This window comes from Gordionus sp. m RMFG-2023, chromosome 4 (assembly GCF_954871325.1).
Source record: "Gordionus sp. m RMFG-2023 chromosome 4, tfGorSpeb1-WG-v2, whole genome shotgun sequence".
In the NCBI taxonomy this organism is placed as follows: domain Eukaryota; kingdom Metazoa; phylum Nematomorpha; class Gordioida; order Chordodea; family Parachordodidae; genus Gordionus; species Gordionus sp. m RMFG-2023.
Genome location: NC_088778.1, coordinates 22,435,243 through 22,716,588, shown reverse-complemented (window position 1 = coordinate 22,716,588; position 281,346 = coordinate 22,435,243). Strand labels below are relative to the sequence as shown.

General features: G+C 26.2%; 15 protein-coding genes and 2 long non-coding RNA genes across 22 annotated transcripts in view; 10 read left to right on the top strand and 7 right to left on the bottom strand.

Annotated features, from left to right (window-relative positions):
- Nucleotides 1-4,413: 4,413 nt before the first annotated feature.
- LOC135928731 (uncharacterized) lies at nucleotides 4,414-6,894 on the top strand. The gene is made up of 8 exons (XM_065465186.1): nucleotides 4,414-4,422; nucleotides 4,881-5,004; nucleotides 5,414-5,450; nucleotides 5,596-5,671; nucleotides 5,711-5,782; nucleotides 5,827-5,950; nucleotides 5,993-6,092; nucleotides 6,720-6,894. Exons 1-8 carry the CDS (start codon nucleotides 4,414-4,416, stop codon nucleotides 6,799-6,801), a joined length of 624 nt encoding a protein of 207 aa, XP_065321258.1. The 3' UTR covers nucleotides 6,802-6,894.
- Nucleotides 6,798-45,088, bottom strand: LOC135929126 (3-hydroxy-3-methylglutaryl-coenzyme A reductase-like). Of its 2 annotated transcripts, none has more exons than XM_065465640.1 (16): nucleotides 44,840-45,088; nucleotides 44,685-44,796; nucleotides 35,208-35,678; nucleotides 33,347-33,453; nucleotides 32,914-33,210; nucleotides 19,574-19,929; nucleotides 19,015-19,220; nucleotides 18,224-18,321; nucleotides 17,561-17,963; nucleotides 17,282-17,388; nucleotides 16,485-16,758; nucleotides 15,673-15,842; nucleotides 13,232-13,372; nucleotides 12,683-12,841; nucleotides 12,032-12,186; nucleotides 6,798-7,418 (listed from the first exon to the last, which is right to left on the bottom strand). In XM_065465640.1, exons 1-16 carry the CDS (start codon nucleotides 45,005-45,007, stop codon nucleotides 7,382-7,384), a joined length of 3,261 nt encoding a protein of 1,086 aa, XP_065321712.1. In that variant the 5' UTR covers nucleotides 45,008-45,088; the 3' UTR covers nucleotides 6,798-7,381. The 2 variants fall into 2 exon arrangements, with proteins under 2 accessions (XP_065321712.1, XP_065321713.1); XM_065465641.1 differs by lacking the exon at nucleotides 6,798-7,418 and adding an exon at nucleotides 11,754-11,886.
- A 4,750-nt stretch (nucleotides 45,089-49,838) lies between these two features.
- On the top strand, nucleotides 49,839-52,027 carry LOC135928730 (zinc finger MYM-type protein 1-like). Its single transcript, XM_065465185.1, has 3 exons — nucleotides 49,839-49,883; nucleotides 50,154-50,219; nucleotides 50,871-52,027. The coding sequence occupies exons 1-3, from the start codon at nucleotides 49,841-49,843 to the stop codon at nucleotides 52,025-52,027; spliced, it is 1,266 nt and encodes a 421-aa protein (XP_065321257.1). The 5' UTR covers nucleotides 49,839-49,840.
- A 92-nt stretch (nucleotides 52,028-52,119) lies between these two features.
- LOC135928196 (uncharacterized) lies at nucleotides 52,120-69,095 on the top strand. 2 transcript variants are annotated; one of them, XM_065464583.1, is made up of 3 exons: nucleotides 52,120-52,272; nucleotides 66,384-68,285; nucleotides 68,836-69,095. In XM_065464583.1, exons 2-3 carry the CDS (start codon nucleotides 66,443-66,445, stop codon nucleotides 69,051-69,053), a joined length of 2,061 nt encoding a protein of 686 aa, XP_065320655.1. In that variant the 5' UTR covers nucleotides 52,120-52,272; nucleotides 66,384-66,442; the 3' UTR covers nucleotides 69,054-69,095. The 2 variants fall into 2 exon arrangements, with proteins under 2 accessions (XP_065320655.1, XP_065320654.1); XM_065464582.1 differs by lacking the exon at nucleotides 52,120-52,272 and having other exon boundaries at nucleotides 66,290-68,285.
- A 4,211-nt stretch (nucleotides 69,096-73,306) lies between these two features.
- Nucleotides 73,307-78,979, bottom strand: LOC135928729 (uncharacterized). Its single transcript, XM_065465184.1, has 7 exons — nucleotides 78,846-78,979; nucleotides 77,994-78,663; nucleotides 76,609-77,771; nucleotides 75,461-75,661; nucleotides 74,245-74,371; nucleotides 73,642-73,711; nucleotides 73,307-73,437 (listed from the first exon to the last, which is right to left on the bottom strand). The coding sequence occupies exons 1-7, from the start codon at nucleotides 78,977-78,979 to the stop codon at nucleotides 73,307-73,309; spliced, it is 2,496 nt and encodes an 831-aa protein (XP_065321256.1).
- A 24,330-nt stretch (nucleotides 78,980-103,309) lies between these two features.
- On the bottom strand, nucleotides 103,310-110,816 carry LOC135928023 (uncharacterized). Its single transcript, XR_010572226.1, has 3 exons — nucleotides 110,191-110,816; nucleotides 105,977-106,202; nucleotides 103,310-104,472 (listed from the first exon to the last, which is right to left on the bottom strand). It is a non-coding gene; the product is annotated as an uncharacterized LOC135928023 (long non-coding RNA).
- On the top strand, nucleotides 107,436-110,861 carry LOC135928022 (uncharacterized). 2 transcript variants are annotated; one of them, XM_065464342.1, is made up of 6 exons: nucleotides 107,436-107,625; nucleotides 108,171-108,221; nucleotides 108,583-108,618; nucleotides 109,575-109,694; nucleotides 110,269-110,425; nucleotides 110,673-110,861. In XM_065464342.1, exons 1-6 carry the CDS (start codon nucleotides 107,450-107,452, stop codon nucleotides 110,751-110,753), a joined length of 621 nt encoding a protein of 206 aa, XP_065320414.1. In that variant the 5' UTR covers nucleotides 107,436-107,449; the 3' UTR covers nucleotides 110,754-110,861. The 2 variants fall into 2 exon arrangements, with proteins under 2 accessions (XP_065320414.1, XP_065320415.1); XM_065464343.1 differs by lacking the exons at nucleotides 107,436-107,625; nucleotides 108,171-108,221; nucleotides 108,583-108,618 and adding exons at nucleotides 109,212-109,326; nucleotides 109,414-109,493.
- Nucleotides 110,862-117,171: 6,310 nt separating this feature from the next.
- LOC135928727 (uncharacterized) lies at nucleotides 117,172-136,746 on the top strand. Its single transcript, XM_065465183.1, has 13 exons — nucleotides 117,172-117,195; nucleotides 121,243-121,583; nucleotides 128,219-128,427; nucleotides 128,979-129,104; nucleotides 130,740-130,814; nucleotides 132,343-132,539; nucleotides 132,615-132,753; nucleotides 133,218-133,481; nucleotides 133,848-133,937; nucleotides 133,988-134,181; nucleotides 134,233-134,371; nucleotides 134,418-136,686; nucleotides 136,743-136,746. Exons 1-13 carry the CDS (start codon nucleotides 117,172-117,174, stop codon nucleotides 136,744-136,746), a joined length of 4,071 nt encoding a protein of 1,356 aa, XP_065321255.1.
- A 73-nt stretch (nucleotides 136,747-136,819) lies between these two features.
- On the top strand, nucleotides 136,820-138,261 carry LOC135928504 (lysozyme g-like). Its single transcript, XM_065464966.1, has 5 exons — nucleotides 136,820-136,967; nucleotides 137,130-137,345; nucleotides 137,509-137,708; nucleotides 137,814-137,955; nucleotides 138,053-138,261. Exons 1-5 carry the CDS (start codon nucleotides 136,865-136,867, stop codon nucleotides 138,202-138,204), a joined length of 813 nt encoding a protein of 270 aa, XP_065321038.1. The 5' UTR covers nucleotides 136,820-136,864; the 3' UTR covers nucleotides 138,205-138,261.
- Nucleotides 138,262-140,262: 2,001 nt separating this feature from the next.
- On the bottom strand, nucleotides 140,263-143,439 carry LOC135928726 (type-2 histone deacetylase 1-like). Its single transcript, XM_065465182.1, has 4 exons — nucleotides 143,393-143,439; nucleotides 141,063-141,303; nucleotides 140,710-140,839; nucleotides 140,263-140,414 (listed from the first exon to the last, which is right to left on the bottom strand). Exons 1-4 carry the CDS (start codon nucleotides 143,437-143,439, stop codon nucleotides 140,263-140,265), a joined length of 570 nt encoding a protein of 189 aa, XP_065321254.1.
- Nucleotides 143,440-160,000: 16,561 nt separating this feature from the next.
- On the bottom strand, nucleotides 160,001-184,521 carry LOC135928725 (uncharacterized). Its single transcript, XM_065465181.1, has 17 exons — nucleotides 184,395-184,521; nucleotides 184,149-184,318; nucleotides 184,076-184,106; nucleotides 183,953-184,030; nucleotides 183,779-183,913; nucleotides 183,651-183,731; nucleotides 183,527-183,592; nucleotides 183,250-183,380; nucleotides 181,805-181,853; nucleotides 174,486-174,647; nucleotides 174,066-174,244; nucleotides 173,789-173,855; nucleotides 173,410-173,450; nucleotides 172,888-173,087; nucleotides 172,210-172,364; nucleotides 172,046-172,116; nucleotides 160,001-160,150 (listed from the first exon to the last, which is right to left on the bottom strand). The coding sequence occupies exons 1-17, from the start codon at nucleotides 184,519-184,521 to the stop codon at nucleotides 160,001-160,003; spliced, it is 1,893 nt and encodes a 630-aa protein (XP_065321253.1).
- A 10,425-nt stretch (nucleotides 184,522-194,946) lies between these two features.
- Nucleotides 194,947-196,419, bottom strand: LOC135928536 (uncharacterized). Its single transcript, XR_010572378.1, has 5 exons — nucleotides 196,368-196,419; nucleotides 196,159-196,247; nucleotides 195,922-196,083; nucleotides 195,189-195,370; nucleotides 194,947-195,131 (listed from the first exon to the last, which is right to left on the bottom strand). It is a non-coding gene; the product is annotated as an uncharacterized LOC135928536 (long non-coding RNA).
- Nucleotides 196,420-215,030: 18,611 nt separating this feature from the next.
- LOC135927929 (acid phosphatase type 7-like) lies at nucleotides 215,031-230,938 on the bottom strand. The gene is made up of 10 exons (XM_065464203.1): nucleotides 230,786-230,938; nucleotides 227,295-227,486; nucleotides 222,633-222,824; nucleotides 222,127-222,376; nucleotides 220,638-220,752; nucleotides 220,089-220,202; nucleotides 217,040-217,168; nucleotides 216,648-216,722; nucleotides 216,291-216,428; nucleotides 215,031-215,226 (listed from the first exon to the last, which is right to left on the bottom strand). The coding sequence occupies exons 1-10, from the start codon at nucleotides 230,895-230,897 to the stop codon at nucleotides 215,143-215,145; spliced, it is 1,401 nt and encodes a 466-aa protein (XP_065320275.1). The 5' UTR covers nucleotides 230,898-230,938; the 3' UTR covers nucleotides 215,031-215,142.
- Nucleotides 230,939-233,628: 2,690 nt separating this feature from the next.
- Nucleotides 233,629-240,855, top strand: LOC135928724 (protein PF3D7_1417600-like). The gene is made up of 3 exons (XM_065465180.1): nucleotides 233,629-233,778; nucleotides 233,823-233,986; nucleotides 240,029-240,855. Exons 1-3 carry the CDS (start codon nucleotides 233,639-233,641, stop codon nucleotides 240,853-240,855), a joined length of 1,131 nt encoding a protein of 376 aa, XP_065321252.1. The 5' UTR covers nucleotides 233,629-233,638.
- A 4,261-nt stretch (nucleotides 240,856-245,116) lies between these two features.
- Nucleotides 245,117-245,533, top strand: LOC135928723 (uncharacterized). Its single transcript, XM_065465179.1, has one exon. It carries the CDS (start codon nucleotides 245,117-245,119, stop codon nucleotides 245,531-245,533), a length of 417 nt encoding a protein of 138 aa, XP_065321251.1.
- A 7,028-nt stretch (nucleotides 245,534-252,561) lies between these two features.
- LOC135929137 (polyribonucleotide nucleotidyltransferase 1, mitochondrial-like) lies at nucleotides 252,562-272,199 on the top strand. Of its 3 annotated transcripts, none has more exons than XM_065465656.1 (18): nucleotides 252,562-252,655; nucleotides 252,697-252,757; nucleotides 252,801-252,878; nucleotides 252,917-253,010; nucleotides 257,199-257,248; nucleotides 257,293-257,356; nucleotides 257,516-257,677; nucleotides 258,490-258,810; nucleotides 259,187-259,283; nucleotides 259,665-259,767; nucleotides 260,430-260,500; nucleotides 261,008-261,044; nucleotides 263,335-263,491; nucleotides 267,520-267,716; nucleotides 268,552-268,623; nucleotides 269,433-269,661; nucleotides 271,340-271,593; nucleotides 271,989-272,199. In XM_065465656.1, the coding sequence occupies exons 1-18, from the start codon at nucleotides 252,585-252,587 to the stop codon at nucleotides 272,163-272,165; spliced, it is 2,295 nt and encodes a 764-aa protein (XP_065321728.1). In that variant the 5' UTR covers nucleotides 252,562-252,584; the 3' UTR covers nucleotides 272,166-272,199. The 3 variants fall into 3 exon arrangements, with proteins under 3 accessions (XP_065321728.1, XP_065321727.1, XP_065321729.1); XM_065465655.1 differs by having other exon boundaries at nucleotides 252,917-253,022; XM_065465657.1 differs by lacking the exon at nucleotides 252,562-252,655 and having other exon boundaries at nucleotides 252,731-252,757; nucleotides 252,805-252,878; nucleotides 252,917-253,022.
- Nucleotides 272,200-276,926: 4,727 nt separating this feature from the next.
- The window catches only part of LOC135928043 (rab-like protein 6), a 16,217-nt gene continuing 11,797 nt past the window's right edge, over nucleotides 276,927-281,346 (top strand). The window contains exons 1-7 of the mRNA XM_065464365.1: nucleotides 276,927-277,132; nucleotides 277,194-277,300; nucleotides 277,398-277,544; nucleotides 277,594-277,694; nucleotides 277,734-277,877; nucleotides 280,477-280,588; nucleotides 281,162-281,265. Of these exons, the coding sequence (XP_065320437.1) occupies nucleotides 276,985-277,132; nucleotides 277,194-277,300; nucleotides 277,398-277,544; nucleotides 277,594-277,694; nucleotides 277,734-277,877; nucleotides 280,477-280,588; nucleotides 281,162-281,265 (863 nt within the window). The 5' untranslated portion in view covers nucleotides 276,927-276,984. The remainder of the gene's footprint in view (nucleotides 277,133-277,193; nucleotides 277,301-277,397; nucleotides 277,545-277,593; nucleotides 277,695-277,733; nucleotides 277,878-280,476; nucleotides 280,589-281,161; nucleotides 281,266-281,346) is intronic.

The following is a 281,346-nucleotide window of genomic DNA, read 5'->3' as shown; positions in this document are numbered from 1 at the left end:
TTATGATTGTAAATGCTCTGACCTTTTAACTCTTATATATTTGTTTCAAAGATTTAAAAATTTTATTGAGAGATGAGAACCAATAGTAAACAAAAAAATAGTCAAGTGTAGATAAATATAAGATAAAGGTTCAATAGACCAGTTAAAAGTAAAACAAAATAGAACATTATTAAAAGAATCAAAATAGAAAAAAATAATATAAAAGTATAAAAGTGCACTATATAGAAAAAGGTAAGACAATAAGAAAACCAATATAAATAAAATAAGAAATGTCATTCATTTTTCTATTAAATTTAACTAAAATTAGACATTTTTTTATTAAATTCAATAAAAAAAAACTAGTAAAAAAATACAAGAAACTTAGAGTCAAGACAAAATATTTAATAATTCTAGATTTTTTTGGTTCCCACCAATGACATATAATAATACCTACACTGACGATGCATTCATTAAAGGTATACATTAATGAAAACAGCTGGGGACGCTATTTTGATACCCATATCATTATTAAAAATTTTAAAAGAAAGGAAATTGAAGAATTGCCTGATCATCGAGATATAAGGAAGCAAGTTTTCAATTTAATAGTAGTTTTTAACATAAGAATAAATACTATATGGGTTACCAAAATGGCGGGTCCATCTGATTTGCATTCAACGCTTTCACATGCATTATTATGAATGCATCGTCAGTCTGTATTATTATATGTTATTGATTGATTCCAACTTTCTATTTGACATATCTCCAAGATAAAGGTCAACGGGAATTATAAAAATTGGATCATAGCGTTGATCATCATGAAGCAGTTTTGCTTAACAACGACCAAATTTTATTAAAATTTAATAAGACCTATTTTTATTTTAATATATATTAAGGGAATCAGGGGATCGCGTCCGATATTCTATATATCATACCCCTTAGCACAAAACTTGGGTTCAGTAAAAAAACTCCATTATTGTTATTTGAATCTAGATTTAGATCATATATGTATCCACAGATTACGCCACAGACACTACTCGAAAATAACATTTTTTTGTATATAAGGATAAATTAAGACGGTATCTATTATTTTAATAAAAACATATAAAATTCAATAATGTATATGTGCTATACATCATTGTACATGAAATGGTTATTTCCACATAAATTTTATAGGAAGTCTTTTGGTCCACTTATTGTAGTATTTGGCTATATTAGATTTTTATAAAGATTATTTTGGTATTTGATTTTTTTTTAGAAAATTGCTTCTTTTAAAAAAATTTTGAATTATAATGTTTTTTTTAAAAATTATTAATTATTTTTCTTTCTAATTCTTTATTTTAGTGATATATTATATACATTTTGGGGGAAAGAGGGGAGGATTTTTTGTTAGTTTAAAATGATATTTACGAGAATATGAAAATTTTCAAAGGGAGGATTTTCCTTTGCCCCACTCCTAGACTGAAATATATATAATTATTCGGTTTTTTCGTGAATCAATATATCGCATAATTTATATTTCTTCCTTTTAATTTTCGGCCTATACATGCAATTAAAACAAACCATATTTCAAAATAAGACGACCCAAATTTATTCATTAAAAACAACAATCTAATATCTATCCATTAAGAAAAATATAATATAATAAATCATAATTATCCAATTCTTCATTCCCCAAAGGTCCCCAGCTGACATCTTCTACCATTAATCCAATATCTCCCAATCTTCCAACTAAGGGCTTTTTCCTAACAATAAAACCCCATGTGATCATCTCCTCTTCTTCCTCCCCCTAGGAAAACTTAATTCCCCTGTCAGAAAATAACTGACATTTGATGTATTATATTAAATTTATTTCTTCTTTTTTTCAACAGTTACAACACGCCCACCCTTTACAAGCCCAGCGTCCCTTTCTCTGGTGGTGTTGTATCGAAACACCTATTTGAATTGTATCGAATCACTCTTTTGAATTGTATCGAATCACCTTTTTGAATTGTATCGAGACGCCTTGAAGACGTTCAGGGTGTCGAATCGTCTTCCCTTTTGATAATTTATAATATAATATCGCCGATACCTTTCATTATATAATCGCGAAAACACATATTATCGATAATGACATGTACATTGGGGTATCTGCATTTATAATCTATGGAACATTAATATGGACAATGTAATATCAGCAAAATATAATAATTCATTCATTTTAAGACATTTGGGAAATATGAGCTATAATACAAATTATTTGGGTATGATTCATGGTAATTAAAAAATAATGATTTTACATATAATAATGTAATATGAAAACATGGTCTATGTGTGAAATGCAATTTCAACACATGTAATTTTCCTTCGGTCATGTGAAAAAAAACAAAGCTACATTTCTGTAAATATTTCCTAAAATGAATAGAAAAATCCATCTTTAGGTATTAAAAATAATTGCGAAACTTTGCCGAACAAAGATTTTTAAAAAAATTACAATACATACGTATATAAATACATTTAATATTTTATATGAGGGAACAAATATATAATATGTAAAAAATACAATATTTTCCATCTAGGAATTACTCAGTATCCTAAGAAAAATATATCATTTCTACCTAACTCTGTCATGACAATTAGCACAAATTGACAAAAATGTAGAATGCAAAGTAACAAAAATTGAGAATATAATGGGCTATATGGTATATACGTAAAGAATTTTTAATATACCTTCACAATATAAAATAATTTGAGTCTTTTCTTTAAAAAAAAATGTTCATAAATAAATAGTAAATAGTGATGTGCTATAAAATTATTACAAAGATAAAAATGTAATATGCAGCATAAATTTACAAAAAAAAATTTACACCAAAAAAACTTTCCCCAGTATGCAACTAAACAATATTTTCACCTCAAGGCATACCCCTCAACATGGGCTGACCTTATCTGTAAAAATATTTTCCCTTCACATCATTGCATGCCATAAAAATAATATAATAATTGCAAATAAAACTCTTTATAAAAATTTATAATTTAAAAAAAAATATATATATACTAAATATAAAAACTTCATAATTTAAAAAAAATATTTCCCATCATCTAATATATCATATAAATTCCTACCCAATTTATATATATATCAAATGCAGATACTAAATCAAAATAACTATCCACATCTAACATTTTAGATATTATTCTGACTTCATCATACTTCATTTCCCTTAAATTATCATTCATAATTAAATATATCATATGTATAATTCACATTACATCCTATTTCATTAAAATGGTTAATTACTTCAAAATAAACAACAATAAATTCCCCTCAATAGATCACTTAATAATATATCAACCTTGATTGAAACTAAATTACAAATACAATATATTAACATTAAATAATAATAAATGATCCCACACATGTCCATCCCTTTAAAAACCCAAAATACATAATTATAATTTACACTTTATTACAAAAGTCTATTTCCATATATATTTTCCTAAATTTCAAATATTTAAATATTTCGCAATCCTTTCTGTCCTGCTGATCATGAGGTCTTTTATCTTCCTATGACGGAATACCTATAACACCATTCAATGAGTCTTAAGGCATATCAAATAATAATCAAAATTGGATGTACCATATACATCTAGACATAAGATAATATACCAAATATTACTGTCTTAAATTCCTGATCTTATTTACATATTCTTGCCTAATACCCATTGCATACTTTCTATCTTTACCTTTGTAAGCTAAATATATAAGTATAGAAACTCTTAACTCACAACTTAATCTCACCTACTCCTGTATAGTGGTTAATACTTATGAGTTGTCAAAATTCATATAATATATATACAAAAATTTTGTTTTACCTTTAAAACCGAATCCCTCCAAATCTTCCGATCTTGGTCACGGCACCAATAAAACAAACCTTATACAAAATAAGACGACCCAAATTTATTCATTAAAAACAACAATCTAATATCTATCCATTAAGAAAAATATAATATAATAAATCATAATTATCCAATTCTTCATTCCCCAAAGGTCCCCAGCTGACATCTTCTACCATTAATCCAATATCTCCCAATCTTCCAACTAAGGGCTTTTTCCTAACAATAAAACCCCATGTGATCATCTCCTCTTCTTCCTCCCCCTAGGAAAACTTAATTCCCCTGTCAGAAAATAACTGACATTTGATGTATTATATTAAATTTATTTCTTCTTTTTTTCAACAGTTACAACAGCAATATTTCTTTAGTATACAGTTGGCTGTTATTGACGTTCTCAAAATTTAATACACTGGGAAAAATATATCTTGACAATAATCCAATATCAAAATCCACTCCCCTGATTTTGGATATTCCAACTCGTTAATTCAACCTAACAAATATTAGAAGGGTCAATATTACTTAAATCATATTTGCCATTTTATACTAATTGATTACAAAATACTAATGAACAAAGTTAGATTAGTGACTTATCCTGGAAGAATATATAAATTTATCAAGAATTTCAGGAATCTTCTATTTCCTAGAGAGCTGACCTCGTGTGCAAACACTCAATTCCTTTATTTTAGCATTATTAGACATGTTCGGGTAATTATAATGCTTTACAGCAGGTCCCTTTATAGCTTTAGCTAAACAAGATAAATATTATAATTTCAATATATATATAACATCAACTATGATTGATTGTGATTTAAAGTATCAAGACACATATTAAAAAAATACTATAGACAATCTCATACGATACTTAACGGAAGAAGAACTTATTAAATTAAAACAGTTCTATCGTATATTGAATACTTAACAGAGGGAATTGACGATTTTCGACTTCTTTTCAATTTTTAGTTAACCCTTAAAATCCTATTTAGGATACATTTGTAAATTCATTGATAATACTAAATATATATTAAACAAAGATTTACCACCTAAAGTTCTTAAATCAATTGGGTAGAAGAATTTCGTTAAGGACAGGGGTCAAAAACGAGTCCCTAACTCTTAAACAAAAAGTCCAATTTGAAATCCTAAAGGGGAACTACAAATGTTTCTTCGAAACACTCCCATTTCCCTCCTAGTTTATCAAATATAGTTATTTATTATATATTAAAAACTGTTTTGTTAATTTTATTTATATTTTGCATCGCAACTATATTTAGATTTTAACCACAAAAAAAATATTTTTCGTTATAATTAAACAATTATGTTTTAAATATCTAATATATATATATATATTTTCCGATTATGTATATCATATTATGTTTATATAATATATATATTGATTTGTGTAATATTAGGATAGATATTAATTTTTTTTAAATATTAAAAAAATTTTTTTTTTATTATATTAAAAATAACTATATTTAAAAAATATATAATTCAATAAAGGCTATAAAATAAAAATAAATTTTATCTGTCAATTCTGAGTGTTTAGTTTCAACGTCTCTCAGTTAAGTTATTTTGGATGGGATTTTATGTATCAAAAACACGAAGTAATGATATAAATAATATTTATTCTATTTTAAAATCAGAATTGCTTTTACTAACTTCTTCTAACATAAATTCTATAAAATATGTGCATAATAGTTATGGTAAAATATTTTATATGATCAATCCATTTACATGGATTAATAATAGGCTAAAGGAGAATTATATAAAGTCAAATTATGAAAATGATTTTGACCTTAAAATATTTTGTTTAGGAGCTAGACAAGTATTAGATTATATTAAATATATATAAATAAAATTCTAGGCCTTTTTGTTAATTTCAAAGTATCTTTCACAAAATAAGTATGATGAATTAAAGCCTTATGTTAGTCAAAAAGTAAATTAATAATTATAAAACATATTAAATTTAAGTTATCTTAGTGTATTGTAGAGTTAAAACAAAAAAATACGAATTTTGATCAAGAAATAATTAAGGAGTTAGCTTGTAATGAAGAAAATATATATCTATCATATCCATATAAAGTTATGTATAAAGAGGATCAGAGTATAATAATTTATAAGAAATTTTTCTATGTTATATGTATAGATGTTCTAAACTGTGATATAAATGTAATATTTTGTATCATGAAATTAATATATGAAAATAAAACACCAGTCAAAAATATGTTTGGTCAATTAAATTTAAGGTAATATATTTAATGATTCTTATAGCTAAAAAATTTAATAATATAATTTGTACATTTGTGCTTGTAAATGTATTTAAAGTTATTTTAAATCCATGATTAATTTTTTAATGTAATTTTAGATGAAAAAATTAACAAAACAATTGCATTTAAAATACTAGACAAGTTAAATATTGCCTAAATGTATCTAGAAGTGATCTATATTGGGCCTAATTTATCAAGCTCAGCCCAACCCTAAATTTTTTAAAAAATTTTGCTGGCCTGGCTTGATCCTTTTAAAAAATTTACCAGCCCAGCCCAAATTTATTTAAATATAGAAATTAATTTTTATAATTAATCAAAATAAAAGACATGTTATATGGCGTCTAGTTTATATAAATAAAATCAAATATTTTTATTTTATATAAAAAATTATTTTAAAAACTTAGGCCCAAACCCAGCCTACTTTTGCGCAGATCTCTAATCTAGATTCTAAGCTGCCTACATCACCCCTATAACATTTTTAGTTACAAAATTTGTTTTTAGTTAAACCAAGTTAGTTCCAAGGTTTCTAATTTTAAACTTTGATTCTTTAAAGCTTATTTTAAATAATTTAACATATTATAGTTATATGATCATTTTATTTTTTAGCTTCAATCGTAAATTCAAATTAAATCAAGTAACAGAATGGATAATTAGCGATATAGAAATAAAAAAATTGGCATATTTTTGAAAAGAAGAATTTTTTCTAAATATAATTTATAAAATGAATTAGCATATTATCATGATTATGTGTTTTGAATCAAATAATAACAAATAAAATAAAGTTTTGATGGTTATAAATTGTAATTATAAGTTGGGTTATGAGAATCTTATTTTGGGTAATAACATGTTTTGGATAATTAATTTATTTGAACATACAGAAAATATAAATATTGATACTAATTAAAAATTATAACTAAACTAGTACACACTTAAAAATATAATTTAGAGTGGAATAATATGGAATAAATAAATGCATGAGCAAAAATTTAAACTTACAAGCTAAATCTTCATAAATCATATAATCATACATTATAATTAAAAAATATATAGTTTATAGCACAAATAATTAGGCTCAAATTTTATCACAATTACAAATAAATATTTCTTCAAGTATAATAGTATATTTTATATAAATTTGTATTAATTTATTGATTAATCTAAATTTCAGGGAAAATTAAAACAATTACAAACATAATTTTTTTTCTATCGTACAATTTAAAAAAATAAAATAATAATTTTCTAAAAGTGAGATAATTTACTAGATAATTTTATTTTGATGTTGGCGCACCACAATTTTTCTGAGACCTAGATAATATTTTTGGCATAAATGACAAAATAAAATAATGTCCTTTTAGTGATCATTCATTTATTATCTTAAATTGTTATATTAACTTGTTGACGAAATATTTATCAAAGTATAAACACAATGAAGAAAAATAAAAAGATAGGAAAAAAATATCAATAACTAATGAACATAGCTGGCAATTGTTTTATTTTTAGCTGCTAAAAACAGGTAAGGCTAATTTAAGCCCAAAATATCTATGCCCAAGTTTCTTTGAAAATATTGCTGATGAAAAAGGAATAAATAAACTTGTGTCCCAATGTTTAGTAAATTTTGTATGATCTATGTTTTAAATTGATGAATTATCCTTACTAATAAGTAATGACCTTATTTTAGCACTGCTTATAAACAATAAATTATGACCTAATAAAATGGAACAGAATAACTAAAAGGCACAAGTTATATTTAATTTTTTTTTGTATTTTGTTAACGAACAAATTTAGATGCTATAAAATTATTTTGAGAAGTAAAAATTGCCAAAATCTCTTTTTTAAAATTTATAATTAAAATCTAAAGCATATGTTAAAGTTACAGAAGAAGCAATAATACAATATTTAAATTTATATATGATATCACTTTATTTAATTTATTATAATAATATATTATCTTTATATTTTAGTAAATTATCTTTTCAGGGATTTAGAAGCTAAATTTAGAAAAAATACAAATACTTTAAAATAAATTCATTTATTGTTTAAAAAGAATTCTGTAATAACGAGGTTTTTTGAATAATATTATGTATTCAATTTTAGAAAAATTATTAAAGAATTATAATATAAACGATTTAAAAAAGGTGTTTGTTAAAAGTATTTTTTTTATAAGTATTTAACTTTTTAAAAAATTTGCCATGTAGGTAACATATATGATAGGTTTTAAATGGGATGCAGTTATATTCCTTAATATTTTCCCTATCTGGATTTTTACCCTTTGTTAAATAAATTCATTCTAATAAAAATCAACCCACAATGATCTCGTTTATGGTTCAAATATTATGATTATTTTTGATATTGAAGATTTTTTTTAAAAAAGCAAGAATTCTTTATATTGCAGATGACTTTCAAACTATATGCTCTTTTTAAAAGGTCGCTTCATCATTTGTCAAATTGAATTCTAGCAGTGGGTGGAATCAAGAATGGGGTGAGGAAAAAAAGATGTGTTGGAATTTAGCGCATTAAGGAAGATAATTTAAAAGCCCTAAATATCTCTCTTATTTTTTGTAAGCCTATTTTGATAGTACTTAGTGTTGTTAAACGGCTCGTTTTGAGCCGATTTTTAAAAACGGCTAACTCAATATTTTAACCAGATAAATATTGCCTAAGCCTCAAGATTTCGATAATATATGCCGAGACCTTTGTTCCTTCTATGAGCAAAATCTTCAGGCTTAGGTAATATTTTTCTGAATGAATTATTGAGTTAGCCGTTTTTAAAAATCGGCTCAAAATGAGCCGTTTAACAACACTAATAGTACTTAATGAAACTTTATCTTAAATAAAACATCAGCATGTGCTACTTTTAGGATCATATGTAATAATGATACTTTTTCTATTATCCTGATATCTGAAAATGGAATTTGAATAAGGTAAGCTCAAATCCAATGTTTGGGATAATTTAGATGAAATATTTTTGTCTTTAAAGTTGTAATATAATGTAAATTTGGAGTTTGATAATTATGAAAGGAAAATATTATTTATAACAAATATATAAAATCAAGAGTTTGGAACTGATGCACTGTGTGAAATTAAGAAACTCTGATTTTTATCATTTTAGTGGAAGCTTTTTATATTTTATCTCCGCTATTAAATAATTTAAAATCTCATTTTCAATTTCAATATGCTTATGGGATCATGAAAAATCTAGAAAGGGTTGACCGATCAAATTTAAATAAATGATTTTTAAGACAACATTAACTTTATATATGATAGTAAAAAATTAAAACTTTGTAATATTAAGTAATATTTTTTAAATACTCTAATTAATGTTTCGCTTTCAATGACAGTCTTGTTTTGGTTTTATTAATTCAATATTATTATTTTCTTTAATATTTTTAATCAATAGGTTAATATACTCTTACCAATTTTCTGGTTATCGAGATCTTCAATTGATTTCCTTTCTTCGTATGAATATTACCCAACCGACCATTTTCTTCCTGAAAAAGTAGTAAGTAGGATTTTATATTAGACACCTCTCTTAATGTTCAAGGTGGGCAAAAATTCCAACCTGAGGCCGTTGTTTTTTATGAAAGTTACGAATTTCCACATATTTTGGCTATTAAATATATAGCTGCCTGAAATTTATAATATCACCTTTATCATTTACCTAATGCCTAATTCTTAAATTATATCATCAAATTCATACTACTAAGATGCTCCCCTTATATTGGGGATCCAATAAATAACCAGCAGTGAGCAGTAGAAAATAATTCCCCAAAAAAACTAATAATAATTCTTAGAAAATAATTCACTGGAATTGATTTTCTCAAAATTTTTAAATATTTTATTTTAGGATTTTTATTTCGTGGATATATTTTATAAGGATTTTTTTTCTCCTAATTTATTAATTTTGTAATATTTAATATCTTAAAAATGGGTAATTTTTATCCAAGGAATTATTTTCCTAGATTCAGTTTGCACATGGATTGTTTTCTCTTTTACATGTATCTTTCATATTTTTCTTCTTCTTGTGGAGAAATTATAAAATTATGGCATGATTAAATTGTTTTCCAAACTAAGCATCTCGCTTTTTACGTGGGCCAAAGTACATTTATCCAATTGCACCTACAAGAGAGTTAAATGTTAAAGAAGTTTTAATTTGTCCAGGAGAAATATACATTTTTATACTCAAATCCGTTTTTTTCTTAAATATAGCTGCATTTCAAAATATTCATTATCATTTTTTTCAATATGAAGTTTGTTTTTAATTATAGCCCAAGGCATTAATTTTATAATTAACTTTTAGCCAACAATAATTGTTTTAATACTATAAGCTATAACACACTATGGTACTTGTGAGCTAAAATTCTGATTTAAATCGCACGTTACACCGGAAGCAGAAACTTTCGTAACAATCTAGGAACTGAAACTCATTATAATTATAGGAACCAGAGTCCATTTTAAAAGTCGGGTAGAAGATCTTAAACTCATAATATATATGCATTAAATTTTTAATCATGTTCATCTATTTTATTCAATTTATTATAAAATATAATATGAAAATTATTACTAAATATTTCCTACCTAATGTTTTTTAAAACCTTTCTTTTTATAAATTGTAATATTCGATCAGGCAAAAAAAACAAGAATAGGAAGAAATATAATATTTTTTTCGAAACAGGACCTATATTATGTTACCGTCTGCGACCCGGCAGGACTATTTGAAATCTGAACTGCGTCATATTTAAAATTGGAAACACCCCTTTAAACATTTTTGATACATGCTCCAAACTCTGATGAAATTATCAAAATTATCTTTTTAAAACTTTTTTTATAAGAGAGTTTATTGTATTAATATTATTATTTTTTATCAAGGTTAATATATGGGAAAATGTATTTCATTTCATATGGGACAAGGTTTGGATGTTAAGCCATTCAAAACATTATTTTTTTTAAAAAATCGTACGCAACTGCTTTATTATTTACGAGTGATCAAAGGCTTCCTTTTATATAAAAATTTAGAATGGTTGGGATAGAAAATGTTTACTGGTGTAATTGTTGTTATATATAACATTCTGACTTTAAATAAATCTCATATATAAATTATGGTAGGATTATTTATTTTAATTTAAGAAAAGATACATTTATAATTTACTTAAATATTAAACAATATTTTATATTAATTAGTAACTAAATAAAGTGGTATATAATATATAAATTTGAATATTATTGCTTCTTCTGTATATTTCAGATTGAGATTCCATAATAAATATTCTTTTAAATCAAAGTAATTGATACAAATTACACATAATTTATATATTTTATATTTCGCGTTACTTTACAAAAATAGTAATGTCATTGCATCCACTTTATTTTTTTTGATAAGTAACGTTATTAAATTGGTTATTTTTAAGTAACAAGCTTTTATATAGCATTACTTTTAAATATTTAAAATTTTAATTACTAATTCAAAAAATTTTTATTTACTGATTCAAAAAATTTAATTTAAAATATTTTATTTTTTGAATATTCAAAAAATACTATTATTTTTGGTATGAGCCCTAAGCTTAAATATGAACTTGAGGATAGAAAAACACTTTCTAGGTTTTTGGCTGCAAGTAACAGAAAAAATATAGAAAATTTAACAATGGGATCGTTATGATATACCAAATTTTTATTATTAAACAATTAGGGAAGCTAATCTTCGATCCATTACCTTCAGCCAAACAATTGTAAAATAAAGGTGTCCCTCCGCCCTTACGTTTATATTTGTAACCTCCACCTAAAAAATGATTAAAGGAGATTCTTTTAGCGAATATATTAATAATTTAAATAGTGTTCATAATAGACAAATAAAATGAGAATATAATGTGCTTTTTCAGGAATGCTTCAGAAATAGACTATTAAATTTTTCAGAAAAGTCTTACCTATTATATTTGAGATGACTCTTGACTAAATGACCTGCCGACAACGCGGCCATAAGGGATAATTCTCCGGCTAGAACAGCGCCACATATTATGCGAGCTAATTGAGAAGCGTTTTTACCTGGATATGCTAAATTTGGTCCTTCGACGCCTAAGATCTTTGATGATTTATTTTTTTTTGTCAAATAAAATATTCAAAATATAAGGTTTTTAAAAATGTAATTATGATCAAAAATGAGTCAGCAAAATATCTTTAAAAGCTTCATGCCCCACCTATGCCCTTTTTCTTTGAATATTTTCCCTAAAAATTTTCATTCTATACAATTTTGTGTCTGAGAACTAGCTGCGGTAGATATATTATATGAGAATTTTTAATTTTAACTTTTATTAAAAAATCGTCAGCAAAGTTTGAAAACCTTTCAATAATTTGTTTTTTATTATATAAATTGGGTTGAGCGAATCCTAGTCTTAAAGACTAAATAGCTTTCATTACTTATTGCTAATAAACGAGATTATTTATACTCATTTTAGATACTCCTTTCGCGTCATAGTGAGAACATTATGAGTTTTTCAAAAAGACAATCATTTTGACAAAGAACAGTATGATTAAAAAAAAATTGTTATCAAAACATAATAAATTAATAATCTACTAACTTTTAAGCAAGTACGTTGAGAGGTCAATATTGTACCCCCTCCAACAGTTCCTAACTCTAAGCAAGGCATAGTACAGGAGATAAGTAAATCCTCTTTATTTATCCCAGAATATTCCATTAAGGTTATGCAATTCGCGCTGGAAACTACTTGGGCCGGATCCTTAGATGAATATATGATAATTTAAATAATATATTATTTTTGAACTTGCTTATATACTAATTTATATTCAACATATGACGAAATAAGAATAGATATTTCAAAAATATCTAAAATAAAACTATAGTTTAAAATAAGTAAATGTAAAACATAATTTTACAGATTATTAACATGTTTTTATCTGAATCCACTTATCAGAGTTGTTAAACGGCTCGTTTTGAGTCGATTTTTAAAAAGTAATATTTTGTGTATAAAATATTGAGTTCGCCGTTTTTAAAAATCGGTTAACAACACTACCTGGTAGTATTAATTTAACCAAAAAAAATATTTCCAAAAAGAAATTGTGAATTATGTTTCACTGATATAAATATGTTTAAAAAACTGCAATAGTACCTGCCCGGTTGCTATGAACATAGCACTAACAATATTCGCAGCGTGTGCATTGAATCCACCTATAGTTCCAGCCATAGCAGAGCCTATCAGGTTTTTGTTTTCGTTTAGTTCTATCATAGCAGGAACGGTTGTTTTAAGTATCTGGGAAAAGAGAAGAAAAAATAAATACAATTTTTTTTAGGAGTAATAAATTTTTGAATTTGTATGGTAGAAGGTCCAGGGTGTAAATTTGGCAAGGATGAAATAAAGAGAGCAGTGAAAAAGACGAAAAAAGGGAAGGCATCAGATTTAACAATGGTGGTATCAGAGATGTTTAAAGGTTCTGATGATTTTTGAATGGTTAATGAATTTAGCCAATCAAATTGTCACAGAAGGAACTATTCCCGAGGACTGGCAAAGAGGTATAACTATCCCAGTACACAAGGGGAAAGGTGATCCTTTAGATTGCGGATCTTACAGAGCTATTAAACTCTTGGAAGATGCAATGAAAGTATTTGAGAGGGTGTAAGAGAAGCAATTGGTGAAATGCAGTTTGGTTTTACATAGGGGAAAGGCACGACAGATGCACTTTTTATGGTGAGACAAATATAGAAGTATCTTGCGAAGGAAAAAAAACTGTATTCTGCGTTTGTTCATTTGGAGAAAGCATTGACAGGGTGCCGCGTGAGGTTACTAGATGGGCCCTGGGAAAATTATGTGGAGGAATGGTTGGTTATCGCAATGATAGCAATGTATGTGGGAGCACAAACAGCAGTATGGACGGATTATGGTGATAGTGAAAGCTTTGAGGTGAAGGTAGGACTTCGTCAAGGATCCGTGCTGAGTCCATTATTATTTATCTTAGTAATGAATGTGGTCGCTAGAGAAATGCGTGAAGGACTACCCTGGAAGCTATTATATGCAGATGACCTTGTATTAATGGCAAACAGTGAGGAAGAATTGAGGGATAAAATTAGTAAATGGAAGATGACTATGGAAGCAAAGGGCATGAAAATGAATCATCAAAATCTTAAGATAGAGGAATCCGGTAAGTGGCCATGTGGTGTATGCGGGAAAGAGTTGCTAGAAATTCAGTCCAATGCACCAGATGCCAGAAATGGGTACATAATAGATGTAGCAGGAAAAGGGGAAGTTTGATGTTAGCAAGAATGACCTTTATTTGTAAAACATGCATGAAAGGGATACATAATAATGATAACATGCAGATGGCGGTGTGATTCTGGCGTTGTTGCAAGGGTCAGACAAGGTTGGAAGAAGTCGAGAGAAATGTCGTCTATTCTTATAAATAAAAAAGTTTCTCTGAAGTTAAAGGGAAAAGTTTACGTAAGCTGTGTGAGGAGTTGTTTAGTTTATGGCGGCAAAACATGGGCAATGAAAGCGACTCACGAAGCCAAATTAGAAAGAACAGAGATGAGGCTGATTAGATGGATGTGTGGGGTATCTCTTAGAGAAAGAAAAAGTAGCAAGGAATTGCGAGCAAGGTATAGAAATGATTGGAGTGGAAATGCGACGAAATAGACTAAGATGGTTTGGGCATGGGAATGTAGGACAAAAGATGACTGGATAATGAGATGCACCTTGATGTAAGTAGGAGGATCAAGACTTAGAGGAAGGCCCAAGATGACGTGAACAAATGTGATAACGGCGGATATGAGAAGCATGAATCTTACAAATATTGATGCTCAGGATAGTCAAAAATGGAAAAGGGTAAACCTGAAAATCGCCATAAAACGGAGAAGAAGAATTTGTATCAAGTGCACATTAACAATATACATAACCAGATTTTTTTGTGAGATTTATCTACTCAATTATAAAGAAATAACTTTAATAACCCATAAATAGTGTTGTAGAAAACATCGATTTAGGCTTTTTTTAAACAGCTAAATCAAAAATTTAGCCGACAAATTATTTGCCTAAGCCACGAGATTTAGCATTTAGATGAAAAGGTTTGACCCACTTTTGACAAGTCTCAAGGCTTAGGTAATGTTTTTTGGGGAAAATTTTGATTTCGTCATTTTTCAATAATACCGATGTAAGGGCACGAGTATCTTGGGGAGCATCAAATGCTAATAATCTAGTCTGGGCACAAAAACAAAATTTACAAATCGGGTCAGACCGAATTTTTGTTTTACTATTAATTTATATTAATTAACTTGTTGAATGGTCACATGATGGAGTATTTATAAATTCATTAGTTTCTCATATTTTACATTTCCCCTTGAAAATATTTATAAAATAATCCAAAATAATTTAAAATAAACAAATTTAAACAAAATAATTCTGCTGATCTCTGCTTTATTAAATTTATTAATTAAAATTATATATTTGAGATTGAATTCCACAATATCAGTTTGTAAAATTTTTAAAGTTAAACTTACAAAACAGTTAAAGTAATGAAGAAGCTTTATATTTTCTTTCTAATAGACAAAATAAATTCAAACTCTTTTAACGACATCGGCTGTGATAAGTGCTTCGCAAACGACAGATTTACCCCGCCCTTCGATCCAATTGAGAGCCGCGGCTTTTTTGTCTACACAATAATTGCCGCTCAAACTTAGAATTTCCATGTCGGAATGTATGGTTTGCATGTGTTTCAGGACTACGTCGCAGGCTAGATTTAAACAAAATTTTCCATATAATACTAGTTTAAATAGGTAATAATTACGCATAAATTTTGATTTATATTCTTTCATTAATTTTTTGAAAACCGCAAATCTATTTTTGAGGGCTTTTTAAATTAAGTTTAAAAAAAAAGTGTTGAAGATATTAGTTATATTTTTTAAATTATTCAAAGATTCCTGCTAATTGCAACAAATGGAGGATGCTTTTGACTATTTATAAATTTTATATAAAAAAATGTTTAACCCGTTTGGGTTCATATAGCATTTTAATGTTATATATATCAAACTTAAAATAATTTATTTTAACATTTAAAAATAAAATCACAAAGGGTCTAAGAAATAATATTTAACAAAAAAACAAGAAAATACTGAATATTCGAATCTTATATTAAAAAAATATTTGTATTTCCTCCTGTTTTTAAAAGTGAATTTCGGAATCTTTGATAAAATTTACGGGGGAAAAAATGAGTTATTTAATAATTTTAATAACACAAAATAGATTTTTTATAATTCTTAAAAGATAAAACGTGTTATCATAGGGTCCTAACTCAATCTTTAAATATGATCCAAATCCTAATTCGAGCTTTGTAAGAGCTCCAGTCCATTTTGATGATTGTAATAAAAACAGATACCTTTGGAAATCATGTTCATTCCCATGGCGTCCCCTGTGGTGGCCTTGAACCTTAAGAATAATCTCCTTCCAGCCAGACGACAATCTATTTTTTTCAGCTTCAAGAATCGACTAGTAGATTCGAATTCGCGTTCGAGAGCGTTGTAAGAATCGGGTTGTTTAGTCCATGCCTTGACCTCCGCGGCTCTTAAGCAGGATGGAAATAATATTACGGGACCACGTGTCATCCCGTCATCGTATAAAGTGGACTGAATTCCCATAGTATTGTCACTTTCCTTACATTTTATTTATTTTTTTGGTAAAAATTATGTGAAAAAGATAATGAAAAAATAATAATATGAAGGGAAACCAAAAGAGAAGAAATTAGAATGAAATATTAGAAATTTTAAAAAAAATATCCAGAAGCCCAATGTATGGCATTATAACTTTATTTATAGAACATCATGTGTGTGGGTAGCAGCTAATAGTTAAAACTCAATATAAAGATATGGTGTTAAATATTAGGATCCAGTATATATATTTTAATTTTTGTGAGATATAGTTCTATATTCGTATAGGTTGTTTATAGCCAACCATTAAAATATATAAGTTTTGATAAAAAATGTGGTTTTATAATCAAGTTTCATAATGCAGATATAAAGTCTATTTAAAAACATAATAATATGATTTAACTTAGGTATCAAAATTCGGGAGAACCAAAGGGAAAAACTCTAAAAAAAAATATTTTTGCTCTTTCTATATTTTAGCATAAATAGCGAAATATGGCAAATTAAATAAAATATCGAATAAAAGACTAACCTGAATGGCCCTACATCCTCTATTAGTGCTAGCTACCAAGCAGCCTTCAGTTGTAGCCATGGGAAGGTAATATAATTCACCATTCAATTTAAGTGGGCCGGCGATTCCTTTTATGGACAAATAAAAATAAATTTTGTCTTAATGAATAAAAATATACTTTGCAATATTTTGATTTCATAATAAAATTCTTTGAAAATCAAATACAACTAAAAACATTTAAAAATGAGCATTTGGGTTAGAATAAGATCAAATAAAATAAATGTCTTTTTATCCATTTACCTAAAGGTATGGGCATATACCCAACAACGTTTTCGCAACATGCCCCGTTTACAAGTTCATAGTCTGGATACCTTTCGAAAGGTAAATCATTCAAAAAGTTTTCGTCATTTAAATCACAATTTTGCCCATTATGCGAACAATCGAATTCGTGTTTGACTATTCTAGAATCGGTATTTTTTTCGTTTGTCGTAGGGGGGCAAAATTTATAACCCAAATTTTTGAGCAAAGCGGCTCTCCTTATTCTAATGCTTCTCTCGTAGTCATTCGACGTATGAGTATCTAAGGCGTGGGAAGCAATTTGTTTGGATAACAATTTAGACAACAAAACATGGTCATCTTGTGTCAGTTTTTGTTTGGTCAAGTTAGGAAGAGATTCGGTAGTTGTTAAGGTTGACTTGTCATGCTATGTGTTTTTTTTTAATTTTAAGAAAAAAAATCTTTATTATTATTTTATTGATATTTCCTTATATTTATTATTATTTTAGTTTTTTTTGTCATAAAAAATTTTCGTAAGTTCGACTTAGTTCTGGGCTAAGCCCTATTAATCTCTTATAAGGTTGATATAATATATATTCAGTAAAACTAGGTTCGATTCATTAAAAATGAGAACCAACCCGGATTAGTAGATAACTTTTGATAAAATATATAAAAAAAATTGTATACTTTTTTATGAATATTGGTAGTTTGAGTTTCCTTGTCTAAATTTTTTGATTCACTTGCATAATCACCGATAATAAATGATACACATCGCTTGATATCAACTTTTTATATTTGTTTACAAAAACGAATTTGATATTAGAATTTTCATGTTTCCCGTTCGAAAACGAGAAAAGTAAAAGGCGAAAAACTGGAAATATTTATTATATTTTTCTCGAGAATAATATCGTATTTTTAAAAATCTTAACATCTTAGGTATTTTTTTTTAACTAAATTGAAACAATAACTTCCCTAGCATCTATCATGCAATATCATTATCAGTATTATTTTTGCAGTTTTTTACCTTTAAGCATTTCCAACCTCCTACTAATTGTTATAAATGGGTGATATTTATTTTAAAATAAAATAAAACAATTTAAGAAAATTTATTTAGCATTCTGATTTTAAACTAGCAAAATTCAATTTTATGTAAATTACATTACTTTTTTTTTTAGTGTACTTAGGTTGTAGTGCTGTTAACCGGCTCGATTTAACAAATTTTAAATTAAGATAATAATATGTAAGCTCCGAAATTTCGTTTAATAAATTTCCAAACCTTCCTGCTATCTATGAGGAAAATCTCCAGGCTTGCGTAATATTTTTTGGCTAAAATATTGGGTTAGTGGTTTTAAAAAATTGAGCCATTTAGATGACTAATTAATCTTTTTGGGTTTTTTATAAACAACTTTTATCAATTTGTCACACACATTTATTCTAAATTTTTAAAAAAATTAATAAATTCGTTTGTTTTTATTTACCAAAATCTTCAGAATTGGAACGTTTGCAACAAACATCATCGGGTTGTTTTCCATTCGAAAAAACTTTATCGGAATTATTTTTAGCATTTGGTTTTTCGCTGGAATGAAAGCGATCCATACTAGTTTTGTCGTAATAAAAATAATGTACACCGGTAAGCAAAGCGAACAAAAAAGTTATCCAGTCTTGAAGTTTGAGATGAAAAATCCTGAGAGAAGAATTGGGGGGGGGGGGGGGGATTAAGTGATAAAGGACAAAAAAATAGTCGTGTAAATAATTTATACAATAAAATGACTATCTATTTTTAAAATATAATAATTAAAACTGGAACCTTTTACTGAACAAAATATCCGCAAGGATAAAATAACCCATAACTCTTTAATTAAAATTTATATATATAAAAAGAATTTCCATCTAAAATCTAAAAATTGTCTCAAATATTGTATTATTGAATTATTAACCGTGAATAATTGTAATAAAATCATCAAAAGAAAGTTTAAAATTAATTTTATCCTTATTTGTCTTAAGGTTCTAACTTCTCCAAAAATGTAAAAATTTTACTTCAGGATTGTAAATACAAGTAAGGAATGTTTGGGAGCAAAAATATTGGTATCGTCCTCGTTTAAACCATTGATATTCACTAGATTTTTGGAATTTAAGGATTCGATAAAATTTGAAGGATTTTTGGCAGAATTGATAACTTTGGAATGGGTGTAATAGCTCATAAAAAATCGGGAATGAACATGGACTATCAAAAGTCCCAGCGACATGATGATTTTTATCCTTTGAATTACAGGGTTACCCAATAGCTGAGGGGGAGAAAGGTTTGAGGAATCGTGTTTATTTGGAGAGATATAGTGTTGCGAAAAAAGAGAATCCGAATTGGTAAAAGCTTTCCCGTTAGATTTTATCCATTTCTGATTAATTAATGATAAAAATTATTTATTAATAATGAGGAATGTTAACGTAATTACACAAAAAAAGGTTTGTAATAACAAATCTATATATTTGCTTAAAAAAGAGCAAAATTAACAAGATAAAAATTGGATTAAGAAAATAGTAAGAAAGCAAGATTGGTTAAAGATAATTCATTCAACGTGCAATCGATATGTGTATTGGATATGATATTAATTGTCAAAATGAAATAACAGAACGAGAGTTATATATAAATATTGTAATATAAAGCTTCTATTAGCTCAAATGGAGCTGGAGTAAGGAATTTCAAAATTTAATTCGTGCACCATTTTGACTTAACTAATATTCTCACTTCTTGACAATTTTTTTAAAATCTTGTTTAATTTTCTTTTTTTGCTCTATTAAATAAATTTCTCTATTAATATTAAGAGCTCTTACAAGAAGTAAGATAATTTTATGTAAGAAACATTAAGGATTGAGATAAAAATTAATTTAAACTAATAAATGATAATATTTCTTATTACTAACTATAATTTTATTTTATACTCTAATTTAGTTTATGAATCGAACAAAAGCATTATTTTATTCGCATTCGCACTAACTGATTAATTATTCGTAATTATATAAACCGATTTATTATTCATTTTCATGCGAACCAATTAATTATTCGTAGTAGATTAATTATTCGTAATAGTAGAATAATTCATTATTCGTACTTATACAACAAAATCATTATTCGATTAGAAAATAAATATTTTTTTTTATCTTTTGACAACCAAAAATAATGGATTATTAAATTTCAAGAATATGTATGATAAATAGAAATGGAAATAAAATTTAAAAAAATAAACGGTTACACCGATATTATCACTTTTCGGCCGACCCCTTTCGATTTTGATGAAAAATCGTAGGCTGGTTATATATGTTCCCATTAGATTAGAAACAAAATTTTAGCGGATTAGCAACTATATTAGCGGAGATATTCGGGGTTAAAGGTCTAAAAAACGTCTTTTTTTGCTTTTTACTGATGTTAAATAACTAGTTTTTAATTTTAAACTAAATATGATCAAATATTGAATATAATATCAATAGCTAAGTTAATAATTTATGATTATGGCAAAAACATCAAAATTAATTTTTGATAATATATGGGTCATCTTATGGTCAGTTGAAAACTTGAAATTAATATTTCGAAATGTATATGATCTCCGATTTTTAATTTTTTTAAGAAATATTATCCGTTTACTATTTTTTTAATAATTTCTTCAACAATTATCATGGCTGGATATTTATTTTAAAATTTATTGCGATTTTTATACTTTAAAAAAAATAGATGGCGCTATATATAATAGTTTTAATATGTTAAAATTCATTTTTTTATTGATTAAAAATATTTTAATGTATATATATCATACTAAATCGATTACAATGTCCATTATATATATTTATTTGTAATTCAGATCATAAATTTTTAAAATCTTCACAAATTTAGCCTAATTAAAATAGTTTATAAATTAATTAAATCTTACTTCATCTAAAGGAACACAAAGCCTGGCTAGCTTGTAAGATTTCTTCAGAAGATAATATATATGTTCGACCGGTGGGAGTAGAAGGATTGACCAGCGAAAGAATATGAGATTTAGGTAACACTAAAATATCATCTTTCAGGGGAAATTTAAATGAGGCTGAAGGTCCACAAGGGTGTAAAAATCGGATTTTTACTTCTTCATTTGTATCATATTTATCGATTATATATCCTAACCACCATTTATCATCATATACACATGTTACATATCCATTAATATTTTTAAATATAATTTTTTCATTTAAAAACGAAACTTGTTTTATATTATATTTTTTAGAATTTGAATATATTTTGGTTTTTAGTCTATTTTGATCAATGGGAATAACCCCGTGAATTTTTAAGGTCCCATGTATGGGCAGCGCAGAATCAAATCTTTTGCGAAGGGCTAATTCCCCTTCGATATATTCTTGATTGGATATATATTCAAATTGAATTCCATTAATATTTTCTTTAGCATAATTATATAATTCTAATGGGGTTAGGATTTGATTTTTATTTGGTTTTTGAAGACTAGCTCTGGCAACTAATCTTTTGACAGTTCCCCCGATACCGTCACATGCATTTTTGCCGTGAGCAGTGGCAAAGAAATGCCATTCGGCAGGAATATTAAAATCGTATTTATGAAGGCATATGTTCAGAAAATTTTTGCGATTCTTGTATTGAGACGCGGCTCCTCTGGTTTAGAATTAAATTTGGCTGTTAAGAAATTAATAAATTTTTTTTGGTAAAGGTGGACTGCACTAGTATTATGGTTTAATAATTCGGATATAATAACAAAATTTATATTTTTTAAATCTTCTCCAGATTTATAATATGCTACAAATGGATGTATAGTGGCCTGCACGTTGTTCCAATGAAATCCCTGAACTTCATCTTGTAAAATGAAGGAATAATTTTCAGAATAATCTAGAATTGTTAAAAATTCCCCATCTTTTAAATTTTCTTTGGAATTCTTCAAAAATAAACTTTGTTGTTTAGCTATAAACGAGTGACGCAGTAAAATTTGAACTTTTTCTAATAAATAATCGATGAAATCATCAACGGACTTTATAATAGTTTCAAGATTTGTTCTATCCACCGTGATCCATTGTTTAAGTGACATATTCTATACGATTTCTCTGAAACAATTGGTATAATTGTCCCTAGAGATTCTATACCAGGGCATTGATCACAATTTGTTAAATAACATTTTGGCTGAGATGGATTACAAATAATTTGCGCCAATAGATAGTTGTAAGAATTTATACAGTAATCTTCTCCTGCTGTAATTTCAGCTATTACATTTGTCATTAGTTTCACATTCTGATGAATAGCGCAGACACAAACAGTGTGTGTGCCACTAGCTCCAACTAAAATACAGTTTTTTGGTCTAAGTTCGGCAAATTTAGAGAATCCTATTGATATATTTGGGTATTCTTCCTTAAACATCTTGAATATTTCTTTAAGATTATTTAATATAAGTCTTTTTTGAACTGGTTCTTTCTCGCCTTTAACAGATACACAATCTTTTATTCCTGGCATGAGTCGGCTTATTTCATCAGAACTATAAAAATCCTTGACGAGTTTAAATGTTTTTTCGTTTAGTGTTTTTCCTGCCTTATGTTTTGGAAATGAAAGAATTCCACTTTCTTTTACCATCATTTTAGATTTTCTTGCCATGTATGATGTTACGTTGAATTCCTTTTGAATTTTATTTACACTCCATCTTTGAGGCAAAATTGTAAGAATTTGATATTGTTGATTTTTTGATAATTTATCAAAGTTATCCTTTAATATAATAAGAATTTCCTCTTTCATTGGATATCAATCTCGGAATCAGATATTTCTAAAACCTTACTCTTTATTGCTTTTTCAATCTTTTGAATTTTATTTTTAGGATATTTTTTCTCCATTAAACGTTTTCTTTTAATTGGTGATTCTCCAATATTGTGTAATGTTTCATTAATCGATTCAAAGGCATCCTGATTATGGGTTATTGGGGATATAAATTCTTCGGGAATGTGTGGACCAATTTTACTTAACTGGTATCGGTACGAATTACATATTTTTTGTTGAAGATATAAATGATTATTTATATTAAGCATCCATGGAAGAACTGATCTTAAATTTTTTTTAAAATTTTTATGATTCACTTTATTCAGTGGATTGCAACATTTTATCTTATCTTTTAAGGGTTTCATTTAAAAAAATTTATTTATTTTTAAACGACAAGTAAAAATATTTATATGTAAAAGATATGAATCGGTGTTTGTGAAAAAATATTAAAGAAATCAATTTGTATTTTTAGCAACTGTGATTTATCGATTAAATTCGCTAATTAATTTTGCTAATCAGTTTATTTTTAATAATTTTAAGAAAAGATAAAAACAGCTGACTTACTTTTATTAATTTTTTCAGTGTTAAACATATGCTCAAAATTCAAAGACTTTGATCAAAAATTTTATAGAGAATGCTCAAATTCATTTGATACCCAAAATTTTATAACTAGTTAATTTTTTGTTAATTATATCGCTTAAAATTTTTTTAAAAATCTTTGAAATTTTCTGGTTAATGACAATTTTATAACATTATTGGTCTTGATGGGTATGACTTAGTCTGGAGGGGGGGATGGGGGGTAGGCCGGGTAATTATATGATTTTCGATTTTTCCCTTAATAATTTTCCTGCACTCCTTTAATACTGCTTTTTTGTTCGCATGTTAGTCGGATTTTTTAATTATTTTTAATTTACATTGAAATATTAAAAAAATTATTAAAATTTTTTATCCTGCGAATATCTCAGGGGAATAAGTTTTACAGAGTTATATAATCGAATTTTATGATATATTATACATTAAAATATTTTTAATCAATAAAAAAATAAATTTTAACATATTAAAACTATTATATATAGCGCCATCTATTTTTTTTAAAGTATAAAAATCGCAATATTTTTTAAAATAAATATCCAGCCATGCTAATTGTTGAAGAAATTATTAAAAAAATAGTAAACGAATAATATTTCTTAAAAAAATTAAAAATCGGAGATCATATACATTTCGAAATATTAATTTCAAGTTTTCAACTGACCATAAGATGACCCATATTTTATAAAAGATTAATTTTGATGTTTTCGCCATAATCATAAATTATTAACTTAGCTATTGATATTAGATACAATATTTGATCATATTTAGTTTTAAATTAAAAACTAGTTATTTGACATCAGTAAAAAGCAAAAAAAGACGTTTTTTGGACCTTTAACCCCGATTATCTCGGCTAATATAGTTGCTAATGCGCTAAAATTTTGTTTATAATCTAATGGGAACATATATAACCAGTCTACAACTTTTTATCGAAATTGAAAGGGGTCGGCCGAAAATCTTGATTTTTTTGCTCATTTGACATGGAATAACCCACATACTATTTTTACGAATAATACGTTATATAGGTTAATGTTATAAAATCGCCTAAAGCCCAATCCAACCGGCTTAGTCGATAATTCAGTAGGAGGAAAAATGGGCTAAAGGTTTAGGGATTAGCCGTGTTAGCTAGCCGATTTTAAAACGATAGAACTAGGCAAAAATGCGACAGGTACATTCAAATATTCTGAATAAAATTAAATGATCATATTATGGATAAGGTAGCTTTAAGTAAACCTGCAGAGATCGAAATTGTAAGTCCGGCAATTTTTTGGCCCGACCTGGATTTTATATTTGACCATTTTATAAGTTGGCCAAACAAATGGGCATCAACGATCAATCTTATGCCATTTTTTAGCGCTTCGCTAGTACTTCTATCCGTATAGTAGCCAAAATTAAGGGAATAAAGTCATAAGCAAAAATAAAAGCTATGGCCAATCACGGTTAAAAGTTGATTAAAAGCATTAATGATGAAAAGTAAATCATTCCCAAGTGCTTCAATCAGTTTAGTAGTCGAAATTAAGAATAAAAAGTTATTTGCTAAAAAACGTAAATAAACAAAATTGGCGGCACACTAAAACTAGATAAGCGCCAAATATACGGTTTTAGCCAATATTTAGTGTTTGATTAATATATTTAAAATCCGTAATCTATTTGGTTAACTGTCTTAAGAAAAAATAGCTATAAGCTAAATATTTATGACGCCATGTTTTAAGCATGAAGTTGGCCGATCTTTTGGAAGCACTAATGATAAAATTTATATCATTAGCGTTTTGTTGGTGGAGTTTAGTGCTTCAATTAGTTTAGCAGCCGAAATAAATCTAAAAGTTATTAACGAAATAAACAAAAAATGAACAGAAAAATGACGGCATCAAATAAAAATTAACTTGTTTTAAATAAAGGGCTATGTTAATAAGTTTTTTTTGGCGAGCTAAGGGTTAAAAGAGCTTCGTTCCGGATAAGTATATGAGTTAAAATTTTAAAATATTGCATTTTCGAAATGATATTTCGAGAAAATATTGTATATTAGGTAGATATACTTAGAACAAGATAAGTTTATAATCGCTGAAAACCAAAATCCCCCCCCCTCCATTGGTTACGCGCCTGTAGAAAATTTTAAAAACTCAATTTATATACAAGTGTTTATTTCCCTAGCATTAATATAAATTACAAAGATATAAGCAAAATTGCAAAATTTTTTTTATAGCGATTATAGAACGGGAACCCTTAGAATACATAAAAATTTGTATATAGGAAAGTAAATTATTATTCATTTTATTTTAAAGATAAATGGAGATAATTCGCACTTAATCAATGAAACAATCTATATTAACAAATATTAATATCACAAGATGGTTGTTTGCAAAACCGTTATAGATACTATTAAATCTCTTTTTTTAAATAGCATAATATAATCTAATACAGTATAATTCTGTTTGAAATATAGATTTCACAATGATTGTTGCTACTAATGTTGTTAAACGGCTCGATTAAAAACGGCTAACTCAATATTTTATCTAGAAAAATATTACGTACGCCTGTTTGTTCATAGATGGCGCAAAGGGTTGGACATCTATTAGCAAAATCCCAAAGTTTAGAAAATACTTTTCTGGCCAAAATATTGAGTTACCCGTTTTTGGAAATCGGTTCAAATCGAGCCCTTTAACAACATAGTTGCAACAAATGCCATATTTTATAAAGGGCCGGGGCCCAACCATGATAAGCTCCCAAAACAAAGACAATCTTCACTCTAAGAACATTATTTTTTGTTTAATATTTTAAGATAACTTTATTGTACAGGAATAGGAAGCTTCATCAAAAACTACACTAAAATATAATATAATCGGATATTTTTTAATAGGAGGGTGTGTTATGTTTAATAATAAATATAATATAATCGGATATTTTTTAATAGGAGGGTGTGTTATGTTTAATAATTCCAATACAACATTGAATACCCATGAGCATAACAAATGAAATTCTTTTGAAAAATCTAAAATAAAAATATTTTGTAATTTAATTTAAATACCTTTAAATGGGGGTTCTCAGTTATAAGATTTGAATCTCAATGGAAAATGACAATTTGGAAAATTTGAAGGGATGATGGAAATATTTGGAAATTTTTTGAAAATTTATATTGTATATAACAGTTCTATTGCATCTTCTTGAATGCCATTTCTTTTGCTTACCGAGGATTTCAAGAAATCTTTATAAATTTCTCAAGTTCCATCTTTTCGTTTAGAAATAACATATATAATATCCGGAGGAGAAAGCAGGTGGTATAAAACTAATTACTGCTCTTAAAAAATATGTTCTAAATTTAAGATTTATAAAAATTGTAAAATCATTTAATTTAAATATTTAACATTCTGTTGTTTAAATAATGATTTGCTCATGAAATTCGTATTCATGCACAAGAAGAGTGTTCAAATTATTTGATTGGAGAGGCAAGGTGCCTTCTATCGTAGTAGCCAAATTTTAGATACCAGTTGTATTTATGATGTTTATATGTCAATTCTTATATTCTCCATCTTATAGAACTCATTATTAGCGCATTTATATTTATCCGTCATATTATATATATAAACCATTTGTGACATAAAAGATAGCTGCCTCACATGATAATAAATCATTAATATTAGTATCTAGTCTTGGGAAATCGTCATAGCTAATTCAGCTCGCATTATATATTATTGTTTTATTAATTCCATATGATATATAATATTTTTGATAAAATGCTGAAAAGCGTTACCTATTAATTAAATGTAGTTCCTTGCTACAGACAAAAAAGATAAACGAATCATTAATAATCACATGTACGCGATTTTGCGGGACTGAAATATGTCCTAATAATTTTTGGAATGCTAAAAAGTATTGAAAACTTATTATCTATGGATTTGAGGAAATCTGGTAGCTATGATGAAATCGATGATGTTGAAATAATCTATCATTGGATAGAAAATATGGAAAAAGGGTCAAATCTAAATGTGTATGTTGTATTTGTATAAGAAGAAAATTATTTTTTATGTCCCAGCAGATATTATGACATATGCAATTTTTTGAAAACATATTCATTAAGACCCAACATTATGCAAGTATATTACAAATATGGGCACAATCAACAGCCTCTAAGATCAATATTAAATTTAAAAAAATAAATAGTATCTATAATCGAGCCATAACAATGTTGCAAACAACAATCTTATGAAATTAATATTTGTTTATGTGTTTATTATTTGTTTTATAAAAGTTAAGGCGATAGTTTGATAGGTATTGTTTTATTTTTTGTTATTTTTTACTTTTTAAATCATTAATTGAGCGTTATTTTAAATTTAGAGATTTGATTTTGCCGGAGATGTATTCCAATAGGTGTAGAATACCCACCCTATATATTTCAGACATGCCCAAATATTAATTTACATTTTAAAATATTTATGTAAATTAAAGTTTATTCATTTATCATAAAATTGTCTGAAATTTATAGGGTGGGTATTCTATACAAATTGGAATGCATTTCCGGCAAAATCACATCTTTAAATTTAAGAAAACGCACTCAATTAATGATTTAATATACAAAAAATGAAACAATATACCCATAAAACTATCGCCTTAAAAGAATGTTTTATTTATTATGTACGTATTCTCGCAAATTTATGTTTAGAATAAAATGAATAATAATTTCCTATATACGAGTTTTCATATATTTTCGAATTTGCACAATATTTCAAACTTTTTAAATTCTCACTCATTTCTTAGAAACGAAGCACTTTTAACCCTTAGCTAACCAGACAAAAAAACAGGGTTTCCCAATCAAAAAGTCATTAAGAAAAATGACAGAGAAAATAAATAAATTATTTTTTAAAATATAAACAAGAATGATCAAAAATGAGAAGAAATAATCGAGAAAAGATCAAGAAAGATAAAGATTTAAAATGATTTAAAGAGATCACGAAAAGTTAGAAATAAAATAAGAAGAAAATAAAAAAACTAAAAATTTAGGAAAAGTGACAAGAAATTTATATTTAAAAAATAACGATTTTCCTTTTTTGATTGGTCCTTTTCCTAAGCCTTTAGAACTTTTACTTTTTTGATTGACACTTTTCCTTTTTTGATTAGACCTTTTCCTTTTTTGTTTGACATTTTTCATTTTTTGATTGGGATCTTTCCTTTTTTGGGTGGGAAGCCCTTGTATTAACCCAGCTGGGTTTCTTATAAAATAGGAAACTTTTAATTATTTTATATTAGTCATATGTGACGCCAGTTTGCTGTTAATTTTTGTTCTTTTCGATAATAATATTTTTGTTAATTTCGGTTACTAAACAAGAAGCACTAATCTCAACTAAGAAAACAATAAAGAATGATAAATTTCATCGTTAGTAGGGGAGACCGGGGATAGTGTGTTCCCGGGGTAGGTATTTCCTTCTCAAATAATTTAAAAATTAATAAAGTTTAAGATTTGTAATTTAAGCCAAATATGTATTATAATAAGGTGCTTAAGTAGGTCCAAAATTGTTTCGGACAAAATTGCTCATGAAAAATTTTAAATGCAAATTTAAGTTTCAACATACCCAAAGTAACTTTTTTAAATTTTACATTTTCACGAATAACTTTTTTTATAAAAGTTGTTCAGACTTAATATAAATTCTAAATGATAAAAAAATCTCCATTTTATCATATATAAAAATATTGACAATCATTATGTTATTTTAATATTCTAAATTTAATTTTTAAATGATCCTGTGGACCTGGGGAAGGTATTAGCGGGGTGCGTCTTTTCCTTTTACATACATTCATTAAAATATTGGTTCTGATTTTGTAAAATGGTTCGAACATATATTAGAAAAACTAACAAAGAAAATAATGATAATCAAAAGGCAAGTATTCTTCAAATGCTGAAATATAAGATACCTTTGACAGTTATAACCATGAATACGAATTTAAGTTATGTGAGGTATATTTATATATTTAAATTAGTATATATTTAAGAAACTAAGCATTAAGAGGTATAATAAATTGTTCAAAAGAAATGAAGATTTTCAAGAGCGATATCTTTACAGATCAGTATTTTCTGCTATTCAAGAAGCTAAATTAACAGATTATTTAATTAAAGGATCAAGATTATTTTCAGGATTATGCCCTAATCAAGTATTTTAATCCTTTGTTATATCATATATCTCTGTAAAATGATTTTTTTTATAATCTTTAAATTTATGCCATGGTATTTCTTTAGTTAAATAATAATAAACTTGAGAAATTTTTTAAAATTATTTACATTATATGTTAATGAAACATCTTTATTAATTTTAAAATACTTTAAAGTAAGAATTTAACTTATACATTAGAATGATATTTATTTAAGTGTGTATGATATATATGTAAATAAAATGATGTTGCCATTTATGTATAAAATGATGCTGCCATGTATATATATTAATTTTAAAATGATGCTGCCATGTATTAATATTAATTTTAAAATGATTTATTCAATGTAGCATTATATATATTATATCATGCATTAAATCATATCTTACCTATATATTAAAGATTTAATTATGTGTGTATGATATATATTTAAAATAAAATGATGCTGCCATGTATATTAATTTTAAAATGATTTATTCATTGATTTAGCATTAAAACATATTTTGGTTCTTACCTATACATTAGAGGTTTAATTATGTATGATATATTTTATTATATTAATTATTAAATAAATTCAGAATAAAATTTAAGAATTAGGATTTTAATTAGATTGCCTTAATATATAAATAATCTAATGTCTTATGTTTAAATTTAGGTTAGAGTTTTAGCTTATCAAATGGCCAAGAGGTATAGTTTACAAGTACCAAAATCTTGTGAAATAACTCAATCAGCTGGTGAAGACTGGGTTGGAGCATTTATTAAAAGAAATCCAACTATTTCTTTGAGAACACCAGAGACTACAAGTATCTCCAGGGCTACCAATTTTAATATGAAAATGGTTTATTTTTTAATAATTATTTGACTGTCACAAGGGAAAATAACTTTCTACCATGTGATATATATAATATGGATGAAACTGGTTAATTAAAATATATATGATAGCAAATCTTTAATATTTTCATAGGATTAACAACAGTTCAACGGCCTAATAAAGTTATTGCAAGGAAAGGCGAAAAACAGGTTGTGGCAATTACTACATCAGAATGTGGTACATTTATGACCTTGGCAATTGCTGTCAATGCTCTAGGAAATTCTATTCCACCTATGTTTATATATCCCAGGAAAAAATTTTATGATCATTATTTAAGAGATGGCCCTGTAGGATGCATTGGCGTATCTAATGGTTCTGGGTGGATGCTGGCTGAAGATTTTATATATTTTTAAAATCATTTTATAAAATACACTAAGCCCAGTCAAGATAAAAAAGTTTTGCTTATATTAGATAATCATAAATCTCACCAATCTATTGAAGTCACTGAGCTGTGCTCTGACAGTGATATAGTTCTATTGACTCTCCCTCCCCTCTTCACCTTACAAAAAAATAGCCAGATCTAGGGCTAATAATTTGAAAAAAAAATCAAACCAATAATAAAAAAAGTTTAAATATGAATGCTGGCAAAAAAGAATTTTGTTTAGTGTGCCACAAAAACTATCAAACTCACCACCATAATGAAGATTGGATTGTCATTTATGGGCACATGGATCATGTTGTGATTTTAATCCATTTTTTATATGTAATAAATGTGTTGTATGTTAATATTACATGTTTGTTATGATTTTTATATGAAAAAAATAAAATAAAATGCTTAGAAAATAATAGTCTAAAACATGCCCCACAAAAGGATCAAAAATTTCCATTTTTTTAAAATTTAAATTTAAAAAAATATATAATATTTTTTTATTAGATATTAATTTCTACCGTAGATAATTATATAAAGAATAAAATAACATCAAAATTATTTTGATAAATTATTTCTCCTCCTTTTCACAGCCTCTCAATTTTTTATGGACAATATAACCCCGGTCTCCCCTACTTCTAAAAGATCGGTTCATGCTTTAAACTATGCCATAACTTTCACTCAGCTTATAATCGTTTTTCTTATGGTGGTTTAACCAATTTAATTATAACAAAATGTATTAATAAAGCACTGAATATTTGTGAAAACAGGATGTTTAATGCTTTTATAAAAAGGAAATACAACTATTACATTCCTTTATTGAATAATTTATAATTTAATTTTTATAAATTATTTATATCATAAGAAAATGAATCTCACTCCATTTAATAGAGAATATATCAAAAAAATTTACATAAGCATTTGCAGTTTACCTAAGCATTTGCAGTTTACCTAAGCATTTGCAGTTTACCTAAGCATTTGCAGTTTACCTAAGCATTTGTAGTTTAGTCAACCCCTTTTTATAGTTTTACTCACGTTGCCATTTTTTTGTTTATTTTTATTTTTTCGCCAATAACTTTTTATTCATTTCGGCTATTAAATTGATTCAAGTCATTGATATTTAAGCGTGAAGTTGGCCAAATATTTTATTTTTGCTTATAACTATTTTTCTTGAATTCGGCCCCTGTATGCACTAACGAAGCTATATATAATTAATGCTTCCAATCATTCGGCCAACTTCCCGGAGCTTTAATAATGACTTAAAACTCAACATATTTGTTTAAAATAAAGCAAGTAGCTGAAATAAAACTGATTAAAAAATAATGAATGGTTAGTTTTTAATAAACTTGAAAATCTAAAATAATTTCTTATTAGTTGGATGCATGTTAACTATTATCTAGTTTAATGTTTTATTTAAAAATTTATTTCCTTATTTATGAATTTATATAAAATAATGCATTTTGTGACAAATACATAAATAATTAGAAAATAATAGCTAATATGATTGGTTGTTGTTTACTTTTACTAACTTAATAAACCATTTCTTCTTAACTGAAAAAAATCCAACTAACATTACATAGGTGGAGCTTAAAATATATAAATAAATTATTCTATTCATATACCTCAAACCAACCGGGTGAGTCATTAATGGCGTTTTTCTGTTCACAATCCTCTTCACACCCTAAAAAGTCGATTGTATCCGCGTTGGAAGAAGGAAATATTATATCGTTTAGTATGGATAATTTCCAAAAATTGCTATCGTCCAGCATTCTCCTTTTGCGCTTGTTGAGAGAATCGCAGCAAGCCAATCCATTCGATAAATTTTTTCCATTTTTGACTGACGGGAGTAGCAAGTCATCCTTACTGTACAGCGAATGGGCTTTGAAATGAGTAAGTTTAGATTGATTGGTTTGGGAAATCTGGGATTTTATGATTTTTTTTAAAAAATTTATATAAAAAATTTTATTATAAAAAAATAACGATTTTAAAAAAATGTTTAAAATTAGATTTTAAAAATATTTATTACATATTGCATCACAATAAACTAAACTTCACCTGCATTACTAGACTCAAACATGAAGGGTAGAAGGACATAAAGACAAAATAATTTATTAGAATAGCCAAGCAGCCGAATAAGCAAGCAATTTCCAACGTTTTGATTCCTGTTTAAAAAAATTATTAAATAGAATATATTATATTATAGTAAATAAAAAAATACACAAATACGGAAATACATCGAGGGCGAGTGGTGGATACTTTAAAATTTATTTTTAACCGCCATTATTGTTGAGAAATCAAATTAATTTTTCAGATTGCAATTTTAATTCTTATTCAATTCTTTTACTTTCTCATATTACAATCATGGTAGAGAAAACATTCTTTTATTTTTGATTTTGGAGCGAGTGGGAATTCGAACCTAGGTCTGCAAGACTTGCAAACGCAAACCATATTTTTTATAAGTTTTTCTTTTGTCTATATTTTTATCAGGAACGGTGCCAAGTAGTGTTGTCAAATGGCTTGATTTAAGCTTTTTTTAAAAAACGCATAAATATTTTATCCTGAAAGATTTCTTCTCATAGATAGATGGCACAAAGGTTTGAACATCTATTAGCGATATCTCGAGGCAAAATTTTTCTAGTTAAAATATTGCCTTAGCCATTTTTAAATATCGGATCTAATCGGTATATCGAAATTGCTAAAAAAAACGCGGTATTTGTAGTGAGTCTATGGTAATTAAAATTTAATATTCATTTGTTTTACCATTATAACAATATATAAATCAGATGGATGCTCTTGCTACCATCAGTAAAATAAATAATAATCAAACAAATGGTGGTTTTAAATTTGGATAAGATTCGATCATTTTGAATTTTTTTTTCAATTATATTATATATAATTATTATAAAAATTGCATTTACAAACAACTGAGGCAAAGTTTGTATTTATTATGTCATATCTCATTTTCAAATTATATATAATTTCATGCTCTACTATTATTATTCAAGTTTGCTTGGATAATGGCAATTTTTTTTTGAAAATTTAATATCTTTATATATATCAATAGTATTCTGTTAAATGGCAGATTAGGATTAGGTACATTTAACATCCAATTTTTTTTTATCATTTGTTCTAACAAAGCTAATCGGTGGGGAGGGTCCCCAAATTGTGATACCAAAACACATGAAATTATATATATATAAAGGAAGGAAAAAAATCAATATAGCTTTTGATTTCAAGATATAACATTTTTTTAAATCTGGCGACATAAATAATTTATTTTGTTATTAAAAAAAATATATCCACAATATTATATATCTAAAAACAAGGTCATAAAACATTTTTTTTAAAACAATTACCAAAATTAGACATATAACAAATATCCAATATCCTTTTTTCAATTAATCGTTAAAAATATTATTTTTTTAAAGGTTTCATTAAAAAAATGAAAATAACAAAAAAGTAAATTATATTTATATTTTTTTGTGAAACAGGACTAAAATAATTTAGTGGTTCGCAAAAACTTAAATCACTTTATAAGGCGAGTTTTTTTTAAAAAAAATTTCCTGATTTTGCTGGAATTCATTATTTGCTGCATCTATACCTCAAAAAAAATTTTAACTTTTATAATATGAAAAATTATGTCAAAAAATTAATATAAATTAAGTGTAGTTCAAGGCAAAATTGTTTGTCACTTTACATGGTATTCTGACATCTCTTTGGAAAGTGCGCATATATGATATCTAGAGTCATGAATGACAATATGAAGATGATTTGCTTATTTTTTTTGTAAATCATATGAAAGTTTTAAGTGCCAAAAAATTTTTAAAATTTGTTAAATCCCAGGGTGAGGCATATCCCTGAATTTTTTAAGGCCCGATGACGACATGCATTTTAATAATATAATATGAAAAATTACCAGATATGGTCCCGATGCCTACCACCATAATTTCTACTAGCGTATCGAGCGTGAATGAAGGGCCGAGTACGGTCAAACTCTTTCCAATGCTTTCTTTCACGACGTTAAAATTATCCTTCTCCTCTAGCAATGATGATTCATCACTTTTGACGTAATCGTCGTCGTCGTAATATTCGTCCTTATGAGACTTCCTGTTATTAAACCCCGATTTCGATTTGATAAAAGATTTCGCCTTGTGACCATTACATTGACTATTTACCGAAGTTGAACGCGAGGAGGACTCGGTGAATTCCGAGTTGAAGGTGGCGTAGTTAAGCGCAAATTTCCCAAGCGTACTGGCTTTCGATAGGTCTATTAGGAGCAGGAAGAAAGGTATGGATTCCTTGATGAAATAAAGGTCTAGACCCAGGAATTTTATGGCGGTGGCGCTTATTATGAAACTGGAAAATATGGTAAACAGTCCCGCTAAACCTAGATTTGCAAAAATATTTTTATAATAATAAAATTATAAAATACAAACAATTAACATTACACTATAGTCTCCTTAAATTTTAAATACATTAAGATCATACGAAAACGATTATCTATTGATTATGGAGATTATATATATTAGATATTCATATTAAATTTTCTGTATAACAAACTATGTACCTTAATTTGAATAAAAAGTAAAAACAAATTAAATATCAATTAATATATTAAAGAAATATAAAACAATTATAATATTGGATATTTTTCTTTATAAAGATAAGAGCCCAAGTACGTGATAATAAGTTTCCTATGAGGGCTATCTATATCTAGTGTTGTTAAGTGGAACAATTTGAGCCGATTTTTAAAAACGGCTAACTCAATATTTTATCCAGAAAAATATTATGAAAGCCTGAAGATTTTGGTCATAGATGGCTCAAAGGTTTGGGCATTTATTAGTGAAATCTGAGGTCTATCCAAAATTTTTTAGATAAAATATTGAGTTAACAATTTTTAAAAATTGGTTAAAATCGAGCCGTTTAACAACAGTATCTATATCACCAGCTGTGTTGAGACTGATTCTGATGAAACACTTGTTAAAGGAGATGCTACTTAGGTGCAAGAGTCAAAGTTGGAAACCTATGAGTATTGATTCGCCAATAATCAATATGATCGATTAGGGATAAAATATTAAATCTTTGTTAATTAATCAAATTTAAATTCGCGTGATTTTTATGTACTATAAGTCAGAGACCTCCGGGCCGGGATTTTAAAATTTTAAATCGCTATTATTAGCTATAAAAATTAAAATAAATGTAATATATTTTTATAAAATCCAGACCAGCGAGAATATTTAAAAAAAATATAAAAAACAATTTTTATTAATTTATTATGAGAAAGGGAAATTAGTTCAAAAATAAATTAAAAATATATATAAAATTGTATCGGTTACATTTTAAAAATATCGGCCGGCCGATCAGATATTTCCCCTAATAGTTCAATATCGGCACCGAAACCGATATTTAACATCGGTACAGACAGCCCAATATGTAAACCTGGAGATTTTGCTCATAAATGGAAGAAAGGTTTGGACCTCTATCTGCCTATCTCGAGTCTTACTTAATATTATTTTAACTAAAATCCTAATCAAGTTGTTTCTAAAAATCGACCCTAATCTAGCATTCTAAAACAACACTAATGGAAAGCTTCTATATTCGACAAAATAGGATTAAAGGTATACCTGCCAAATGTAATCTCAACACATGGGTGATTAACATATTTTTTTTAAAGTTTATTAATTATACCTTTTATATGATTTTTTTTTAAATGTCTTGACCTTTACATGCCCATTGGATTTGCCATATTATTTATATATTTTTTTAAAGTTTATTAATTAAACCTTTTATATGTATTTTTTTAAAATGTCTTTTATAACTGAATAAAATTTTTAATATAAAAAAAGAGCTAAATAGTGTCCCGGTTTGTCTTACTTCTAAATAGTGGTCTATTTAGCCGGGTATATAGCTTCCTCTAAACAGCCTAAACAGTAAAGAGTATATTTAAAATTACGTAAACTGGCATCTTTGTTTTATTTGTACCGAAAAATAAATACATAACAAATATTATTAATTTAAAGTACAAACTTAAAACAACCCAGATCAGTGTGTCCTAATTCGAAAATAAGACGAACCAAGACAGACCATATTTATTTTAAATGTAATTTCTTCAAAAAAAGATGGTGGATAACATTTAAAAAATAAATTATAAAATTATATTCGGGTTGGGCTAAACTTTATTTAGATATTTATAATTATTTTTGGAGATTTGCAGACCCGGCCCAAAAAATGTTTAAAATCCACGCCAGACCTAAAAACCAATTATGAAACAGAACAGATTCTAATTTATCTTATGAATTATAACTGGAATATAATGAATCATTTAAAATTTTATTACTTCAAATATTTTCAATTTCCCTTTTTAAAAACACAAAAAAACTGTTAAATTATCGAAAATAATTAAATTTGAAAAAATGGGTCTGATTTAAAAAATTTAAAAATCGAAGGCGGGCTCAATATTATAAAAACGGGTCGAGCTAAAATAAAATAATTAACCGGGTCGGGCCTATGGAGCCTAAAAATTCGAGCTAGACATATCTCTATTATTTTACCCTCCATCTTGTTTTTTGAGATCTAGATATCAATTTATTACAAATTGCGTATCAATTTTTATCTGAATATAAAAGAATTTAAATAAATTATCGATATTTTCTAGAATTGGCATGTAAAACCCATTTTTATTATTAATTTTTTAAAAATAGATAATATGTTTAAATTTTAAGTCGGTAAAGATTTCGTAGCCAAATAAAGTAGTTGTAAATTTATTTATAAACCATCAAATTTTCCTTACATATACTTTACTTTTTTTAAGATAAAAAACGGTTCCAGCTTATATTTTTATAATTTCTTTAGGGAGTTTCAAGATTTTGATCCCATTGTTTTTTTAATGATCAGTTAAACAAAAAACGTAGCTATTACCGTAGAATTATAAAAAGCAGCAATTTACATTAGTATTTTAAAAAAAGTGAGCTAGTATGGCTTTTAAGTTGCTAAATTTTACGATTTGTTTATTTTAGAAATTGAATAAAGCGGCAAAATTTAAAATATCTGTCCGTGTCCGGTCCGTGAAATTTTAAAACTAAAATCAGGCTCAAACGAGCCCGGGTAGAATGTATGAGTCGACATCTAGGTTCGGAGGATAGAGCTGGTCTATTGAGAAACAATATATATTTAATCAAGAAGGTGAATTAGATCCATAATGAAATTTATGAGTCTTGTTTAGTAAATTGATTGCTAATTTTATATAAATTAATCGTATTCCAAAAGATATTATATTTTTTTAAACTAGGGGAAAAAATTCGAGATTGAAACACGTTATCGGATTTTCTTAGAGCAATTAGTTTTAATTTAAACTCAAAATACATCTATATAGTATGTTAGTTACATTATATTATATTTGATTAAATAAATATGTTTCTTCATAACTGTGATCCAATTATTCCTATTCTTCAATAACTTAATCAAATTAAAAATGAAGATGCTGGGTATTTATTTTTTAAATATTCAAGAAAAATCATATAATATTTCTTAAATAAAAAATTGTTCCTATATAAAATTTTCTACCGTGTTTTTTAATAAAAGTTCTAATTTATAGGTGTATAAATTTTATATGAAAAACGGGAGGAGCCAAAATTGGAGGGGGGATTAATCAATCTTCCGTAAATTTTTCCGAGAGGCTAATTTTCCGGTAATTGAAACTAATTCCATGTCAGAAGGAGAATGGTCGGTATTTAGGGTAGTAGGCGCTGGGGGGAGGGGAGATTGCCCCCCCCCATCCCGAATTTGTCTATTCTCGTAAATATCATTTAAGTTAACAAAAATTTCTCTCCAATTATTATAAAAAAAAATTTAACTTTTCTTTAATATAGGACAAATTATTATTTGGAACCCTCTTGGGACAAGGTTACGGTTAAAAAGACTATATATTTGAAAAGATAATACAGCTCAACACGAAACAGTTCAACTGAAGGGAGATAATTTTAATTAAATTTCAATTTATTTTTTTAATCGACAGGTCATGTGATTATTATTAATAGACGAATAGAAATTAAGATAAATCAGCCGGGCTACCGAGAATTTCCTTGAGATTCATAATCATTTGAAGATAATGGCTCAATGGCTACTTACTTATCAAACATGACTAACATGCTATCATGTTAAAAACATCAGCACTTCCGATTGGCAAATTTCAGTTCAATGATATACCGTGTTATTTAATTAATTAATTTATATTCCAACTACAATTAATTTATAGTATATTCCTCTTATCAAATTAATATTAAAAAATTTGTTTTTATGTAGTCAAGTTTAGAAAGTTGCGGCAAGAGGCAAATGATTAATCAATTGTTTCAGGTTAAAAAAAATTCTCAACAATAATTCTCATGTCTTTTTTTATCATTGTATATCTATAAGTGGGTAATTGCTCCATCTTTAGCCATTTTAACTTGCTAAAAAATGCCTACTTCATTTTTAGAAAAGCAATCTCAGCCTCGTTCTTAGCGAATCTTCTTAGGTAGACAAGTGCCTGTGTATTCAGCCGATTAACCATTACCCAAACTAACCATATGCGCTCTTAAATAGGGATCCCGGACATAAATGTCCTGAATAAAAAGATCGGTACAAAAACATTCCCGCAAAAACATACCCTCGGACAAGAAAGCCCCGAACAAAAATAGTGCAATTTTAATAAAATTTTGAAATATTTAGAAAGAAAATTTTTAAAAAAAATTTATTAATTGATTCTACACGGTTCTAAGTATCTATTCGATTATATGAAATGTAGTGGATTTAGTGTATAATAAAATTAGTATCTCTCCTCATCTAATATAAGCACCAACCTTTATCTTGATTGCATAGTCCTAGGCTAACCACTAGCGCGGTCTACGAGCTTGGTATCAGGCCTTAGTCTGAACCGCGTAGATCGGTAAAGAAATATATACTTAATTTATCGAATGTAGTGGGTTTGGTGTCTAATTATAAAACTAACTATTTCTCATAGTCTACTTTTTATGCATAGATTAACTCTATCCCACATCAGGCCTTGCCATGAACAGTGTAACAATACATTTATCTAACATCTAAACATTTCCCCAGCACTCGAAATATATGTATTATTTTTTTTTATAAAAACAGTGCATAGTAGATGTGCATTATCACTACTTAAATTTTTTTAGTATGTTTAAATAATTTTTTCAAAACTTTCCCCTTTTCCTAAACATTTAGAAAAATTATTAAAATTTGAACATTTTTATCCAGTGTCTTTTTGTCCAAGGTATTTCTGCCCTATTACCATTAAATATTTTTTTATAAATTAAGGTTGGTTATTATATAGATTGGATAGTTATCATCTGAAAACTTAAAATAAGATAATCCACTGGTTTCATTAACTTAATATTATTAAATATTATATTAAAATTTAAACTTTATGAAATTAAATTATTAATAATTTATGTTTCAATAAGATTCATCATTTAAATTTATAAATGATGCCAAAGATATTTATTTTATAATCAAAAATTTATCTTATTGTAATTTTTTTAAATTTGGAAATAAAGATTTTAAATACATTTTTAAAAAAAATTAAAAGGGAAAAGTCTTCTTACAATATTTTAAATGATATACGTTTTACCTGACATATATATAATGTTTCTTACTTTGCCAATATATAAAAAATATAATAAATATATATAATAAATATATATTAAATACATATATTAATTAAAAATTGTATTATGGCAGCATCAAGAGATGGTAAAGTTTATTAATTTGCATTAAAGAGAATAAAATGTTGCTTACAAAAACATATAATTAAATATCCATATCCAAGTTCAAACAATATATATATGGCTAATAATCCCTTTTTTTCTAATTGTAAAATATGAAGGATTATAAATATTATTGATTTTATAATGTTAATATTTTTTGGCTCAATAATTCCATAACAGATATTGTGACAACCAGGACTTTGAAACCGAACCGTAAAATCGGAACGAACCGTTATAATTTTCTTAACCGTATCCGATATAAAGAAAATATAATTAGAGCAAACCGCGCAGTTATAAATAACCGGTATGAACCGGTTTTTAAAATAATCCATTTTAAATTATTTTCCTTTAAATTCGTGTCCTTTTTAAATTAAAATTTTTACAATTAAATCGCCATTATCTTTATATCAATCAAGATTATTATTATATTTTTTAAATTTATATATCATTTAATATAAATTAGGCAAATTACTAGTTAATTAGATAAGAAATAATCTTTATGGATAAATATAAATATATATATGGTTTATGATTAATTTTTTTTAAAAATCAAATTTATAAAAAACCGTTATAAATTCTAAACCAAACCGATATGAATTTCTTCAAAAAAAACTGATATGGAACAAAACCTTTATAAAATCTTTAACTAAAAACCGAAAGAACCGCTATACTTAACTGTTCAAAGAGTAGAGCCATAATAACAACCATGTATTGGGCTAAGAAAAAGTTTCTATTAAAAGTTTGGGAGAAAAAATTGTGGCCTGTGGCTGCATTTTTTTTTAAATTGCATTATTATCCCTTTTTAATTACTTTTCCTCCCTATATAAATATATAACTTAAGTTTAGAATTTGAGTAGCTTTAGAAGTTCTATAAGAATTAATTATAATAGTCCTATTTCTACAATTACATGAATATATACAAATAATAGGATCGGCCAATAAAAATCAATTTGAAATCAATATTTTAAAATGATTTATATATATATCATATTTGATCAAAATACTTAATAATAAAGACTTATAGATTGGCAAAATTTAAATTATTAAATAAAAAACATAAAATCGCACTAGTATTCAACACTTGTTAGACAAAAAAAATTACTTGAGTTTATTTTCTATTCTAGCTTAATTTTTGATAGTATAAAAATATCAGATCCTAAAATATACTGGAAAATTATTTAATATTCTGAACATAAAACTGAACTAATAACAAAAATCTACAAATATTTTTTTAAATATTTTTTAATTACTTTATAATAAAAAAAAACTAATTTTCCTGCCTTTTCTGTTCCTAATCGATTCCGCTTCAAATGAAATACTCTAAATGATGAGAATACTCTCTACACTGAGATAATAGATGCTATAAAGTTGTTTTGCTATTTTTAGAATATTTACATCCTTCGTCAAATTTTATTGGGACACCCACCGTCAAATTGGTTTTATTTTATTTATTATTATTATCTGAGAACACGATTATCTGTGCTTAAAACTTTATTAAGGTTGATAAAATAACAGCGTTAGAATATAGAAGCCTACCATATTCCATTGCCTTTTCCATTTCATTGGTTATTAAATTTGAAGGATGTTTTGGCTTTAAAAGATAAGACAAGAGGTGCACAGGAGTTAAGGCTTGGTCATATCGTTTATTAAAGAAAGTTGATTGCTATTTATTTTTTATTAGAATATAGGGTGGTGAGAAAATTATGTAAGTTCTTCCAACAATATACTGTGTCTGAAATATTAGATTTATTTCTTTCCAAAATTTTTAAATAATTGGTTTTAGGATTTCAATCATATCCTCAGCCACCCTAAGTGTAACATTTTCATCCTTTTTTCTTATTGCAATGTCTATATTATTTTTATAACTCTTACATATTTTAAATAATTTATCCCATATATACATGTCTATGGAGGTCTGCATTGGGGGGTTTATGGACCGCCTGCACATAAAAGTTAGTGGGCGGGTGAGCGGGTTAATTTTTTAAGGAACGTGCGGGTGGGTTAAGAAAAATATTTAAACTATGGGTGAGCGGGTATTTTTTTATTCTTAATATAGCAATTTCCTAAATTATGCAACTTTTTTGTGGGGATGTAAGTGCTGAAACTAAATGATTTTTTTTTATTAGATGTTTAAAAAAAATTAAAAGAATAGTCTTAAATTTTTATATATAATGGGTGGGCGGCAAAAAATTTTAGGATATTGGGTGGGCGGGTAAAGAATTTCTGACTAAAGGGTGGGTGTGCATATTTTTAAAATAAGGGGGTTGGGTGGGTGAGTTAAAATTTTTAAAAATATTGAACGGTAGGCTAGTGTGCCGAAAACCTATCCAGACCTCTACTCTCTACTACTGAATTTCAACAAATATCTTGTAGTGATAAGAGATCACCCTCACTCTAGTTTTAGATTGAAATTTGCAAACTGTTATTTTTTACAATACTAGCTACTAGTTTCCAAATCCTGTAATTTTTCTGGTCTTTTGATAATAGACTCAAAAAAATGAGCACTTAATTCATAGATTACCATATTATTTCTATTCTTGTTTTTTAAATCCTCCCTCATCTTTGTCATGTTAGCAGCAATGTCAGTGACAAAACTTATAACAATTGATATTTATGTGTACTATCAATAAGTTTTTGAGAAATCTATATAAGATATTCAGCAATGTGTGGATAATCTGAGGTATTGATTTTGATAGATATTTTTAAAATAACTATGTATATTTATATATCATCCCCTCCTTATTTAAAAAGAATATCAAAATATAACATGATTTATCAATATTTAATTTTTAAACAATCTCCTGACATGTTCTCATTAAACATGAATACTTTACTTGCAAGATAATCTTAAACTGAAGTTTAAAAAAGATATAATCTTAGTCCATACTTTAATTAAAATTTATTTTTATTTGATTTAGTTGCTGATTTAAATCAAGAACCATTAGCCATTTTTATTTTAATGTTTACAACTCTATTAGCATTAATGTCAATATATCATGTTTTGTGTATTAGGAAAGCCATTTCCCTTTTTATATAAGGCATGGGCCAGGCTATCATATATTTTCTGCATCTCTAGTTGTTATATAATGTGATAGTATATTAAATATTAACAGATACCACGTGATGATATCCACTAGATACACCAATACCACCTTTTTGTCAAATAGGCTACTGATACTAATACAATATAGGATTATACCACCAATATATTGATATTGAATGAAATATATTTATTGGAAAAAAGCAAAAATATAATTTATCAATAATCTTTTTTATTTATCATTTATAATTAAATTAAAAGAAATTAGAAATAAATATCTTTCTTTCTTATTGTTTTAAAAATTTTATATAATTTTCCTTTTATAAATTTTTAACAATTTAGGAAATTTAATTATCATTTTTGAGTATGAGTTAAACTTAAAGTATCATCTGATGATAACAATACTAAGTGATTTATTAAATATATTATCTTATTTTAATTTATAAAAATAGTGTTCTTTATATATAACTGTAGTAAAACAATCAAAACATAGTAGATTAATATTAACAAAAGGACTATATTTATATTATGGTTAACAGTTATTACAATACATATAAAAAGTTAAAAAGAATTTGTAATCATAATTTACCTAAGATATATTTTGATCCTAGCCGCCTTAGCTTCTTGAATTGCAGATATATATAAAATATTGCTACACATTTAGTAAATGTTAAAATAATAACATCTGAACTCTTTTCATCCTAATATTTTTTAATATATTATATAAGGCAGAATAAAACTTACTATTTCAGGACATTTATAATTATAATCGCAAATTTTATCCAAACTAACATAAACCGCCATAGATAAAGAACATATTGTCATTGTTATAATTGAAACTATGACTTCCCAAGGATGAGAAGCACAAAAATGTCCATGAGCGACTAGTATCTGAGAAAAAATTTTGACCATCTACGATATTTTAATTTTATAATATTATTATAAAATTGATCTTGGTCACGAAATTATTCTTCATTTCATATCATATGGTAAAATGAATTTAAAATAAAAAAGGTATTAGGTAGAAGAAAGATTTACCAGTATATAATTCATAGTTTCATAGAAGATGTTTAATAAATATATAATCTATATTTATCAACAAAATTCATTAGATTAAATGGTTATTTTCAATAACACGAAAGTGTGTGTTTATAGAATGACGAATAGAATTCATATTCCATAGAAGAAGTTTAATAAATATATAATCTATATTTAAAAATCAAATTAAGATTAAATAAATATCTACATATTAAAATGAAATATTTAATATCAATATAGTTAGCTAAAATATTTATAAATTTTTGTTATATAATATTTAATATAGATTATCTATATTTAATAATAATATCATATGAAAAGACTAATTTACTTTATAACAAAAATATTATTTTCATTATATTGATCAAAAATTATATAAAATAAACATAATAACTTGTCAGTATTCTGGATATAACTAGTCGTAGACAAGTGGGCGCGGCTTTAAAGTGAGTTTTTTCATAGGCTAGCGATTTAAGATCTATTAACAAAAATTGAAAATACAAAAATTATAGGAAATAGAAACATTGTAAATAACTTATTTCAAAAATTAATTTTCATTAGCTCAACGAACGGTAGACGGAAGAATTCGACTATAGGCAGTATTCTGGGTATAACTAATCTTAGACAAATGGGCGCGGCTTTTAAGTGACTTTTTTTATAGGTTAGCAATTTGAGATCTATAAAATAAAATTGATAATACTAAAAATAATATTTCCTAGAGCTCAATGATTTATATATATACTACTAGATTAGATTGGCGATACATCAATTAAAAGTGCCCATAGATAGGAATCAACTCTAGGGCCATGTTATGGTTTGCACATCGACTAATTTTCCTTATTAATCAATATAAGAATGCCACTTAATGTCATTTAATTGATGTACAAACTATTAAATTGAAGTACAACTTACTCCTATGACACTTTTATATGCATTCAATGAAGATCGTCAATCTAGTAGCATATATACATCATTGCTATAGCTATGAGGCACCTGGGAAGTTTTGGATCTGTTATGGTCGATTGGGTCAGGGGCCCCTACAACGAGGGGGGGGCGAAGCAACTGCTTCAGTAAATTTGAGTGGGGGTACTTTTTTTTACATCCATTATGATCATGTGATTTCTGGTTTATAAATGTAACAATAAGACCCCCCCCCCCCACTTAATATTTAATTTTAATATATTGACAGAAATTTTGGTCGATGTTTAGTAAATTTGTTATCCGAAATTTCTTGTCATAAATTATTTTTCCAATTTTAAAATATGCCTAAAAATATTAACCAATATTGACAATAGCAAAATTCCTAGAAATTGGATTTCTTATAGTATTAAAATGTATAAAGTATTTTGCTTAACATGTCTCTCAGTGGCGTAGCTAGGAATTTTCCTTAGAGGGGGCCCATACATATATAAGATTGGTAGCTTCGCCCCCAGACCCCTTTTGCCCGGCCTTCGGCCCTTTTGCCCGGCCTTCGGTCGGGTTTATCTTAAAAATCATAACAATATCTTCGATATTATATAATAAATATAGTTAATGCAGCAATAATATATTATTATAATTTAGTAGATTATCTCAATGATTTTATAATAATACTATCCAGAATAATTTCAATAGTAATATATTATCCTTCCACGAACATCAAAACTAGAAAAATATAAATATTCATGGTATTTATTTGATATAAAGTAACTTTTAAGTCTTTTGAACGTATAATCTAAAAAAAAAATTTGCTCTGGGAGGGGTCCAAACCCTAAACCACCCCCGTAGCTACGCCACTGATGTCTCTTATTTGGTGGTCCACGCGCAAATTCAAAATGGACATGTGAAGGTCTAGATAAATGGCAAAATATTAATCGTGATATTATTCTGCATGAATCTTCACAGGCACATATGATGGCCGATTATGGAAGGCTTTCTCATAATAAAAATTCGATATTAAAATTTATAACACCTCAGAAAGAATGTGTAGATAATAACCGTTCTATTATAAGAATTATAATAAGATGTTTAGATTATTTAATATCTCGTAACCAAGCCTTCTGGGGGAACAGGCAACAAGAAGGCAATATGATGGCCCTTATTAAGCTTAGTGCAGATTCTGAACCTATACTAAAAATGTATATACAGCAAAATGAAGAAAGAAAAAGGGATAAAAAAAATAAGGGATTAAAAACGAAATTATATTCAAACCTATTATCATATAATAACATAAGCAATCTCATTGAAACCATGAAAAATATGGTTATAAAAAAAATTCAAAATGAGATTACATTTAACAGGTGCTTATTAATCATAGTTGATGCCACATACGATGATCAGAAGCAATAGCTTTGATAGTAAGATATGTTGAAAATAGTGAGACGCCGAAGCCTGTTGAAAGACTGATTGACATATATTGTACGGGAAATACCACAGGTCTCGATATAAAGCATAATATAATATCCAAACTTGGCTCGAGGAATTTACCCCTTGAATATCTAGTTGGGCAAAGTTATAATGGCGCCTCAAACATGAGTGGAAGAATCAGTGTACAAGCCTTGATTAGAGCAAAGGCGCCAAAGGCAGCTTTTATTTGGTGTTATTGTCATCGATTAAATTTAATCGTTCTTCAATTATGCCAATCAATTAAAGAACTTCGAAATGTTCTAGGAATACTAGATGAGATTTATGTCTATTTTAATGGTGTAAAAAGATATGAGGTACTCAAAAAATTTCAGTGTAATGATCTGAAAAAATCGCAACGATTTCTCGTCAAGAATACCACTCGGTAATAGTTCCTTATTTATTTAAATTTTAAATGTTTTTTTTATTTAGAAGCTGGCTATCGTCATTTAAAGCTATTGTAAATTTTTTTCAACTTTATGATGCCTTGAGGGCAGCTTTAACAAATTTAAAGGATTCTAAAGATCCTGCCACTTCCACTATGGCTAGTGCTATAGTCTTTAGAATAGAAAGATTTGATTTTATCTTATCACTTTGTGTTTTGGATAAATTATTGTTGATAACAAGTTTGGCTTGTACAAAATTGCAAACCATTTCGAAGGATATAGGGTATGCTATAAATCAAATTTAATTGACAAAAGATTGCTTGATTAATTTGAGAAGTATAATATAAATTATTGTCTTAATTATTTTTTAATCTAATAGATAATAACACTGAATTTTTGGATGTTTTTTCAAAGGCGCAAGATTTTATGAAAGAGAGAAATCTACATTTTGATTTTGAAAGTTCTAGACTTCAAACATTACAATCCAAAAAGGAGAGGTATATATACTTTCATCATTAAATATAGAAATTTTTTTTAGCTTTAAAATAGGTGTGTTTTATGCTGCACTCGATTTAATTATTATGCAGTTTAACGAAAGATTTAATGATGATTCTATGAAATTTTTACATCAAACATCATTTTTTACGCCAAAGGGAATGGCAGAAAAACAGTGGCGTAGACAAGGGGGGGGGGGGTCGAAACCCCCCCCCCCCCCCATGGATAAAATTTTTTTTTTTTTAATTTTTTTTTTATAAAATAAAAAATTATTATTTTTTTATTGCGAATAATTATATTTAAAAAACGGTTTCAATTTAGAGAAATAAGATAATATATTATATATAATACAATATGAATATGAATATCACAATGAAATATATTTATAAAAAAAGGAGTTTTAATTTTAAATGATCACATCGTTTAAGAATATATATAAATTATATGAACTAAAATATTAAATAACAATAAAAGAATAAAGATATATTGTATGTAAATAATTTCTGGCATAGTTAAATTTATTAAATAACAATAAAGATATTTTGTAAATATTTTCTGGCTTGGCATAGTTAAATTAGATATTTATAAATTTAATTATTAAATATATATTTTTAAACTATATAGATAGTTTGTAAATTTTAATTTTTTATAATTTTTAAATATGGATATCCTTAAGTTTTTTCGTCAACAACAAAAAGAAAAAGGTATATAAAAATTTAAGTTGTGTAATTTGAATTAGAAATATATATAGATATAGATGTTGCTCTTGCTAGTAAAAATCAGCCATCAGTTGAGTTAGTTTTCGTTGTATCCTCAGATGACAAAGGTAATGGTATTATTTATAATATCTTTTATTTAAATCTTGCAATTAGAAAGACCAGACATACCATTACCACTCCATGCCAAAACCAATGATGAGTTAGCTACAAAATCATCAAATGATGGTATATATTCTAAATTATTTATAATTTCTAATATTTTTTAATTAAAAATAGAAACATTATGTGTTACAAAAGCATGTGAGCTATCAGTTGATTTAGCTGGAAAATCATCAAATGATGGTATAGTATTTATTTTAATTCCATTTTTTTTATTTGTAAATTATACTATTTTCATTTTGAGTTATTAAAATTTTGCAATGTACGATATTTAAAAGTTAGTCATTTTTTTGTGTTATTCAAAAGGTAGTACATTATAAGCCAAGCAGAGTTGAGAAGTATTGAAAACAACAATAAGAATAAAGATATATTGTATTTGTAAATAATTTCTGGCATAGTTAAATTAGAATATTAAATAACAATAAAGATATTTTGTAAATATTTTCTGGCTTAGCATAGTTAAATTAGATATTTATAAATTTAATTATTAAATATATATTTTTAAATTTAAACTATTTAGATAGTTTGTTTTGTTTGTAAATTTTAAGTTTTTATAATTTTTAAATATGGATATCCGTAAATTTTTTTGTCAACAACAAAAAGAAAAAGGTATATATTAATTTATTTATAAAATTTAAGTTATGTAATTTGAATTAGAAATATATATGGATGTTGCTAGTGAAAATCAGCCATCAGTTGAGTTCGAAGGTAATGGTATTATCAATATCTTTTATTTAAATCTTGCAATTAGAAATACCAGACATACCATTACCACTCCATCTCCATGGGAAACCAATGATGAGTTAGCTACAAAATCATCAAATGATGGTATATATTCTAAATTATTTATAATTTCTAATATTTTTTAATTAAAAATAGAAACATTATGTGTTACAAAAGCATGTGAGCTATCAGTTGATTTGGCTGGAAAATCATCAAATGATGGTATAGTATTTATTTTAATTCCATTTTTTTTATTTGTAAATTATACTATTTTCATTTTGAGTTATTAAAATTTTGCAATGTACGATATTTAGTTATAATTTTAGTTATTTTGCAAAAGGTAGTACATTATAAGTCAAACAGAGTTGAGCAGTATTGAAAACTTGTATCTACAATACAAACAGAGTTGGGCAGGCCCTCCAGAAAAATAATCTAGATACAGATTTGTTGTGAAAAAATGAATCTTAGATACAGATGATTTATCATTACCAATTAAACTAGAATAGTTAATAAAATACAGTTTTTATTATTTATTTGTGAAGAACATAATTATTTTCTTAAAATCTTTTGTATATACAATCTTGGGCAGCTTATAATATTTAGGAACTTATTTTCATAATTTAAATATTACTACCTTCTTCACTTCCATGAGTGTAAATCATCCTACAAATATAAAAATATTAATTAAAATTGGTAATAATATTCTATAGTAATTTCCTTCTACTTGTATCTGTCTTTAAATTTTTATTAAGAAACTTTGATATATATCTGAGATACATTTTTTATAATCCAGATTTTTTTCTTGTGCTGCTCAGCTCTTAACATTGAAATTCATATTGAAATATATCATTTAAAATCTAAAAAAAAATATAGAAACACCACACCGTTCTCAAAAAGATGTTTCACTTTACTTAAATTTTCATTTTAAAAATGATAATGAAAAATTGTTAGCTGTTGAAAATATTTGGATACCTGACAAATGTTATAAATTTCCATTGCCCTTGGGCAAAAGAAATTTAACCTTTCAAGCATCCTGGCTTAACAAATATAAGTGGCTTGCTTACTCAGCCGATGAAAAGGGCGCATTTTGTAAAGTTTGCGTCATATTTTCCCCAAGATATGCTGGAAATGGGTTACAAAAACTCAAAACATTGGTAAGTCAGGTGTACACAAGATGGAAAGATGCGCTCGAAAATTTTAATTATCATCAAAAAAATAAATATCATCTTAATTCCTGTGAGATAATGGATTCTTTAAAAGAAATCTCAATGAATCAAAAGATATCAATATCCAATGTATTGAATAAAAAAAATTTTGATATTGTTACAAAAAATCGATCAAGAATAATTATAATTATTGATGCTGTCATTTGGTTAGGGAGGCAGGGCTTGGCGTTAAGAGCTCATAGGATATCTCCTGGCCCCCTAACACTTACATCCCCTTCTCACAATGAAGGAAATTTCAAGGAATTATTGAAATTTTTATGTAATAATAATGACAACTACCTAAAGCTTTTTGAAAGCTCCTCTAAAAATGCTACTTACCTAAGTCCCACTATTCAAAATGAAATAATATCAATATGCAATCAGTTTATATTAAAGGAAGTTTCTTCAAAAGTCAAAGCATCACCATTTTTTAGTGTTTTGGCGGATGAAACTTCCGATATTGGTAATATTGAACAACTATCCATAGCAATAAGGTTTATTGATATGGAATCAGGTAATTATAAAATGAAGGAACTATTTGTTCAATTTATTGAATTACCTGACACTAAGTCAGAAACGATTGCTAATCAAATTATTAAATCACTTCAAAACCTGGATTTAAATTTAAATCTACTGAGAGGCCAAGGGTACGATGGAGCTCCCTCGATGAGTGGCCATGTTAAAGGGGTCCAGTCAAGAATTAGAGAGCTTTATAGCACAGCTCTTTATGTTCACTGCAGTTCACATTGCCTGAATTTGATGATAACTGAGGCATGTGAAATTAGAGACATCCGGAACAGTTTACGTAAAAAGATTTTGATTTAATTGAAATTTATTAGATTTTATTATGTATTATAGATATCTTTATATAATTTTTATATATTTTTCAAAATTTAGAAACAATATCATCGGTTTGTGACTTCTTTACCCCACCCAAGAAGAGGGAGATTTTTACCCAAACGTTCGATGAAATTGATTCAAAAAATTCAAAAAAAAAATTCAAAAGATTTTGTCCCACAAGATTCATTGAAAGACAACAATCGGTGAAGGTTTTCATCGAGTTATATGAGGTTATTTTTGCGGCACTGGAATCATACATATTACGCAAAGAAAAAGATTCCGCAAATGCGGAAAATCTTTTACAGGCTATTACGAAGCCTCAATTTTTAATTTCAATTCAATGTGTTTATTTTTTATTTAATTATACATATGATTTTAGCAAAATGTTACAAAAAATTGATTTGGATTTAAGGGAGGTTATGATATAAGGCAAAGGATATTGTTGAAATATTAACAAATATCAGAGATAATGTGGATGAAAAATTTCAAGAAATATATGAGAAAGTAAAGGAGATCGCTAATATGTTTGGGATTGAAATTTTTAAACCTAGAGTAGTTTCTAGACAATCCAATCGCTCAAATATTGATGCATCTACGATTGAGGATTTTTATAAAATTAACATTTTTATTCCACTTATTGATACATTTTTATTTCAATTAAAGGAAAGATTTATAAGTCACAATTTTATTTTAAAAAGCTTTTATTTTCTTTTGCCGGTTGAGTCTGAATTGTTGATTACACTTGAAACGCGAGAGGATATTAAGAACATCTCAGAGTTTTATTCTGATGATTTATTAGGGTCGTATGATAAGTTACTTTGTGATGTCGAATTTTGGTATAAAAATCTTGGCAGAATAGAGTACTCTTTGAGATCAAAAAATGCTTTGCAGGCCCTTTCCATGTGTAATTGCACTTTAGATTCCCTGCCCAATATCAAAACATTGTTTTTTATTTTAGCTACTTTACCGATTAGTACCTGCACTAATGAAAGGTCTTTTTCAACTTTGAAAAGGTTAAAAACCTATTTAAGAAATAGCACCGGTGAAAACCGTTTAAATGGATTAGCCCTATTAAATATTTATAAGGAGATTATTCTAGATAAAAATTTGATTCTAGATGAATTAGCCAAATCTCAGAGAAAAGTAGACCTCTCTTTATAAATTCAAATCATATAATTGTAATATTTTCTTAGTCATAAAATTTTTATATGTAAAACTTAATTATAATGAATTTTTAGTCATGATATTTTTATACTATATTTTATTTAATAATAGTATTGCACCTACAATAAGAATTATTTATATAATATACTCATTTGTATTAAATATAACTGTTAAATTATATTTTTTTAAATTGCATACAAGAATTACTTATATTTTATTGTAATTTTATTTTTTTAAAATATAGATATTTACAATCAATTTTTAAAATAGTAATCTGTATAAAATTTCTAATTTTGAAATTTATTTTTTGTATATAAAATAAACACATAGTTAAATAAAGGGTTTATACTAAATAAAATTGTTAAATTGTATTTTTTTAGCAAGAATTACATATTTTATTGCAATTTTATTTTTTTAAAATATAGTTATTTACATTCAATTTTTAATATAATAATCTGTATAAAATTTATATATTTTGAAATTTTTTTTTTTATATATTATTAAAATAAATACATAGTTAAATAAATAAAGTTAATAATAAATAAAATCTCTGCAAAATATTGTTATATGCAAAAATTTAATTAAATAATTATTTTTAACATAGAATAAGATATATTGAGTTGATTATAAAATTGGAAGGTTTGGGGGGAGGCAAATTTTTTTTACATCGAATAGATTGAATTAATATACAATTTACTAAACATTGATAACATTTTCAAAATAATGCTTTCAGTCGCTTATTAATTATAAATTTGGCAAAAATTTTAATTCTAATATTTTTTAATATTTATGCTGGCCTGGGTATAATACACAAAATATTGGCAAATTTTGATAAGGGGGTTTGGGGGAAAAAATTTTTCAAACCCCCCCTTCCTCCCCCCCCTATGGATCAATCCTGGCTACGCCACTGCATAAATTATTCCTAAAATCTAAGTAATAATAAAAACATTCTCTAAAAGAGTATTATTTACAAGGTGGTTAATAATAGTTCCAAACACAAATTTTGGAATAAAATCATCCATTGAAATTTAAAACTTTTTTTATATAATTTAATAATTAATTACAATTAATTTTGAATTTGATTTTAAAAAAAATAAAGTTTTTATCATTTTATAATAAAGTAATACTGAATAATTAGGTTAAAGAAAGAAAAACAAATACCCACCCCCACCCCCTACCCATAACCCGAGGATATGTCTTGACTAATTTTAATATAACTCAAAAAATTATTTAATCATTTGATACTCTTTTAGAGATATTTTTTTAAAAAACGTTTTTAAACCAATCCCCATATAACCTATATGCGATGATCTGCGATAATTAATTTTACAAACACATTTTAATAGATTTTATTTAATACTATTTTAAGATATTTATTATACTCAATCCATAAGATATCTGTTCTAAATGGGGCTCAAAATTTTATTAAAAATGACCCTTTTTAAATATATAAAGAAATATTGAGAATTTTCAGGGGGCTCGAGCCCTTATGCCCATTTTCTCTAGTGAAGCTACTTGTCTGTTATCCACGTTAAACTAGAGAACAGCCCTCATCTTTATATTTTTAATCTGAATCTGGCTATGAGTGGCTTAATATTATTTCAAGTTCTATAATTGCATTCAATTATCATCAACAACTCCAACTTTCAAATGATTTCTATTTGGGATGCCGATGCTAACATACCTACAAAATGTGTTGCCTACATACTTTCCATTATCTAAAAAGTCTATCACCCCTTTCAATGAGTGATCTCTATTCGTGTAAATATAATCCTAAAGTTTTTTTAAAAGGAAAATAATTCTTCTATTCTAAAACCTGTTCATGTTTTCCCAATCGTGGTAGAAAGTCAAATGATATTCATGCTCTCTATCCATGTGAGCTAGCTGAAGTCCTACCAAATACATAAATTGTTCTATGCTAACAATTTTGATAACCGCATCTTGTTAGCGTAATTTTTCAAAGAAGTTTAAATTAATCAAGATTTACCTGAGATTCCTACATGATCTCAGGATCAGCTCGTTTCTCTCTACCTAATTTCCATTAAAAATGATATTGATACTCCTTTAGGTTGGAAACAAAAAAGTAAGAAAAATAAAATTTGTGCCGTTATGTTTAATAAGTGGATGTTGTTTTCTGTATTTCTTTAAGTTTATACAAAATATTGATAGGCGGCCAAAAGTCAGCACCACCTCTATCCCCCCCCCCCGCCTAGTAATCATGGTATGGTTTTTAAAAACTAATTTTATATTCCTAACCTACTTTATCAATTTCAATGACGGTTTTATGTCATACCCTCCCTCCACCCTTCCATGGTAGAAGTCACTTAGAGTAGCTTAGCGCCCATTAGATGTGGCAAATAATATTAAATGCTTTCATTTTAATATTTTAAAAATTGAATAAAAATAATAAGAATTTTAATGCACAACTTCAAAAATGTTAAAAATTGGAATGGAATTTATATTGACTAATTTCTCAAATATATTTTTACAGGTCTTGCGGGGTATATTTTTTTAAATAATTAGGTATAAAAATTGTCATTTCAAACTGTTTATATCTTATCTTTATTTAAAAAAATGAAATATATAAGAAGTGTATTTAGTTATCAAGGCATTACCCCTTAACACTTCAGAAATTATCTTTTAATATTGTTTTGAATATAATTGCCTGCCATGCTATGTATTTTATGTCATTAAGTTTTAATTAAGATATTATCATAAAAACATTCTTATGGTTGTGTGGTGATAATAAAATAAATTATGCATATTATTTCTTAAAATGAGAAAAATGCTTTTAAATTATAATATTTTTTGGGGGGCCCAAACACATTTTCAGGTAAGAAATAAAACAATTCGTTATGTTTAAAGTTATACTATTCAAATGGAACATAGTAATCATAAAAATCTATATTTTAATCATTATTTTCTTATTTATTAATTAACAAAAATAATATTTTATTTTATTTTTTCCACCATTTTTTAAAAATGTTATATATAATATTTTACCTATCTAAGGTATCAAATTTATAGTATTTTTTAAATATATATATTGTAATTTTTAATGTCTTCGGGTTTGTGACCTTTTTTTTTATTCCTTATAGCATTCTCAACTTACATCGCATGTAATTTCGTTCTGCAAATTTTTTTTAAACGAAACCAATAAAGCTTTTTACAAATTAAAATTTTTCTTTTCATTTTAAAATATCAAATTATTAAATCCTATATATAATTATTTTATTGTAAAAGAAAAAGAAGCTTATTAAATTACATAACATTTCTATGAGATAAATGTGTGAAAATATAGAATTTAATTTTTTTTTATAAAAAAGAGACAACTTTTGGGGAATTATAATACCTGGATGAGTTTTTTTTTCATACGTTCTTAAATCATTTATTAATTTTATTAAATCTTCGAAAAAATCTTATTTTATACGATTTCATCATAATATTAATTGTATCATTAATTTTGTCAAATTATTTCAATAAAATTTTGTAGTACAATTAAAAGTAATAAGTCTAAACTATAAACGTAATCAGGTAGTCCTCTATCATTAAATAAATAACATGATATATGGATTCATCTTCGGCTTATTTTTAAAACACTACCCCCCTCTCCTGTCTATCATTAGTAGACGCTAGTCACGTAACTCAAATTTATATTCCTTTTTCTATTTAGGTTTGGGCAGTGGCGTAGCCAGGATTGATCCATGGGGGGGGGCTTAAAATTTTTTTGGGGGGCTTCAAACCGCATTTTAAAAAATTGCCAATTTTGTGATTTATTGATGTCTAACCACGTAGCCAGCATAAATGAAAAATATATTAGTAACAAAATTTTGGCCAAATTTATGATTAATACGCGACTGAAAGCATTATTCTGAAAATTTTATCAATGTTTAGTCAATTGTAAATTAATTCAATCCATTGGGTGTAGAAAGAAAAATAAAATCGCCCCTCCAAACCTCCCATTTTTCATGATCACTCAATATATTTTATTCTATGTTAAAAATAATTATTTTAATTAAATTTTTGCATATATCAAAATTTTGTAGAGAATTTCATTATAGATTTTATTTATTATTTATACAATAAAATAAATTTCAAAATGTATAAATTTTATACAGATTATATTAAAAATTTATTTTAAATAACTATATTTAAAAAAAATATAATTACAATAAAATATGAGTATTTCTTGTGCGGTAGTTAAAAAAATCTAATTTCAATTATAATATAATTAATACATATGAGTATATTAATAAAACATAAATAATTCTTATTAGAGATCCGCAAAAGTAGGAAAATCGGGATCGAGCTGGGTCGGGCCGAATATTTTTTTAAATCGGGCCGGGTTGGGTCGGGCCTTGAAATTTTTTAAAATATATCTAAATATATCAACTTTATGTTAAATTTTTTATGTAAAATAAAAATATTTGATTTTATTTATAAAAACTAGACGCCATATAACATATATCTTTTATTTTGAGTAATTATAAAAATGAATTTCTATATTTAAATAAATTCGGGTCAAGTCGACAAAACTTTTTTTAAAAAATTTGGGGTTCGGGCCGGCAAATTTTTTTAAAATAATCTCGGGCAGGGCCGGGCTTGAAAAAATAGGCCCGATGCAGATCACTAGCTCTTAGTGCAAATGCAATATTTTTATTAAAAATAGTATAATATATAAATATTATGACTAAGAATTCATTATAATTACGTTTTGAATATAAAAATTTTATTAGTAAGATCATATTATAATAATATAGCAATTTTATAATTTGAATTTATAAAGAGAGGTCTACTTTTCTCTGAGATTTGACTAATTCATCTAGAATCAAATTTTTATCTAGAATAATCTCCTTATAAATATTTAATATTGCGAATCCATTTAAACGGCTTTCACCAGTGCTATTTCTTAAATAGGTTTTTAACCTTCAAAGTTGAAAAAGACCTTTCATTAGTGCAGGTGCTAATCGGTAAGGTAGCTAAGATAAAAAGCAATGTTTTGATATTAGGCAGGGAATCTAAAGTGCAATTATACATGGAAAGAGCCTGCAAAGCATCAAAGAGTACTCTATTCTGTCAAAATTTTTATACAAAAATTCGACATCACAGAGTAACTTATCATACTATCCTGATAATTCATCCGAATAAAACTTTGAGATATTCTTAATATCCTCTCGCGTTTCAAGTGTATTTAGACTCAACTGGCAAAAGAAAATAAAAGCTGTTTAAAATAAAATTGTGACTAATAAATCTTTCCTTTAATTGAAATAAAAATGTATCAATAAGGGGAGTAAAAATATTTATTTTATAAAAATCCTCAATCGTAGATGCATAAATATTTAAGCGATTTGACTATCTAGAAACTACTCTAGGTTTAAAATTTTTAATCCCAAACATATTAGCGATCACCTTTACTTTCACATTGTTTACCAAATTATGATTTTTCTTTTATTTAAAAATTATAAAAAATTAATTAAAATTTTTAAAACTGGGGGGGGGGGGGGTTTCAACCCCAAAAACTCTTCTCTACGCCACTGGGTTTGGGCATAGGATTAAAACGTTTTCTATGAACGTGCCTAGATATAAAAGATTGTCCTATTAATATACTTAAGTAGCGTTGTAAACATTCATTTAAATGGATTCCTTCCTCTTTTATTTGCAAAAATAGAATTACTCGCATATGGCCGTTCCGTTGGATTTAATATTTTTATTTTGTATAATGGAATAGAATAAAATAGAATAGAATGGAATAGAATGAAGTAGAATGGAATAGAATGGAATAGAATGAAATAGAATGAAATAGAATGGAATAGTTTATAAAAATATTTAAAAAACGATAAAATATGATATAAAATATGAAATATTTTTATAGATGTTAATAAATGTTTTTTGAAATTTGTCCTATATGTAAAAGCGCGTCTGAATTATTTTCAGAATTTGAAAAAAAAATCTTCTAATATTTTTGGAAAATATTTTTTGCCAAAAATTTTGGGCAAAAAATCTTTGAAAACTCATGAATTTAAAATATTTTTTTTAAAAGAATATAAATTAGATTTACTTATATAAGATTTTTGCCAAAAAGATTTAAAATTTTAATTAAAAATCTTGTTTGGGAATCTTCTTTTAAAAAATTTTCATTTTAAAAAATATTTAATATAAAAAATCGTTATAAAAACTTCATTTTTTTGCAGAGCATTCCAAACTCTGTTTATTTTTCAGGGTTAATTTAGTGTTAATTTTTTTTGATTATCTTTCAACAGATTTTGGAACTAGAATATGGACCCATTAAAATCACAAAATCCAAGAACTGGAACCAAAACCTCTATTTTAATTTTCAGGAACCAAAAACTGAACCACCTTATATTAGAATCGGAGTCAAAACCATTTTTGTCCAGGTTGCAAACTCTGACGATTTCCAAAAATTTTTATTGCAAAGAATTACCATTTCTACTAAATTGTTTTCATTAAATTCACATGTATAGAACTGTAAATAATACTATTATACCTTTAAATTTTAATTTAGGATTTTTCAGCCTATTCCAAATTTTTAAAGTTTTATTTTCAAAGCTTCCCTCGAATTTTTAAAAATTTTTCACATGTAAAACAATTTTGACTATATTTGCACAAATGAAAAAAATCAAAAACTTGAAGATAGAATGAATTTATATACGATCCTATATTGTGATTCTTCAACTAGTTTAATTTTTAATTTTAAGTTTTTATTTCCAAATTCAATATTAAATAATTACAATCAAATAGATTTCTGATTATAAATATTGAAAAAAATACATATCCAAAATTAACATATCTAAAAATAAGTATATAAAAATAATAAGTCAATGGGGCTTAATGACCCATGTATAGATAGATTTACAGTTAGATCCACAAATTTCGATCAATTTCTTTGTCGAAAGTAAAAACCCTTTTTAGATCACCTATGATTAACTGTAACCTTTGCCCTATTATTTTGTTTAATTTTAGGGCTTGAGATCCAAATGATCCATAGGTGTCTGAATCTATTGGAACGATTAATAAATTATTTAGGTCGCTATATTTATTGATCTTTATGTCCGCTTTCATGATTGAGTTAACAGAACTGGCAACACGACCTGCGTATCATGGTAAGAACTAGAGTCACCTAATTGGGTCTGGTTACTCCATCGTATAAAGAATATTTGTGTATTTCAACGTACTATTGAAGGCATAGTTTCTAGGTAATCCTACCTGAAAAGCGGCAAGGTAGAGGATAGTGTGGGTGCCTAGGCTATTGATATGTGGGACACAGAGGGCGCATGATGTTGATGTTACAATTTCATTGCCCATTCGAAAACCGATATGGTATTGTTCCTATTTATTCATAGTATATGACTGTGAAATTATTTGATCTAATAAAAGAGTCGTATTGTTGTTATTTTGCATACGGGTTGAGTTAGGTGGGGAAAGAGCGGTGGAGATCTTCCTCTAACAGCTTTGAAGTGTAAATTTGATGGAATACTGTACACGATTTTTTAGAAATGGAAATGGTCTAACCTTCTAATTATACCATTTATAATACAATCTTTTAGTTTTTATATTTAGAGAAGAAAATATAAAAAAAACAAATCTACATTTCATAGAAGTAGCTAAGATTTTGCTAATGGGAGGGGGCACATTATTAGGTTGGTTTCTTTTCATTTTACTTATTGTTTGCCTTTAGCTATGTTTATGTTTGATTTTTATTATATTATTTTTGGTTTTTATCTTTTTTTAAATAAAAGATACTTACTTTTTCCAAAATTATTAAATTGTAGTCGTTATTTTAAAAAGTTAGTAACTTTTACTAATTTTTCTTTCAAATTCTTCCTTAGAGTGATATATTGTAAACATTTTTTGGGGAGAGGGGTGTGGGGGATGGAACTTAATATTATATTTACGAAAATAAGCAGTTTGCGATGGGGGGATTTACCTCTTGTTTAGGGCCTGGTCTGAAATTAGTGGGTCTAAAGACCAAGCAAAATTTATGGCTGAAAACCCCATTTAATAATGCGCCCCTCCCTATTCCCTTAGTAAAATCCTGGATACGGCTATGTTCTACAGGTTCATACGCATTATATATATAATTTATCATTTTAAATTAATCTAATAAGAGGATTTTATTGTTTATTCATAAATTGATTGTTATATTAAATAGACCTCTATAACGGATTTATTATTACAATTTACTTATATCTATTTTTCCGCATTGATTATGGAGTTCAACGACAGAATATAAAAATGTATATTGCCGATACCCATGTACCCAATTTTTATTTTAAAAAAAAAATTAATATTTTTCATATTTTAATTGAATTTAACATGGGTATGTTTTTTTTAACCATACAAATTTTGTTATCTGACAAATTTATGATAATATTGTCTCTGAGACTATAACATGAATATAAAAAAGAGTACAATTGAAGGATTTCACAAAGAAGGCCGCTTTCTTTATCAATTTAATACCATTTTTTATGGCCAAAATAAATTATAATTCTAATAAAATAAATTTCTTTACCACAAATATATTAATATTTATATTTAGAATAATATAATATTATAAAAATATTTATATTTATAGCTAAGAATTAAATCTTTTTTTTATTTCTATTTTAATAAATGAAGATCTCTTTATTTAGTAAGTTTAATTTTTTAATTTTATTAAAGTTTTTGGGAAGTTAGGTACTCTCTCTCATCTCTCGTCCTTCAAATGCCTAAACCAGTGAGGAAGAGATTCCCTTCGAGCATATCTTCTACCCTTTCTGATCAATGTGTTTAGAAATTAACTTCCTCGGGGCTAACCTCACTAACAAGGCATCTTACATTTTAGTATCCACCGAAGCCCGTTAAAAACACCCTTAATTCATAAGACACGTAATAGACCAGGAACAGCATGATTGATAGTATTTCTTTGTTGCATAAATTATTAAAACGATTTTCGCTTGAATAATTTATTCAAATTGTTTAATCCATTGATCGCATAATTAAACATACTTTTTTTGAATGTGATTCCTGGGCATAATATAGTAAAAATAAAAATAAACGAGGAACAAAAATTTATATTGAAAAAAAATATTATACTGGAACCAACCCCCTCTTTGAAAAATTTGAAAGTTTTAGTAAATATTACTTTAAACTAATAACTCCCCCCCCCCTCTCAAAATATCCATTTATATGTGAAATCTATTTTATAATTTGAGTTATAAATTTACAAATTAAAGAGGCTTCGTTTTGTGGTATATTTCAAATGTTAGCATACATATTGATAAACATTTTGATTTGCATTAGAAAAAATTCAATTCCTTTTTTAATGGCAGATGTTATTATCTTAATATATTAAGACGTCTACGACAAAAGAAATGGTTCATAGAGTTTAGTATAACAAGCAAATAATTAAGTTGTATTAAACCAGACAGAATAATAGCAATTCAAAGCGTTTTCGTAATTTGACAAATTACGGGAACCAACAGTATGTCATTGAGGAGGGCGGAAGGGTTAAAGCCTCTTGAAAAATATTGAACTTTTTTTAATTTAAGATAGAATTACCGTTTTTTTTTCTAATTTTGGTTAAAAATTGAGCCAGTCAAGTTGAAAATGCTAGCTATGCGTTATTAATTATAAATATATTTTAAAGATAGAGGGCAGATAAGGTTAAAATATCAAAATAGGGAAACCCATTTATAAAAAAGGATTTATTATTATTATATTAATGTTTATAATATACTTTTAATTTAATATTTAAAACGTTTTATTTATTTATTTTTCCCTTATTATCCATTAAACACATATAGCATAATATTGAACTTTTAACTTGACAAAAAAAAAGAGAAAAGTAGTATTATAAATAAGCACTAACATTTTTTTACAATAATATTCTAAGTTTAATTTCCATTCATTCATTGTAAAAAAAAAAATTAATTTAAATATAAAATAAAGTATTTTACAATTTATTTTTTTCGAAATTTTAATTGCCCTTGTTCTATGAATATAGGTAAAATCTATTTTATATACTAATGGTAGTATATTGTAGGACAATTTTATTTTTAGATTCTATCTATGTATATAAAAAAATCTTTACTTTTTTATTTTGAAAGATATTATAATTACCTAATCGTGAATATTAGCATCATCCTTTTTTTTCTAAAAATTTTTCAATTTATTAAGTATGTTAAACAATATATAGGGTTAGTTAACATTATAATTACATTACCGATTATAAAATTTTTTGTTGCAAAGATTTATATTGCCCTTATCATCATTTACCCATGTTTATATATTGCATAAATTTATTGGATATCAAGTAGTCGAATCTTTTAAATTTTTAAATTTCTGGCCGATTATATATTGGAGACTGGGGCTAAATAAAAATAGGATTGATATTTATCTAAAAGATGTTGTTATTATAATTTCCATGTTAAAATAAAATTGTCATTCGTTAGCTAAGCATTCGGCGTAAATAAAATAATATTTAGCCGACCACCTCTTATAGTTTAGGAGCAGGCCTGATTTTTGTCAATCAAGACAAATTAAATTATCTACTTATATACCATCTTCAAGGTAAAACGGGAGAATATTAAAGTGAAAAAATTAAAATATTTAGTACTCCCGACATCTGGTAAAACGGCAAAGACATGGGGTAAAAAAAATTAACAAAAAAATATGATAAAATGAAAATGGTTTATTTAACTTTTATTTATTGAAATATTGCTTAATTAAATGGACCAATTTAGTGCACATTTTGAACTATAGCTATTTCACGCCAGTTAATAGCTGTACGATTTTTTTTTATTTACACCTGCAACACAGATGCAAATATTACCTTTTTTAAAAAAATTGTATTTATTACCACGAAAACTCAAGTTCACTTATAACGCTAATACCACATATATAAGGGAAAAGTTTCGGACAACTTTTATTTTATAGACTAAACATTTTTAAACCTAGTATATAACTTTTGAATAGATTTATCAGAAAAAGAAATCCAGGAATGCCCACTCAAAAATATTTATGACATATAAAAATACACAATCTATATTTTATGACATAGTAAATGAACCATTGTTTTACTCTGCATTTAATCTAACTCTAATCTCCCAATCTTGCAAAAAAACTTACTAGAGCTATTTTTTCGTTGACGAGACGAGGGTATTAAAAAATCTAATATTTTTAAGATGCTTAGCTTTTTAAAATTTTATTACTACACCTGATTGCAATTTGATACGATGCTAATTCAATTACTAATTAAGCAAGCGCGATTTTCCTTATTAAGAGAATTTGTAATAATAATTCTAAAACAATATCTCCTCAGTGCTTATATTTTTTTTAGTGTGAATATAGCTACCAGCACAAACTAGAAGAAATTATCAAAATAGTATATAATTAAAGTATGATCGACGGAAAAAGAAGAAGTACGAGATTGGTGTTGCCTTGTAAGCTTAATATATAATATTTACAAGATTTTGAACAATATAGTAGAATCACTAAATGCACTATGGATAAGCCCTATAGTTTTTTATATATTCTTTAATAATTTCCATGATATGCTAATATATAATTATACTGTTATAAATAAATTTCCATATTATAATAAAGTGCAAAGCTTAATGGTAACGAGATTGGTGTGAAATTTGATCACTTTTGTAATAGTTTTGTTTAATACATTGTAAAATGCAATAATACCAATCTATCTACACTCTATATTTAAACATGGTTGAATTCAAACGTCTTTTATGCTTATAATAATATTAACCTTTCAAAAAAATACTTTTATTGTTTGATGATAATTTTATTTTGTCTCATATTTAAAAAAATCTTAATTAAGAGGGAGTTGTTGCTACGCTACTTATTTATGAAATATAATAATTGAAATAAACTGGTTTTCATATTTAAAATTTAGATTATTAAACTTTTCTAATTTTTTTTCCTCGAGATTATTTTATTTTTTACAAATAATTGTGAAATATTCGATTTATAAAAAAAGATAATTTAAATGGGTAGCATATATTTTTATAGGGTTTATCCAAACACTTAGTTTAATTAGTTTTTATTTTCCATTTTACTCAATGTCGTTTAGACTATGCTTGACGATTTTTTTGTATTAAATTGTATAAAAGTTATTCTATTTAAAAAAAATTTATTTCTATAAATTATGTAATCTCTGCTATCTTTCGATTTTATATCATAAATATTTTTATTGTAAAATAATTTTTTATGAAAAATTATTAACAAAATATAAAAACATTTCTTTTTATTTATACCTTAACATTTTATTTTGTTGCAACTAATTAATTATATTTAAAGTAAGAAGGTTATCTTTATAAAACATTAAAAAGTTATAGATACTATTATGTATTATTATTTTGTGAATGATTTCATTTGCCAGTCATAAAATATTTAATTATCAAAACATAGGTAAAAAGTAGATAAATCAAAATTATGTTAAACTTTATCTCGAGTTTTGATAATATGATATCTATGGAATTTCACATTAGAAGGTTAGAAAAAATTAATTGCGCTTATATGACACTATATAATGGTTTGTTTTGTCTACGATTTATTTAACTTATATAAAAGAAAAATCCTCTTGCCGGTTGGTGATTTAATGATTATAGAAGGCTTAGGATGAATCTCTATTGTTTTTTTTTTATTTATCTTTAAAGTTTTTAACTTTTTGACTTTAAAATTATTTTTTATAAATTAGAGATATATTATTATTCTTTTAAATGTAACGTATCGAACACTATAATTTTTTTAAGAATTTAAATTTTTTAAAATATTATTGCCAAAGTCATAATTTCTTAAAGAGTGTTGAAAGATGAAACATTTTTTTTTTGTATATTATTTAATGATTTATGTAATACGGATCATATAAACAAAATTATTTATTTACCCTCTATCTATCTATATTTGCATAATTATTGTCATTATACAAATTTTTTATTATTATATTTTCACATTGATAAATATTGTAAATTAGGAAAATAAAATATAAATTATTTATTAAAATGTCGAAAATAAAACTCTATTTTCACTTTTTTATCCTCATAATTCATTTAAAAAACAAATAAAATATTTTAATATAATAAACTATGTTTTAAATTTTGATAGTTTACTTGGCCTTAAAAAAATTCAATTTCAAATTTCATTCTTTTATATCGCGCAACAGGCAGAAGTCATGTAAATTACGAAACATATTATGGTCATTACAAGGGTCGAATCAAGATAATGTCTAGAAGAAAGAATATTATTCCTTTAAGCGAATTTGGGCGGCAACCGTCGGAAACATTAAATTTGCCATGTTTAGTTAAATTAATTGATATACCCATCAAATATTTTGATTCATCAGTTTACAGGGACCCGCATCTATTCGCTATAATTGAATCATCGATTCCTATGTTTAAAGTGAAAACCGAAAGTAGGATTTATTCTTACGCATCAGAATATTCTAATTCTGATCAATACTATTCAACATCACCCGAACATTATTATAAACGGCCTTTAACATCATCCCATCTCCGTCAACTTAAAAAAAATTCTATAATACCTTCTAAATATGATAAAAACTCTAAATATGAATATATAAAAAGGTGTACAGTTTCTGTGAACGATTTTGATGGTTGGTTTGAGTTGCTATCGGAAGATGAAAAATCTGCTCCTGGTTATTTCACAGTTAGAGAATTGGCCGAAAAGTTCCCGGATAAATGCTTGGTGCGTTCTAAAATTCAGGCCTACAAAATGTTTAAAAGTTCGGAAAAAATAAATGATGCGAATAATAATTTTATCGAACCACCTTACCCGAAGGTAAAGATTTTAACTAAGATATTTAAAGAAGGCGAAGTTTTAAAACTTGTTTCAAAGCACACACTATCTTCTTTGACTCAACAACTTAAATCTTACAAAGGTTTTATCACTACATCACAAGCTTTTTCACAGTTAGATCATAATTATTTGAAATGCATCGATTTGAAAGGCAATCCATGGTATCTACCTTTCAGTTCGATGGGGCACTTTAGTCCCCTAGCTAAACGCGAAAATATATCGGGAGTACATTTGATTAAAGATATGATATACAAATTTCATTTACCTATCAAAGTCAAGTTGGTCCATTACCCAAGAAAAGTACAAAACCGGATAGAGCAAGATTATGAGACTATTGAAAGGAAAGATTATAGTGAGATAAATAAACATTTTCCTGAAGGTACTGTGTTAAGACTGTTATCCTTGAAAAGGGAATATGAATTTAATCTCTATCTATTGGGTTCTGATTCTATCAAACGTGTTAAGATTCCACATTCGTGCGCCATGCAAACCCTGATAATGCCTGATATCGATTTAAAGAAGAAAGATATTATAATGAGCTTAAGCCCCACACTTTGGACGTGCCTGGAAATTTTATATCACGTAAATCGCGAAAATTTGCTAGATACCACTCAACAATTGAATATCACTACTACCGAAAGTTTTGAACTATATAAGGAGTTACCCATGTCAAATTACGACATCAATTCTAATAATAAAAAATTGCATCATCAAATCAATATAAATGACCGATCATTTTCCAATCCTGAGAATATCCTTCCAGACTTGTGTCTTAAAAATAAAAATAAGTTTAACTCAAAGGACAATATATCACCCCAAATAAAGAGCAATAACCCATTCTTGATGTCAACTATAAACAGCAGATGCAAGAAAAAATTATTAAACATTAACATTAATCCCAGATGGTCAGTCTCTGACATCAAATATAATCCAATGTCTTTTGATAAGAAGACCTATAGTAATAACAATAAAAATGATACATTCAATGTCACGGTAGGTTCGTCAAATTTTAACTGTTCCGATCTATCATACAACCGTAGTATCCATTCCGACGAAACTCATGACAGACACGGTGCTTTTAATAGATCATATCTGACTGGAATGAGTGAAAAATCTAATGTACAGACATTTATCCAAAATATTGACGCTGATTACAATATAGCTAAACATTTATGCCTCTTGATCGAGGAGTTGGTAGCGAATGATAAATTGGATAAAGCTTTCACAAAAAGTTTCCATAGGAATTATGGTAATTATACAAACTTATTAACATTCATTAGCTTTATGTCATAAACGCTCTCCTTTTTTTAATATATCGTTTTTTTTTCAGTGGCGTTACTAGATCTTATCACAAGAAAAAAAAAGTCAATTTCCTAATTAGGCGCACTATGAAATTTAGGAATGCATATTTTTTCGTCCACTTTTAGAAATACGTTGGTTGTTGTACATTAGTTAGCCATAATTGTTTATAGCACTTTTTTTATTGTGAATTTCGGACAATTTTGCCCTGGACTTTTGAATTAAACTCTAAAATTTTATATATGATTTTTCATATAAATTTTAAAAAATATACATAAAAATTTATGATAAAATTGTCTGAAATTCGCAGGGTAAAGGTGACAGGCACTCTATATAGGCTGGAATACGAGTTAACAAAATCTGACCTATTCAAAATATAAAAAACGCATTTTAAATTATTTACAATTTATAAAATATGGTTAAAAACTGGCAATAAAGCATAGCTATGAATTTACTAAACCTCTATAAACATATACACATCTAAAAAATAATTGTTATAGACATCAAAATTGAACCCGCAAAAGCAACTTTGAATGAAAGTGTATCGTCAACTATTACAACGAGGGATGAGCTGCAGCAATATATAATAGAAAATCAAACAAATTACGAAATGAATAATAAATCGTTTATGCACAGGCTTAAGATATGGTTAAATAATTATCTTAACATTATCGATTGTAACTACAGCAGTAAAAACTATTCCGATAAATATTATTAAGTAAATTTTTTGAAATGTTTGATTATGTTGTGTTAACCTATGTATTTTGGAAAAATTATTTTTAAATAAATTGATTATTTAAACTATAATGAATACGATGCCTTGAGTAAGAGGCGTTAAAAATATTGCCAACAACTTTTAGGACCATTAAATCTTGATTTTAGTTAAGAAAAATTTAGGAATTTGTAATTAGACCAAAAGATTCAAATTGAAATTTGTATACATGGTCCCCTTGGGGACACAATTAAAATGCCTTGAATTACAAAAAAGAATATACATACCAAAAAAATTAACACATCTGATAAACGATTTAAGACAAGATGGAATATATGGATTGTTTTAAACTTAGAGGAAAAAAGCAAAACATAGTTGCCTTTTTAATTAGAAAATTGATTCGAAAAAATATGCGTTTTTCGCGTTATTTTTAAGAATATTAATTTAATATTTTTAAGTGTCGAATACATCCCACCCAACGGTTTAAAAATAAAAAAGGAAGTAATAAATATTTTTTTTTTTAAAAAACGAAAGTAAAAAGTTCTGTTTATATAATTGATATTATTTTGAGAAAAAATATTTCAGAGTCAAAATAATAATTGATATTGAATTTCTTAACCTATATCTTAAATCAATCTATTAAAATTTGACAATTGAAATAAAGTTTTGTTTTTATTATAATAAATATAAAATAATAGCAATATTGTTTATTTTTATATTATTAAAATTATGTTAATTTGCAGAGTTGGGCAGTACCACGAATACTTGTATCTGAGATACAAGATCCTTTTGTATCTTGTAATGTATCTTTTTGACATTTTTTCTATTTTTGTAACTAAGATCCTTTATTCTGAAAAGAATCTTGCATCCATCTTCTTGATAAAAGGTAAAAATACAGATTCTTTTTAATATTCATGTTTAAAATTTTACATATCACAGATATATCTTATTTTCTTTGGAAATCTTTTATTAATTCCCTTATTTTTTTCTGCCATATTTTAAATATATTGACCAACCAAAATTAGCTGGAAAAGTTCCAACTCATATTAAGATGCATTGATTAAAAATAACAACACCAAAACGAAATAAGCAAAGATTATATTTTATATATAAATGTAACTCGATAGAATATCATTACCAATTTTATGTAATATATTATAATTTATAGAATTTTTAACACTCATGATAGTGAAGAAGAAAGTATTGAAATATAAATTATTAAAATAAGTTCCCCTTAATCAAATCCCAATTTTAAAATTTTAGATGGAAATTTTTTTAAAATAAATGTTAAAAAAGATAATATACCGGCTGAATGTAAAACCTGTATAAACAAATTTTGTTAAACATATTAAAATATATTATTTATATGTAGTTGGTTAACTAAAAAATTAAAGTTTACAATATTGTCTACCTTTATTAAAAGCTGCCCAAGATGGTATGGGCGAAAGATATGAATATAATGAGATTTTTTGGCATTTAAGATTATGATTGAGTTGGATGATAAAAAAAATACTTTCAAAATATATAATTTAAAAAAAGCCCTAAATGTAATATCAGAATATATAATCAAGCTCAAACTACAACACCAATAGATTTAACATCTAATAAAGAAAATCATTTTTCTTTTGTTGAAACAAATGCTGTTGGGTTTAATCATACAAATAACATTGAACTGGAGGTTTTAAATTATATTAAAGAAAGTTTAAATACATTATAAATGCTTAATTATTATCCTTCCATTAAGGTAATGTTTTTAAAAATTACTGCAATATCTTTCAGCTCCAATGATAGGTAATTTATTGACACAATGTTTAGTACGCGGAAACGGCAAAGGTCTAATGATAAATTATTTTAAAAATTTGATTATCTTATAAAATAATGAATCTATTTTAAATACTCTTTTGCAAATTAATATTTCAACTCCTATAAAAATACTAGTTTCCCTTCCATTGTCTAATACGAATATTAAAATGCCTGATATAAATTAATTCATCATTAAATATTTTATTAATTATTGTAAATATTCAATCTTATAATATGCATATGTTATGTTCTTCACAAATAAATAATAAAACTCTATTTTATAAACTATTCTTTAATTGGAAATGATAATTTAAAAATATCCTGTATTTAAGATATCCTAATTTAGCAAAAAATACAACTATATTTTATCTTGTATCTTTGAAGATACTAGTATCATATCTAAGATTCATTTCTATAGAAAATCTGTATTTAGATCCTTTCTGGAGGACCTGCCCAACTATATTAACTAGTATTATAAAAAGTAGATATCTTAGATAATAATCGTTTTAAAAGATTATATCGTGATTAAGAAATTAATAAATCTAGTGTAAACCGTGTTTTTAAACAAATTATATGTATCGAATTCAGTTTTCATTTAGTTGTATTTTTATTAGTCTATAGAATACGATAAATTATATTCAGACTGTGCGCTGCCGCGCCACGGTGTTACGTTTAGCAACGGGTTTTTATATAAGCGATGGCGTTGGCATTAGAAAATTTTATTTTTCCTATTCTTATATTAATAAATTAAAATTTTGCATTAATATTTAAAATCATAAATATAAGATTCAAATAAGGAAATACTATTTTAAATAATTATTTTCGTAACTAAAACTTAATAAAATTTGAATGGCTATGATCTCAGAAGTGTCTGGTTAAGTAAATATGAACACAATTGTTTTACGTTGATGGAAAAAATGTGTGGAATATTCATAACCTTTATTGGATAATGTGCTTTAAAAAGTAAAGTTAAAGTGACGACTTACTATATTTATAAGTGTTGTTAAAGCTAGTTACATTTTTACAAAAAAATTGGCAACTAATTACATTTGAAATTTAACCGTCAATATCTTTTGGATATGACTTATAACGGTAATAATAACTTTTAACAAAATTATTTTTTAGATTAATGCAAAATACAAAGCTGTTACTTTTTGAGTAATTTCCAAGAAAAGGACTATTATATAAATTAAATGAGTAAAAATATTTTTTAACCCGCCTACTCATTCTCCGGGTTTAAAACTTTCAAACGCCTGCCCACGCCCGCAAAATTGGCAGGCTAAAAACCCGCTCGTTGGGGTTTCTACAAATCGATTTTAAAAAAGGAACAAGTTAGGAAAAAAATAGATATTTAGTTTTTTCTATAAAAAAAATAAATAATTGTCTCAAACTAAAATATTTCCGCTTTCCTAGAAAAAATTCGAGTAAAATCTATTTTTATTAATAATATTTCAGGCCAGATCAAAACTCAAATATTCAAAAAAAAACCTGACCAGAAATTGGTCCTAAATTAGAATTCAATACCTAAATTTTGATATGATTTTTGACATTATATTATGCATTTGATATTTAAGTCAATTTTGTTTAAAAAAGATGAATGGCGCACTCCGAATTGGAAACCAATTTTTTTTAGAATTTAGGATTTTCATTACTTGTTATTCATTTTCTAAAATTTTATAATTTAGTACAAGGCACGAGCTAACAAAATTAATAAATTTCGCCAATATTAAAAATTTAAGGATTGTTTCATTCATTTTATTTATAAAGTTGAGATTATATTTTATTTCAATGCTTTAACCCCTATTCATTATTTTCATTTTATTGAGTTAATTAAAAATGATTAATATTTTTTTTATTGCCTAAGGATATTTTTATGATAGATTCGATTTTTATTTCATTAACTTAACATATAACACCTAAATTTCCTTTCAATGATTTCTTATTTTAATTAAAACCTAAATATAAAAAAATTTTTATGATTGTGTATTCATAAAACATTTAACCCCGTTTATAATATAAATTAATTTTTTTTTCAAGTTTATTCATTTAATTAATATGTGAAATAAATGGTTTAAGAGATTTCATTGTTATTACTTTAAAATTTATATAATAATGTATAATATAAATGAAGTCTAAAATATGCTTTATTAAAATAACAAAATGCTAATAATACTAATATTCCATATCACATAACATTTTTTAAAAATCACAATAACTAATCAATTTTAGGGATATAATTTAAAATTAATATGTAAAACTAAATTAATATTAAGCTACACTTAATGAACAAGCTTGGTAAGCTAGCATGTGAGAGAAATATAATTTATTTTTATAAAAAAAAGTCAGTCAGAATAAATATTATTTATAAAAGAAATTAAAAAAAATAAATATTTTGAGCTAAAATTTGGATACATTTTAAAAAGAAAGAAAATATTATTGACACAGAAAATATATAATTATGTGGTATGGTTGAATTTAAACTTGGACAACCTATTTTTAATATTCTGATACACTAAAGATGAGTCAACATTTTGTCTTTGGTAGATAATCGCGTTAGTTTGAGTCATATCAAATTTAGGAGATGTATCTTAAAATCAACCATTTTTTTAAAAAATGAAAGAATAAAGTAATATTAGGAATAAAAAATGGAGAGGTGCATCATTTTTAGAGCCAGTTCAATTTTAATGAATATCAATAAAATATACATATTAATCCACCATTTTGGCAAATCAAAACCAGTCAAAATAAAAAATATAGGTAGATACTTGATATTTGTAGAAAATAAAACTACCTTGCATAGTTTTGTATGAGTCACGTGGTTTATGCTGGGGGCGACAAATCCTTTTAGGGGGAGTCGTTTGCTAGAAAATAAAATTTAAGATTTTTTAAAAAAATTTAATAACTGTTTTTTGGTATATTATTTTTTTCCCATAGTAATTCAATTATATTATAATTTTTTTTTTGATTTATTTTTAAAAAGTAAAAATATTTTAACAAATAATCGCTAAAAAGGTAAAAAAAAACATTTTACAAATGAAAATTTAAAAGAAAATGATATTATTACAAATTAGGATGAGAAAATGTAACAAATACAATTTCCATAAAATTCAAGTAAACTTTTGAAAGAAGGTATGAGAGCCAGAGTTTGAGAATTTTTTTTGGATTATATCTTGAAAGATTTTTTAGGCGAATTCCAAAATATTTATTAGATATTTAAAAAAAAAATTTAGGCATTTTAAGGTAAAATTTGATCAAAAATTTATTGTTCTTCAAATATTTTGGCATAAAAATTTCATCAATATTTTTGCATAAAAATTTCATCAATATTTTTTTCAAACTCTGATAATTATCATAATCTATCTAAGTTAAGAAATATCATTAGAAGAAAGCTAACTTCATAATCATGAATGATTGAATGGGAATTTATGATTTCGGAGGAATCTTTGGTTTGTGCTTTAGATTTTTCGATTCTTGATTTGCTCTCGCTCACATACTTATTTCGACTCATTTGTTTAACCTTCCTAATTAATAAAATTTTGATTTTATAATTATATAATTCAATTTTGTAATCATTTTAAAAAAAAACAGTAAGGCCGTGTCCTCGTTCGTATTTATTTTTGAAAATTATTTTGTTTAGTCCCCAGTCTAGATAGATTTTGAATTGGTATACCACTAAATATAAATAGCCATTTTTTTAAAATTTTGTTTAGAGGAAGTTATACAGACAGGTAAACTAATTTATGTTTAGTTATAAGACGAATGAGGATACGTCCTAATAACAACTTATTAAACCTTTTGCTAGCTTGTTGGAAACGTATGGAAAGATTGATTATAAAAGGATTTAAATTTTTTTAGTGGATTAAAGAGTTATGATTTTATATTATGGAGAAAGGAGTGTTTGCAAAAGCTGGTTATTTTTAAAATATTAGAGATGTACGGAATCCAGATTTTCGTCCGATAATGGGTTCAATAAAATTATTAATACATTATATGGATAAGGTATTTATCCGATTCCACGTTACTTCACAATTATGAGCTAATCTAGCCAGCTGGAAAACCAAAGGTGGTGATTTATTATTCTAGATATAAAACATATTTCCCATTTGTGTTTTTGAATGATCCTTTTCTTTCATTCATTTTGACTGAAGATAACATATTTTTTACATTTATAAGATTTGAAATAGTAAATTAATCCATTCTTTCTAAAATCAAACAAACATTAAAAATTTATTGGCTAGATATTTTATTTATCCACAATAACTATTAATTTGTGTTACAATTTAATAAATGATCAAAAACCCAAGTCTGAGAATATTAATTCTGATAAGATGCCAAAATATTTAAATAATAAATTTACATAGACTGGCATTATATGGCTAAACAAAGAAAATTAAAATAATCAAAAATATTTTTTTAAAAAAAGAGTAAATAAAACATAATTTTATGGATATTAATTGTAGATAAAATTATATACTGGCAATAATAAATTGTTTTTATAATTAATTGAATGATCAAGGAGTTAAAATTTAATTCAAAAAAAAAGGTAAAGCAAGTAGCAAAGTGTAAGAAAAGCAAAAAATAGGTAGAGGGCAGTGGTTAAGATGGCAAACTCGTTGTTAGTTTGTTTGAGGCATTTTTTGGATTTGGTATTGTTAGTCACCGATTTGGATAATGCTTTATATGTCTGGGTGGGTGTTTGGTAATCGGGTTTATTGTATCTAAACTTCTCTAAATTGAAGAAATCTGAAGTCGCTGTAGATGATATAGTTTTTCGCAAAGCGGAGTTGAAATTTTTAACGGAATTTGGAAGCCTAAATATGTTTATTTTGTTTGAAAAATATAATTTTAACGAGAATCGAAAATCAAAATAGTTAATTTTTGAGTTCCCTTTTCGGTAAAAAAAAATATCTCCAAATTGGGATTTTTATGTAAATCAGAGACGTTCCGGTTTTTAATATTTATTAAACCAGGGTTCTAATATTTGGCGCAGTTCCAAGTTCTGGTTATAAACCCAGTTAAAGTAAATCACAATTACTAGCCACTCCATATGATAGAACTTATTCCAAAACCGGTTCCTAAATATTTATAAATGGTGGGAGGAGGGTTCTATTTCCAGTTTCAAGATTTGTCTCATTACAAGGGTTTGATTCCAAACTCTGACTTAAATTTATTGAATTCAATAAGTAAAGCACTAATAGTTTAATATTTAGCCCTTTTTTTGAAGCACAAATTGATTGTAAAAAACACATTGCAATCTTGTTAGTAAGCTTTGTCCAATTTAACGATGAATCGATTTTATGTTCGATACATAACAAAACAGATCCGGACCGATAAATTATTTATAAGTGAAATATGATTATTTTTATCTATTGTACTGGCTATTCCTTTAAACAAAGTGAGATAAATGGTATTCACGCTTAAATTTTATAGAATTATCCCCATGATGGAAAAAAAATATCTTCGACTTTAAATTTTAGATAATATATTAATAGTTGATGTATATATCGTAAATAAAAAATAAATTGCGTTTAATAGAAAAAAGGAAAACTGAAGTCTGAACAATGTCATTTATCTAGTAAAAGTTTGGAACTTTTAGTTTAACATATTTTCCGATATTTCTGAGAACTTTAAAATAAAAATAGAGCAAAATCTTCCACCAAGACACACTTTATTTATTATTTAAAAAACATTCTTAATATGGACGCAAAGATAAGACCTGTTTGCGTTACAACTTTAAGTCATAATTTATTTTTATTACCTAGGTTTCACTTTAAATATGTTGGTCGATAAAACGCGTCTCCTCTTAATGGAATCGCTCGCTTCGTCGGGGAGAATAATTATCTGACTTTTGTCACAATCATCAACTTTTTCGTCAGATTTCCCATCATCGATATCTTCAATCGATTCGCTTTTCGACATAGTTTTGATGGTAGATAATTTGCAGGGAGGAATATTTTCTTTATAATCCGCAGACGCTGATCCACAGTCTACCATCGTACCGGGGATCTTTTGTGGCGATTTATTTTTGTCGTTTACATCACTAGATAAAACTCTTCCAATAACGGGAGGCATGATGGGTGGTTCACTCGACGAAAAGTATTTGCTGACATGTCTAATTTTACCATATTTTAATAGGTCCCCTTTGAGGGGATCGAGAGTTTCGTCTGTCTTTTTTTCATTTTTTAAGATCTCAGTGGAGATATTATTAGGGGTCAGCGGCGATTCGGATGTATCCGTTATAATTCCTGAATCATTGGAAGAGGGTATTTCTAAGTTATCATAACTAGTCCGCTTACACTTATCTTCATTTGTCGAAATTTCATTAATCGCTTTGTGTCTTTCGTCTACAAATTTAAATATACAAACATCGAGATTCACGTCTTTATTAGAATAATTTATCATTTTTTTCCTTTTTTTATCAAGCCCTTTTATAAATTTTGCCCAATATGACTTTGCATCGTAATGTTCAACGATGGGCAAATCGGGGTTCGTTACATCTATATTACCGACTGCCAAATCCCTGGCAAATTCCCCAGAATGAATAATTTTATTTATCATACTCTTGCCGCGTTCAGAATTTAAATTTGGTTGCTTGCCTGAGTGATTCAAGTTTAATAAATGCTTTTCGGTCAAGCTTTTAGTCATAGCAACATCATTACAATCCGTGCCACTGCGATTTAAAGTGTTTTCGGATGGTGGTATTAGTTCCCAAAAAGGACATATTTCTGTCACTTTAAGCTTCAAATCCTCTTCGAACCCCTGGATCATCCCTAAAGCAAGTTCAGGATCCTCTAATATATTCACTAAGTCTAATACATTAGCCACAAGTGGGCAAAATTTAGAGGTTAGAGGATCGAAAACGGTTTGAAACAGGAAAGAGAGATGGGCAGAAGCGAAAGAAGGTGGGTAAGATGATGGGACCTATAATAAAATTGGCTAAATTTCGATTTTTATACAAATATTAAAAAAAACCTTTAAGAAAAAAAAAGTTATATTAATCCTTCATCTTACATTAAAAACTCCTTCCAATATTTATTTTAACCATATCATGAACACTTCCCTATGCTATTAAATTGGGTGACTTAGTGTTATATTAATCCTATGATAATAAAGAACAACACAAAATATTATATTATTCTATACCTTAAGTCCTGTTACGCTTAACCTAGCAGGCATTGACAGACCTAATTTTAGGGATGAGATGAGAGAAGGAGTTGAACCAATGTTAGATGGGCTTTTAGAAATATTGGAAAGGGTCGAAGGATGGGAAAAAAATTTTCTGGCGCGGGATAAGCCTATGTTTGGCAAGGAAGGCAAATAATCACACCCTGACATAACACACATGAGTTGAAATTTAAGGAAATTAAAGTTAGGAAGTGAATTAGCAATGGGTGCAGGAATCTCTTTGCATTCTTTACAATCTTCTTCTATTTTTTCCTCTTTTTCCGACCGATGTGAGTACAATGAAGGGGAGTGAAAGGTAAAAATACCGGTGGAAGATGTGGACCTGAGGCTACGAGTTGTTACAATCATTTTCTTATTTTGTTTTGTCATATCTTCTTTGCCAGCTGGCTGGGATGAGTGAATATTTCGGATATTAGATCTTGGGCTGTTCCCGATTCTGGAGTCAGAAGTATTTGATGTGGAGATAATAAATGATGATCTCGAAGAACGAAAGGAGCTCAATTTTGGATGGGAAAAAGTAATATTTGGGGAAGATTGAGGGGAGCCAGTTGGTTTATTTGAAAATGTAAATTGACGGTTTATAGGTTGGGATGATGATATGGATTTTGGTAAAAACGTTTGAAGTAATCTGTAAAAAGGGGTTAAAAATTAAATAATGTCATAATCTTGAGTTCTGTAATTATTTCATCGATTTTGTATGAAGTTGATATTTTAAAGAATTATTGTTTTTTCCTCTATTATATTTAGGAATCAGCTTTTAATATTATCAAGTTAAATGACTAAATATAAAATGTTATGATATAAAATTACCTGTTCTTCTCGTAGTACATCCCATTGCCATTAGCGTCAAGCTTAAACAGAATTCTATCGCAGCCAAAAACTACTAAATCAGAGTCTTCCGTGATGACAAAATCGACTAGTCCAGACAACTGCAAGTAAGCCATCTGAGCATCGGCTTCGTAAGGTGCCACGATGTATTTTATATCTAGTTCGCGACATTTCTTTATAAAAAATTATTGTTATAAGGTACTAGAGGGGTTGGCCGGTTAAAAGAGGCATATCACAGGTGATAATTTAAATTAAAAAAATTACCGATATGACATATCGTACCATTTCGAATGTTATATCGATACAGCCAGGGTAATATTTCCTCGCCTCCTCCAGTTTTTTCTGACTCACGAGCTTATCGGCTTTCATTCTGGCTTCTCTTCGCTTAGCTCTTCTCTCAGCGTTAACATATCTATAAATGATTGAATTCGTGAGAATGACAAACATATAAATATAGAGTATTTATATATTTATAAAAATTGAAGGAATGAAAGACTTAATCAAGTTCTTATAATATAGTATATAAAAGTATGAATTAACTTTAATTTGGCGGGTAAAGGCGTTCCATCAAACACTAAAACGCATTTAACACCTTCCTGGGCTAGTAGGTCTATATATTTAAGGCAATATTGCAAACAGGCGTTGTTCGCAGCCTCGGTATCTCCGTTGTAAAGCCTTTCGGCACAACCAAAACAGGCCTTGTGAAGCCAAGAATAGGTATCAACAGCGGCGAATATTTTTAAATTTTTATTTGAAGCTGTCGACGAATCTCGCGAACGAAGCAAATTGGAACGTAGATCATAAATTGTCGTAGGATATATAACTTGGATTTCTTTCAGCAGTGGCAAAAGGCCGGTTATTCCCATTTATTATCGATAAATGTAACGTTGAAAAAAGCACCCTGGATGTTTATGTCCAATCTTATATTTAAAAAAAATAAGTACTATTATATATATATAATTATTAAAAAAATTGAATTTCTTGTTCAAATTGAATAATAGAAAAATCATTTATTTTCTTTTTAACACTTAAAATTTTTCGCCTTCGTTTAAAATATAGTTCTTTTCAACTTTCCAATAAATAAAAAAAGGACGTTTCTAAAAATAAAATTTAGGATTGGATCAAACTGCAATTTTTGAAGAAAAAAAATATAATCGGATTGGATATGAAAATTTTTTTTTGAATCAGTTGGATCTGAAAAATAGATTCGCCGATGCATGAGTTCCATACTTATATAGATTTAAAATATAAATATATAATGCAACATTATATACATTTTTTTTACAATGATTGTTTTTAAAAGTTTTACTTTTTCAAATTTTGGATTAAAATTCGAAATAAGGTTTTTAATAATTTCTTTTAAATTTATGTGTTAAAAAATTAGAATTTTAGTTTATGATTAGTAATAATAATTTTTAAATAAATTAAGTTATGATCGGGATGAAGAAATAAAAAAAGGGATTGACAATTTTTTTTAAAAAAAATATATGATTCATCTATGAATGACAAGCTATAAATTAATTTTTTGATATAAACAACCGATAAGTTTCATTTTTTGCTAAAATTTATATAAATTTAAAAATATTAGTAAACATTTAAGGTTTTTTTCTTTCTGATTTTCCATTGGAGGTTTTTAGAGAAGGGCCATAACCTTTAAAGGTTTGGTTAATTTGATATCGGCAAAAAATATCTCGGCGACGTCACTAGGGAGAGGGGCTATTGTGATCAAAATGTACTCTTTTTCAACAGGTAAAAAATGCAAAAATATATTGATTTTTAAGAAATTTCAGTTTTTGAGCACACATTGAGCCCCAGCAATTTGAAAAGTTTAGTGATGCCTCTGGATGTTTATATTATATATTACCTATAAATAGGCCTGTGGGCCCTCAACCTCATTTACGGCGGCGTACCAGTTTAAATGCCGCCACAAATATCGATGGAGGAGTCGAATATTATTTAACTTAAATTTTTTAATTAAAATTATAAATTAATTGGAAATACTTTCAAAATAAAATTTATACTTTATCTTGAAATTTCGAATTAAAATTTAACTATAATTTAACGATATTATTAATTATAATTATCATGTATAAATATTATTTTATTTAGATTTAGGACATAATGATGATCTTTTAGAGTTCGGAGTGAGCCCAGCTGTGGAAAATATATGTTCGCTGAGTGTGCTAGCAGCTGGAACAATGCGGTTTCACATTAGGTTAATTCGTTCGTGTAAGACAATAGAAAGGTAGCGTGTTGGCATAAAAATTACACCAGAGCAATATTTTTTCTCTTTAAATATTCATTTACTATGTTTATAGATCGATTTTAAAATACTACTTAAGGTCAGTTATTGGATAGCTATGATTAAATTTATTAAGGGAGGACTATCATATTCTTTTACGATTAAATGATTTTTAATTTCACTACAAAATAATAAGATAAATTTATAAAACATCCTTTTTGGGCGGATAAAAATTTAACAATTATTTTTAAGGTTCTAAGAAAATTTAACATTAAACCCAAAATGATCTTTGTAAAATGGGTCATTATCATCCAAGTCTAAAATAACCGATTTAAATGGTATCGATTCAAAGCATCTCTTATTGTATCTTCAAAATCCGCTGTTTTGAATTTGAAGGCAACTATAATTTATTTTAATGAGATTTTCTGCCTTATAAGGACGAATTAACCGATTGTGAAACCACAGAAGTTGCTTCAGAATTCGATTATCAGATATTAGCTACCAAACATTCATCAAATCATCACAAGAATCTGAAACAACAAGACTATAGTCTAGAAAAAAAGTAATTCATTATTTTCGCCTTATAATTTAGAGATAAAAGTTGTCTTCGATTTTTTGTAAGATAAGATCATTGGATCTTCCTTAGCTAGAAATGTCCTGTGTTTTAAGTTATGAGCACCATCGAGCGTGTATTTTCCATATCTGGAGCACTCTGAACTCGAAAAGATCATCATTATGTCCTATAAATCTAAATAAAATAACATTTAATAGGGATGTACCGATATATTTTATCGGATCGGGCCGATAGTTTACCCATTTTAATATATCGGTTATCGGCCAATATTATAAAATTTTCCGTTACGATCATAAATGCCGTTTCTAACAAAAATAAAATGTTATAAAAAGTTATATAAAAAAACCATTTATTTTTATAAATAAAATGAAATCCATTTTTATATTTATTTTTTTAATAATAATAATTAATTAATAAACATTCTGATCAAAAGTAAATCTGGCCCAATCTATTACCAATTCAACGCATAACTAAAGAAATAAGTGGAGAAAATGCATTCATTAGCATAGTAATTCAATTTGTAGAATTACTTAAAAAAGAGCTTGCTAGTCATGGTGAGAGGTGTCTAAACTATGAAGGATGCTATGCATAAAGATCTTATTAAAGTTTTTCCTATATTTATAATGATAAAATATACTTCATAGCAACAATTTTGAATCCCCGATTTAAAACAATCTTTTTTTAATTCAATCAAACTTTTATAGACAAAACAACTACTAGAATGCCTTGACCGTAATCCCTATGAGAAAATTAATTCATCCAGCCTAGGTAAAGAATTAAATCTATTTCTTTAAATTTTATAATTTAAACAATTTAGAAAATGATGAGCAAAATATGGAGATAGAAGAAATTTCATCAACATCAGCAATAGGGATGTACCGATATTTTATATCGGATCGGATCGGGCCGATATTTCGCCCATTTTAAAATATCGGTTATCGGCAAATATTATAAAATTTTCCGATCCGATATAAAATGGCGCTTTTAACAAAATTTAAAAAAAGTTATATCTAAAAATCCATTTATTTTTATAAATAAAATCGGAATATATTTTTATGCTTAATTATTTTAATAGTAATAATTAGTTAATAAACATTCTGCAATATAGTTATTTTTTTTCGCATTCTGTTTAAAAAAGTGTTCATTAATCTCTTCAGAATCTGTTTTTAGTGATACTAGTGATATTAACAGTCCCCATCACCGCAGACCGATCTCTGATAAATTGGAAATTTTGGTATTTCTAAAAAGAAATCTTCGATAAATTAATTTTATATATTAATTTCAAAATATTTGTTTATTACTAATTATGTAAATAGATTAATGTTATTACTTATTATATAAATAATTGCAATTGAATTGAATATAAACTATAACTGATCATTATAATATATTTAAATGACATATGTTATGGTATAGTAAAATTATAGATGTTGTACTAATAAAAAGAATATTAAAAATTAAAACCGGTATCTTTACAGAATACAAAATTAGATATGATATCGGATCGGTTATCGGCCGATATCAATTAAATATCTGGAATATCGGATCGGATCGGCCTCCAAAAAGTGGTATCGGTACACCCCTAATCAGCAATATATTCAACTGGCATATTTAGTTTGTGGGAATCTTATGCCGATGCTGTTAAAGCTAACGAGAAGTCTAATAATATTACCACTGAAAATTGCCCTATTTTCCTTGAAATTGAAAAATATCTTAATGAACCAGTATTCAAAGCATTAAATGATAATATCTCTGCTGATTTACTGAAATATTGGGCTGTGAATTGCCATAAATATCCAACTCTAAACTTGCTCGTCAATATCTAGCAATACCTGTGACAAGTATATCTTCAGAATCTGTTTTTAGTGAAGCTGGTGATAATGACAGTCCCCATTGCCACAGGCTTACCTCTGATAAATTGAAAATTTTTGTATTTCTAAAAAAAATCTTCGATATATTAATTTTAAATATTATTTAAATTTCATAATATATTTGTTTATTACTTATTATGTAGATAGATTAATGTTATTACTTAATAAATAAGTGATTTATCAAAAAAATAGAATTGCAATTGAATTGAATAAAAACTATAACTGATTATAATATATTTAAATGACATATGTTATGGTATAGTTAAATTATAGATGTTATAATAATAAAAAGTATTAAAAATTAAAACATTGGTATCTTCACAGAATACAAAATTAGAAATGATATCGGATCGGTAATCGGTTGATATCAATTTAATATAGAGAATATCGGATTGGCCTCCAAAAAGTATCAGTATACCCCTAATATTTATTCATGAAATCATAGTTAATAAAATCATTAAATTATAGTAATTTAATTCGAAATTTGCATAAAGCATGAATTTTATTTTAAAAGTGTTTCCAATAAATTTATCATTTTAATAAAAAATATCAAGTTAGAAAAAAGCCGCCGCCGATTGGGGCGACGTCTAAATAGGTAAGCCGTCACCAGTCGATTGTTTTAAAAGGAGAAAGCCGCCGCCAAAGACTGCAAAAGTCTACCTATTTCATTTGGACCAAACACTAAAAGTATTTAAAACAATAGGGCAAAGGTTACGTTTAATCATGGGTGCGGGTGATCGAAAAAAATGTTTTTACTTTCAATAAAGAATTTCGATTGAAAACTGCCAATTCAAATGCTATACATGGATTAAGCCCTGCCTACTTACCTAAATAGTTTTCTTAAGAGTTTTCTTTTTAAATATTGTTTTATTTTTTTTTATAGATGATATATAATTTTTAGATAGGTATATTATTTTTCAATATTTATAACTAAAAATTTATCTTATTGTTAATTTTTTAATATTGAATTTTAAAATAAAGATGTTTATTTGAAAAAAAGTTAAATTAAGGATATCTATTACTTCTGAAATTTTAAAAAGTCTCAGTAGTATATATATTATACTACTGACTAAATGTGTTACAAGTTAAAATCTGCATTATAAACCTAATTTTCAAAATTATTTAAAATGTCGACGATAGAGATTGATGATTATTTTGCTAAGGATCCTATCGATAAGGTAATCTTCCTTGAAAATGATGAAAATATGGAATTTCCTTTTCCTGAATTCACAAAATATTTCAATCTCATAAAAAATTAACACAGAGTATAAATTTCATTGTAAGATGTATCGGAAGATTATATCATCAAACAAGACTAGCAGCTTCAACGAGGAAACATTTATAATATATCAAACAAATTTGGCCCAGTAAATAGCTAAAAAAAAATTCGGAATCTCGCTTATCTCCTAGAAAACATTTTAGTAAATTTGAAATAAATATTGAAAGATGCTTTAAAAATCGCCAAAAATGAGGAAAATATCATCAATATTCCCAAATGTTGTTCCCAATATTTCCTCCATTTTTAGCGATTTTTTAAAAACTCAATTTAAATACAAGTGTTCTTCCTAGCATCTATTAATATTATTTTCGATATTACTTTTAAAATTTTCTAGGAGATATAAGCGAGATTCCCAATTTTTAGCGATTTAGAATGTGTATACCTCAATCTTTAAACTTTAAAATAAAATTTGTATCTATAATAGTTTTTTAGCTAGGTGACTTTATGTGAAAGTTAAATTTCTAGCCCAGTCCAAATATGGTATATTTCAACTGGCCATAAGATATTATTCAAGAATATAAATTAAAAATTACAATAAATAAGTAATATTAACAATTTATTTTATCATTAGAATCTTCTATTTATAATAATATTATGATAATATTTTATAAATTATTATCTGGATGTTAAGCATATAGCAACTCATCTCATTATAAATTTTATCAAAACATGCTAATTATTACAATCCTTTCACAGGTGGTGGCCTGGCCGGTTGGCAAACATGGCCATCCACTTCTCCCATACATAATTTTTCCAATTACTATTATAATTATAGACTGACCTTAACCAGATCAAAAACGCCACCTACATATAGATCATTTTTTTTAAAATAATTAATACTATTGAAAATGCTATAGGAGCATTTTTTAAAACTAAAAATACTCAAATGAATATTTTTGATGATTTTTCTTATATAAAAAATATGTATTGCATTTTGTGCTAGTGTTAAATGATTATTTAGCCATAGCTTATATTTTCTGATGGTTGCTCTAGACCTGGGATGACAATATGGAGATGTTATAATTATTGAGATGCAATAAAAAAATATATATATTTGAAATTTTAATAATATTCTTCATTTGTGGAAATAGAGATAGGTAAAAAATATTTTAAAAAAATTCTAAAGTAGCCTAATCTTTTTTTTTGTAAAATAGCGATAGCGCGCCATTTTTGAAAGTAGCTTTGAACTACACTCCCTTTTACCGATAATTTTTATTCTATGCTTATTCATATCGCAATTTTTAAAATTATTTTTAAGCAATAGAAACCATATTTCTAATATGAATGCAATTCACTAGTTGTCAATTTATAAAGACTTTCACTATTTTTAGCAAGGCCATGATAACCCTAATAAGCTACAGTGCTTCAAAATATAAAATTCTTTTTAATAAATAATAGGATAAAAAAAATTTAAATGCTAAATAAAATGAAATGTATTTGAAACTGTTATTGTTTAAATATTATTGCTAAATAAAAGCTTAAATACCAATATATAATAGTATTTTTTCAGATATGCTGGCTTGGTGCTAAGCCTGGGTACATGGGCCAGATTTTATTTTTTTAAATACCCAGGCCAGGCCTAAAATTTTTTTTTAAAAAATGCCTAAGCCAGACTGAATACTTTAAACCTAAATATTTTAAATCACCACTATTATGTAATTAAAAATAATATATTTTTTAAAAATCTGGGCCAGACAAATGAAACCTGTGCATATCTGTTATTTTTTAAATATAAAATAAAGAAAAATGGAAAATATTCTTGATAATGATGGAGAATAGAAAAAATTAAAATTAGAAACTTTCAAGTTCGAGAAAATAAAATGTACAAACCAAATTAGGTTCCATGGGTCCAGTCTGAAAATCAAAATGTTAAATGGTCTGATAAGAAAAGATATTATTTATCCATATCCTATTAATTTCTGTATTAATTATAATTAATCTATGAGATTCATTAAATTTAAATGTAAAAGGAATAGGAAAAAAGAAATAAAATACTTTCTTTCTTGGGTAAAAATAAAGCTTATGCAGACTAAAAAAAACTAATTCATGAAGAGTAATTATTATTTTGGGCCATTGGCTACTAATCTATAGATTTAAAAGCAGGGATGTGAACCCGAACCCAGACCTTGAACCCTCCTATTTTGGCTGAAGCTGAACCCGGACCATTTTTAAAAATAGAGGGTCCAAGGGTTTTAGGTAGTGTTGTTAAACGGCTCATTTTGAGCCGATTTTTAAAAACGGCTAACTCAATATTTTAGCCTGAAAAATATAGCCTAAGCCTTGAGATTTCGCTAATAGATGTCCAAACCTTTGATCCTTCTACAAACAAAATTTTCTTGAGTTAAGTTATTCTGGATGAAATAGTGAGTTAGCCGTTTTTAAAAATCAGCTAAAAACGAGCCGTTTAACAACACTAGCTCTAGGTGTCATAAAAATTTTTAAAATAAAATATTTTTTTAAAAAAATAATATAAATTTTTTTAACTTTTTTTGTGGAATCATTTATTTTATCCGTTTTTCTTTCAATTTTCTATCTGGACTTCCATTATATTTAGAGATTGATATCATAAATTATTTTCCAGTGTGATAATATTTTATTATGTAAATTTATTAATATGCTATGTTATAGAAATACGTTGAATATTTTGAAAGTGAATTATTTTGTAGTACAAGTAATAATATTTTAATTTAAATGATAATGCACAACACGTTGGTCCTCAATTTGTATGAAGCTAGAACGATTGTTAAGTTTGAAGGATTTCTGTAATGATTTAGTATAGGAGCATGTGAAGTCATTTTGTCGGAAGATGATTGGTGCCAAATAAAGGACCTTACTAGTGTATTAGTTCCTTTAAAAATAACAAAATTAAGATTACAATCAGAACAATTATGTTTATTTAAAGGCATATGGATTAGATGCCGATTAGATTTAGAAAAATTAACCCTTTTTATACGAAATATTAGAAAACATGAAAATTCGAGATCAACGATATTTGCATGTTATACGCTTCTATATATTTAGACACTCGATATCAAGTTTTATTGAGTATTGAGCAAAAACAAATGGCTAGAGACCATCTTAAGGATTTATGACATGAGAAAAACTCCATTATTTACAATATATTGTAGGCTACGACAATACCTATTGGTTGTAGTGATAATAATAATGATAACAACATTGATGATCTTGAAATTTTACTTTTAGATAGAGAAAAAAAAATCAAATTATCATCAGATAGAAAGGAGCATCAAAAAATATCTTTTGCATCTTTAATAGTAAAGTTCTCAGAAGTTAAGAGAATAAGGATATAAATATTTTAAAATTCTGGAAAGAAAATTCTTCAATATATCCAGAATTATATATCTTATCTAGAATCTTCAATTTTTTGTAATCAAGCATGTTTTTTATAATTTCTAACATTGTTTTTTTTTAAATTAACTCTGTGTCTTGTAAATTCTAACATTGTTTTTTAAAACTATGTCTTAAATCTAATTTTATAATATAATATTATGTGACAAACATGAATAAGCCTTATTAATATCAGAGACCTGCAGGCCCGGCCCTAAGCCCGGCCGTATTTTAAATTTTTTAAATATACCCGGGCCGGGCCGGACCTAAAAAAATTTTTTTTAAATATATCCGGGCCGGGCCTAAAATTTTTTTTTTAATATATCCGGGCTGGGCCTTAATATTTTTTATAAAAATTTTTACATTTAGAGTTAATGGTTATAAGATTATATTATATTATAGTTATGATTAATATAATATTGGGTGATGGTTAACACACCTAACACCCACAGATCGATCTAATTATTAATTTCCTGCAAATTTATTCAAAGTATTAATATATTTTTTTATAATTCATATCTAAATTTTTACAACATATTTTACCAAAACAATCAAATAAAGGAATATCTTAAATAAGCCCCATTATTCAAGTATTAATAATATATATTTTTTATAATTCATATCTAAATTTTTTGAATATTTACCAAAACAATCAAATAAAGGAATATCATGGCACAAAATACTAATGATATAATTAATAAAATTAAAAATAATATTTATTCTTTTAGAAATACAAATAATAATTTAAAATCTGAAATATGGGCTAAATTTAACATCATCATAGATGAAAATAAAAAAAACATTGACTATGTACAGTAAGAATTGTTCAAGTATATTATCTTATAATTATAAACATGGTACATCACATCTAAAAAGACATAAATGTGATGGTAAATCCATGAAAATTAATAAAAAAAATTTACACCTGAAAAACCAACCTATAAATGTAATATTAAATATTTAAAAATTATAAAATAAATTATATTAATATTGTGCAATTAGATTATATTTTCAAAATACTATTTATTATACATGCATTTTTTTAAATAGCGATTTATTTTTATTTTATAAATTAAATAGTAAATTTTATATTCTCAAAATATTTTCCATTTTTATAAATTAAATATTAGTTTTATTTTTTTTAAATGCAATGTAAAATATAGTATATGCTCAAAATATTATTACCATTTTTATGAATATTAGTTTCATTTTTATAAATGCAAAAAATATATTATATGCTCAAAATATCCATTTTTATAAATAACAGTTTTATAATTTTTATAAATTCAATATAATATTCTCAAAATATTAGCTTTTTTCATATATTTTTTAAATAATAAGCGATAATACTTGCTGAAAAATATGGTAAAATACCTCATGGGTGAATTTTTGTATATACCAGGTTGAATATAATTTTAAAAAATTCCGAGCCGGGCCTGAAATTTTTTTTTAAAAAAATATCCAGGCCGGACCTTAAATTTTTAAATCCGGGCCGGGCCGTAAAAAAATTTTTTTTAATTTATCTGGGCCGGGCTTTAAATCTTTAAATCCAGGCTGGGCCGTAAAAAAATTTTTAAAAAAATATCCGGGCCGGGCCAAGCCTAAAAAATTTAAAACCGGGCCGGGCCGTGCAAATGGTGCCTCTGCAGGTCTCTGATTAATATATATATTTTATAAATATAAGTAAAAGATATAATTTATATAATCATTACATTAAGGATAATTTACATAAAATGGTTTTTAAAATATTTTGGCAATGGAAATTGCTGTTTTTCAATTTTTTAATAATCTTGATAAAATCCAAACTGCTTTTTCTATATATGAAAGATTTGAATAGGCCATGGGTTTATTTTCTGGTAAAAAAATATTATCTTTTGTCATGTTAGAGAAATCTATTTGTTTTATTTTAAATTACATGTTTGTATGAAATTAATTGTCTAAATTATATTTTATTTATTTTCTTTCAAATATTAATTGAATATATATATGGTAAATAGTAGTAATATGATGATATAAGCTGTACCGGTGATACAAGTACAATAATTTTATAAAGATAACTATCTATTTTAGGTAAGGGTAGAACATGAATTTTCATCTTTGAAAATGAATCCCAGAAAAAAACCCCCGGAAAAAAGCTCCCAGGAATTAAAATCTAATAATATCAGTATATTTTTATTTGGATTTATATAAGGTATAAACAAATTAGTATTTTAGAAAAAAATTTTATAAATATATAATTTAATAATAAATTATATACATAATGATTTATCAATAAAATAAACAGATCTTATTGCAAATTTTGTCAAATTTAGTCTACTTAATATAGTAATTAAGGATGAATATTGTATTTATTACTATAGCAAAAATTTTTACGAAAATAAGTAATACATGGGTTATTTTACTGGGATATTTCTTTCCCCAGTACCAATTTGAATATCAGCATTTTCTTGTTTAAGCACTGCGATTTTGTTTTCAGTGTCCAACTACCTACACACCATCGTTTTCATCGGCATCCACCTCGCATTTCATTTTTTTTAATCAATACCCAGATTGATGGGTGTTTATTTCTAACCAGATTAGAAAAACGATGATTCAAAACTTTGCATTGATTATTTTGAGTTATTAATTGGATAACGTGCTTTGATTCAAGTTTCTGGAGGAAATCGAGGCCCAATTCGATCTGGGATTGAGAATGATTCTTGTGACCTCCCTTGATGCTCTATTGATGTATTTTTTATCGAAATATTCAAGAATATCCTTACCATTCAGTCTAAGGAATGCCATTGCATTGCCCATATGACATAAAGGAACAAATGCTAAGCTGTCCATCATGCCACAAAAGAAGCTTAGGGCTTCATCGATTCTGTATTTGCTTTCCAAACTAGCTTTTAAATTTTTCTATGGGTACTTTGACACAAATGGTAAAAGCATCCTCTGATTATGTGATCTCCTAATTGAAAAAAAAAATATAAACAATTTAACATATTAATAATCATACCAATGACAGTTTTAACCGCACTCATAGTAGACTTTTTGAAATCCATGTATATATATAATGGATCAGGAAATAAATCCCGTTCTTGACATTTAGACATTATTACTTCGAATATTTTTTCGTAAATATTTTGTGTTTTTTTTGGAGTCTAATAGCTGTTAATGATTGTGGCATTTGCTTATAAAATTATTTATCAATATTAATTATGGCAGGTTATACTAAAAAAACTAAGCAAAAATTGGAAGAAAATAATAAATTAAGAAAAAAATTTAAAAAAATTATTTTAAAAAATAACGATTTTCTTTTTTTTTTAATTTTTTTTCGATAGGGTTTTTTTCCCGGGGTTTTTTTTATCCTATCACCCTTTGAAATATATATTGTCTACTTTAGGTGGAAATCTCAAAGATGATGTTTTAAAAGATATTATGATTGTGCGAGAATAAAACATTTAAAATATAAATTTTTTCATTTGTAAATTATGAATATGTTATATTGAAGTATAATAAAATATGAATCAAAAAAAATCTTATTTAAGTCATTATGTTCCCTGAATCAAACCCTGGACCTGGGTCCTTTCAAATTTTATTCCTGTAACCAAACCCGGACCCTTTTTTATGTCAAAGGGTTCACATCCCTGTTTAAAAGCATCTTCCAATACCAATATTGTAAGTATTTGTCCAAAAGCTATACCAAGTATTATATTATTCATAATAGAAATCTCAATTTTTGTACAGTTTATTAGATTATAATTTTATGATTTAACTTGGATCATAAATTTAAATAACTCCTTAATATAAAACATTGTTCAAAACTATCTCAAATATATAATATAATAAAAACATAATACTGAACTTATCAAAACTATAAATACATATCAATCCTAAAAAATTAGCTCCAAATTTTCTTATGATCACAACAAAATGATTAGGTGATGTAAAATATTGTTATGTGGGCATGACTTCAAGGAAGCCCAAGAGGACAAGGATGAAGATAGTAGCAGATGCCATAGAAAATTAGGTTTTACAAATTATTATACTCAAGCTAGGTTATCAGGACAAATCTAATTTAATATTAATTCAGCTATATTATTAAGACAAGTTATATACTGATAACCTAAACTTATTTTTATTTTCTAATCTGACTAACAAGTATGTTGACAACCTAACCAGAATAATATAGCACAAACATGTAAAGGATCTCAGCACAATTCATAAATCCTCCATTTAACAATAAAATGTTATATTTCAGTATTTATTCTAATAGACAGAAATTTAAGTCTATTTATTAAATACAAATCTTATATTAAATTTGATTGAAAATAAAGTTAATAAACTTAGGAACATATCTCACTATAGAAAAAATTCGTTGATTCTTAAGGTTGCATTCAAAATATGTTTCAAAAATTTTAAAACATTAAAGAAGCCTAATGATAAAGTTTTGAAAAATTTATTTCTCTATAATTTAGAAATATCGAATTAAATTTTTTGCTTTGGACACCATTTAATATAAGAAATTTAACATATAAAAAATAGAAAAAAATATAACTAACTTTTGTGGTTTAGAAAGAAATCAAAATTCGCGCTTGTCCACATGTGTGGAATTCTTATCCTCTAAAAAACGTTTAGGTTAGTATAGGATTTTAAATTATAAATGAAAAAATTTTAAATGTTATTATATTTATAAATCCTGATTTTATCTAAAATGTTACCTTATTTAAAAATTATATAATATGCATTAATTTTAATATAAAAAGAACAGTTAAGACTGGTGGTTAATATTCTTCTTTAAATTTGTTTACTTATATTAATCTCTACCTGTAAATATTATAATTTTTCTTACTTATTTTCAAAAATTTATTTGAATTTAAGTTTTTAATTTAAAATTAAATGTAAGCAGCGTCTACATGATAGGATTGTCACTAGAGGCAAATCCCCCTCAAATATCTAAGCCCACCTCTCTATAAAATTCTAATCCCCTTCGGCGCCAATATTTCCTCAATATTAATTAAAAATTTTTTAATTATAATGGCACTCCTTGTATAAATTGTAAAAATAATAACTTAAATTATTTTAGCTCTATACCAACCAACTATCAAAATATTGTGATTTTAAGAGTTATTTTTTGGATTATGAATTCAATTAAAAATTAATTTACAATGAATGCATTATCATAGCATATTGTTTGGCATGAATATGATGCTGAGAAAATCGCAGAAAGTTTTATTTGGAAAATAATGTCTAAGATTGTTTGCAATATAAAGATTAGGTCGTTGATCAGTAATACTATTGTATTATAATAGGTTTGTAATAGAAAGTATTAATTTTTACAGCAAAATATTTTGTATTTTTTAATCTAAAAATTTAATAGATAACCTGAAAAGGTTGCAGAAATCAAAGGCAGAAATTAAATGTTATAAACGTATATTACGTTAATTTATTGATATTTAAATTTTAAAAATATAATAATCACATAATTCAAAATAGTTTCCTATATATATTGACAATTTTATTTAATGTAGTTTATAATAAATTGATCTTTTTTTAAAAGTTAAAATAAAAAATTGAACATTAGTTTATTAAGTAAATTGATTTATAAAATATAAAATTTAATATTAGTTTATAAACAAATTGATTTAAAATATAAAAGTTGTTTTTATAAAATTTAAAGTTTAATATTAGTTTATAAACAAATTGATTTAAAATATAAAAGTTGTTTTTAACAAAAAGAAAGAAACAATTCTTATTACATTTGAAATATTTTAAGTTACGCCATAAATGGCTTAAGGATGTAATAAAAAAAAAACAATTTTTTAGAGTTAAGATAAAATACATGAGTGTCACTGTTTAACATAACAATTTTTTAAAGTTAAGATAAAATACATTAGTGTCACTGTTTAACATTTCACACTTTTTTTTTTTATTTGCCCTCTGTCTATAATTTTGTCGTTTGTCATTCTTGCTCGTTAACCCCTTCGTTGATCTTTTTTTTGTTGTACGTTTTATCTATTTAGTTCCACACACAAAAAAAACTAATTTTGTTTTAATATAAGGAAGAGGAAAAAAAAAAATTTATTATCAAATTTAATTCATTATAAAATTTTCAAATTTTCTAGGCAACACACTATTTCTAACTGGTCTTTGAACGTTGCGATTCTGATCATTCACTTGTACATTTTGGTTTCTTGGTTCATCACCTCCCCTTCTAAAATTCAATGTATAAGGTGATGCATTATTATTAACATTCGCTTTAAAAACTGTTGTACCATTAGAAGAAGTAAATAATTTATCAGAATGATTCATAAGAATAAGAATCATAATAGAATATTTGGAATTGTTTCATTTTATATAATAATAATTTTTTTTTAATTATTATTTAATTATTTTCATTTTTTAAATTTTACTCCTTTATTTTTCAATTTAAACACTTTATTTATATCATAATTACTCTTTAACTTGTTCTTTATAACAAAATTTCTCTTTCTCCTTCCATTTTCAACATATGATCTCCATATCGTACTCCTAATCTCTCTTTCAACATCGCGACATTTAATCAACCTTGTTTTAATTTTCTTTTCCAAAGTTTTTTTAAATTTTTTATTAATTATAAAAATTTTTATTTCATTATTTTCTTCAATTTTTATTTCATTATTGTTTTTAATAACTATTATTTCTCCAATTGTTATCAAATAATTTATTTCTTCTAATTTATAAGAATTAATTTCTTTTTTAACATTTGGTATTAAGTTACATAATTCAATTTTATTCAAGTTTTTTTTATTATGATATTTATAATTATAATTTTCATACTTTTTATTGTAATATGTACCTTCATAATTTTTACTATCTACTTTTCTATTTTCCTCGATTATATTTACAAAATTACATTGCTCTATTAATTCTTGTATGGTATTATCATAATCATCCTCGACAATATTCACAAATTTATCTAGTATATTCCCAAAAACTGTTATCCAAGTCCTTCCTAATAGTGCAATCTTATCACTCTGGACTACATAAGCAGTTAAGATTTGACTTTTGTCCTCGAATTTTGCCTTGACTTTGGTAGTTCCTAAAACATTTATTGTGTTTCCATCATAACCAGTTAATTTAATATCTGATTTATTTAAGATTTTTACTCCAATCTTTTTCGCGATATGAATCGGTAGAATACTAAACTTTGATCCGGTATCAATCTGCATCAAAATAGGCATGTCGTTCAAATATACCGTGACCTTATAAGCATCGTTAGCTGTGTAATTATTATCGGTATCCATATTGTTTATGTCTAAATTGTATAATTTGAGGTCTGCTTCATAATTTATAATTTACAATATCCTTGAATTTTTCTATTTTATAGTATTGGATTTTATAAAAATTTTAAGAAGTTAATTTATATTTAATATTTTAGAAAATTTTACTGCCACCATGAAAAGGTTGCAGAAATCAAAGGCAGAAATTAAATGTTATAAACGTATATTACGTTAATTTATTGATATTTAAATTTAAAAAATATAATAATCACATAATTCAAAATAGTTTCCTATATATATTGACAATTTTATTTAATGTAGTTTATAATAAATTGATCTTTTTTTAAAAGTTAAAATAAAAAATTGAACATTAGTTTATTAAGTAAATTGATTTATAAAATATAAAATTTAATATTAGTTTATAAACAAATTGATTTAAAATATAAAAGTTGTTTTTATAAAATTTAAAGTTTAATATTAGTTTATAAACAAATTGATTTAAAATATAAAAGTTGTTTTTAACAAAAAGAAAGAAACAATTCTTATTACATTTGAAATATTTTAAGTTACGCCATAAATGGCTTAAGGATGTAATAAAAAAAAACAATTTTTTAAAGTTAAGATAAAATACATGAGTGTCACTGTTTAACATAACCCATCAATAAATTTATCTTAACCCCCTAAAAGGCGCATACCCCTTACCCCTCCCCCTCTAGAAAAATTAGATGCAAACTGTTCCTACTCCCCCCCCCCTATATAGACACTGAATGTTAGTCCCTACTGTACTGAGTATTCATGTGAGAAATTGTCTTCAATTTTATATAAATATTTAATTACTACCCCAAATATACCCACACCCCCTCAACCCAACTCATATAGACATTGAATCAGGGGCTTCACTAGACTTAACAATCTCAAGGGACTCTCTCAGGGGATCAAAAAAAATTTTAAATTATTTTCAAAATTACCTATTTTTTATCTAATATTATCCAAAATTACCTTCTTTTTTTAGTGGTATAAAAAAAATCAAAATTTTGAGAGGACTGTTCAATTTTTTCAGGGAACTAGAGCCTCTTGAATTCCACCCCCTCCCCCATCCCTAGTGCCACTACTGATGAATATAATAAATTAATTATAAATGATAGACAAATAAAAAAATGATAATATATGCTTTATATTATACCTTTTTTTCAATAAATATATTATATTATTATTTTTTTAAATCAGTATAGGCTTTTTGGGGTCTGTATTTCTATTTTCTAAAAAAAGAAAAAATATAGGGTGCATGCCTCTCTGAAATAATGTAATAAACTTTGTATAAGAAGTAATCAGATCATGCAGAGATTGTTAATTTCGCAGCAAAACTTTTATAACTTGCTACATAAATATATAGAACTGATGTGAAAAGTGCATTAAAACAAAAAAGAAAATTTGGACTTAGATCTAATCATATAATAAAGATATCAAGGAAATGACACACATACTAATGTGGGCCAGAATAATATAAAGATAAGATTAAAGGATGAAGAAGAAAGAACTATTGTTAATTATCTAATCCAGACTATATGGTCTTTCAATTAATATAAATTTGTTCTTCATTATTTTATATATTGTTTTTTTATCTTAAAAATAAGGCAGATAATATATTAAAATTTACCTGTAAATTGGCTATTGATCGTTGATTAACAGTCTTCATATTTTTACACTAATTATATATTATTATTAATACAAATGTGTCAAGGGTGGGCACATTTTGCGTGTTACAACTTGAGTAAATTTTTTTTATATGCCAAATTTATTAATGACCAAATTTAATTCCCCCTACCCTTTAGAAAAATCCTGGCTACGCCTATGGTATAGTGACATTTACATGACATTGGAAATAAGATCACGGATAAAAGAACCTGGATAATTTGGACATTAAGAAATTGATTGCTGATAGGTGAACCAGGCTAATTTGAACATTGGGAAGAAGGTTACTGCTAAAAGAACTCGGCTAATTTGAAAATTGAAAAATGGGTACTGAAAAAAGAACCTAGCTAATTAGATGCAATTATAAAAATTTCGATAGGACTCTTGGATCTTAGCGAACACCATAGAGACTGAATATGAGGATGAGTGGGCCTATGAATTAGTAGTCCTAGTTCTCACCCTCTATTCTTTAAATCATTAGAATCAATGTTGTTATCGAAGATACTCTGGAGTAGTTGCCAGATGATTCACGTTAAAGGGTGATAGCCCATCGACCGGAAAAAGTTATGATGACTACTCAGTTAATGATAATAAAGGGGTAGTAAGATCAAGTGGTTGGATGGTTACAGTGACCTCATGGTGGTCCAAGCGATAACGGATTGTTTAATAAATCGTTCAAGGTTTAGCGCCTTGTAAACTATCCACATGGGTATGATTGGTCACAATGGTGGTTAAAAAATTAGTTATGGTGACCGCAAGCCGTCCAAGTGATAATGGGATACTTCAGGATCGTTCAAAGTTTAAAGGGACCAACCAAGGTTTACGACTGCATGAGAATTTTTTGGATTAGATAAAAGAGGAAAGATATAGTGATTAGGTATCGAACTGTAAGAGAAAAATAATTCCCCATGAAAAAAAATCCTCTGAAAAATAATTACCCAGAAGTGAAATCCCAGGAATATCCCCTGGAAGATAATTCCCTTGAAAAAAACTCCCATAGAAAATTATTTACCGGAAATAAATTCCTTATTTTTTAGATTTTAAATTAAATATAGGGGAATCCCCGGAAAAAAAACCGAAAAAAAAATCCTCAAATAATTTTTTTTAATTATCAAAAATACCTCGCCTCTAAAATAACGAAGATATTTTTAAAAAATTGTATTCAGTATTTTTTGAACGTTGAGCATTTATTCTCGACGCATGAGGATTTTCTAAAGCATTCTTTCTGTTTTAATTCTATGCGATATAGGGCAATCTTAAAATTGAGATAAATCGTTTGGTAGCTTTGATACTCTATAATTTAGTACGTAAAAAGTATAGATTTGTGACATCTTGGAAAGAAAACATGATAGATTTTGTTAGAAATAAACGAATATGGAAAAGGTTTTACAATTTAACATTGTAAAAAAAAATGAACAATTTTTTTCCTAGAAAGAGGGAGGTTATTTCTTTAAACTACTTTTCATCAAGATTTTAATAGATATTATGAAAATGATCACTTAACCACATTATATTTACCACGAAGAGTGGGGGGGGGGGAGTATTTCCAACCCACACCTTACTAAGGTTAAAAAGATATATATAACATTAAATATGAATATTAGAACACTATTCTTTTTACGATTATATCAATCTGAATCCTGGATAAAAATAACAAAAATAAATATTTTACAAAATAATTTTTCAAGTCAAAGTTTAGGATGTTTAGAATAAAATGGGGTACATTATAGGGTGGAATAATCGATTTCAGTATATTATAGATCTCAAAACCTAAGATATAAAAACTAATTGAAAAGATGAGGATGGAAATAGTCGTCGATGGGAAAGATCGGCCATTGGAATATTGGGATCTACACTCCCAAAAATTATAGTTACGCCACAAAATAAAATATTTTGAAAAAATGTATTGATATTTTAGAATAGAGAAGGGTTACCTAATTTTCTCTCTTCAATTGGAGAACTTATACGTTCTAGTGACTTCTATTGTTTCATATATCATTTTAATAAAATAAAAATATAATTATTTCTTTTTTAAAAAAAGATTCATAAGCTAAATAATAATTATAAGATTTGAAATATGCAATACTTAGTGCTGAAGATAATCACCTTTGAAATTGCTTTGTCAGCATTTTTTGCAAGTTTTATATTGATTTTGTATTCAGCCAGTTAAATTTTTATAGTAGGCATTAAATACTTGAGTAAAATAATTTTTATCAAATAGAGTAGACCAGATTGAATTGCAAATTTTTAATTTCGCCAAAGAATTTATATATATATAATTAAAATTATATCATTTAATAGCCCATCATTAGCATTAAAAAGTAAAAGGGGCACTTTAGTAAAAGTCATGCTATTATTTTTGCCAATTAATGATATCAAATTTGTGACATAGAACACAATAATTTTATATTCTAAAAATATCAGAAAAAGACTTCATATATTGCATAACAAAATTATATCAATTGAAAAATTGGACAACTATTTTTGAAGGCAAATGTAAAAAGCCTTTTATCACCAACTGATTTAAAATTTTAATATATTTCTAAAACTTTCATGGAAATGATTAATAATTTGTGTAAAAATAAATATTTTTTTAAAATTAAAATTTGATTTTCAATAAATATCTAAAAGTTGATGAAAATGTGTAAAGGTAACTAGATTTATTTAACTTTCGTTAAACCCCAAATCTTCGAGGGAATTTGAATTTAAAATACATTTAGATTTAATTAAAGTAGTGCAGATCCGCGTCAAAAAATAGTGAATTTAAAAATCCTGGCTAAAGGCTGGCCATTATCATTATTTAGCTTGTAATAATATTTTGCTTAATATCACAGAGACTAGGTAACCAATTGGTTTATTTATAAATATTGTTTAATTTTCACTAAATCTGGTTTCGGGATAAGGCCAACATTATATTGGTTAGGGTTAATTAATAATTATTTAAAAATTTGGTTAGGTTGATATTCATAGTTTTGTTTAATAATTCTATTTGGAAAATTTTATTTGGATAAATTTTATAGGAATTTTTTTTTATTTTGTTGATTTTCTCAAATATTTTATTGTATTTGGGGATTTTTTATTCTTATTTTGTTAATTTTCTAAAAAATAATTTAATATTTTATAGGATCAAAAAAATGGGAAATTATTTTCCGGGGAATAATTTCATGTGGGATTTTTTTTCCAGAGAATTATTTTCCGGGGAATCTTTTTCTGGGGAATTTTTTTCCTAAGGATTTTTTTATTGGATTGTTTTTCCGGGTAATTATTTTCCTAGATTTTTACCGTACATGGGAATTGACAGACAAGAATAATTATTCTACATCATGTGGAGGAGATGGACAAAAGTTAGATAATGATGGCTGGGGATTATGGAATGGGATGAGGATGTTTATATTGTATATTTATGATAGTATTATTAGTTGTTATCGGATATAGATGATTAATATAATAATTTGTATAAATGGCTTATTTGATTGCAATAAAGAATTACATGAATTCCAAGTTGTATATAAATGCTACAATTATAAATTAAGTAGACTAATGGTTTAGGAAGAAAAAAAAGGTTGTACAAGTTCTTTGAGCATACTATTTCGATTCATATACTGCTTTATATCAGAGACCTTCATGGGCCTTAATTTTTTGACCAAGCCCGGCCCAGGCCCGCAGTAAAAAATTTTTTTAGGCCCAAGCCCGACCCGGCCCATATCTAATGTTAAAAAAAATCCCAAGCCCGACCCATGCCCATGATAAGTTTCAAAAAAATTCCCAAACCCCCAAGCCCATATCCAAAAATTTAATCTTTTTATTTAATGAAAATAAACAATATTTAAATATATTTAGGCATTCATTTTGTTTATAATACTGAAATTTATTATTATTAGAAGGAAAAAAGGCAATGTTTCTTTAAATTAGCTACTGTTTTAAATTTAAATTTAATAATTTTAGGCCCAAACCCAGCTCAAGCCATTAAAAAAAAATTTTTAATCCAGGCCCGGCCCATGCTCGCTAGAAAATATAATATTAGACCCATACCCAGCCCATGAAGGTCTCTGCTCCATATTTAAAAATGTATAGGAGTTATAACCAATTACACAAAATTGGTTCGACAAGGCCCGATCACCTTATATCTCGTGAAATTTTTGATCAATATTGTCTCTTACTTTCCTAAGTCAACAACATATAATAATAATACCTAGACTGATGATGCATTTATTAAAGGTGTACATCAATGAAAAACAGCTGAGGACGTCATTTTGCTTAGGTATAGCATTTTTAAAAAAATTAAAACTTTAATATAAGTAAATTAAAATTAAATCCTACCTCACAATTATTGTAACACAAAGAAATATGTATTTAGCAGCAAATTCAAATAATTTGAAGTATTTTGGATCCTATATAGGTCACCAAAATGACGAGTCACGTGATAACCTGCTGACTTGCATTCAACGACGCTTTAACATGCATTATTATAAGTGAATTATTAGTCTAGGTATTATATTTCATTGGTTGTACTCCGATAATATCTGCTATTCTCATGCCTTCTGCCAAATGAATATTATTATTTTTTTTTAAATATTGCATAAGATAGTGATTAAGGTATATTTATTTATACTTCCCAATGTAAAAAAAATCGGCTATTAAATTCAATAGTGTATATGGATCAGGTAATTTTGATATTTCTCCAAGGGCACTTAAAATAGGCTATTTAAAATAGAATATAATCTTTTTGAAATAGAGTAACATTTAATTCAAGTAAACCTTTTATATTTCTACAAAAATATTTTATCAATAATTTAAAATTTTGGCTAAGCGCCCACGCCTGGTCGAAAAAACAAGTGTGATGACGAACAATAAAATGGGCAAACAAAATTTTATATATATTTTTTTAATAAAAACTATATTTTATTAATTTATAACTTTTTTTAATCAAAAATTTCCTTTTCCAAACACTATATTCTTGTCATCTATTTAGTATTCAAATGAGAGTATGTGTTTGCTAAAAGGCACAAAAAAGCTATATATTAACTTTTTGTTAATAATTCGTATTACAAAAAAAAAAATTTATCCCCTAAAGGAAAAAAATATGTTACATCTACAATAAAAAAAACAATATTATTATATCCTTTTTTATATCATAAAAATTATAGAGATTGTGTGAGTATGATTGATAATAGTAGAATAATGTCAAATTTAATATGATTTAAAAGTTAACTTAAATTATTAATAGTCTGACAATATATTATAATACTAATTTGCAAAGTATAAAAGTTTGAAAGTTGGGAATATTTGACGATATTGTATATATAAAGAAAGATCTCATTTTTTAAAAAAATAATGGACTAAAAAATTGAATTTTATTTAAGAAAAAATCTGTAACATTTTTCATATAAAAAACATCCATTATCATTAAAACTTTTAAGCTCTTATCAAATTTTATTTAATTTTTTTTTGGTAGACCGATAAATTAAATATTTAAATATGCACATGGTATTTGCACATATTTATCTTATCAATTCCATTTAAAGGGCTTTGCTTGCAGGATGTAAGGTTAATGAATCCATTATTTGCTTCAATAGAGATCGACGATCAATACTTACAAGGGCAAAGTCCCGCTGACTTCTTAAAATTTATTGTTTAATAATATATTTTTTTATAAATGGCGTTTATATATATATCTTATAGAGATGGTATTTTTCTGATATGTATATTTAAATATTAAAAATTTTAACATTTATAGAGTTGAAGAACAATTAAAATCATTTTTGTCATTTTGTGAATCGCGTTCGGGTGGATTTTGATGCTGTACAAAGTATATATCATATATGTATAAAAAACGTGTTTATTCATTTTTTCCTTGATATTTATTATTTTAAAATTGTGACCATATAATACACTATTGCTATATAAACTCACAGTGTAATTATGAGTGAGTGGAGAAAAATATTCAAATTTTAATATTCCCATAATGTTAAAAATATAAATATAGGATTAAGTGAACATAATAAACAATTAGAACTTGTGCGGCGTAAACTAAAAATTATTTCTAATTATAAAATATTTATAACTATAAATAAAATTACAAGTTTCATAAAAATATATTGAGAGTAACGTTTTGAATTTGATAATTGTAAAAAAGATATAATATATACCCATTCGCATAATTAAGAGTGGATATCTCAATACAAAATTAGCCTGTTCTCGTAAATATCATTTTAAACTAAAAAATTTCCTCCTACATACCCCCCCCCCTCTTTCCAGCCCAAAAATCTATACACGATATTACTATAAACAATCATTTTAATAAAAAATAAATGTAAGATAATAATTTTAAAAATAATGACTTCAAAATTTTTATTTAAAAAAGTGAAAGCCCAAAATTATTCTTCAAAAAATATAATATAGCCAATGGCCTGTAATATGCGGACTTAAAGACTTCCAATAAAATTTATGGTGAAAAACCAAACTATTAATTCTTCCCCCTCCACCTTTAGCAAAATACAGAGTACATCTATGTATGCAGCTTGTTATATAAAATTGTTTAATTTTAATTGGGATTTGTTGAAAAATCTTATTAGATTCCTTAAATTATTCAAAAATACAATTTTTTCATATAAAAAAAGAATGTAAGGCTAAATTTGTTCTCTTTTCCTTAATAGAATATCGAATCATTGTATCTTTTGTGCTATTGATAACATTGACATAAATTCTTCCGAACAAAACAGGATTAATAAGATGCTATCTTATTGTTGACTGACAAGGAAATGCTCCAAAACGGTGATAAATATGTTTATTAAAAATCTATACAGAAATTAATAAACTTCATCTAATTATAGCAAATTAACATGTGAGTTATAAGCTTTATCTTATTTTTTGAATATTATGGAAAAATTAAAATCAAGCCTTTCTATATAATATTTATTATACAGTGAAAATAGAGGAAAGATTTGTTTTTATTAATAACCTCCCCCACCCCCCATCATCGACGTTTCATTAAAGCATGGTTATTGCATTCATTTCCCATTTTTATATTTATTTGTATAGACATATATTACATAGAATTGGTAATGGCTTCTGACTGCCCTTTATTAATTTGTTGAGAGCAAATATATTTAACTTGATGAATAATAAAAAAATTAAAATATTTCTCATGATAAAACTATGGAAGTAAAGTATTAAGAACAAACTTATGTAGTGTATAACAAACTATTACTCATTTTTAAAAAAAAAATTATCCATTATATAAATTAAAGTAAATGATAATCATAGTATATGTATGTTGCTGATCTATTCTGTAATTATTCTGAATCCATATCCTTGATCATAGGTGGTTTGTTGGGGTTTTAATTGTTGGAATTTATGCTAGTTTTTATGTTTAAAAATATATTGTATAAAATTATTAATAACCATCTAAAATGATAATTATTAGTATAGTTGGCTTTGCGTATTAGAATTACAAACATTGGAAGCAGAGTTGTTAACGCCTTTTTAAAAGTAGCTAGCTCCCGCTCCTACCCTCTCAAAAGGAGCTAGCTCCCGCTTCAAGTAATGGAGTGCCACTCTATAGCCGCTACTTTAATTTTCATTTTTTAGAAGGTATACGATTCAAAATCATATTTTTTTATCAAAAAGCTTTATTTATATTAAATGATATATCAAAATATTTATAACCTTTTATTAGCTTTTAAAAGTAATAAATTTTCTAAATTAGAATCTAACAAACATCAACGCCTCTCTCCTAAGACCTGTTTTGCAATAGTAAATAGCACCCACAGGAGCATTAGGGGGAAGCTGGGTATTGTATTTTATAAAGATATTTTTTAATTCAGGAAATTTATCAAAAATAATTTTGGTATCATTATTTAAAAAATATTTGTCCAATATATTATCTTTTGATGATCAATTTAATGCAATCCAAAAAAATCTTCCAAATCAATTTGTATTTAAAAGAAAGATTTTTTACTTTTAGATGCTTTTTTAAATTGAAGCTGCTCACTTTTGAAAATTAAATAGTTTTATTTAAACACAAAAGACATTTTGCCCTTAAATTTGTTTAATCATTTGGACCAACATCTTTTAGAAATTTAAAATATTTTTTGTATGATGGAAATGGAAATTCGATTTCTTCATCTATGATTTCTAAATCCATAATATAAAACTATTTTTTATTATATATCTATAAAATAAATATTAATATAACTTACAAGATTTTCCAAAAAATTTTCAATATTAAAAGGAAAACTTGATGTTTAATATTTAAAATGATTAGATGAATAACCAATAAAACTAGGCTCAACATTTAATAATGGATAAATTTAAATAAAATAAAATTTCCTTTTTATTGAATTTTAATTAACAAATATTATTAAATTTATAAAATAAATTAAATTATACATTAAAGTTAAAGGAGCGGTGGAACGGCGCTTACCATATTTAATAATTAATACTTTACTGATGGTTGAGATTTTATTTTTTTATCACGATAATTTTTTTAAATATCGATATATTTTTTTAAAATATCTTGATTTTTTGTTGCTTGATTATATTTATTAAATAATAATTAAAATTTCAGGATAAAATAATTTTTATTTAAACTTTTATTTAAAGTAGTGGACTGAAGCATAGATTACAATTTAACAAACGTTTATATTGTATATTTTCTCAATTAAATTATATGTTTTTCGTGTCGTTCTATATTTATATTTAAGACAAATTTTATATAATTATTACAAAAATAAAACAGTAATTAACTTTCATAACTTTTTTAAAACCATAGCTGAAATGGGACATTTTAAAATTTATGAAACTGAACCAAACCATATTCGAACCGTATCCTTTTTGTTTTCGCTTGAGAATTATAACTAACCTTTATAGATAACGGTTTAGGCTGGTTTGCAGTAGATTGTAGATTAATATTCAGAGTTGTTAACGCTCCTTTTTAAAAGTAGCTGGCTCACGCTCTTGTTCCTACCTTCTCGAAAGGAGATAGCTTCCGTTCCCGCTACTAAATTTTTAAAAGGCGCTAGCTCTCGCTCCAAGAAATGGAGTGCCACTCCATAGCCGCTCCTCCGATTAACATTTTGTTTTAGAAACTACACGGAACAAAATCATATTTTTTTATCAAAAAGTTTTATTTATATTAAATGATATATAAAAATATTTATAATAATTTATTATCTTTTAAAAGTAATAAATTTTCTAAATTTGGATCTAACAAATATCCATGCCTCTCCCTTAAAACCTGTTTAGCAATACTAAACAGCTGCTTGAAGCGGGGTATTGTATATTATAAAAATATTTTTTAATTCAGTAAATTTATCAAAAATAGTAACTTTAATATCATTATTTAATATTTGTCCAATTTATTATTTTCCTGGTGATCAATTTTATGAAATTCAAAATAATCTTCCAAATGATTGTAGGGTTCCCGAGAACTAGTAGCTATTTTTGCTTCAGGAATTTATTTTTAATTAACTTGTATTTTAGTTCCATATTTTGTGCATTTTTTATCCATTCCCAATTTAATTTGAATGTAGAATGAATAATAGCCGCAAAGATATTTTTTCATTATAAACATTTGAAAACAATAGGTTATAGATAATTTATTTTTTATTTCGATTTCCTCTTCTATGATGTATGATCCATAATATCAAAAATTATTTTTTATCATATATCTATAAAATAAATATTATGACTTATAAGATTTTCCAAGAAATTTATAAAAAGAAAGAAAAACTTTATTTTTAATATTTTAACTGATTAGATGAAAAACCCATATAAAACTCGGTTCAACATTTAATATTGCATAAATTTAAATAAAATCTACATGGTATAACTTTACACATCTTGAGAAATTTTCTATTAAAAGAGGGGATGGCCAGTTAGTACCTGAACACTTATTTTGGATCTCCCTATAACACTTTCCGCCCATATTTTTGAGATGGAGAAAATTTTAAAATCCGGTATTATTCATAATATTATCATCATATAATAGGAATTAAAAAAAAAAAATAAGGCATATAATAAAATTTTTTTGGAAGACTGATAAGCTCAAAATTTTTGTATTAAAAGCAATTTATCTCATTATTAAAATCTCCCATCAAATTTATATAGCCCTTAAGATATTAAATTGTATCTATTATAAAAAAATTTTTATAAAAATATAAATTTTTATATTTGTAAAAATAGTTCTTAATATTATATTATTTTATTCCTAGAATTCACTTAAACGGATATAATTTTTTTTAGATAAATAGAACAACAAGAACAAAATTACTATAAATTCTTAATCAAAATTATAAATTCAACCTATTTTTTTGATAAAAATTAATTTTACATTATGAATATCTTGACTCTAGTAACCATTTTTGTGACACTTTTTCTATGCGTGGATTCAAATATAAATGAAAAGTTACCAATAAAAAATGAAACTCTATTCGACTTGACAATAGAAGCAAGTGATGATGAAAAGGCATCTTACCGAAATTATATATCTATAACTAAAACCCATGTCAGGTTTAATATTTATTATTCTATATGAGAAATAATAAGCCTCTTAAAATTATTTTAAAAACAACGTTTTAGTTATTCCGCCGTCGATTCGGAACAATTTTCCGCTCAAACATTGCATTAGAGCTAGCCTTTTGATTTAAATAATTTTTTAGATGATAATATTCGATAAATCTAAACATGCAAGATGTTAAACGGCTCGATTTGAGCCGATTTTAAAAATAGCTTACTCATTATTTTATTTAAAAAAAATATTACACAAGCTTAAAGATTTTTCTCATAGATGGCACAAGTATCTAGACATCTATTGGCGAAATCTCGGTGATCAGATAATAATTTTTCTGGGTAAAATATTGAGTTACCTGTTTTTAAAAATCGGCCCAAAGGCAGTTTAACAACACTACATGTAATCATTCATAGAACTAAATCTTATGACAACGTACAATACTCTTGAGAATATTTTTGTATTAGTGATATAATAAACTTATTACAATATGACATGATATCGATATTAAAATCATAAATATTTTAAAATTATATTTTTCTGACAGATTTATGCTCGATTATAGCAAACAAACAAATTGTAAAACATGTCACAATAGGTAAAAGTTTTAATTTAAACCCTAATATGTTTACAATTATAGTATATTACTGAAGTCGATTAGGAATTCATGCTAGATTATTCTCTAATCCCATTTTAAACTAATAATTATATTATATATATTTACCCTTATTCACACTAAATTTATATTATAAAACTTCTTTATCTCAGATACCCATGCTAATCAGAGTATTAAATTTTAATGTAAATTCTCTAAAAATACTAGATATAAAGTTATAATACTCTGTATAATAATATTCAAATGAAATGATGATGCATATAAGATCGATCCTTACTTAGATTCTATTATCGTATTAAAATAAAATTATATGACTAATAAATAATAAAAATTATTTAAACAGATATAGAGAAAGAATCATTGACGGTTATTGTGGCAGGTAATAAAAAAATATCATATTTAAATTTACACATTTTTATTCTAATTAAATTCAAAGAATCACTATTAGAACACTGAGATTCAATTTTTTTCTAAGCCAAAATTTGACCTAGCCAAAATTTATACTTACTTTTAAGCTTGAGCTTTGCTATTTTTAATTAAAAATATAAACACATTTTTATAATTATTAAAATAAGGTAATTACGAATTGTTAGTAATTTTCATATTTTTTTAAATAAAATGTAAATATAATTTTTTAGAAATTTTAAATCTTCCTGGCCCGGCCCTCATGGCCCAAATTTTTTAATTTTTATGGGCTCAAGGCGCTCTGAGCCCGGCTTCGACTAATATTAATGATAGGACCGGGATTGGACCCGGCTCCAATCTATGGGGCCCTAACATAAATAGACATTTGCATCAAAATTGTCTACATCAGCATTTAAAATTATCGACCTTTAAAATTATTGTGTTTTTGAATGTTGAAAATAATGGTTTCGTTAAATTGTATATAAATAGAAAATATTGAGGCATATTTTCTATTTATATAGCCATACATTTACAAAAAAAATATACTAATATAATATACAATGAAACTATAAATTCTATGATGAATCCGAACAAAAATCCTGTACTAAAAGACCCGAACAAAAGTGCTCCAGGCAAAAGACACCCGACAAAAATACCCATGAATAAAAAGGAACTAAAGAAAGTTACTTTAATTTTAGAAATTTGCTTAAATGCATTAAAAAAAGATATTTCTTTTTAAAAATATCACTAAAATATTATTAAAAATTAGGGTATTTTTGTCCAGCGTCTATGTTCATGTATTTGTCTAGGACATTTCTCCGTGATTCAAGTTCAATTATTTAGTCATCAGTTAGTAACTGAACAATAATTTTATTTACCTTTGATCTTAATTTTGAAATTCAAATTTATTTTGTTGTTTTTGTTTTCTAGACCTCATACTGGTAGTATAAATGATCATAAGCTGTTGAGACAAATCAACGACGAACAGGGACCTATGTTCTTATTCAATAATGATATCATCAAACAAGAAATTCATATTCCTACTTGCCAGTAAGAATTTTCTTGCTTTATTATCAAAATAGTTTATAAACATTAGTTATTAAATCAAAACTTTGATTGAATATTTCAAAAAGTTTAAAGATTATTTTGTTACATATGGTATGGGTTTACAAAATTAATGTTAAATTTTTAAAGACCTGATTTAACTGGAATCGGGGTTTAGAGTGCCTACCCTCTGAATTACAGACAATTTCATCATTAATTTAGTTTATTATTTATATAAGCCAAAATTGTCTGATGGCACAGGGTAGACACTACACTCTATACATATTATAATACGATTCTGACATAATCAGATTTTTTTTAATATAAAGCACCCTTTATAAACGATTTTAGTTTTAAAGATTTACTAAACCCTTACAAAGTACATAAATTAGATATTTTTAAAAACATAAAAAGCTAAAATATTGAAATATTGCATCATCTTATTCTATATAATAATGGACAAGAAAATATATTAACATAGAAATAATTTTTAAAATATAACTTAATTGTTAGGTGCAGAATTATCCACATGCCATCTTTTAAATATATCTTACTATATACTACTATTTATATATAACAGGGTGAAACAAATTTGCTGTACAGGGGACCAAATTGGAATGTCCTCGGCTAATGCAAAAACTATCAAAAATGTCCTATTCTACAGACCTGCCATCAATGGGAAACAAGCTTGTATAGTGTCTAGAGATCTTCGAGTTCCATGTTGTGAATGCCAATTGGTAATTAATATATTTTTGCTTGGTTTTTTCAAGAAAATTGGTAGTTTTTAATTTTTATCTTATTTTTTTTTATTAAATCTGTCGTGATTTACAATTTTCAGCATTAATTATTAACATAAAACTTTCACATCTTTCCAAATTAATTTGTTTGTAGAAGACTTTGCATTTTTATAAAATGAAAATTTTTCCATTGTTTGAAAGTTCCCCATTTAGAACTAAAACTTCATTTTTAATTTATTCTTTATAGAGATGCCCCGACCTCAGAAAGGATATAAACGTAAATTATGTATCCCAAACAAAGGTTAGTACTTGTACAAAATGGTGTTGATTGCCGAGTGACACGAAATTCTTCAGAATTTTTCATATTTTATAAATATTTAATTTTTTTAAATTTATTTATTACATATGTAATATAATATAATAATATTTATGAAAGATCAATAAACAAAATATTTTTTATATTGTTATTTTTTATTTACATTTAAACTATATATCAGAAACTTGCAAGCCCAACTAGACATTCTTTTTGTTTATAAAATTAATGGTACACAGAGAAAATTTTAGCGCAAAAGAATTATCGCAAAAGCATGGCCGCGAATGTCGATTACCCCAAAATGTTATTATAGCAAATGCATTACCATGAGTATAATATCGCGAATCAGGCGTGTACGCAAGAATTTGGTCTGGGGGGAGGGGGGATAATAAAATTTTTTAAGAAATATTATTGTTAATTAAAAATACTAAACATAAATTTATTAGGACTAATAACTTTTCTAATACACAATTTTAAACTAATGTAAATTAGAAAAAAATTATATATATAAACCGGCATTGAAAAACTATAAATGTGAATTATAAAATATAAAGTGAATATAACCAGGATATGAATCACTAAATGACCCGAGCCTTTAAAATATATAAAGTATAAAAAATTTAAATGTTAGAAATATAAATTAATACACAAAAAGTTTCTTAAGAATAATTGTATTTTGTATGTTTTGAGCTAATTTTTCAATTATCTATCCTTGCTTGGCGTTAGATGCCTATGAATATTCAAAAGATCCGAATCATTCATTCTACTTTCAGAAGTTGTATTTCATAGGTATGTTTTTCAGAGACTTGCAGGCCCGGCCCCCAAGCCGGACCGTATTTTAATTTTTTTAAATATACCCGGGTCGGGCCCGATTTTTTTTTAAAAAACACCCGGGCTGGGCCTGAAAATTTTTTAAAAAAAATATCCGGGCCGAGCTGTATATTTATAAAACCAAATATTCGAAATCGCCATTAGCTATAAAAATCAAAAATAAATATAATTTAATGGGAAGAGTTGCTAATATATATAACCATTTTAATACATTGGGAATATAATCTAAAATGTGTTTGAAATAATTCCAAGCATCCATAGCATCTTTCGATCAACCATAGTTAATCTTTTAATCATAGTTATTCAGCTAATAAGGCATTATAAGATATTTTAATATCTTCATGATAAAAATCTAACAAATATTTAATTTTTTTTCTATCATTATCTGAAAATAGTTGGAAAGGCTTTTGTGGAAGTAATATCTGCGGATTTGTAAGTGCTGCATGATGAATTAAAAACCATTTTTATTTGGGTTATTAATGTATGTAAGAGAGGGGACATTTGTTTTATAATACTCTTTTACTGATCCTATATTAATTTGACGATGAGCTTGCTTGCTGCAAGTCGAGGGGGACAAATATTAAACACGTATAACTCTGCTTTTGACTCAACAATAACATATAAAATATGAAATTCTTCCATTTTCTTCATGTCAATGTCATGTTTTTGAAAAGTATTACATAAAATAGTTGTATAATTAAATAATACATTCTAATGAGAAAAAAATTTGGAATAAGTATTGAATCCAATAATTTTCTTGCTTCTAAGTAAATATTTCTTTCAAGCCATTGTGATATTTCAGTTATAGCATTAATAATCGGCTCTTCTAACTCCATAAAAGCTTTTCCTGCTTGATGGTGGAGACTCGATCTCGTTGGACAAGTTTACAATTTCTTTCTCCCTATTAGACAAGGAGTTTCAGAGATAATTATTATTTGACTAGAAATTTAGATAAATATTACGCCACTAAAATTTGAAAATAATAGGTAAATTACGCCAAGGGAAACTTGAAATCGAAATTAATTGATAAAATAACTTAGATGAATGTGTTAAATAAATGTAATTAAATATATATATGAGATAGGAATAAATATTAACAAATATAAATTAATATTAACAATAATATTTTTGAAAAATATAATCCGGCATCTGCATTTTTTGGCCTTGCCCCCCCCCCCGCTGTGTACGCGCCTGTCGCGAATATGTTGCTGTCAATGCATTTTCGCGAATATAATACCGCGAAAATATTATAGCGAATGCATTATCGCGAAAATATTAGAGCGAATTCATTATCGCAAATGCATTATCGCGAATACATTATCTCAAATTACATCAATTGCAACATCGGGAATTGAATTGATGAAAATTACATTTTTTTTATTTATAGGCCTTTAGACAGACTAAGTTGAACCTAAAAATTTGGGCTTGGGTCTAAAATATTTTTTTTGGAAAGGCCTAAAGCCTTTGATTCTTTGACTCAAAATAAAAGGAATCTAAGCAATAAAAGAGATTTCTCTAGGAATAGGGTAAAGAAATTAATTTTTTATATTCATTATTTGTTTAAATATATGCGTTTAGTTATATTTCAAATAAATTGAGGGACATTACAGGCGGCCTAAAATAAAAAAATTGCTAGGCTATAGCCTAAAAATAAATAAAAATTTTGGATGAGCTGCCGAAATAAATTAAATTTGCAAGGTGCTAAGAAAATGCCTTGTTTAAGACATTGAGCCAAACAGATAATTTATCCTCGGAAATTATTTATCTCTTACATTCGCCGAATGCATTCGCGATCATGCATCCGTTAGAATGCATTCAGATATTTTTTTCTCTATAATGTATTTGCGATAATTCATTCGCTTTAATATCTTTTCACAGTAGTCAACATTCGCGATAATGCCTTTCGCGAAAAATATTTAGCGGTAACGTGATACGAAAATGAGTATTTTAAATAAATATTTTGAATTTATTTTGTTTTAGGTTCGTGATGAAAGTTGTTTTTCTACATAAATAATAATCTTAAGAGAATGTCTTTAAATAGATACTTAGATGTAATACTATATTATAAAGATAAATGAATAAAATTTGTATAATTTAATAAAATATAAATTAAAGCAAGATATTTTTCTTCAGAAACGTATTCCGAAATATGGAACAAAACGTGAACGGATTATATTTTTTTAGCCGGAACGGTATGGGAACAAGAACTCAAAAATAATTTTGTTATTGGGTCCCTGACAACTTAGGGTAAGTATTATTATGGTTCTGAATGGCCATAAAAGCTTATCAAATATATTAGTCTAGTAAAATTTCTATTGAAGTAAGCATGTTTAAATTTAAAAATAATAATTTAAATAGATGAGTCTAATGATAAACTGATATGCTATGATTAATTGAAATGGTGTATAATTAAGCCTCTGAATATTTAAATCAAGAAATACTAGCTTTAACTTCTTATACATATATTGTTATATTAATAATGAAATTTGTAAATTAGACACTATAATCAGTTAATATGGGGGATAAGGCCTGACAAAGCATACCGGCCAGAAAAAATACTTTCACGTTAATTCATTTAGCGCAGAAAATTTTATAGTTAAAGCTATGATTCAAATATATTTTTAGAGATTAAGGACTTGGCTACGCGTAATATTAAAGTTGATTGATTAAACCCAATTTTTAACCCCTTTTTTTTACAAAAACAAATCTCTGCCCCTGAAATATTTTTTAAATGCTAATTGTTTTATTTTAATTTCAAAAACTTTTTAAATATTATTCTATTATTTATTGATTATTTACAAATGTTTTTAAAAAATTTTAATACTGCTTGCAATATTATGGCTAAGTCCAAAATATCAAAAAATACGATTCGTAAGCTTTTCAAATTTTATAGACAAATATATATAAAAACACCAAATATTTTGCCATTATTAAAAATAAATATAATAAATTTTTTATCGGGGCTGGGTTGGGCCTGAAAACATAAACTCCGAACCGGGACGGGCCGGAAAAATTTTTGAAAAAAAATTTGGGCAGGACCGTATAGATGCTACATATGCCTCTGACAAAAATAAAGTTATCTCCAAAATATAATTCTAAAAAATTTCAAAAATTTAACATGGACTTAGCTAAGTAAAATAGAAATATTAACATCTTGTCTGTTCTTCGTTCTTTATAAAACATTCATTAGTTTTAAAAGAACGAATCCAATAAAATTTAATTAACAACATCATTGATATTCAGGAAAATAGGTTAATGATGCTTACTACCAAGTGAATGTATGAAAATTCTAAATACCAACCTAATTTGCTAAATACCGACCAAAATTTATTAAAATGTAATAAGACCCTTATTATTTAATATATTAATACGGAATCACGTGGTCGAGTCCGGCATCCTATATATTATCCCCCCAAGGATGGAACCACCAAGTTAGAATAAGAAAAAAAACATTCATATTCCCGTGATTCGAACCCGGGACCATAGGATAAGTAAGCCAAGCTCTTGCCTACTAGGCCATAGAGGCTTTCCAAAAATCACGATTTTTCAAATATATATTGTAAATATATTTGGTAGTGCCTGCCTATCCAAATGAAAAATGAACAAAATTCAAATTTGATAGGTAGTACCTTAAGGTAGTAAGCATCATTAACCGGAAAATACGCCATCCTCCTAGGGGTGGGGTATAATAGAGACAATGGGCGGAGTCTTAACCTGTCCATTCAATGTTTTTAAATTTTAACGCCTTAACCATGTTTTTCGAAAAAGGTTACCAACCAACTTGCCCTGTTTACCCACCCATAAGAAAATTTATTTGATTAGTTTTCTTTCATTCAGAGTTGTTAAGGAGCGGCGCTACATTTTTTAAGAACACCTGGAACGCCCCTATTTTTAAAATTGGAGAGCGGGAGCTAGCTCCTTTTAGGGCTGGAGTGGAGGAGCGCCGCTCCACCACTCTTTTAAATTTAATGTATAAATATTTTTAAATATTAATAATATTTATTAATTAAAATTCAACAAAAATGAAATTATATTTAATTTAAATTTATCCATTATTAAATGTTTAGCCGAGTTTTATATTGATTATTCATCTAATCATTTTAAATATTAAACATCAAGTTTTCCTTTTTATATTAAAAATTTTTTGGAAAATCTTGTAAGTCATATTAATATTCATTTTATAGATATATAATAAAAAATAGTTTTATATTATGGATTTAGAGATCATAGATGAAGAATTGGAATTTCCATTTCCATCATACAAAAAATATTTTAAACTTCTAAAAGATGTTGGTCCAAATGGTGTTTAAATAAAACTAACATTTTCAAAAGTGAGCAGCTTCAATCTTAAAAAGCATCTAAAAGTAAAAAATCTTTCTTTTAAATACAAATTGATTTGGAAGATTTTTTAGGATTCCATGAAATTGATCATCAGGACGATAATATATTGGACAAATATTTTTTAAATGTGCTCCTGTGAATTGCCTATTTACTATTACAAAACAGGTCTTAGGGGAGAGGCGTGGATGTTTGTTAGATTCTAATTTAGAAAATTTATTACTTTTAAAAGCTAATAAAAGGTTATAAATATTTTTATATATCATTTAATATAAATAAAGCTTTTTGATAAAAAAAAATATGATTTTGTTCGTATATCTTCTAAAAAAATGAAAGGAGAGGCTATGGAGTGGCACCCCATTACTTGGAGCGGGAGCTAGCTCTTTTTAAAAATGTAGTAGCGGGAGCGGGAGCTAGTTACTTTTAAAAAGGAGCATTAACAACTCTGCTTTCATCATATAAGGTATCTTTTTCTGAAGAATTAACTAAACATTAAAATAATAAATCTATATATAAAAATAAATTCACAAAAATTTTAACAAGTTAGGCTGGGCATAAATAAATTTCGGATCGGGCCCGGCAACTTGTGCAAAAAGTCTTAACTAGCAGGGCCTGACTTTGCAGATCTCTGCAAAATATATATTTAAGAAATTGACTGTAAAAATGTGTAAAAAATAATACTATCCAACTCATAGGATTTCTAATGTTCTGGGAAATGCGATTGGAGATGAAATCAGCAAATCTCTAGCCCTATTTTTTGATCAAAATGAAAGTAACTATTTTTAAGATTGTTTCCCTTCCGATATAAGTTTTGAAGAACAACGGTTCTAAAATTTCCAAGGGCTAAAGTGACAATTTACATAAAAATAAAAAAATTATAATAAAAAAAAATAATAACACCAAAATTTTAAATTTATTCAACTATTTAAAATATAAAAAAAATATGTATAATACCATAAAAATGATAAAAATTTATTAGTTTAACAAAAACAAAAACAAAAATAAGTTACATAGAAATGATAACCTCTTTTCGGCAGAAATAAGTTTCGTTGTAAAAAAAGTGTCATATTCTATCAAAGTAAAATGTTATAAATGATTCTATAATGTATACAATAAATAAAATACGATTTTAAATTTTTCATCATTTTATCAATGATTTTTTTATTTGAAAAAACCTATATATTATCATAATTTTATTCTTTTTAATAGTATTTAAAAATAAAAAGAACTTGTATGATAATTTTTTTAGAGGACCTTGATAATTATGACAACTTATGATTTAGATAGGGTAATTTATTTAGTTTTGTATTATTGTTAACTGCAGGAAACTCGTCCCGGAAGGGATATGATTTTAAAAATCCAGCTAGGACAATTCTAAAATGTGTATTCAAGCGCACACTATGTATTAAAAAAACGGTCCAAAATATTTTCATATAATTATATTTTACAACGAAAATACTCATGATTATGAAAATAGAATATCTAAAATAATAATTATTTCTTGTAAATTAAATACATTATGCACTGTTCACATTTAACTTTTGTTAAAAATTGGCATCCTGGAAATTTGCATTCTCCCTTTTTGTTGAATTCTATTTTGTCTAGAGTGCTGGGAAGATTTCGCCGTATTTCCTTTTGGATGAGAAATGTGTGGCTTTTCAGTTTTGCATTTTTATTAAAGTCTATTTTCCATTTTTATAAATTTTTTATTATTTTAAATAGATTATTTCTCTGAACTCATTACATCATGAATCTTATAAATCAATCTATATTATATGCTCTGATCTCCTCTACTTTACTCAGCTCTTACCCCATATATAGTTTTGGTAAAATTAAGTATTATGATATAAATTAAAAAATGCACAAAGGTTTATGGAGAAATTATTTGAAATTCATAGGGATGGCACTCTATGCAAGAAATAGGAAAGGTACTCCACCCAGGTTGGATTACATTTCTGGGAAATTTTATATTAAAAAAACCCTAATTTCGGATAAATCGTTATAGAAACACTTAGTACATAATACGCTCAAAAGCAAATACAAATCAAATACCATTATTCGATTATGAATCTAATAATTTACTATTGGTATTCAAATATAATATAATTTACTATTTGTATTCGATTCATTTGGCAAGGAGGATACATTTTTTTTAATTTCATTTTAAACCAAAATATTGCAGAAAAATATAGAAATCCAAAATTCCAAAAAATTATAATTTATAAATATTGTCATTTACTCCCAATCAAATACGAGGAGGGGGGGGGGGGGGTTAAATTAAATTTATTTATAAAAATTATTTTAGGAGTCATTTAAGAATAACTTAAAATAAATTTATTAAGACTAATGACTAATACTGTTGAACTGCTCGATTTGAGTCGATTTTTATAAAAGGCTAACTCAATATTTTATCCAGAAAAATATAAAATCTCAAGATTTTGCTCATAGATGGCAGAAAGGTTTGGACATCTATTAGCAAAATTTCAAAGCTTAGGTCATATTTTTGTGACTAAATTCTTGAGTTAGCCATTTTTAAAAATCAGCTCAAATCGAGCCATTTAACAACACTACTAGTGACTAGAAAATATTGACAATTTCGAATACATAAATTCGAAAATAAATTAATTAAATGCATAATCGGAGTATGAATCATAAAATAAATAAATGTCTCGAAAAAAAACATTGTAAAAAAGAATAAATTTTTTAAGTTATATAAAATTTGATATATGAATTTAATAAATTATATGTAAAAGAAATATTGGAATATAGATGCAGGCACAAAAATATTTCCAAGAATTATTGTATATTCAAGTTTCCCAACACATTCATGAAAATAATATGGTGTATCTAAAAATTAGGTTCGATTTGATAAAATTTTTAAAAACGGCTAATTCAATATTTTAGCATGAAAAACATTGTCAAACCCTCAAGATTTTGAAGCGTCTTTTAGCTAGAAAAACATTGTCAAACTCTCAAGTAATGAGTGGTCAAACCTTTGCCATCTATAAGCAAAATCTTCCGGTTTACGTAATATTTTTCTGGCTAAAATATATTGAGCTAGCAGTTTTTAAAAACCGGCTCAAATTAAGTCATTTAACAGCACTACTAAAAATGGTTAACAAATATAATTAATTAGCATATAGATATATAATGTAAAATTTAATATTTTTGAGATTGAGTTAATTTTTCAATGATTTTATCAGGCGATAACATCCTATGTATATTGAAGGGCTAAAACCTATCCAATCTATTTTCAGTCTTAGTAATATTGTTAAACGACTTAATAACCGAATATATTATCCAAAAAAATATTACGAAATCTTAAAGCTCGTGCTCACAGATGGCACAAAGATTTGGACTAGAGGTCTGCAATGGGCGGATTTTTAGCCCGCCTACTGTTCATAATTCAAACGGGGTTCATATTATCCAAAATATTTTCAACATTGGGCAGGTGACAGGCGAGTTAAAAATTATTTTAAGTAATGGGTGTGTTAATTTTTATTATTTTTTAGGCGAAATGAGCAGAACAGACTTCATTTTATTAAAAATAATAGTTTAATTTCATAATATGTTTAATTAAAAATACAAAACAAATAAAAAGGCCAGACCAGCCATTAAAATAATTTTTGAATATTAGGCAAGCAAGCGGGTTAAACAAAATTTACAGATAAATGGGTTGGCATGTAATTTTTTTTTAAAAAATGAGCGGGAGGATTAAAAAAATTTCAAAACAACGAGTGGGCAAGATTTTTGTATTAAACTATCCGCCAACACAATATAATAAAATATTGACAAATACAAAATATTATCTATAAAACCGGTATATAAATCACAGAAAAATATAGGATAATCATGATTATTTAATAATTGATCAAATATCGTTCAAAAATGAAAACTTAATCTTCTTTGCGATTGCACCAATTTTTCAATAATTTGTTCTGTGTTAGGGAATAGATCTCGATGTATATTAAGTGAAGCTAGTCCATTCAATCGATTTTAAGATGTCGTAGATAGGTTTTTATTCGTTGTAATGAAAAAGGGCTATCCTATGTGAGTTTTATCCATTAAAATATTATGATAATAAGATATTTTCAGAAGAGTATTTTGTAGAGCCACCACATTCCCTATTTATCTCTATTAGTGGATGTCCTTCAAAATACCTTCCAAAATCAATAATAAAGTAACATGATAAATTTTTTGAAATTGTATTATATGTTTGTTCTATTATATTCAAATTCTGGGTCTATTTAATTCTAAAAAATATCTGCAAATGTTTCTATATGATATTATTATTTAAAGGTTAATAAAATATGACTCAATTAAAATTCCAGGGGCATTTGATATTAAAATTCAAAAAAATGTGAAAAACTAAAGATTAATTATGTTTTTGCATACATTTAAAAGAGATGATCTTACTTTCACAGTGACATTTGTTTTGACCATTTAAAACAATGACTAAAACACGAAATTGAAAAACGGCGTTATTTTGAATTAAAATATTTTCCTATAAATTGCAAAAACTAAAATAAATTATGAAATCATCATTGAAATCTTGAAACTAACCATAAATTATCTTATTAATCATTTTGATCAAAATCATACAAATTTGCCTGTTGGTAAAAGAGACATAATCTAAAAATGGCGTTAGAGGAGACAGGAGAGCATGCAGATCCCTAAACGGCAAACGTCAATAAAATCAAAACTATTTTATAATATTGAATAAATTAGTTATTTTATCCACTTATTCTTTTATGCCATATATAAAGTTACACCTATTCAGTGTTGTTAAAGTAGCGCGCTATCTTTTTTGGTAGCTATAGCTAATAGCCGCTACTTTTTTTAAAATTATTTAATTTTTTAGCGCGCTAATTTTTTTAAAAGTAGCTAAGTAGCGCGCTACTTCGCTACTTTTAAAAAATATAATGAATGTAAGTATAAACATGAAAATTTAAATATATTATCATAATTAATTATAATTTTTATAATTTATTATTTAATTTTGAAATTTAAATATATTTTCAATTTCTAATTTATATTTTCAATCTGTGTTAATAATCTAAAATGGCATCGCCCATGGATATCCAAATCCTTGAAAGTGATTCAGACATGGAAGATTCAATGGAAGAAAATGTACTTAATAGCTCTAATAACGATTTCCCATTCCCTAGATTTGAAAAATTTTTTTAAATAAATATTAAAACAAAATTTGGATTCAAATTCCTGTGCTTAAAATGTAAAAAAAATATATTATCAAATCAATCGAGTAGCTATAACCTGAAGAAACACCTAAAGGTAAATTGTTATTTTTACATTATAATATTATTTATTTTATTAGACTGTTCACGCCAATTGCTATAAGGAAATAGAGAAACATATAAAAAATTTTGGTATAAGAGAATCTGAATTCAAAAAGACAAATACTATCCAAACCAAATTAACTGATAATAAACATGCCAATATTTCACAAAAATTGGCTGATAAAGTAATTGTTGATTTTATTATTGACACAGTTCAGCCATTGTCCTTGGTTGATAATCCATCATTTACTATGATGATTAAAACTTTATCCCCTGGCACAACAGTTTTATGTCGCCAGACACTTATGAATAAAATAGCCGACAACTTCAAAGTGATGAAAGATGCTCTAATAGTAGAGTTATCAGATATATCTTATGTGTATGTACACCGGCAGATAGTTGGACACATAACAGAAGGTAAAAACTTATTTATATTTATAAATTGATCTGATTAAATATTTTCAGAGCTTCCTTGCCCTCAAGTGCTAGTGTCGAGAGATTATTTAGTAAAGCAAAGCTTATACTTTCTGATCGTCGCTCTAGACTTGGGGATGATAATATTGAAATGATATTATTATTAAAATGCAACAAATTAAAATAAATATTTATTTATATTGCTTATTTTTTTATAATCTAAACTAACTATATTTTTATATTTATAAATGTTGATTTTTATATATTATATATTATACATTTACATTATAAGCAAAAAAAAAAATTTGTTTCATTTGTTTCTAAAAATTTTTTTATAAAAAGTAGCTTAAAAGTAGCTAATAGCGCGCTACTTTTTTTGACAAATAGCTATAGCGGTAGCGTGCTAATAGCGTTTAACAACTCTGCACCTATTTAACAGTATTAATATTTCCGAAAAGGCTACACTTCGAAGTGGATGAGCTTCCTCTGAGGAGCATTCGAATTATTTTTAAATATAAAAATGATATATATTATTGCAACTACTTTATAGATAAAAATAAGCCATAATGGAAAATTATTATAAAAAATTGGTGAAATTTATTACAAATTTAAACAAATAAAGAATGAATTAAAATTGAAACAGGATTCATATGCCCCAAAAAGAGAATTTACATGGGACAAAGACCCATAAACATTTTAGCTGCATTTATTAGATAATTGTATAATATAGTTTCTTGCTCTTTCTTGAATATTCATTTGATGTAGTTAAAATCTTGTTGTTTCAATAATCTTGATTTTTACTATTTCCTAACCTAAGTTGGTTTTCTCTATAAGGGCTAAAAGAACGGATTTCCATTAACTATATTTACGATTTTATAATTTGTTAGTTATTTATTTTTTCTAATATAATTTCTTACTATATTCAAATTTCTTAGTCAAAAATTAAATTATCGTATAAACCTCTGAAATGTAGCCCCAGACCCTCAATAGCTTTAAAATTAAATTTTATGGTAGATTAAACTTTTTTTTTTGTTCAAACAAAGAATAATTTTATATAGAATAGGGTTTAATCTTTTATATATGATGGTGTTATTTTTTATTTTTGATAAATTGAATTAAAAAAGTTTTTGAGTTTAATTATTTTTGCAAAGATTAAAATTTTATATGGATGGGTTTTAATTTAATCGTCAATACGTTTCATTAAATCATCACAACACTGTCATATTGTTTTATAAAAATTTTGTATGTGATCCGATATTAAAATAAAATATAGTCTCACAGTGGCGTATCCAGGATTTTCCTATAGGGGGGGAAATTTTTTGGGGGGCTTTGCCTCCAAACCCTCTTTGGCCAGCTTTTTCCTCACCTTTGGCCGGGGTCATATCTTTGATCTATTCTTTTAAATTATTCATAATTCAATAATAATTATATTAATATTTTTAATTTTTATTTGAATTTTGGTTCCTTTTATAAATTAATTATTTAAGAAATTTTTTTTTTAATTTTTAAATTTAACATTTATTAATAAAGACAAATTAAATCTGACAAAATGATAGTATAAAAATAAAATTCCAAAACATAATTCTAGAAAATTCAAGAAATTTAACAAACAAGGACTTCATAATACAAAGTATAATAATAGATATAATAGAAATATAATAAATGCAAATGATAATATGAAGAAGAAGGGGGGGGGGGGGGGTTTAAATAATTTAGGGAAGAAGAAGAAAATCTAGATTAATCGGCTCCTCGGGGAATGAACCTATGGCGTGTAAAATTAGATTTTATAATCTGAATTCCTATGCGTTGACGTAAGTAGTCGCTTTCTTTTGGGTCTCCTGATTACTAATTCGCGCTTATGAATATAAGAAGAAATAAAAGTTATAACCCAATTTTTATTTTAAGTTAGGTATATTATAGATAAATTTTTTTAAAAAAATATAAAATTGAAATAAAGTTTAGTGTCAATTTTTTTTTTTATAAAATTTGCTTTAAAAACTAGCCTCAGCTTAAATTCTCATATAATATAAATATATTTTTTGATTGAAAATTCTAATTGTAGTGAGTATAAAATATTGACTAGAAAATTTTTTAAAGAACAAGTTTTTATAACTTATTAAATACAATATTATATAAAAAATTTATTAAATACTATAATTATAATGCGATTTTTAATTTTCGTGGGAATTTTTCTAATTCATCAAGAATTTTCTATGTCGTTGGAAATAAATCTCTGTGGATATTTAACATAGCTAGCCCATTTAGCCGAGAAGTAGTATTTTGTAAATAAGTTATCAACCTTCTCAATTTGGAAAAGGTCCTTTCATTCGTATATGTTGTAATAGGCAAACATGCAAGAATACCTTCAAAATAAATTAAGCCTCCTTATACCGATTGAGCGCATCAATAGCATGCTCAGGTAAAATAATAAACGTAGTAAATATTTATACCACAATTCTAATTCACTGATTAAATTGATTTCAGTATCAACATTAAAATTTTGCTAAATATTTAATTATACCAATAATGGCATCAGAAAACGAAGAAGGGTCTTTTGGTAATAAAATTTGAAGATTACCAAAGACTTGTTTTTTATCTAAAAACCGTACTTTAATTTGCGATAAAAAAGTATCTAAGAATGGAATGAAATTGGATATTTTATAAGATTTAATTCAACGTCTATATAAATATTATGAAATATTCAACTACATTCATTCTTCCTGTCCACATTTTCCTCCAAATCAATATCTTGAACCAAATTGAAATTTGGTTTTTGTAAATTTCTACATAGTATTGAGCTATAGGAAAATAATTTGTTAATGCAACTAGCAGTAAGGATAAACTCTGCTTGATATTGAAAAATTTTGATGGGGCAAGGGGGAGGGGGTCCGGGGGTCGGGGTAAAATTTTTTATTATCTTAAAATAATATTTAGAAAAACAGTCAAATTTGCTATGGGGGGTGAAATTTCCCCCTTTCCTCCCCATTGGTTACGCCTGTAGTCTCATATGTAGTTAGTTATACATGTTTGTCTAAAAAATTAACCATTAGAGTTGAGTTCTCTAGAAGAAAATTTTGAGGTTGGCAAGAACCTCGTACTCATAAGATCCCCGGTCTCCTGTTTTAAAATGCATTTCTTTTCAAATACCTTTTTTTGATATAAATTATATACGTATATTCTTTTGAAAACCAAACCATTTAATTGATGCATCAATGGCTAAAATAATTTGTAGGCTTGAATTATAATGATGAAGTATCGGAGAAGTGCTTATCAATTGTTTTAATTTCTCGAAAGAATTCTGACATTTATGACGATGATCACTTTGATGTTTTAATTAAAATAACTGTAATTGTTTTGAATTTTCTAGTTTTGGTGCCTTAACCATCACTTCTATATTTTTAGGATGTTGTCGTGATCCCAATTTTATGAAATAATATGACCCTATATTCAATATTTTATTGGGAAAAAATGTATATTTACAACTTAAGCTTGATTTCATTATTATCAAGATACTTTAAATATCTTTCATTTTAAACCAAAATTACAAAATAATATATATATTAAGAAACCATTAATAAATTTATTATAACATAACAATATAGAAAAAAATTCTTGGCTTATTTTTTTACAAAAAAACTCACTAAAGGATGCACCTTTAGTCCTAAAGCTTGTTTCATATCAAATCATTTATTTTCCATTTCATTCCATAGGTTTTATTTGATTTTTTAATATCATTTTATTATCGATTTTACTACCCCGCTTGTGTCGTTCTTAGGAACCTAAAAAATTTTTATAATTTGATATTTTTTTAAAAATATATTTTATTTAAGAAATCTATTAATAGTGATGGTACTAATTAATGACCAAACCTGAGAAAAGTGATTTTGTTTTTTCTCATAGCAGATATAAGATAGATTGATTTTGATAAAATTAATTTAATATGTATATCCCAAACATTATGAGACCAGTAAATCCCAGGCTATTTATCGAGTATATAAAAATAAAACAATATATTGAATCATAAATGATACTTGATTATTAACATTTTAAATAAGCCCATTTATGCCGCATCTAATTTATAAGACAAAACCAACAACGTCCGGTAAAGTTTGGACACGTAAGTCGAAATATAACCCAATATTTATCCTAGCCATCTTATATACTAACCTTAACCCACACCAAACTTCATGGTCCATTATTTTCTTAAAACTAATTTTTTTTATTGTTTTATTATAATATATTTCTGTCCGGGATATTTTATCGAGGTTTTTATGTCTAAAAATGTCTAAACATTTCTGTCATCGGTGTGCAAAATATCCAAATTCGGGAAAATGATCGGCTGAATTAAACCATTTAACAACACCTGGAAATATAGGACAATATTGTTGTGAATTTTTAAATTACTCTTAATTTATATCAACCTTTTACAGCAATATTTGTCATTAAAAAGATAAAATTTGGAAAAATTGCCTGAAATTAACCTGGAAATCGATTTCGGCAAAATTAGGTTATACAATTTTTTTTAAAAACACCAACTATAAACTATTTAGGTTTTTAAAAATATTACAAAAAACCCCGGGTTTACGAAGTAGACTTGTTAACCTTAACCCCTACTACATAATATAACTCTTTCATTAAATACAAGATTACTTTTATCAATGGAATTTTCCTAAATTAATAATTTTTCCGATAGTTTGTATATTTTTAAATAATTATTTAATTTCATAACAAAAATAACTAAGATTTTAACGAACTCGAATCGAACCATTATTTTATAATTGTAACAGGATAAAAATATATTAATTTCTAAATTATATATAAAAAATAACAATAATTTGAATCTAGATTTTTTTTAAAAAAATTATTCTTTAATTATATGGGTTAGGGTCAATTTTTTTCTCTCCAATTATTTACCATCAACAACATTTTATTTTTTAGATAAAATTTTTTGAATTTAATTTTTTAGTTTTAGACAATTTAAAAACTTCGAATAGAAATAATATCGTATCAAAGAATTTAAAAATTAAAGTATAAGGATCATCTGTCCTTCATGTCTCCCATACGTAAATAAAAATTTTAAATATTAAAGAAATTTAATTATCTTTACTAATTATTATTTCATCCATAGGGTAATCGTCTAAAGGGATTCAGTTGAAGTAGGGGAAAGCTCCTCATTAATCCACTTCGTTTTTATTATATTTTAAATTAGTGTTGTTAAACGCGTTTTGAGCCGATTTTTAAAAACGGCTAACTCATTATTTAATCCAAAAAATATTACGCAAGCCTGAATATTTTGCTCATAGAAAGAACAAAGATCTAAACATATATTATCGAAATCTCAAGGCTTAGACAATATTTTTCTGGCTAAAATATTGAGTTAGCCGTTTTAAAAAATCGGCTCAAAACAAGCCGTTTAACATCACTATTTTAAATTGTAAATGTAAGAAATTCGATCGGGCTGATTTAAAGAAAATGTATTTAAAATATGATCAATTAATCGAATCAATTGGAAATTGTTGCAAAATCATAGAATAGAACCTTAATACATTTATTCACATTTTCGATTCCCATTGATGGAATTTTAAAATATAGCCAAAATTTAAAAAAAAAAAATTTAAAAAAGGGAGTATGGCCGTAAATATAATTAAAAATAAAAATCCTGTCCCGAGACAAAAAAAAAATTATTTTTTCAAATCTGGAATTTTTACCTCTGCAGGTCTCTGATATATATTTTTAACAAAAATTTTGATTAACAAAAGAATTCTTTTCTTTAATAACTACAGAGGAACAAATTATAAACGAGCCTTAGAAATATTGCAGAATGGCAAAAAATATGATAAATTTGTTAATAACTATTTTTTAAACAAAAAATAACCCTTGATTACAAATCATTATTTTTCATTTCAACCCCTAAAATAAAAAGCAAAAACAAACTTCTCAAAAATATTTATTACCCAGGACTTCAGAGATTCCTTATTCCATAGGAAATTTACAAAAAGGCAATCTTATATCAAAAAAATGAATAAATTATACAGGTATAAATATTTTTTAAGTTAACTACCTCTACAAAAAAATTTCCTGTTTAATAATGACTAATAAAATAATATCTTAAAACGAAAATTTTGCAATAATTTAATTTTTTTAAGTTCTAAAACTCTCTTAAAATGATAAAAAAAAAATAGCGAATTTTATAAATGACTTATGTTATGCCTATGATGTTGATGAGGCATAAAAGGGGGAAATTGTCAATTTGGTATATTTCCGTTTTATTAAAATTCAAACATATAAAGGAATTATTATTAAAAGGATACTTTATTAAATGGTTCAAAGTATTAAAATATTTTAAAAAAATAATAATTAACAGGGGAGAGGCCATGGTCATTCATAAATGTTACAAGATTTAAATTTTTTTCTCTTCATATTATTTATAAACTTTCTTTTAAAATATACTTGAATTATTAATATTATTTCGACATTTTTTTGAATTTTTTAAATTTAATTTTTATAAATCATTTAAATCAAATATTAATGATAAAAATATAAATATAAATTTGACAAGACAAAATTCCATAACTTATATTTTTGCTCAAAAATGAATAGAAAGTCATATATACGTAACACGGTGTTCAATATCTCTACCGTGACAATATTTTTATTCGTTTTGAATGTGGCGGATACTCAATATGTTAAGGAAATGCTCAAGTGTCGTATAGAAAAGGGGAAAATGGCAGGTCCCGCCAGATGTTGTCCGGGAAAACGTTTGAACAATTGCGATAATTTTACGTGTTGTAGCACATATTTAGACTGCGGTATATGCCATTTTTATATTCAATATATAAAAAAAAATCCTTATTAATTCACGCATAAACTTTCAAATAATTTGAATCATCATATATACTATCTTGACTTAATGAGGAAGTTAACTTAATTTTTAAGATAGGATTATAATAACTAAATAGAGTGTTTGTCGTTATCTTTTTTAACTTTGTAAGGGGAAAAAAACCCTAGCAAAATAAGAAAATTCTATCTAAAATTAACTCGAATAAATAAATTTTAAAAAATATAAAAGATTTTATGAGCCCTCCAAACTTTACAAAGAGATTAAGACCTCATGTCCCCTAAACATGCCGCTGGTGAGGGGATGGGTCAAAATCCACATTATATACAATGATAAAAGGTAGCTAAGCCACTAATAATACTCCATATAAATTAACTTATTTAGCCCTAATTATCGTGTAAAATATTTCTTAAATTTGTAAAGGATTAAATGAATTTATTACCAAATATAATATTTTTCATGGCAATATAAAATAAAAAAGAATATCTGAACTAAAAAAAACGTAATTGAAATACATTATAGATCATAGTTGCTCAAAAAATAAAGGTGTTTGCGTGTCAAAGTCCTGTTGTCATGGGGATATTTCTAAAATAAGTTCATGTGGCTCTGAAATGGACACGGTTTGTTGTCTTTCTGACATAAAATGCGGTAATTTTTTTAAAAAATATTTTATTATATCTAACGAACAAAATTTACAATAAAATTTTCTAGAAACTATATAAAGTTTTCTATCATATAATATTAAATTTTCTCCTTCACTCTTCCGTATAAAATTTACAATCAAAATGTTTAGCTCTTTTAAATGTTTCCACTTCTCTATCGTGAACTACTAAAATATTTATATATCATGAAGGTTAAAAGCTGGATCGATATTAAAAAAATATCACTTCACTAAAGATCATATTAATAAAATTCGAAATACTAATATCAATATACTGGGTCAATTTTTTTAAATGAGAATCTCCCAAGCAGATAAACACCGATACCAAGGCCGATAACTTTAACTGGCTTATCAAACAATTTAATATTGTAAAGAAAATTGCTTTTTTTATAAAAAACATTTAACATAAAATTGTTTCTAAGAGATGATATTTGTAAAATAAAAATAAATATACTTGTAACTTTATATGTATTTAAAAAATATATAACTTTAAAATCGATGTAAACTATTTATATATTGTTTTAAACTGCCAAATAACATCCCAATTAAGCTAAATTTATTTTGGAAAAAGAATTTGTTAGCGTCTATGTGTGTTTTCCGTCAATGTGTTATTTTTTCAACTTAAAATCATTTTTCAAGGGTATTAAATTTATAAATCTGATTTTAGTGAAAATATATCCTATCATGTTTGGAATACCTATCCTATAAGTTTCAGTCAATTTTACCATGTACTTTTGAACTTAATATAATTTATATTTTTTTCCCATAGATTTTTTAATATGAATTATAAATGGCTCAAAGGTTGGCAAAATTGTCTATAATTTATAAGATAGGCACCTTAAACATGTTAGAACTGGTAAAATCAGATTTTTAAATTTAAAAAGATGGGTTCAAATATTTAAAGTTAAATAATAAAACAATGTGGGAAAAAACATTGACGCTAACATTAAAAAGGAATTATTTAATAACAAAAAGAACGAATAGAAAGAAAAAACTATTAAAATAAAAAAGAAATGTTAAATAAGATTTAAAAAAATTTAATTGGGTTTGTTTATAGTATAAAAAATATAATTTTCAAATAGTAGAGCTAGTGACACTTTTCACGATGTAAAGGTAAATCCCATAAAATGACCACATAATAAGGGTTCCATTTTTTAAGTATTTTAAACCCAACTTACGGGGTTAAGATAATAAGGAGGTGATCATAAATATATTTTTTTAATTTTATCTTGTTCTTATATTATATTTGTATATGTTAGTGTCAATGTGTGTTTTCCTACTTTTTCAAACTTTAAAATATTCTTTGGCGATATTTTTAAATTTTAAAAAAATCTGATTTTAGTAGAAATATGCTTTATCATGTTTAGAATACCTATCCTTTGAATTTTAGACATTTTATTGTTAAATTTTAAGTCATTTATTTATATGAAAAATCTATGCAAAAATTTATATTAAATTCAAAAAGGTCATGGCAAAATTTTCTAAAATCACAAAATAAGCTTTCTATTTAAAAAGACACATTGACGCTAATATACATTAAAGATTTACTTATAAAAGAAAATTATGTTATAAACCAATGATCCCAAGTGAAAAATATTGATTATATTTCTCTTTTTCTAAAGATAAAGATCTATTCCCAAATATTTTCGATATGACAACATCCCTATATGATACAAAGGACAAGAGAAGGAAGAAAGGTATGCTTTATATAATTGCTTAAATCTGGATGTTTGATGCCCTTTATATAATCTATCCCTTTTTTTTCATTTACTGTTTTATTATTATTTAATTTATTGACAGTAAATTAAGGTGCTCTAATATCAACTTTTTACACACACAAAATGTAACATATTTTAAAGGACATTTTTTATAGTATCCTTTATAAGTAGTTAATTCAAATTCATTTATTTTCTTATCAAAACCTTCGAAAACCATGTGAAGTCAATTTATACAATATTTATACTATAATATGAAAATTCATTACATTGATAAAAAATTTGGCTAATCTTAACTCAATGTTATTCAAGTAATGTAAAGAATGAAGGTGAATATAATTATATTAATTTCATTATAATCATAATTCAGGCAAACTTAAATTTGTTATTGATAAATGTTCATCCTTAAATTCTAACTTTTTGATGCTAAAAATAAATTATTTAAAATAGTGGTTATTAAAAACTAAATCTGATCTCCATCTTAAGATATAGATCGCCCCATTTAGAAAAATATTCAACTTTTATTATTACAAAAGGATTAAAGATTTCCCCTTCTCAATGCCATTCTTAATAAAAATTTTCAAATCTCTATTAATTATCTTTGCGTATGAAGAAAAAGAAAAGGTGGATAATTTTATCAGTTATGGAACATAATTCTCAACCCGGTACTTTTATTTCTTAAGTTTAAACGCCCCCATCTCTTTCTTCACGCGCAAAAAATGTTTGGATAAAAACGGGTTTACTATTAGGATGTATTTTTGAATTTTTAAAATATTATACCCATGAGAATGAGTCTAACTAGGATATTATAGTTTAAAAAGATTGATAAACAATTATTTTTATCAACCCTCATAAAGGTTTTCTTTTTTCCTCTTCTTCTGAGGCCGAAAATTCTAAAAAAAAAATAGGTTAATCCTCGAGAGTGAGTTTACCCCCTTTCAAGTTCAAGCTTTCTTCACACCAAAAATATATCTTAAAAATGACTTCATCCTGATGAAAATTTCTTTTAAAAAACATTATTAACATATAAATGAAGCCAGAAAATGAGTACAGTTAGAACTTTATATAGTTTATAGAGTCCTGAATATGGTATATATTTGTTTAACTTTTATTATCTTATACTATTTTGAACATCAACCAAATAAAAAGCCTATGAAACAACTATAGATATAAAACAATTAAAACAACCGCTCTTAACTTGCCGAATGTCGCCATCGGTTTGAATTTGTCCTACTTCCACTCCCTTCTCACATCCACATCTTCCCTTCTTTTTTCTTTTGTCACTCTCATTCTAGGGCTGAATCCTGATGGGAGGAATATAAGGAGGGTTTCATTATTTGGAATGAATTATCATTTTTAAATTATTTTCTGTAAAAAGGGTAATGCTGAGAAAAGTGTAGGCACTTTAACTACAATTTATGATAGAGCACAAATCATCATCATAAATTCTTTCTAATTTTAGAATTCTTTGAAAATATATATTTAATTTTTTTTTTAAATAACATTCTAGAATTTGATCGTTACCAGGCCACTGTATTTGCTGATTACGCGCGTTTATTGAAAATGAAAGATTATATTATGAGAGCAGCTGTAGAAACTGGTGTAGACGAATATTTGCTGGCATCATTTATTAGTAAAATGTCGCGAAGTGGCAAAAGATTATATGTTAGGGGTTTTGGACCTGATGATAGATGGGGCCTTTTACAAGTTATATACTATTATATAAAATCAAAATTACTTTACAAACATTTATACTTGTTAAATTGCATTTTATATAAGTAGATAGACACAAAAAGGCATATACCCAACGGGTCCCCGTATAGCTACGCCAATATTAAACAAGGAGCTCAAATTATGAGAAACATGAGAGAGCTGATAAATAGGAAATTTCCTTCTTGGAATTCGGAGAAATTGATGAAAGGTTGAAATTAGTAAATTCTTAAAAATATCATTGAGTGAAATATTAGTTAAGTTTTCAGTATAGACTAAATAAAACTTGTTTCTCGCAACGTGTATTAATATTTCAACCAGTCGGTGGTTAATTTAGTGTATGTAAGTTAAAATATCCCAAAAGTACCACATCACATGGAATATATTTTTAGCAAAAAATTATCTTCAAATTTAAAAACGCGTTCAACAAACTATTTAACGATTTTCTAACTTTAAACCATTTATTTAGAGAATTTTCTATATTAAAATATCTGTTTTTGCCTGAAATGCATTCTAGCACATTTACTTACATTGCCGGAAAAGATAACATATATTATTTTAAAATTAATAGTTATTCCTAAAAATAATTTAGAAACTAAATATACCTAAGCAATAGTGAAAAAAAGAATCATGTTAATATTTAGCAAAACTCTCATTTACAAAAAAAACATATAGCTACAATTGGAATGTACAAACTTGGAGATATAAAGAAATTGACATCTTACAGCATTTTTGAGAGCATGATAATGAAATCCTTCATTGAAGACATCATAAAAAGGGCTCAAATTTTTAAGAAGCTAAAAATATTTACTACAACTAATACAAGAGATTCGGTGGACATATCGGCAAGCGAAATTAAAGCAGAATCTAAAACATTATACAAGAAACCTACCATTTATAAAAGCGATTTACGAGATATGGATTCAACTGATTCATTCTGTTTTCCCTTTTTTTTAAATAATTATTTATTATCTCTATTATTTTTCCGTACCATAGTTAGCTTACTAAAACTTTATATTAGGCTTACAAAATGTTCGCTTTTCTTTATTTTTAGAGGTTTAGAAATATATAAAGTGATCTAATATAATTCATATAAAAGACAGTTAAGGAAATAATATTCATGTCAAAATACTTTTTTGTTATAAAGCTCAAAACTTTCTTCTAACGTTTTGAACTTTTTTTGTGAGTGTTTACGATCGATCTTATTTTATAGACCTTAAATTTTGATAGAGAAAAATAAAACTAAGACATATATTTTTTTATTGGTTTTAAAATAATATTCAAATATTTATGTAATACGATTAGCACTTAAACCTATCTATGATTTAATATTCGTTCTGAAAACCACTGGTGCTTCTAGCTCAACCGTAGAAAAATTTAACTTAGATGTCAAAGGTATATTATAATTAATGCCAATAAAAGTATCTACATATAATTTGTTGTAGGTATTGCAGCATCACAATATCTCATAAATTTAGATCTAAAAGCATTGATACCATTGGCCTCAAAAATTAAAAGTGTTGCGAGAATCACTAGCATACCAGGGGAATTAATAGCCGCACTCATTAGTCAAAGGTCTCGAGTTGGGGCCCTCTTAAATGAAAGCTATTACGGAGAAATTGGATTTGGATTATATCAAGTTACTTAAATTCTCTAACAATGTAATAATATTATTTTAAATTTATAATAGCTCGGTTATGTTCCGAAACATCCAATGGCATCTCCATTTAGTTATTTCCATATACAAAATGGTGCTATAGCCTTCCATAACTATTTAATTATGTTGAAACAAAGTTACCCTATATTCACATTTAAACAATATCTTATAGGTAATTTTATGATACGTTATATAATACAAACATAATTTAAATTCAGGAGCTTTGGTATCTTTTGAATTGCAAACTTTTTCAGTTCCATCCTTAGACGAAATAAAAGATTTATATGTTAATGGCAATTTAGCTATGGATGTCATAGCCCGAGCTCAGTGGTTAAGGTACATAGGGTATCCTAACAATTTTCTCTACATCAATTCGAATAATTCAAATCTAACCGGTAATGAAGTAGTGATGGTGAAAAGTGAAAATATAGCTTCCATTAACCAAATTACCACAACACAAATATCTACTTTAAAAATTTATGACACTACTGGCACAAATGAATTCATTGAACTTTCCGAAAATACACCAATTGATACTGAACCTTTAACGTTCGCCGATGTTGTAACATACTCTGAAATCATTGATTCTGAGGTAGATAATTTCATTACTGTTCCTAAAGAAGATTTAACATCTATTGGTTATCAAAGTGCAATTTTAATTAATGATAGCTTTGAAGAAATTATATATCCTGATGTCTCTGCATATATTTCAATTCCAACATTTCCCTCAATATTTGATTTCTCTCCAAAAAATCAAATATTAATCGATTATGATCTAATAAACTTTACATCTTTATTTGAAACAAATTTGGATACAGATGCTACAGCAAAAACTCCTAATTTATTAAATAAAATTTTAACAGGAAATGAACAAATACTCACAGAAACAGATATAGATTCGGAAAGAGTTTCTGCAAATATATTAGCTATAAATTCAATAGATTTAGTTACCACTAATTATAATAATATATTATATATAACCAACAAAATAACTGATTCCACTTACATTCAAGACCATAAATTTGATACACAAGCTATTGCCGATATCGTTATCACTGACTCTCCAATCTTGGTAAACAATGTAGATTTAGTAGATAAAACTCACGCGATAACTAATAATATTGAGGTTCAAACTCATGAAATATTCCAAAATATACAAACTTTTATTCCAACAATATACGAAAAACAAACAAAGAATCATTCCAGTTTTCAACATAATTTAGAATTTCACCAGATAAACGATATAGTCGCACATTATATTCCTGATGTTACAACAATAGATACTTTCGAATTTCCTTCAGTATCTTTCCCATCCATAACTCTAATTAACAAATCTATAATTATAAATTCAGAAAATAAAAATACAAAAGGACAAATAATTTATAATATAACCGATACCATATCCAATATGTTCGTTAATATTTCATCATTGATCTATGACAACAAAATTATTATAACTAATGAATCTTTGAACTTAGTTATTTCTTTCCGAACAACTAATGATTCATCTACTTATAATATTCTTGACTTAGATGCAATTAATAAACTATTAATGTCAACTAATCTGTTTGATAAAAACGATTGTGATTGCAATAAGATAATGAATATTCATTTATCGCTTTACATCAGAAACTCGTTAAATGACAATATAATTTCCAATATAAAATTAAAAGGTTTAAGCAATAATTCGGAAGTGATAATAATATCAAATGCTACGTTGAACACGGTAGAAATTACAGCAAACACTATAAATAAAACAATTATTCAAACAATATTTTCAGCCCACAATGGAACATTGATAATTATCGATAATACTACGGGAAATATTATGCTTTCCACTAACCTTATCAATTCAGTCATAGCTAATACGAATAAGTCAATAATTGATATTATTGCTCCAATTGTTTCTACAGATTCGCCAATAATTTTAAACAATACGAATCAAAAAACTGAATTTTCAATAAACAATTCAATAAATCCCACATTAGATACAATAATTGATAGCCATATTGGGATATTAACATTAGAAGCTATTAACATTGATTTTACTCCAAACATCACCATAACGACAAATGGGACGTATGGAACAGGTTCAGCAACTTTTAACGGTACAATAATCAATAAATATGTTATAACAGAAACGTCAGATACTTCATTAAATGGGAGCCATATTATAAAAAATCATGTAACAGATTCCAACATGGTTATGTTAACCGACACGACTGTCAATGCGACAGATATGTCGCTAAGTATAACCGATATGATGTTATTATCAAGCATAAATTTTATAAACATAACCAAAGATGTTAGTGAAACATTTTATATACATAAGAATGATACAATTACTTCAAATTTAGGTATAAACGGAGCAGCTATTTCCCCTGATATCATGACTGCTTCTCCCATAAATAGTATTGATAATATAATGACAGGATTTATAAATATTACGAGTTCTAATTTAAACAAAAGCATGAACAAAACAATGGGGTCAAATTCTACTTCGAATACAATTTTAATAAACTCTAATTCAACAATTTTGAAAGATGATACATCAATTGATAGCAATAATAAGCTAAACATTAATACAGAATCCCAAGTCTCAAATTATGATAGGAAAAATAATAAGATAAAATCTATTTTTGATAAAACACTGGGACATATTATTATGTTTATACATGCTAAAAGTCCTTCGCCTTATAACGAAAATTTAGTTAACCAATCATATATATCCACGGCATACTCTATAAGAGGGCGAGAGTTTCCAAAATGTAATTCAGCCATTATTATTTTTTTCTAAATTGCTTACATAATGGTCGTTTGAGAAGTTAATAATGTTTTATATGGGTTTTGAAGAAATAATTAAAATGAATATCAAGGAGATTTTAATAAGAACATTTTATTAGTTTTATTATATTTATCAAAAATAATAGATAGTGTAGATTACGATGATGATTCCTCTCTAAACGGTAAAGAAAGTATTGAATTCGGACTTAGCGGTCCCTATTTCAAAAAGGATTTAGAGGAAGGTAATAGAAAGGCTCATTCGGATAATTATCAGCGTTCTAAAAATCATAATGACATAATGAATAACATTGATCCATATTATTTCCCAGATTTGACCCAAAAAGACAAGGGATTTTCTAACAGTAATATGCTTTAGTAAATTTGAATGCTTTATAATATATGTTGAGAGTAAAGGTTTTGATTATAAACTCTTAAAATGCTTTTACTATATCCTCCACTTATCTTCCTGAATCTCGTTTAATTATTTGTTTTCAATTATATTATACTTTTAAACATTTTCTTTAGGAAATAGATTAAGCAATACCCTTATTCGGGAAGATGTTGTATTTCTAAACAAACATCAATCGAATATAAAACATAGTGTAAAAGGATCTGGAATAGACCCTGCACTCATTGCTGCATTGATAAGCAAACAGTCGAGAGGGGGTAGAGATTTAGACAGTTCTGGATATGGTGTCTTCACTAAAAATTATGGATTATTACAAGTTTTATTTAATTCATTTTTTTTTAAATATAATTTCTATTGGGAATATAAAATATAAGTAAACATTTAAACAAATTTTAGTTTCTTGTATAATATCATATTATAGATCAATCCAAAAAATTATGGGATAACGGGTGGGCCAACTAGTCTTGAACATTTGAGACAGGGTGTAAAAATGATGAATGAAAATTTAAACACAGTATTAATTGGTGATAAATCTGGTATGACGAAAGAAGAAATCATAAAAGGTTATCAATTTTATTTTACTCTTTGTCTTAGAACATTTTTTAACATAGAAATCTAAGCTAACACACTCCATTTAATCATAAATTTTTTTTTCATTAGCTACCTTAGCGCTTTGGGGAGAAGGTCAAAAAAATGGCAAAAGGAAGCGCGAAGTGAAGGTAAAAGATTTATTGAAATCAAGAGAAAATAAAGTTTTCGCCAACGATGTGATAATAAGGACATTATATTTAAAGAGAAGACATCTTTTTTAAATCAAACATTTATTTAACATCATTTTTAAAATGTAATCTACATTTGTAGTAATATTACCTCCAGTTAAATATAATGTGTGCATTTATTGTCAACATTTACATTATATTTACCTATAATTATTAAATCCTGATAATTTATTATTTAATAATGCATTTTAAACAGTCAACTCAAAATCATTCATACCCTTTTACAATGAATTTATTTTTTACTAAATTTTAAATATTTAATAAACTTCACCTTCCTTATATAAAATAAAATGTATCGCAACACAAAATATTAAGAAATAATTAATTTGTTATCCTTTGATATTTTTAGTTTCTAGATTATCGCTTCAAATTAAGAGTAAAACCAAATATATTTATAGGTTTATTAATTTTTGAACTAAAAAAATAAATAATAAGCCAGGTAAAACATAAAACCTATAAATTTTTGTTTTTTAGAGCAAAATGTCACAAATTTGGTTAAGAAAATATTTAGATCAGAGAGCTGCAGGCTCGGCAACGGAGCGAAATATGACTGTAAAATCTGAAAAGGCTTAAAAAAGATTAAAAATCTGGACATTAATCAAAATTAAATAGAAAATATTGGAAAATCTTATAATGGAGTGTTGAATATTTATTTAATGCTGATATTTTCGATTTCCATTTAAAAGCTGCAAAATATAGGGAAAAATTTTAAAAAAATTCTAAATTCTGGACTGGGCTTTTAAATCAAAACAATATTTAATCACTGCCGGTTTAGACTTGGAAATTAAAAAGAAATTAAACAGGGCCGGATCTAAAATTTTGATCTCTGCATATTTCAGATTTTTTTTAATACACAATTTTTAACACACTTATGTTGAATTTAAAATGTGGGTTTCTCCCCATTCAAATATATATACTTACCAGGTGGTGTAGCCATTTTTACTATATCTTAAATATTGCTTAGATAAAATTACTATTTTAAAAGATATATTTCCTCTTGGTATAGAGAAGGTTATCAACGAGAGAGAAGAAAGTATGGAATTTTAATTAAAAAAAATACCAAATATTTCTTAAAAGTTAAAATGAATCTTTTCACTATTAAATCAGCAAACTAATGTGTGCATAAAGTATGATATGATTTGAAATTAAATGTTATCAGTATTTATAGAAATAAAATTAGTCCCACTAATTTTTTTTAACTCTTTGTGTATATAAAAATAATTCTTATTTTTAAATAGTATATAATTTTAATTTAGATAAAGATAAAGATTTATCTAGTTTTTATATATAAAAAATAATAAAAGCTATTTTTTTTGAAGTGAAGAATTATTTTAACTTTTTATCATTACTTTTTTATGCAGAATTTTTTTGACTATGAACTCTTTCGAAATACTTTTGCTTTTCTTAGTACAAAACTTGATGGAGTTTAAAATTATAAATCGAATGTCTCAAAAATTTTTCATCGTAGTTAACATTTTCTCACAACGATTGACGTTTAATCATTTGTAGAATCAAATGATAATTCAAGTACTTTTCGCAGAGCAATTTTTTTTCCTATTTTAGCTTTCACCTTTTATAGAATCTTTCTTATTTAATTTATATTTGGCCACGTTTGGTCTTTATTTGGGCTCATTGTAGTTTGGGTCGGTCTCTCTTCCCTTTAGCAATCATTTATAAACTCTTAACTTTCCATATTAAATATAATATTATCATGGTCTATTTATCATGGTTATTGTTATTATAGGGTACACTTATAAACCTGCAAATATATTTATTATTTTGTAAGGATCAGCAATTTCTGCAAAGTTGTTTAAAAATTTTCATTAATAACCAGCCATAGGTACTAACCCATATGATAAAATTCTTTCAAACACATTTTTGATGTTGTTTAAATGATCTTCATCGAACATCTGGTTCATAATTTGTTGAAAGATTGCAGATGAGGTCTTTAGCCCAAAAGAAAGTCTAGTAAATTGGTAGTATCACTTGTGTGTGGATATTGTAAAAAGATTTCTGCAACTTTTATCAATGGGAATCTGTTGAAACGCATTTTTGGAATCGATCCTCCCGAAAGTTTAACTATTAAACAATTTATCCGTGGAAGGGGATATTTAAAAAATCCACTATAGCTGGATTTATAATGTCTTTGAAATCAGCACAAAGCATAATGCTCCCATCATCTTTGTAGTCGGCGGTTATAGGACTTGCCCAACGAACATCTTTAACCGGCTCGATAATTTTTCCTTGCATTCATTTATTAAGTTCTTTGCCCATAAAATCAATCTTTGCATAGGGTTTACTTCTTGGTGGTATAATTTTGGGTTGGGCATCTCCTCTTAACTATAGTTTAACATTTGCTTTGTTAATTGGTCTATAGGCCATGATTCACAATTTTTAATCAGTTTTTATATTTCATCTTTGTAATTGGTGTCAATATTTGCTATAAAATTGTTCAAGATATTTTTGAAAGCGTTGATCCATGAACGTCTTTATAATGCATTTTTTCTTAAACCACTGCTTGTAAATATTTAGTGATACCTTCATAACTTACTTGTTGTCCCAATGATCTGAATAAGTTTCTGTCGTAGATGCCAATTTTCTTAGCCATATCATAAAGTATGATAGTAAATTTTGATCCTGTATTGACTTGCATTGTTGTAGCAACATCCTTTAATTTTAGAGTAGTAATAAAAACACTATCATTATCATTATGCGTGTTGTCAGTTTAGTTGTTGACGTTAAGATCATTATCATTATTGTCTTTGGCAGTATCGAATTTGTCTTCATCAATTTCTTCAATATTCATGTTGCAATTGTTATTGTTATATCATTTTGGTCATTATATTGTATTTGCTTTCTCTGGTTGTAATCATGCCGCGTGTTGTTTATACCCTTGAGTTGTTGCCATAGGCTGGGTAATTATTGCGATTTTGATCATCGTATTGTATCTGTTTCCTCTGATTATTATTACACCACATGTTGTTTCTACCGTAGTTATTTGAGTTGTTGTTATTAGATTGATAATTGTTGTTATTGTGATAGTTTCTAAAGTTGTTATTATTATGTATGTTACTGTTTCTTAGATTACTATTTTCATAATATCTCAAATTGTTATTATTATAAATCCTACTCCTATTATAATTATTATTATTATATCTATTGTCATAATTTTGTCTATAATTGTCATTAACTCTATTATAATTATTATTATTCTCATTCCTAATATTATAGTTAGGAAAAGTGTTAGTATTTTGGTCGTGAAGGTTAATCTAAATTCTTATTATTAATATCTATATTTTTATTAAGTTTTTTTATCATATCACATAATTTATATTATCATTATCTTATTTAATATTAATGCTATCTAATTTTCTTCCCAAACCATTTCATCTAAAGTAGAATTAACGTTTTTACTTAATTTATGTTTAATATTGTCATTTAAACTAGGTGTCCTAAGTTTTCCTTTATACGATTATCGTCAGGAAAAGCGCGCTCTCTACTAAGTTTGGATAATCTAAAGTACCATCCTAGAAAAGTTTCGTTTGTGCTTGAAAGACAAAATATAAATTTATCAAATATCTAAGTCTTTTATTAATAAATTAAGAAAGGTACAAAATTTCAATGTCTAAGCATATATATCTTATGATGTGCTGTTCGCAAAGTAATTAAGTACTCGGTCTATGTATAAATTATTAATATCCCCATTTAGTTTGGGAAATTTGTCTCTGTAATATCTTTTAATTTATCGTTCATGCTCGATTAATAATTTTGTAAAACATTTATTTAATTGATTTTCATGATAAATATTTTCATGTACACGCCACAATTCTAAAAATTCAGTGTCATCTTAGATATAGAATTTTCCATTTAATGATTCGTAAAATCTTAACATGTCTTTCAAACTTTGATATTGAAAAAAAAACATCACTACAATTTGATACACGAAAATAACACATCAAGGGTACCCGTTAGCTCGAAAAATAAATCACAAATGTATATGGTGGTAGGAATGTTCAAAATTTTAAAAATATAAACAAGCAATATGAAAAAAATATTTTTTTTTAACCTTTTATACTGAATTTTTATGTTATTCAAGAATAATTGTGAGACCGTTGATTTTTTTTTCGGATTCTCACCCAGTGCATTATGAACAATTAAAAGAAAAATTCAAATGTACAAATATATTTAAGTTATCCCAAAAAATTATATATCTTTTTATAAATATCGCTAGTATATAAATACAAAAAAAATCTTTTACAATTTGAATAAGAAATATAAGATACTTTATCAAAATAAAATTAAGATCCATTCAATTTTGAATAGCCACAATAAAATATAAAATAAACTTTATACAAAAGTAAAAATAAGCTAATATGAATATACAATAAGTTATTTTATAAGAATTTAACTATTCAACCCTTACTCTTAATTTTATGCTAAATTCTTTAGCTAATAAACACGCAAGGATAACTGCATCCATTTCTAGACGATATATGTATTATTTCTGCCTATCAATTGGTTTACCTTGTTGACTTTCAGCCTGTAATTTTCTATGATATTTATCCAACTAGTTAGTATTTTTTAAAAATCTTAGTATTTACTGTGTGATGTGAAAATATTATATTCCGCGGTGTTTACTCTGAGTGTCTATGACAGAAAATCTATTATTAAATTTGCAGTATCAGCCACAGAATTTTTATTGAAATTCATTAGAAAGCTTTATTACTCCTTTTATAATTTTGTAAATTGCGTTACCCGTTGATTTTCCAGACATGAAGTAAACTCTATTTCTATATCTTCCCTTTTTCCTATTATTTTTTCTAAAAATTTTAGTTCCACTCTTGTCCCACGTTATAAAGCTTCATTATTTTTTTAAAATAGGATTAGATAGCTCTGCCACCCTTTTTAGGGAATTCTTCACTCTAATATTTTACTATAAATAAAGTTATGTTAGGATATTTTTTTTTCCCTTATTTGAAAGACCTTTTACTAGAATTCATAGGTTTAATATCAAATATTATTTTTTAATAAAAATTTGAATGGCATGGGTTCTCACCTAGGTAAAATTTGTGAGGATTAAACTTAAGAAATAACTAAAAATATTTCTTTTCTTCTTTTTTAACAATTTTCTTCTCTATTTTTTATTACATTAGTATTTCCATTTTTATCTCATAATTTTTTTTCTCCATTTATTTGTATTTTATTTTGCAATAGCACATACATGTCTTCACATGCTGATGTTTTCCTAGCCAGCCCTTTTGTAACCATTCTCATGGACTATTTTATCATCTGTATTTTGGAATTTCTACCAAGTAGAGCACTTTTATGACAGCGTATAAATCTTCATTATATCATTAAATATATTTATTGCCAACCCGAGGATCGGTTCATATCTCTGCAAAGAATCGATTGTTTAGATATGCATTTAGTGCAAAAGTGTATCTTATTTTAGTTTCCTCTAATTGATACGTAGCTGATTCTTTCATCACATTTATATGCTTTTTGAGTATGTAATCAATTTTGAGTTTTTCACGTACCGGTCTCCTAATTTACTAAATGGTTGTCATTATTAATTTCATGTAATAAACATAAATCAATTTATATATTGATATTGGGAAAATTCGACCGAGTTCTTTGCCTATGAACTAACAAATATATTTATACATTTTTTGGATATACAAATAAACTAAATTATTGTTACCAACTAACTTAATTCTTAATAGCCTTTTTCTTTTTAGGCAGTCTAAAGGAAACTATATAGATGACAGACTTTGGAAGTAAAACGAACTATAACAAGGCTCTTAAGGCTGATTTATTAGCTAAATCTAAAATAAATAATGTGATCGGGTGCTTTAGATCTAAAAAGGAAACCCACATTAAATTTTTTTTTACAATATTTTCATTCAAGACCCTTTCCACAGCCCCTTAAATACCCTATTATTTATTTAGAAGGGAAATAGAGATGCCTATTTGATTTCAATATTGTGGTAATTATTTAATTTATTAAAATTAACCTTATTTTTATAAAATGAATATATTTAATTAGTATAGGTGGGTGATTATATTTAAACATCTATAATTCAGTTCGTTGACGGTATATAAATTATCATATGTTTTGTATAACATGAAATTACACCAGTAAAAAAAAATTGTTTTTTTCATATAAAATATGAAAAAAATATCTAATGATTTTTCACAAAATTTGGTGTGATATTACAATTTCTTATATAGAATTAGTATATATCTTCTATTTATTTAAATTACTGATTATATCCATTTTCAAAAACTTTAGAACGACAAAGAGTTTTCTGGATAATTAAAACCTTTATTTTCATCGTGTAACTGGAAATAATTGTATTCCTTTGTTGATTTAAGGGCACTTTAATAAAAATATATTTTAAAATTGGCTCTTTTAGGCAAGGGATACATTAATATAGTATTTATTCGAAAAATTTCAAGAATATTTTTTTTAGAATAGTAACTGAAACGCTTAGAATTTTTTTCCCTATTGCTCAGAATTAAAAATACTTAAAAAACTAAAAAAATTTATTGATTTTCTCATATTTTTTTTCTTAAAAATCGACTTAAATTTTGCTTTGTAAAAATTTTAATTTTCTCGAATTTTTTAAATTGAATTTCCCAGAAGATTTGCTTAAGTTCAGAGTTGTTAAAGTATCTAGATATAAAAATGTGGTATCTGTATCTAGATAGATTTTTTATTAAAGTTTCTGTATCTAGATATTATTTTAGAGGTATCTGTGTCTGTTTTTATTTAAGATACATTTTGATATACTTCTATTTAACGCTTTTTTATATTATAAATAAAAATACTTGAATGTAAAATTTATTTTATTTCATATGAGCATATAACTTAATATTAAAATATATATTAGAAAATTATATATATATGTAAAATATTAAAACTTATATATAAAAAAGAATATATAAATATTAATAAAATATTATGTCCGAGTTATCAATAACAAGCAAATTCTGATATTACAATCCATCTCAAGGAATTTGCCATTTTTAATTGCAATGGAATTGGTATTTTATTTTATTATATTATATTAATTTTTAAGATTAATATGATAACGAAAATGACGACATTCTTCCATGGCCACTTTGACCATATTTTAAAATAATATCTCAAAATGAAGAAAACAAATCTCTGTTGGTAAAATGTTTGCCATGTCTACCAAAAAATATGCAAATTTTAGTTAGCATTACCTCAACTTGCAACATTGTAAAACATTTAAGGGTATAGATACTAAATAAATGTTTACAATTTTAATTTTAAATTTTAAGCGAAAACATCAAACACTCTTAATCCAAATAAAAAAGGGGAAGGAGAAAAAATCTATTAAAGAAAATATTGGACCAGGCTCATCGTCCATGATTTTTTTTCCAAGAAACCTCAGACTTTAACCCAAACCACTTTAGATGATTTAATAACTGATTTTATTATAAATAGCATTCAGCCATTTTCAATTGTTGGAAATCCTTCATTTATAAAAATGATTAAAACATTAGCTCCACAAAAAAAAAAAATTTGCCGACAGACAGTGGTTGTTACTGAAATCTAATTTATAATCATTTGATCTTATATTATATTATTGATTATTTTAGTTATATTTTGATAAATATGATATCGAGACAATAAATTTTTTAGATCATTTCATGAATTTTTACAATAGAATCCTAATTTAGGTTTATTCAAACCTTATTTAAGAGTATAATAAAAAATGTAACTGTACATAGATACATTTTAAATTGTATCTGTATCAAGATAACTTTTTAGAAGCTGTATCTGTATCTAGATAAACTTTTGAACGATGTATCTGTATCTAGATCCATTTAAAAAGTATCTTTTAACAACTCTGCTTAGGTTTCTCAAAAATATTTGCTAAATGTTTTTTATTATTATGTGCATTTAGCTCAAGTGTGTTTTTTTAATAATCATACATTATGTGTTACTTATCAACCCACTGGGTTCTCAGGTCTAGATCGTGGGAGGGGTGGGGGCAAGAATCCAAACCGTAACGAATATCGATTCGATTCAGATTTAGGTTCATAAAAAATAGCGGTTCATGTTATATGAATTATAAAAAAAATTAAAAATCTTTTGATTGTTATGTTAATCACCACTCATGATCTTCGGAGTTTGGCTATGTGATAGAGGGGTGGGGGAGGGACTATTTGACAACTTTTTATAAAATTTTAAACGATTTCAAGTGAAAAATTTATTGACCTAATTGTTAAAAATAATTTTCTTAGGTCTTCAAAAAAGATAAATTTAGGGTGGGGATGGGGTGGGGGGGGGGGGTTATAATAGAATATCATGACAGTCTCAAATTAAAGTTAATGTAATTAGCCAGAAAATATATTTTAAAAATGCTTTGATTTAATTTATTTTCCTCTTATATGAATATCATCATATATCTAGAAAATAATAATAAAATTTGCGAAAAAGTGAAAATTATCGTTGATTTCGTTTAATATTATTTAGAATTAATTTTAAATGTTAACAATTTTTCATAGACGTAGCCAGTTGAGCTCCCCTTCGGAATGCCTGTTTTGGTAAATGTCTGATAAAAAAATTTTTATCCCCTTATAAAATAAATTGTTGTTTTCGAGTAGCCACCGTGGCCTAGTCGTGAATTATAGCTCTTACCTTATATATCAGGAATTAAATCTAGCAAGGACTGGGTTTTTTTCTGAAGACAAATAAGTGGTAGTTCTATGATACGGGATATTATATATAGAATATTGGAAGCGACTACGCGATTCCGTAATATATATTAAAATAAAATGGTGCTCATTGCATGAATAAAATTTGATCTTTGTTTAGCAAATTGCTATATGATGACCAACGCTACATATCATTACACCCGTATTAAGGCTTCTATTTATGCAATGGATAGCAATATCTATCCCTAGGGCTAATTATGTGTGCTTCGTCAACTCAATAGCCTTAAATAATTATAATTTCTTCTCCACCCCCCCCCCCTGAACTATTAAATTAATAATATTTTAATTCTTATATATCGCTGTTAATGTTTTAATATTATGTAATAGTGGTAACTGAATTGAGACTGGTGACATTATTTTTTTTTATAATTAAAAAATAAAATGAGATATTTATAAAAATGGCCTTCGTATGGTCACAATATATTTTAGTTCCCAGGAAGGAAAGGCATAAATATTTTTTGTATAAGGCGATTTAAAAATCGTGGAAAGGTTATACGAATACAATATCATCATGCAAACTAGGTAAACGCGATGTAATTGGATAAATATGCTTTTCATTTTTAGCTGGGGTGTGAGGTAAGCATATGTTTATTTGTCCAGGTTGTATGGACAGATTTATAGCTATAATAAATTTTTGAGAATTGAACATTACATTTTTTATATCTTTCTTGTTACTAAAATGTTAAAAATTTTGATTAATGCATAAATACTTAAAGATTGATTTATAAGGCACAGTGGAATAACAAAATGATCTTATAATATAAATTTTAATATATTTCAGAAGCTTAAGATTTGAGGTTTCGGTCACTATAACTTCTAAATTTCGTCGGTAGCGTTCTATATCCATAATTTTGCAAAATGGCTGGATAATTTTAAAAATGAAAATAGAAAACTATAATACTCATCCGACGATTTATAGAAAACATTCTAAGACTCATAAAATTATATTCATAACAATCGATAGCACTAAAGAGGGTGGCAAAAGGAGTGTTTAAAACGGGTGAAATTTGATTTGAGAAAGCCCTAATTAGAAAAAATATATTATTTGGGAAAAATGGTTCCTTGTGAAAACAATAAATCAAAAAAAAAAATTAAAAACGCAAATAATAATCAAACAAAAAACTTACCGATCAATAAAACATTAATCATCCTATTATTTCTTATGACACATCTTCAATTGTATCTATTTTTTTTAATTTATTTGCTGCAACGAATAATATTTAAAAAAGAAATTTCATTTATGGAGTATTTAAATGATAATGATATGGATTGACAAGCCTTGGACATCTATTTTAAGAATTAATTATTTTTAATTTGAAGTTTCTAAAACGTTATAAAAGTAATAATAATTGATATATAATTACTATTTAAATAAAAATAAAATACAAATTTAGAAATTTAGGCTTTCAAATTCAGAATATAAATTGAAAAACTTAAAATTAAATAAGCGAATAAAATTTTTTCTTTAATTTCTATGCAACATTTTTTAAATCAAAACCCGCAGATTTTTTTTAGAAAATATTTGGCACAATCTTTCATTAAAAATGCGTTTTTATATTGAAATAACGACTTGTTCAATTTAAAAGTTATAGTTTATTTTTAGTAAATTTTCATTGATCAGTTTGGACAATTTGTTTCTGAAACCCACGTCCTCGAGTAAATATGTAGAAGGTGGGGTTAAAGTTGCTAAGGTTATTTTTTTTTCATAAAAATTAAGGTTAATACTTTTATTTAAATCAAAAAAAATTGCCCAATTTGAATAAAATACTGCGCAATCTATAAATTTCTAAATTTAACTAATTATTTTAGAGGCGTTATTTTGATTTTTTATGGCGCATTAAAGTAACATCCAAAAATGTTAAAAACTTTGTAAAAGATATAAAACGATTATGTCAAACCGAACCTAATCATATCACTGTGAATTCATTCATACTTATTTTAATATTGAACCATAAACCTTAACTAAAACCCTACAAGTAAAATATTTTTCGTATTCTTTTAATTTGGATGGAATATTTTCAGGGATTAGTGATATTATAAATTTTAATTTTATTTTAATTTATAAATATGTTTAATTTATGGAAATGCTAGTTAAAGATCATCATTTAATTAAGAAGTAACTGGTTGAATTACGGCATTAATCATTTCTCAAATCAACAACTTTGATAGATTTAAGAATTATTTCAGGTTTTATATGTATGAATTATTTAAAACCTTCTAATTTTTTTTGAAATAAAAAAAGATATATTAAAAAATTTATAACTTAAATTATAATTTAAGAACCATATTTGTTTTTTAATATTTAATTATAATTAAAAATTTGTGAAAATTTGTTTTTAAATAAATTATTTTAAAAAAAAAGAACTATATTAAAATAATTGTTTATGATATTGGTAGTTTAAGTTTGGGTTATTCAAATTTTATTATAGCACATTTTTTAATATATATTAACCCTACCTCATTGTGACCCTTTTAACCTTAAGCAAAATAATCTACTCTTAAACCAACCTAGCCCAAAAAATAACTTAAAAAATGAGAAAAATTTTTTTAAAATATATACGCCACCTAGCGAAATAAATATAATTGATTACCTATTTTCTTATTCTAATTATTTTGAATGCGCATTAATATATGAAGTTTTGGAAGTCGCACAAGGTTCGCTGTAAAAATAAATTTTATTCTTTCAAAAAATCATAATGATATCATATAAAATCATCTCCTTATACACAAAAATTAAAATGAAGCTAATTATATATAAAAATTGAAACTTATTTTTGGTTAATCTAAGAAACAACAATTTGTGCTTAATGATTTCTTAGCATAAATTCTAAATACCAATCATAAATAGTCATGAAATTTTCACTTTGAAATATTTTTTTTATATTAAATTCTATATTTGACGTGTATAGTTTAGAAAGCCCCGCAAGCTCTAAATTGACTAATCATGATTGAAATAATATCTAGAAAAAATGAATTTCTCAAATTATAAAAGAGGGTTAAAACCAGGGATCCAAACCGAGCCCTTAAACCGCTAAAACCCGGTATTTTTTATCGAACCTACGCTAAAAATATTTCTAGCCTAACCTGAACCGAACCGTTAAAATGACTCTGAACTGGTTCGAGCTTCATGATTTTATGCCTATAATTAATTGCAAAAATTTTAATTATATTCGAGTCAATCATAATTTTTATAAATTTTAGTATATTTACAGCATTATTTCAATATTTTAGCTCATAAATTATAATGCATAGAGAAAATTAAATCCAATATATAAATTATTTACATATAATATTATAAATGACACACCAAATGTAATATTACTGATTTTTAAATAAATATGAAAGGCCATCATAAATCTTAACCGTCTCATAAAAAGGAAACACCATCTAGAATTCGACAAAAATTAACAAAATATCATAACAAAAGCCTAATAAAATAAAATAAATTAAGATGTCATCAAGCCAACAGACAATAGAAGAAGCATTAAAAGAACAAACAATATCAGTAAAACTAAATAAAAATAATAATAATGGCTTGTACTGAGTTGGTCACTTTTAATGGCAGACCATTCAAATGGTTTTAAAAAAATTCTTGATCCTATATTAGAAGACTGGGTAATATTAAAATTAATTCTTAAAATGTTCAATCTAATGTTGCAGAATAAGCCTTAAGTATTTGGTAAAATTTAATCAAAGAAATAGATGGTAAGTTAATATCTCTAAAAATTGAATGTGTTACTCGTCTAGACAGGTCAAATATTGGGATTAATCTTAAGTATATTCAAAAATCAAAAATTGTTTTGAGACCACTAGCAATTAAAGAAATTTTTGAACGGCCCACTGCAGAAAATTTAAAAATATTTTTAATAAAAGTATTAAATGATTATGAAATCAAAAGATCACAAAATATTACACTATGACAACTGACAATGGGGCATATATAATTAAGATAGTAAAATTATATTTGGAGGATAGTGATGAAGACAATCATATTTTTGAAAATGATTAAGATCAACAAATACAAAATATTAATTTGAATGATGTTTCTACTAGTTTCACAAATGTACCTGATGAATTAACAATCAATCTTAATGATTCTCAATATAATATTATAAATATAAGATGTGCTTCTCATACCTTACAACTAGTAGATCATGCATATTCGCTCAGTCTCTAATATTATTATTAATTCTCGTGCTGCGTGCAAGAAACTAAGGACAAAATCGATATCAATCTTAATAAAAAATTTTAATCTAAAAAGATCTATATTGGATTATCATAGATCGTTATCAACCTATGAAATGCAAGAGAGATTGAATGAATTAAAAGATATGTGTGACTAATTATCTGTATCATACATGGACTTTATTTTACAGCTTTTGAATGGGAAGCAATTATAGGGTTGATAAATATCCTAAAACCAATTAAAATAGCTACCAAGAACTTATAACTTGGGCAGATAACCTTAGGGGATTTTTATGACATCTTGCTAAATTAAACATTTATATTTTACTTCATATTTGTTGGTTCAATAATAGATGCTATGAATTTTAGAGAGAAACAATTTTTAAACAACAATGCCTTTTGTCATGCCTATATCTAGATTTAAGCTATGTTTTAAAAATATATTATATCTTATATAAATTTAATTAATAATTTTATTTTACTTTATATGTTTTTCTATCTATTCATAAAAAATAATAAGATTTTTTTAATTTTTATTATATTATCAAGTGCTTCCGACTAAGAAGAAAAAACCAAGTCTAGATAAAATATGGCATATTGTAATTAAACTTTTTTATAAGAGTGGAGGATTCTAGTGAAGGTTATTCACTGCCGTAATGTATCTTCATCTGGATTTTAGAAAATCTTCTTTAAAATAAGATGGTAATAAACAAAATATATTACAGAAATCGGAGAATATTAGAAATATTTTAGTTAATTTTTCTAAAGAACCTAGGTTAAATAAAACTTTATCTTAAACTATTGGAGAAAGAGTAATAGATGCCCAGAATTATGTAAATTGTTTGATATCATACTGGCATGGAAAGATGTTTTTCAACTATTAAATTCATACCATCTCTTTATAGATGTAATTTAAGTGAGACGAATCTTAAAAATATATAAATTGTGCGGCCTAATAAAAAATTAAGTATATAAAGTTAAATATTGTTAATATTAAAAATAAACATTGATATTTATTTGTATTATTTATAATTTAAATATTATTTTATAATGTACAATTAATAAAAATGGTTTTATGTATTTGTTTTTTATTATAATGATGAAATAAATAAAATAATAATTCGAATGCAAATTTGAATACAAAGATGTCTAAACCGGTTTTTAGAGGTTCAAACGAACCGATATTTTTACTTTTTACGAATCGAACCTGAACCTTGAACCGTTATTTTTATCCGAACCTGAACCGAACCAATATTTGTTTCGGTTTGTATCCATGGTTAAAACTTTGCTACAAAATCTAATTTATATATAAATGATTATATAACTTAATAAAAAATGAAAATTTTCTCATGTAAAAATATTTTGAATTTTACATCAAAATTTTATTTCTTGAATATTAATAAATAATTATTTCAAAAGATTTTTTGCCTAATGCATACTAACAAATATATTCGGATAAAACACAAAACTTCTAGTCAATTTAATTTTAAAACGAGGTTAAGAGGTTTGCCTAGCCCAATAGGTATTTTAGGATTTACTAAAATTTCAAGGATATTTTTATAAATTTTATAATAATATGTAAATATCTTTATAAACATATATAATTATTTCAAGAGGCAGGGCAAATCATGCAAATATTTTAAAAAAGATCAAAATTATAAATTTTACACAATTACAGGGAGGATCGAGCGATACTCCTTGTCCATTCCTGCTAGCGCCCATGAGGAAAATTTAAATAAAATATAGTCAAAGCAATGGTATAAAAATTAGATAACTTTTGATCAAAATAAATTACAACGAAAACATACCTATCAATGTTGCCAAGTCTCCTAAATTTATAGGAGACTACCGGAATTTAAAAAAAAAAATTAAATCTACATTATTGATCAAACTTCCACAAAGTCTACTGCAATTTTAAAAATTTCACAAATCTACCCCAAAATCTATATTTTTATCAAAAATATCATTATTTATGATAAATATATAGGTATATATATTTTTTTTAAATTTATAAAATAAAAAAAAAGGTTTAATTTGTTTTGAATTGTTTTATTTTTTTAATTAACCTATAGAAATGGGGAAAGTCATTATTTTTAGTTTTAAAATTTTATTCAAATTCAAAAAAAAATCTAACTATTTTAAAACAATTGACGTTTTGATTTTTATTTTAAAATTCATAAAGTTTTTATGAAATATTTACCTTTTTATCAATATATATTAAAAAAATAATTATAAAATCAAAGTACCACTGGTTTGGATCCAGTCGAAGGCCAGACAATGCAGGCCATAGGTCCAAAAGGGAGATAAAATTTCTCTCGCAAGTCAAAATTTTTTACCTGGCAACCCCTGATCATATAAAATATATATAAAAATTGTAAAAAATAATTTTTAACAAAAACATTATTTAAAATCTCGTTCATTTGCGTGGGCGGTTTTTTCTAAATTTTTATCAATGAGGTTTGGGATGATGCATGATTTATTAATTATTCTTACAACAATGTTAAACAATCAGGGATCAATAAATTCACCTCACAATTAGCTATCGTTATATAAATGTGTACCCAATTTAAGGAGGAAAAAATGAATCCCAAAATAATATATAATTGAAAAAATATTCAATATAATTTAATAATTTTTTTTAATAATAGGCATCAATCAATTAAAATTTAATTATATCAATCTTCATTTTTATATAAAATCAATATGTTTTAATTTTAAAAGATTGTAAAAAATACATGTATAATTATATATTAAAAAAACTATGGGACAAACGGAGATAATAATTTCTCTTATTTTCTGTTTTTTTGTTTAAATTTATTTTGTGTTTATTGGACAAAAAATATATAATTTTATTTGAAACATAATACTAACAAAAAAATTTAAAAAAATACTTCTAATAAATTATATATACAACTCTTTTTTTTTAATTTTAAGAAAATTATTTTTGAAAAAAACTTTTAATAATTAATATTTATCCATTATAAATTTTAAAATAATTATTATTGAAAAAAATCTTGGTTAAAAAAATTCTGTTAATATTATTGATTGAAAACTTAAATCATCCAAAAAATTTGATACGAACTCAAAAATTTAAAATACCAGCATGAATTCCATCTTAATACTATATATAATAGGTTATTGTATTCAGTGTTTTTCATCACCGATATCGAAAAGAAATGACTTTCCCCAGAAAGGGGATAATGTGTCAAATAAAAGGCACGATTTCATGGAACCCCAGAGATTTATATCTGGTCGGGGTGTGAAATCTCTAAGCAAGAGATATGCTGGTGTTAAAAAATATAACCCTTATAATCAACACCCATGGAATGAGCTTAATCGTGATAATATTCTCGTGCCAGAACTAAATAGGAAACCTCATGTTTACTCTCTCGGCGACAAGTCAAAAAATTATTATGCGGAGGATCAAATTGACAATAATATAAATCCCGTGTACAACGATGATCCCCAATTATTGCTCTCATGGTTAATTCTACAAGATTTATTGGAAAATAAGGAGCGAAATGGCAGAGTGAATGAAAAATATTATGACAGACCAAATTCTAAATACCATCTCCGAGATTACGATAAACGAAATGACGATGATGATGAAGATGATAGTGATTCAATTTATCAGAGTTATCCTCAACCAAAATATTTCCCAAACTTAAAGGATATTAGGAGAGTGATCTAATTTATGTTACATTTTATTATATTTTAATTATATTTTCTTATGTTCATTTTATGAATTTTATTGTAATCATTGGTAAAAAAAGAGTGCGAAATAGTTAAAAATCTTAAAACAAATATTTAGGAGAAATTTGTAAGCTTTTAAACTTTTTTTTTACATAATATTTATATTTTTCTAAAATGAATTTTTTTTAAAAATAAAACTGATTCATAAAGATATGAAATTTGAAAAATTTTAAACCAATATTTAAATGATAAAATTATTAGAAATATATCATATGTATCAAACTTATTCAAAAACGAATACGAAAGAATAGTTAATCGATTATTAAATAATTCGAATAATTAATTTATTATACTATAAGTATTTTGTACTAATAATGGAATTTAATATTTGTATGGAATAATAAAAATATTATAAAATAATTAATATGAAAATATATTGACATAATTTGTTTAAATACATTTTTTATTTCACATCTAATTTTAAACAGATAAATTTATAGAAATCAAAAACGTATATATTTAATTAATGCCAAGCCAATTTTTTAAGGCCAAGAGTTTTGTTTCTTCTTTATAAAGCTAGCGATTTTTTGACAGTAGATTAGTTCCAACTTAGAAAAACCCTAAACAGTTGATGCATGCTAAGTTAACATCTCCTGACAGATTGATAGATTATCAATATAAATGACAGATAATTTAATTTTTATTAATAAACAATTCTGAATAACTTGAATATTCGATTACTATTTGAATAATTCGATTTGAATAAAACAAGTTATTTATTTGAATTACTAGTTTTATTCAAATCGAATAATTATATTTTCCAGTTCTTTATCATCTTTTTAAAAAAATTTATTTCTTCATTTTCATTTTTAGTAAGAACGTTTATATTAATAATATATACTTTTTAATTTTCAATTTTCAGAATGCAAATATAAAAAAAGATAAATTTTCTAATTAGTGCTTTGATTATGTTTTTAAATATTTTTAAATTACGCAAAGTTATGAGAAATCTTTCTAGAGGTTAAATTTAATCAAAATACTATTCAGAAAGTAATTGTTATATCTTCTAGACCCCAATTTTCGTTAATCATTTGAAACAAAAATCAGGACTTAAAAATAATTGAAAACGTTATTTATCATAGATAAACAGATTTTGCAATAACATGCGAAAAGAAAATTAATTTTTATAGAAATATTTATTTGGTAGTCATTATTGCGCTGAACCGTTTAACATATGCTATATATTTTAAAAAATCACTATTAACGATGATTAAAAAAGAGAAGATTATTACAATGGGCTTAAATATAACTATTCAATTATATGCAATACCGGTCCTTTTAGAGAGATCCCTTTCGAAATAAATTATGATAATTTTATTGGGATAGTATAATCAGAAATAATAATTAATCTTTTCGCCCGTGTCCTAGGTCAGCTTAATACTATATAGCCAAAAAAGTAAAATAAAATTTTTTTTAAAAAAAAACTTTAAAAAAAAGAAAAAAAATTATTAAAAAACGAATAAAAACATCAAAATACGAAAAATAACAAATCCACCAAATACTTGAAACAAACCAATATCCTCGTTAAAACTTTTTAGCCCCTACTAAAAAGCAATTAAGTATCGAAATTAAGCCGACCTAGGATAATCTTTGTACTGATTTTTAAAAGAACTGTTAAATATCCATGTAGCCCAGTGATAAATGGAAGAGTTCAGGGTATTGGAAATCTGACCTTTGTAAACGGTATAATAAACGCTTCAAAATAATAAGATTTTTATCCAATCATTTATTCCTTGCTTTCTGATGTCGCAAGTGTAATTGGGCACCATGTCATGGTGTGTAATAGATTAAAAATAGTTATCCGACGGCAGGATTAATATTTTGGATGGCCAGTATCGACCCCTAATTTAAATTCAACTAAAAATTAATAGGCTATCTTGAAAAAATAAATAAAATCTGCCCTAGTAATTAAGATTAAGCTGAAGAAAACAGAAGATAAATGGAATTTAATTACAAAGGAATCATGCTAGGATCCTATAAACAGTGTACAATGGCTAAAGGCTAAAAGCTGTAACATTGTTAAAAAAGCCAATGGCAGTATTTCTAAAAATTAAATCCAAATGGACGATTATCTATTAATAATAAATGAAAGTTATTGTAATATATAGATATTTCAATATGCAGAAATTCCATTAGCATAGCCAGGCCCTGATTTTTTTTAAAATTTTTAAATGTATTATTTTTATTTTTTGATAATTGCGATATAAAATATTCAGTATTAAAATATTTGACCAGACCCGAGTATTTTTTTAAAAAAATTAGGCCCGGCCTGGATATATTTTAAAATATTTAATCCCGGACTGGGCTTAGGGCCGGGCCTACAGGTGTATGATATATACTATATTAAAAAATTCAAATATTTTGTTCAAATTGAGCATTATTTTTTTAATCGCAAATTTTAAAGTGGTAAAAATATAATGATAAGTAAATTAGCATAAAATTAGGTAGCATATAAATTACTTAACTCTGAATTTATAGCACGCAATTTGTTCAAGAGACACGAAATTAATAGCTAAGAAAATCATAGCTGATTCGCATCATTTCGCTCCATAATTTATAAATTATACATATTATTGGCTTGCTTTTGTAAATTAAGCAGCGAAGAATTAACGGTTTGAGCAAATCGCACTTACTATAAATGAGGCTGTTACTTCTAAAAAAATTTAATGGATTCTGGTTCCTATAATTTTTAAAAGATGTTTCCAAATTCTGATTTCGATGGGTAGATTGATCCGTGTTATTCCTCTTGGTTCCAAACTCTGATTATATTTTAAACTTACCAAATTGTTCTCATAAACAGATTTTAAAAATAGATCAATGTTAAATCATACCTAATAGGATTCCACATCCGGCTTAATTAACAAATAGCTAAAGACTAGATTTCAATTAAAAATTTTCTAATATGTGTAATTTTATGAAATAATATGTCCAGACAAACTTTTACATATTTCATATTTTAGATTTACAATACTTATTTTAAAAAAAATAACAACAATACATTATCAATTTAAAGCTAATAATAAATATTTATCAATAAAGTTAAAAATGTTAGTCAATTCAAACTCCAAAACGTTAAATTAAAATTTTATTTTAAAAATGTTAAAATATAAAAAAGATTATATAAAAAGCAGTTAAACTCGTTTGCCCTCATTTATTTAATAAAGATGACTAAACGCATGTATTGATTAAATGTCACAAATTGGTACAAAATTTATTATAGATATTAATAATTAATTTAATTTTAATTATATTTGTGAATGATTATTTATGACCCATTCAATTTTTTTTTAAATTATCATTAACTCTGGGCAGATATCAAATTGATGATATTTATTTATATATGATTAAATATATTCAAAACTCTAAAATATACTCTTTTTTCCCTGAGGCCAAAGCTATCAAAACTCTAACCATTATCTTAACAAGTAGATTACGCTATTTTCAAATTCCCAGCTTATGAGTGCACACATATAATTTTCAGCTGAGGATAATCTCTAATCTTCATCAATTCTAGCTCAAAATAATCGGGATAAATTATTTTCCAAATTTTATTAATTATACAATTAAATTTGAAAGGTTAATTTCACAATTACTTTTAGATTTTTAAAAAAAATTAAAATAAGACAGTGAGCACAGTAGTTTTCTTGACTTTTTATCATGATATATAATACTTATTTAAGAGTTTAACTAAACAAAATATGCTTAATAAACAAATGCTGTAGATAGAAATTATCTACATATGCTATTAATTAAGTTCTGATTTCTCTTCTTATGAAATATGTAAGGAGGTAATTTAAATATTAACCTTAAATATTAGATTAATAAAAATTTCCTTCCTACACCTCTAAAATACAATATCACTATAATTAAGAGAAAAATTAGCAAAGGTTAATCACTTTTTAATATAATCACTATAATTCAAAATTTTTAGAAAAAGAGTGAAAACCCAAATTATCTTTTATAAAAATCTAATGTAGCCAAAGGCCTACAATAAGTACCGACCTCCAATAATTTATAGACGACACCACACCTAATAGCCCCCTTCACTGCAAAATCCTGGCTATACTATGGGCATAATTTAATAGTTCTGAAAATTTAAAATCGATACTAAATTATTTTGAAAATAAATCATTGATTAAACCGTTATAAACATATGTCAGCTAAAGGATGGTAAATTTTGGGAAATATTAATATTGACAAAATGGGAATATTTTTTTCCTAACAATTTTTAAAATAAAATATTGACCTAAAATAAATTTTATAAACAAATTAAATCTCAAGGTATATCTAAAATTTTTCAACCCACTCTGATCGTCATCGAAAATAAAAGTATTTACGAATCAACAATTATTTAATTGTTATGACATAATCATTTTTTTTAAATTAAAAAAAGTCATAAATATAATTTTTAATTTAAAATATAGAAAATGGCGAGATAAAAATTCAATTTCATAAAGGCATTTTGCAAATATATATAAAAATAAGAATAAATATAGTATTAAAATACAATTTTTATCATTTTAAAATAGTATATTATTGAAAAAACCATTAAAATGTGATAATAAAAAAATCAAGTACCGAAAATAAATGCTTACGAAATTTATGTTTATTTTATCAAAGTAAATGACAAGGATTAATAATTAATTTAACTAAAATCTTAGATTGCAAATGCAATAATAGATAGTATTATAATAAGTTATGGCTTCGCTCATTTCGAAAGTTGATTAATTCGACTAATTTAATTATAATATTCAATCGGTGAGGAAAAAAAATAATAATACTGGATCCAAGCCATATTTTTTATTTTATCGAGTAAGTTAAAACATAGAAGATGTAATATATTATATATTAAAAATATATAACAAAAAATTAAATTATAATTTACATATAGATGATTTTCTGTGAAACATAAATATATTCATTAAATAATTTAATACAATTTTATTCCTCCATCTAAAAGCTATGGATTTCTAAAGATATGCGTATGCGTAATTACACATTGGTTATAAGAAAGAGAAGAAGAGAATGTTTGTTATAGTATAGTATATAATATTTATTTTTAAAAAATCATGTTCATATAATGAATTCACAACATATTTATAATTCAATCTAAAAAATAAATTTTTAGTTAGTTAAAATATTATGAAGGGGAGAATTCAACTGTTGATTCAATTATAGAAGGTAAATTCAATAATTTGCAAGCAGCACTACTCTTTCTTTCAGATCGCCTTAGATTTCCTGGACTGATGTACGATTTCATTTCATTATTTTGAGATGAGTTCTCTTTGTTCTTAATTATTAAAAAACAAATATTTATTGATTTTAAAATTTATAAAACATTATTATCGTATACAGTTTTAATTTATAAATAATCTGGCGTCACTACCTACAACGTGCTTCTAACTTTTTCAATAAAAAAAAGAACGTTTTATTAAATTTTCGTAAAAAAAATAATTCCTTATCATACAAAACAAATATCGATCCAAGATATCTGATAGTAAAAAAACCTAGAATTTTCTTTCAAGATTGTAGCTCTATACTTCTTGTGGGCATTTTTATTTGGTATATATTTTTTTTTTAATTTTAAAAATTAATAAACATAAAAGTGGTGACACGAGGATATATCCAAGCTAATTTTGTAATAAAAAAAGGCGAAGAAAAGAAAACTCCCTTTCATTAATTAGTACTAAGAAGACCCGTTACCGGCTCAAGCAAATTCTTATCTATTTGGATCCTGCCAGATCTATTAATAGTTCTTACAAGTTACAAGAGAGAAAGCATATAATATTGTCAAGGTTCCAAGTTAATTCAGAGAAAATTTTATAGCGGAACACTTTTCGCGAAACTTTTACCGCGAATGTTGTTTATCGCGAATGGATTTTATAGCGATACTTTTATCGCGAATCCATATTTGCGAGTATTATTCCGCGAATTTTTTATAGCGAACCCTTTAAAGTGAATACATTATATCAAAACTTCTATCGCGATTCAATAATCGAGAAATTTTATAGCGAAGTCATTACAGCGGAACCCAAATCGCGAAGATAATATAGCGAAAACTATTTTACGAAACATATATCGCGAATTTATTATCAAGAGGCATTGCGATAATTGCCAATAGTGACTATTTTATTTTGAAACATTTATTTTAAAATCATATTAATTAAATAATATTTTTAAAAAAATAGGTACAAGATTGATTGTGATAGAGTTTTTAATTTTCTTTTAGCCTTAATAAATTTATATAATGATTAATTATTTGGTTTATAAAACATATCATGGATATTTTTGTATCCTGCCCTATCCTTATTTTAAGAATCGCCCAAGAAACATAGTAGTATTATTAAAAAGCCCGATTTGGTCGATTTTTAAAAAAGACCCGATTAAGATTTTAGCCAAAATAATATTGTGTAAGATTCAAGATTTGGCAAGTATAAGCCCTAATCTTTCTGCAATCTATGAGCAAAGTCACCAGGTATACACAATATTATTTTGGTTGTAATCTTAATCGGGTCGTTTTCGAGCTTTTTAACACTCGAACTTAGGTCTTATTCATATATTTATTATTGCATTCATTAGTTAAACCTTGATCCCTATTGGCGAGATTGATATCTGCGTTGCGCCAATATTTATTGTCTGAAGTACTTATATTTATAAATTCATCAGTTTTACCAGTCACTAACCAAAAATAGTTATAAGCCATTAAATAGTTTCTCGAATTTTGAATGGCGATTCAAAAATAAATTACATCTAAGTATACTGATTACTATAATTCAAAAATTTTTTAATCTTATGATTTTGTGATCTTTATAAATATTATTTTATTTCTTCTGTTTACTTAGATATAAAATATTAGTTCAAAAAATTTGAATCTAATATTAAGACGCAGCCTTAAGCATGAAGTTTGCCAAACTCTGATAAGAACTAATCTGATGCTTAAGCCTATTAAGTAGAATATATATAGATTAGTACTACAAAAGATTGCTAGGCAAATATTTTAATTTTCTCAGAATTGAATTTCTTAGAAAATATAATATTTCTCTCAGAAATTTTTACTATTTTATTTATTTTAAGTGAATAAGCATGATTTTTAGTCTTTTAAAATTAATCATTTATATCTTAATAACTCAGAAAATTTTAAAAAAATTACTTAACTATGATTTTTAAAAATAATCTAAGATCAGCAAAAATTCTTAGCTTTATTTTTTTATTTTTATCGAAAAAACTTAGTATTTCAGAATATTTTTTATAATTTATTTTTAATGGCATAAAGCACATTTTTAAAATTTATGTTGGAGTGGGGGGAGGTTGGGAGGGTAACATTATTGAGTTAAAAACTTAAACCAAAATGTCCCCTCTGTGCTAGCAACGATGAGTGAGAGAGACCAGGAAACTGGCTAATTTATTTTCAATTACATGATATAAAGGTTACATGCTTACATAATAGACAATAAGTAACAAAATATCGTATAAATATTTCGCGTTTATGATTTAAGGAATTTTGGTGAATAAATTGATATTTGAACATGTTGTTTTCCTTTAAATAAATGAATTCGCGATATATTTAATGTTTCGCAGTAATGCGATCGCGATAATGGCTTCCCACTATTCGAGATAGAAAATTCATTATAAAGGATTCGCGATGTTTCGCTAAAATGTATTCGTTTTAAAGTATTCGCGGTTTTTTGTGGAAATAAATTCGATATTGTCTTCGTTATAATGTTTCGCGGAATTGGTTTCGCTATAAAATTCCGTCGCGATAAATCGCTGAATTTACCTAATAGGATTGTCAAAATTACTTAATCAGTCAATTTAGGTAGACTGAAAAAGCCAGGCAATACGCTCTTTGTTTAAAAAATATTTGACGTGAATTGACTGAAATTTGCTTTTAGATGAAAATTTCAATAAATATATTTTATTTCTTTCTTTAGAAATAAAATATTTTCTTTATATATATTAATATTGCTATAATGCCTGAAATTTTTATAGATATTATGATAAAAATTTGTTTTTAGAAATCTCAATAAAAATATCGATATCTCATTTGTTTTAATTAAAAGGACACAAGTTACAACTCGCATCTTGAATATACCCCAAATAATATATAATATATATTTACAAAATGAATTATATGGTAAAATATATTATTGGCATGATATATAGGAATGACATCTGATTTCTGGTTTTACATTTTAAATGAGATTTAAAACATTCGTATTAAAGAAGCCTAATACCAGCACAATTGCACCTAGCAAACCGTTGATCCACACATTTTAAATCTATTTTTACAATTTCCTAATTCGATTTTAGTTTCAGATCATTTTTCATCAATAATTGAACGCATAAGCCAAATTGATTCCGTGAGTATTTGCTTTACAACCATGCCGAACTGCATTTCTATAGAGATCATTTTTATCCTTATCCAATATAACGAATCTCAGGAAAAAAATTCGATTGAAGAAACTGCTTGAAAAAAAACCTGATGGAAAAAAACTACGGAAAAAAACTTCCGAAAAAAAATAAAAATATGTGGAAATCTTTATTGAACAATATTTAAATGGTAAATGTATTATATATTAATACAGATTCATTCAGTCACCCATTTATTCATTCATTGTTTCAAATATTTTATATCTTCATACATAGTATTTATAGACAATAAATATATTGTTAATAGCAAATTTTCATCAGTATTTAATTTCCTAAAAGAAAAAAGGACTAAATTTTAAGTCCGCAAGTTTTTTTCGGCAGTCTTTTCCCAGTCCCTATTTTTTTCTGCAGTTTTATCAGTAGAGATATCCACAGGCTTTTTAGATTACCAATATAACACCCATTATGTTACGAGGTCGGTGCAGCCCACCTATAGGGTCTTGAGTAATCGTATCGCTCATGCGATGTATTCGTTGAACTGTGGTATAGCTGTATAATTTAACATTATGTATTTTGTAATTTACGCACGCTTGCATAACGGTAATTCGCGCTCTATAAATAAGGCATAATGCCTCGTAGGCAAGTGGAAAAGATTTTCCGGCCAAGTCATGCAACTTGCTCAAAATACTTTTAAAGGTTGGGTCTGAGGTTCATTAAGCAAATTTTTCTTCATAAAAAATTATTACAGGAAAAATTTACATTTATTTTGTAAACAAGGCTAGGTAAATTTAGTCATATTATCATCAGATTATATATGATCATTCCTTTGGTGGTTTAACAAAGTGCTTTCAGCTAGTCTTCTTTTTCATAATCTCTTGATATAATCTTTCTAATAATGCGAAATCTAGCTATAAATTATTTGAATCTGTTTCGCGTGTCTTATTTTCAACATCCAATCTTATAGGGTAATCTTCATCTTTTCTGTAATTGTAAGGGTGGCGTTGGCGTATTTGTTGCAGAGAAAGGGGTGGACAAAGTAATCGAATTAAGAAGACTAGATAACCAGATAATGATGTAGAAAGCTATGCAATATTATTTCGGTATATGTTCATCAGGTTGGAAGAAGTGAAGAAGAGAAAGATACATTATAGCGGCAAATGAAGAGGGTATTATCCGGACTGGTGATCTGAATGGATATGTGGGAGCGGATAGTGAAGGTTATGAAGGAGTACATGGAGGATTTAGTTATGGCACGAGAAATCTGAAAGGGAAGAGAATTTTGGATTTTGGTGATGCTATGGATATGATGTTTGTATTACAATGTCTAAGAAAGTATCAGAGAAACTGATGACTTACAAGTCGGTTAGTGTTAAAAGTGCGATGGATTATTTGTTAGTAAGGAGATGTGAGGAGCATAGTAAAAAATGTGTGATACCGGAGGTATAATGTATTGATCAGCACTGACTACTTATATGAGATTTCACTTTTAAAGGAGCCAAGATCACTAAAAGAAAGTTTGCATTAAAACTCAAGGTTTGGAAATTGAAGGAGAATGCTAGACGTCAACTCAATATGGCATTAGCGATAAGAGAGGCGGAGGTGGCACAAGAATCTAGAGTAAATGACAAGTAGGTGGCCATGAAGCAAGCCTGGGTAAGGACAACTGAGTAGGTATGTGGATGGACAAAAGGGCCGTCTAGACATAAGAAGACATGGTAGTGGAATCCGGAGATAACGAAAGCTGTGGACGAGAAACAAGGGTGTTTCAAAAAATGATAAAATAGTAAAGGAAATAGTGATAAATATATTTACAAGGTGGTGAAAAGAAATGCAAAGAAATTATAACGAAAGCATACAGTATTATAAATGGCACATCAAATCTGATATCATGCTGGTAGTGCTTGCTATCCAAGTTAGTGTGGAAAGATGTTTTTCAACAATTAAATTTATACTATCTCCTTATAGATTTAATTTGAGTGAGAAATCTTAAAAATATATTAATTGTGGTGGCTTAATAAAAAAATTTCAAGTATATAAAGTTATATATTGTTCATATTAAAATTAATTATTGATATTTTGTTATATTTATAAATTAAATAGTATTCTATAATGTGCAATTAATAAAAATGAAGGTTTTATGTATGTATTTTTTATTTTAATGATGAAATTTAAAAAAATATCTTTATCTATACCTATTTCGGATGCAAGTTTGAATACAAGTGTTCAAACCGGTTTTTAGTGGTTCGAACCGAACTGATAGTTTTATTTTTTAAAAACCGAATCTGAACTTTGAACCGTAATTTTTATCCGAACCTGAACTTAAACCGATCCCTGGTAACATGGAAAGACTTTGGAACGAAGAGAATGAATGGTATAATGATATAAGTTGTGCAAAGGTAGAAGGGATGAAAAAATGGAAGGCAGCGGGTTTAAGGAGAGTGGTATCAAAAATTTTAAAAGGTTCTGATGACTTAGGATGTAAAATTTAGCCAATCTAATTGTCAAAGAAGGAACTATTCCTGAGGATTGGCGAAGAAATATAATTATTCCAGTATACAAAGGGAAAGTTGATCTTTTAGACGGGTCTTATAGAGCAATTAAACTCTTAGAACATGCAATGAAAGTATTTGAGAGGGTTTCGGGTAAGGTAACAAACGAAAATTGATAAAATGTAATTTGTTTTTACACCGGGGAAAGGAGCGACAGATGCAATTTTTGTGGTGAGAAAAATACAGAAGAATCTTGCAAAGGGAAAGAAATTGTATTGTGCGTTTGTTGATTTGGAGAAGGCGTTTGGCAGCGCGAGGTTAGGCCTTGAGAAAATTAGGTGTGGAAGAATGGTTGGTTATAGCAGTGATGGCAATGTATGTGGGAGCACAAACTGTGGTACGGACGGATGATGGAGATAGTGAAAGCTTTGAAGTGAAGGTATACATCAGGGATCCATGCTGAGTTCATTATTTATCTTAGTAATAGATGTGGTGGTTAAAGAGATGCCTGAAGGACTTCCTTGGGAGCAATTATATGCAGATGACCTTGTGTATTAATAGAAAACAGTGAGGAAGAATTGAGGGATAAAATTAGTAGATGGAAAATGGCTATGGAAGTAAAGGGCCTGAAAATGAATGCATTAAATACAAAGCTGATGAATAGTAGAGATAATCTGAAGATGGAGAAATTCGGCAACTGGCCTTGTGGTGATGTGGGAAAGGAGTTGTTAGAAATTCAATCCAATACACCAGATGGCAGAAATGGGTGCATACTGGAAAATGTGGAAGAGTTTTTCTATTTGGGGATATGCTGAACGCAGATGGTGGTGGATATACTGCTGTTGTTACAAGGGTCAGACAAGCATGGAAAAGTTCAGAGATGTCCTCTTTTTTAACAAATAAAAATGTCTCTCTAAAGTTAAAGGGTTTAAGTAAGCTGTGTGAGGAGTTGTTTAGTTTGTGGCGGCAAAACATGGGCAATAAAAGCGTCCCACGAAGCCAAATTGGAAAGAACAGAGATGAAGATGATTAGATTGATATGTGTGAGAGCGAGAAAAAATAGCAAGGAATTGCGAGCAGAATGGGTATAGCAGTGGTTGGAGTGGTAATGCGAAGAAATAGACTAAGATAGTTTTGGCATGTGGAACGTAAGACAAAAGTTGACTGGGTAAAGGGATGCACCTTGATGAAAGTAGGAGTATCAAGACCTAAAGGCCCAGGATTATGTAAATATAGAAAAAATGAATCTAACAAATATTGATGCTCAGTGCAGTAAAAAAAAATGGAAAAGAAAAATCAGAGAGGAAACTGGCCAACCTGGGTAAACCTGGAAATCGCTATTAAACGGAGATCTTCTGTTGCTAGGGTATATCATAGAATTCGGATTCCAGATCTCCTCTATTCTTTCTAGATCGATTACAGTTAGAATGCAACAAAAATATCATCCTCAGTTATTAAAAATTTTTAATTTTCAGTTAAGATTTTCTTCCAATTTAAGTCAATTCATATAATTATTTTAAAATATTTCAAGCAAAGTAAGATATCAATGATAAAAAACAAAAAAATAAAATAAAGGGATACAAAATATTTATTTAAATTTTATTCTAAAAATTATTTCAGTCATATTCATATAAATTATCTTATTATTTATTTCAGGCAATATTCGGGCAATTCCATACCAAATCGATAACTTTTCGGCCCAACTTTTTTAATTTCGATAAAATTTTGTATGCTGAGAGAATATCATTCAAAAGCATCCAAAATTTTAGCTTCCTAGTACTCATAGTTCCAGAGATATCAAATGGTCAAAAGTGCCAAAAATGACCTTTTTTCGAAAAATATGATTTTTTGAAATTGAGATAAGTTAAAAAATAATGATTTTAAAAATATAAGTTATATGTCATTTTGTAACTCTATTAAAAGCCTTTTATTAAATATTAAGGATTTTTTTGAAATAATATTGTTGCGGTTTTTATTTACGTTATAAATTTTAAACATAAAAATTCGAGGTGTTTCGCTTTCCAAATTTTTTTGAATTTAATATTTTTTTAATCTCTAACCTTATATATATTCAAAAAAAAAATTTTAACTTGGGACAGCCATGGGTTTTTTAGTTATTACGATTTAAAAAATCAAAAAATAAATATTTTTTTAAAAAATAGATGGCGCTCCTTTATAAAATAAGGTGTTTTGTTATAATTATTACTTTTTTAAACTTTTTTTCACTTTGAAACATAAATTATAAGATTTTCCAGCATTACTATCAGGAATTTTTTTTTAAAAAAATTTCGGACTGGGCCGGGCTTGAAAAATAGGCTCGATGCTGATCACTACTTATTATTATTGCTATATTGATAACTTGTAAAAATTAGTTTTTATAATAAATGATTAAATTACCTAAAAAGATAGTTAAGATTCCGATATCTCATACAAGAAAATATAATAATTAATTGTTGAAGGATAAAAGCTAGTTTTCATGTACCTGCCCTAATATTAATTAATTTTTATTTTACAAATATTTTGATATTAATTATTTTTCTTCTTAAAATTATATGTATAAATATAAATGAGTAAATCCTTTTAAAGAATCTAAACACTTTAATTATAAAAAGAACCTGCGCAAAGTCATGACGTGGATGACACAATATCCAAACATTGAGACGGAACATTATATTTGTGATAAATGCCGTAAAAGGTTATCACAAAAAAATATCGAAAATATAAATTCTGATAGTGAATATGTAAATAACAGCATCAACATCAATAGATAAAATCAATATAACTTTAAATGAAATAGGAATATCTCATATTAAGAAAAAAAAACTAACCGAAAAAAATTATCCAAAAAAAAGGCAGCAAAAATAACAAAAGCGATTACAGATATAATAATTAACAATCCAGATTCGGATACGAAAGATAATAATGATATACTCAATAACATGAAATTACAATATCCCAATTTATCTAAAAATAAAAAATATCAATTGCTGACCATTCTGCCTCCTAATTGGAGCGCAAATAAAATAAAAACGACATTCAACGCTACATATCATATGGCATATAATTCCAAAATCATTTTAGAAGAAAAGGGGAGTCTTTCTACTCCAAATTGAAAGCCTGCAAAATATCTCAATCAAAAAACAGTTGATATTGTTAAAAAAAAAATTTGCAGTAGTGATGAAGTTAGTAGGTATTACCAGGAAAAAAAGATTGCATATCTATCATTGAAAAGGGGGAACGAGTGAAAGCTCAAAAAAGGTTAGTTCTTAATAATTTGAAAGAATGATATATAATCATTTTAAGGCGAGTAATTCAAACTTAACGATTGAATTTTCGAAATTTGCTAGCTTAAGACCAAAAAATTGTATATTAGCAGGGGCTAACGGAACACATAGTGTACGCGTTTGTAGCATACACCAGAATATTAAACTTATGATTTTAGGCTGTGAATTAGCAACATTGACTAAAAATGGTGAGGATACATTAACAACTTAAAGAGATGTTATAGGCAGAATGATTTGCAATCCCCTGTTACCCACCTGTTATTTTGGTGACTGCAACGAATGTCCTGGCTCGGCACTCTTAAAAAAACACATCGAAAAATTAAAAAAATGATATAGCTCTTGTTACTTTTAAACAGTGGGTTTCGGTAGATAGAACAACTCTTAAGACTATTTCTCAATCTTCAGACGAATTTATTAATTATTTTTTCGATAAAATGAATATTCTCATACACCATTCATTTATTTGTGAACAACAAAGTTCATTTCACAATAACCTTAAAAATAGTTTAGAAAATAATCACTATCTAATTATTTGTGACTTTTCAGAAAATTAATCCTTTATTGTCCAAGACGAAGTTCAGGGTTATCATTGGACAACTACGCAAGTTACGTTGCATCCATTCTCAATTTATTATAAAATAGGAGATCAAATAAACAATCTAAGTTTTGTGGTAATATCGGAATCCTTAATTCATAATACTGTTTCATTCCATTTATTCCAATCGCATTTGATTATTTTTTAAAAAAAAAATTCGACACTCCACCAAAAAAATTCACTACTTTTCTGATGGTTCAGCAGCGCAATATAAAAATAGGAAAAACTTCATCAATGTTTGCTACCATGAAATCGATTTTGGTGTTCAAGCAGAATGGCATTTTTTCCTATGGCACATGGTAAAAGTGCCTGCGACGGCATAGGCTGCACAGTAAAAAGGTTAGTTGCCAAGGCAAGCTTACAAAGACCTTATACTGATCAAATAATTACACCTTTACAATTTTATAAATATCCGGAAGAGCATATAAAAGATATAAATTTTTCTTATGCAACTATACCAGATTATGAAAGAAGAGATAAGGCTAAGTGAGAGATTTAGTAAATCTATCTCAATACCCCGGACACAAAAAATTCATGCAGTATTTCCGATTGGCTTAACAAAACTCAACACTAAACTATATTCTAATTCGCAGACATTTATTGTGGAGAATATAGTATATCCACGTGAAGATCCATTGTTTGAGGATATATTAATCGATGAGATTAGAGGATATGTAACATGTGCATATGAAAACGATTGGTGGTTAGGATTTGTGCAAGAAGTGAATTAATTAGAGATGAAGTAAAAATTAATTTTCTTCACCCTAAAGGACCAGCAAATTCTTTTGTTTATCCAGCTGCACAAGATATCCTTTTCATACCAAAAAATAATATTTTAACAATAGTTAGCCCATCAACGGCTACTGGGCGTAAATATAATTTATCGCAAAACGAAATTATCATGGCGTCAAAAAAACTAAATTTAATGAAAAACCGAAAATAGGTAATATCTTTCATGAATTTTAATTTATCTATTATATCTTCAAAATTTATAAAATAATTTTTCGAAAATTAAAATTTTTTTATAAAAAAAAATAATTATAACCGCAGCTAAATATTTATGAATAGATATAAGGTTAGAGAATAAGAAAATATTAAATTCAAAAAAATTTGAGCGAAACACCTCGAATTTTTATGTTTAAAATTTATAACGTAAATAAAAACCGCAACAATATTATTTCAAAAAAATCCTAGATATTTAATAAAAGGCCTTTAATAGAGTTACAAAATGACGTATAACTTACATTTTTTAAATCATTATTTTTTAGCTTATCTCAATTTCAAAAAATCGTTTTTTTCGAAAAAAGGTCATTTTTGGCACTTTTGACCATAGATATCTCTGGAACTATAAGTACTAGGAAGCTAAAATTTTGGATTCGATGCTTTCGAATGATATTCTCTAAGCATGTAAAATTTTATCGAAATTAAAAAGGTCGGGCCGAAAAGTTATCGATTTGGTATGGAATTACCCATTCACATTCAAGGAGTGGAAAAGAAAAGAGAAATAATATATGCACTGAAATGTTTTCTAAAAATAATTTTAGTCAATTCATGTAATTATCTTGAAATATATGCATAATAAGGAAAGAAATAGAAAAGGAAGAAAGAAAGAAAGAAAGGAGAGATCAAAAAAATCAATATAATTATTGAGACTTTCTTATAATAATTCACGTAATTTTATTGAATGATTTCAGACAACAAATATGCATTATTGCCTGAGTTATTCAATATGTGAATAAATTATGTGAATTGAATCAGTCATGCGTATTGTCTGATTTTCACACGAATTGTGTTTACGTTATATATTTTTACAAATCCAAGAATTAACAATTTTTTAAAGTATTATTTATCTTATTATATTTTTTTATTATTATTATAGAGATTAAATTTGCATTCTATAAAATTCAGTAGCCAATCTGGCCGAGTAAATAAATAAAATTTTAGATAAGGTCAGGTACTAGTGTATTAATTGAATCCAGCATATCTCTAGTTAATAAAGTTATAAAACAAATTTTTAAGCAATGCCAACGCTCGGATTATTTCTAAACAGCTGTCTGTTTGGCTGTCTATGTAGCTTACTTAACATCCTAAAAAAAGGGCTATTTAGATTTTAGGAACCCGTATCAATCCTTTGTTTTATTTGTAACTAAAAATATATAAATAAGGTTATACGGCTTTAAGGACACCTTATTTTGGTTTGTCTTAAGTATTTATTGGCACTATTTTCTTTGTTTCTTTTATTTTATTTTCTCTGCTTTTTAAGATGTCTGGTCGAAGCTATATAACTAGCTGTTTGGAAATAAGTCCAACCAGGACACAGCCTTAAAGCTTAAATCTGAATTTCAAACCATTTTCATTGTTAGCATTATTATAATACTTATTAAATACTTTTAAAAATAATCAGATTAATTTAGATTTCTTATCAATTTATTTGTATTTAATTTTACCATTGAAAGTTGCTCAGACTTAACGTAAGGTGAATTCATGCGTGTACTTCTACGTTTAACATTTTTAGGTGCTTCATTTATTTTTTTAGAGATATATATATATATGTATATTTAACATCAAATACAAAATAAAAATATTTCATAAAAAAATATATTATGTTAACTTTTTTTCATGGCAGAACTCTCGATGTTAAAATTTGTAATATTAATAAGTTTTCCGACAGATTCGAAATCAATCAAATCAGCATTTTTAGTTTCCACTTTTACCGATTTAGTCCTATCTTGATCAACTGCGATGCGTTCCAATGAGATAACAATTCTTTTACATAGTAGGTGTTAAAAAAAATATATCGAAAGGGGATCGAATATTAAACACAATATATAAAATATTAAAATTAATATTTTTTTCAATTTTTTCTTTTCCATTTCTCTCTTGCCATCAAATTTTAGAGTGATTTCTTAAGAGCATTTTTAAAACAAATACATGCTCAATTAATTTTCAATAATATAATTTAGATGCGCCAAAATCTTTTTTAAAAAGCATACATATTGTTGGCTCGTTTTAGACTAAAACATTATTTTTTTATAGATTTGGCATAAGGTGATAATAGTGCCGAAGTAAGCGAATCTAAAAATCACATTTCTATTCGAACAGCTATTTAGAATTCTTAAAAAGATAGGAAGCACCCTTATGGTGTTTTTAAAATGTGGAGCTTGGCTCGTTTTTATCATTTAAGGGCAATAAAGTCATTTTTTGTATATAATAGGGCGAAAAAGTGTTTTGCTAAAAGAAAGGGTGCTGATATCAAAAACAAATTCAACTAAAAAAATTAACGATTTACTGATCAATATTTGATGAGAAAATATCGTCATCGTCCTTATCTGCTTTGCGGTTAAGTTTCCATTCGGAAAACTTGACTGGCCTTTTATTAGGTTTATTGGCGGAAAAACGTTGCGAAGACTTTCTTTTATGTGTTCTTTTGACAGCTATGCTTCTAGGCGTTTTTAAATCTGTAGACCCTTTGCTACTTTTGGATGATTTCTTAAAATAATAAATATGTACAATATTATAAATCTTAAATATTGTATCTTTATGTTTTAATAAGATGACTGAATCCTATCATAATAAATTCTTCTAAAGGATCTGTTTATTTTTGCCCAACTGATTACATTAGTTTTTTAAGGCAATACAACTTTAATTAAAAAATAATAATTATTAAATATTTTTTTAATTATATATCAATGAATGGAATTAATAAGAAAAAAAGAATTATTCGTTAAACTTTCAAAGGAAAAAATTCATTTGTATACATTTAGTCAACAAAAAAGGGGTTAAATTCAATAAGATAATTAATATTAAATACTTTTCTTGATAATGATCTTTCCGATGGAGTTTTTTTGGGAGCTAATGATATTTTTTTGTTACAAATTAAAATAGCAATCAACTCTGTATAGCAAATTCATAAAACGGGAATATACATATTTTTTCATCTGATCAATCAATAAATATGGCAGTTTAACCTATGTAGCATTTTTTTTAAAAAAAGGCATGACTGCTACTATCAATCATTACAACTTTGAAGAAAATTATTAATTTTTTTAGTAACAATGCTACAATATAAAGAAAATTTAATTTTATGGTTAGGCTAATGAAGGTTAACTCTACTGAAGCTTGAACTTAAAAAAAGAAAGAATTTTGCAATATTAAAAAAATGCATGATAATATTAATTTATTAGACTTACCAAGTTCTGCCCAGTCATGGAATTTGTGTTCATTTAAATAAGCATTTTTAAGAGCAATATCGTCCACCTAATTGATATAGTATAAAATTTATATACAAATGAAAATAGAGAATATATGTTAATACTATGGTTAATAAAAAATAATATAAATAAGATCAAGATATAATATAAATTTTCCTTCAACGCATTACTGGTAATATACAAATTATATTTCAGCATATAATTTAAAAAAATTTATAATAATCAGCTCTTAAAAAATATATCATGCATAACATACTTGATTTTGAATCATCTCCCAAAATCCCATGAGATCCGAAGGGTGGGTCCTAGGTTTTTGAGGATCGATTTCGCCCGAAATTTCGTGGTAAGATTGATTGATCAAGCTACCAAATTGTTTGAAACGCCCGTTTTTAAACAAATTCATTTGCCCGATTATGGTTCTTATCTCATCCACGGCTTTTGAAATTATAAATATATTTTATATATTATGCCTTACAGAATGGTTAATTCTTGTCCTGTTGTTTCTAAATATATTTTATTTCTTAATTATATGCCTCTTATAATACTCGATTTTCTTCTGTGGCTTATTATTTATTGCCTTTCATTCCCTTCCCTCGGCCCCTTTACTTTCTTCAACTCCAAAAATAGTCCCACCATTAATTATTATTTTCTTCCCTAAAAATTTTTTAGTAAAAACTTTCTTCTTTAAGTTCCTGGTTGTGTTCTTTCAAATAATCTTTCCATTCCTTATTCATATAGTTCATAGTTCTCAAATGGTTCGAATATAGCTCCTGAAACCAAGTCACCTGTTCCAAATCTGATCCATTCTGAGGATAAATTCCTATGGGCACATCAATTTCTAGTCAAAATTAATAATAAATGCATAGAGAATTAGGTAGGGGAGGAACGTATTTTGGCATGAATAAGAATTTAATACTAATAAAATTTGAGGTGATTTTTAGATGGTTTCATAAATAAATTTAGGTTAAAAAGTTATAATAATAAAAAAAATTGTTTCATTAATGTATCATAATCGTTATAGAAATTTATTTTCTTCTCTAAAAAAATAAAGGAACCACGGTCTAAAAAAATATTTAATACAAAAGGATATAAATTTCATTCTCACTCATGCAAAAAATTATGAATTCATTATAATTTTATTTTTAAAAGATACGATATTTTGGTAATGGATAATCATAATCTCTATTAAAATATAATAGATAAACAAAAAAAATCTAAAACGTGATAAAAAAAACTACAATTAAAAGGTAATATACCTCTTCTCTTGGTAACTTCTGGCATAGTGTTTTTAAAACTTTCAAAATCATTTAACTAATAAGTAATTTACCGACTATTTTTGTCTTAAATCTGAAAATATAGTTTATTATTTACTTCAGCCTACCCCTTCTCCCCCCCCCACTCAAAAAAATTGGAGACATGTGGCTTCTACTCCATTTCATGAAGACGCTGGATGCAATTAGGGTTATTTAGTTGGACGATAATCCGGTTTAAATTTTAACCTAAAATCTATCAATCTGATTAATTACCTCCTGGTATATTCTCACGGCAAGTGATGGTAATAATTTTCAAGATATGAAGGAGTTTTAATATTAGATATATCATCTACACAATTCACGAACGTTGACTAATCTAATGAAGAGCTAAAAATTTGGGTTATTTTTTATTAAATCACACTGAACATAATATATGAACCAATTTTCATATATAATGCAAATACAGTTTTCCGGAAAATTGAAATATACTTAATATAGATGTGGACATATAATAAAATTTCATAATTTAAATTGCAAAAAATACGTAAATGTTTTTTATGTCCTGGAGGAATAAAAATGTATAAAAATCAAATTCAAAATTGATATTTTATCCTTTTATATTCAAGTAAAATTAGCATTTTTTTTTAAGTTTGTCTCCAAAAATAAATTTTAACACCCAATCGGTTTTAATGTTTGAAGAAATTTAAAATTAAAAAAAATATAAATTATTTATCTATTAAAGATAGAACATAAATTCTATCAAATTCTAGGAAAGATTTAAGCATTACGAGGGCTTCGACCTTATCCTTCGTTATTAAGCAATTTTTAATAGGCGCAATATTTGTAATTTTATCAGAAATTATCTGACTTATCATAATATTCTTTTATTTGGTTTTATAGGTTTAGAGCTATTTATGGAATGGCTTAAAAAACATATCGTCTTTGTGATTAGTTTTATAAAATAGGGTCAAAAATTCGAATAAATGTATATGTGATCTTTAGGTTAAAACATTTGAAATTTCTATGATATTCCAAAAAACCTTCAGGATTATTTAGGTGGTATATCTTAAATGGAGGATCTATTCAATAGTAAAATATGCAATAAGCTCAAAGGAGTGTAAATCTAATGACATATAATAATAATAATACCTAGGCTGACGATGCATTCATAAAAATGCATTTGAAAGAGTCGTTGAATGCAAATCAACTGGACCCGCCTTTTTGGTAACCCATATAGTAATTAATCTCATGTTAAAAACTACTATTAAATTGATAAATCGCTTCCTTACTATCTCGGTGATCAGACACTACTACTTTAATAAAGTTTACTTCCATAGAAAAATTGGCATCTCGTTTAAAATTATGGGTAACCAAAATGGCGTCCCCAGCTGTTTCTCATTGATGTACACTTTTAATGAATGCATTGTCAGTCTAGGTATTATTATATATCATTGTGTAAATCTCAGTTTTAGAAAGAACCTATATACTAAAATTTTATTTGATATAATAAAAAAATTAACTTTTCGATCTATGTATGTTGTCGATCTTAGAAAACTGCACGGACTGTCCGTAGCCCGACCTGAGCCCAAAAAATTCCCCGGGTTTGGGCTCGGGTTGTAATAGCTCGAAACCCCAACCGAAAACCCGAAAAATAAATATTAATATAAATATCTAAATAATCATTATAATTCATAATGTCAATTATAATACCGTATCATTTTTTTATTTATCACATTTTATCCTTAAAATGTGAATCAGAATGACATGTCATTTTCAATTATTATTTTATAATTTGCATAACAACCATATACCAAATGATCATATTTTAGTGCATTGCATTGCATAGTTTCAAGTTAAATAAAATATATTTTACTAATATCTATTTAATCAAATATCTCATATTTTCATAGAAAAATTATTTCAGCGGATGCCAAATTAAAAAAATTGGTGAGAAGATTAAGAGCAATGAATATGAGGTAAAGAAAAATGCGAATGACATATCTGAGGTCTGGAAAAAGTTTTCATTTATATATGATGAAAACAAAGAAAAACTTAATTATGTAAGTTAAAAAATTTTGCGAATATATATATATGCTTATAATTCTATAACAACAGGTTAGTATATTTATACATATAATATTATTAAAATATTTTAGACACAAATGGGCTAATATGATTAAAGCATTTGAAAATCATAAATAATTGAATTGCTTCTCATTTTTTAAATATATTAAAGAATACCTTTGTTAATAAAAATATTGAATCTAAAGATTCAGAGATATATCAATGTTTTGTTTATTGCAATTGTTACTTATATAAAACAGAGTGGGTATGTTAAATCAACTTTTTATTATATAACATTAAATTTTAGATTAGTTAATCAACTTGATAAAACACTCCATTTGTATGTTGAGACTCGATATGGAATAGCAGACTAAAGATGATTGAATCGATTTTTAATCAATTCAATGAAATATTGGAAATTCTCAGTTCTAGAGGAGAGTCGATTAGGCTCGAAAATATAGATTTTGAATTGGTGAGGGATCTTATCAAGTTTCTGACGAGTTTTAAAATTGCGAGTGATGAACTTGAGGATGATTTACAACACACCATTCACAAAGTTATTGTGTTATCTCAAAAAATTGAGATTTTTAGCACCCAAACTTAAACTCGCAGCTTGACCAGATATCGCAAAGGTACCGGGAAATAATGGTGGATAAATTTCAAATAGATATATGAGAACATTATAAAGATTTGTGTCAACATATTAACACGTTGATTAATGCAGAGAAGATCAACAGATATGATTGGGCAAAAATATATAAATACCAACTCACCATCTAGCTCCTACTCAACTGATAGAGTAGTAAATAAAGGTTCATCAAATTAATAATACAATTATTAATTAAAAAATAATAAAGTAAATATATATCTTTTAAAATTATTATTATATTATGAATATTTTTTTCTTAAGAAAATACTAAGGCAGATACATTTTTGGATGGCTGACAATCCGTTTTCTGATGCTAGCGTTGAAGTTGACGAACTTCAAAAATACTCAGATGCTAAATTATATATTGAGGATAATAATTGATGGAAAACAAGCCATAATGAATTTACACATTTAAGTATTTTGGCTCTTAAATTCTTTCTGCTTCCGGCTAGCAGTGAAAAAGCGTAGTAGCTGGTAGGGCCTTTGAAGGAAAAAGGGCTAGTTTAAAGCCAGATAAACTGGACTCCTCATTATTTATATATTATAATTATTCGCTTCGTGATACTTTGATAATAATATTGATAAGTCATTATGATGTTTATTATTATTTTTTAGTCTCTATATTAACTATTATATTATCTACATTCGACATAAATCCTATTTTTTATATAATCGCAATAATTTTTAAATTCGATTGTATTTTAACTTTTTATAACATTTTTTACAAATTACATAAAATGCAATTTAATATATTTCTTGATTAGACTATGGCAGTCAAATAAACTTTTATTTAAGATGGCGAATAAATTTTTTTTGATTATTATAATATTCAAATTCAAATTTTATTAGGGCTCGGGTCGGGTTGGACTAAAAAATGTGTGCTCGGGATCGGGTCGGACAAAAGAGTTTTTTAAATTCGGGTCGGGTTCGGGCTGCATAAAATTACTTTGCAGACCTCTAGTCGATCTATTGTATATTCGAGTGACCTGTTTCCGAGTATTTTTATGTTATGCTTTTAATTGAAAGATGCTTCATCAAAAAATGAATCAAACTAAAGGACATGATGGTATCACGATTTTGCGGAATACATGAATCCAACCACAAATTAATTTCTTAAAGGTGAGGTTAAATCTTCTAAAATTAGATTTAAAATTTTTATCAAAGCTGATGCAATATCATTTGAACTCCACCCTGAAATCCCCTCTGACCCTATAGCACAATATTCCCTTTTGATGTTATAATGGACTGTAAGATTGTAAGTGTTTAATTTGGAAAAAAAATGAGGATATGATTAAGTTTGGAAGGACCAGAACTTATTCTAGGTCAAAACAGACAACATCGACCTTGGTATTCATTCTACCGAAATTTCGTAGAAAAATTCTTATTATTTACATGCTTGTTATATTTGGATAAAAATTCAATCTCGGACTGTTTAATTTTAAACTCCTCACATAGATCACATCTATCATTTTTTGGTTTATGAAATCCTAGATTAAATCATAATTAAATATTGATATATGTATGTTCTAAAATCGGTTCGATATTTTCTACTCTGCATTTGTCTTGATACAAATAAAAAACCATAAATTTAGAATCTGCTTCAAATAATCTTTATTTGTATTATTTCTTCTGTAGTGTGATTGTATTATATTAAATGATTTTATATAGGCTCTAACCTTTTCCTCATTTTTTCTTTTATAATTTTTTCAAGTGCTTGTCTTTTACATAAAACAAAGGTTATTTCATTTTTTATCAAAAAAATACGAGATCATTTGCTGTGATATATTTAAATTTGAATATGCAAAAAATGAGCAACGTACATTCTGATCAAAAAAAATATTTGTTTTTATTATATCAAATAAAATTTAATATTATAGAGGTCCTTTCTAGAACAGCCCCTTGAGCCTATTGCGTATTTTACCAATTTTGAATAGATATTAAAGGTATTCACCTAAATAATCCTGAAGATTTTTGGGAATATCAAAGAAGTTCCAATTAACTTAAAGAACCCATATGCATCTATTAAACAAATTTTATAGTCAAGAGCACCTTATGACCCTATTTTATAAAACTAATCATAAAGAAGATATATTTTTGAGTCATTCCATAAATAGCCCCAAATCTATAAAACCAAAAAAAAAGTAATATTATGATGAGTCAAATAATTCAGGATATAATTCCAGGTATAGTAATTAGCAAAAATGGAAAAAGTCTATCATCTCAAATTTTTCCCAGAATTTGATAGAATTTATGTTTTATCTCTAATATATAAATAATTAAAAAATTTTACAATAAATTTCTTCAAGCATTATTTATTTTTACAGACAAATTTAAGAAAAAATGTTAATTTTACATGGATATACTATAATAAAATATGAATTTTAAATTTGATTTTAATTCTATCTCCAGGACATAGAAAACATTTACAATTTTTTTGCAATTTAAATTTAGAAATTTTTTTTACACATCTAGAAAAATTATATTGCAATTTTCTGTAAAACTATATTTACGTTATATATGATAATTGGTTCATATATTATTTTCAGTGTAATCTTTAAAATAAAAAACCCAAATTACTAGTTCTTATCGTTTTGAAAATAGGAAGACCATTTTTTAAAAACGCTTTCCCATAAAGTTATAAAATGTGGAGATAGAGTATAATCCTCAGGAGACGATATGATGCAATCTTTTTATAGGAATATTCAAGTGTAGAAAATAGTTGAAAATACCATAATAATAAAACGGCAATTGTAAAACAGAAAATAAATGGATAAAAAAATGTGCATTTTGAAAGAACGTGTCAAGGCTTAATATGACAAGTGTAGTTGTAATATTTAGTCGTGAATTCAATTCCCATTCTAGATATTGTTGCACTTTTCATAAAATGTGACACAAAAAAAACGATGCTTTTTATTATATAAGATTTTAAATTTAATTCTAGTTTAAAAAAAATATTTAAATTCAAATAATTAAAGATTATTGACATTAAATTAGTGTAAATGGGAAAATATAATTATTTATAAAGGATAAAGTACATTTTATTCAATACTATTTATCAAAATAAATAAACGTATATTCTTATTAATAAATTTTCTCTGTTATTTTTTATTGTATTATAAAATTTAAAATATTAAAAAAATCGTGATATTTTAAAAAATTAATTATTTGCTACTACATTTTGACAACATATCATATCAGTAAATATTCAAATAAAGTAACCCATGATCATAAAAAAAAAATTATATAAATCGATTAAAAATCAATTATAGTTAAAAAAATTGAAACAATATAAAAGGGATGTATAATTATCAAAATCAATATTCGATTCGTAAAATAAAAGATTTAAATATTTTTTCTGCCTGTAAAAATATCTCGATTACGAGAGGGCCACCTTCATAGAATTGTAGTCCGCTAGTAAGACCGATGATAACGAAACTTATTCATATGGATCAAGTGAGAAAAAGTCAGGTTATTCACTCTGAAAAATATGCCATTAAAAAAATGCACTCGCATAAATCAGTGAGGAAATAGATATGAAACCCTACCCTATAATCCTTAATCGACCATATATACAATAAAATAGTAATTTACATATATTTCTCTAAAGTAGCATTACTAGGTAAATTATTACAACGTTTGAAAGGTAACTGTAGCGCATTGCTTTTCTTTTGAAAAATATCTTTTAGGATAGATAAACTTGTTCTAAACGCCAATTAACATAATATAACATGATCAAATCGAGTTGAAGGGAGGATTTTAATTTTACTAAAATGTGCAAGCAAAAAAATTTTTGAAATTTATTTTTTGGAACTGTCAAATAAAATGGATACTATCAAATTAATTCTCATTTAGAGGTAATATTGTTTGTGTAAAAATACTCTGGAAGAACTTCCCCCATCTCCCCTAATGATGCCATAAAAGTAAACTATCTTTCAAATAAAAATTTTACGAAAATTGAAAATAAATATTTTTTAATTAATATATAATCAATTTTCTAAATAAGCAGAGCAATAAATAAATATATTATACCCTCTAATATATTTGATCCAGTTTTGATAGAGGTAGCTTTGTTAAAGTCCTACACATAAAAAAAATTAATGTTTAATTTTTTAAAAATTATATAAAGTTTAAAAAAATAATTATAATATAATATTTGTTTTATTGGGATATGGAATCCAAAAGGGATTCGGTTTTTCTCAATTTTAAATCATTATTTAATAAATTTGTAATATATAATTTTATTGACCTGAGAGATTATTTTAAAAATGTTATCCCTTTGCTAAAAATGATAATTAATTACTAATTATATGTAAACGTAATTTAAAGTTATTAAAATTACAATTCCTTTTTATCATATTACATGTTATGATACCCAAATTTTAAATAATATTAACATGCTAGATTAAGACAATCTCAGGGGCTTATAGTTTAAAATTGCTACAGCTTAGGATTAAATTTATTAATTTTAAATTTTTTGTTTAGATCTCATTATATTACCACAAGGAATTATAAAATATGAATGAATAATTGCAAATATTATTCGTTTTATAAATTAATTTTAAAAAATTAAACATTACATGTATAAAGTGTAATTAATTATGATAATTCCTTTTTTTAAAAGTAAAATTGATTACAGTTATTAATTTCCAAAATTGTAATTAATTACTGCCCAACCCTGAACAAAAAATTGGATCTATAATACTTGATAATATTTATTTAAAAAACCTATTTTTTTCTAAATGTCAGCTTGGTTTTGTAATTATTATGCCTGGTTCATATCATTTTAGCTCAAAAGCACTTTCAAAAATCTTTCAAATGCAAAAATTCCTTAGCAAATAATATAAAATCTGAGATTCTAAATCCTTGTGGATTCAATATCCCTATCCTTTATGACATACATAAATTTCATTTGCCAATACCAATACTATATTAACTAATACAACTGATAACAACTTTTCTAAAATAAAATATGCAAATATTTGAAAAAATTGCCTTTAGTATATGAATAAAAATTGTTGTTTTAACATATTTTATTTAGGTTAATTCAACAAAATTTTAAAAGTTATAAGAATCCAGGGAAAAAAATAACAATTTTTTCTTTCTTCATTAGGCCATTTTTTTAAATTTATCATCAGGGTTAATTATTATTTTAGGAATTGATCACTGGTATAGTTTAAAAAATCTATGGTATGGCTAATATGTATTGAGTATTGGTATCTTTGATAAATTATAAGATGAGTATTATAGTATCTATTTTTTTAAAAAACGTTTCAGGAATATTAAAATTTTTTTTGTATTTTAGATAGATTCTACATTATTTATATTATTGTATTGAAGACTAGATTTATCTTAAAATATGCATTTTGCAAAAATGTGAATATAGAATACTATAAACACACAGCCAACAAAATAAGAAGTCCATTGCATTTTTAAAGGTATATTTATTATTAGATTGTAAATATCTTTAATTTAACTTTATTTGTGAGATCATTGTTAATTTTTGATCCGTTTGGAGAATTGTATTTTGAAAATTTTTTGGTAGGTGTTTTAAGCAAGATGTGATTTTTTTGTGTATAAATGGTTGGAATATTTATCTTGGAAGTTTCTTTTGAATAAGAAAAATAGAAGTATGGTAAATATGCAGGCAACAAGGATTATTATTGAATATTATAATAATTTTTTTGCCTATTCTTTTTTTAATTGCAATATTTTGTTGTCAATTTATCAAATTTTATTATACATAAAATTTACTTCTAATATCTTTGTTTAAAATATTACTAAGCCTTGCTGGGGTATTGCGAAAATTATAATGATCACCTATTTTAAATATTATATATATATATATATATATATTTATTTATTTTTATATATAAACTATGAATAGAATCTTGTAAAATGCTTAGGAGCTCTTTTGTTTTACCAGATCGTATTGTTGGTTTTGGTATGGTTTTTTGTTCTGACAACCTTTAAGTTCACATGAATTAATAAAAAAAATAAGTATACTTGAAGGTTCCAAATAATGCTCATTATTAGAGAGAGTTAAAGTTTCAGGTAAATCATCATGTATATAGTGGGTAGTTGTAGTATGCTGAATTATTTGTTCTAGCCTTGTGCTCTCAACTTTTTTAATAGATTTTCCTAATAATTATATAAATATTTAAACTTTATCTATTTAACTTTTAGCTTCTCTTATTTGATTAAGTCCAGTGTCAATCTTAGCCTTTATATCTTTATATTTATCTTTGATCTTATATTCTGAATTCAAAAAAACCATGATAAGATCATATAGGTAAATTATACTTTTATTTATTCTATTTTTGTTTTCACCAACCTATAAGATTTAAATTATAAGATTTTCATATAAAAAAGTTACAAATTCTATGACATTTCCTTTATGGATACTGGATTTAGGGCTAAAATTAATATGTATTTTGTCATCGACATGGTAAAATTTGAACATGGGTTTCTTATTTTTTTGCTCAATTTCTTTGTTTAATCTTTTTTTAATTTTGTATTCATCAAATTTTTTAATAAATTGATCATCTAAAGGATAAAATAGAAATTAAATATCTTAATATGCATAATCAAATTATAAAATTTCAGCATATATTTAACTAACCTTGTTCTATATTTCGTAATCTTGCAAAGATATATTCTCTTTTTTCCTTATCTTTCTCGTAAAATTCTTTTCTTCTAATTTCGATAGTATTTTTAGGCCGTTGTTTAAGGTTATTATTTCTATTCATGAAATGTTTGAAATAGTGTGAAAATTTAAATTTTGTATCAAGTTGTTTATTTGTTGTTAATATGGGATCGATGTTTTATATTACATGTTTTGGGTTGAGCTCAATGATTATCATTGGTTGCAGGCGCGTACGCGGGAATTTGGTCTGGGGGGGGGGGGGGGATAATAAAATTTTTCAAGAAATATTAATGTTTTTTAAAAATATCAAGCATAAATTTATCAGGACTAATAACTATTTCTAATACACAATTTTAAATTAATGTGAATTATAAAAAAATTGTATGTAAAGAATGACTTAAATGACCCAAATAAAAGATTTGAATTTTTTGACTTTACACAAAATGTTTATTAGAAATAATTGCATTTTGTATGTTATATATTTACAATATAAAATCCAATCTTCGTTGTGATTGAGCTAATTTTTCAATTATCTCATTCTTGCTTGTTGTCAAATGCCTATGATTATTCAAAAGATTCAAACCTTTCAATCTATTTTCAGATGTTGTACTTCTTGGTATGTTTTTCAGAGACCTTCAGGCCCGGCCCCCGGGCCGGACAGTATTTTAATTTTTTTAAATATACCGGGGCAGGACCCGAAATTTTTTTAAAAAAACACCCAAGCCGAGCGTGAATTATTTTTAAAAAAACACCCAATCCGGGCTGTATTTTTTAAAACAGCCTATATTTGAAATCAATATTATTAGCTATAAAAATCAAAAATAAATATAATTTATTTTCAAAAAATCCTGGCTGAGCCTGAAAATTTTATTTTAAAAAAAGCCGGGCCGGGCTTGAAAATTTTTTAAAAAAGCCGAGTCATGCCTAAAAAAAATTTTTAAAAAAGCCGGGCCGGGCCTGAAAATTTTTTAAATAAAACCCAGGCCGGGCCTTAAAAAATCTTTAAAAAAAATCCGGGTAGTGCCCTGCAAATGGTACTTCTGCAGGCCTCTGTTATTCTTCTTAAAAAAGAGAGTGTTCTCTCATTAGTTTACTAATGGGAAGAGTTTATAAACCCTTTTAATACATTGAGAATTTAATCTAAAATGTGTTTGAAATAATGCAGAGCATCCATAGCATTTTTTGGGACTATACCAACCATAGTTAATCTTATTAACATAGTTATTCAGCTAGTAAGGCATCATAAGATACTTTAACATCTTCATATGGGAATGCTTTTGTGGAAGTAATATTATGCAGATTAGTAAGTGCTGCATGATGAATTAAAATATACATTTATTTGGGTTATAAATGTATCTGTATTTAAGATATACTCTTCTACTGATCCTATATTAATGTTTTAAGGATGAGCTTGCCTTGTTACAAGTCGAGGGAGACAAATATTAAACATGTATAGCTCTACTTTTGATAATATGAAATTCTTCATCAACATTAGCCCTAATTTCCTTGAGTTCTGATAAAATGCTCTCCGCTATTCTCATCTTCCTAATCAAGTCAATGTCATGTTTTTAAAAAGTAATACTTAAAATAGTTGTATAATTAAATAATACCTTCTAATGAGAAATAAAATTTGGAATAAGCATTGTATCCAATAATTTTCTTGCTTCTGAGGAAATATTTCTTTCAGGCCATGTGATATTTCAGTAATAGCAAATAATTGGCTCTTCTAACTCCTTAAAAGCTGTTACTGCTTGATGGCAGACTATCTCGTTGGACAAGGTTGCTATTTCTTTTTCCCTGTTATTGGACAAGAAATTTCAGAAATAATTATTATTTGACTAGAAATTTGAAAAAGGTAGATAAATATTACGCCACTAAAAATTTGAAAATAATAAGTATATATTACGCCGGAAAACTTGAAATCGAAATTAATTGATAAAATAACTTAGTAGATAAATGTGATAATAAATGTAATTAAATATATATTTATTATGAGATATGAATAAATATTAACAAATATAAATTAATATTTACAATAATATTTTCGGAAAATATATCAGGCATCTGCATTTTTTGGCTTTGGAAGGGGGGGATTTGTCCCCCTGCCCCCCCCTGCTGCTTACGCCAATGATTGGTTGAGCTTCAAAATTTCAGAATGGTATTTCAGTCGATGATGAAAAAATGTTAAATAAAAATCAAGCTTAAAAGTATTTCAATTTTTTTCTAAGATGTGCTTAAATATTTTTAAAAATCTTATTATTTATAATTATCGTCAAGTTTAGATTTCTAAAATGAAGAATAGTAATAATTATTGAGATTCAAGATAATTGATCAGCTAATTATAATTTTCCGATGTCCTCACTACGTCATCGTGACGTCGGGCCATCGCTACGTCATGTCATCGCTACGCCATGTCATCGCTACGTCATGTCATTGGTACTTATTTATTTTTATTTTTTTTATATGTTGATTTTATTTATTTATTTTATACAAACAGATGATTCTACCAACAGTCTTAATTTATTTTTAAATAGATTATATTTTTTATTATTTTTAGCGATTTACTTTTAGCGATTTAGAACGGGAACCATATTTGTTAATAACATTTTATCAGATTTGATTTTGCAAAAATGGATAGATATTTATAAATAACTAGTAGATAGCCCGTCAAAAATTACGGGGAATGAAAATTTTCTTCTTACTTTTATGCATGTTACCTGTTATTTGAAAATAATATCCAATTTTTATTCTTCTTACCCCCTCATCTAGTGTTGTTAATCGACTAAATTTAGTCGACTACAGGTGCGTAACCAATGGGGGGGAAAGGGGAAAATCCCCCCTAGCAAATTTGACTGTTTTCATAAATATCATTTTCTAATAAAAAATTTTACCCTCCACCCCCTAAACCCCCCCCCCCCCAATTAAAATTTAACAAATATTTGAATATCAATTTTCCAATATAAAACTTATTTTTTATAAATAAATTTTATTAAAATTTCCTTTCCTTGTGAGTACATTAACATTATTCAAAAATATTAATAAAATGGAAAATATTTAAGTCAAAGAGATTGAAATCAAATGATAATTTATTTTATTATTATATATAATTATTTTATTAAATTCAAAATTATTAGTGAGTTAGAATTAATAGGTATTTTTAATATTAATTATTAATAAATATCTATAATTTTTTAAATATTTTATTTTACTTCGATTTTGTAGAACAGAAGAAATAGAAATACAAAAGTTAAATAAGGCTGAGCATGAAAAAAAGTAATGTGTCGTCAGAAGCGATATCATTTTTGAATTCAATTGATCAATCAGAGTTTATCATTGCTGCTAGTTGCATCAATAAACTATTTTCCTATAGCTCACTACTTTGTAGAAATTTACAAAAACCAAATTTAGATTTGGTTCAGGTTATTGATTAGGCGGAAAATATATATGAACATGTAGATACAATAAGAATGAATGTAGATGAATATTTTCATAATATTTATATATACTTTGAATCGAAGGCTAAATTTTATGATATAACACTAATTAAACCTCGTCTAGCACCTGGGCAATTATTGAGATGTAAAATAAAAATTGGCTCAACTGAAGAATATTATAAGATATCCACTTTCATCCCATTCTTAGATACTTTTTATCGCAAATAAAAGTACGGTTTTTAGATAAAAAACAAGTCTTTAGCAATCTTCAAGTTTTAATACCCAAAGATCCATCTTCGTTTTCTAATGCCACTATTGGTAAAATAAAATATTTAGCAAAATTTTATTCCTATGATATTGATACTGAAATAAATTTAATCGATGAATTCGAATTGTGGTATAAATATTTACTACGTTTAGCTATTTTACCTGAGCATGCTATTGATGAGCTCAATCGGTGTAAAGAAACCTTGGCTCAAATTCCTAATATTTTGAAGTTGTTTTATATTCTACTAAGTTTGCCTATTATAACATGTACGAATGAAAGGACTTTCCAACTTAAGAAGGTTGAAAACATATTTATGAAGTACTACGAATCTCGGCTAAATGGGTTAGCTCTGTTAAATATCCACAGAGATTTGGTTCCAACGACAAGCAAAATTCTTGATGAATTGGCAACATTTTTGATGAATTGGCAACATTCCCACGAAAATTAAAAATCACATTATAATTATAGTAGTTAATAAAAAAATTTGTATATAGTCAATATTTTATAGTGTTGTTAAACGCCTCGTTTTGAGCCGATTTTTAAAAACAGCTATCACAGTTATTTATCCAGAAAAATATTATGCCAGCCTGAAAATTTTGCTCATAGAAGGAGCAAAGGTCTAGACATATAGTATCAAAATTTCGAGGCATAGTTATTATTTTTCTGACAAAAATATTGAGTTAGCCGTTTTAAAAAATCGGCTCAAAACGAGCCGTTTAACAACATTAATATTTTATACACACTACTATTAGTATTTTCAATAAAAAATTATATTATACTTATATTGTATGAGAATTTAAGCTGAGGCTAGTTTTTAAAGCAAATTTTATAAAAAAATGATATTATACATTATTTCAACTTTACACTTAAAAAACTTTATTAAATATAATATACCTAACTAAAAATAATAAAAAATAGGCTTGTAATATCCATTAGCACGAATTAGTAAGTAATAGTTACAAATAGAAATATAATTATTATTAAATTATGAATAATTTAATGGAATAGCTAAAACATAAGACCCGGCCGAAGGCCTGGGGAAAGCTGGGCGAAGCCCCCAAAAAAATCCCCCCCCCCCATAATAAAATCCTGAATACGCCACTGGTCGACTAAAACGACCAATTTAGTCAACTAAAACGACTAATATAGTCGACTAAAGAACTAATTAAGTCGACTAAAAGAACTAATTAAGTCGACTAAATTAAGTCATAATCGTTATTTTTGAACTTTGTCATAATCATTAATTTTTAACTTTTTAGAATTTTTTCAAAGCAAATAGGTAAAAATATATATTGTAAAAATATTAAAATAAAATTTCAGTGAAGATTTACCAAAGAAAAGTGACAATTGTCATAATCGTTATTTTTTTACTTTTTTATAAAGTAAATAGGTAAGAATATATATTGTAAAGATGTTTAAAAAAAATTCAGTGAAGATGGACCATAGAAAAGTGACAATTGTCATAATCGTTATTTTTTGACTTTTTTGAATTTTTTCAAAGTAAATAGGTAAAAATATATATTGTAAAGATGTTAAAATAAAATTTCAATGAAGATGTACCATAGAAAAGTAACAATTGTCATAATCGTTATTTTTAAACTTTTTTGAATTTTTTCAAATTAAATAGGTAAAAATATATATTGTAAAGATGTTTACTGTGAAGATGTACCATAGAAAAGTGACAATTGTCATAATCTTTTTTTTTAACTTTTTTGAATTTTTTTAAAGTAAATAGGTAAAAATATATATTGTTAAGATTTTAAAATAAAATTTCAGTGAAGATGTACCATAGAAAAGTGACAATTGTCATAATCGTTATTTTTGAACTTTTTTGAATTTTTTCTTAAAGTAAATAGGTAAGAACAGGGTTGGGCAGTATCGCGGATATTTGTATCTTTTTTAAAATTTTGGGAAAGTATCTTGTATCCAGAATCTAAGATAATATTATTTAAAAGTATTTGTATCTTAACCAACTTTGTATTCAAAAAGATACAGATACTTTAAAAAAAATTATATTGGTTAATTTAAATAGTATTAAAATTTAAAATGATATTGTTTTAAGATTTAAATGAAAAATTTAATCAAAATTTAGATATTTTAAGATAATTTTTGATATATGACGTTGGTCGTCATATAGCAATTTGCTAACAATTAGAACTACCATATTTGAATCGTTTTATATCTGTCTATTTTAAAATTATGAAAGAAGAAAATAGAATAATATGTTTATCTTCGTCTTCAGATGATTCTTCAACCGAAAATTATAACAATAAATTTAAACTAAGCATACTTAATAGCAAATTTTTTGAAGTACTTCAAGATGATCATAATAAAGAAGTTCATCGTGACTTTGGTATTGACGAAAAAGTCATAGCAACTGTTACAGATAACGGCTCTAACTTTAAGAAAGCTTTCAAGGAGTTTGGATATTCTATGGAAGCTGTAGAGAATGACTTTAACATATATGATGATAAATGTATAGAATTCGAAATCATTGAAAGTATTATTTAATACTTCTTTAAAATTTATTATGATATTGTAAATTTAGTAAATAATTTTATTCAAATAAAATTATTTTATTTGTTTATTTAAGGGTCTAAAGAAGCCTCAATAACATTGCCTCAACACATTCGTTGTTTGTGCCATACAATAAGTCTAATTGCTACAACAGATGTCGAGAGAGCTATTAAGGATTCTCCTAACATTTCTAAAATTCATCCTGCAATAGCTAAATGTACTAAGCTATGCAAATAATAGGCCTAAAACTGCAGAACTTATCAAAGCAGTTTTAGGAAAACAATTAGTTACACCTTGTTGCACTAGATGGAATAGTTTGTATGATAGTCTTCATAGTTTATTAAAATTTAAAGGCGAACTTCCTAAATTATGTCAAAAATTAGAATTTCCTAAATTAAGAGATATTGAAATTCAATATTTAGAAGAATATTCCAATACTAGCTGATAGCCCGTCAAAAATGACGGGGAATCAGAATTTTCTCCTTTATTCAATGATAAAATAATAAATTTTACCTTTATTTAACAATGGATGAAGAGGTGTGATTTAGAAATTTATATTTTTTAGATGAAGGGATATTCTAAAATTCATTATTTATATGAAGTATATGGTTAGTAATTTTCATTTATGTGCACAATAAAAAATCTTTAAAAATATTTCTTATTCATTTGTATTTGTAATTTATAATCTGAAAAATATATTCTTGCTAGATGAGAGCATAACTTATCTTCAAGTAACATTTGAAACAGATATTAAAAATGGACAAAAAAATTAAATAAATTCAATGATAATTTATTGAATGTATAGATATAGAATTTTATATTTTGCTCTCTAATCAGAACCTTTATAAAGAATTGGAATGTTTCAAATGGATGAAAATTAAAATGTTCCCAAGTCAGATTTAGAAAAGTCTATATAGATTTTTATAAAAAAATAAAAATGTTTCTTTAAATGATTCAAAGTTGTTGAGCCAATTTTGCAACTTTAATTGTTTATTACAAATAAAATCAGACGTGCTGAATATGCAAAACTTGCTCTTCATCAAAAATGAGTCTAATTTCTTTTATATCCCAATCTTTCACCAATGTAGTGAACTGCTATTATAGCATGTTTTTTTTCTATATCAGCTCATAATGCCAACGTTGAAAAAATCTTTTCTTTAATCATTAATAAAATGAGAGGAATAGATTATCCATATTTATTCTTCCATGATTTCTATAAATTTTTAGGAAAAGGTCAAATATATTACGGAAAATATGGAATAAAAAAAATATGATTTGTAAGTTATGATATTTGTAACAAATTTTTTACCCAGATACAATGGTTTTTGTTCTCACTTCATAAAATCTGCACTCATCAAGAATCATTTATAAGCTTTTAAAACTTTCCTAAATTAAAAAAGACCTGCCATCATAGATTAAAATCAATTATGGGGCCAAACTGATTATCTCATAAAACACTGTGGTAGTATCTACCCCATTGCAATGGGCTATAGCAAAAATAATTGCCAAGGGTCAAAATCCAGGGTCTTAACTTATTAAGTATACGTATCAATTAGGATTTGGAGTTAATGGAGAAGGCAAAATAGCTTCTCATGCTATTTGTTTATATCGCCGAATTGACGTGGAACCATAAAAATTACTTTTTTAATATGTTCAGAAATTTAAAGAAAAACAAAAATATATAATTGTATTATCACCAGAGGTCTGCAAATGACAACATTTTTAGGCCCAATAAGAATTTAATTAATGCCCATCCCAAGTTTTGCTTAGCCTAATTTCATTTTTTTTACTAAAGTTGTCTGACCTTATTTTATATATATATTTGCTCTGATATTTCATAGAAGTGATAATTCATAAAGTATAGTGTTTTTAATTTAACCACTCTCCAATATTATAAATAGTGTTTATTTTGGTGTACAGCAACATATATTTTGGTATAGGCCTTGATTTAAAAAAAAGCAAAATGCATGATATAATAATGCATAAAAATTATTTGTTAAAAATTATACTTTTGAAAAATGAAAGATAAATTGGCTAATATTACTAATATCTCAACATCATCTGATATTGATATGGCATCTCTGAATTTTATTTTACCTTTTAAACCTAATTTAGGTTTTAAAAGGTAAAAAGAATTTTTTTTTAATAAATTTAAAATATAAGAACTTTTACCTTGATATTTGTGATCTTATCAAAAATAAAATAATCGAAATTTAACCTTGAAGCCAACTCTCCTTGATTCAGTCCAGATGTCATAGGCTCTAATAAAAGTTTACACATCAAAAATAAAATAATTGAAGATTTTAATAAATATTGTTTCCTTTGGTGTTGAGCAAATATTTATTACTAATATCTAAACATCATCTGATATTGATATGGCATCTGAATTTTGATTAATTAGGTTTTAAAAGGTAAAAAGAATTTTTTTTATATAAATTTGAAATATAAGAACTTTTACCTTGGTATATGTGATTTTATCAAAAATAAAATAATTGAAATTTAACTTTGAAGCCAACTCTCCTTGATTCAGCCCAGATGTCATAGATTCTAATGAAAGTTTACACATTAAAAATAAAATAAATGAAGAATAGTGTTTAATATGGTGTTGAGCAAATATTTCAAAAATATTATCTAGATAAAATTTGTTGAAAAAAGAATATTTTACATGCAATGGCAAATTTGATATGGATATTGTGTTTCGCCATATTATATATCACATGGGAATTACTAATGGCTTAAAATTTCTATGATGATTATCATTATACAAATATTTTTTAAAAGAACTCTATTGGTTAAACATGATTAACGTTTTTTGAGGATTATTATAATAGATATTATATTTTTTTAAATTCATAAATATATTATAACCATGTCTAATTGACTTATATAATAATTCATAATGTATAAATAGACCTGTGCGTGTACGAAACTATCGGTGGCCGGAACAATTTGTAGCCTGTCCCCAGCGCGCCTATTTTTAGCCTCCGTCATCAAAAGCGGCGTAAATCGGCGCAATTATAAATTTTTATAACAAATTTTTTTAATTGCTTAATAAATTTTTTTTTTAAAAAAATAAATATACACTATTTTACAGATATCTAGGCATATGTTTTGATCTTTATTTAAGAGAAAACTCACAATAAATCCAAAATCGATTTCGTAATTTTATAATTATCATATATAAAAATGATTTTATTTAAATTTTTGGATCTCCTTGAATTCAACGTCAATCCAGTGGTAGACAAAACTTTTTCACTGGGTATGCTAGTCGCCGGAATACAAAGAATTTTTTTGGCGAGCTGGAAAGATTGGTTCACTCTTCTTTTCTCTCCAAAAATTTAGAACATCCATATCTTGTGAATGTCGTCTTTAAAGAAGAATGTGGTATTCTTGTTCTAAGTCACATAACGTGGAATCATAATTTATATTTGTTGAATGTTTATTTGCCAATTTTGTCAACTTGAATTTAATAATTCCTCTCGATCCTCAATAGCTATATTTACTATCTGAATATCATCATTCTATATAAGTTTAAGATGTTTTATTATAAATTCTGAAGCTCAGCAATCTTGTTCTACTATATACTATGACACAATTGTCAATTTTTAAAATCTTAAATCTAAAGGAGGAGAAGCCAATACCTAGATAATTTTTGAAATAAAAAGTGAATTAAATAAATGAACGTACTTATATATTATTACTTGAAAATCACAAACCGGAAATCGTAGCGTAAGTTTTTTTTAGCATATTTTCCTTAAGTGAAATGATTTCAGAACTATCACTGTCATTTACTATTAATTTCAATTTCACCTCTAAAAAGTAACTCCAAGTTTAACGTAGGCCCTTGTACTGATAGAAATTCGACAGTTTCTTTAATTTTTAAAAGAAATGATAATAGTTCTTCTACCAGATCAGATTAATAGTTTGATAATTTGAGAAAGTGTTTCCCAATTCTTTTCAAAACATTATTAATTATATTCTTATTTAATCCACCTATGGTTTCTAGCATAATTAATATACTATGCCAACGTGTTGGGACGTTCAATTTTAAGGTTTTGCGTGGAAATATTGTTATCATTATCAATGGAATTGCCAATTTGAAATCAGGTATCTGGATATGGATCAGTGCTATCATGATCTAACATGTCTGATGTTAAATCTATTATACTTAGGCATTTTCTTTGATCTGCCTCGAATTCAAATTCAACTATTGTAGTTTTAGATATTAGAACAGTAATAATTCCTATAATTCTTTTGATGAGATTTTCAAATAAGGGTACCTTTTTAATACCATCTACTATAACCAGATTGTGTAAACCATGACCCAAACATAAGCGGTGTTCATATTCACCTAATCAAACACCCTTTCTAACATTAGACCCAGCATCAGTGACCATTTGTATTTTTTCTTTTTTAAATTAAATTCCTCTTCTATTTTATCAATCTCAATTGGAATAGTCTCACCTGTGTGTTTTGGGGTTATATAATGAGTTGCTAAAGTAAAGTAAATCATTTCAAAATTATCTATTATTAGATGAAGTGTAAATGTACTATAGTTTCTTCTTCTGTATTGATCTGTCCACATATAGAATGTAATTGATCAAAATTTTGGCCTTTGAGTTAATTTCTTATTGTACATGTGCTTTCATTGATAGGTAAACATTATTAATAGCAGTCGGGCTTAGTGTTGTCCTGTCTGGCAAATCAGAATTAGAATTGATAACTTGGTATTTCTAAAATAAGTATTATGAAAAGTATAACATAAAATCATTATCTTTAATTTATATTAGACAACAAATTAGGGAGAATTTATCAAGAAGAAATATATTTGTTAAAAATTTATTCTAGGTTGTAAAGCTACACAGAAACATAGATAATGAATATGAATTATCTAATATTATTTAAATCATTCATGTCTATGTGTAATCTTATAGTTAGCATGGCTATGAAATTCAACTATTGTAAACCTTCCTCAGCAGCAAATGCTATTTCAATAAAACAAAAAAGACATAAAGGTAGATCTATTATAGATAATATATCAATTTTTTTTGATACCATCAAAAAATCTTTCATTCTTATATTATCAATTGATTGAAAAGATAATGTACAACATAATAACACATAGTTTCTTATTAGGCATTTTTAGAGGTTTTAGAATTTGTCTGAATTTTGATTAATTAGGTTTTAAAAGGTAAAAAGAAATTTTTTAAAATAAATTTAAAATATAAGAACTTTTACCTTGGTATTTGTGATCTTATCAAAAATAACATAATTGAAATTTAACTTTGAAGCCAACTCTCCTTGATTCAGTCCAGATGTCATAGGCTCTAATGAAAGTTTACACATCAAAAATAAAATAATTGAAGATTTTAATAAATATTGTTTCCTTTGGTGTTGAGCAAATATTTATTACTAATATCTAAACATCATGATATTGATATGGCATCTGAATTTCGATTAATTAGGTTTTAAAAGGTAAAAAGAATTTTTTTATATAAATTTGAAATATAAGAACTTTTACCTTGGTATATGTGATTTTATCAAAAATAAAATAATTGAAATTTAACTTTGAAGCCAACTCTCCTTGATTCAGCCCAGATGTCATAGACTCTAATGAAAGTTTACACATTAAAAATAAAATAAATGAAGAATATAGTGTTTACTATGGTGTTGAGCAAATATTTCAAAAATATTATCTAGATAAAATTTGTTGAAAAAAGAATATTTTACTTGCAATGGCAAATTTGATATGGATATTGTGTTTCGCCATATTGTATATCACATGGGAATTACTAATGGCTTAAAATTTCTATGATGATTATCATTGGACAAATATTTTTTAAAAGAACTCTATTGGTTAAACTTGATTGACATTTTTTGAGGATTATATATATAGATAATGTCCCCATTGGCTATAGCGATTGACAAAATATAGAGTGAAATCAACTGCTATTATGGAGAATCAGCTCCAATTTTATATGTCGTTAAAAAAAATTACAAGTTTAATTCAAACCAATCTACAATTTTGCAAACCATTAGCTAATGCCATAGAAAATTATTTAAATAAAAGATTTTAAAATATATATGATTTTGATAACAATTTTAAAAGTCTATTTTTGGCAACTATTTCTCATCCCTATTTTAAAAATCGTTGGATTGATGGTGAAAAAGAAAAAAAATACCTTCAGGATTTGTTATTACATGAAGTTTTAATTGTTTTTAAAAATAATATTGAAATTAATACTTCAACAAAATCTTCAATTGATGAAGATGATGATTACTTTTGCCTTAAAAGTACCACATCCAATTCTAATAATTCAATAAATGATATTAAAATAGAGGTCCTAAATTATATGAAAGATGACAGGCGGAGTATAAATATGTTAAATAGTTATAATATATAAAAGAAATATTTATTAAATATAACACAATATTACCCTCCTCAGCCCCCGTTGAAAGATTATTTAGCTTTGCTAATATGGTTAATAGACCAAATCGTCAAAGATTGAACGATAAATCATTTGAAAAATTATTAATAATATTAAAAAATAATGCTGATTTATGATGCTGATTTATTTTTATTTACTAATTATATAATTATTAAATGGAATATCGCATTATCTTTTATAATAAATTTGTTATTTTCTACAATTTATATTTTTTTATAAATTTATATTATAGATAAGAAAATAAAGCTTTATACATTTTGATTTTGACTATTTAAGGTTTTTTAAAAAAGTATCTTGTATCTTAGATACTTTTTTTAAAAAAAATACAAGTATCTTGTATCTTATATCTTATTCCAATTTTTCTAAAGTATCTTGTATCTTAAATACAAAATTTTATTAAGTATCTGTATCCGAATACAATTTTCTGAAAATTTGCCCAACCCTGAGTCTTGACCACATAGCGGTGGTCCCTTTCCATCCAATACATACAAATTTAAAAATTTAATTGTATTCAAATATTTAACCTTAATATTCGAGACCTGACCAACGACTGTGATAGGAGAACCCTCATAAGAGAATAATTTTTTAGAACAATTTTCCAACTCAAATTCTTCATAATTCTCCAATTTTTCAAAATCTTTAATGGGCAAGGATGTCACCGAAGAACCCGTATCTATCAAAAAAGAAAAATTTAGATTATTAAGTTGCATATTAATCATAAAATCATTAATAAAATTTATCTTATTCCTTGGCCTCAAATTATATGGCGTTTGTATCATTTCTTGTTTTTTGAAATTGTTGTTGTTGTGTTGTTGGTGTTGGCCTTAAAATCCTGCTTGTTCTCTTTCCAAGACGAATAGCCTTGCCAATCGGCTCTATCCTCTCTTCTCCAAGAATATTTTCTACATATGTTTGATTATTATTCTCCAACGATTGAAATTGGACAACGATGTCCTCTATAATATTAAGCTCTGTAGTATTTTCTTCTATCAACCTTGTTTTTAGCTTTTCATTACGACATTTCAACATAAATTGCACTGACAAAAATTCAGGATTGAGCCCAGAACCATACCCTTTCAGTCTATAGAGATACTCTCTGGAAGATTCAAGTCTGTCCGGTTTTGTATTGAATAATTCAAATATTCGCGTAATCTTGTTTTTTTCAACTTTTTTATGTATTAAATCTTTCATCTGTTGATACGATAAGTTATCTATGTTGTCAATAATACTAACAGCCATATCTTTGTCAATTGTTTCGAACAGTTTATATTTCTTAGTTGATTCATCAACAATATTTTCGGCTAAAAATTTCAGATCCAATGTTTTCAATAGAACTTTGATTTTGATATGATTCCTATCCTTCACCATATTGAACAAGAATAAATAATATAGAATAAATTGTGTGTGATTGTATTGCATAATTAAGGAGGAATATTAAACAAAAATAAATACTATAGAATAAATTGTGTGTGATTGTATTGCATAATCAAGGAGGAATATTGAACAAGAATAAATACTATAGAATAAATTGTGTGTGGTCCTTTTATTTGATAATATGGTTTTACAAAAGAAAACAAGTGGTCTTTTTATTTAATAATATGGTTATACAAAAGAAAACAAGTGGTATTAGAAAATGAAAATATATATCAATATATATATGTTTAATCGCCTTGAGATGTATTTATATACATGTTAATTTCATTGAATAAAAAGATAATATATGAACATATTTAAATATATACAATTACAACAAATTGAATAAGCGAAATATTTACGAAGTATTTAAATATACAATGAATTACAACAAATTAAGCGAACATGCAACATGCACCACCTCCAAAAAAAAATATATCTAAGCATTATAAGCTTAAAAATATTTTAAAAACAATATTTCGAAATCTATTACTTTTATTTTGGTAGGCAATGAAGTGCCAATATGAAACGATGTAAGCTATATATTAAGATAAAAGAAAATCAAAACTAATTTGATACATCTGATTAATTAATAAACATTCAAATATTCAATATCTGAGTACAAAATAATTATCCAAAATTCAAAAACTCTGAAATAACTCAAAGTACCAATTTAGATTTATAAACCAGAACATGTCAATCAGTGGCGTAGCTTGGAATTTTCCTTAGAGGGGGTCCGTACATATAAAAGCCTGGGGGGCTTCGCTCTCAGACCCCCTATAACGGGCCTTCGGCCCTTTTGCTCGGCCTTCGGCCGGGTTTATCTTACAAATCATAACCATATCTTCGATAATATATAATAAATATATTTTTTAAATGCATCAATAATTTGTTTTATAATTTAGTAGCTTATTCTCAATGACTTTATAATAATACTATCCAGATAATTTCAATAGTAATAAAATATCCTTCCACAAACATCAAAACCAAAAAAATATAAATATTATTGGTATTTATTTGATATAAAGTCATATAAGTCTTTTGAACGTATAATCTAAAAATAAATTTTTGTTCTGGGGGGGTCCAAACCCGAAAACCACCCCCGTAGCTACGCCACTGATGTCAATAATATGACTCTCAAAGAAAGAAATATTACTTAAAAATCTAATATTATTTTTAATTATAATGTAAGCAATATATTAACTGAATACTTCACCTGATAGAAATCTTATCTCATGATATGCTTAATACAATCACACTATATATTTAACAACACAAGAAGAAGTTACTCTGAAATAACTCAAAGTACCAATTTAGATTTATAAACCAGAACATGTCAATAATATGACTCTCAAAGAAAGAAATATTGCTTAAAAATCTAATATTATTTTTAATTATAATGTAAGCAATATATTAACTGAATACTTCACCTGATAGAAATCTTATCTCATGATATGCTTAATACAATCACACTATATATTTAACAACACAAGAAGAAGTTATAAAATTATGACTTTAAAGAGAAGGCCACATATTTAAAGGCAAAATTCTGTTGCAACTAGTTTGACTATGCAAATCTGAAGATGAGATGCAATAAAAACCTCATTATTATATATTTAGCAAACACACTCTGGTTCCACTCATAATTAGTATTTCTACCTCTTCATCTCAATTCCCACAACACAATAATGCCATTACTAATGATACAGATAAATTACCCCATTGTAAAACCATCTTTGCAATCAAAGCTTACATATCATGATTACCCCATTGTAAAACCATGTTTGCAATCAAAGCTTACATATCATGATCACACTTATTTAAAGATGGACAATGAAAATTATAAAATCATTCCAGAATGAAAATTTTAAATTTATTAAATAATACATAGATTTATCCATAAACACATCTGTGATTTTTAACAATAATGATATTCACCTTCATCTTAAATATGACAAAAATTCCTAATCCATGAGCATACCAGACCTCGGCACAGCACCTACCAAATGCAACTGCCCATTATGCAATAAACTTATTAAGGTAACCAAATTGGGGCTATTGCCATCTCATAGTAACCATAAAATAAGGTGTCCTCAATCTGGGCTACCCATCTTATCACCAGCAATTCCTAGAACTCTTAACGCCTTATCTGCCCTTGCCCTCACAACTAAACAACCCATAGTCACCATTCCCACATCATTAACTGATGTGCTCACTTACCCAATAATCCCTACCTTCACTGTCACAAATGCTTCGACGTTCGACCCAGCCGACTCAAATGTAGAAATATTTCTTACTACACCAAAACCATTTGTAATTTCACGAATACCTAAAGGAGCAAGGCTTCAAGTTGCGAGACACCTGTCAAAAAACTTGACTTCCTTGTTAAATAATTATTCTTCTGTAAAACACTGGCTAGACACCCTGTCATTTGCCTTTACTACCTTACAAGTTCCTGATCCTACCAGCAAAAAATCCCTGACCCAACAAATTAAGGATGCTACTATCTACCCCTTACCCATCAATCACATTACCACATCTTTTACGAGTGACGACACAGATAAAAATAGAAATCACAAAAATGACCTGCTCACCAAGACCAGGCTAATATCTAAAAAAATGGATAACCTGAATGTTAAATCCACCATACGTCTGGCAACCTCCGACAATAAACTGGCTCCCTATGACTTAGTAACTTATCAGGCCCTTCTCCTAAAACACCAACCACACGATTTTAAAAACGAAATACCGGCTTACCCTGAAACTCCTCTAATTGCGGCCACTTATACCGCAAGCGACGTTAGAAAGGCTATTCTCTCCTTCAAACGCGATTCCTCACCTGGGTTCGATGGGTTTCGCCCAATATTCTTACAAGACCTAACCGCACCTTACATAACACAACAATGTGACGTTCTAGAAAAAATTACCCAATTAGTCAACCGTATGCTTACTGGAGGCATACCACCCGCCATTATTTCACTGCTATACGGAGCTAAACTCATCGCTCTCCATAAACCCAATAAAGATATTCGCCCAATCGCTATTGGAACCACTGCCGATTGACTGCCAAACTTGTAATTAGCAGATTATTGTTCACAATATCCAATCACCTTTGCCCGAATCAATTAGGAGTCAACGTAAAAGGTGGATGTGAGGTATCCCTTCACATGACCCGAATGTACCTACAAACGGATTCCCACCAACGATATCCTAGTCAAAATAGACTTCTCGAACGCCTTTAACTCTCTGAGGCGTGGAGCTTTTCTAAATCCTATTCTCACCCTCTACCCAGAATACTCACAATTTATCTTCAATTGTTATGCTAATCCCTCACATCTTCAATTCGGAGATAAATTGATTCCTTCTAACGAAGGTATAGAGCAAGGTGACCCTCTAGGTTCCTTTTTGTTCTGTCTGGGCATTAATAATATAATACGAGAAATTAATGACCAATGCAACCTAAATCTCCATAACTGGTATATCGACGATGGCATACTAGGCGGCCCACCGACTGAAGTCACGAAGGCAATCCAAATAATATAATCCAGCGAGAAAAGTTTAGGACTTCGAGTTAATCAAGACAAAAGCGAATATTGTCCTCTTGGAATCATTGACCTTAACCACGATACTATGTTCAATCATACACCATTGAACGTTTTAACACATCTCGGATCTCCTGTAGGTAAAGACGAGTCCTTTACCAAGTTCTTTGCCAATATCTTACGAGAGATATCCCTTATGCGAGATACACTATCTCGCCTCCCAACTCACCAAGCTTTCTTCTTATTAAAGAACTACCTTTTAATTCCAAGAATTTTATATACTCTTCGAGCGTCTCGGATCTTTCAATATGACGTCAACCTCGCTTCACATGAACTGGAGATTAAACGCCTAACAGAAGATATACTCAATCTTAAATTTGGGGAGTTATCATGGCTACAGGCTACCTTACCAACCAAATCCAACGGTATTGGTATAAGGTCACCTTCCCTACTTTCTGTTAGTGCGTTCATATCCTCTCGCTTGTCCTGCGAGCCCATCATTCAAACGCTAACAAAACATCCTGACCCCTTACTCCAACTGGCAATTGATCTATGGAAGTCCCTCTCATTAGTCGATCCTCCATCGTCGGCATTACAGAAGGATTGGGATAAACCCCTAGTTGGCAACTCCGTTGCATTCCTTAAATCGAGGAGCCAACCAGAGGACCATTCTCTACTCTTCTCCATTTCCGAAGGTAGTGGATACGAATTTCTTGAAGCCTTCCCATCCCGAAACCTTGACCAGCTCCTAAGCAATGATGAGTTACGTCACGCTATAGATCTTAGACTGAATTGCGATATGGTAATACCTTATAACTGTATCCTCTGTCAAACGTCGGTCAACTCCAAAGGCCGTCACTCTCTACACTGCAAGCGCTGTAAAGGCAGATTTATTAGGCATTCAAAATGCAACGATACCATTGCCAGGGCCTTAAAATCCGCCGGCATACCATCAACCCTCGAACCTACTGGCCTTTACAATTCAGATGGTAAGCGGCCCAATGGTGACTATGATCCCTTGGAAGAGGGGGGAATTCCTAACTTGGGATTTCTCATGCATCGATCCTCTTGCCCCTTCCAATATAAATAGAGATGCCATACTAGATGCCGAGGCGAATAAATTAGCTAAATATTCACCAACTCTACCCGCCAATTATACATTCCTACCATTAATCGCCACAACCTTAACGTCGTTCGGCTCTCATGCCCTTGACTTCTTTAAAGAGCTAGGAAAACGGATCTCTGCTAGGACCGAGGATCCCAACGAGGGATTCTACATACGCCAACGATTAGCCATAAACATAGTAAAATACAATTATCTCAGCTTTATTTTTTCAATATCCGAAACGCTGTAATTGAACATCCTATATGCATAGTATAGACTTTGGCCATTTTGTTGCATATTATTATAATGTTAGCGCTTTATATTAATGTATAATTAATCTATGTTATTTTATTTATTTATTTTACTAATAATGTAATATTACTTAATTAATTTATATTATTTATTGATTTTGTTTATAACTTGATTATATATTATTTATTATCAAATTATTGATTACAATTATTATAATTTATTTCTGTTTAAAATCAAATTAAATAAATATAATCATATATAAGAGTCGGTTATTTTAATTTTATTTGTCATGATTCTCTAATAAGTGGTTGCCCAGGCCTTCCCAGTTTCCCTTAATACGGAATTTACATGTTTTTTTTCCATATTAGACTAATTAGTAAATCAGATATTTCCCGTTCATTTAATGATATTAAAAATATAACTATCGCCGAGGCGGGAAAAAATTTTCAAATTTATAATGGGTAGGACTGGGCTTGTAACCTCAAAATTAATATTAGCTTGCACCTGACTTGGGAATATCTTTTACAAATTATTAAGGGTTGAGCTGTGCTTGATAAACTTTTTTTAAATTATAAGATCTTGGATGCTTCCTAATATTGTGAGCTTGAACCTGGCATGACATCTATCGTAAAAAATGAATAAAAATCTCATTCCCCGTCATTTTTGATGGGCTTTCTACTAGTATTAAATAATACCTAGACTGACAATATATTCATAATAACGCATTTAAAAGCGTCGATGAATGCAAATCAGCTGGACCCGCCATTTTGGTGACCCATATAGTATAGTAATTATCATGTTAAGTTATTATCTCGATGATTAGGCAATAATAAAGTTTGAGTCAGACATAGAAATAAATTGGCCTCTCGTTTAAAAATTTTGATTATATGGGTAATCAAAATGGTGTCCTCAACTGTTTTCATTGATGTACTCTTTTATTGAATGTATCGTCAGTCTAAGCATTATTATATGTCGGGATCAGCATAATATTTTAGATTTTTCTGTCAATTTGTAAATGACATATATAATTTTTTTTCGAAGATATAAGAATATGATTATTTTTGAATGAACACTTGATCTTCAGTAGTGTCATAGGAACTCACGCCTCCTCAAAAATTAGAACAGCCCCCTGAAAGAATTTTTTGTAATGGCACCCCCTTTTTAATAGTCCCCTGAGCTATTTTTTTTTAGAATTCTGTCATGTATTATATATAGATTTGTTATTATTTTTAAAAAATTATTGACTATTATCGCTAGGCTTTACAATCTCATGGGGCTCAACTAAAAACATTTTATGGGAGGCGAAGTCCCCCATACCCCCCAATTTGCGGACCTTCGGCCCGCTTTTGCCCGAATATATTATACGTTTTTAAAATTTGTTAACTCTGAACAATTATTCTGATTTTCAAATTTTGTCATTTATTATATTATGCATACAAATACAAAATAAACTGGTATATAAAAAATAACATAATGCAATAATATAATTCTTAGCAACTTACATTGACAAAAGATTATCAAACTAGTATAATTCTCTGTAACCATCATAGACAATGTTTTATAGAATGGACCAATAAGGAAAAATTTATAGGCCTAAACCAAATCAAGAATTTTTGTAGGAGAGAATATAAACGACCAATCCAAATCATAAAACTATATGGTGGTTAGAGCTTCTTCTTAGATGACATTATGGAAGCTAGATAATCGATAAAATTATTGAGATATTAAATTTCTAAAAGATTATCTTCCATTTTAAATGATATATAAACGACTACACAGTTGACCATTATTGTTTATCTAAAATATGCAATTATATGCTCTCAGCCATTATAGTAATAATTTTAAATTACATAGCAGCACAAATAATAGATGCTGGTTAATTTGCAGTAATGGCTATGACACTCACGATGTAAACTAATATCAGAATTTATTATGTTGGATAAATTGATAAAATAAAAACACTAAAAATCTTTGGAAGAAATAATTATGCAAATATATTGAAGCCTGGAGTTATTTACACGGCAATGCCATATTAGAAATGAAACATTTTCTAACTATAAAATAAGGACCAGAATGATATGATGAAACAATTAAGATTTTATATATTGTCGCACCACCTTGGTATATTATATCTTAAAATAATAGTAGTTTGTAAAATATCAAAAATATACTTGTATTAAGAATTAACTCAAGACTGTTTTTCGAAAAAGAAAAGAATAGCTTTCCTAAAACACGTAAAAAAAGAGAAGAAAAGATATCAAATTTATTACATCTATTGCAAGATGAATAATAAAATGTTTAAATTTAAAAATTATTTATAACCAAATAGATGGCGTTAAATACTTGAATGCAATTTGTTATTATATTTATTATCAAAACCATTTATTAGTAAAATTTATTATGATATTAACTGTAATATTAAATATAACTGTCAAATACGTATATAAAAGTGGCATTATATCTAATATTTTATAAACAACTGTATATAGTAGAGGATTATAAACTATATGTCTACTTACTTTCTATAAAGAAATCTTTTATACTTACTTGGACCTTGAAAATATTTTTAAGGTATGATAATAAAATTTCAAAATAAATATACAGTTGATTAATCATTTTGAACTCGGCTAATTACAATATTAAATTTGTTAATTTTCAAATAATATATGATTATATTTATTTAATTAGGGTTAAATAATAATTTAAATAATAAAAGCTAAATTAATATTTAGTGAGTTATTGATATTATATTTATAAAACAGAATCTGATTGCAAGCTGACATAGTGAAAATATAATTTATAAGTATTAATCTAATCTAATAATTAAAATAATATTCATTTAATAAAAATTTAAATAGTCTTATTAATATCTTTGATCTATATATTACTTAATGGAATTATAAAAGAAATCATTCAATGGGCAATCAAATAAATTTATTTTTAGTTCAAAGGGATATTAAGGACCATTAAAAAAAAATTTTTTGCCTCAGGGGGCTATTCAAATTTTTCAAGGGGCTCGAGCCCCTGCGCCTTCTTCCTAGCAACACCACTGAGACTATATAAATTTATGACTTAAGTGATAATTTAGTTATTAGAATAATATATAATATTTTCACTATGTTGACAATTACAATCAAATTCTGTTTAAAAAACCAAATATCAATATTACTCATAGTACAACGGGTTTGGACCATGCAGCGTCTACATGACAGGATTTTCACTGGATACAAACCCCCTTCAAAAACCTCAGCCTACCCCCCTAGAAAATTTTAACCATCTTCGGCGGCGATGTTTCCCTATTTATATTTCCACCTATTTAATTATAAGGCTACTCTATCAGAAAATTTAAAAAGAATAATTTAAAATATTTTATCTCTACTACCTATCGACATTTTATGAATATAAAGGATTTATTTTTTAGATAATAAATTCAATTAAAACCCCCATCATTTACAATGAATTTATTATAAGCTTGCTGAAAATGTCTAAACCTTTTAAATTACATTTATAAGGATAGCAGTAAGTTTTATTTGGAAAATAATGTCTATGATGGTTTGCAATATATAGATTTGGTTGATAATTGTATTATAATAGGTCTAAAATAAAAGTATTAATTTTTACAGCAATAAATGTTCCTGTTTGATCTCAAAATATAATAGATAACCCCCCAAAAATGTATCATACCCCCATTAAAGCCGCTTACCCCCCATAAGAATAAGATGCAAACTGCTCCTACCCCCCCCCCCATCCCCTCCTTTTATATAGACGTTGCTCCCCACACAGAAGAACCTATACATCATAAGGTATATAAAATATTATAATATTTATATTTATTATAACCAGAAAATAAGTTGTATAATAATTTAAGAGATTCATTTAGAAACCTGTTGAATAATGATTTGACCTCTTCTTATTTTATTGCGTAGATTATTCTTAATTTTATTTTGTAAAATAATATTTATTAACTAATTCTTTTAATATGTACTTTTATTTTATTTTGCCTTTTGATTATTCAATCTTTTGTAAATTAACTTTTTGTACTTAACCTTTTATTTTGATTATTTATTTCTAATTTATATATATATAAATATATACATATTGTTAATTCTTAAAGAGAGAGATAGAAATAAAATTATATTTTTATTGTGGGATACTCTACATGGTACTTTTACAAAACCATCAACTCTAAAATTTTAAATAAAAATAGAAAAATAATAATTAACAATCAAACACGTCACAAATTTAAGACATCTGATGTGAAATTTGACAGAATTATTTTCAAGATAACATCAGTATATTCATTCAAATACTAGGCCATTCCATGTCAAATCGAATAAAAAAGGCATAATTACGGCCGACCCCTTTTAAAATTGTTAAAATCTTGAATTATTTAGATAGGTAAAAAAATGAGAAAGCTGTTTATGTAGCTCACTAACACATCTGGTTCTCGAGATATAAGGGCTCATTAGTGCAAAAAAGAACCACTTTGGAATATATAAAATTTTAAAATGCTTATATCTCAAAAACTATTTATAGTAAAAAAATAAATAATATATCATATTATAGGTAAATAAAATTTCTAAAGGGCAATAAAAATTGGCGCCAATTTGAGCCTTTAAACTCCGGTTTACCTATATTGCTTTACCTGTGTATTTAAGCAAAAAAGAAAGTTTATTTTAGAATTTTTTTCTTTGTTTTTTTTATACATCTTTTATAAATATATATATTATATCAAAACCTTGGCGATGCAATTGATTTTTTCGAAGTGTATATTTTTACCAAATAATGAAAAAATATAGGTGGCACTAATGTTTAAAAATTTTAATCTTAAGGAATATGAAAATAATGATACGTTTATAAGAAATGTCATAAAATTTTCCAGTTCTGCCCCCCCCCCTACCACTAACCTTAAACAGTTTGACATTTTTTAGTTCTCTACACTAGCTATTATAGTGAATGACTTAGTAGCTTATAATGTATAATAGTTACATTAAAAATGAATATTTTATTAAACATTAATAGATTATATTTTATGAGCATATTTTACAAAATAAACTTTAACGATCTCTCTTTCTGCATGATATTTTTAACTTGCCAAGTCACTTTGATTTTAAAGTATTCAACCCGTCTGTGGCTAATTTTTTAACATATGTCTACCAATAACATTCGGGATTTGGTTGAGAACAAAAACATAAATTATAGGTGCAGATCAATTAAAATTTTATCCTATATCACAAATGTACGTACCAATTGTTACAATATCAAAATGTTGCAACCCAATTAATACTCTTATTATCGCTATAAAATCTAAGAAAGAATCAACCTTGGATGACCCAAAAAGAATTACCAATCAATTTAGATATGTTGATATGCTATTTATTCAGACAAAAATTAGACATTCCTTATACTACAAATGACAATGTAGATATTTATTCTCCAATATAAGGAACGCAAAAATTTCATACTTCATCCAATTTCTCAGAATAAAATTGGAGCAAAATTTTATTCAAACTCAACAGAATTGCAAATATTAAATATAACATTTCTCTCGAATATTAATATGAATTTACTATATGAAAAAAATAGGTGTATAACCAATGACATATATATGCCATTGTGTATAACATATATCTATGACAATCATTGGTGTATGCCTTTTTTGATTAAAAATAGATAAAGCAATATAGATAAACCGGAAGTTAAAGATTCAAATTGGCGCCAATTTTTGTTAATTTTTGATAACCTTTTGATATTTTTTTTATCTACAATATGATATATTTTTTTACTAGAAATAGTTTTTGAGATATAATCATTATAAAAATTTTACAGATTTCAAAGTGGCTCTTTTTTGTTCCTATGCCTATATCTCGAAAACCAGGAGTGCTAGCGAGCTAAAATAAAAGGCCTTCTCATTTTTCTACCTATCTAAATTCCAGAAATTTTTAAGCCGAATGGTGATCGATTTGAAGTCGAACGCTACTTTTAATTTCACACATGCACATTTTAACAATAATTTTTCGCAATCCTCAATTTTTAAAGAATTATTCCACTTCAATTAAAAGTTACCTTGTTTACCATAATATTTTATATGGTGTTAACATTTAGATAAATTAACATCTATAAATAAAAAACCGAAAAGGGTTTTATATGAAGTTGAAAATGATATACAAAAATTGTGTAACTATGCTTGTGGAGCCAACTATATAAAGGATCAACCAGTTATACCTTTAAAACCAGATAGTGAATACCCAGATTGGCTATGGAATCTAAATCTCGGTAAACCAAAACCTATTGAAGAATTAGATCCAGAAACATATTATTACTGGTTTAGAGTAAGGAAATTACATAAAAGAAGAAATTTAAAGTATATGAAATTGAATTTACCAAAAGGTTAATTACCTTTTTATAATAAAATAAAAATATATAAAAATTGTTGCACAAATTTAGAATCATATTTTATTCAATACACTTGTACAAATATTTATTGAGTTGCATTATTATTTTAAATCCTATATATAAAATATAATAAATGCTGAGATTATAACAAAATTTTAAAAAATATTTTGTTAAAAAAGGTCATTTTCAAATTTAATCCTTAACCTATCAGAAAATTATGTCATCTCATAACAGGGTTCAATATAACCCTTATTTTTTTATTAAATAAAATATTTAAATTATCTTAAATAGGCTCAGAGGCCTGAAAGATAAACATTGAGGCCTTTTATTTCTGTTCTGAAATAATGTCCTATTTCTCATTTAGAAAGGCTTTCAGACACAATTATCTAATAGGCACAAAATAAAATAAATACAGAATCATATTTAGTTTTTCAAGGTGATTCAGAAAATGCTTTTTAAAATTTTATAAAAAAATGAATTAGTAAAATATTAACACTTTTTTTCATGACAAAACTACTAATACATACTAATTTTTGGTAAATTTAAACAAAATTAATGAAGAATCATGTTTAGCTCTTTGAGATGATTCAGATATTGTTATTACTTTTTTTTAGAAATTACTTAAATTTGTAGGATATTGCAAAAACATTTATTTTTTTAAACAAACTACTAATACACTAATTCTTGGTAATTATTTAAACAAAATTAATGGAGAATCATGTTTAGATCTTTGAAATGATTCTGATAATGTTATTACTTTTTTTTTAGAAATTATTTAAATTAGTAGAATATTGCAAAAACATTTATATGATGAAACTACATATCTCCTACAAATTAAGCCTCAATTTAAAAAAAATAAATATAGAATCATGTTCACATCAAAATGATTCAGAAGATGTTAATATAAGTTTTTTATAAAAATTTAAAATATAGAAATGACTAAATTTTTTGACATACCACAAATCCTCTACTAATTATGTGCTAATTTAAAAAAAAATATAATAATGTTTAACTTGCCAAAATGATTCAGGAAATGTTTATATAAGTTTTTTATTTTTGGATCAAACTACAAATCCCCTATAATACAATGATCGATAAGACAATTAGTAGACGATACCAATGGCACTACTTTAGACACCTAAGTATGTAAACTTTCAATAACAAATTTCCAATTTAATATTGCATATACTTAATTGATCATTATATATTTTACCTTGTTATTTTTGGGTCATCTATTGTGTAAAATAAAATTTGTTTATTTGCAAAGAAATAAACTTGAAAATAAATTACACAAAATGAGAATGGATTTAGCTAATAATATATCTAGATTAAATAAGGGACAACATTTATATACCTAGAGATACTTTAACAACTCTGTGAGATATTGGTAATGTATACAAATTTTAAAGATACAAAATTTCAATCTGGCTGAGAATAACTTATTTAAATTATATAAATGGCCTACACCCACATCTATTTTATTAACTTGGCCAACAGGGGTTTTAGCACACCTGTTAAGATTACAGTCCAAATGTTTAAGCATCCCCTCGCTAAGTCTATTTTAAAAATTTAGATAAATTAAAATAAACATGTCAATTTAATAATGATGTCAAATAAAAAAAATAGTTTTTACTTCGTTTTTTAAAAGTTACGAGTTACTTTAGACTATTTAAAGCACCGAAACCTTTATGATGAAAAAAGTTTGCATAAATTGTTTCCCTTTATTTCATCACTCGATATAAGTTTCTTATAAAAACCAAGCGCTGTAAACATTTCTAACACGGTCACGTTCACCTTACGCGTTTTTATTATTAATTTCATTTAATATAAATGGATACCGTAACAATATATTAGTCATGTTTATAATTAATAGATTTAAGTGATTAAAAATTATTTTTATTTATAAAAAAATCTTATTAATTTGTAATATATAAGACAGTGGCGTCGCTAGGGGGGGCGCAGGGGCTCGAGCCCCCTGAAAAATTTGAATAGCCCCCTGAAGAAAATTTTTTTTTAAAATGACTTCTTAATGCCCCCTTGAACTAAAAATAAATTTTTTTAATTGCTCCCTGAGCGATTTCTTTTATAATTCTATTGAGTAATATATAGATTTAATTTTATTATTTAAAAATTAATAAGGCTATCTAAATTTTTATTAAATGAATACTATTTTAATTATTAGATTAGATTAATACATATAAATTATATTTTCACTATGCCAACTTGCGATCAAATTCTGTGTTAAAAATAGAATATCAATATCACTCACTAAATATTAATTTGGCATTAACAGTAGAAGCTTAATTGACTTTTATTATTTAAATAATTATATAACCTTAATTAAATAAATATAATCATTTATTATTGTAAATTAACAAATTTAATATTGTAATTAGCCGAGTTTAACATCACTAATCAACTATATTATTGATTTTTAAATTTAATTATCATGTCTCTTTCTAAAATTATTTTCAAGGTCCAAATCCAAATAAGTATAAGAGATTTATTTATAAAAAGTAAGTAGACATATATTTTATAATCCTCTATTATATATAATTATTAATAAAATATTAGGTAAAATAGCACTTTTGCAGACTTATTTGACAGTTATATAATATATTACCGTTAATATTTTTAAAACTTTACTAATAAATGCTTTTGATTATAAATACAAGTAACAATTTGCATTCAACTATTTAACGCCATCTATTTAGTTATAAATAATTTAAAAAATTAAACATTTTATTAATCATTCTGCAATAAATGTAATAATTTGATATCTTTTCTTCTCTTTTTTAACGTGATTTTAGGAAAGCTATTTTTTTCTTTTTCGAAAAACAGTTTTGAGTTAAATTTTCAATGCAAATATATTTTCGATATTATTACATATTTTAAGATATAATATACCAAGTAGAGATGGTGAGACAATAAAATATAAAATTTTAATTTCTTTAATGATACTCTGGTTCTTATTTTATAGTTACAAAATGTTTCATTTCTAATATGGCATCCTTGCAGTGTAAATAACTCAAGGTTTCAATATATTTGCATAATTTCTTCTAAAGATTTATAGTGTTTTTGTTTCATCAATTTATCTAAACATAATAAATTCTGATATGGTAAATATATACATAACAAATCTTTTTAAATTGAATTCTTTTTAATAAAAATAATTATCAACACAACTTTTATCTTATACTGAACATTTGTTCAACAGGTATGGGTGTATTTATTGTATGTTCCACCTTTGATATTTGAAAATTGTTTAAGATTTTCCAAATATATAGCTTTAACATTAAAATATAAAGTAAAGAAAAACAAAAAAATAACGCGCCTTTAAAATTATATCATTACAAGATTTGGCAAGGGGGTGTAACGGCGTTACTTTTTTAACGCGATATAATCCATCACTTTGCTTTTTATATATTCTTATAGCTTTTTAACTCTTTTTGGAACGAAAAAAATATGAGGATAAATTTTTATTTTAGCAAAAAGATTTATTTTTATCTATATAAATAAAATATCATAAATTTTCAAAAAATAAGTGATATATGGATGCCATCTCCCTTAGCCATGTCAGGAGAATAGAAATTTTTATTAGGAGAACATTGCACTGAATAAACCTCCATCTAATTAAATGTGTTTTAATCGTCAAAATGTATAAATTTATAACTTTAAAAACATAAAATCTTATCTTTTTTAAATTTTAACATAGCTAAATTTAAAAATAATAAATGTCATATTCATATTTGATTAACTCCTGTTTTAAATTGAAATATATAACTTGTATAGGAAATTGGAATGATTGAAAATATATTTAATTTTAATATTTTGGTGGTTTCAATAGATATTAAGGTTTAATATTTGTATGGTTCCCAATTCCTACTATCCTGCCGACTGAATTTTTAAAAAAATAGCAAAGCCTCTGATTATTAATTAGCCAGGTTGAGCGCTACAACACATTTTTAGGATTTAATTCTAAGAATCAAGCACGACTTAGAATTATTATATTTTTTTAGATCCGAACTCAACTTGCAGTCTACCTGTGTATAATTTTTTTTTTATATGGAACATTGTAATAACATAAAATAAACAAGGAGATACACCGATACCACTTATAAATTATTTTTAAAAAAATACTGCAGAAAAGATATTATAAATTTCAATTCTTAGAAGAAAACAAATCAACAAATTTTAAATAAATATCAGTCTGAATAAGCAGAGAAGCACGAGGGGTAACTTTTTATTATTTTATCAATTAAGTATTACAATGGGTTTAAAATAAATTACTTTTTTTATGGGTATTTATATTTAACAAAAAAATTAAAATATTGTGAAAATTTTAATGGCAAAATTGCATCGAAAAAATTATTCAACTAACCATAAGAATAATTTGATATAGAGGAGACCCTCAAAAATATTCGCCAATAATCTGTATATACATATTCTGCAAATTACCACATAGAATAATGTAAATATATTCCCATAAAAATAAAAAGTATATATAGAATATTAATCTTCAACGATTAATTAAAGCTAATAAAAGATCGAGGAAATTAACATGTATTAGGAGGCATAGGTCTGATTTATTATTTTTTGCTACAGGATGGTAATCACATTTTGAGAAAGGTTTTGGGCAAAATTGATAATTTTTTGAGATATTAATATTTTGATTTTTTTCTTCCCATATTAGATAATATTTGTCATTTATTAAGGAAAATGTTTTTTTTAAAAAAAATTTATAAGAAAGTATTGAATAAAATATTTTAAAAATTCACTCAAAGAATAATAATTAATTTAGTCACAACATAACTCATTTCAATTACATTCATATTTTCATAACCAGCACTACAAATAGAAGTGGTAGAATATTTAGCTTGATATAGACTAAATATATAAAATAAAATTTAAAAATATGTTGCCCCCAAAGTGGAAATTCCTGGCTAATAATGAGAACGGTAATTATGGCCCAATTATATAACTCAAATTGTTTGAAAAATAATTCTATTAAAATTCTTTGTTTGTTATGGATTAAGCCTATAAAATGTAAATAAAAAAAAATTACATAATATTATTTTCAATATGAAAATGCAATATCTAAAAATATTTTTGAAAAAAAACATTAATAAATAAAAATGCATTATTGTATAACTATATTAAGTGTATAAATATATTATTAATAATAAATAATAAATTTAAATAAATAATTTTAAATATATTGTAAATAAATCTATTACTTCAGTTTTATAAAAGAATATATTAAATAATTGAATGTAATTTTATATAAATTGCATGTCGACCAAAATATTCTTTTAAGAAAAATAAAACATAATAAATTTTAAAATTTATTAGATCTCATTGAGATCCTCATCTTTTTCATAAGGATCATCCTTTTCTTTAATCATCCAAAAGTTATCAATAATTTTACCTTGCTACAACAAAATTAATTGATTAAAAAGTAAAGATTATATGCTTTATTTATAAAAGTTAAATAAAAAAATTTTTTAAATATAGAAACATGATTATTATATATAAACAAAAAGATTAGGGCTGTGCCGATCTACATATTTTTCACCGATCCGATATTGGTTCAAAACAGTCCGATTTATATTGATTTTTCACCACCCCCTTTGAACGAAATGTAATTAAGAAATCAATATTATTTATGCAAAAAATCGAATTATGCATTTAATTTAATTTTTTTTATTACTACAATAATTAAAGTTTACGGATATTGGTAGTATTAAATGAATTTTTCATTATTCCTCCCCGTAAATTAGAATTGCAGAAAACGCATTTTGCAAAATTATCTTTGTCTTTTGTAAAATATTTCCATAATTCAGATACCATATTAAAAAAATTCTTTTATTTAAAGTATAAATTCTTTATTTGAACGTTGATTATAGACCTGCCCAAAGGTGAGCGTAAGTGAATTATATGAAGGCTCATCCTTCATATAATTATGCCGATTTTCTCAAGGATACCAACAACTTTGTAACCCAGATATGAGGTTATATGAGGGTGGAACTACACCCGAGCCATATATATGTTTAGTAATGAGTATAGCAAAGAAGTAGAATATAAGAAAAAAAAACTTATAAATTTTAATAATTATTTTAATTTAATAAATTTAGTTAGAAATTTGTAAATATTTAATTATAAATAATAAAATTGGCTTCATTATTTAAAATAAATAAAACTTTGGGTGTTCCTTTCTATTTTTATAAACAAACTTTTAAAATATTATAAATCTATTTAAAATAATAAATAAAATTTCATTATTTAAAAAAAAATTATTTAGAAAATATTATTAATGTAAAATAAATATACATAAAATAAAGTAAAAAGATCGGATCAGGGTTTTTACAGGTATCGGTCCGACTCGATATTTCTGGAAAACGCTATATATCGGTGCCGATCCGATATTTAATATCGGCACAGCCCTAAAAAAGATAATTCATTAATTAATTCCAACTTGATAAAAAAAATAGAAAACCTTATCGACCGAAATTTGCTCCAGGTACAAGTGAGTGAGGTTGGAGATGAGCATTTTTGTGTAACCGTAATCCAAACTTCTGTAAGCCGACCAAACCGGTGCTTTTTCTACAAAGGTGTCGTGTTGTTCAGAACAACCCTTATTAAGTGTAAAATATCAGATTATTTATATCTTTGATACTCATTTTCCTGTAATAAACTAGTGATTTCTTTTAAAAACGAAATACAAGATTTATATTATAATTGTTGTATAACACAATGAAATATTTTGTTATAATTCTTTATCTAGGGTTATAAAACAAAATAAATCGCATTATTAAAGCTATTTTATTAGCATAAATGAATGATTATAACTCACAGCAGATCCAGTGATAATATGAACGGGCGCCTTTGGTTCGTGGTAAGGATTAGATGATACAGTCCCATTTTTAACCTAAGAAAAGATAACATTAAATGACACTTATAGTAAAAGTGTGAACTGAATAAACATAATTTTAATAAAATTAATAAAGAATTTAAAATTTCTGAGCAATAAATTTCCAAACAGGTTTATCAATTAATAATTTAAAAGTGTCAAATTTGAAAAAAACCTGTGCCTAAAATCATATAAACTTGTATTTTTTAATTTTTTTATGATATAGATTATTCTAAAAATGAGATGAATTAACAAATTGCACAGTCAATACCTATTCAACCGATAGAACTATAAGATACGCTAAAAAGGTATCAAATAAATAATTTCTGAAAAACCTGATAGTTATAAACAGGCCAAAATCTTTCATAATCGTGTTCGTGTGCCCATATTTCTAAATCCACGTTGTATCTGTAGAACAATTCTTCCAGACCATACCAACGAAAAAATGGTATACCCGTCCTAACCTTTGATGAATTTTTTATATATGATGCAAGTTAAAGTTATTTAAAATTAAGAATGTGCTATAAAAATTTCATATAAAAACAAAGGGTTAGTCGCATTAGAAAAGAAAGTTAGAACAATTTACTATTTGGTTGTTAATCATTTTTATCAAAAATATAACATTGGCCAACCATATGCACTGATCTAATTTTTTGACTGATTTAATTTTTTGACCGATACCAATCAAAACAAATCCAATATCATTTTTGCAACGACTTATAATTTTATCCTTATATTACTTATTTTACAAGGGTAAGGCCACAATAAAATAGATAATTGTTAAAACATATAGAAATCTATAAATATTAAATCTTTAATATGTCGAATCTCTACTCTTATAAATGTAATTTAATAAATAAGCAATATATGTCTAGTTTATTAATAATCGAAACAACTACTAGGTTAAACTTTGAAAAAAAATGAATACACTGTGTTTCATTTCAATTAAATTTTATAAATTGAGAGAGGGATAAACTATGAATGTTTTCTGCGAATTTCATTAAATTCTATCAATAGGATCCAAAGTTATGCACATTCAAAATTATACAAACAAGATGTAAAAATTCATTGTTGATTCTATTGAAACCCACGTATTGAGCTAAGAAGACCGACCTTGCACCCACAGAGCAATTCTTCAAATATTCCGAAAACACATAAGTATATCGGATTATCCACAAAAAGCTGCAGCTGAAATGTTTTAAAAAGAAACAAGCTTAGGACCTAACCGATGTGAATAAGATTGCCCTCTGGTATGTACCAAACAACTTATATGAAAATACTAGTGATGTTAAGGTAACTAGTTACTTGTATTTTGGCTAAAAAATAACTGTAACTAGTTATATTTTTAAAATTGTAACTAGTTATAATTTTTGAAATGTAACTGCCAAAAATAACTAGTTACTTTTAAAGATATATTCAAATAATTAATTTTATTTTTAATATGTTGTGATAAATTAATTTTAAATTAAATTTATTTTTTAAATTAAATTTATTAATTTAAAATTTTGTGAAATTGTCTGATTGTTATAATTTCCCGTTCAAATTTACCTTAATACCTCAAAGTGAATCCCAGACGAATGAATCATGCTCAAAACCAACATCACTTGATGTAGTTGGATTTTTTGACCTAAAGCGCCAAAATATTCTGGATAATGAACTTATAGAAAACTTTATCAAATCTAATAACAAGACTTTTTCTTTATATAACGATTTTCCAAAGTTAAAATTACTCTTTATTAAATATAATGTTGTTCTAACATCAAGTGCTCCCGTAGAGCGCTTGTTCAGTCTAGGTAAGCTCATTTTTGGAGATAAACGAGCACGTCTCCTAGATGATAACTTTGAAATTAATTTGTTGTTAAAAGCAAATAAACATTTATTAGATTCTAATTTTTATGAAAAATAAATGTTTTTTTTTCAATGCAAATATATATTTTTATATTTGATATAAATATTCAATTTTGCGATATTTTTTAATATAAATAAATTGTATATTATTTTAAATAACTGATTATACTTTGTTTATCCTAATTTTTTTTATATTAAATTAATGCATTCAATAAATAAATAATGCGCATATGAATGATGTATAAAGTAAGTAACTAATTACTTTTGAAAATAACTGTAACTAATAACTAGTTACTTTTGTAAAAATGTAACTAGTAACTAGTTATGTTTCAAAAGTAACTTTTAACATCACTAGAAAATACCCTCATAGGTTAATTCATTTCATATGGTTCATGGATGAAAAGCTGTTTACAGTCATTCTACAAGTAAATCTGCAAAAAGATAGTGTACGTTGCAGTTTCAATGAGAAAAAAACAAATTGCAACTAATCGATTGCTAGTATAACATTTGACTCAAATTAAATATTGATAAGTTTAATAAAAAAATTACTTTTAACATGTTGGTAGTGTCGTTAAACGCCCATTTGGGTCGATTTTAAAAAGGGCCCAATTAAAATTTCAGCTAAAATGATACTATGTAAGCCTCTAGATTTGGTAAATTGAGGTTCAAACCTTTCTGCCATCTATGAGCAAAATTTTCTGACTTACATAATATAATTTTGGTAAAATCTTAATTGGTCGTTTTAAATTCTCCCCCCCCCCCCCTTTTTTTATTATTAAACTTTATAATTCGACCAAAATGTTGGAAAGTTCGAATATTGTTTGTCCAACTTTGAATGTGCATAACTTTAAACTGTCAATAGAATTTAATAAAATTTATAGAAAACATTGATAATTTATCCCTCTCAATCTACAAATTTTTTTAAAAAGATTTATTGCTAGAACAAAAAGGGTATCAGTTCGATTGGAAATATTGCAATAAAGAAAAATTAATAATGAAAATAATAATATTAGATATTTTTTAAAATAAAGATCAGAGCTACAAGTTTATCTAAAAATAAACTTCTTTGATGAAAACTATCAAAATCTCAAGAAATGCAAAAAACTTATTCTATAGGGAATGGGATTTTGAAAGTTTTAACTAGCCAGATATGATAGGGAATCTTGTGGAAATCCTATGTAATAATCAAGAGGATCCACATATTATCTTTGTAGATCCCTTTCTTTATATAATTATCTTATATGAAATATTTCCGTTGGGTTTATTATCAAATTTAATTTTTGTTAGTTATTCTCAAATTGTATTTTATAATTGTAGTTTTTTAACAAATTGTTAAAATCAATATAGGATCTTTACGAAAATATCATGATTCATATTTTCTTAAAATGGTAAATAACGATACAGATTTTGAGGAATTTTTTATTAGATTTTGTAAATCTTCCTTTGTTGTTGAATAAGCTCAATTACCAAAGTATGATATAATATATTAATTCATAGGAAACATTTGCAATTATACCAATAATAAAATAAAATTACTCTGCTACTATGAGCGGTGCAATCGTCGACATTTCTATTGCTACAATACATGGGTCTATGCCCAAACGTTATAATCCAAGGTCTTTTGGCTTTATTTTCGGGCTTATTAGCTTCCTTAATTTATAGATATATTATATAATGTATTTTAATTTTACACAATATCTTGTCCGAACATGAATTGGAATAAATAAATTATGAAAAAAATAATTCAAAATAAGCTTATCAAACCTACTATATGAATATTCATATCTATAATACTTCTGTATAACTCTCAAGACAAATAATACTAGTAGTTTAATAACATAAATTTTATATTATGAATTAATGATTATCATTATAGTAAATTTATGTATAAGAAAAATGTATGTAATATTCGCTCATTTTTAAATGGAATAAACCCATTTTTTTATTTCCAAAAATTTGGTGGAAGGGCTGATTTATGAAAGGGATATGCTGTCCAAATGTAACCCCTTAGTTAGGGCTCAGATTCTTATCCTTTCTTTTAAATTATATTTTTTACTATCATAAAAATATACAAATTAATTTAACCTTTAAATCCTTTTCCAACCATTCGTATTGTTTCTTGACTTGCCAAAATCCATATCGATAGAAAAAATAATACTCTGTGGAAAAGGATATAAAATGAGCAGGGCCCAAATTGAAGCTATAAAATGTTTTTTTTTAAATAAATAATTTTAATTATAACAGCATAGAAAGAGAAAATAATAATTTAAAAAAGAAAATTCATTGTGTTCCCCCGTTTAAAAACTATAGTGATTTAATTAGTGATGTAAGACTGGTCATTTAAAAAAAGTAACGCGTTACTTAAAAAATATTAAATATATATATTTTTTTCCCATAGATAAAAAAAATATAATCATACAAAAATAATAAATTATAAAATAAGTTCATTTTGTAATAAGCTATTATTTATTTTTAACAATTGATTTTCAAAATTTTTATCAGATAAACAAGAGCGCTTAGGCTCCTCAACACAGCGTTCGCGGAGCTAAACACGCGTTCAACTGGTGCAGAGGATGGGATGGTTATATTATATGTAATAAATAAAAAATAAAATTTAATTGTGGGAATTTATTACAAATATTTAAGGAATCTTTATCTTCAAAACAATATAAAGTAGTCTTAGTGTCAAAGATTTTTTTTTTGTTAAAAAAGTTTCTTACTGAGGCCAGGGCAGAAGTTAAATCATCTTTATCTGAAGAAATAAGTACTATTGACATATAATCTTTATAAAATAAATTAATTAGAGAGAGTAAATTAACATACTTTGATTGATTCAACATTAATTATATTATCTCATGACTGTATAAAATTTAACAACAAAAATATAATAAATTATGGAACTTTGGTGGTTGATTTGAATTAAAAAGTAAAAACTCAGCTTAAATTATCTTGATAATTAAAAAAAATATAATAAATATATTTTTTCCAGATTTTTTAAGAAAAAACAAAAAGTAACGAGTGCGTTTTGCGTTACTGTCACTCAAAAAAAGATACTGGCATTATCTTTTGTAACAAGTAACGAATGTCGTTCCTTTTCCTCAAAAAGATAACGACGTTACTTTCATCAACATTACTTAACATCAGTAAATTTATTTAATGCATTGATAAAGAAGGTTCCCAACATAATTAAGGATACTTCAGAAAACCTTTAAACATTTAATAATACTTTTTGACTCTATAATAAATCAAACAAGTAAACTAACCATGATTTATTGTTTCCTACGCATAACTTTAATTCCAACATTCAATATAAGATAATATAAATTACATCTTTATACAACATAATAATGATGTCCAGAATTAATATTAAATAAAATCTCCATGACATTCTTGCATTCCATGTAAGAATTTTAGTATCCTTCTAAATAAAACTTTCCATTTTAGCACATATCGTTTACTTTTACTTAACTATTTCAGTATCCTTCGAAATAAAACTTTCCATTTTAGAACCCATCGTTACTTTTTCTTAATTTGAACTTGTTCCCTTCTTTTCTTATATTCCATAATCAATCACCTGAAAAACATATCTCGACCGCCTGGCATGCCAAACTTATTTCGGTACTGCGTAAAATTGCCGTGATTTTCGTGGTTACCGGGACAGGTGATGTATGGTACCCTTGAAGCGATGGGTTGGATTTGTCGTAAAAATTGGTCGCCGCGTTTCCCTCTCGAATCGTGCATGTCGTAGGCCATATCTCCGGCGTGAATGACAGCGTTAATTAACTTTTTATCTTTTCGTTTTGGTGGAGCTTCGGGGCTATATACTTTTATAAACATTTAATATTCATACTTAGTTTTATTTATGAAGTATATTTTTTAATAACACATTTTATTATCATAAGACAGATCGAGGATAACATATTTAAATAAAATATTTTACATATTTATAAAATACCCGTTCCAATTGTCTCATAATTTCTTATAATAACAAGACATTATAAGTATTTTTTCCAATATTTCGATAATATTCATTAAAATTAATACAATTTGAATATTAAAATTAGAAAAGATTATTGAAACCTTTTGGTTCAGCTAGCACAGAATACATAGGAGACAATTCATGTTCAATGAGGGTTAGAGCTCGAGCATTTCCTACTCCCATATCTCCAAAGATTATTAAGTAAGGAGACCAATTGGAAGAGTTGAAAGATGGAAAAGTTGTGAGGGTAAAATCCGAGCTCCACGCTAAATTTGGATCACCACAATGGTATGCTAAAAGATAATTTAAGGTAATAGGAAAAAAATGAAAATATGCCTAGTCTAGAACATAAAATGTTATAATTTTTTTTATATATATAACGTAATAGAAGTGATAAAATTGGCCGTTTAATCAGTAATACAAAAACCAATATGTCATCTCATAAATATTTAGGCACATTGGCGATTAAATAATAGTTATTTATTTGCCATTCATTCTCATATCACTACTCATATACCACTCCCTAAGAACACTATCATCTGAGGATTTCCTCCCTTATGCATTTCTAAACCTCAAATAATATCTCGGATTCTCAAAGGGCCATGTCTTCTTAAATTGACTGCTCAGTGGAATATCTTTTCTCTCTCTAACTTTACAGCCTTCGATCTTCCTAACTTTAAGCAAGATATCTGACAAGACTTTCAAACTCTTGGATTTACTTAATCAAAGATGCCTTAAAATCTTACATCACTTCCATTGCCCTATTTCCAAGAAACTCGAGATTTTTTCTCCCTCAAACCAAAGTCAGGCTTACTTCCAGGGAGATAAACAAGCACTTAGCCTCAGGCCCTTTTTATGATTATTATTTCGGTTAAGCAATGTGGAATTGCATACAATGATCATTAAAATTCATTCGAATTCGTGGGAAAAATTGCTATAGCTATTCTCGTAAAAAAATATGGATATGTGTTGCAATGTATTATCAATTTTTAATTAACATTTTTAAGAATATCAGTTCAATCCAACATGCAGAATTATTCTTTCTTTATTAGAATGGCCATTTTTAATTTTTTTATCTTATTTGGTATATTAAAATATCGACTAATATCTGAGATCTGCATCTGAAATGCTATATCGGTATAAATTTATTCTTTATAAAAAATACCATATTAAACCAGAATTACTTACATGGTGAAATGTCAAAAAAAATAAGATTAGGTGAAGTCCTTTCAACTCTTAATATAATTCATAATATTTGGGATAGGGAATCCGTTTAAAAATTAAATCTTTTACTAAGACTAATATATAAATTTAAAAAAATATGATTTGCTCTAAAATGTATTCTAACATGTATAGAACAACACACTGTAAATTACAGATAATTTGGTGTTAGAACTTTGAAAGTATTATTAAATTTGTATCAATATTTATATATATTTTTGATGTAAATTATAAAAATTACATACAGGTTTATGGCGAAAATTGTTTGAAATCTACAGGATAGGTGTTCTACAAATGCTGGAATGCATTTCCGATAAAATCATATTTATCAAATCTCCCTCTGTAAATGATATAATATTCCAAATCCTCATGAATTTCATATCCCAAAAAGATATATATATATATATACATTCATAACATTTTAGACGCGTTCTAAATCAGAGAATACGATGGTATCAGTTATTTACAAAAGAATTTAAGTAGTTTTAGTGTAAAGAGTGGTCCTCCTGGGAAATAAATTTAATTTAAATAATTGTAAGATTACGCAATTCAAAAGGAGAAGAAATAATAAGGGCTCTTTTATATTTCGTTGGCATCTATTTTTATAAGAACAATATGATTACCAAAAATCGCATATCTAGAAGAATCTCTTTTTTAAAATATAGATTTTGAAAATAGTTATTCTAATTATAATTCTTACATACGATTATGAATATGCAATAAAATGTTTAATTTAATTTTTGTGAATGCTAAATAAAATATCTATATAATTTTTTAATGATGATTTTCAGAGGTTAAAAAATACTTTTCAAAAGGATCTTAATAAGGATACATCGTCTAAAAATGGATCTAAAAATACATCATCTAAAACTATAGGATAAAGATACTAACAGCTACAATTTGTAACTTAAGATGTACATAACACTTAATTTAGGATTATTGTTAAAATTCAAATTTTGAAGTGAGCTAAAAAAGTTATTGAGCTGATATCACATCCAAATATATAATTATAATAATGATTATACAAAATATATAATTAAATATGATAAAGAATTGATATTTTAATAATAAAATATTAGATTTTATCATGCACCTCGGTTTATCTGTATATTTTTAGCCATACTAAACTCTTTTAACTAGAACATTTGAAGGCAGAGTGCAAAATTTGATGAGTTATAATGAATTCGGACAAGAGATATTTCAAGGCCAAGGTTACCTAGTATAAGAGCATTTATTGCATAATGGCGCGAATGTCTGCCTTTTGAGTATTTGCAATGTAATGAATGGCGTCCTTTACTAAAGACCTGAATTTTATATAAACTGGAGATGTGTGGTATGACTAAATTTGTATATACATTCATGCATAAGGGGTAATAATATAAAATGCATATTTTTATTTAAAAATATACATTATAATCATATTTAACGATAACGCTCTCTGATTGGTTTTTTTAGTCGCAAAAATTATAAAAAACTAAATAAAATATAAATTCTTATCTTATTCATTAATATTTTTACTTAAATATTTAAATATATTGGTAATTAACAAATTTTATGAGTTTCATCATTCAAAATTTTGCCCTTATAAAAAAATTTTTTGTTTTACTGGAAATTCAATACTTAAAGAATTTTTTAAATAATTTGGGAATTTTCATAAGTGGGATTTTATGAGCTATAAAGTGATATATAATTTGTTACTTTGGACTAAATATTTATATAGTAATTTGAGTTTATTAAGATCAAGATGGCGTCATTATTAGGCTTTGAAAGCCCATATCTCCGGTTCTATTTTAGGTAGTGTTTTTTTTTAATTTAGAATCTATTTAACCTTCAAAGTTTCATCCATTTTTAATGTCGTTAGAAACACTGGATGATTTGTCATGGAATTACCCATAGGGCTCTATTCCATCAACGCTATACCTGCAGGACTCAATGCCTTAAACAAATGTCTAGAAAGAATAATACTCACTTCTTGGGCTAGAGGACTGCCTCTTATTTGAGACTATACCTGTAGACTCCGCTAAATTAAAACATTATATCTCTTCAATCAAGGCCGCCGAAACGCCTCAAATATTATTCACTAGAAAATACCATATTTTTACCTTTTGTCACGTCTACTCTAATTAACTTTGGCGATTAAGTATCACGTTTCCTAAAAACTCTTTATATCTCCGGCGATCCCAAGGAAAATATTAGTTTCAGGGCATAGAATATCTACTGAAATATGTAGATCCAATTGTATAATCCAGTCAAGGATCTATGCCCCTATAATATAATATTTAAATTTTATAGATTTTTAATCATATTTTAATAATATAATCGTCAATAAAAAAAAATAGGTATTACATATATATTCAAATATTTTATTGCATATTCAATAATCATACATAAAATACAATTATAATTAGAATAACTAAATTTATAAAAAAAGTCACTCATTCTTTCAGGAATTTAGTTTTTTTAATTGTCTTCTTTTTGAGATATGATATTTTTGATAATAATATTTGTGCTTATAGAAATTGAGGGGAATGATATATGACTATTCGGTATATAGCCATATGCTAAACAATGATCAAAATTTATTAAAATGCAATAAGGACTCATTTATTTTTTAATATATATAAACGGAATCACGTGTTCGAGTCCGATCTACTATATATTAGCCCCCCCCCCAGTTCGAAACCACTGAGTTAAATTTAGAAAAACTGGATTCGAACCCAGAACTATCGGATTGCGACGCACTGAGCCAACTAGCCACAGTCACTACTCGAAAACATCATCTTTTTTGTATATAAGGATAAAATTATGACGCTATTTAAAATTTTAATAAAACACAAAAAAATAACGTTCAACGCTGTACATCATTACCCATAAATAGACGCTCATAAAATGTAGAAGACCCCTTAATATTTGTTCTAATCCTGATTTTATAACTTAACATTTTATTTTAATTTGGTTTTAGAAAATTTTTAAGGAAATCAGTATCATAATTTATAATAAAAAAAACATACTATTTTATTAGAGTGGCTTTAAATTAAAAAAAATAAATTAATAACTAATAATTGCACATAATTCTAAAATAAAGGATTAATTGGAATATTAAAAACGTAATCTATTTTTTAATATATTTATTCGCATTCGATTAGATGTTTTTATGATTTGTTATTTCTATTCCTAAATTTCGAAACGAGTAACAAATGGAACATCAAATAATTTTCGATACGCCTATTAAGGAGATAAATTGCAAAAATATTATTCTTAAATCAAATTATTTGTCTAATGAATAAGTGTATGAATATTTGATAATAATAAAGGACCTTATTGTTTGATTAATTTTTTTTTGAATCAATACGATAGAAGAGATAAGATAATAATTTTTCAGGTGATCGTTTTGTTATCTTTTCAATTGAGTTTAAAATAAATCTCTTTCATAAAATTTTCAGTATCAAAATTAAAAAAAAAATTATGATGGTCTTATAAGGATTAAATTGAAATGTGGGATTATTTGGAAAAATAAATATATGTAAAACAACGATTTGTACTGTAGGTTGAGTTGGGAATTAAGTTTGTTAGGGTAACACGATGAATGTATTGAGTGCGATTGGTAAAAGTATAAGGTACAGAATATCCTGATTGCAACAAGAGTTTTGATCCATCAGTAGCATATTCAACAATCGATTTGTCAGTGTCAGTCAATGTGACCCACATTACTAAGATATCATTTACATTGTTTTCTATATAAAATCCAAATTTTATGATTGGAATAATTTATAAATCCATAGTATAAAATAATTCACAACATAATTAAATAAATAATTTTTTTTTAAAAAACAACATTTTAAAAAGTGAAAAAATGCACTGATACCACTTTTTTAATGAAATATAATCCCAAAAAAATTTATAAGATTTTTTCTCAGTATCCATTCCTACAAAAATATTCTTTTATTTATTAATTTAAGCTATAAAAATATCTATATTAATTAAATTAAACTTGTAAGTCATAATTTATTTTATTATACATTTATTGTTTTGTATGTATTAAAGTTAATTACACATGAAAGTAAAAACACAGCACTTACTTTCTTTTCTGTTTATAAATTTTTAATTTATTTTTCTCAACATTTATGGCCTAATATAGGCCGATTTTTTGTAAAATTTATGAGTTAATTATTACTTTGGGTATAGGTCATTGGTACCAGTTTATAAATGAAAAGGTCAGTACTTCTCTGGAAAACCCCCCATAATAATTAGGGATGTACCGATATTTTTTATCGGATCGGGTCAATATTTCATCCATTTTAAAATGTCGGTTATAGGCCAATATTATAAGATTTTCCGTTATGATCATAAATGCCGTTTCTAACAAAAATAAAATGTTATAAAATTTTTTAAAAAAAGTTATATCAAAAAAAACCATTTATTTTTATGCATAAAATCGAAATCCATGCTTAATTTTTTAATAATAATAATTAATTAATATTCTGCCACATTGCGCATTCTCTTTATAAAATGTGCGATAATCTCTTCAGAATTTGTTTTTAGTGAAATTGACAGTCCCCAATTCCGCAGACTGGACCTCTGATAAATTTGAAATTTCTAAAATGAAATCTTCGATATATTAATTTAAATATTAATTTAAATATTTATTTCGAATTTCATAATATATTTGTTTATTACTTATTATGTAAATAGATTAATAATGTTATTACTTATTATATAGTGATTTATCAATAAAAATATTTTATATACTTTTAGAATTGTAATTGAATTGAATATAAACTATAACTGATCATTATAATATATTTAAAGGACATATGTTATGGTATAGTTAAATTATAAAAGTTATACTAATAAAAAGTATATTAAAAATTAGAGGTGTACTGATACTTTTGGAGGCCGGCCCGATCCGATATTGAATTGATATCGGCCGATTACCGATCCGATATCATATCCAATTTTGTATTCTGTAAAGATACCAATGGTTTTAATTTTTAATATACTTTTTATTAGTATAACATCTATAATTTAACTCTACCATAACTTATGTCATTTGAATATATTATAATGATCAGTTTTATATTGAATTTAATTGTAATTCTAAAAGTATATAAAATATTTTTATTGTTAAATCGCTTTTATATAATAAGTAACAACTAACAACATTATTCTATATACATAATAAGAATATAAACAAATACATTATAAAATTTGAAATAAATAATTAAAATAATATTTAACATTAATATATCGAAGATTTCTTTTTAGAAATACCCAAATTTCAAATTTATCAGAGGTCAGCCTTCGGCGATGGTGACTGTCAATATCACCAGCTTCACTAAAAAGAGATTCTTAAGAGATTATCTCACACTTTTATAAACAGAATGCGCAAAAAAATAAAAATATGGCAGAATGTTTATTAATTAATTATTATTATTAAAAAAATATACATAAAAATGGATTTCGAATTTATTTATAAAAATAAATGGTTTTAAATATAACTTTTTTAAAAAATTTTATTTTTGTTAAAGATGCCATTTTATATCGGATCAGAAAATTTTATAATATTGGCCGATAACCTATATTTTAAAATGGGTGAAATATCTGCCCGATCCGATCCTACATAAAATATCGGTACATCCGTATTAAAAATTAAAACTATTGGTATCTTCACAGAATGCAAAATTATATATAATATCGGATTGGTAATCGGCCGATATCAATTTAATATAGGGAATATCGGATCGGCCTTCAAAAAGTGGAACAATCTTAGGCCCGGCCCGGATATATTTTAAAAAAAATTTTTAGGCCTGGCCCGGATATGTTTAAAAAAAATTTTTTTAGGCCCGGCCCAGGTATATTTAAAAAATTTAAAATACGGCCCCGGGTCGGGCTTAGGGCCGGGCCTGCAGGTCTCTGGTAAATTTAATTCAATAAAAATAAATTTGAATTTATAATATTATCTTAAACAATAGTATATATATCATTAATCGACAATATTCAATAATTTATTCATTAGAAAATGTAAAAAATAATTTTTTTTAATAAAAACTTCTTGTATTTTGAGAAACCATTGTATTTTAATTAGATAATTGCCCAATATGTGAAGATATATATTTAATGCTCATTCTAATTAGAACATTTCCTCTGAAACTGAGAGTTTTTATCATCAATAATTTTTGGCCAAATTTTTTAGATAATATACATTCTATATTTTCTATAACTGGATAAAAATCATATTAGAAACCTGCAAAGGCCAACATTTTAGACCCAGTAGAAAAATAGAAGAAGTATTTTTCTAAAAAATTCTTATCTAGCCCCACCCATAATTATTTTAGAAATTATATGGTCCAAGCTTAGGCCTTTATTTATTTTTTGAGGTTTTAAAATCCCTTTATTTTGACTATATTATTCAGATTCTTTTAAAGTGAAATCAAAAATATCAGCAGTAATCACCACATATATATCTTATACCTCCATTCTAAGATTTTTTAACATTTTTTTTAATATAATTTTAAAAATTTGACCATACCCAGATTCTTAATTTTTTAGTCCTATCCTAAATTTTCTAAGTCATCATACCATTCCTAATCTGTAAGTCACTGATATGTAAAAATGACTGATCATTTCCAAATTTATCTTGGTGGACCAGTCAAAATTTGGGTTTATAAAGCTTAATGTTTGAAATTTGGTTTGGAATGAGGAAAAGTCCCAACCTCAGATTACAAATCCCCGATGTTTGTAATCATAAAAAGAGAAAATTATTGCATTAATTTGAAATTTTGTTTTTATAATATTTTTGGAAAAACTAAAAAAGAACTAAAACTTTAAAAACCAAAAGTTAAGCCTAATCAATAAAATTTGTGTTAACAAAATAAAATAAATATCTAATATGTATTAAAATGATGTCATTTATTTATAAACATGGAAATAAAATATTTTACAATATGGAAGTAGTTATAATAATGAAAATAAAAGTAAATATCCATGAAATTTAATTTATAAGTTTTAACAAATATTCAATAATTATAAATACCTCCTATTGATATGTGGACTTGATCAGGGTAGTAATCGTCCACATTTCTAATAACATACGCTTGAAGATAGAAAAAATTAGAAATAAAACAAAGATTTTCAAAGATTTTCATTTTTCATTTTTTGAAAATGAGAAAACGCTATATAGCAAATAAACGAAAAGAAAAAAATAATCAGATCAGTCTGATATATAAATGGTTATTCAGGGGGTGTATTATTTTTTTATGTTATTTTTTTAATAATATTTTTTTTTTATGTTAATTTTTTTTTAAAATAAATATATCAATTTTTTATTTATGATATTTTAAAAAAGTTTTTTCTACAAATTTTTATTTAAGATATTTAAAAAAGTTTTTTCTGCAAAATTTTGTATTAGGGGTAAAATATAGGAATTCTTAATTCCGATTATTTTCAGCGTTTATATATGGGAGAGGGAGGGGATAAAAAAATTTTGCCTACATATAATTTTTTATTTAAGATATTTTAAAATTTTTTTTTCTACAAATTTTTATATTTTAAAAATGTTTTTTCTATAAAATTTTGTATTGGGGGTAGTGATCTGCACCGGGCCTAATTTTTTAAGCCCGGCCCGGCCCGAAATTTTTTTTAAAAAAATTTACCGACCCAACCCGGCCCGAATTTATTTAAATAAATTAATCTTTATAATTACTCAAAATAAAAGACATATGTTATATGTAGTTTAGTTTCAATAAATAAAGTCAAATATTTTTATTTTACATAAAAAATTCAATAAAAAATTGATAAATTTAGGTATATTGGAAAAAAAATTCCAATATCCGACCCGAATTTTTTTTTTAAATATTAGGCCCCGTCCGGCCCGAATCTGATTATTTTAAATAGAATTAGGCCCGATAACGGGCTCGTGCCGGGTATGGGCCAGGTCTAACTTTGCAGATCTCTAATTGGGGGTAAAATATAGGAATTCTTAATTCTGATATTTCTCAGCTTTAAATATGGGAGAGGGAGGGGGTAGGAGAATTTTGCTCACAAATTTAATTTTTATTTAAGATATTTTAAAATAGTTTTTTCTACAAAATTTTTGGTAGATGAAATTTTGCATTTTAAATTATTTTGGTGATGATTATAATTAGAGGAATATACTATAAATAAAAAAATATTTAGGCACTTTAGGAAAATTACTTAATACATACAAAGTTTTTAAAGGGGGGTATAGGGGTAAGGTAAATTTTTGGCAGATGAAACTTAGCATAACTTTTATCTAGAAATAATTAGTAATCTAAAATTTTTTATTAGGGGTAAAAATAGCCCCCACCTTTAAGGTTTAAGTGATTTTTATAACCTTTGTAGTGAAGGGTTAAATTGAAATATAGTATTAAATAACGCAATTTAATTCATTAAGTTGAAATATATTATTGAAATTTATATAGTCATTAATAAAATGAATATAATATAAAAACTATTTAATAATCAATATTTTCGAAAATACCTATTATATTCTAGAAGATATTCATGAATTTTATCTCGATCCCCATGTCTTTACAATTAGTTTTTAGATCCTGCCACAGCCTTTCGATATTTTGGGTGTGGATCCATCTGTCATTTGCAACAATATTTCGCAAATGATTGACCCGAGAATGGAAATAATTTGTTTGTTCTTACCGATTATATTTAAGATAAATAGATTTAAATTTATCACCACTTTAACTTACAGAAAAATATATTTACATACTCTAACCACGAGTCAGTCATTATCATCGAATTTTGCATTACATTATCTTTAACCACACGCAGTATGGTATCCTGATCCCTTGTTGTTAAATCAGTTAGAAATATTTTTTTTTGTCTCCTGACAGATGCCACCGATAATCCATATAGCTTCGGAGATCAAACGCCGACCACAATTATATTTACGCTTCCACAAATGAGTTTTATCAATTTCGAAGACGCGGCCAGGCCCCCCATCTTTGAATAACTCGAAGTTATATGGAACCTACATACCTTGCGAAATTTTTCTAACTTATATATGTGAAATTTAAAAAAACCATATTTGACTTTATTACCATCTAAAAATTGCAATCCTATCATAATCTATTTCCTTCGAAACACTTACAATTGTATAACGGCCTAAAAATAATTTGATTCTTTAATATTTTTTAAAGAATTAGTACTTATGTACAAGTTACAATAGTCTTAAAAATTTCCCAACGTTCCGAATCCCTTCAAAAATAGAATCAAAAATTGGTCATTTATGATATCAAAATTAATATTACCTTTCCATATCAAATATGATCTACGACACCTATTGCATCGATATCGCAGACTCTTCTTGTTTTTTACTACCCGCATTATGGAATTACAACATGTTGTGTTCCTGACGGTAGTAATTGGTTATTTAGACAAAACTCGTAAGTTGTATCTTATTGAGTATATACACCTACTTTAAAAATATTCATTTTATAAAAAAGAGGAAATAATATTAGTTTGTATAGAAAGTATCATATTGTATATATATAATCTAATAACAATCGGAACTATGAATTATTCGAACTAAAAATTATTTAAAAAAAATTTTTTCTTAAAAAAATTGTAGGCAATCTCTTACCCCCCCTCCATCCCCCATATATAAACGCTGAGAATAATTGGAATTAAGAATTCCTATATATTACCACTAAAATTTTGAGGAAAAAAACCCTTTTTTAAATATCTTAAATAAAAAATTGATACATTTATTTAAAAAAAAATTAACAAAAAAATAAAAATAAAAAAAATAATATGCCCCTTGAAAGTGGCAATAACCTAAATTAATTTAGAATATATTTGCGCCATCTATATTTCAATATAAATACATTCGAGAGAGCGCTATTTATCCATCATGAATACTAATACAAAAAATTCAGATTATCTAACATTAGCCAAAACCAATGTTTTAAATCATTCATGGATTAATGAATTTAATCCTAATAATTTATTGAATTATGAAAATATGAATATTTCTGTAGAAAATATTTTAGAGTAAGATTACATTTTTTAAAAATATATATAATAGCATTCTACAGCAAATCAGATTATGTGACTGCTGAGGAAACTTCAACAATTCTTATCAACAAAATGAAAATCTTACAAAATATGTATATAGACCACTTAAAGACTCTAAAACGTGAATACATTAATGAAAGAATTAAAATGGTTGATTATATCAAAGATAAAGAAAAGAATTTAAGTAAAAAATAATTAATATTTTAATTATAGCCCCCAAGCAACAATTGCTATTTACAGTGACCCCTATATCTCCCTGAGATCCTGACACAAGATACTTAGACTTGTTCACCAATAAAACTTGTCATCCAGTATATAATTGGTGCTATGTGGGCTTCACCCTTTAACCACCATCATCAAAGGTGGTTGAATTACCACGACATATATTTTTTATAATATTAGAGATCTGCTAAGCCTCACCTACTTTATCCCAGAATTATGGTTAGGCCTGGCCTCTTAAAGTATAAAAAATTTGTTTGGGATATAAAAAGTTTACAAAGATTTGGCTTGTTAAGGCTTTATAAAAATTGGCCTGTTAAATTTTTTTCTACTAATTTTGTGCTTATCAATATTTAATTTTGTTCTAGACTCAATTATGGCTCTTATATCTATGACTATTTCTATAACAATCATTTTGTAAATTATGTATTGTGCATCATGGGCTGCTGAATTGCCTAATATAGTCTTGTTTGTTACAATTTTTTTAAAAAACTCCAAACCTTGCCTTTTAATTTAAAAAAATTTTTTACAGGATAGGCTTTGCAGATCTTTAATATATATTTTAAATTATAAATCATTATGGCCTAATAAAAAATATTTTTCTGTAATAGAAGGCTGGAGAAAATCTTTTAATAGTTTTTTTTCTCTTCTAATAAACTTAAGTTTTTTTTTGGATATTTTATTTTAAAATCCTTGGTATTGGCAAAAAGGTTTTATTAGTACAACTATGCTTATAAGTTATGACATATTTATCTTGAATTAAATTCTATGTCAACCATTATTCAAAATTTTAATGATATATAAAAATATAATTTTTTCAAATTGGTAAAATTTTACTTGAAACTTTGGTTTTCAGATATATTCATTTTTTTTTCATTATGTGTTAAATTTCATAAACTTTTCTAATTAAAAAAAAATTGAAATGTATGTTGCTGATTAAATTAAAGCCTTAATTAATAAATGGACAAATGCAATTTTTGCCAAGCCTTACTTTGGATAGCCTAGTCATTTTTATATTTTTTAATAGCTGTATTATAGCGCACACAAATTGAGCATGTTATGTTTTGCAATAATTTTTTAATAAAAAAAAATGAGGCTTTTTATTAATATCATTGATTCAAAATTTTAAATACATTCTAAAAAAAAGGATTTGTCTTTGAAATTATATTATTTGTCTTCTTATTTCTTTAATTTCTAAATATTCCTTTTTAAGATATAAGTAAGTTATTTATATTTATATAATATTATAAAGAAATAAATAAAAAGGTGCTGTAAAGTAATGTGAAAAAAGGAACAACTTTATGTTGTTCCCTTTTTGAAGAAAAGGAATGCTATTCAACGTTACTTAAAATTTTTTCTTAAAAAATATTTAAAAAAAAGGAAAACATGTTTTATTGTACTATAAAATTACTTTTATTTACTTTTTAATATAAATAATTTAAGCCAAGTTTTTTATTCATATTAACTACCATTTCTTTATTTTTATTTTAAATTCTTGTTGTTAAATTTTTAGTCGAAAGTTAATCTAATTAAGTAAATGTTAATAATAATAATATTATTCTATTTTATAATTAAGAATATTATGTCCATAGTATTTACTTCTTCAGGTGAAGATGATTTAACCCTTTGGCCCCAATTTGAAACATATTTTACACCAATAAAGAAAATTAAGGGTACAAAGTCTACACTTTGTAAATTTTAAATATGATTCAACGCAAATATTATAACCTCAATGTTCAGCAATTCAAACTTAAAAAGCATATGAAGGTAAAAAGATTAATTAATATTATAATTTTAAACATTACTTTCATAATAGAATATTAAATAATGGCTATTCTAAAATAACCATAAGAAGTATTCCTTCATAATATTTTGAAAAGCTTAAACATGAAATTAAAATATAAGCAATTAAATTAAACTATAATATAGGACTGGGAACCAAGATTAAAAACCCAAGATTAACAAAATATTGGTAAACAATATCTTCTACTTGTTTTAGTATTGCTATTGGTTTAACTTCAAATTGTTAATAAATTTAAAGAATAAAATTGTGATTTTAAAAAACTTTGTTTAAATAAATATATAATAAAACTATTAAGCAATATTGTTTTAGAGAACTAAACCTAGCTATTTTTCCTGATTCCCTTTTAAATGATAATTCTAAAAAAGATATGAAATTGAAAAATTATCTTATCATAATTTTAATTTTTAATGTTTTCCTTGACAATAATAAGCTTTGTGAGGGGTTAAAAAATGCAATTAAATTTTTAAAAGATTTATCTTCAATTATTAAAAAAGCTAAGTATTTTTAATAAAAAAATTCAAGAATTAATAATATTTTAATTAAAAAATTATCGACTGTACATTCCTCGAAAATGAAAGTGATTAATGAACATTTGAATAGTAATAAAAAAAATTGAAGCAAATCAACTCACACTCATTAAGATACAAAATCCATTTACATTAAAAATAGAAATATCACAATAAGCTGTTAATGAATCAGTTTTAATTTTGTAATTAAAGAATTACAACAATTTTCAATTGTAAAAAGCACTGCATTTATTAATATTATAAAAAAATTGCAGCCAACTAAAAATATGATGTCTAAGCCTACCCTCGTATTAAAAATTAAAAAATTAGTCGATTTATTGTGTATAAAAAATTGTCTATATGTTCAACTGTGGATTCGTGGTCAGCTTATCATCGATATATTAATATTGTCTTTTAAAAAGGTTCTTATTTAGGAATGATGGTACACTTGTTAGACCTAGAACTTTTGAGAGGGCTTCAGCCTGCTTAGCCTGTAAAAAGCTAAAAAACACACATTTGATTATCTAGAAAAAATAATCCTTAAAATTTTTACCACATATAAGATAAAAAAATAACCGACAATGCTTGAAATTATAAAAAAGCTTTCAAGTAAAAAATTATAATATATTTATTAAAAATTTATTAGAATATATGAACAAGGAGAGGGATAGGGTGATGAAATAGTTCTTCTGCCATTAATTGATGTATTTGAAAATCAAAATACTAATGATAGTATTGTATCCTCATCTAAGCATCATTCCTGTTTAGCACACACTTTAAATCACATTGCAAGTGTTGACTTTGAAAAGACAGGTAACGAAGTTCATTTTAAAACCATTTCAAAAATCACATTTTCTAAGTATTAGCTATTGTGGAATAAAAATCGTCAAACTGTGCATCCATTTTTAAGGAAACATGGGAAGATATTAGATAAAACCGGTTATAACAAGATTGAACTCTTTTTTATAACTCCGTGAAATTAATAGATAATCTTATTAACGAAAATTACCAAAAATTTGACGAATCTTGTGATGAATCTGAATTACAGAGATTATAAGATACCAACCATGGATGAATATTGTATCTTATTGTTAATTAAAAAATATGTTATATATATAATATGATTTTATAGGTTATGAACCGATTGCTATGGCTCTTTCAATTTGAGATATCTCACTCCAACGATAACTATTTTCTAGTGTTGTAAACGAACGCGTTCAAAATGAACGCGTTCGTGAACGAAGTTCGTTTTTTTGAAAAAGGTGATGAACGGCGTTCCTTTTTTTTTGACGAACTTTGAACGTGAACGCGTTCCTTTTCTTTGATGAACGCGTTCAATTTTACGTTCGTTCAATTTTAAAAACACTTTTATTTTTATTTATTTGAAAAATTAATATTAATCCGCATTTTTTAACAAAAAAGTCTTATATTTTTATTTATTTGAAAAATTAATATTTAATCCAATTTTTTAACAAAAAAGTCTTATATTTTTTAATCAGCTGTTTTTACTTTTTCCTCTTTCATATTGCAATTAACGTACCATAACGTGCTACTGCTAGAGAAGATAAGATTAAAGTTTATTAATTTGAATATTTTATATTTTAATTTAATAGATTAGCATTTGCATGGATAAAAATATTTCATCATTAGATTCTGAAAATCAAAATTCAATATTAGATGAATTAGAATTACCATGGCCCAAATATCAAAAATATTTCACTGTTTTAAAATCAAAAGGTAATTCAATAGTTACCAAATGTAAAATGTGTCCAAAAAGTATTATATCAGTGTCAACATCTTCAAGCTCCAATTTAAAAAGACATCTGATTGTAACATTAATTATTTTATATTATATAATATGTATAACTATATAGCCAGTTAATAATTTATTTTAATTGTTCTAAGTAAAAATAATTACATAATATATATATAGTTAATTATAATAAGGCATTTTAATATTAGTATTTAAGAAAAAAAATTTATAAATTTATTTTTTTATCGCTCTATTATATTGTATTTATAATTATATTATCAAAATAAAACTATTATTTTTTTATCATGGCTAATATATTGTGTTGAAAAATATAAGGCATTTATTTATATTAAATTAAATTTAAAAAAAAATTTATTATAAAATTTTGAACGCATGAACTTGAACGCGTTCCTTTTTTTGAATTTGAACGTGAACGCGTTCGATTTTTGTCAATTGAACGTTGAACGCGAACGCGTTCGATTTTTTTAAAAATGTTTACAGCACTACTATTTTCATATTAAAACTTTAAAAAATGGTTTTAAATAATTTCATAAACCGCTGATTTATTCAATCCTGAAAGGTGTAGATAAAAGGTATACAGTTCAAATATTACTTACAAGCTATATTTTGATTATCTTTTATTTTCAATAGATTCACACACATCTATAAAGATGAATATATACTATCCGCAATAATTTACCCTCATTTAAATTAGATTGGCCCTTGATAAAATTAAAAGTCAACAAAGGAAGAATGCTAGAACTTATCTCCAGTTTAACAGACATAATTCCTTTATCCAACACACATACCAGAATATTTTTTTGATAAATCTAATATTTTTTGATGAGGAAAATCAGTGAAGATCCTTGTGAAAATGATTTATAAGCTTTTTTCAAGATAAAGATTATTTTTTAAGTATTTTGAATAAATTTCCGGAATTAAAATTTTTATTTATTAAATATAATACAACTCTCCCATCTTCTGCGCCAAATGAACGTATGTTTAGCACGGCGAAAGGTGTGTTAGATGCAAAGTTAGGCCCGGCCCGAACGGGCTTCGGGCGGGGCTCGGGCCTAATTTTATTTAAAATAATCTGGCCGGACCGGGCCTATTATTTTTAAAAAAAATTCGGGCGAGGTCGGTTCGGACCTTGGAAATTTTATTAAATATATCTAAATTTATCAATTTTATTAAATATTTCTAAATTTATTAATTTTATATTGAATTTTTTATGTAAAATAAAAATTTTTGATTTAATTTATTGAAACTAAACGCTATATAATATGTCTTTTATTTTAAGTTATTATAAAAATTAATTTCTATATTTAAATAAATTTGGGCCTGGCCGGGCCGGCAAAACATTTTAAAAAAATTTCGGGCCGGGCCGGGCTTAAAAAATTAGGCCCAATGCAGATCACTAGGGTGTGTTGAGCAATTTTGTTTGTCTAATAAAATTTTGAAAATCAATTGTTGCTAAAAATATAAAAAAAATTGTTACAAAAAGATCTTTTCTTATTATATATTCTTTTTGTATTGCTTTATTTATATTATTATTGCAGGAAAAAATAAATATTTTTTATATATATAATATTTAATTTTTTAAGTGTAGCCCGTTACTTTTTTGAATAGTCAGTAATTCACATTCCTTTTTTAAAGAGGTAACGAGTAACGGTAACGCGTTTCTTTTTTGTAGTAACGTTTACAGTACTAATAAAAACTAATGAAAAGGCCAACCTATTTGCGTTTATTTAAATGGTTGTTAACTAAAAAGGTTATTTTACCAACTTGCATGAGGCCATTTGAAATGCATTATTTGCGCTTGCAACGCGCACATTTTGAAATATTCAATTTGTGCGCACCACAGTATTACCATCACCTGCTGTAATATTAAAATAGTTTTATTTATATTCTTGATTATCTGCAGAATTTTATTTTTAATTAAAGGGACAACTGATTATATAGATCAACAATCAAGCGCATCAACCAAAACAGATCTGAATGAACGTCAAATGCTTTTGAAAGCTTATACACGATACCACAGACCACATGGCAAAGAAGGCGATTTTATCATTCGCTCTCGTAATAGAAGATGGCAATTTACCAATTTTTTTGACCAAAAATATCTCAGGAAAAAGTATAAAAACTTTTTAGATAACAATGATTTGACTATGTCCTCGTCTCAAAAACCAATTCAAGTCAGATGTCATTACTTTCTTAATGAAGATAATAAAGACTTTTTAAATGGCAACTCATCAGGTGACATAATGTCTGAGCTCTTAGAAGTTAAAATTACACACAATCTTAAATCTGAACAAAATAAGCCTCCGGATGACGATTATAAGTGCACCTCTTATCTAAGCCAGAATTTGAAGAATATTAAACGAAATAGAAATAGGAAGAATAGTGGTAGAGCTGGTGGCAGGTCAAAAAATAGAAATAGAGTAAAATCCATTTCTAGCCTTGATTTCACGGATGTAATAGAAAATCTTGATGCAAAATTGAGTGACAATGATGGCAAAAGATGTGACAAAATATCTCTACCTTTTTCGAAATATTGTCACAATCATGTTTTATATGATAAGAAACAAAAATTATTTGTCCCATGTGATAAAGATAATGTGTTTTTTGATGAAAACAAATGTGATAAAGAAATTAATTTCAATCATATTACATCCACTTTAAATATTTCAAATGTTAAATGTAAAGTTCCTATTCTTGATATCTCAATATTTGATCAATGCCCTCTACATGTCATTAGCAATAAATTATAAAATTATATTTATTATTTATTTATATTGTAATTATTAAAATTTTATTTAAAATTTAACTTTAATAAATTCTTCAAATTGTTTTAATAAATCTTGGATATGTATTTAAAACGTAAAAGGGGTGTTTATTTTAAAAAGTATCAAAAGCATAATAATAAGATGATAACATTTAATGTGATGTGGAAACACACCATTCCAGGCAAATTTTCCTCGACAATCCTATGAGAGTTTTTTATATTTATATTTTAAATATAAAGTTTTTATGTTGATCGCATATAGAAATATGTATCATATGATTTTGTTGATTAGGTAGTCAATCAAAAAGAAAATATTTTTTTGGTAAATTTTTTGGTTTCGGATAACGGTTTTAGTTATATTCATATATTAATAATAATCAGGTCGATGTATTACTAAAACTTGCATCCACAGGCATGTTATTACTCTAAAAAATAGTATGGGATACTCAAAAAAATGATTTCCTAGGCATATTTTTTTTGAAATATATCAAAGCATTTCATTATAAAATAAAATAAATTATATAATAAAATAGAAATATATCGAAGTACATATAAAATATATTATATAATAAAGGTAGGTATTTAGAAAGGTATAAAAATGAAATATATTGTAAATAAAATATATTCCATAAAAAAATGAGATATTTTTTAGAATGCATTTCATAATTATAATATAACCACCTGAGCCCATCAAGAATGACGGGAAATCAGAATTTTCTTCTTTATTCAATGATCTATGAATAATAAATTTTACTTTATTTGATGATGAATGATTAGAAATTTTCCTATCTTATGAGATGTGATTCAGAAATTTATATTTATTTAGATGAGAGTTTTTTCTAAAATTTTCCATTATTTTTTATAAAATATGTTTATGAAGTATAGGATTAGTAATTTTAATTTATGTACATAATAAAAAATCCTTTAAACTAAATTTTTATTCATTTGTAATTTATCATCAATATATTCTTAGATGAGTTTTGTGTAAGAAAATATAAATTTCTAAATCACACCTCATAAGATAGGAAAATTTCTGATTCATCCATCAAGTAAAGGTAAAATATATTATTCACATCATTGAATAAGGAAGAAAATTCTGATTCCCTGTCATTCTTGACAGGTTATCAGCTAGTAATTGTATTAAATGCATATTTATTAGATTGTGGGAATATTTATAATGGAAGGCACAAAGGACTCTTTGTACAATGTTCTCCAGAGTTTTGAGATTTTAATATGAAATTAGTTAAAAATTATACTAGAAAAATATATTTCACCTGTAAGAATTCTGTTAATGATAGATATAATCAAACTAACATATAGCAATTTTTAAAATACTAACTTAATTTGCTAAATACCGACCAAAATTTATTAAAATATAATAAGACCCTTATTATTTAACATATATTATAAGAGAATCACATAGTCGTATCATCCCACTAAGGACTGAACCATCATGTTGAATTAAGAAAAAAAAAAGATCTTTGCTGGGATTCGAACCCATAACCATTGGATTGGTAAGCTAAGAGCTCTTGCCGCTTAAGCCAGACGCTTTGTAAAATTCACGATTTTTAAAATATATATTATAAATTTGGTAGTACCAAAATAAAAAATCAACAAAATAGTAATATTTGATAGGTACTACTTAGGGCTGGAACCAATATTAAAAACCCAAGATAAACGAAATGTTGTATTGGTATTGGGTCAAAAATATTGGTATTGGTTTAAACAATATTTTCTATTTCTTGTATTAGTATTGGTATTGCTTTATATGGAAAAAAAATCACGAAGCATTACCATAAAAACAGGGCTAAGAACCAATTCTCAAAATTTTACTGAATTCAAATTCTTTTTTTAAACTAGGAATTTGTTAGGTGATGTGAATATAAAAAATTTTGATTTAATCATAAATTTTTTGTATCAACAAACCCAACTTAACCAATCAAATAATAAACGAATTGATTTTGAAACTTTTCATTTAACAAAATGAGTACACTAAAATATAGTGTTGTTAAATAGTCGAGTTCTCCCGACTTCAACTAGGAATCGAAGTCGCAATAACTCATCTCGAATGAACTTGAGTCGTGAACTCAAGTTGCTACTCGAGTTATGAACTTGAATCGTGAACTCAACAGGTTAACTTAAATTTTATGAAATTCTATTACTTATATTAGTGTTGATTGGTTGGTTGTGTAATACCAAGACCTAGCGCTTGGCTCTAAAAATTGACTAAATCAGCTATGAGCATAAACCCCGAGCACAACAGTGGTTCAGACCCATATATTCTAAGTTATTTCTTATTGATCTTATTAAAGTATATAAATATATGGTAATTATTAAAAGATCTTGGATAGGCAACAAGACAAGCGCTACCTCTACATGGGTGAAGATAATACTAAGGGGGGGGGGGTCAGAATTAATTTTATGTATCAAATAAGTCTAGTTCTACCTTAAAAATGGGGTTATGAGTACAACCTTGGGGGGGGGGATAGAAAATATTTGATATAGTTAATCATATAACTGATCATGAAAAACCTTGCATAATTATATTATTGTCTATCATTAATAATATTTATTTATTTTAGTAAAATAATTTATTTTATTTATATTTAAATATTTTGATGATTTAATATTTTTTGTTTATATAATATTGTGAAATTAAATATGCTTATATTATATTATGAAAATGGATTTATTTATTTCATGTTTTTAATAAAATATGCTGCTAATTTTTGTAATATTATTTTTGTTACAATTTATTAATGATTTTCACGCCCAAAATTTTAAGCAAAAAATATTTTAGAACATATTTTGATTTGATAAGAATTTTAAATCTTTTTTGTAAATATCTTTTGTGAACTTTATTATAAATAAACAATCTTTTAGGTAATATCTTTTATAATTTTTTTAAATCATTTTTGTAAAATTATCTATTTTTTTTATAATTATTTTAAAAATATTTATAAACATTTTTATGCTATTTTATATGAACTTTTTAAGGGTAATGTTTTAAGTGACAATTGTCATATTCGTTATTTTCTACCATTTTTGAAATTTTTTGACACAAAAGGGTAAAAATATAATTTATATTGTAACGATGTTAAAATTAAAAATTAAATGAAGATGTTCCTTGGAAACTTAATTTTGCCCATTTAGGTTAAAAAATTCAAAAAACTTTAAAAATAACGATTATGACAATTGTCACTTATCCAAGCGACGCGCAGGATGTAGATCTCCTTCCTCTGAAAAGTAATATAAATGTCAAAGCAAAGAAGACAAGGTTAGCAAGTTTGAATATTGGGACACCTAAAGGAAAGACGAGAGAATTGGCATCAATGTTGGACAAGAGAAAAGTTGATATAGCGTGCATACAAGAGACGAAAGGAAAGGTCAGAAGACTTCAATGATTGGAGATGGGTATAAATTGTACTATAATGGAATTCTTAGCAATAGAAATGGTGTCGACATCGTCCTCAGTCAAGATCTAACCTCCTCAGTGGTAGAAGTCAACAGGATCTCTGATGGAATAATGAAAATAAAATCTGCATACTACACATTCTTTTTGAATATCTCCTCAAACGGGTTGCAAAGAAGAAGAGAAAGATGTTTTTAGAGCTATCCTTGATAAGGATGACCTATGAAAATAAAATCTGCATTGGTCAATCATTACTACACATTCTTTTTGAATATCTCCTCAAACGGGTTGCAAAGAAGAAGAGAAAGATGTTTTTAGAGCTATCCTTGATAAGGATGACCTAGTCATAATAGATAAGAATAATATAGGATATGTATATGGGCCAAACAACAATGGTCCGTAACAGAACCGGTACTTCAACAGGCTTCACAATAGCCTAGGGAGTTCATCAAGGTTCGGCTCTCAGCCCACTCATATTAATAACAGTAATAGATGTATTACCACAGTCTATACCGCAAATACTACCGTGGAATATGATATTTGCAGATGAAATTAGTTGGATAAATATCCTAGAAAAGCACGGACTGAAAGTAAACGGAGAAAAGACGGAGTATATGGTGATAGGAGGAGATGAAACAGAGAGCATTGATATAAATAAATGGTAGATATCAGCAATTAAAAGTTGCAAATATTTGGGCTCCACTATACAAACAAACGGCACAAAAGAGAAAGAGATAAAGAGTAAAATTAATCAAGGGTGGTTAAAGTGGAGATCTTTATCTGGAGTGCTTGACAAGGAATCCCACACAAATTGAAGGGGTAAATTTACAGTTCCATGTTACAACCAACTATTCTATACAGTTCGGAAACATGGCCAACTTTAAAATCAGACGAGAGAAGTCTACAAACTATGGAGATGAGAATGCTGAGGATGATTGCTAAGGTAACAAGAAAGAATAAGGTACGAAGTACAAGAATACTAGGAAGTTTAGAGGGAGTGACCATTAAGACCAAGATATTGGTAAACAGACTTAGGGGGTATGGACACACAATGAGAAGGCCTATGAATTACATAGGAAATAAGGTTGAGAATTTAGAAGTAAAAGGCAAACATAAAAGAGGAAGGCCAAAACTTCAATGGGGCCATAAAGTTAGAGCCAATATAAAGAAGTATAAATTAGATAAAAGAGATACTATGAATAACATAAAGTGGAGAGAGATATTGAAGGAGCTTACCACCAGAAAAGGTTAAAGCTAAAGAGAGAAAAAAAAATTTAATAAAAAGCTAACCCTTTATTTTAATTGGCCCTTAAAAAAATTATCAATAGAAATATGAGAATGTCATTGTATCTGTTTTCACTAGTTTAATAGCTGTAAACTTGCTTCCCCACACAAGGAGTAAAAAAAATATACTGCCTTAATCGCATTGATAAAGAAATTGAATGCTGATATTATCTTGCAAAAGCAAAATGTCCATTTGTATATTTTGAATCGTTAATTGATTTACAAGAACACGATGGTTTTGATATGGAACATATTTAACATTCTAGCTAATCTGGCTTGTTCATAAATAAAAGTATTTCCAAGGGATACTTATGAAAATTGTAAATAACTAGCTGATAATCCGTCAAGAATGACGGGGTTGACAGTACTAAATATATAGTTCATTAAAATATTTTATAAAAATAATTAAAATTTCGAAAAAGAGGTAAATTTGTGGATCACACCTCATAAGATATGCTTAATTTCTGATTCATCTATTATCGAATAAGGGAGAAAGGCATGATGTCCCGTCTTTACAATATATTGTTGAGTTAGTTTCCCAGCATTAAGAAGGGGGTTAAAGAGATTTTGTTTAACCACCAAACTGAAAATTTGATTATGTAGCCGATATTTGACGTCAAAAATTTACAAACCCTTTAGCAATCATATTAGGCTCCCAACCAGGATCTCCATGAGAAAATAATATAGGGTATACCATTGGGTCTAAATTAGGACTTAACTTATATATCGTTTAAGGCACGTTCTCCATCATTATTTGTAGATATTATAATTACGCCATCAACGGTAAATTATACCGCCGACGGTCGCTAGAACGATATCCGCGAAATATCATTAATCTTTAGCAGTAATATATTTGAATGTTTTGCAAGGAATAACTCAGCTTTCTCAACTTCACCTAAGGTTTTGAAACGTAAAGCATATGGATCAACATCAACACATCTAAATGTCTCATGATATTTATATCACAATCAGAATTGACAGGGTTCTGAAGACGTCCTGCAATAGCCTGAGATTATCTAGTACATACTGAGCAAAATGTAGAATATCGGTATGTGAATATAAATGAGATGTGTAATGATAAATTTGCCCATGAACTTTAAAACAGTAAGGACCATTACCCGGTAACTCTGAAATTTGTGCTTCCAGAAATGTAAAGGCAATAGAACTGTTGTAAGAACGAATATGACGCATAAAATTTTTGAGCAACGTATTTAAAGGGTTAAATAAATAATTTTTTAAATATTAAGGATATTGAATAAGTTTGACTTTGCTATTATGACAATATTGGGTAAATTAACCATCTGAAGGTCTTTCGGCTAAAAAATTTAAAGATTGACGAAATTGGCTTATTAAATTCATAGGAACACAGTTATGTTGCTCCACTAATAGATTAATATTATGGAAATAGCAAGATATGTTTAATTTTTGTAACATTATTTTCTATTTATTTTAGGATAAGTCAATATCAATGAAATCTCACAGAGACAGAGAAAGATCAAATTAAAAAATATCAAATTTTCATCTTTAATTATATCCAAACAAAATGATTATAGTATTCATTTGCCTCCAACTATTTTCAAAAAAGGTTTTATATTTTGTTTAATTATTATTTATTACTATTTAGAATTTAATTTTTTTAAATTTAACTTTACAAATAAGAATAGTTGAAAGCAAATGAGTAATTAAATTATTTTGTTTGAATAGAATTATAGATGTAAATTTTATATTATTTAATTTGATCCTTTCTCTGTTGTTAGATATATTTAAAATTGACTTATCCTAAAATAAATGTATAAAAAAGAATATCATTTTTTTGAAAAGATAGAATTCCTAGGTATAATGAGAATTTATTGTTATTCTTATCTATATAAAATAATATAGATAACTTAAAAAATATATAAATAACATTGTAAATTATTATGTCACGAAAAATTAGGTAAATTACTTATAAAAATCTAAAGTCTGATAAAATGAAAAATATATACCTGAGTCATGAAAATTTTTATATTGATTAAGGATCAATGATAGGTTTGATAGTGCTTAATAGTACAAATTATTACATATCCTTTTGTTGTGATATAATTGAAATAAAAATAACTGAATATTAAATTAAAAAGAATACGGGAAATAAGGTTACCTCCTTTATTGAAAGGATAGGATTATTAGGAGAAAAAGAATTTGTATTTTTTATTGTTATTCATCTATATAGTTAAAATTTACCTATAAAAATCAAACATTTAAATAGTCAGATAAAAAGAAGAATCCATACTTATGACTCATAGATTCTTGAACTTGTTTAAATAGTAGGTTAGGCAGTGCTAAAGATTATATTTCGCTCATCAAGAATGATGATCCAAGTTTTCTCCTTTATTCAATGATGGATAAATTAAAAAAATTCCTATTTATGAGACTTATTCAGAAATTTATATTTATTAAGATGAGGGGTTATTCTAAAATTTTTCATCATTTATGATAAAATTTCTTTATGAAGTATTTTTTATATTTGAAATTGCAAATATATGAATAAAAATTTAGTTTAAATGATTTTTTATTGTGCACATATTAAAATTACTAAATATATACTTCATAAACATTTTATAAAAAATATTGTAAAATTTTAGAATAACCCACCATAAATACAAATTTCCGAATCACATCTCATAAGATATAAACATTTCTGATTTATCCATCATCAAATAAAGGAGAAAATTATAATTTCCCATCAAATTTGATGGTCTGTCATCTAGCTTAATATATAATGATATAAAATTTTAAATTTATACATAAATTCAAGAATTAAAATAGTCGTTAAATAAATATCTTATTCCTCTTAATACTTGATGTATTTAAAGTTCAACTGATCCCTAAATTTTCGGAATAGGTATAATATTAGGTGTTTATTAATTTTAGCATAATCATGAGCACTTTATAGCTTTAGAATTAATGGCAAACCTATCAGTAGTTATGCCAAATGTGCCACTACTTAACTTATAATATTTTTCTTCTGGACTGGTATTTTTCATAGGATAAGGTTTCATAAGTTTTTTAAGGGGAAGGCTAAATCAGGCAATGATATTATTATATAGGTTTAGGACATAGGCGTAGCCAGGATTTTCATAAGGGGGGGGGGAATTACAAGATTGCTGGGGGCTTCGCTCCCAGACCCCCTTTTGATAGTCATAAAATATTTTTACAAATTTAATAAAAAAAATAAGCCTGGAACAAATATGAAATATATTTTTATTAGTTTATATAAAATAAAAATATAATAAATTACTTGTATTGTATATACCTTAATATAAGAGCATGGTAATAATTTATTCCAAACAATTATAAGAAATTTATTTATAAAAAGTAAGTAGACATATAGTTGATTTTACTCTATTATATAGAATTAGTTATAAAATACTAGGTAAAATTCCACTTTTACAGACATATTTGACAGTTAGAGAGTATATTACACTTAATAATTTAACAAATTTTACTAATCAATGCTCTTGATATTAAATATAGCAACAATTTGCATTCAATTATTTAACGCCATCTATTTATTTTAAGTAAAAATAATATTAAAATTTAATCTTTCATAATATTCATCCCACCATGTCTTAAGATATTTTCTGATGTCCTTATCAATATTTTATAGTTTTCTGTAAAATATATAATTCGCTATATTGGTAAAAATTACTTGATTGTCATTTGATAATTATATAACTGTAAATCTACGACATATAATATTCCACTGTTTGTATTGTGCTTTAAAATTTTTTTAATTTATGATTTAATTTTTTCAATAGTTTTATAATTATATTTAACTTTTATTAAGATAAATAAATTAAAATTACTCACTTTATAAAAAATTATATTTGATATATTATATTATTTAGTAATTTTATGGATCTATTATTAATAATTATAATACATTTCACTTCTGTCTTAAGACTTATCTTTGGCTTATATTCCATTTATTAAAAAACATTTTTGGTTCATTTTATATATTTATAAATTTATTTTCCCAAAAATCTATAAATTATGATGAATAGTTTTATAAAAAAATATCAACTTTTACATTCTTTCTTTTAATTTATTATTTAAGATATATGCATACATATTTGAGGGTCAGGGAGTAGGGGGAGGACTAAGGGGGATATTTTTTATTAGCTAAAAATGATATTTACTAAAAGTGATAAATTTCTGAAGGGGAGGGGGAAATTTTCCCTTGCCCCCCCCCCCCCGGCTACGCTTATGGTTTAGGAGGAGGAATAAAAAGTATTTGATTTTCTAATTCTAAAATAATTATAAATTATTAATAGTTATTAAAAATTTACTTTGATATAAAGTACTATTTCTGAAAGTGCAACCATCACTTTGTTTTCCATAAGATCTTACATCTATATACATAAATTTGCAATTGATATCAGCTAAACCAAGCAATTGATTTAAAGGATCTATAATTGTAAAAAAGGGTTCCAGATTTTGTTGGACTTATTATTTTTATGTGCCTACCATCTAATGAGCCAATGCAGTATGGAAATCCATGTTTCTCAAAATATTTTTGTGCAATCTAAAAATATATTAATATCTAAATTTATAATACCTTCTCTCAATGTTCTCTAGTTGGAACGGGTATATGAATATCTTTTAAAGTTTTCCATATAGCATCACATACCTCTGGATTCATGGTAACAATGTTTTGCTTCTGCTTTTTAACTTGGTTTATTTTTCTTATTTTGGTAGTTGGGTTTTGTTGAAGAATCTAATTTATAAAAAATAATATAATTTAAAAAAAACTTAAAAAATTTTACTTGGTTGTTGGATACCATTGCTTTGATATGTGCAGTGAATGAATTGATAAGTGTATGAATGTTTTAATTTATTATCATTGGCTCGAATGAGGTATAAAGATTTTTATTTGATAAATATATAATAAAAGAATACTATTGGATAAATTTGATTGACTTTTTTTGAGGATTATTATAATAGATATAAATATACAATCCAATATCGCTTTCCTGGTAGAAGTATCTACAATATTGTCTAATAAACAAGCCATGGTTATAAAAAATCAAAATTGAAGTCATCTTTTGATAACCATGTTTATTTCTATGAACTGGATTCAAATATACAGAGGGTACTGTTATTACGCTATTGTATCTTCCTAAATCCGCTAGGCTTAAAATTTTTACAAAAATTTGAGTTTCATTTTTTAGCCATGGCGCCTAAGTAATGACATCTCGTATAGCGACGCACATTTAAATACTATATCCAAATCTAACGATCATACCCTACAGGAGCATAACCGATGGGGGGAGGATGTGGTTCACAAATTTGCCTCCTAAATATTTATTAAGCTAATACCAAAATTAGTTTTATAGAAATCAAATATAGCCAAAAGTCTAAAATAAGGTGATATGGAAATATCCGTAAAAATTTATGGTGTAAAAATTTATCTTATTGTGCCCCCTTTCTAGCAAATTTGGCTACGCCTATGACTAAAACTGACAGCGATGATTATTAATATATGATACCTTTAATATAATATTTTTTTAATTCGGACAAATATTTTAGATATTCTACAGCTATTAACATGCTGCTTGGCTATATGGAATTCACAAAATCAAAACAATGAAACCATTGAGCTAAAAAAACAATAAAGATTTTACATAAAGAGTAATAAATACCTTTTTACAGGAATATATTTTGCCTTATTTCTTATGAAAATTAAATTCCTAACCCTATTAATTTAGCCTAAAATGACTTAGCCTACCCAATAGAATTTATACCTAGTGTTGTTAAAAAGCTCGATTTAAGCTCGTCTTTAAAAAAGATTAATTGAAACAAAATTATCTAAGTCTGGAACATAGTAGATGTTAGAAAGGTTTGGACATCTATGTGCCATATCTCGAGGCTTGAATAGTATTAGTTTAGAAAATATTAATCCGGAAGTTATTAAAGATCAACCTAAATTTAATCTATTGAAAATATTACCTCTACTAGTGGTCTGCATTGGGCGGGGTTTCGGCCCGCCCGCCCACGCCCACCCATCTAAGTGGGCAAGCGGATGGGCGGGTAAAAAATTTTCCGAAAATGGGCAGGCGGGCGGGTTAAAAAAAATTTGAATATATGGGCGGGTTAAGAAATTTAAACAATGGGCGGGTGAGTTAAGGAAATTTAAAATTTTTGTTCAAAAACAACCTAAAAAAAATAATTTTTTAAATGATCTATAATAATTTCATTTTTTAATACCAATCGTTTTTTATTAAGTGAAGAAAACCTTTTTCTTAGAATAAATAAACATTTTTGTCTATTAAAAATTTCCTTTTATGGGAATGTAATAAAACTTTTCTAGTGCTTCTTCCGAACGCGGAATTAGCATTGCTGGAAGATTTTTAGAACAAAGAAGTACCTGTTTGAATCCAGAATAGGTCGATTCATTATTATTTTTGCATTATAAGTATATATAAAATTAATTTTAAATAAACTTTCGTGTAATGCTGAAATATTTTTTTTAGACGCTTAATAAAATAAAAGAATGACCATAATTATATTTTATAAGCGGGCTTGAGTTAAAATTTTTTTTAAATAATGGGCGGGCGGGTAAAAAATTTAAGACTAATGGGCGGACGGGCGGGCGGGTAAAGAATTTTAGACAAATGGACGGTACGGCGGGTGTATAATTTTTTGAAAACTATAGGCGGGCTGGGCGGGCGGGTTAAATTTTTTTTAAAACATTGGATGGGTGGGCTTTTGGTCCAGAAACCTGCCCAATGCAGACCTCTAACCTCTACCACCCTTAAAATAAATTGGGCAAATTGCTCCTATAGCCCCTCTCCCTGCCTCCCTCCTCCACTCCCTTGCTCATTTAACACTGATCACGAGCCATTCTGGTAGAGAAATGAATAAAGAACGTTCATTTAATTGTATTCCCTTTATTTGCTTTAATCTAAAATACCATTAATGACAGATGACAGGATGACAATTTAATTTTAGCGCAAATTGAGTATATTTATTATTTTAAAATGCTCAAGAAAAAATCTGTGTTTTATTTTCTGAAATACTATTCAACATCCTCACATAATAACTTATCAAAGTTAAAACGATTATTATAAAAATTATTTATATAAAATGTAGAAAATTTGATATAAAAACTGGAAAATTAGCTAAATTAGCTGATGGCTCAGTGACAGTTAATGTAATTTTTAGTTATTTATTCCTTTTTATTAATATTAATTTAGATAGGAGATACATGTGTAATGGTAACTGCTGTTAGTTCTAAAAAACCTACAGCCATATCTTCTTTTATTCCTTTAACTGTATAAATTAAAATAAAACATTAATCAATTTAACATAGGTGGATTATAGACAGAAATCCTCAGCAGCGGGAAGAATTCCTACAAATTATTTGAGAAGGGAACTTGGATTATCAGATAAAGAAATTTTAACCAGTAGAATGATTGGTTTAATTGATTTATATATATTTTTCTTGTTTGCACTATATATTAAAACAATTTTATTGGCCCAGACCTGGCAAATTCCTGGAAGCAAAAAAATGTTTTAACACTGCTAAAATATAATTAAGAAATCAAAAGATTTATTTTATTCTCAATTTTTTGTTATAATACTATCAGAGTTGTTAAAGTATCTAGATACAAGTATCTAGATATAAAAATGTAGTATCTGTATCTGTATCAAGATAGATTTTTTAGAAAGGTATCTGTATCTGTATCTAGATATTTTTTTAGAGGTATCTGTATCTGTTTTTAGATACTTTTTAAGATACATTTTATATACCCCTTTTTTTATTATAAATAAAAATATTTGACTGTAAAATTTATTTTATTTCATATGAGCTTATGAAATAAATAAATATATATATATTATATATTAATATTTATTAATACTATAATAAAGAATTATATATACATAAAATATTAAAACTTATATATAAAAAATATATATAAATATTCATTAATTTAAATATTATGTCCGAGTTTATCAATAAACCATACAAATTTTAATATTACAATATGGAAATGGTAAATTTTATTTTATAACTAAATTTTTAAGTTTATATATTTATTTAGATCTATATTGATGAAGAAGAGGAAGCAACAAGTTCTATTGCTTTACCATGGCCAAATTGAGCATATTTTAAAATAATATCTCAAAACAAAGAAAACAATTAATTCTCTGATGGTAAAAGGTTTGCCATGTCTACCTAAAAATACAAAAATATCCGTCAGTATGACTTCAACGTGCAATATTGTGAAGCACATAAGGGTATAGATATTATATATTTAAAATTCTAATTAAAATTTTAAGAAAAAATATCCAACCTTGTTAACAAAAATAAAAAAGGGGAAGGAAAATAAAATACTAAAGAAAATATTGGCAAGGCTCATCCTCCAATAATATTTTTGCTAAAAGACCTTTGACTCAAGGCACTTTAGATGATTTAATTATTGCTTTTATTATAGATGGCATGCAGCCATTATAAAAGAAAACAATTGATACAAAGATTAGCTGGTGAATTATCAAAGTCATCAACTGACTGCAAGCAAATAACCTGCCAAAAAAAACAAATAATTTAATTTCAGATTTTTTTCAGTACCCTACAGCAGATATAATTTCTAATAATGATTTAAATTTTGATAATCAACAAATTTTAAATAACTTTTTCAAAAATAAATGTAGAGATTTTAGCATTTTTAAAGAAATCATATAAAATTGTTATTTATTAAATATAACACTACAATTCCTTCAAGCGCCCCTGTGGAAAGACTATTTAGTGTTGCTAAAAATGTCTTCACAGATAAACGAGGATGCCTAAATGATCAAAATTTTGAAAATATTTTATTACTGAAATCTAATAATTATTTAATCATATATTTTCATATATTATATTAAAATTATAATTTTAGTTATATTCTGATAAATGTTATATCGCGTCAATAAATTTTTAGCTCATTTCATGAATTTTCACAATATAATATTAATTTAGGTTTATGCAAACCTATAAGAGCATAAAAAATGTATCTATGTATCTGTATCTTGATAACTTTTTAGACGCTGTATCTGTATCTAGATAACTTTTGAGAATATGTATCTGTATCTGTATCTAGATCCATTTAAAAAGTATCTTTTAACAACTCTGAATACTATAGATATTTAATTATGTTTATCTATTTTATTGCATATTAATATAAAAATGATTATGAAATCATACTTCTTATTTTTTTAAAACTCTTCCTTATTTTTAGAATTCTTTAAATCAAAAAGAAAAATTTACATTAAAAAAATTTTAGACCAAGGGCTGGGCCAATATTTTAATAATGATCATAGGCTGTTGCATTGGATAATTAAATTTTAATGCATGCATAGTTAGTGTGTCTATATTAATGTTGTTAAACGGGTCTATTTGAGCCGATTTTTAAAAACGGCGAACTCAACATTTTATCCAGAAAAAATATTACAAGTCTAAAGATTTTGCTCATAGATGGTAGATTTGAACATCTATTGGCGAAATCTCGACGTTTAGGCCTGGCAATAATGTTGAGTTAGGCGTTTTTAAAAATCGGCTCAAATCAAGCCATTTAACAACATTACTAATTTGATAATTTATAGTAGTTTTCTGTGTTTTTTATAGTGTTATTAAACTGCTAGTTTTGAGCCGATTTTTAAAAACGGCTAACTCACTATTTCATCCAAAATAATATAACTCAAGCCTGACGATTTTGTTTGTAGAAGGAACAAAGCTTGGACATCTATTAGCAAAATCTCAAGGCTTAGGCTATATTTTTCAGGCAAAAATATTGAGTTAGCCGTTTTTAAAAACCGGCTCAAAATGAGCTGTTTAACAACACTAGTTTATTATTTATCAATTTAAATATATTAAAAAATAGACCCAGGTCTGGCCCTGTTTTACAGATATAATATTAATTTCTTATGCTACCATGTCCTTGCTGATTATTGAGTTAGCCATATTTATAATTACTAAATACATTGTGTAAAAACTTTTTTTGATGCTGATACATTTACAAATGTATTCGATGCAGAAACTAAGCTACATAATTTATTAAGCTAATATCACATCTATATACAATTATATAATTAAAATAATGATTTAGATTTTAAAATCATGTACAAATTTTTTCTTTATTGAAATAAGGGAGGAAGTCAGAAAGTGGTGGAAATAATTTTCAAATAAATTATTGCAGAATTTTATATCAGAAAGTTATACTGACGCCTCGAGTCTATGCTCGGGGTTTGTGCTCAGAGCTAGTTAGGTAAATTTTTAGGCCAAAACCTAGGGTATGGGTTTTACACAACCAACCAATTTACAACACTAAACTAGAGGCCAAATACCCTGTTATTTCAGGCATCCTATGCCCTTGTAATTTGATTTTTTTCTATGCTTGTTCAGTTTCTTTAGCCTAGTCTAGCACAATGAAATATTAACAATTTTTTTATTCCCGAGGTTCTGTTTTCATTTGATCTCGCAATCGAGCAACAATTTCTGTTATTATAGCTAGTTGATCTCTCAAACAAGCATAGGAAATTATATTATAATTAATATATATGTACATATATTTCATGAATATATGCATTATATTTATTATAGACCTGCAGAAATATGCCCAGCCCAAATTTAAAAAAAAAATTTTCTTTAATTTTTTGGCTCAGCTTGGATTTCTTTGGATATGGCTTTTACACAACCAACCAATTAACAACACTAAACTAGAGGCCAAATACCCTGTTATTTCAGGCATCCTGCCCTTGTAATTTCATTTTGTTCTATGCTTGTTCAGTTTCTATAGCCTAGTCTAGCACAAGAAATGTTAACAATTTTTTTATTCCCGAGGTTCCGTTTTCATTTGATCTTGCAATCGAGCAACAATTTCTGTTATTATAGCCAGTTGATCTTTCAAACAAGCATCGGAAATTATATTATAATCAATATATATGTACATATATTTCATGAATATATACATTATATTTATTATAGACCTGCAGAAATACGCACTGCCCAAATTTTTTGGCTCGGCTCGGATTTTTTAAAAATGTTTTATTTTTAATGGCGATTTACATATTCGGTTAGGTCCGGCCCTGGTATATTTAAAAAAATTAAAATACAGCCCACCCATGTATATGGGCTGGATCTGCCAGTCTCTAATATTTATATTAATAAATAGCATAATATATAAAACTATATAAATATAACATAAACAATTTTAAAATGATAAATATATGAGTGATATTATAAAAAAACATATAAGGGGGAAGGGAGCAAATAAAGGCTCTCATTGAAATCCTAATAGATTAAGATAGTTGCCTCGGACACAACGATTTGAGTTGATTGAAACATTTTAAGAGGATCCTTATCACTATTAATTATTAATATAGTTTCCATCTTACTATGGTCTCGATTGCATATTTCTTTTATTATTAAGTTTTGAGATTACAATTTTATATATACTTTTAATTAGAATCTTAGAAATATATGCTCAGGCTGAAACATTTTTAATTATGATATAAATATAATATTTGAATTGTCTTTGCGATTTTAAGATTAATTAATTTTTTATAAGCTAGGCTAATTTTTTGACACTATTTTTAAAATAATTATTATCTAGATCGTTCAATAAGACCATTATTTCCTTTTGGCTATTCATCAGACACACAAGTTATCAAAATAGGAAACATAAAATGTATTTAAAATCTTAATAGGTTATTTGTAATTTGTTAGCTGTTGATGGTGTGAATGATCCAGATATCGCTTGCATAAATGGAGGTTAGAGATTATACATAAAATAAAATATCAATTACAACAAAAAAAAGAGATATAAATAAATTTAAAATAAGTTAAGAAGAAATATGAAAGAAAGAAACAAACATATAAGGAATTAAAGAAAAAGAAACAATAATTTTATTATAAAATAAATATTTAAAGCCTCAGCAGCTTTAACAATATCTGATATTCCATGGAATGGACCCGTAGCTGCTGTTAGGTTAGGCCTTTTAGATGGAGAAATCCTGGTCAACCCAACTCGAAAAGAACAACAAAAGAGTAAGCTAAATTTGGTGATAGCTGGAATGGAACACAACAAAGTAGGTAATCAATAAAACTGTGATACAATTTTATTTTATAAATAATATTACCTTTTGTAAAATTAGTATGAATTTTACCTACCACCTTTGTCTATAAATGGAGAATGTATATTACAAATATTTTTATGTTGAATTTCTGAAAAATCTATCTATATCTGAATTCAACTAAATTTTATCTTCCAGCCGCAATATAAAAAGCACATGAGTATGAGGATGTTCTCGTTTTATTTGTAATTTAAATAATACCAACCAAATCTTGTACACAATTATTTTAACGAGTTCAATTTTAAAATACTTTTTAAATTAAATCAGATCTATCACACTGACTTTGACCTTTATATAGATTTTTAGAGATTTCATGCAACTTTGGATTACAATTAAAGTTGATAAATAAAATCAAATTTATTTACCTAAAGGCATTGAAACGTTATATTGTTTTCGCATGTTTCATGGAGAGCCTAAAATCATGATGGCCAAATAACAGGCCTTCTAATTGGTAAATTATAAATATTTGGAAATACAGAATGTTGTGATTTAATTAAGTTCTAATATTCTTCCAAAGCGCAAACTTGTTTATTTATATAAACTGAAATTTAGATTGATTGCCTTGACCTGTAAATAGAAATCAACCTAAATTGTTGAGATAATCTACCAACCTAAAGAATTGGATGTATTTTATAAGGTATAAAATACCCTCAGAGAAGCATTTTAATAATGATGATCACATATCCTTTTATTTTATAAACCGCTTACACCCCCTCCCCCCATTACCCCCAATAAATAAAATAAAATGAATTATTTTTTATTACAAAAAAGTCATGTTAGAAGGAAACGGCCAAGAAATTAGCGTTACGGAATTAATGAGAGCTATGAAGTTAGGCGCCAAAGAAATATCCTCCATTGTAAAAAATATAAGAACTTTAGGGCAAAAATACGGTAAATGCAAACGTCAGAATACCCTGACGAGTCAAGATATATCGCTAAGAAAAGAGCAAGAAATCTCCATGAAGGCATATTTAAAGGAATCCGGGAATGAAGGAAATTTGAGAAAAATATTAACCAACAACGATTTGGATAAACAGGAACGGGACGTAGAGTTGACAGCTTTTCGTAATGCCACAAGCGAAAAATTGAGAGGTTAATCTTCTTTTTATTTTCTTTGATATGACCTATCCGCCACTTTAAAAATATTTGCCCATTTCAACAGATGGTACATATTATGTTAACTTGCTCCCTCTCTAAACTAAAGAAAATATTAATTTTGACTAAGTATTTATTTTTCAATTGTCGCTTGGCAATACTTGTTGATTTAAATCTGTCCACCTTATAGGACATGAGATTTTTTTGCGGGTTCTGGTAGGTGATTGTGGGATACATATCTAATTCTAATTGTATCGCTGATAAAGTGGATATGATGAAATATTGCATTATCTATTTAATATATTTCTCAAATTTACTATGATGGTTTTTAAATAAGAAAATTAGTTTTATTGAACTTTTTTTTAACCTTTAGAAAAGTTTAATTCCATCGAACCTCACGTTATATCAGATATCGTTTCGTATTTCGTGAAAGAATATTTAAGATCCTTGATTCTAAACGAAGAAATCAGGTATATTTTTTTAAACGTTACCTTAATAAAAAGCGTGTATTTTATATAATTATTCTATAAAAATGTTAGATAAGGCACCCTCCCTTTCTCCGCACCTTTTTTATCAAAAAAAATTATATCACTGTATTAATTCGTTCCCTTGTAATCTAAATTTAACATTAATTATTATCTTGAGTTAATGTTACGGATAAATTAGAAAATTTAAAAAATAGATATTTCATCATTTCTGATTTAAAAGTGTTTTTAAATAAATAAGTTTTTTTAGTTTTTAAAGGAAAAAAAACGATTGAGGAGATTTGTTTTTACTCTTTATTGGAAAAAAAAACAATGATATATTTTTATTTTTTTAAATATTAAAGCCATTATTCAAACATTTAATAGATGCGACGGCAGAGAATTAGACGAGTTAAGGGAAATTAAATGCGAGGTCGACCTATATAAACCTCTACACGGTTCCGCCCTTTTTAGTAGAGGTCAAACTCAAGTTCGTAAATCAATTTTGAATTTAAGATGGCCAATGATTGCTCAAGAACTTTGACAAATATATTTTTGGATCAAAACGGATCTCATGTTTATTTTTTTAAAGGTTAAGAAATAATCAACTAAGATTCTCCTAATTATCAGGTCGTGTTCAAGATATTTTATTATATAGTATTAGAGTCCGAGATCATTAATCTATTTGTTCAAGTTCATAATTCGGCATTCTGTTACTCGAAGTCCTAATTAGACATATATTAAATGTAACCTTTTAAATCTAAGTATTTTTCTCATATTTAATAAACAAACTTGTATAATTGTCTTTTATTTCCAATGAATCAGATTGAATTCATTTTTTTAAATTAATGTGATATTTTTTTAAATTATTTAATATAAATATAATAATGAAATACAAATGTGACTACATCTATTATGTTAGTGCAATAATTTTATACATCCCAAATTTACAAAAAATGGGTAAAATAATTTATTGTTACTATAATTATTATTATCGGAACAAATATATTTCGTTAAACTTTTAATTTTTTCTTCTTCATCTCTTATTCAAGAATAAATATTATACCTGTAATTTTTGATGAAATCAATGAATATAATTGGTGCTTCCTAATTCAATACGTAAAAAATTGATTTGTTAATATTTTTTTATAGGTATTATGTACCGTTACTTTCGATTCATTAGACGCTGCCTTCAAATCCGATCCTATATCCATACTAACAGGGTGATTATATAAAATTATATTTTAAGATAGTCTAACTTTGAAAAGTTAGACTAAAATAAAAAAATGACAGGAAGTTAAAAAATGGAATTAATTTTTTTTAAAGTTAACTTAAGAAGTATTTAAAATATATAGCCTAAAATAAAAATTGGATGAGTTATAAACAGTTGTAAAGTAAAAGTCAATAGACCTCCTCACCACCTCCCCCTTTTTTCAACATCATCCAGGGAATTCGGTTTTTATTTATGATTATTCTTCTATCAATAACTCTTTTATTTTCACTAATCGAGAATTTTGGCTAATATTATCATTTGCTCTTTTATAGGTATTAACCTTATGTTATATTGCGGTTGCAGTAACTTGCTCATAATATTTATTGGTTTATTAAATTTTCCGGTTTTTAACGGTATAAATTTCTGGCCATTGGGAAACATAATGAAAGCTGGGTTCTGTATGTTAAACTAATATGTAATATATATTCCTTTATAATATCAAATTTTATTAATATAGATCGATAAAAGAGAAAAATTTCATGCTACATTACGAAGTATAAATATTATTTATTTAAATATATAATTACTAGGGCTGTGCCGAGCCACATATTTTTCACCTATCCCCGATATTTTTCGATATTGATTTAAAACCGATCCGATACAGATCCGATATCTATATTGATTTTTCACCACCCCCCTTCGAACCAAATGTAATTAAGAAATCAATATTTTTTATGCAAAAATTCGAATTATGCAATTAATTTAATTTTTTTATTTCTTAAGTAAATTTTAAAAAATTTACGGATATTGGTTTGGTAGTATTAAATGAATTTTTCATTATTTTTCCCCGTGAAATTAGAATTCCGCAGATAACGCATTTTGCAAAATTATCTTTGTCTTTTGTAAAATATTTCCATAATTCAGATAACATATTTAAAAAAATTGTTTTATTTAACCCTTTAGGTTCCCTCATAAAATTAATATGTTGCAACACGATATTTAGTAATTTTTTTATTGATTCTAGTATAATATAATATAAAACACACGAAAAAAGTTTTTTAATTCAAAATGGCGGCTCTCCCTGGTGGTTTTAAATTCATATCATTGACACCTTATGGAAACTTTCGAAACAGTTTCTATTTTTATTTAGACATAGTGGTACGTTGCATGATTTGCACGACCACCTTGTTCTTCTGGGATTTAACTTTGTACTACAGAAGGTACACCTTCGTGAGGTTCCTGCCTGAGGTTGATGAGCTGAGTTTTTTAGTCTAATTTCTGGAAGGATATAAGGTTTATTATTTTTTCTTTGCATTGATATATAATTATTATCATTATGAATATTATCATCCCTATTAACATTTTTACAGTATGCCAATTCGCTAGCAATTATTTGTCTTCGGAATTCTTTATTGTATATTATGAATGAATTGATAATCGCCGCATCTATCAGCCAAAAGAATATTGGTAGCCACCATTTTCGCCACTTTCGCGAAATTTCATATAAAGACTTTAAATGGTCGAAATGGTCAACAGACCCCATATATTTATTATACATCTTTATCATTATTGGACATTTTACGTCAAATACTTCCCCTTTTTTATTTTTTCTCTTCACAGTATCCACTGATCTCGGATCAATATAATTGGACATTATAAATACGTCACGATTATCTCGCCATTTAATTATACTTATATTATTTTTGTCACTTCTCCAGTCAAACTCACCTCTTTTTAATTTTGTTTCCATATTCTTTATGGGCAAGTATCTCCTATTTTTGTTTAGTGTTCCGGTAGCATATATACCTTTCTTTTTTAAATCGATCAATTTCAATTTGATAAGGTGTATCCGATTCATAATCATCACTATCAATTTGGTAACGTGTATCCGATTCATAATCATCTTCGGAATCAGTGGATGAGTTGTCTAACGAAGAACCTTCAGATGGAATGTCCAGATAATCATCCATATATATAACAAGCTAAAATTATTGCGAAATGAGTTGGCAAAATTTATCAATTATTTAAAAAAATAAATATTAAAAATATTGTTGTTAAGTGGCAGTGGTTAGTTTAATATACCACATTAAAAAGATCAAAATAATATATAAATATTATTTATTTGAGCAAAAATAAATATTAGAAAGATAGATAAAATAGTGAGGAATATATATATTTAAAAATATTTGATAAATATACTTACTTATAATTAAAATTGGAATTTTAAGAAAAATCACCGTAAAAAACGTATTTTGAAATAAAGGTGCGAAAAAAAAAATTAAAAAGTAACTCCTCCACAAACATATGAAAAAGAATATCTTTTAATATATATTCGTGGTGGTTTCATTTTATATGATCAACTCCTTTAGAAGATATAAAGGTTAAAAGGTGGTTTTATATTTGCACTACCGCGACCGAAAGGGTTAAAGTATAAATAATAAAATGGCATTATTTAAAAAGATTTCAAATAAATAATTGGGTGGTCCTTTCTATTTTTATAAAAAAACTTTTAAAATACTATAAATCTATTTTAAAAAATAAATAAAATTTAAGAGGTGTTGTGCATTTGCATTGTTTAAAAAAAATTTATTTAGAAAATATTATTAATGAAAAATAAATATACATAAAATAAAAAAAATAAAAGTAAAAAGATCGGATCAGTTTCTTACAGGTATCGGTCCGATCCGATATTTTTGGAAAACTCAAGATATCGGTGCCGATACGATCCTATATTTAATATCGGCACAGCCCTAATAATTACGAACAATTTATTGATTATATTTGCATTCTTTTTATGAATAATATACAATTTATCTTTCTTTTTTGCCCATTTTTTATTGAAAGTTCCCCCCTTACGCTACAAATGAGGTAGGTAGAAGTGGATTCATAGGTCGAAGGGAGTTGGGTCATGGGGCCTTAGCCGAAAAGGCGCTTAGAGAAGTTATTCCACAAGATTTTCCTTTTACCATTCGTTTAACCTCCGAAGTTTTAGAATCAAATGGTTTTATAATTATATTAATTACTCATACTATTTTTCGGATTTTGAAAATAAAATAGCTAATATCTTATAAAATACTTATTTGATCTTGTTTATGGCCAAAAATAGTGCATTTAGATAAAAAATAAAGAAGTTATATAAATATAGTACCAGAAGAAAATATATAAACCAGTAACGAAGCTTCCAAGCAAGGGAGGCTTGCTTCCCTTGAAATTTTTCCTACAAAATTCTCAAAAACTTTATATAATCTTAATAATATGTTTAAAAAAAACTAATTTGATTTCGTTAAAAAAAATTAATATAATTTTTATAACGTTAAAAAGTTAAAAATATTAATATTTAATATTATTTTTACTACGTTAAAGAAGTATTACTATTATTTTTACTACGTTAAAAAATTTACTATTATATTTACTACGTTAAAAAAATATACAAGAGGGCAGCAAATTTAATATTGTTGAATTTTTTTAATTAATAAAGAGAAGATCATGCGAATATATTGTGTAATTTTACGTTTAAAAAATAAGCATTTGCAAATAAAAAAATGCTTATTTTTTTAATAAATAAAAGAGAAATTTTTTTTTTATATTATATTTTTTTTCTTACTTTTTTTAGGCTGCGTCCTAAATGTTTGGAACAAATCATTAAAATTTATTAAATTTATAACAAAACACTTTGGACACATTTAAGTTTTAAAAAAATAATAATTAAAGTATTCAAAATGCTTGATATGATTCAATTATTAGTTATTTATTAAAAGATATGCAAATATTTAATTGTATTTATTATTTTATATTACCTTTCAGTTATTAAACTTTGTATGAACCTATTATTTGATAATGGTTATATTTAAATTTTTATACTTAATAAATACATATATGTTGTAAATAATAATTGTATCAATATTTTAAACAGTTGGAAGACCATTAATAACTTTTATTTTGAAAGATAATTTTTCCATAAAATATATATAAATTATTATATTTGAGTTATATAATAAAATTATAATAGAAAAAATATAATATCTTTTAAAAGTAGGAATAGGAATATTTTTATTAATAACCATAGTGTTTTCATTTTCTTTGTTGGCATTATCTTGATCTAGCTATTATTCAATAATAAATTTCAAATAATAGTAATATAATGTACAGAAATTATATCATCAAAAGAATCAATAGACATATTTTACTCAATATTTATATCATTAAGTGGGTTAGCAATTTCATTAAGGTATGAAGAAACCTATTAAAATATATTAATTTTATATACAAATATAATACTGTTCCTAGATGCCAATTTTCAGATTCCTAAAATAAAAAACTATTTTATATTTTTTTAAAAATATTTTACATTTGTCTGTGTCAATTTAAAACTTGACTCATAATATTTGGTTTCCTATTTTCTACAGAATATCTAATTTTTAAGTCATTTTTGCACCATAGGTTCCTGTGCACTCTTATACTATCAATAAAACTATATTCTGTCACTAAAAAATATATTAATATAAAAGGCTATAATCGTTTGGTAAATTTATAAAAAATTAACAGCATTAAAAATTATAATTACTAATTTTTTATAAAAATTTCACAAATAAATAAATTTATATAAAAATACCGAAAAATGAAATTGGACACTATTTTTTTTTACATTAAAAATACATATTATTTTTTTTCTTCAAAATTTATTTATTTATATTTTTATGATTTTGGACGCAGCCTAAATAAAAAAAAATTTCTTTTTTAAACGCTGTGATTATATTATTGAAAATTTATTAAGATTATCAGAGTTGTATAAATAAAAAGTACCTATATACTATTTCAGAGGTATCTGCTATAGATACATTTTGATATACTTTTATTTAACGCTTTTTTATCTAAAAAAATAAAAATATTTAAGTTCAAATTTTATCTCATATATATGAACATATAATTTAAATAAATATATATTATAAAAATATTAAGACTAAAATATATATGTTATATTGGGAATTCGAGATCTTGAATCCCCACTTTTTATTCGGAATCTTTTTTTTACAACTTTTAAATTATATTTTCTTTCTTTCTTTTTTTGCCGTCTGGCTGGCACCACAAAATTTCATTTTTTAGAGATATTTTATTTTCTGTTTTTATAAATTTATATAAAATAAAATCATAAATATTTTCACCTGAATATATATTTTAAAAAATCTGAATTATGAAAAATTATTTATTGCAACTCATTTTGCAATTGCATAAACGATGTTTTCCCATAGTTTGTGACATTCCGGGAAGCTCCTAAATAATTTTAGCAGTTTAAATAAAAAATTAATATATTTTATGTACATCAATTAATTTGAGGAGTATATGTGGTTACTATTAAAATAACTTAAATTATCTATGATTGATATATCTTTGTTGGGAACTTAAAAATCATTTAATTTTATAGTTTTATATACTAGAGGTAATAAATGGGTTGAAATTCTTCCAGCACACATTCCTACCCATATTTTATTTTGTTCAATTTTTATTACCTTCCCTAAATTTTTAGGACAGATAATAGTTCTATCTGTCCTATGAATATGTAATAACATGTGATCACTTAATATAAAGTTATTTTGTCCAATTATTTGAGAATAAATTAAGTTTCATATATATAATATCAATATAAATTCACAAAGGTAAAAATAAATTATCAAAATGTAATAATTTAGAAATTCTATGAAAAAAAATCCCGCCCAATACGACTATTAATTCTTAATAAAAATAAATTTATTGATAATTTATACATGGAAAAATAGTTGTGCTACCAATAATATTAGGGATAGTTTTAATATTTTAAAAAGGGCCTTTCTTTTATATCATATTTAAATTATTGTGGGCTTAATTTATTCTCAAATAATTGTACAAAATAACTTTATTAGGTGACCACGTGTTATTCCTATAAATAGTATAGATAGAAATAATATCTTAAATTTAAAAGTGAAAGTATTGAAAATTGAACAAATTAAAATATGGGTAGGAACGTGTGCTGGAAGAATTTCAACACATTTATTGCCTGATATTTTAAGTTCACAACAAAAATATATCAATCATAGGTAATTTAAGTTTTTTTTATAGTAACCATATACTACTCAAATTAATTGATGTATATAAAATATAATAATTTTTTATTTAAACTGCTAAAAATATTTAGGAGCTTCCCGGAATGTCACAAACTATGGGAAGATAATGTTATGCATTTGCAAAATGAGTTGCAAAAAATAATTTTTTATAATTCGGATTTTTTAAAAATATATATTTATATGAAAATATTTATGATTTTATTTTATATAAATTTACAAAAACAGAAAATAAAATCTCTAAAAAATAAAATTTTCTGGTGCTAGCCAGACGGCTAAAAAAGGAAGAAAATAAAATATAATTAAAGTTTAAAAAAAATATTCCGAATAAAACGCGGGGATTCAAGATTCCGTATCCTAATACGACAATCAGTTCAAGACTCTAAAGGATATTTATATCATGCAAATGAATTTATAAATCCTTGCTTAGCTATGAAGCTCATTAATTATAAACAATACCATTGATGACAAACTTATTTTAAGCAAATAAATTTATTTAAAATTTTGTAAAATAATTTTATAGATATTCCGCTAACTTTTAATGAATAAATTATGAGTTTAATGTAAAAAAAAATTTAAATCTATTTTTGATTTCGATTGAAAAAAAACTTATAAAAAAATTTTAAATCTAGCAATAATTTTTGTAATTCGGTACTTGATCATTTTACTCAAAAACAAAGACCAATTCTACTTATTTTATATTTTAATTTTTTTATGATTTAACTAATAAATAATAATAAAAAATTTCAATTGCTTCCCTAGTAGTAAACTTGGCGCTTCGTCACTGATATAAACATAATTTCATTCAATGAAATAACATAATAATGAAAACTAAAAACATATCAAGGAAATTATAAATTTTTATACATTATAATTACAGCGGTCATATTTTTTTTTAAACATATTATTTTAATTTATTTTACAAAAATATAAGGGTCCTCTTCGATGGCTACATGCTGTGGTGGTAGCTTAGCCCTCATGGATGCAGGAGTTGACATAAGTTCTCCCATTGCGGGTGTGGCTATAGGGCTAGTCACTGATTATGCACACGAGATGGAATCGAATGCTAGTTCTTTTGACATAAAATCGAAGGAAAAAGAGTTTAATTACAAAATATTGACGGATATTTTGGTCAGAATTTTTGTTATTAATTATAATTTTGTAGTCACCAATAATATACATTTAAATTATTTTAACGTCACCTAAGATTGAAAGAAAGTCGAATTGATAGTAGGTTTTTTTCAGTTTGTTTTATACAAAAATTGAGAATATGTTACAAGATTTTTTGTTCTGATCATGATGATAATCGGAGGATAAAGTTCAGGGTAGAGTTCTGCCTATTCTTTTTTTTTAATTAAATAAGTGAATCTCCCATTTTCTATTTTTTTTTAAACCAGGTCCGATCCGATTTTTTTAGAATAACATTTCTCAATAGGCTAAAAAATTTTAACGTTTTTCAATTTATAATATATTTAATATAATAAATAATGTTAGAAAACTTAAGTTTTATAACAATAACTTTTGAAAGTTATTTTAAGACAACACTTTTTATTTTTAGATATATTTTAAAGAAAATGGGTGATGTTGATTCCAAAAATTTAGATTTTACGAGCGTCTGCACATTAAAATTCAACCTTTACTTACTAGTTGAATTAGGGATTGTCAAAAACAGCAATATCAAGATTTTCCAAAAAAATATTACCTAAGCCCTGAGATTTTGATGGTAGAAAGATTTAGCCCTCTTTTGACCTAATATTGAAGCTTAGATTATGTTTTTTGGCTAATCTTTGATGTAGCCTTTTTCTAAAATCGCCTAAATCAGGTTTTTGACAACACTAGTTGTATTAATTCCGTATAATTTTCATATTTTAAAGTAATAGTGAATATCTAAAATATTTTATTAATGTTTTGTATAATATCAGGAACAGATATGAATAATTTTTTTTAATCTTTAAATTTTTTAAAGGGTATCGAAGACTATTTTGGCGACATGGATTTTAAGATAGCCGGCACTAAGAAAGGGATTACAGCTCTTCAAGTGATACTCTATCTAATTAAAAATATATTTTCTTATGATATTTATAATGAAGATATTTTATTGTACAGTATAACACTACTTATTTTATTTTAATAAGTATTAATATTTTGTTTTTATAAAGTAAGATAGTTTTCTATATGATTTTTCAATTTTTTTTCGCATTTGTCAACTTATAGGGCCTCCACTTTTTTCTTATGATCATTTTTACAAATACTAAACGCTTTCTCAGCCTGTTCGCTACCATAAATGTCCACCACTTTTTCTTGCCACCCGCCCCCCCCCCTTCCACATCCTAGTCCAAAAATTTATTTTATCTACCAAGCCTGCAAATCATTTTTCCAACTTTTTTTCTAACTCATATCTTGCACACACATCATATTTGCCTTATAAAGATGTTTGAAAAAGTTTTTAAGCCCACCCGAATTGTATAATAATTTTGTACAAGCTGTTCGGCTAAAATTTTTGTGAAGGAAAAGGACATTTATCTAATTATGATCTTTGAAATAATTTTGAAATTCCGCCTTAGGCTATTAAGATATTTTGTAAAAGTTGCAAGTCCTGCTCAAATATCTTTTTACTCAAGTTGGACCACACCGATCTCTAGGGTAAGTGATAGGATTCACGTTACATACCTTTACTCCATTTTATAGAGGTAATTTTAGCAAATCCTATGATAACCTGTTAAACTCTAAAGATGGGTTAACAAATAGATACTAGATAAATGAATATGTCTTAATTAAATCCAAGTGTATAATTGAAAATAATTATGGATATATGATTTTCAAAAAATTCTTAAATATTTAACAAAGGCGGATATTAAAATCCCTGGTGTTCCTTTATTAATAATTCAAGAAGCTCTGGAACGAAGCCGTTTAGCTAAACTTAAAATTCTAAAAATAATGAACTCTACTTTAGCCATCCCTAAAAATGATAAAGAAAATAAGCCTCTTTCCGAAAAATTGGTGATACCTCTAGCTAAGCGGGCAAAATTTATGGGTTACGGGGGTTACAACGTTAAAAAATTGGTTTCTGATACAGGTGAATATATATATAAGAACTATATTATATTAACAGAACATATATGATTTCAAAAAAATTTGCTAAATATGGGTGTACCCTTGTTTTCAAATATTGAAACTGTTATTATGAGAGCATAAAATACTTTAAATCTCATTCAATTCGAGCATCCTAAAAAGAATAATAAAAATATATCATTACCTTTATTTTTACCATTCTTTCGTAAATCATTCTAACGATCATTTATTAAGAAATAAAAATACACTTAACATATGATTTATTCAATAAAAATCCGCTGTATATCATATTTAATTTTAAAAAATTTTAATAAATTTATTTGCTTTAAATAATGCATCAATGGTATTGCATAATAATTGTAATAATCTTTAAGAAAATTAATTTATAGCGAAATAATTCATATTTAATACATATGAAATTTTTTTTATTGTTTTAATTATTAGATTTATATATTCATTTTAAAAAAATATTCATCAATAAAATATGTTCCTTCTCCAAGTTTCAAATAATTATGCACATGCGATTACATTTTTTGATTGATATTTTATATATCAATGAACAAATTTCCTTTAGTACTTTTAGGATGACACAATGATAGCCAATTTAGAAAATAAAATTACGTGATGCCATTCTTTCAAACCTCCCTCATTAAAAGAATTTGATTCTTCCAAATCTTATATGGCAAAATTATTCTTGTAAAAAATAAGGATTCTTTTTATTAAAAAAGTTTATAGATATTCTTTTTATTAAAAAAATATATCTTATTTCGAGTATTTTTTTATATATTTATTTACAATACTTTTAATGTACAAAATTATTTTAAGCAAATAAATTTATTTACAATTTTTTAAAATAATTTTTATAGGTTCAGCTAATTTTATTGAATAAATTATATGTAAAAGTGTTTCATTTTAAATGGAAATTTGTTCGAAAGAATCGTAAATATGGGGTAATCACATTTTTTTAAACTTTTTATTTCGATGATATTCTAATTGATTGAGAAAAAATTATAAAAAATGTTGTTTACATATTTTGCTCTCATAATAAGAGTTTCTTTTCGAAATAGCAGTGAACCCTGTATATTACAATGCTTCAGATCGAATAAACAAATTAAATTTAAAATATAATATTAAACTAATATTATTAAATATTAAAATGACTATCATTTCTAGAATCAATCCGGCTTGGATTATATAAAAGAATCGAATCGCGATCCAGAAAACTTTTTTTAAATAGATCTTGATCCTTTTACATTGCCGATAATAAAATGACCAATTTTTAATGAGGCATTTTTTGGTTAAATCGTTCTGGATATGATTTTGTTTTGATTCGATTTACATTGTAAGTTAATAAAAAAATGTAGAAATTTTGAAATTTTGGTTAAATCAAAAATTGGAAGCTAGGTTTTAAAAAAAAATTAATTAATAAGATTTAAACTAATCTAAAAAGATGGATTAATAGTTGGAAAAGGATCTCGAATATGATCTTTATTTTTTAAAGATAAAAAATTCAGGCAATTTGCTAAAATTAAGGAATCCAATATCGCTGATACTTCGATCTACCTTTAACAGCGCTTTAATCGAGTAATGTTTATTAATCTTTTTCCAGTAGTATACTAAAAGTGCCTTTATAATTAGACATTTTTCAGTATTTTCAAAATAAATTTAATAATTGCACAAAGGCGTGCAAATATCCCCCATTGACGAGACAACCTTTTCGCTTTTTGCCCCTAATAAAATTGCCATGGATGAGGTTAGAGAGCGAATCAAGGAATTGCTATCGGATACCCTTAGTTCGTCGACAGAACCGACTTTTGAATTCGGTTCTATCTTACATGCCAAAATAGTGGAGATTAGAGATATAGGGGTCATGGTTTTATTGCATCCTACAATGCATCCAACTCTGCTTCATAATTCTCAGCTGGATACTCGGAAGGTATAATTTTGAGAGTTATTTTTTAATACTTTAGTATTGATGGTAGGTAGATACGGTTGTGCCAATGTTATAATCTTATTTTGCGAAATTAATTATTTTATAAATGGTACATATGAGAACAAGTATTGTAGGTTAATTCGCCAGATATTAAATTTTAAATAAAAGATTTCTGTTAATATAATTTAAAATATCAAATTCTGAATTTAGTTCCCTATATTTCAGGCTTAACAGTCGACATTTTAAAGATATTGTAATGTACAAAAATAATCACTAGTGGATATTGTAAACTTTATTTTTAGTTGTCAAATGAATTTTAACGTTAGATTCTAATATATATAATATAATTTTTATTATGAATTATCAAACCTAATTATATCTAATGTTTTAATTTATAGATTAATCATCCGAGTGCCTTGGGGTTAGAAATAGGCCAAGAAATAATGGTAAAATATTTTGGCAGGGATCCTGTAACCGGTAAGATCAGAATATCAAGAAAAGTTATCGCGAATCTAAACCCTTCTTTGGTTCCAAAATCCGAAGATAATAACGATACTCGGAATATATCATTTTAACATCTATCTCTCAAACTCTAAATATCATTATTATATTTACGAAAAATCTTTTGAATATATTTTATAGAAAATTTAAATAAAATTTCTTTACTCTTTAGTTTAAAATGTGTAAATTAAAGTATTTTTATAAGTAATTTATATACTACCGTATATAAATTAAAAATATCATATATTATATTTGAAAATTAGTTAAATTTCAAACAATCATAAAAAAATATATACTTTTAATATATTTATAAAAAAATATAACATCTTAAAATTGACAAAATTCAATTTATTAATATTTCTCCTAGATAATAATAATATAATTACCATAATAATTACGCAAGGAACGCGAGATTTAAAATATAAGTCTAAATTTGATCGAAGAACAAATATGTCATATTTGAAAATGTTTGACTTATACCATACTAGATAGTGTTGTTCTCGTTTTGAGCCGATTTTTAAAAACGGCTAACTCAATATTTTATATAAAAAAATATTACGTAAGCATGAAGATTTCTCCCATAGATGGAAGGTTTGAACATCTATTAGTGAAATCTCGAGGCTAATGAAATATTATTCTGGGTAAAATATTGAGTTAGCCGTTTTTAAAAATCGACTCAATCAAGCCGTTTAACAACACTAGTACTAGAAATAGTGTTTTTAATTAGTTTACCCGATTCGACTTAGCTATAATATAGTCCTGTTATGAGTCCTAAAATTCAGCTTTTTAGTTACACTGTCGAAAAATAACCCACGCGGAAAAAATATTTTTAGCTATACATATGTTTCTTTTTAAAATATATTTTAATAAAATTTAATCTTAATTTTTTTTCAAAATGATAAAAAATTCTATAAAAGTGAATAAATAAGAATTAATTTTTTTTAAAATATTTAAAATTCCTGAATTTTATTATTATTTATTATCATTTTTAGTTTATATTTTATTTTGGTTATTATGGTTAAAAATATTTTTAATTTTTTAATAAAATTTCATAATGATAAAAAAAAGTGAATTAAGAAATTTTAAATATAGAAATTCATTTTTATAATTACTCAAAATAAAAAATATATGTTATATGGCGTCTAAATTTTTATAAATAATAAAATATTTTTTATATAAAAAATTTAACATAAAATTGTTATATATAAAAAAAATTCCAAAACCCGACCCAACCCGGCCCGATTTTTTTAAAAAAATATTAGGCCCCACCCAGCCGAACCCAATATACCTATTTGCAGATCTCTAATAAGAATTATTTATATTTTGTTAATATACTCATTTTTATTAATTATAAGTGTTAAATTAGATTTTTTTTAAATACCGTACAAGAATTACTCATATTTTATTGTAATTTTATTTTTTTAAAATATAGTTATTTACAATAAATTTTTAAAATAATCTCTATAAATTTCTATATTTTGAAATTTATTTTATTGCATATTATCATTAAAATAAATACATAGTTATAATAAAGAGTGTTATTTATACTAAAGTATTTTAATAATAAATAAAATCTATAATGAAATTCTCTGCAAAATTTTGTGTTAGAATAAGATATATTGAGTGATCATAAAAAATTAGAGGTTTGAAGGTGGGGGGTTTCTTCTTTCTACACCGAATGAAGTGAATTAATTTACAATTTACTAAACATTGATAAAATCAAAATAATGCTTTCAGTCACGTATTAATCATAAATTTGGCCAAAATTTTTTTCATTTATGCAGGCTACTATAGTGGTTAGACACTAATAAAGTACAAAATATTGGCAAATTAAAATGGGTTTGAAAGCACAAAATATTGGCAAATTTTTAAAATTCCCCCATGGATCAATCCTAGCTGCGCAATGTATACATATGTTGGAATTGAGTTATTTCCACGTTTTATCATAGATAATTAATACACATCATTGATTATCATTTTATTTTAAATCATAATTTAAATTTTATTATATGATAAATTACATTTTTATTTTCCATGATCCATTACATTTTTTTTTATCCCTTTATATATCTTTTTTTTAAACAATAATAAAAAAAAATAACTAATACAAATAGATGTATAAAAAAAAATGTTAATATAAAATTTTCACCGATTAAATTTTAATACAAATTGATATATAAAAAAAAAATCAATTGCCAAAATTAATAATAAAATAACATGGATCAACATATTCAACATTTTTCATAATAAATCATATCATTATTATTTAAATTATCACTATATCTCACTATTTAAATAATCGTTGAAAGCTTATGATTTCCTTGGATAAGTTGAGTGGTAACGTCATTAACATTCATGATCACCACGCAATACGCCACCCATGTTCATGGTGCAGTCTTCTTTTCAAACCGAACGATGGCTTGGTAAAGTAAAGACAACCCCTAGCTAATATCCAAACCGGATCACTTGTGCATGGCATGATTCCTTTCGAGCAAGTTTATTTTGTCGTGCTTCAGCCAGCAATCCAATTTCTGAGTCGTTGCATCGATCTTGGAGCACGGAATTCTCCCTGAGGTATGATCTTAGGCACAGCATCGGGCTTCAAGTGAACTTTTTCTTGTCTGACCATTTTGGGTTTGTAGGAGTAAGTTGATTCGAGGTCTTTTTTTGTTGTCAAGATTGTCTTCTCGAGATTATTCTCTACATTACCCACTAAGAACGTTTTTAAAATGTTGTTGAAGGTGTGGAGCCACGTCCTAGCAGGGGGATCTTATCACAATCCACTACAATGGCCTCCAGTGTATGTGAGTTTCCTTCATACTTAACGTTCACATTGGCAAGACCTAATATCTTGATAGCCCTGCCGTCATAACCAGTGAGTCTCATGTCCGTCTTACGTATCGCGGTTATTCATACAGTCTTAGCTGTCAGCTTCGGAAGTATACTGTACTTGGTACCGGTGTCGACTTGCATTAACGTGGGTATGTTGTTGATGCTCACTGTCACGTTGTACGCGTCATATGTTGTATCCTTGACCCCCATATTGTACACTTCCAAATTCTGCAGATTATATTCGTTAAGGTCTGTGTTTGAGTTGTCGTCATCATCGATTACATCACGATCTTTGTTATCAGAAGATCTATTGTAAATATTATTGTCATTTTTGTACTGGTTGGGCCTTGACGAATATTTCTGAAAACCTATCACCTCTATAGCAGTCATCTAGTCGATCAGGGCTCTGATAATGTTCACAATGAGAGTCGTGGCGATTGCCATGGACGTTGTACCCGCTATTGTTGTAACGATCGTCGTAGTAGTTATCGTTGCGATTATCGAAACGGTTGCGGTTATAATGACAATTATCGTAGCTTTGATCAAAACGATTGTCGTGGAAGTTGCTGTGCCGTCCGTTGAATCGTTTGTCGCTGTAGTTGTCGTAGCGTCCGTTGAATAATTTGTCGTTGTCGTAGCGTATATCGTAACGTTCATCAAATCGTTTGTCACGGCAATAGTCACAGCGTCAATCGTAACGTTCATCGAATGTCATTGATAAACTGGGGTTGTATGATAAGAGATTTATCATGTGCGTGAGAGTCCTGAATGGGTTTTGTTGTTACGTAACTATCTTGACTCTGCCCAGGTGATTACCCTCTTGTACACCAGGTGATTCATTCAAATGTTACAATTTCATCTAGCCCTTGATGCCACTTGGGTCCGCGGTGTCTTCCTCTAGACCTAGATTGTAAATGTCTTCTATGGTCATAGAGCTCTTGACCGCTTTCCTGACATCTTTGGAATACGAAGATACTCTCACTTTCTCAATAATTCTCTGAATGCCATTAAATTTACATTTTTTATTGAGTCGTGCTACACGCGTGACCCAAGCCGAAAATGTCTCATCCTTGCCTTGAGTTGCAGCATAAAATATTAATAGTTTAGCGTTCTCGGTCTTCGATGGATGTTGTAACTTCAATTTGCCAAGCAGGGCTATTGGGTCCAGGAAGTCTTCCTCAGTGCAAATTGCCCCAACATTATTGAATTCGTCATCAGAAAGACTTCGGAGAAATAAAGGGGCCTTTTCTCCTTTGGAGATCTTGCTGGTGTTGAAAAAATTCTTCATTTCCCTATGTAGGCGCTGTCATCGCTACCAAATTTGGAGATATCCAGCTTGGCAAATTCAGTCATATATGTGAATGTGGAATTGTTCAAAGCATCCATCGTAAGAGAATTATAATCGATAAAGGTGTAAAATAGAATAAATGTACATTGCAAAATCAAGTTCCAATTTTGAGATAATACATACGCAGAGTTCAGGCGTAGATTGGCCTCCATGTTGGAATTGAGTTATTTCCACGTTTTATCATAGATAATTATTACACATTTTTCATTGATTATCATTTTATTATAAATCATAATTTAAATTTTATTATATGATAAATTACATTTTTATTTTTCCACCTCAATTACATTTTTTTATATCTTTATATTTCTTTTTTTAAACAATAATAAAAAAAATAACTAATACAAATTGATGTATAAAAAAATGTTAATGTAAAATTTTCACCGATTAAATTTAAATACAAATTGATATAATATAAATAAATCAATTGCCCAAATAAATAATATAATAACATCGATCAACATATTTAACAACATATTAAAATTTTATGGACTACTAGTTCTTCTATATTCTATTTTATTTATTTAGATAAAATTAATGTTGGATAAATTTGATTTATATAATAAAAACATTTTATTTATATTTTTAAAATAAAATTGATAGGCTATAAAATTAAAATAAATTTTACCTGTCAATTCTTAGTTTACCTGTCTATTCTCAGTTTACCTATCAATTCTCAGTTTAGTTACACCGTATCAGTATCAATGTGCTAGATGTTAGGAGCTTTTAAGAAGTTAGTTGTAGCACAAAATTCTCCCACACTTAAGTCACCTTCTCCAAAATCAGTAGGAAATGGCGCAAATATTCAGACGATGGGGCCAAGTTTGCAGCAGAAATATTCTCGTGGAGTCCATTATAATAGTTTCTCTTCACAATATAAATTGATTGTACAACCCTGTTTATTTATTTTTTTACAAAATAGTGAAAATTTTGGTTAAAGGGGATAGAAATGTTGGCAAATCTTGTTTATATTATAGATTGCAAGGAAAAAACTTTATTGAACAATATACACCTACTTCAGAAATTCAAGTCTTAAATTTAATTATAATTTTTTATTTTGCTTTTAACAAATAAACAACTTTTGATTCTCTTATAACAAATAATACAATGTTAACAATCTTTATAGATTGTAAATATCAATTGGAATTACAAAAATACTGAAAATATAGTCAAGGTTGAAATATGGGATGTTGTTGATAAGGGTAAAAAATTAAATGCCACGTTTAATCATACCCAGAAATGTAGTTTAAAATTACAAAATGATAATATACCTGTAAGTATATTTATAATGCATATAATATAAATATAATTAAAATATTAAGGACAAATTATTAAATGGTGAGGCAACACTAGATGCAGAATTAATTGATGTATACAAGGGAGCACAAGGTGTTATTATAATGCTGGATATTACTAGAAAATGGTAATTTCTTAATTTACTAGATTCTAGATTTTATATTAGGACACTAAATTACATGAAAAATGAATTAGACAAAATTCCATTTGCTATCCCAATCTTGATTCTTGCCAACAAAAAAGATTTACAGCATAAAAGAGCAATTGATTTTGAAGAAATAACATCCTATATCAGGGAGAGACAAAATGTGTAAATAATTTACCAATTAAAAATTATTCAAAAAACAAAAAAGATTTATTACCCTACCTCATTGATATTTGTTTACCTTTAATTTTTAATTTACAAAAAAATTTACTGAGAATTAATTTTTACAAATTATAATAGAAATATGGTTTTTTTTAAAAAAATGTCACTTTATGTATAGTCACTAAGACCAAAATGTTCACCCATCAAGACTTCACCTGTATCAAATTTTTGGCTACATGGCAAATATGATCTACTTGGATTTGCTGATAGAAAGAGAAGCCTAAAGTATTCCCACAAATCTGTCAATAAAATATTTATCCCATTAGATGTATCAAACACCTGAAGCTAAAATTCTCTTTGGACTTATAGTCAAAGAGTGCTAATCCACCATCTCTAACAAAAATAATTAACTATGAAATAAATCAGTTTCAATTTCAAATTATTCAAAAATTCATGGCCAATACTGCATGATTATGATAAATAATTATTTATTTTTAAAATTTATATTTATTTTTTAATGACAATTTATTTAAAAGATATTATTTTTCTTATTTTTAAAAATATACTATTGTCTATAGTAGAGGTCTGCATTGGGCAAATTTTTAGCCTTCCACCCATATTTCTGGTGGGTGTGATCGGAGTTTTAAAAATATTTTTGGGTTAAATTGAATTTTAAAATAATGGATGGGTAAATTTAATATTTTTTAGGCGAAATGAGCAGAACAGACTACAATTTATTAAAAATAATAGTTTTATTTCATAATATTGCATATTATATATGTTTAATTAAAAATAAATAAATAAAGAGCCAAACCAGTCATTAAAATAATTTTTAAACATTAGGTGGGGAAGGAAGGGAGGGGGTGAACAAATTTTATAGATAAATAGGTGGTAGGGTGTGTAAAATTAAAAAAAATTATAAATGGGCTAGTGTGTGGATTAAAATAAATAAACAACCAGTGGGATTTTTGACTAAAAACCTGCCGATTGATTTATTTTTATGTACCATTTATTCTTGAACAAATGCCATAAAAAAAATAACCAACCAACTTTTTATAATGATATATAGTGTATTTTGTTTTCTCCAAAAGTTTCACATTTAAAATATGGGCAATGTTTATGGTTAAATGTGATATTGTTAAACCCTCGATTTGACCAATTTTATAAAACAGCTAAATCAAAATTTTAGTCAAATTATTATTACATATTCTTTAAAATTTCGTCGATATATGTCCACACCTTTCCACCATCTGTGGGCAAAATCTCCAAGCATAGTTTATTTTTGGGCTAATATCAAACGAGGGGTTTGACAACACTAGTTCAATATGAACTATAACTTTATATTTTTATTTTAAAATAATTTGATTTTTTATAAACATTACAAATAAATTTTTGATTCCTTTTATTTATTTATTATTATTACAAAATTAAATATGTTATAAAATAATCTTATTATTATCACAATCAAATGTAATAAAAATATTTTATTGTATATGTTTTTTGAAAATATTGACCTCAATCTGATATTTGATGTTAGCACAACCCTACTACTGCCTGCTTATTTTTAAAATTATCTTTAAGTTTTTTTTCAAATGAATGAGGTGACCTTGAATATCCAATATGTGAGATCATCATTAATTCATCTAATATAGGAAATTTTGGCAAAAAGATAGCAAAATTATAAGTCAATCTGGTAATAGAGATATTTTACATAAAAATATCAGGTGCTTGAACCTACTCAAAATAGAGGATGTCTAAAGATTTATAATTCAAAAAGGTATATGATTCTATAAAAATGGTACCAAAATTGGCATATATCTTCTTCAAAACTATGATTTTATGAGATTTCTACAACAAAAATTACATTCAATATGATATTCTCCGAATAGAAAGCACCATTTTTTTTGCTATGACCTGCCATATCTCTGGAACTAATTAAATTATCTCTTAAAAAATTAAATTGCATAGGCTATCACAACATATTTAATTATCATGCAAAATTTCATTAGATTTGAAAGAGGTTTATGAAACATGATTGATTTCTGAAATACTATCATAATATCCATCTTTTACTAAACCCCAGATTTCAATCTTATTTAAAACATACACATATGGAAATTACTCATATGAAAGCTTAAAAGTAGCATAGAAAGCAAAGGATTCTTTGAGAATAAATTAGAACATGAAAATCGATATCCTATAATATGTATTACAACTTTATTTATTCAATATGACAAAAATTATCGGCATTTATAAAAGCAGAAGTAGATACTTTTAATACACTGAGCAAAAATAATGATATTTTAGCATAGTAGGGCGATAATTTTGATTCGAGTTGCATATTTTAAATTATATATTTTTTTTAAATTTAGATATAAGAATGCATATTATTTTATGTTCATTGCATATCGCTATTTTATAATTATAAGGGTCTTGAAAAAAATTTATATTTAATGATTATTTTTTAAATAAGTTTAAAATAATTCACATATCAATGAAGTGGCATAATAGGTAATAAAAATTTGGTTATTTTAAATTTTATCCTATAATTTTTTACATTTTTATTAGTCAAATATCTTAAAATTATTTAAAAATATACAAGTTCATCTCACCTTGCATCTACTCACATTAAGGTTATAGAAAGCTCAATGAAAAATAACTTTGGACTAAAATATATACACAAATTTTTCAACCTGCCATTTCTTGAATTACAGGTTTTATAATATCTATATATTAATTATAGTTAATATTATTAGTGGTCGAATAGCTATGAGTTATCTTTCGAATTATTTTTTTGAAATAATTTTGCCATTAAATTTTTTTTTACAAAAATAGATTAATATTATTTAACCCAATGTCATAAAAAATCGATATCTTCTATTAAATAAAAAGGCAAAACAAATAACTCTTGTCAAGGCCAAGGCAATATTTGATGCATTATCATGAATATTAAGTTGTATTTTGTTTTTTATTCTCCAAAAGAAATGTGTAAAATGTTTATGGCTGTTTGTTACTCATTAAATATTTTAAAATCCTTATCTTGTATCAAAAAGAAAAAAATAAAATCTCATTTTCGCCAATTTTTCTTTTAAAAGTATGATTTTTTAAAAACATTACAAATACAAATAAATTGAATTTTGATTCCTATTCACCAGTTATTATTAAATTATGTATAAAATAAAAAAATTATTTATATATGTTATCGTCATGTGTTATTCTTTCATTTAAATCATTTTTTGAGTGCATTTTTTTAAATTTTGCATTTCAAATATTTGTCTTATATTTAGAGAGATACCCTCTTGAGACAATTGGCAACAAATTCTGAAAATATCCAGATTATATTGGAAGAGTTAAAATTTCATGCCCAATCTTATGAACAAAATTACGACACGTAAATTTTTTAAAATATTTTCTTAAAATAAAAGTAATAAATTTGACGATAATGTTTGTCATCATTTTTTGTTTTATTTAT

What these genes read in the sequence shown, in the direction of transcription:
- LOC135928725 (XM_065465181.1), bottom strand. Translation starts at nt 184,521, where the DNA reads ATGAATAGAAATAATAACCTTAAACAACGGCCTAAAAATACTATCGAA. An exon ending in GCATTATTTGGAACCTTCAA is followed by an intron (nt 183,732 to 183,778) that starts GTATACTTATTT and finishes AAAGGTTGTCAG; the next exon opens with AACAAAAAACCATACCAAAA. An exon ending in TTCTCATCAAATATTGATCA is followed by an intron (nt 172,365 to 172,887) that starts GTAAATCGTTAA and finishes ACTATGTAAAAG; the next exon opens with AATTGTTATCTCATTGGAAC.
- LOC135928729 (XM_065465184.1), bottom strand. Translation starts at nt 78,979, where the DNA reads ATGGCTTACTTGCAGTTGTCTGGACTAGTCGATTTTGTCATCACGGAA. An exon ending in ATGTACTACGAGAAGAACAG is followed by an intron (nt 78,664 to 78,845) that starts GTAATTTTATAT and finishes CCCTTTTTACAG; the next exon opens with ATTACTTCAAACGTTTTTAC. An exon ending in CTCATACAAAACTATGCAAG is followed by an intron (nt 73,438 to 73,641) that starts GTAGTTTTATTT and finishes GTTGATTTTAAG; the next exon opens with ATACATCTCCTAAATTTGAT.
- LOC135928723 (XM_065465179.1), top strand. Translation starts at nt 245,117, where the DNA reads ATGTTACAACCAACTATTCTATACAGTTCGGAAACATGGCCAACTTTA.
- LOC135928022 (XM_065464342.1), top strand. Translation starts at nt 107,450, where the DNA reads ATGAATATCTTGACTCTAGTAACCATTTTTGTGACACTTTTTCTATGC. An exon ending in ATAACTAAAACCCATGTCAG is followed by an intron (nt 107,626 to 108,170) that starts GTTTAATATTTA and finishes TTTTTCTGACAG; the next exon opens with ATTTATGCTCGATTATAGCA. An exon ending in ATTCATATTCCTACTTGCCA is followed by an intron (nt 109,695 to 110,268) that starts GTAAGAATTTTC and finishes TATATATAACAG; the next exon opens with GGTGAAACAAATTTGCTGTA.
- LOC135929137 (XM_065465655.1), top strand. Translation starts at nt 252,585, where the DNA reads ATGCTCAAGAAAAAATCTGTGTTTTATTTTCTGAAATACTATTCAACA. An exon ending in AATGGAACACAACAAAGTAG is followed by an intron (nt 257,678 to 258,489) that starts GTAATCAATAAA and finishes ATTACAAAAAAG; the next exon opens with TCATGTTAGAAGGAAACGGC. An exon ending in CCTATATCCATACTAACAGG is followed by an intron (nt 260,501 to 261,007) that starts GTGATTATATAA and finishes TTATTAATATAG; the next exon opens with ATCGATAAAAGAGAAAAATT.
- LOC135928196 (XM_065464583.1), top strand. Translation starts at nt 66,443, where the DNA reads ATGTCTAGAAGAAAGAATATTATTCCTTTAAGCGAATTTGGGCGGCAA. An exon ending in AAGTTTCCATAGGAATTATG is followed by an intron (nt 68,286 to 68,835) that starts GTAATTATACAA and finishes TAATTGTTATAG; the next exon opens with ACATCAAAATTGAACCCGCA.
- LOC135927929 (XM_065464203.1), bottom strand. Translation starts at nt 230,897, where the DNA reads ATGAAAATCTTTGAAAATCTTTGTTTTATTTCTAATTTTTTCTATCTT. An exon ending in GGTCGAGATATGTTTTTCAG is followed by an intron (nt 220,753 to 222,126) that starts GTGATTGATTAT and finishes AACATTTTATAG; the next exon opens with CTTCAATTTGGGCCCTGCTC. An exon ending in ATATTATCACTGGATCTGCT is followed by an intron (nt 216,429 to 216,647) that starts GTGAGTTATAAT and finishes ACACTTAATAAG; the next exon opens with GGTTGTTCTGAACAACACGA.
- LOC135928731 (XM_065465186.1), top strand. An exon ending in CCTAAAGGGGAACTACAAAT is followed by an intron (nt 5,005 to 5,413) that starts GTTTCTTCGAAA and finishes CTCTCAGTTAAG; the next exon opens with TTATTTTGGATGGGATTTTA. An exon ending in TTTGTTTAGGAGCTAGACAA is followed by an intron (nt 5,672 to 5,710) that starts GTATTAGATTAT and finishes ATAAAATTCTAG; the next exon opens with GCCTTTTTGTTAATTTCAAA.
- LOC135928726 (XM_065465182.1), bottom strand. Translation starts at nt 143,439, where the DNA reads ATGGTTACAAAAGGGCTGGCTAGGAAAACATCAGCATGTGAAGACAT. An exon ending in ACATCAGCATGTGAAGACAT is followed by an intron (nt 141,304 to 143,392) that starts GTATGTGCTATT and finishes TAATTATAATAG; the next exon opens with GAGTAGGATTTATAATAATA. An exon ending in ACAACAAGTAAGTTATGAAG is followed by an intron (nt 140,415 to 140,709) that starts GTATCACTAAAT and finishes AATGAATGCAAG; the next exon opens with GAAAAATTATCGAGCCGGTT.
- LOC135928727 (XM_065465183.1), top strand. Translation starts at nt 117,172, where the DNA reads ATGACAACTTATGATTTAGATAGG. An exon ending in GGATTCAACTGATTCATTCT is followed by an intron (nt 133,482 to 133,847) that starts GTTTTCCCTTTT and finishes TAATACGATTAG; the next exon opens with CACTTAAACCTATCTATGAT. An exon ending in ATTTAAACAATATCTTATAG is followed by an intron (nt 134,372 to 134,417) that starts GTAATTTTATGA and finishes ATTTAAATTCAG; the next exon opens with GAGCTTTGGTATCTTTTGAA.
- LOC135929126 (XM_065465640.1), bottom strand. Translation starts at nt 45,007, where the DNA reads ATGGTCAAAATTTTTTCTCAGATACTAGTCGCTCATGGACATTTTTGT. An exon ending in TTCCAATTCTGAAGATTTTG is followed by an intron (nt 18,322 to 19,014) that starts GTAAATAAAAAC and finishes AAATATAAAAAG; the next exon opens with TTGATATCAAGCGATGTGTA. An exon ending in TGTTCATAGCAACCGGGCAG is followed by an intron (nt 12,842 to 13,231) that starts GTACTATTGCAG and finishes TATTCATCTAAG; the next exon opens with GATCCGGCCCAAGTAGTTTC.
- LOC135928724 (XM_065465180.1), top strand. Translation starts at nt 233,639, where the DNA reads ATGAATACTAATACAAAAAATTCAGATTATCTAACATTAGCCAAAACC. An exon ending in TCTGTAGAAAATATTTTAGA is followed by an intron (nt 233,779 to 233,822) that starts GTAAGATTACAT and finishes AGCATTCTACAG; the next exon opens with CAAATCAGATTATGTGACTG. An exon ending in AGATAAAGAAAAGAATTTAA is followed by an intron (nt 233,987 to 240,028) that starts GTAAAAAATAAT and finishes TTTTAATTAAAG; the next exon opens with GGACAACTGATTATATAGAT.
- LOC135928504 (XM_065464966.1), top strand. Translation starts at nt 136,865, where the DNA reads ATGTTTATACATGCTAAAAGTCCTTCGCCTTATAACGAAAATTTAGTT. An exon ending in AGACAAGGGATTTTCTAACA is followed by an intron (nt 137,346 to 137,508) that starts GTAATATGCTTT and finishes CATTTTCTTTAG; the next exon opens with GAAATAGATTAAGCAATACC. An exon ending in AAAATTATGGATTATTACAA is followed by an intron (nt 137,709 to 137,813) that starts GTTTTATTTAAT and finishes ATCATATTATAG; the next exon opens with ATCAATCCAAAAAATTATGG.
- LOC135928730 (XM_065465185.1), top strand. Translation starts at nt 49,841, where the DNA reads ATGGATATCCGTAAATTTTTTTGTCAACAACAAAAAGAAAAAG. An exon ending in TCAACAACAAAAAGAAAAAG is followed by an intron (nt 49,884 to 50,153) that starts GTATATATTAAT and finishes AATTAAAAATAG; the next exon opens with AAACATTATGTGTTACAAAA. An exon ending in TGGAAAATCATCAAATGATG is followed by an intron (nt 50,220 to 50,870) that starts GTATAGTATTTA and finishes AAAAAAATATAG; the next exon opens with AAACACCACACCGTTCTCAA.